The sequence below is a fragment of the Pelecanus crispus genome, chromosome 5 (assembly GCF_030463565.1).
Source record: "Pelecanus crispus isolate bPelCri1 chromosome 5, bPelCri1.pri, whole genome shotgun sequence".
In the NCBI taxonomy this organism is placed as follows: Eukaryota; Metazoa; Chordata; class Aves; order Pelecaniformes; family Pelecanidae; genus Pelecanus; species Pelecanus crispus.
The window spans coordinates 35,139,037-35,427,394 of record NC_134647.1 but is presented as its reverse complement, the minus strand read 5'-3'; the positions used below and the strand labels follow the sequence as shown (position 1 = coordinate 35,427,394).

Genomic DNA, 288,358 nt, shown 5'->3' with positions numbered 1-288,358 from the left:
TGTGCACAGTCCTTCGGACCTCTAATTGAAAAGCTGAGGAGGCACTAGCTCCTATGCTTCCCATCTGGATAGGGCAAATTTAGACTCAAATTCCTCTGGTCCAAGTCCAGATTCACAGCTGAGCAGGAAAGTTGCCCTAGAATTGCCCCACATCAGCGATTTCATGTGTCATCCTACTGATGTGTGTGGGATTAACTGAAAGAGGCAAGTAAAGACGTTCCATAAACACCCTGCAGGACTGAGTCCTCAGATGAAAACATCTGCTAAAATGTGTGGAGCCCAGGAAGAAAAGGCTACATTAGTGCTGCAGGACATGCATGTGGCTCCTTTGGAAAAAGTGCTGCAAATTCAGAATGTTAACTTTGCAATTTATATTTTTTTTTCTGTGGTAGATTAGAGTGTCGTGGTACTCAGTCTTACAGTCGGCCTTCTTAGCTAACAGCTAGGTAGGCAGACAAAGCTGCCTGAAATTCCAGCGTCAGACACCTGGCAGTCCTTCCTGCTTCAGGCATGATGCAGGTACACTGCCCTGAGGCAGGCAGGGGGGGGCAGCAGGCAGCGCGGATCTGCGTTCCTGAGCCGGGAGCAGGACTAAATGCGTGGAACTACCCCTCGACCCAAACAGAGTGGGGATTCCCCACTGCATCTGTCCCACTGACTTCTGGCTGAAGTTCTTCTCAAGCCTGTGTGGCTTCCCCTGGAGTCACTCATATTTCTTTAGGGAAATCTTGACCCCAATGGCTGAATATGGTGCGCTCAAGAGACGCTGAAGGCACTGAACCACTGTTTTCTGTGGTCTCCAGAATGCCAGACTGGCTGCCAGCATGCTAAATGGACGCTGAAATGTCATCAATGTTAAAAAACAGCTGACCAAACCCATAGCTTAATTTAGGAGCTTGTCAGATGTATGGTAATGGTCTGGTAAAGCTTGGTTAAAGGTGACGTTTGCAGGCTTCTGTACATTTTTAATCTCTGTGTATGATAAAATATTAAACATCAGCTCTTGCTTTTGCTGGCAGAGTTCTTGCAGGAAGATCTACTCTGGGATTCCAGTAGCACTGAATACTGAGCAACTGACAGAAAAAGGGGCGTTTGGACCAATGTCTCTGCTGGCGTAACTCCATTACAGCCAGAGGGTGAAATCCCAGCCCTGCTGAGATGCATGAGATGTTTGCCAGACTTCTGACTACTGAGAACTCTTTTAACAACTCAACCCTGATTTTGTTTTGGACTGAAACCTCCCCATGAGTCTTAGCCTACACTTACATCTTGCACACAGAAGAAAAATATTCTGCAGCAAGCAAATGAGCTTGGAAATGGATTTAACTTCATCAGTGGAACCCCTGCTGTAGACATTCACTGCGGGCTAAATTTGGCTTCTGTGGTAAGACACTGACTGAGCGGCACACAGACATTCAACTCCCTCAGTGATGGAAAGGCTCCTGCTTTGGCTGTGGTCACAGTTTATTCAACATGTTCCCTATTCCTCCTGTGAACTGCACAAGGAAAGTTTTGGCGCTGTCTCTCAGTGTGACCCGCTCACGCTGTCAGTGCTCATTAACATATTTTAAGACCAGGTTATTGAAGGAACCCTACTGACAATGCATCTCTCTCTTCTCTGTTTCCATTGCGTATTGCTGTTGTGGCTTCCGGATTTCTTTTTAGGCCTACCTGTTGTTACAGGGTATTTGCAAGTCTTCTAGAAGCTCTTGTGGCTGAAGATACACCTGCATCAAAGCCCTCTGCACTCCTTCTGGTTGTGAAAGACTGACTATGCCTCCAGTGAGGAGGTCAGAAAGCTGGCGCTTCCATCACCCACAGCTGCAACCCGACAGCCTTATGGTTCTGAGGTTAAAAAAGAAGCAGGAAAGAAGACACTAGAAAAACAAAATAAATAAATTCTGGTTTCTTTATACATTATAAAGAGGCACGGGAGAAAAAAATGGTTTGCTTTGCAGGTCACCTTCACAGCAAACAGGAATCGTTCAATCACTGCTGGATAATACCAAGGGCGCTCTCAGGGGATGACAATTGGAATGACAATTAGAAAAGTGTAAGCAAGATTTTAAGTGTCTCTTTGTGAAACAAACAGAGTAAAATTGTTCATCAATGGTGGAACAGACAATGCAAAAACTGTCTTAAAACAAATCTGGAAGGAACGCATATGTCCCCAACAATAACAGAGAAGATGACCAGCTCTGTCTTCCCAGCAGAGTCCCAGCCCCCTACGGATACAGAGGGAGTTTGTGACCTTGCGACCTTGCCTTCCTACTCCACACATCAAGCTTTCTGGAGCTCTGTGTCTCTTTTTGCATTTGAGAAGACAGATAGGAAATATTTCACAGAATCACAGAACTGATGAAGTTGGCTGGGACCTCTTGTGATCATCTAGTCCAACCTCTGTCAAGCAGGGTGAGCTACAGCAGGTTGCTAAGGACAGTGTCCAGTTGGGTTTTGAGTATGTCCATGAATGGAGACTCCACAACCTCTCTGGGCAACCTACTCCAGTTTTTGAGCACCCTCACAGTAAAAAAAAAAAAAGTTTTCTTATGGTCACATGGAATCTGAGGTGTTTCCATTTGTGCCTCTTATCCTGTCAGTGAGTACTACTGAAAAGAGTCTGCCTTTCTCCTGCCACCTGTACTTGATTTCTTACTTGTTGGGATGGACCTTCCCTGAGCTTGGAGGAAGTGATCTTTGGAAGACAGCCAGCTCTTCTGGACACCTATGCTGTCCAGGACCATATCACAAGCAGATCTCTAAAGAGGCCAAAGTCTGCTCTTCAAAATCAGAGTTGTGGGCCTGCCTTTTGCCCCACTCTCCCCTCTTAGGATCCTGAACCCCACCATTTCACGGTCACTGCAACCAATGCTGACCCTGCCCTCATGTCCCCAACCAGTTCTTCCTTGTTTATGATGTCCAGGAGAACACCCTTCCTTGTTAGCTCCTCAAACACCTGTGCCAGAGAGTTGTCGTCAGTGTGCTCTTGAATGCTGCTAGGTTGCTTGGGTCCTGCTGTACTGTCATTTCTCGTTTAAACCTCTTCCTACCAGCTTTAAACTTAACCTCAGCATAAAACAAATCCACCTCCTCCTGTGCTCACTGTTGGTCCCTGCACTCCCTGCTGCAGGCCTGGTGGCTCCATGCTGGCTGATGAGCACCAGCCAGCCTGGGCATGATGTGTTTGAGAAGTGGTCACACTCACTGATGCAAAGGTAGCCTGACTGCCTATTTGCAAGTATACTGACTACCACAGCAAGGTAGCTTGGTAGCCCACATCTGGCATCCTTTGCACCTCTCCCAGCTGTCTTCCTGGACAGATGTTCACTTGAAACTATCTTACTGGGGACACATGACTAGAAGCGTGTCCTTGGTGAAGTGTTTTTTAGTGTTTTCTGCTTTTGAGCTAACCACCCTCGTGACTTCCTCTCTGCCCGAGACTTGCCATAAGGTGTATATTCTTTTCTTTTTAACTGTTTTTTTTCTTGCAAAATGAAGGATTCTCCTCAAATCTCCAATGAGATTTGCTGTATGATCCACTTTTTCTTTTTTCCCTCCTCCTAGTAAGTCAGAATGCAAGAGTTGGGACTGGTTATGGAGGTTTTCCATAGGGTTGCTCTCCATGAGGCAGAGCAGCATATGGCCTTTGGCTGCCCTGTCCCGTACGTTTTAGTACCGAGAGTCATGTTATGTTTTGTTTTGGTAGGGCCCAGTGAGTGATCTAGGACAGGGTCCTACTGTGCTTGGGACTGAAAACACAGGATACAAAATGATTCTTTCCCACGGGCTCTAAATAGATGGGGCAGACAAAAGGTGGAGAGGAAGGCAGAAAAACCCCATCTGTATGTAAAAATTTTACCAGTTGTACGGGTAAAAGTATTTTTGTCCAACCTTTGCCAGGGACACTGTCATTCCTGGAGTTTGGTTTGAACTCTTTCCCAAGTGACTAAATCAAAGCCATTCATCTGCTTACATACAGTTGATCACTCTGAAGGTTTTAGCACTACCAGATTAAAGTTACAGAGCCAGTCAGGAGAGAGGCCACTGAGCGAGTCTGTCATCCCCCTCAATTGCACCAACTGAAGGATTTGGGACAGAAGTGGATTAAGCTCTGGGAGGCTTTAAGCAAATTCTCCTGTGGCTCATGTTGCCTTCCTCTGATATTCTTGCAAGCAGCACGTTTTATTCCGGGCACTGAGTTGCACCCAGCAGGGCTGCTCCACTGCCTACAGATAAACATTGCACAACATTTGTTGGACCAGAGCTCGTGTGGCAGAATGCATGGCCAAGCATTTCACAACCGCTGTCATCTATGGATTTCTGCTTACAGAAATAGAAAGGGAAAGCCCAGCTAGCTAAGCCTGGCTCCGAAAAGGAGAAGCAAAGTGCACATACACTGCTCTGCTACCTTTCCTAAGGGGGGAAAGCCAAATTACAGAAGCATCTGCACGTCTTTGGGCTGTTCTGTGGCAGGGAGCTATTTCCTCAGAACTCTCCAGCCAAGCATGTCACAAGGCTGAGGGGGCTTGTCATCAGTCCGCCACCTTGACGGCTTTCCCTGTGGAGAAGCTGCCCTCCCTGCCTTTGACCCAGACTGTAGCCAAGCTCAGAGAGTGATCTGTCTCTGCAGGTGGCTCCTGGCAAAGTTCAGGGCGAATGATGGCCTTTTTAGGGCTCAACAGGATTTAGGCTCACATTTTTGGCAGAGAAAGGTTCAAAGCATGGTACTGCATAACCCTAGACTCCCTATATCCGCTGAACATTTGGTTCCAGGAGCATTACGATGTGGTGCAGCCCTGCAAAGTCACGGGGTGCCACGCAGCACCACTGCCTTCCTGCTCCTCCCTTCAGCCCCCGCATAGGCCATTTCTGCTTGGCGGAAACCAAAAGCAGTCTTCCCCTGTATGACATCACAATATCCCCCGGCCGGTGTCCCAATGGATGCATACTTCTCCTAAACGTGTGCTTTTTTTCTCAATGAAGGATACCGGAGCTGCTCGGGAACCGCCCTCCAGGCAATCCCTTAAGACAGGACCCCTCTCGGTGTTAAAACCGTGCCCTTAAAATGGCGCGGGACGGAGGCGAATCGCTTCCTAACTCCCCCCTGCCCCACCGGCCGCGCCCGGGGCGCTGCAGGGCTCTTTCCCGGGAGAGAAACGAGTGTGCGAGCCGAGCCAGAGCACTCGGTGAGGCGGCCGGAGCCCGCCGCTGCCCCTCCCGGCCCGCCCCGCCAGCAGCGGCCTCTGGCCCGCCCGCGCCCCGAGAAGGAGAAGATGGCCGCGGCGCGGCCCAATCAGCGCGCGGCGCCGGCTCGCGCCCGCCTCTTGCCCAGTCCCGGCGCTCCGCGTGCCCCGGACGGTTCCATTCGGCACCGGCGTCCCCCCCCCGCCCGGCGCCTGGGGTGGGCCCGCCCGGTTGCTATAAAGGGAGGCGCGGCGCACATGTGCTCCTCAGTGCCGGCCAGGGCGGGAGGGCGGGCGGGGGCTGCGTCGGTGGTGTCGGGCGGGAGAGGGGGCGGTGGGGGTCGGGCGTGCCGCACAGTCACCGCGCAGCCCCTCGGTGTTCGTGTCCCCCGTCCCCTGTGAGGGCTGCCGGTGCTCCCCCGCCGGGCCCTGCGCTGCTGCCGCCGCTCCCCCGCGGGATGCGGGCTCGGCCCGCCCCGCCAGCCCTGCCCCCCGCGCCGGCCGCAGCATGAGCGCGGCGAGCGATACGTACCACCTCATAAAAGACATAAAACCCGGACTGAAAAACTTAAATGTCATCTTTATTGTGCTGGAGATCGGTAAGTGGCGCCCGGCACGCCCCACCCCCGGGCCGCCCACGCGCGCCCCGCGTGGCGGGGGGTGGCAGGGCCGGGCCCCCCCCGGCCCCCCTGAGCCGCGCTTCTCCCCGCAGGCCGGGTCACCAAGACGAAGGACGGGCACGAGGTGAGGTCCTGCAAAGTGGCGGACAAGACGGGCAGCATCACCATCTCCGTGTGGGACGAGATCGGCGGCCTCATCCAGCCGGGGGACATCATCCGCCTGACCAAAGGGTGCGTATGGGGCCGGGGCCGGGCCCCCGCCTCGCCCGCCGCCCCGCTCCCCGGCCCGGCCAGGCGCTCCGGGGCAGCGCCGGGGCGGGGGCAGCCGGAGCCCTTTGTCACCGAGGCGGAGGTGCGGGGGTTGTGAGCAGGCTCGGCCGCCTTTTGGGAGGCACGGATGACACAGCTTCGCCCCCCTTCGGACTGGCTCCTTGTTGCCGAGGCGGCACCCTGAGATCACTTGCCAAATGAAAGCCTCCGCCACCCCAGCACATGCCTAGCGTGAACATACGATCCCGTAGATGGCTAGGAAGGGCTTGTGTTTTTCATGAGGAGGTGGTGTTTAAGGGATTTGGTCTGGCTTTAAAAAAAGCTCCTTAGGAAAATACTTCGGGGAGGGGGGACGCGGGGGGGGGGAAGAAATGCAACAGTCAGCCCTGGTCTGTAAATCAAGCAGGGAAGTCAAAAGCATGTTCTTAGTTTTACAGCCAATTCTTTACTCTCGCAGTCAGCTCCTTAATGAAAGGAGGGGATGATTAACGTCTCTCAAGCAGAAAAGTTGCTTTTCATTGCAGTGGATTTAACAGAAATGACAGGCAGAGGAGGAGAACGTTTTCATGTGAGTGTAATTCTTGGTTTTGGAGTGAAATTGGATGACCCCTGCCACCAAAACTACAGCTGCTTCCTCCTATGCAAATGTCCTTTTACACGAAATAGGCTGACTCCTCAGCAGAGGTGGTTCTGGGGAAGCCAGATTGTGTGGAGAGCACGTGGAGTGCTGGGGTGCCGAGATGGGTGGAACTAAACCGGAGCTCTGGGCCAGCACAAAGCCCTGTGCGTAGATGACATTGAAACCAATTAATAGCGATATGGTTCAGCACTGTTACTGCACTCCGCTCTGTGACTGGCTTACTGTAGCTGCTCTGGTGTGTCAGTGCAACAAATGGGAGGGTCACTGCATCCCTTCATGTCAAAAAGTGAGTTTGGCTTGTATGAATTTAAATTTATGAACTGACGTCACTATTCCTGGTGGATGACTAAGTCATGCACCTCGAATATTGTGTCCAGTTTTGGCCCCCTCAGTACAAGACAGACATTGAGGTGCTGGAGCATGTTCAGAGAAGGGCAGCAAAGCTGGTGAAGGGTCTGGAGCACAGGCCTTATGAGGAGCTGCTGAGGGAACTGGGGTTGTTTAGCCTGGAGAAGAGGAGGCTGAGGGGAGACCTTATCGCTCTCTACAACCACCTGAAAGGAGGTTGTAGCAAGGTGGGTGTTGGTCTCTTCTCCCAAGTAGCTAGCAATAGGACAAGAGGAGAAATGGGCTCAAGCTGCATCAGGGGAGGTTTAGATTGGATATTAGGAAAAATTTCTTCATGGAAAGAGTAGTCAAGCATTGGAACAGGCTGCCCAGAGAGGTGGTGGAGTCACCATCCCTGGAAGAGTTCAAAAAAAACAGGTAGATGTGGCACTTTGGGACATGGTTTAGTGGATACGGTGGTGTTGGGTTGATGGTTGGACTGGATGATCTTAGAGGTCCTTTCCAATCTTAATGATTCCTAGTTTTTACTTTCATTAAAAATAACCCAGCCACCAAGCAAGGAAACATGAAATTGCCATTCTACTCTTAACTGTTTTAGTGGTGGACTTGGTAATGTTAGGTTAATGGTTGGACTAGATGATCTTAAAGGTCTTTTCCAACCTAAACAATTCTATGATTCTATGCCTTCATTTACATGAATTGCATGCTCACTTAGGACTGTGTAGTCAGTGAAATGGCAAAAGCTAAATACATTCTGGTTTGGCTCTCATATTAAGAAAAATGCCCTCATGTTGGCATACAAGGTTCTCCAAACACAGTTTTATACTGAAAATTTGAGTGTGTGATGTTGCCATTGCAAGGCAGGTAAATTTCAGCTCTATGGGCTAATCTGACTTTTCAGTGCAGGATGCTCACTGCTACAAGCAGAAAAGCTTAGCTAGGCCCCACATGTAAATGGTTTGGTTTTTTTTCCTGCTGAATTTCAAGCTGTAGATGCATTCCTCTGCAAAAGCAGACACTTGCTGATTTTTGTCATTGGCTGATTAACTCATTTACAGGAAACTGCTGCTGTTAATATTTCTAAATTTGAAGTTAGTTTTGGAATGTAGTGCCTTATGGCCAGCCCTTTCTGAGACAAAAACAAATGCTTGCATAAATGGAATAACTTTGTGCTGGAGGTTATCAGTCCCATGATTTGCTGGCTCTTGTCCCAGTGAATGTATGTTTGACTTACATTTATTATTTGGTAGCTCTTTTCCTTTCTGTCACAAGACTGTCCATCTAGCTGGTTATTAAAGGTTAAGCATAGAGGGAATCTTTAAAGTGAAAGGTAGCATTATCAAGTGAAGAGCATTAATCCTGCTTCTGGATGGAAAACTCCTGAGACAGGCACCGTAACTGTAGATACTATGCTTTACTGGTCATGCTGAAGTACAGAGAAAGTTATCATTGCATTGGCATTATGGTCCTGTTCTGCCAACCTGGCTCCTCCCTGCTGCCTCTGTTTGAGGCCCTGTGTGCACCCGGATGGCTCCCAGTCTCAGCAGATAAGGCAAAGGGCAAGAGGGAGGTTTGATATCTATGTTCCAGAGATAGACCCAGAGCATAAGGAAGTGGTGACTTGTCCAGATTATCTGACTCCTGACAGTGCAATTGCTGGGGCTCCCTATTCCTCTGCTAGCAGACACCCATGTTCCTGTTAATTCCCTTGTGCTGCACTTGGGTTTCTGGTCTGCGTTTTCATTATTTTCTTGATATACATGATGCCCCTTGCTGAAAGGAACAATTATACAGAAAGTTTTGCATAACTCAAATTCCAGTGCTTGAAGTCGTGCCACTATAAAGACTAGAGTGTGCTCATGCTGTCTTGTAAGTGAATGTTTCCGCAATCAAAAAGTGATTTCATTGCATTTCTATATGTCACTTGGAACATGATGGTCAGACTTATGCCTTTAAAAAAAAATACCTGGTAAGGACCTATACTAAAAAAGTAAGCACTTCCTATTATACATATTCAGTAGCAGTATTTATATTCTGCAGTGAACAAAGGTAATTCTTCTTGGCTCCTGCTGAAAGCAGAACTGAGAGTTGTTAGTGAATGGTAACACAGATACTGCTTTTGGCAAGATGCCTTTTGTCTGCAGGAACAGTCATAAGGGCTGCTCCAGCCAAGGAAGGAGCATCCAGTCTCAAAATAATTGCCTGCTTTCCTGAAAGTGCCAACGGAGTCAGCTGAGCTTCCAGCACCTTTTGCTAGAAGTAAAACGTGGGGATCTATAAAATTTTAGCGTGGTAAAGTTGGGGTCTCTGGGAATTGTTTTTTTGAGCCCATTCATGTTGGTATGTAATACTTATTAACACTTGGAAGATAGCATGCTTCCACTTTCTTTTTCAACAGTGGTATTTCTCATTCACTAAGAGACACTGCTTTGCTGCTTCTTTATTTGGGCAGGTACGCATCTCTGTGGAAAGGATGCCTGACACTTTACACAGGACGAGGAGGCGAGCTGCATAAAATTGGGGAGTAAGTATTGCATGTTTATACTTGCCATGTTACATCCTGTTCTCAGCAGAGTGTCATGGTAAATATAAAACATGATGGCTTGTAGTAAATGGAAGCTAGGGCAGCAAAAGCCTGTTGATTTGTCATGGATAGGTACAGTGCAGGCAACTGTGGTGTGAGTTTTTACATGCTGTTGTGGTGATGAGCTCCAGCCCTCTCTGGATTCTAGGTATATTGAGGAAAATTGTCCTTCGTCATGAGGTCTGGGTTTTACCTAGAGGGGGGGAATTGTATAAATGGCAAGGGACTTAATCCGCATTGCTTACCTAGGCCTCAGCTTGAATAACCACTTTATGTTGGTGGAAGCCTTGTGTGTATCATGCTTTAGATACAAGCAGTGTGAAGAAGGAAGACAAAGGTAACTCCAGTGAATCATACCTAAACAGAAGCAAGCCTCATTAAACCTTCTTTAAACCGCCCACAAATTGAGGTGGCGACTCCTCCTGACTAAGAACAAACATGAGTAACGTATATGACTAGCAACAGGAAAAACAGCGACATTTGCTAACCAGAATAGTACTTCCGCTGTTGCACAAAGTGCTGTGGGAGGCCTTGTAGTCATCAGGGAAGTAGGGCTGTGGGGTGGCCACCTCTCTTCTCGGATGGTTCAAAAATGCCCAGCGCTCAGCTGGATTTTGTGAGGGATGACCTGCAGATCTTCTTTGGCGCAAAGCCATTGCCTCAGAAGTGTCATCCAGTTGGCTTACTCTCCAGCAGGCTGGAGTGAGGTGAGTCCTCATCTGGGTTGTGCCTCCCAGTAGGAGGTGGGAGCTCCACTTCTGCTTAACCAGCCCAAGCTGTGTAATGATGCAAATCTTTCTTCCCCTCTGCTATAATTTCCATGTTGTGAGTTGGTGGGCCTGTTCCTCCATAGTCCCCTTGAGTGGAAAAAGGATGCTTTGAATTTCACTCCCTGTTTTGGACTCCTCTGTGCTATTATGTTAATGGGGCACTCCATAGCATGGGAGAGTGTGGCAGTGTTTAAGTTTTCCCTAGAGATCTAATGCAGTCCACAGTCTGGGAGTAGGCTGGGTGACTCTCTGCCTCAGGTCACCTTCTGAGTGGGTGCTGGACAAGATTGTGCAGCTGGAAGAGAGGCAAAGGGAGACCTTTCATCACCTTTTGTTTTCTTAAGGCCATTTCACCTCCTAGGGTAAGTGTGTACTTGCCTCTGCTTGACTGAAACACCCTCACCAGGAAGATGTGACAGCTTTGCCACAGGCCTATAGAGGGATCAGAGAGCCTTTTAATACCTATGGATACTCTCTGAACAGTGGGGTCTGGGTTAGTTACTTCTGGGTGATGGGATATGTCAAGAACGTATGCTCTTTGAGTTGTGGAGTTGTTAAAAAATGGCTTTAGAACTTCCTCAGAATCCTAATTTCTCCCCAGGTTCTGCATGGTGTACTCAGAAGTGCCAAACTTCAGTGAGCCCAACTCTGAACACGTCGGGCAGAACAAACTGGTATGTTAAACTTGTCTGAGGCTTCTGGCATAAAGCGCTCTTTGTTCTGAATACTTCACACTAGGCTGTGATCGGATGTGACTCTTCTGGAAAAATGGTCTTGAAGTGATATATAGGCAAAAATGAGCCAATAATTAGAGTAGCAGATAAATTCCATGTGGAGCTACTATAAGAACTCAGGAAAAAAAAAATCAGCCCTTTTCTGTAAAAATGTGTAATTTCTCTCTCTGATCCATGTCTTTTTTTTTATATTTCTCTGAAGGCACAGGGTGAACAGAATAATAGTTCTGCATCAAGTAATACGGGTTCTTGTACTTTCGGGCCACTGGGTAAGTGTTTTCATTTTGTGAAAGTGAAAGGATGAGAAACAGTTAATGGGAATAAAAAGAAATTTATCTTGCTAAGGGTTCTTCACTCTGGGGCAAAAATGTACTATGCTCTAAAAAGTGTTTTAGACTGGACCGTGAACCTGCAAGCACATATGCATGAACACTTCCTGAATAAGTTTCAGGATTTCTTCCCTGGAAGAGATCAGAATATTCAATGTGCCTGTATCATTTAAAAGGACTTGACTAATCTTAAATTGTTCTGATGCTTTCAAAGAGTTTTTGCAGCACTTGAAATTCTGTTTTTTAAACCAACTGAGACCTTGGCTTTAAAAATTACTTACTTTAATCTTGCCAGTCACCTTGGCTTTCCTGCCAGGTTAGCTCCTCAGAACAGAAGTGGTAGCAATCTGAATTCCAGTATTTGACCTGGTTGGATCGTTTTGTGATGTATTTAAACATTAAATCTTAAATAAGAAAATGCTGCAAAGACTTGAGTGGGTGTAAGCTGAGAGGGAACCTTAGTTACGGCCTGCCTACATGATGCCCAGGCTCGGGTACCTGGTGTTGTATAGCTAAGCTCTGCTGGTGGATGACAGCAAACTGATGCATAACTTGCTGTTAAAAAGCTCTGTGTCACTTCAATTCAGTGACTGACTGCTTCCTCTTTAGCAACATGATTTTAATTTCTCTTACTTCTCTTATGAGCCCTTTCTGTTCCTTTTGAAAATAAATGATTCTGAGCAAAGAAGAGCAGTGCTTTCAGGCCAGTCTCTCCTCTGTGCCAGGGCAAGGCGAGTAGGCTTTCAGCCCAGTTAGTGTGTAGGTACTTCCTTGGTGTCCCTGCTTTGGGCGGTGGACAGCTGTTTTCACTGAGCTTTTGTATATCTTCTGAAACTTCTTTTTTTTCCTCTTCCTGCTTCTTGTGTGGTCTTTAAATGCGATGATTTCCTTTTGTCTCTTCCTTGTCTCCCCATGCTTCTTGTCATCATTCTGCCTTTTCACCTCTGTCCCTCTTCCTACCAGCAAAACATGAGCAGTGATGCTTATGAGGCTGAAGCTCATGAGAACTTGGTGCTGCTGAGTTGCTTCTGTGGCCAGACTTCACCAGGCAGCTTTCTATTCGTGTGTGTCTGGTAGTGGGGAATGATCATAGAATCATAGAATCGTTTAGGTTGGAAAAGACCTTTAAGATCATCAAGTCCAACCATTAATGATGCAAGATGCTTTGTGTAGCCTGCTTTTCTTTTGCTGGTTTCTTCTTGACTTCTGCTGCCCTGCTGTCCCTCTGGAACATCTTGGGGTGTGACCTACAAGCCAATGCATTTTTTGAAAGCAACAGTCTAGTTTCATGCAATTCCGGTCTCTCTCCTGGGCAAAGAATCAGCATGCAACTCTGTGACCCTTCTTGCTTTAGTTGAGAGTGGGAGGTAGGGATGGAGGGGAGGGCGAAAAAGGTAAGCTGTGGTTTGGGGTCTTGCAGTGCCAGAGGGGCTTTTCTTTCCAGTGCTCAGGGTTTGCTGGTTGCTGCAAACTCCATGCATTCCCTGTTGCTAAACTTATGTAAGGGAGCAGTGATTTCAGTCCATGGAACTTGTGATAACCTTTTTTCTGTCTTTTTAGGAAATGGTTTACAAACTGGACCTGAATCAAGTGGATTTCCATTTACGTATAATCATGGCCACACTTATGCAGGTTGTGGGAGAGGCAATGGACGAGGACCTGTAAATCCAGCACCAGCTAATAGCGTTCAGCCTCTTCTCCCTGCTGTCAGTAACGGGAGGGACCCACGCAGAGCCTTTAAAAGATGACTATGCCAAATGTGGTTGTACAGCTTGCTTAAACTCTACACTCTACTTGAACACTTATTGCACTTTTATTTATAGTTAACTGTGAACCAGTTTGTCCTTTATTGTTGTTTTTTTACCTTTTGGTCTATGGAGCAAACTTGACATGATCTATTTCTTGGTTTGCTTAGGGAAGCACAGTGAGTCTTCCCCATAAATTAAGGGGGTAGAGGGATAAGGTGGATATAAGAAAGTAAGGGTAACGGGTTGAAGAGTCTGAATTAAAACTCAGTACCCTTTGCTAAATGGAAGAAAATTTCAGTTACATGTATGTATTTTTCTGTTTCTGTTGGTCAGCCGTATAGCCTTAAAAGGTCTATTATGTCCTCTCTGCGCATACGTTGACTTCCATTAGGGTTAGTGGGAGTTCTTCGTACTGGAAGAGAAATGAGGGGGAAGAGCAAAGATGCTCTAGTGAACCATGTGTCCTTGGAATGAATATAGCTTGTAAAAGCAATAAGTATTAGGAAGTGGTGGTGCCAGCACCTAGTGGTGTCTCCTGAATCAGAGAATGGATAACTCAGATGAAAGTTGAAGACATGGTGAGTGTCTTGAAGCTTGACTTCTGATTCCAAACAGGTGTACACTACTTAAATTCTCCATAAACACCTTTATCCCTGTCAAGGAAAGTGACACTGATTTTTGCTTTGGATAGAAGCTTGGATATTCATTCTTGCTTTGCATGAAACGGCTGGAGAGGAGGATATAAATTCAGACAGTATTGGGGAATATACACTGTTTGTAGCCACTCCTTGTGTAAAAGCCCAAGGTTACTTTGCAGGAGTCTGAATTTCCAGGAAAGAACTGTTTTCAAATGCTGCATTACCCATCTCTTCAATGAGGCTGCCTACTACTCCTTCCTTCATTCACTTTTCCAAATGAATTATGTATTAGATGAAGCTGTATGTGTGGATTGCAGAAGTACTGGCCAAGCACACAGCTGCACTTCTGATGCTGTTAAGCTGCTAAGCTTTCTTTCCTCTTGTTTTATATGAAATACGAATTATTCCTTAAAGAACTTAACCCTTCCACCACCTCCCTGGGGAAAAATAGCTGTGGTTTTATTTCTGAGATCACAAATGCCTTGACTCTATTTAGAGTCCAGTGCCATATTTCAGATCAGGTTCAAAAACAACTTGGAAGCTGAGGTGTCATACTGGATTCATCTGTTTAACTCTTCTGATAGCTGACCTCTCAAATAAAAAAATTGCACTAACCATTTCAAAAACAAATCTAACTTTCTTTCTGTCAAGCCATAAAGACTTCATGACAAAAGGCTATTTCTGAATTGTGAGTTGTCTGTGTGGTTGTTCATGTTAATTGAATCTGATACTATGTTACTAATGTTTACAAGTTACAGTTGATACTTCTGCTTTTGGTACTCTATCATGATCATTTGTTGAAAATTGCTTCTAATGGGCAAAAGTTCCTTGCTTAGTCTCAAATACTGAACTTGCTTTTAAATGCAAGCGGTAGCAATGACAAACTTCTGAAGGGAGGTTTAGAGAGACCTGTGTGCTCGGACATGTGAGGGCTGTTTGCCTCTGGTCTGGTAAAGTGCTATCCTGATACCTGCTTCCAGGTGGAACTAGTGGAACCTGTCTTGGACACAAGAGGGTGGCATGCCTCATGAGATCACCCACGGGTGCTGTTACAGAACAACAGTGCTAACTGGTGAACCAGAAAGCACGCAATGACTTCTGGGGAAATGGTGTAAGGAGGTGATGTGTGTGTAACTCAGGGACTTTAAATTGCTTATTTAAATAAGTCATGTATAGTCTAGATGCATGGACAACCTCTTATGCAGTGCTGCATTAAGACATTTGATATGCTTGTGAGAAGGAAGCCAAGAGGACTTCTAAACCTGTGAACCATATATGACATGTTACAGAGGTAAATGAGATGTAAGTATGGGGTGAGCGCCGTGCTTTCCAGTAGTAGCTGTAAAGGTAGCACATGAACACTGCAAGCAATGGCATGGTGGGGACTTGATACTCTTTGGGGTATCTCCACCATGGATCTCAAATCCTGGTGGTCTTGACTTCTCTACAGCATAAAGAAGGTTGAAATGGGGGGGAACCCTGTGTTAGTGTGTGCTGAGGTGCCTGATGTTTGTAGCTCTATGCATTTGAGCCTTTATTAAGCTAATAAACAGAATACTTGTTCACAAATTCCAAATAAAAAGTGAGATGATTACTGCTGATAAGTGGCATAAGATTAAAAGCTTGCTGTCAAGTGGATGATTGATTTGCAGTTGGGAGGAAAAAAGCAAGAGGCTGGTCTTCATGTTCTCAAGGTTAGTAGCATTCCTGCCTCGCTGTTTCTTATGTGAAACTATTTCAGTTTATTAATAAATTTTTACTTCTTTGCAGGGGAAATCTGTGCCCTGAAAAGTCGCATGGACTTAAAGTAAATACAATCATAGTAACTTTCAAGGTCTTCTGATCTTCCAGTGAACCCAAGACAAAGTTGTTTCCCTCAGAGGTATGGGTGTCAAGATAGCAAGTTCTCAGCTTGCAGAGGAAACTGGGAGCCTGCCTTAACATCTGTTTGGATCATACCACCTCGGTGTATGGAGAGAGAGACACGCATTTCTCTGTGTAAACCAGCCAGTTGTCATGAATTACTCTGACACTATAAGGCAGTTCATGGGTGCCCAGTGGTTAGGTCATTAGGGAGTCTCTTTACAGATGTCTTCCCAACATACTAAAGGTAAGGCTGTGCTTAGGCTAGTGTCATTCTAGATAATACAGATTGCCAAAGGAAAAATACTGTGGAAGGTGTTCATGTGTCCAGACACAAACTGCACGGTGCTGAAGTGCAGCTGAGTAGTCCCAATACACTTGAGTCACAAGACACCCAGCTCTTATCACCCCACAGCAGCTCCTCTCCTCTTACCCGCCCTAACGAAAGGACTGATGGCAGACTGCAGCAGTGTGGCAGTGGAGAGAGTTTAGCAGTATGTCTGCTGCAGTCCTCCATGTGTTCCTTCTGTCCATCCTCAGCATGAATCTTTCTCCTTGATCCCAAAAGTGGAAAAGCAGTTCTGTCCTGTGAGATACTGTCCTAACCTTGGATGCGTGGTAGAGTCACACAGTCCCTGTCCACTAATGGAAATGGGAATGCGCTGTAAGAACAAATACAAATGCTGGACCAAGGCATGTGATATATAATCTGCTTTCAGAACTCATTTTAATTAGCTTTGGCCTTAACTTGAAACTGGCAGGTTGCAGTCCTGTGCACACCAATAATGGTGCTCTTCAGCATCACGCAAATTCTAGTAAGGGTATCTGCAGCTAGTGCTGCTTATGCAAAGCTGCTACAGGTTGTATGAAACATCTTCTCTACATCAATGCAGTCTCTGCACAGATGACACCCAGTGCGTGCGTTTCTCTGGACACAGGGGAGCGTTTAGTAGACAAATACTGTTCCCTGTAGCCCATTGGGGCCTTATGTTTTCCATAGGTGTTAAAGCTTGTGTTTTGCTAATGACCTGACCGTGGTACGGTCATCCTCTGCAACTCATGTCCATACCCCCAAAACAAAGGGTACTTTCCTGTTCTATAAGGCAGTTTTCACCAGCAGCTCTCTAAGTGCTTTGTTAGGACTAGGAATTAGTAAAAGCAATGGGGTTTTGGGTGTTTCTGGGGAACTTTCCTGGGTTGCTTCATGGCCCATGCGTTCTCAGCTGTCAGGTTGTTCCCCTGCTTCTCTCAAATGTCCGTAGATTTGCCCCTTCAGACACACTGTTTATTCTTCACCCTCAAGCCAAGCAATTATTCGTGCTGCTGAGTGTGGTCTCTGGCAGTGCTCTTTTGAGGGGGATTCCAGGGAGGTGCACTGCTTTCTTCCTGCACTTTGGAAGTTTCCCCTTAAGTCCAGCACCAGTGCATGTTACTGAGGAGGATGTTGCAGGGCCGTGACACCCTGTCCTGGCTCTGATGAGGCTCTGTTAATGATTGCAGTAGACAGAGCAAATGGTTGCTGTGCCTGAGCCAGATGCTCCCCCTGCCCTGTGATGCTGCGGGGTGAGCCTGGCCCTCGCTGCTGGGGAGCACAGGGATCCCAGGGGACCGCTGGCCAGCCTGGGCTGGGTGCCCTGCTTGGGGTGGCCTGGAGCCACCCCCCAAGGGTGCCTCCCCCCCCCAGCAACCCCTCTGCACTGCGGGTGGAGCGAGGGGCATGGCGGTGCCGCCTGAGGCTGATCATGGGCTGTGCATGGGTGCTGGAGGTGCCTGCAAGGCCCCTGCCCCAGGCCACTGCATTTGCTTGGCCATTTGCAGGGGCTTGCGGCCCCTACCAGAGCAGGAGCTCCAGGTGCTGTGCTTGGGGAGCTCAGAGGGGCTCTGCCTGCCTCAGCAGCTTGGGTGGTACTTCAGCCGCTGCTGGTAATGCTCCATGTCCCCAGTGCCTGCTCTGTGTTGTGTGTGGGGAGATGGTTGCTTAGGTCCATGGGAACACCCAGACCTCACAGGGCTGTATGCCTGGCTGCTGGAGTGCTTTTGTTTGCTTCTGCATAATTAGGGAGATTGGAGCTGGCTGAAGGGAGGAACAACTCATGGGGACGTGGCTTCAATTAGAACAACAACAAAAAAAAAGCTGTTGTGTTCCCAGTGGAAGACACATACCAAACCAGGGGCAATTGCCTGAAAACTGAGATTGAAGTTTTTAACAAAGCCCTTCAGGAATTAATTCAGAGATGCACTTTCTGACTTCAGCCTTAATCGTGCTACTAATTCCTTTATTCTTGATTCCAGATAATTTGAAATTATTATGGCTCTTTATAAGGATTATGCTTTTTAATTTGTTCTGTGATGGACATTTGTATGTGTATATAATATGTATAAACATACACAGTGTCTTGTAATTGGGATGGAAAAAATTAATCCTAAACAAGCTGTTGACTCATTTCTACAAGAACTACTGAGGATGGAGTTCAAAGGGATTAGAAAAACAGTTTGGAAGTGACTAAGGGGAACACTTAAGGACTTCATTTAGCTTTTTAATTTCTCTAAATTGCTGATGTTTTTTCTCAGGAAGAAAGCAATACAGTTATAAGAGCTTCATTTAAAACTGCCTTCCCACACCCCTGGCTGATAAAGACTGTCCGGATTTGTACGTTTCCTAGGGAGCAAGATTAAGGAAGGAGTAAAACATCAGGATTTAGCTCAGAAAAGAAAATTCTTGTGCTGTACATGTACCTTCAGAGCTAAATGCTTCATTACTATACAAGTTTAAATGGGATGGTATCTGCTCTGCAGAGTGGAGAACCTGAAGAAGTGCAGTCACTGCAGGACTGACTAGCTGCTATGTGTTAGATAAATTGGCATATAAAAGACAAAATTGGCTTACAATGTCATTAACTGAGACTCCACAGGAGTGTAGTTGTAGTGCATTAGCAGAGCCCTCTAGCAAGCTTTCTTCGGGTTCATGGCCAGAGGGTGAAATGGTCTTGCAAAGTACTAGACAACTATTTGGGAAATTTGGAACCACGCTTGCCCAGCTCTGCTGTATGCCCTGTGGGGATGGCCGGGAGATCCCACCGACTTCGAGCATGATTTGGATTGGTTCCTGTGTGGGCAGTAGGTTCTCATCTGTAAAACCAGGATAAGGTGGTAGGGCAGATCTATCAGATGCTAAATTCATAATTTATGAAGATGCTGAATGCTGTGGAAAAGCTGAAAGCCACAGCCAACGTGTAGTTTTTTCTTTCCAAATCGAGAGACGTTTAAGAATATATATTCCTAAGTTTGGATTCTTTATAGTTAGGTATTTGGGTTTGCTCTTTTTCCAGAGGTGCCAAGCGCTGCAGTTCTGTGCCCAAAATTGCGAGCGACCCGCCAGCTGTGGAGAGCTCGCCCGTGCGACCAGGAGAGGCTGCAGCTTCCCTGGGGTCTGCCCACCGGTGCGCCTTTGAGGGGTGCTTTGGTGCTGTGGTCGCACAGCTCGGGCTCTCATGGTGCCAGTTCCCGGTGCGGGGTCTGTGAGTACCTTTATGGTCCTATAGGAGGTAGGGCGAGGCTGTCCCTTCCACCTCAGCACGGGTTACTGGTGCCGCTGAGCCTGTGGGTGGAAAGCTGTAGGCTCCGGGCACAGCAATGCTGGCTGCCTGCCAGGCACAGCAATCAAGCAGTGTAGAAACTGCTTCTGCAGGACCTGTTGGTGAAGCTTGCTTTTTTTTTTTTTTTTTGCTGAAGAAAAGGGAAAAACACATACCCTACTGTGTGGGAAGTGCAGCCATTAGCAACTCCTCTGTTAGAGCTGGTACTTCTGCTTCCGTCAAGTCCTGCTGCTGCATTCCCACCAGGGCAGCCGTGGGGGGATACCCCAAATCAGGATAGCTGGAGGATGCCAGGGAAAGGTCTGTAGCAGAAGGGCCGGTGGGGCCCTGGAGGGCTCTGGCTAGTAGCTTCTGGTACCTGGGTCGTGGGTAGATTTTTAAAACAGTTGGAAAAATACCTGTCATGAGTGGATTGGGGAGGAGGAGAGTTGATTCTGGTGTGGGACAAGCATGAAGATGCATTAAATGATCTCCTGTAGCCGTTTCCACCATTATTTTCTATGATTTATGCATTAGCTTAATTTTTGTAATTTCCTCCTTCCTAGGTTGATTAATACTAAATTTAATTTTCCGTAATCAGCTTGAGCATGTAACTTGGAGAGATGAGGTTTAGGCTGATTGCGGTAAAAATCTACCTATCCTGTCTAGCTTGAATAAAGCAAAACTATTTTTATCGCTAAATTATGCAATATTTTCATGGAGCTCTGCAACCTACTTATATTTAACCTTTGAATGGAGTGCTCTATTTTTTCAGATCACCTAGTGCAAACTTTGCAAATGGGTTTTTTAATTATGAGAAACCCACCTGCATACTATCAACCAAATTATTAGCGAGGCAGAGAAGGATAACCAATAGTGCTGTCAGACTTCAGCTGAATATGAAAAATGTTTAAATGCCAAGAACAGAAGTTGCCAAGAAATAATTTAAACACCAGGTGCTGGAGGAACAAATTAATAGGACTTATTTTATTTTTAGAAATAGTGAGTCGAGGCCTGATGCAGATAGACATTTCGATGTGCAGCAGCAGCGCTTGGCTATGCAATAGGACTGACAAAATCAACGCAACCTTCTCTTAAAAGAAAAAGAAAAGATCTAATTTAGTTTTAAAGAGCCCTAGGTAGGGAGAAAAAGAGAACTTGATCTACTCTCTACTAGTTGTAAGACTCTGGTGAGCTGTTCTTGTGCTGTTGCTTATCAGAGCTGTCTGTGATGTGGTTTGGAATGACCTTGAGGCAAGAAACCCCTGTGCAAAAGCCACTCTTGAAAGCCTTTCCCTGGCACATGCAATCTAGTTTCATTTTGGCTGTGCTTTACTGCTCGCAGGGCCCATTGCTAGGGACAGTGAGTCTAAATGTTCTTGCTGAGCTTATTTTCCCCAGTAGTGCAGGGAATCAGAGGTAATTTCTAGAGGAAGTGGGACCCAAAACATCAGTAAGTCAGTATCATGAAGCCAATGAGAAGGATGTCAACTCGGGAAAATTGCTGCAATAAGCTTCCTGTAGCTTTTTTAGCAAAGTGGATTTGCAGAAGCTTTCTGTGCAACTTCATCAGTGTTGTAGCTGAAGGTGTGAGTTACAAAAATGTGTCTTTCTAGTAGTAGATGCAAATGGCTGGAAGCCACGTTGGAAAAGAGAGGTGCATTGATAATGGTTGCTCTATTGGAGGTCTGGTGATCATCAAGCAAAAACTGATAGTAGATCCGCAATTACCTTGTGTTTTTGTGGACGTACTTCAGCAGTCTGTTTCCACTGGGCTAATTTTGATTTTTTGGGGGTGTTATGAGCAGATAGCTCATTCTGTGGCTGTTTTGATGTCCAAAGCTGGTGAGCTGCAGTTGTTATCACAGGCTACTTCTTCAGTCCAGGCATGAATGTGGCCGCTTAGGAATTAACTTAAGGGTGATGTGTGCAGCGATTTGGGCGATGTGCATAGCCAGTGATCACAAGTAACAGCCTGTCAGAGGGCCTTGGCTGTCAGCAGGGTGCTCTGTTGGTGACGCACAGGAGGACGTCTCCCTGGACTGTATTTTTAGCTACTGCAGGTGTTTCCTCTTCCTCCAAAAATGTTTGGTTCACTCCGCCCAGGATGTGTGGACTTTGGGTTGGTTCTTTTTTTTCCTCTTGTTTCAGGTAAACTTGAAAGATCCCTGCTGCGCAGCTCTGTGTTTTCTCTGACTGCCCTCTCTTTTACCTGTCCTGAGAAAGGCTTCGCTAGCAGCCGCGGAGGGGCCTCACCTGCTGTCCTGCCGAACCTTCCCCTGCCTGTTGCTCACCTTGCCGTGTGATCGCTTGCACAATACTCAGCTTCTTGAATATAATTCTGATTTCTCTCTAAGATGTTATTACTCATTGGGTGTCTGACGGGTCTGTCTCTTATTATTTTTGCTTGTTCCAGCTCATTTCTGTATTACCAAAGTAATTTGCAGGCCTGCCCGGTTACAGCCCCCGTTTCCCTCCCCACGTAGATATGACATTGCTTGCCCTCCAGGATAACAGCCAATCCTCCTGCAATCCCATTGATCGAATCCTCTGAGTCTGGAGAAGGCATTTCATGCATCATCGTAACAAGTTGTTCACAAGTCCCTGTGTGCCGGGCTTCAAATTCAGCCGTTCAAAAGACTTTGCTAAAGAAGAAAGGATCGTTTTTTTCCTGACTGCTGCAAATGAAAAAGCTTTTCACTTGGGACTCATGGGTCATATTTATGGAAATGCGGAGAGCACTTGCAATATTTATAGCGGTTACAGAATCGATTGGATCTATCCTTTATTGATATGTATTTACATGCCCACAAAAATCTTATTGCACAGTAGTTGAGAGAACTTCATTTAGATTTAGTATTTTGAAGTAATTTTTTAGTGCTTCTTTATTATCCATTGAGTGCGAGATTCAATATTTCAAGTAGGACTGTCACCAAACAGCCGGAGGTTTTTAAAAGATTTTTATTTTACATAAAGATAAATGTTGAAGCCACATTTTTCAGAGGCACCATCTGTTCCGTGTTGACCTTAATTTTCTGGATGAGTGCTTTTCTTCAAACGTTTTAAGTCTTGTCTACATTTCATTTGGTTGGGAGTGTTTAGGTTATTTGTTGAACAGGAAATCAGATATTCAGAATGCAAACACACCATTACATTGCAAATTATTCCCTTTGTATAATTTAGCAAACTGCTTTGTAAATACTCTGCAGACTTGCTGGGGTAGCAATGTGTCTCTGACATCTGGTGGGTCGGCCCTGTGTGGAACTGGATTTCTTTTGAATGTCACCGTCATGCCTTGCACTGGGAGATGGGGCGCAGGACACCGAGTAGAACTGTGGAATACCCTTTTAATGGGTAGTTTCTGGGGACAAAGGTAGGATAAGGGTTTGTTGGTTGGCTTCATGGCCTTGGAAGGATTTGCTGTTCAGGCTGTCTAAACAACAATACCTGATCCTACTAAAAGGGGTCACTAAAATAGCTGTATGTCTACATATGCATCGCTCCCACAGGGCAATACCCCCCTTTCTTCCTTGAAATTCTTCTTGCTCCCAGGTCTGCAGCTGAAATAGGCTTACAGATGATTTTTGCCTTCCTTTGCCTCCAACCTTGCTTCATGGCTTCTCCAAACTCTTGTGGCTCCAGCGAACTCCTGTTTGTTACCCTGCCACCGTCAAGGGCTTTCAGGACCCTGCCTGTATCTCTGCTCCTTCTGCCCTGTATCAGCTTTGCAGGCTTGGCACCTTGCCCCATCCTAAGCTCATCCCTTGTCAGCTCCATAGAAGCTTCTCGGCACCGTCTGCCACTGTCCCTTCCGGGGGGAGACCCTGCTAAGACCTGTATAGGTGTATGTTAGATGTTCTCTATTGATATGCGGTCAATCTGGGCTAACGCTGGCCTGCAGCAGCAACTATTTTAGTGACAAAATGTACTCTTGGCAGGGACAGTAGGATCTTTGTGGCTTTGGATTGCAAGTGGGACTGTAATCCTGCTGTTACATTTCTTTTCATAATGTAGTAGCTCCTTTTGCCCCTGCAAGGTTTGTAGCTTAGGATAGGGATATTGAGACTTTTTTCCCCCCCAGAATATGGATTTGGAAATAAAACTAATGATGTGCTAGAAAGTGATACAAATTAATTTTTTTTGTGTGTGCTTCAAGAAAATCCCAGAGGGGAATGCTGTAAGGACTGCACTCTTTTAAATTAACCAGCTGGTTTCTTTACAGCTCTACTATGTAAGTGCCTAGTAAAGCCCATTTCAATGAGATACCAAGATGTGGGGGAAAATAGCTGAACAAATAACAAAGTATCTGCTTAAACCAAGACTGCGGTGTTTCTGAATACCAAAGCCCAGAGTCTGTCTCACCAGGCTGTCTCAGTTTGGAAATACCTATTGCTACACCAATTTTTGAGGGAAGTGATGGAGGGGGAGGCGGTGGGGGGGAGAGGCTGCTGGACTTGTGGGTCGCATTCGTGGCTGTTTGCCATCCAGAAAACCATGTAGTGCTCTGCTGCTGGATATTTAGAGGGTTCTTGGATGTTCGTATGGTACGTATCGCAGCCAAGGGCCTGTGGAATGAAGGCAGCGTGCAGGTGGGGCAGAGGAGGCAGTGGGTCGGGTTGCCTGCTGTCCTTCCTCCCCATCGTGCCCAGGGGACCAGGACTCTCTGCTGGGAAGTGGGGACATCGGTCTCTTGTTTTAACTCCAGGCTAGCTCAAGCTATTTTAAAGGGATCTTTTTCTAATCTGTGCTATAAAATAAATTAAATCTAGAGTGGGTAAGTTTTGTCCCTCCTGGCTATCTCTAGCATCTGGATTTATATATCTGCATGCAAGGACAGGAGTGATTAGTACTGGAGAAAACAAGGCCTGCTGTCCCTCTACCACTGAAATAAATGTTTTTCTGGTTTCTGAAAAAGCACCAAGTCTTGCAAATGGAAGATGAGAGTGGTTTGGATTGTTTTGGTCTTGTTTTGAGGCAGTGATTTATAAAATAATTCAAATTGCACATCTGGAAACAGGTGAAGAGTAACTCAGCGGGAAGAACTACAGCATCAAAACTGTCCCTTGCACCTGCAGGATGGGCTCTTTCAGAAGGCAAGATGTCTGGCTTAACTGCCAGAAGGTCAGCTTTTAGTTATTACTGTAATTAATCTCAGTTTGATCCTTTTTTTAATCTACTCAGCAGGAACAGAAGGAACTGTTGAAGAAACCCATCAAAAGCAGGACTCTTCAGCAGAGCAGGGAGCTGTTCCTGGGCTCTCCCAGGGGTGGGCAGGTGGGCAAGGGCTCAAAAATAGCACATTGGGCTGACAACAGCATTTAGGATCTCAAATACCACTCTAAGACAGCCTGAAACCTCCGAAATATCAAAAGTCAGACTGTGCATTTGATGTGGAAGTCTTGGGCGAGAGAGTGACACCCCAGCATGCTAACCACCCTGGTGGCATGAAGCCTGCTTCATGGGGTTTCCCATTCAAGGATCTCAAACAAAATCTGAACATCCCAAGACTGAACCTGAATTTGCAGTAAAAAGCTGTTGGAGACTACAGCAGCAGTGGGGTAAGTGAATGAGCAACAGCTGTGTCCTTTTCAAAACAGATCCACATTAAAAACAGTATGTCTTTCTCTTCAGCAGAAAAATGTTTAGTTTTATGAGATAAAAACATGTTTGTTTCCATGCATCTGCCCTTCTACAATTGCTTATGAGAACACCTAACTTTGGTAGCAACATTGTAGAGTAAGTGTTTTAAAATCATAGAATCACAGAATGCTTTGGGTTGGAAGGGACCTTTAGAGATCATCTAGCCATCGCTTGGTGTATGTTCATTGTGTTTCTGTGGATAGTTCCATAGCATGAAGTTTGTTAGGGCTTGAACAAATAACGTTTTTTTCAGACAAAACAACTAACTTCTATGTAATTTAAAGAAGGCGTTCTGCAAATACTGCCTTTGCTTTGATATGGTCATATCAGCACTGCATGAGTAAGTGTATTAAAGATGACCAAAAGTATTCTGAACTGCTGAGCTGCAAGTTAAATATGAAATCACTGTAAAACTATTTGCAAGACTGCAACTTTGTTTCTTAAGTTGAAAAGAGAGGGTTGAAAGCTGAGTGCTTATCCATGGGAATGCCTCAGCCACCACCACATGGCTTTAGATGTAAGAAAATAAATGTTGCGAATCTGTGGGGCTAAGGGGATAATCTGCTTTCCGCTGGCACGCTGGATAGGTCGCCTCTTACAGTAACAAAAGGAACCCCATCCACCAAAACCTTCAAACCTGGCATCACCCTCCCCAAAATCTGTACTCACTTTTCATTGCTACTACTTTTATGTTTGTATCGTGGTGAAATCCAATGCCCTGCTGCCTGCTTAATTTTTGAGGGACACTGCTGTGCAGTCTGTCTCATGTGGTGAGACTCTGATGTTGAAAAATGTAGCAGAAAACTGGCAGGTCAAATGGGGAAGCAGTACAGATGTTGCTTTTGTTTGTCAGGGTGCAACAAGGTGCTAAATAATGGGAGGTTTTGTGTATTGCTTGATTTTGTGTATATGACCAGGCATAAGTACACTGTGCAGATCAGGATGATGAATTGATAGGCAAGTGGGCAGCTGGTGGCAATCGGTGCGGGGGTTCATAAGGGAGGTTATTAAGGGCTGTAGAGAAGGGGAATGCAAGCTAATTGTTTTGATTCTCCTGGTCTACAGCAAGAAAGGAAACCTTCACTTCTGCTGATCCAGTCACGGCCCTGCCGCCTTACTTGCTGCGCTCCTGGTGAGAAAATGAACCCTCTAACCACAATGTGCCATACAGCGCTGGCTGGCCAGGTCTCATGGGTGTGCTATAAAAGGCCTGCCTTGGCAAGTGCTCTGGGCTCTCCCGAAGGGCCGTAGCCACTGTCCTCGCTGGGCTGGGGCCGCGCGGGGCTCCTGGGGCTTCCACTACTCAGTAAAAATCCAAGCTTCAAAATAACTACCCAACGTTTGGAAGAGGGTGGCCAAAGAAACAGCAAGGTTGGTTTCCTGGCTTCTGAGAACTGTTTCCATATTCACTTCTCACAGTAAAGAATTAAAATTGTTATTTTGTTTGAATCTATAGTCTTTGTAAAGCATGCTCCCCTCTGAGGAAATTGCCACAAACCCACATGTTCAAAAGCCGAACATCATTTTTCTGTATTAGAATACGCTATTATCCCATGTAATCTCTGGATTATAACTCATTCATGTAGCTACAACTAATTATTGAGTTAGCTACAGGTGAGAAGGAGCTTATTTTTAATGAGATTTTTGTTTGATGGAAATTAATGGATTCTCCAAATGGCATGTCCTTTCATCCAGAATTATTTACCAAGAGTTGGATAGCATGGTAAAGTAGGTTGTGTTTTGTTTTGTTTCTTCCAAATATAATGCAAAATGTAATGTGTGGTAACTTGGTTGACTGCTCAGGAGCAAAGAGTGCTATTTGAGAAGAGGCTTTGAGTGACGACTTGTGTTTTTATTAGGATTCTCAAATGTAAGAAACTGGGACTGCAGACAATAGTGCAGAGGTATTTATGCTTTGGTAGCAGTGATGTGACCGAGGGTGCCAATAAAGTCACTGCTTGGAACTGGGCATCTGGGAGCGATGCACTGTATCAATCTAGTGCATTAAAAATCCCTAGAATAGTGTACAGGTACAGCTTGTGAGCAGCCCCCAGATGACATTTATTCACTGCACAGGTGATTCTGATCTCAAGCAGGCTGGTGCTGCTGTGCCATAAACCATTTTCTCTCTTGCCTGGCTGTCATTAGTACTTGGGATATTGTAACCAAAATCTGAAAAAGAAAAGGATGTCCCTTTTGCTGGCCTCAGATCAAAGAGTACACTCTCACCATAACATTGGTGTCACAACTCGAAGCCAAATGTAGCCCTAAACATTATTTATTGGCTCATCCAAACGCAGACAAATAGTTTTCCCACTTATTATGGAAATAACATTGTTTACTTGTCATCTGGTTATTATACATTATTTCCTTTTTCTTTCCCCCCCAAGTTAAAATGAAGATCCTTTGATTAGCAGCAGCGGTAAAATTTGACTGATTTATTTGTGAGAATTGCTGTTTGCCAAGTACATCGCTGTAGCAAAAGTACTGTTTGTTATGACATTGTACTGAGTCACTTGTTGATGCTATTTGAGGGAGAGAATTTAGTTAAAGAAACTGGAACAGGATGTTCATTTTATTTCAGTACTTGTAATCCTGAGTCATCTCTGATAGCTGATGAAATACAGCAACTCAGATTTTAGACAGGGCTTCTCTTAACATAATTTGGGGATGCTGTAATTTGATAGAGGGTAGAAAAATACACAGAGCTGATTTTATGCAGAGAGGTTTATTTCAGTTGTCACTCTCTGTTGAAGCACTCTCAAACTTTGCACATCTGCAGCACTTTACCATGTCTTTAAATATTTTGTAGTTAGGGTGAAACAAGAGCCAATGTGTAGACAGCACATGGCTGTGCAGGTATTGGGATTTGGAGGACCCTGTCTCAAGTATGTGGGTTCTGACTGTGGAGATCAGTTAGGCTGCTTCTTGGTAGATCATGTTGGCTGCCTCACGGTTTGCTTCCCCTGCAAAAATAGGAAGTCCAGAGGCGTTTGGTTGTGTGCATGGGCAGTAAGGAAGCAAAGGGAAAGTTATTGCTCATGTATAAGGTTGAATTCAAATTTTAAGTGAGATTTTGGATATAATGTTATGCAAGCCTGTTCATCCAGCCACCAAGCCAAGAGGCGTGAGGTTGCTACTCTACCCTTAATTGGTTTAGTGGTGGACTTGGTAATGCTAGGTTAATGGTTGGACTGGATGATCTTAAAGGTCTTTTCCAACCTAAATGATTCTATGATTCTATGATCTGTGGGAATGTGATTATTAAGGTGACTATCAGAGTAGTATGAACCATTAAATGTGTATTATTGTTATTTCCTGTATGAATTTGTTAATGATGGTAAGATCTGAAATTGAGCATTATTTCCTCTTAGGAGCACAGAGACTTTTCAAAATAATTTGCATGTATCTCTTCAGCTTCACTTTGGGGTAGCAGGCAGCAAATCTTTAAAAGCACACAGTACTTATGGGCAGAAAATAAAGAATATTGACTCCATTTAAAGATGTGGGAAGAATTTATGTAGGAAGAATGTAATTATTAGATTTGGAATTTGACCAGGGTGCACGATACTGCTTTAAGTGAGGGAAAATACTGTAGCGTGAACCTTGATCAGAGGATATAAGGATGTAGTTTCTCTTTTAATTTGGATGCATGCATGTTCAGTAGTGCAGTTAATGTTCTTGGTACCAAGGTGGCAAGCTGGCTGGGAAAGCAAAATGATACCACTCATCTCGTGCAGTTGTTGGTTTTCTTTTGGGATCCCGCTGATCCAGGATAGCCAGGTTTCATCTGGCACTGGTATGGCAGTGTGCCTGTCCAAAGGCTTCTCCCTTCACCCCCTGACATTCCCAGGAAATGTGTGTGAACCAGGCAGCAGAGCAGCTAAGAAGGCTCCTTCACCCCTTCATAGGAAAGTACAATGAATACAGGGAATGTAGGTAAAACTGTACATTTAAATTATCTGCAGTCAAGTAGTGAAATACACTCATCCCTTCTGGCACTGTTGCTAATTTATATTTAAAGCAATATGAATTTCATGAACATTTTAAAAAATCATATTTTAAACTCAATTTGCTGTCAAGTCATTTGATGTTTTGTGTAAAGTCATTTGCTGTAAACAGGTTATTGAATATCAAAAGACTTGTCTCATACATAATTTTTGGAAAGAAATAATATTATAACAAAGATGAGAATCTGGCCCTCGTGAGTCAGCAAGCACCTTCTGGATCACTGCAGTTTTTTGGTGCTTGCTTTATCGTAGTCAAGGGAGTGTTCTGGGCAAGGAACATTCAAGAAACAGTCAACAATAATAACATTGTTTTCTAGGCTACAGCAGGTTATTCTGCAATTAACTACTGATATATAATATATGAAGAAAGACATCAGTGTATTTTTTTCCAAATATAAAAAGAGAGTTGGAAGAAAATGGATTAAAATACTTCGAATCTGACAGACTTTTCAAGTTGTAGAGCTCATGCAGAGTAATGGACTGGGTAATAGTAATAGATATGTTGAAAAGCTAAGACAAGTTTGTTAAAAAATGTTGAAGAAATCACTGCTGTATTTTCTTGGCATGGGATTCTTACCTGTGCTTGGAGATTGCTGTCATTTGGCAGACACTGCGCTATGTAAAACTGAGCATCAAAGCTGGTATGAAGCTGAATCCTTTGCAAATAAATTGGCCTCTGGATGCCACCAATTTCTCTTCCAAGTGCTGAGTAATGTATGCTGGGTGTAAGCATATAACATACAAGTAAGCTACTTGGGCCCTCTCAAAGATTTGATGGATTCCTGTCATAGTAGATCAGGCCAGTAAGGTTGAAATAGCTTTTTATTTATTCATTTATTTGAACAAGCTGTGTTGTGAAACTGGGCTTCTCCCTCTGTCTTTGAAAACTGCCAGGAAAAGTAGATTCCAAATTTTGAATCCCTTGTGTTGTAGTTGCATGTGGTTCATCAATATAATATAAACACTGAAATAATTTCTGTTATATTAAAGGTCATTAGGGGCAACTGGACATTGCACTGAGTAGAACTGAATTGTACTTTTGGCTTCCTCCAGCAAACTGCCTCCTTATTGATGAAGTAGTTTTACACCTTAATAAAATTTGAAGCTAAACTTTGAAATCCCAAGCTCCCAAATTTTCCCAAATCAATGTTTTTTTCCCAGCTGCTGATTGCCCTGGAAGGATTTGTGTTATTTCAATTAGGGAAGGAAGCTCCCCCTAATTGCTAAGTGTCAAAATGCCCTAAAAAGTAGAATTTCTGAGCTTGAGGCCACTCAGCTGAAGCCACTGAAGCATTTCTGAAACAGCACCTTCACATCCCAGCTCTGAACCCATCCTGGGGCCCCTCTCTGGTTGTCTCTGAGGTTTGCTGTGCATGTCTTGTGGCACTCAGAGACGTGAAGACTCTGATATAGGGCTCGGACGAAAGAGTTGTCCAGCATTTTCCCTTCCCCATCATTTTCTGGGCTGGCTCTAGATGTGGTACCTGTGGCCAGAGCTTTCTCCTCTGAGCCAGAAGTTTTGAGCTGGGTCCTGCCTGCTGCAAGCCCAATGGCTGAGCTGCCGGCAGCGGTCCCCACATATATATTTAGCCTCCGTCAGCTATGTGTGTTTCAGTATATTGTTAATGAGGTTAGAAAAGACTTGGGAGCCAAAGGGTTTGTAGGCAAGGAGATCAAAGCAGACCCATGCTGCAGGGGCAGAAGAGCTGGATGATCCCTGGCAGGGGCTGAAGGAAAATCCTGTTACTGCAGAAGGTGGAGGGTGGTGGTCGGCACCAAAAGGAGAAAACAGCAGCTTGTCTTTGCACTCTGCACCATGCATTTTATAGTTGTTGGGCAAGTTCACACCTGGTGGGTATTGGCTCTGTTTCTTTATCTTCGGTGGAACTGATCTGACTTAAAACTTGGTAGAGACGTGACTTAATGCGTGTGTCTGAGAAAGACTCATTACAAGGGATGGGGAGGTGCTGTACACACCCTGGGTGTTAATGTGGTAGCACTTTCCCCTGTGTTCCTTTAATGAAGAAAATGAAATTAATCCCTGAGGGTCACAGACAACTGGGCCTAGTCTGAAAATGATGGTGCCATTGCCTTGATTTGATTCTTGGAAAAAAATCCAGACCAGGTAGAAAGTGGAGCATGGACCAGGCAGAATGTGGAAAATGGGAATAAAACCAGATTTCCCCAGCAAGTACATGGCTTTGAAGGAGTACGAGTGTAATGTGTGCTGGTAATGCTGAAGCCTGCAAGTTAAAATTGTTATAATATGAAGCAAATCCACAATAGCCACAGCAGGAAGCTCGGTGCATTACAGTGAAATTAATACACTACTTCTGTGGTCAAAATGTGGGGCATGCTGAACAGCAGCTAAATCGTCTGGGCAGAGCCTAGCCATAAACCCCATATTCCTTTTGAGCTCTTGTTCTGAGAGCGTTTGACATCTCCTTTCCCACTCTGGGGAAAAGCAAAAGAAAAGCTTCCCAGCGCCTGTGTGTGGGGCAGGGCTGATATCCATCTCAGTCACACCAGCCCTGTACTTTGAGAGGCTGCTGTGTCCTCAGGGTCACCGAGATGCCTCCTCCGCAGACCATGGCCTGAGGGCAGTGAGTGGTGGCCAAAGGTGAGGAAATAGCATCCTTTGCTTGTTGGCAGGCGTTGTGCTGACTCTCCATCATGTTCAGTGCTCATAGCTGCAACTGGTATTCAGAGAACTCACCACAGATGTCATCACCTGGGACAGCCTCCCAAAGTGTTCGTAGCTCTCTGCTGCACACAGAGGAGAGATGATGCTGGGAGAAAGTTTTATATAACGTCGTATTTGTGATGATACTGATGTCTGAGTGCCTGCTGTGAAGTGTGCAGAAAAGGCTCAGCAGTGCGGAGGTGTCAGGGATGGGCATCCCTTTGCTGCAGGACCAGTGGGGTAGGGATAAGCTGAGAGCTTTCTATACGGTAAGAATAAATTAAATTGGAGAAGATGTCGTCTTTGAGTTCTTGAAATACATGGGAAGGAGAAAGAAAGTTAATTTCAAGTGAAGTTCTCTGTGGCCAGGGCTCTTTGTGACAAGGAATGCAGAAATGCCTGAGCCAGAGGTGAGGAGGCACAGGACCTCCTCTGCAAAGCGCAGTCGCTCACGCAGGGGCAGCAGCACAGCTTGGCTGCCCCAGCGCCTCCAGGCTCAGCCACCATGCTGGGATGGGTGGACGTGTAAGAGGGCAGAAGATAGAGTCAGGTCAGGTGCACCCTGGTGTCTGGTAAGATCAAACGCTGCTTTTTCAGGCATATTATAATGCAAGATGCTGGAAGTACAATGATGAGTTTCCGTACTTAGGAGTACTGCCGAATTGCTGTGTCGGGTTTCTGGCCCTAAACCAATGGCTCTGTCGTGTCGATAGGTGGTGCAAGTTTGCTACAGTTTCTGGAAAGCTGGAGCATTTTTTCAAAGATTGCAGTACGCATGTTAGGCTAATAGTGGGATTGGAGAAGGAAAGGCTAAACACTGTGCCAGCTGTAAGTAAAAGCTGAATCTTAAATATAGCCACTCTTAATGGTCTGGGCAGTACCAAAACAGCAGAGGCAATGTCACGTCATGTGCGTTACCTCCGTAGGTGCTTGGGGTGTCCCGTAGGCGGCATTTAGACAGGTCTTGCAGCAGAGGCACAAGACAGACAGCAGTGAACTGCCAAGGGTAGCGACCAGGTTGGTGGGAGCCCCGAGTCTGCTGCTGGGGGCTCCTCCAGCCTCGCTGCACAGCCCGGCTACTGCAGCTAAGAGGGGTAAGCCCTGCTAACTCAGAATGAGCTCCTGGAGAGAAAAGACTGCAGCAGGGAGGACAGTGAAGCAATTAGAGTGTTAGTCTCCATGTTCTGTGTAGCATTAAGCGGTTATGACGGAAAGTGGAAACCTTGCTGATGATGAGCAGAAGTGACAAAGCCCCTGGTGTCAGCTAAAGCAGCTACAACTGCTAAAAAAAGAAAAAAGAGTATCTAAACCAAAGCTGGGTGTCTAACAAGTCCTTGCACACTAAATGTGCAATTGTGTAGTTTGCTGATCAGACTGTAAACGTGTCCTGTGAGGTTTGCAAATGGTTGTGTTGCAGGTCTGGGAAATCTGGTATAAATCAGAGAGGCAGAGTTAGCAGTTTGCAGGAGCACAAGGCCATCAGGACTTCCACTGCCAGAGGAGCTCTGTCCTAGTGTTTCCAGTGGTTAACTGTGGGGTTGTGCAGTCTAAATTTATTGTATGGAAATATTTGGTTCAGGTTTTTCTTCAAAATAGATCCCTATGGATAGCTGTTTGCAGGTCCACCCAACAGCAAAGAAATTAATGCTCAGGCCCTCCAATGTTTAATGTAAGGACACTATCAAGTCGAGGAGAGACAAATGTAAGCGGTGCAGTCTGTCTGCAGGAATGTTTTCTAAAAGTGTTTGTTTCCATGCCCTGTAGCTGGCAGTCATCCTGCTCACAGCTGTCCAGGGAATGATGATTTCTCTTTGCTGTGGCTTTCAAGGTTTTTAACTGTGTCTGTTTCATATTGAAACAAAAACCCATTCTTTTGGACCGTTTTCATCAAAATGGAAACATCTGGTTTGGGTGTAAAAATAGCGGGTGTGTTCTCAATGCAATGCACATTTTGCTTCTGCTTGTCCTGATGTGCAAGGGCATTAGGTGTGCAACTACTGCGAGACTCAGGTGTCCCCTTGTCACTGTGGCACCAACCTGCAAAACCCCTTGGGGGGCGGTGTGTGTGTGTGCCTGCCTGCACCCTGTCCAGCCTCCCTGCCTGCTTTCCCGAACAGCTTTAATTGAAAGCAGTATATCTCCAAGCTGAAAGGTTTTCTGGAAAAGCAGTACGTTTCAGGAAAATGTTGCTTGGTTAAAAATGTCTCAAACAGCAAGAATGCTCCTGGCAATAGGAGTAGTGGCGATAACAGGGTTTAGACAGCTTTTCTACTACGTTGTTGCTTTGCTACATTTGTGGATTAATCAAGGCCTTTGCCAGATAGGATGGAAGAGCAAAGTTAAGGCAGGGCATGCTCTCATATCTCTGTCATTCGTTCTCTCCCTCCCCTTCCCAGCTGCCTCTCCTGACACAGCAGAGTTTTGAACAGGACGACAGCTTTGTCCTGCTGCTGTTGAAGTCAAGCCACAGGAAAAAGCTGCAGTGATCTCTGGTCACGCAGCCGAGGAGCAGACCTCGCTGTCGTCCCCAGCTTCCCTGCCGGGTGGGCAGGCCCTGCTCCGGACCAACGCGCGACCCGCTCTGCCAAGCGGGATAGGTCACCTCACTTAATAGCATGCAATTCTCCCATCGATGAATTCGGGGATGATGGCACTCTCCAGTGAAACGTAAAGTGCATCTGAGATGGATGGGTGAAAATGCTGCATTAAGATCTCTTGCTAATAATCCTTGATTAATGTGGTTATATTGTTGTTGTTAAAGGCTGTTGCTGGACAGGATTAAGGAAGAAAGACCTATGAGAAGCAGGATTGGTTGTGAGTTATCTCCCTGTATCTTTTAATCTCCCATGTGGTACAGCCTGATGTTTTCAAGTCTTCCTTTTGAAATGGCAGATAGAAACATATTGCTGCTGTCTGGAACCTCTAATCTTCAAATGGAAATAAGCTTTTCTTGCAGAAGTAGGCTGCTTTTTCAGATGCTTTCAGAAATGCTGATGTTGTGCCTTCGTTGATCCGGCTAATTAAAAATGAGCTCCTGTCAATCAAAACCATTACTTTAATGGTAATGGAAAAAATGCAAAGTGCAGCTCTCGTAAATCAGTGTTAGGGAGAAATGTACCTCATTTCCTCCATCTGATTCACTCAGGAAGAATTTAGGTTTTTATTGTGAGTTTTGACATTCACAGACTTTCTTACCTCTTTGATTCCTGTTGGCTGCCCAGATGGCCTGTGCGAGATTATTCAAAATACTTCATTACTTGCCCAAAGTTTGGGAAGGCCATTGTGAGGTCTCTCCTCAAGGTGTCTGCGGGGCTGAGTCCAGCTGGGTTCAAGACACCTCCTCTTCTTTCTCCTCATACTGTCTGCATTCCTGGCCCCTTGGAAACACCTGGTTTTAGCAGGTACTTCATTTTGCTCCCTGTAAAAATGGGCAGAACTGAACCTGTAGCCCCAGGTTTTCTACCCTGCTGTCAGTCCCTTGAGCTGTGCCATTCCCCAGGGTCTGTTTGCTGTCCTAAATGTTCAGACAGCTGACCCTGATGAGGCTGAATCCTTCTCTGGAGAGGCCCATCTCACTGGCTATGACTGGCTGAGAAGGCACCTAACTCAGGCCCCTGGCTAAGCACATATAGACAGGGAAGTATTTTTACTCCCTCCCTTACACCCTTTGTGTGTATTTGGCTTTTTAAAATCTATTTCTGCACCAAATAGATCAGTTGGAGCAATGAAAGATATTCCTAGTATAGAGTTTGACTTAGAAGTGTACACAAGAAATGTTTTTAAAGATACCTGATGGTCAGGGTTTGAAGGTTGTAAGTGTGCAGCGTTAGGGTGGTGTCAGCTCTGTCCCTGGCTAGCAAGCCTGTTTTCAACAAAGACACAAACCAAAGCAAACCTGCCTTTATATATGGAATTTCTCAAATGTTGGTACAAAGACTCCAGGTGCCTTAATGATTAATTAGACTCAAAATGGCAAATATGACCGCCTAGCAGCAAAAACTAATTATATGCAAATAGTGAATTAACTCAGCCGGAGTAAACTCAAAAGACCTGAAAGCAGCTCAAGGATTTTAAAAAATATTTCTTATCCCGCCCCCCCTACCCAAAGCAAGAATCAAACCCTGACCTTCCTCAGAACACTTCTTTGTAGAGAGACTCTCTGACTTCTTCCTCTTTTCCTGTATTTGCTAACCCCCAGTATCACTCTTTGTCACTTAAACTTTTCAGTGGCAGTGTCCCCCCCAGCTTCTGTCTGCACCAAGCTCCTTCTCCTGCCGACTCCTGTTTTCTCTGTCTGCCATTCCTGTCCCTCCCTTCTTTTTGAATTAATACTCTTCTGTTCTGCCCGCATGCACGTTCTTGCATCCCGCAGTCCAGTAGCACTTCCCTGGTTCTTCAGTTGCTGCCTTATCCCTTCTTTCCATTCTTGCCTTAAGCACAATGGTGCATCCCATTTCTCCTGCCTGTCTGCAGCCCCACTGCAACTGTGAGCTAAAAATCCTCGCCTGGGAAGGTGTAACTGGGGCAATTTAATAGCAGACCTCAATGCATCAAGACGGGCTACTGCAGGCTCAATACCTTTTCCCAAGTGCTGTAAAATTCAGTCTTCCTTATTACTTAACTGTTCTTCAGACTTAACTTGACACAAGCATGGTGGCACCAATTTCTTTCACAAGGTCCTACTTTAGCCTCTCTCCTTGCAGGAGCCCTGGAAGTTTAGCAGGGATCTGTGTTGAAGAAGGGCTGACATAAATCCAGCACACCTTTACAGCAGAGCATCTTGCCTTCCCAAGGTGGAGGCCTCAAAGAAAGTATCTGCTAGGGTATTCCAGTGCTCTTACACCCCTAATTACATTCTCATGACTTAATCATAAGCTGCCTTTTGCTCAGGTCTGCTTGTAACATCTTCCTCTCTTCTGCTTCTGACGCGTGGGCTTTCCCTTTAATGTAGCAGCTGTTCAGTTCCTGCCTGAGTGATGGGATTGAAATACCTGCAGACAAGCGGAGGATCTTTCAAATTCCTTTTGAAATACACCTGGAAATTGCAAATTCAGTTCTCAGATGGAAAGCTCAACTGCCTGCCACCCAAGGGAAGAAACCAGGCACGAGCTTCCTGCACAAACAGGCAAATGGCACAGATATGAAACACAGCTCTATTTTTAAAGACCTCTGCATTTCACAATTCAGCCCTGTTCTTTTACTAGGGAGTCTCATGATAGTCGGTATTTTCCTTAAGGCTCAAGCTTCCAGTCTTGTGATCAGACTGCTTTCATTAAATAAAATCAGCCTGAAACCCTGAGGGCACTCAACAGGGTGACACAACTGGCTTGAAAACCTCAAGACAAACATATATAACCCCCCATTTTAAAGCTTTTTGGCTTTAGAGGTCACGATTTCTTTGGAGGAAATCAGGGTGATAATTTTGGTGTGCTACTGGCAACTATTCACAGCTGGCTTTTATTTTTAAGGTGGCACCTGAAAGAATGTTTTCCCCTGGTTTTGCTTCTTTGGGATATATCTCAGGGTGGAAAGGATAATTTTGAAAAGTCTTTTTGTTTTGTATGACTTTTACATTTGAAATTTTGTTTTTTTCTTAGACTGGGAGACAGGGATTTTTAGTTGAGCTGTTTTGGACATGGCTGTTGACATGTGCACTTTGAGGAGAGCGCACCTTGGTTAAAGATCCCTCACTACCAGTGAAGGTCGAGGCAGCCTTTTGTCTTTTTCTGGTCATGTCTCCAACACGTCTGTGTTGAAGTAATTTTCCTTTGGATGATGTGAACACACAATGAACAAATTAAATTCTTGAGCATCCTTCATGCTCAGTTGGGTCCCCTCCCCCAGACTTGATTTTTTGATAGTGAGAAAAAAGAATGTATCCAAGTGGGGAAGAAAACAAACCTGTATATAACAGCTCTAAGCTAGGATGAAAAATGCGTAAAATAAGCACCCTTTATTTCCCACAGGTCCTGCAGCAAAGCTGGGAAAGGTCTGCCTTATCTTTCTAAGGAAAAAACAGGATTTACTTTTTAAAATTTTTCTTGAGTGTTTAAGTTAAAAAACATTTGAATTGAGTTACAAAAAATCATATACAGGTTACCTTTGTCATCTGTTTAATGAAAACTAAAGCAAATCTGTGGACAAAGTAAAAGGTTGAGCTCTAGCAGAAACTTGGCAATGGGTTTGGGAAGTCAAAAACCTTGAGAACTGTGTATTTGGATCATGCTGTCATCCAGTGATGAAAAATCTCCAGAGTCACCTTCTCAGCCCTTCACTGTATGTGATACATTTGTCATTTTACTGCATATTGTGAATTCACCTGGCTCAGATTTATGCACATATAAACATTATAATGAGAAGGAATTACTGCTGCCACCAGTGGATGTGTCTGGCCGGCTGCCAGGGAGTTCACCGATTGCTGGGGAGATGCCAGTGTTTATGAAAAACGAGTATTCTTTCAAATCACAAAATTGTTTTTGATTGAGGGGGAAATATGAATAGCCGCAGTGTCTGTGATGGCCAAATAAGTTTACTCTGAAATCAGTGCTCGGCGCTCTGATTGTCAAACTGCTCGACCACTGTTGAGGTTTTTGGGCCTGATTTTCTGGTGCGCAGAGTGCTGCTGGTTGGGACTCGGCTTGCGTGAAGGGGGTCTGGTGCCTGGGAGACTCTTTGCTGGTGACCGGCAGCCCCGCTGGGCTGCTCCCCTCTGCGCTGTCTGCCGCTCATTCCTGAGCTGGCTGCTGCTGCTAATGAGTAGTGGAAAAAAACTGTGGTCTGGAGGAGGTCTAGAAATATCCTGTATTTCCTTTAGTTGGTCCTGACACCTTCTCCCCTTTACCACGTGTGATCCTGCCTTGGTTTGACTGCTTTACTTTGGTTTCTTCAGTTTGGCTGGGCTCGCTTTGCCCTCCTGTGGCTGACAGCGGATATTCAAGAGGTCTGTGCGGTGGCCGCCCCGGCCTGATCGATCCCTGACATCAGTGTCCTCCAGGGCTGGAGCTGCCCACAAGCCCAACTCTTCTGCTCAAAACAACTCCTTGATGGTTGCGCTCAGTGTATAGTACTTGCTTTTAAGGGTAAACACAAATGTCTTGTCTTACCATTTAATGAAGAGTTGTAAACTCGCGATTAGTTATTGCCTATATTGTTTCTAACATCACTAACTGGAGTAGCTAACAGATATAATTGGTTTAGGATATATTTCCTCACTGAATTCTTATGATGAAGAGAAAACCACCGAGAGTTCTTTCTCTGAACACAAATAATTATACCTTCAGACAAAGAAATTCACAATAACAAAAGCTTCCTTGGTAAAAGATGAAGCATTCAAATTCACTTCTTGAAATACGTGTAATTCTAACCCAAAATAACGTTAATATTGTTAACCTCCTGCAGAACTGTTGCATCCTCAGCTCTTCAGATCTGTAGCTACTTCAGATGCCTGTTGTTGATGATGGTTCAGCTGTTGGTTTGTTTTCAGTTGCCAATTTGTTTTCACAAGGTGATGAAATACACTGAGAGGGATAAGGCTGAGGAATTGCTCGCTGGCTCTGCGGGCTGTTTGCTTTCTTGGATGCTGCAGAAGTGAGTTGTGTTGGCAGTGTGCAGGATGGCTTGAGCAGATGCATGGAAACACACCACCTCGCATGGCCCCCGTGATGGTGGCACGTGGCTTTCTCCATCTGTCTCATGCAGGCGTGGGGATGCCATCTCCTTGTCACTCTGATTAAGCAGTTGGGACTGCAGGGTGATGTTAGATTGACTTTCTCCTGAGAAACTGGAGGTGTCGCATGTGAGAGAGGGGAACAGCTTCCAAATTTATAGCTGCTGCATGTCAGGGTGACTTACTGGAAGTGGGAGGTGTTTTTTTTTTTTTCATTGGCAGGTATGATTTTTAATGTGAAGATAAGAAAATTCTCATGTTTTAATAGTGATGAAGAGAAAATTACTGAAATAAGGGAAGGTGATGATCTTCACATTTGACCCAACTGGGGTCAGCAGGTACTTGTTGGCTGTGTTTCCAATTTCAGCAAGGTTCAAGGATGTCATTGGGATATTTTGATTTCTAGGTGGGGAAATGAGAGGATAGCATGAACGCACATTTAAAAAAAAAAAAAAAAGCCTTCTTAAGAAATACGTCTTTAAAATACAGTAAATGGATTAGTAATTAACTGGTACTTCATTTAAGATCGCTGAAATCTAAGCAGCTTAGGTCAGGTAAGGGTTCTTATTCTCTGGTATGTCTGTAGTTCCCTATAAATCTCTTAACTGTAGGGTTTGTGGAGAGGAAAAAGGGAAGGATAAGGAGAGCAAACTTTGAGATGTATGAATTGCAACACTTTCAAATAAATAAAAGCAACCCCTTAAGATAAAGGCAATAGACTAAAGAAAGCCAACTGCTAATGCAAGGAAAAACAGTTATTAAAGCAAGTAGGAGCTCTTCCTTTCCCCGCTGTGCAAACGCTGCTGCCCCAGGTAAGCTGATTTCATTTGGTACCACATGCTCGTTTCTCTGGCTATGGTGCCAGCCAAGGGTGACTATTTTCCATGCAGAAGCCTGCCTTGTAGATATCTGAAGTTAGGTGAGAGTAATCCCACCACGTCATATGCTCCATGGTATTAGGATAAGATCTTTAGTGCATCCTTTTCTCCTATTTCTGAGCTTTAATTACCGTTGCAAGCATCTGCTATTGGCTATGCATCCTTCCTGGCAAAATTCCTGAAACATGTTCTTGCAGTTTGTTGAAGATGAATTCTGGGAAAAGTTGGGAATTTCTGTTCAAAGCTTACCCCAAAATCATGTGTTTGATGCATTTTGCATAAAATACTCAGAGTTTGGGGGTAAAATTGGTTTTTCCTGTTCTACTGTAATCATAGGTAACCATAACTTCTTGTCCCTCCTACAGATACAGAATACTTTGCTAAGCTCCAAAAAACCCAAGCACTATAACTTCTTTGAGAGTGACAGTAACAAAATCTCTCCATTTAATGCTGGAGCCGTGTTCCTTTTTTGCATCTCTTTAATAATGAGGGTGTTGAGGATTCTGCACAATATGGCTTTTGCAGCCAAAAGTCCAGATGCAGTAACTGGTGCATTCAAATGGTGAAGAACCAGTTTCTTGGCTGTGGCAATAATGATTGCATATGGCTTAACTGAAGATGGGTGCTGTGCATTGGAAGATACGTCCCTGCCTGCAGCCATGAAATTTCCAATGCAGGACTGGGACCCAAATGTGATTATAATGCGAGTCAGAATGTAATTATGAATGCAGGAGGGGATGTGGGAGTGCAAACTGTGTTTGATATGGTAAAATCTTCAGTGTGCTGTAGTTCTCAGCCTGAAGTTCTGCACCCATTGAAGATTTCCAAAGTTGGAGCTTTGGAGTTGCTTTAATGTGAAATATTTATTTTTACATTACAAAGAAAATAATGGCCTAGGAAAAAAAAAAAAAAACAACCACAACTAGGGAAAGTGTTCACAAAACACCAGGATTAGGACTGTGAAAAATCGCATAGAAAATTGCTTTCAGGTCCACATTTCAGAGCCAAAGTGGCACGACTTCTCAGATGTGACAAGCAATCACCAGCTCCTCTTAGACTCTACAGGAGCTGCTGAGTGCTCAGTGTGTGTTTGAAAATGAGGCCACTGATTTAGGCTTCTGTGTAGGGACTTAATGGCCTGATCTGAGGCATCCACTTCAGAAAGTTTTGACTGGATTCACATAAACCCTTCAAGTCAGAGTATATCATTTCATATTTCCTGTGGCCAGTCAGAGACTTAACTCTAGTTTTGCATTTCATATGCAGAGATTGTTTATAGCCCTGGGAGGAAGGAAGGTATTTAAGCAGTGTTGTTCTGAGGACTGGTCAACCTCTTAAAACTCAGTGGGTGTTTCTGCTCCTGCAGGCTTAGGGTAGCAGCATCTTGGCTCCCACCCTTGCCAGCGAACAGAACTGGAGGCTCAGTGCTGCAAAGGGTCTTCAGAGGGTCTAGGCCCACCACCTTGTCCAGCTACTGGCATGTCATTCCTGGCAGGGATTTGTCCAACCTGCTCTTACGAGCATCTGATGACAGAGACTCCTCAGCCCCCCCTGAGCAATCTTGCTAGTGCTTCATGGTGGCTACTGTTAAAAAGCATCCCGTCTCCCCTTCTGATGTTCACTCTAACTCTCTTTGCTGATATCATAGATCATTACTTTTCTCCCTTCCTTTAGGGAGATAATAACTAGATGATCCCTTCCTAGTTTTGTAAAGTCCTTCTCATAACTGACCGCTAGTAAGTTTTCCTCTGATCTTCGTACAGGAAGGTCGAAAGAATTAGGACAAACATATCATGAATTTTCTGTTCCTTTGACACTCTTAGCTCTCTCCAGTTGGCCTGTAGCTTTCTAAATGCAGTATTTCAGCTGAGGTCTAAGGACTGCTGGGTTTGCTGTCATTGTTACTCACGAGGATTACTTATAGATACTGCATTTTATGATGCTAAGTCTTTTTGCAGCAGCATCACTTTGACTCATATGCATTTTATGAATCCTTACAAACATCCCAGAAGCGTTCCTGCACCACTGCCTTGCCCTTCCCTGTTTCATACAGGTGCTTATTCCAACTAAGTGTAGGCCACCGCATTTTTTTCACTAGATTACAAGCTGGGTTACATTTTTAAGTCTTACATTTTTAAGACTGACTGTTCTTCTGATTTGCCAAGATCATGTTCATTCTAGCTCTGTCTTCGAACTTCCTTAAAGCTTTTGTCATCTGCAGAATTAGTAAGCATGTTCTTTTCCATCATACAAATTATTTATGAAAGCGTTCAAGTCACCCAAGACTGGAAAATTTTCCATCACAGGAAATATCCTTTCAATTTGACAGTGAACTACTGATACTGCTCTCTGAGAACAGAGTATCTTCTGCACTCTAGGTCATATTTCCTTCTTTTTTTTTATGGTTATATCTGCAAAGAAAGCCTTGCAGAAGGCAAGATATGAATCATAGAATCATAGAATCATTTAGGTTGGAAAAGACCTTTAAGATCATCCAGTCCAACCATTAACCTACTCTACCAAGTCTACTCTAAGCCAATCAAGGGTAGACTAGACTAAACCATGTCCCCAAGTGCCACATCTACCCGTTTTTTGAACACTTCCAGGGATGGTGACTCCACCACCTCTCTGGGCAGCCTGTTCCAATTCTTGACCACCCTTTCCGTAAAGAAATTTTTCCTAATTTCCAACCTAAACCTCCCCTGGCGCAGCTTAAGCCCATTTCCTCTCGTCCTATCACTAAATACTTGGGAGAAGAGCCCAACACCCACCTCACTACAACCTCCTTTCAGGTAGTTGTAGAGAGCGATAAGGTCTCCCCTCAGCCTCCTCTTCTCCAGACTAAACAACCCCAGGTCCCTCAGCCACTTCTCCGCTCCTCATAAGGCCTGTGCTCCAGACCCTTCACCAGCCTTGTTGCCCTTTTCTGAACATCATCGCTCCTTTTTTAATAAGAAGGGGAGCACAACATGGTCATGGATGGTCATGCAACTTTTGTGCTGTCCTACTATCTGACCCCATTAAGCCAGGGACAAACTTGATGGACAGGCCAAGGGGGAAGGAATGGGCACAGGGGATTTTCCTTTCCACATTTCTTTTCCTCTGAGCCCTATGGGATCTGGATGACCAAGGCTAAGAGAGAAGAATACATTCTCACGTTAGCCAGCGTGTAGGTGAGTCCGTTTCTCGTGGTTCCTTAAGTGTAACCCTGTACCATGTCCTGACCAGGCTGCCTTTACACAAACTCAAGGCACTATTGCATTGACTGGACATGCTCTCTTGTTACCCTGACAGCCTCGACCTACGAAACAAGGCCCGGGACCTTGGGAGCTCAGCACCACGCTAGCACTTTTAATTGCTTTCAGCCAGGACTTGAAACGCAGCCAGCAAACGCACCAGCTCTGAAAGTTGCTGTCTCAGCAGGGCTGTATTAAAAGATTTAATGAGGGGAACACGGATGGAAAGCCACCAGAGAACTGCTGCCAGAGTGCTGGTGGGTTTTAGCCCTTTTTGCTGCTGGTGCCCCACACGGTAAGATGGGCCTTTGCCCCTGCCAGCCTGCAGTCCGTAGAGACACAGAGGGGTCTGAGGAGGACAACCTGGAGCAGGGGGGAGCCAGGTTATCTGCCCTGTCCCCTCTCCAGGGTCACTCCAGCCTGCGGGGCACCTTTGTCAGAGAGGGCTCTGGCGATGGGAGCCAGCAGCCCGGCGGCGCGGAGGGGCCATGGTTGGGCTCCCATTGCCGCGGGGCGACGGAGGGAGCACCCGGCAGGCCTCAGCGGGAGCCCCCCCAGCCCCGGGGCCGGAGGAGGCCGAGAGGAAACACCCCGCCAGGGTAGCCGGCTTCCGGGAGAGGCGTCCGACCGCCCGCATGGACAGCGGCCGGGGCCGGGGCGGGCGCGGGGGCGGGGGGGGCCGCCGTGGGCTGGACGCCGCCCGTTTGCAGCCGGCCCTGAGGACGAGCGGGCGCGGCCTCCCCCGCGCAAGCCGCCGGCGAGGCGGCAGGGGGCGCCGCAGGGTGGCCCTGGGCTTTCCGCCGCCTCAGAGCGGCCGCCGCCGCCCCTCGGGCCCGCGTCGGGGCGGTGCCCGGTGCGGTCTGACGGGGCCGAAAGCCAGCTGGAGGGCTGCCGGGGCTCTCGGTCGGCCAGCCCGCGGGGAGGTGGCGCGGAGGGTGGAGGCTTCGGCCCGCCGGGCTGTCGCACCTCGGTTTCCCCCGTGGAAAGGCAGCCCGGGAACACCCGTGGCCTGTACGCCGCGGATGGCCTTGACGCGGCAGTGTGGGGAGCTCGTCTGGCAGGGGGGCTGCGTTTCTGCCCGAGGGGCAGGCGCCCAGGAGGAGGGGAGGCTGCGGGCCACCCTGGAGCTGGGTGAGGAGGGAGCTCATGGGGGTCGGGCCGGGCTTTTCCAGCTGCGGGAGCTGGGTGCAGTTTCTTGACCACCCTTTTCCAGCTTTTCCAGCTGCGGGAGCTGGGTGCAGTTTCCCTGCGAGACGGCTGCTCCGTGACTTTGTGCTACCAGATGCGCAATAAATACTATTCTTAGAAAACATTCATGTGCTCAACGTGCTGTAATGCTGAGCACAAGATCTGTGGAAGGAAGGTATAGCCTTTACATGAACAGGTACTGACTCACTCCAAATTTTGCAGGTCCAAAAAAAAATTGCTGTCCTGAGGCGTTAGCAGCCTGAACTGTCCTGAGGGTATAGCACTGACCTGCCCTTAGCTGGGGTGAAACCTGGGTTTTCTCAAGGCGTTTCCAACCCGTGGTCCCTGTTGGGTAAGCGACCTTGAATATCTGTTAACGGTAGAGGAAGGGGAAATCCTGTGAACTGAGCCCCACCTATAAGCAGAAAAGAATGCAGAGGGTGAACTTCAATATGTCCTTGGATTTTGCCTGTGCTACACAGCATCCCACATAAATTAGTGGTGAATCATAACACAGTGACAAATTCCAGTCCCTGCGACTACCCCTCTTCCCTTACTTATCTGCTGGCTGCCGCCTTGCTTGGTGCTAAGCGGGTCACCAGACCATAATAGTTCAGTGGTTTTTGCATAGACAACTTGAAAGTACAGGCTGGGGAAGGAAAAAAAGGAATAGTGCTGCTGATTATTAAAAGCGTGGCATAACTCTAGTGATGTACTAAGAAGAGCTTTCATACCAGGAACATTAGTCGCCGCTAACAGGAAGCATCACGTATAAATAACGTTCCCATGTGGTTAAACATTTGCCACTGAAAGGTAATTCCCAACTACATGCTTTTTCCTGAAGCAGACGCTGTCTCCTGCTTTGGCCCAATGCTTTGCTGCGCAGGCACGCAAGTCTGTTGATAGCACATAGTGAGGCATGTTAAGCATTTTGCACCATATTCTTATCTTAATTGATATTCATAACCCTCCGACTCTTTGGGGGGGGTAGAGAAGGCAGAGCTATGAATTAAAAGCACCTCCATATGTCAGGAATACAAAGAATGTTGATTTCTAATAGTTTCATCTTGCAAGGTGTAATATAAGCTAAGCTGGAGAGTAATGCTAGTTGTTTCATCTCCTGAGGCACTTGACTCACCTTTGTGCTATCAGAGGGCAGATTTTCAGTTGAATGGAAGTGCAATAGTGGAACTAGCAATAATAATAATTCTTACTTTTGTATTGTTTCAGTAAGTGGTGCTAAGGACCTGTTCCTCGGTTCCCTCTCCTGTACTTTCAGGGTGAGTTAGATGGATCTGACATTCACAGCTTGTTAATCACCAGAACCCCAGGTAAAAATAACTGGATACTTCAAGTGCCGTAAGATTTTCTACTGACACTTAATAACACCCTGGATGTTTTTCTTAGCTTTTGTACTGTGTGTGCATTGTAGTAGTTTCATCATTGCAGCATAAACGTGTCTTCAGCCACCTTGAGATGGAGCAGGAAATGGGGTGGATGTTTGAAGCAGCAACAATGGCCCTGCAAGTTTTTGTTACGTTTGGCAATTTTGTTCCAACCCATTTTATTTGGCTTATTGTGAGTGGGGAAAAATACAGTCCTTGAAAGTGCAGTGTTTCAAGCCACACAAAAAGGAGCTATGCAGTAAGGAGCATTATGGACCTCAGTGCGTCATACTACTCTTTTGCAGGGAAGGACAAATGGCATGTAAATTTTATTTGTTTACTCTTAGATTCTGTTCCTGTTTTGACATCAGGGACACTGTTCCATTCACTTGATATTTTCACTTTTGAGTCACTGTTCTCATAGCAAAAAGAAAGATGTAGTTTGGAAATGGTGAATTTCAGATGGCAGGATTGTTATAGATCAAAGGACTACAATGGTGAAGAAGAGGAAGATGGTCTTTAAGGGTTTTTTCATTTACATATGCATTTTGACACTAAAATCAGAAATTGCATAATCTGATTTCTGCCATGTGTATTCAGGGTACTCTTGTCTCTAACTATAACAAAGCTAAGATAAAATAGCTAGGCTCTGTGGTCTGCCTTCTGGGGAGCTGCTAAGAAATCTTGATGGCTGTTATATTATCAGATTCTTCAATATTACTTGGTGTTACAGGGCACTGCTTGTCAGGTGATATTCTCATTGTTATAGATGTGATAAGCCTCTGCCAGAATTTGGCTGGCGTGTAGCTGCATGCACCCAGCTCAAATTGAGAGGGATTGCTAGTTAGATGCTGGTTGAAGTTCCCACCTGGAAATTCAGAAAAATTAAACCAAACTACCTGGTGCCTAATAAGCTAATTTTCCTCACTTGCAAATGCAAATCAATTGGTTAAACAAGCAATTGGTTTAACAAGCAAAACTTTATTAAAGGGAATTAAGTTCCCCTAGCTGGTACTGCTCTCATCTGCCCACATGATCCCAGAGAGCAGATGCTTGGCTTCAGTTTTCCCATAGATGTAGTATTTTTGCTTGCCTGAAGCTCACAGAGTACCCATAAATGCTGATCTTCATCCAGTGGGAGATCCTGCCACTTCAGGTGCTCACCAGTGTGGGCAAGGGCTGCCTGACCAGAGCCCTGTGTTGTCTGGGTTGGGGAAATTCATGATCTCATGACCTTTTTTGGGTCTCTCTACTAGGGATCACTTCCATATTGCATAGCTTCATTTACACAAAGTGTTTGGCCAGTGTCCCTGGTGAGAGCTGACTTGTAACTCTAAAGCATTGGAAAACACTGCAGGCCTTGTCTGTGCACTGTTTATTGCATTATTTATATTGACACTGCATGACATAAATTCATTCCTGGATATGCAAACTCTGCTGTAGTTGTACTTGTTTTAGTTCTAGGGAATGCATATATTGGAGGAAAAGATTTACACATCAGGCATGTCTTTGAATCACAGAGCACTCCCATATTAATAGTTCTAGGTTTTAATATTGCTGTGACAGTGTGCTGAAAAACAGATGTATACATCCTCAGAAACACTGATACGTGAAAATTTCCCTCTAAGCTGAGGGAAGAAGCTAATTTATTTTTGCTCTACGTTCATGCCTTTCAGCATCATGAGCGGCAGTGCTAGCCACAACTGATGTCACAGAGTCCATGGCTAACAAGCAGGAAAGAAAATCAGTGTTTTCACAGCCTTGTAATGCCCTATTTATTTATGTAATATATTGAATGTCATGTACAGTTTGAAATTGCACTTAGCTTTTCTCAGGTCCCTTGATCTGTCTCGCAGCTGCAGTAGATGGTTCTCTCAGCTGCTGTTGCTGCCTCTCTAATCTGCACTTTGATTTTGTAGGCATTTCTTATCTGCTGGTTGTGGTCTGTTTGACATGTCCAGCTATGAAAGGAAAAACAGACTGTTGAGAACTCGTGTGATAATACTTTTGCCCCGGTATAAAGGAACTTTATGTTCCTTGGAAACTTGCCATATGTGTGCAAAACTGTGTGTCTTAAAAAAAAAAAAATCTTATAAGCACCAAGTTATTAAATGCCAGTGTTACCCTAATGTATTTTGCACTTGATTTTCAGTGGGTATGAGCTGATGTATCTCTGTTGGTATTGGTGGAGCTATATGTGTTGTCAGAGAAAACCTCAGACCTGTGTTGTTCCTGGAGTTTTGCAAAGACCTGGTTTTACTAAACTTGTTCATGATGATTAATATTTTTGCCTGGATGTCTGTATCATGAGGGTTGAGCCTGGGTTCCCTAAAGCTCAGGCTGACCCTGGAGACAAAACCCTGGAATTGGAAGCTGCACTGGACCATGTGGGATCCAGATGCCTGAGCACAGCCAGCACCGCCCAGGTTGCTGCTCCCTGCCCGCAGGTGGTATACAGGCTGCCCCTGCAGCTGAACTGGGGTGGGTTACAGAGTGTGCTGTGTCATGGGCAGTGTAAAGTTCACGGCACGATAGCTGTTGGTGTAGGTGTGCTGTTCATCCTAAGCAGCGATGCTGGCCATGTGATGTGGCCCCAGCACTGGAGCAACGTGTAACTGCATGGGAAGCTCATCATGATCAGATGAGGCACAGTCTCTCCCTGCCTGCAGCAGCCCTCCGTCTTCAGCACAGAATCTGTTTTATCTAGGCTTGTGCAGTTTTTTAGTATATAAATTTATCTTTTTGTGCGTGCAAATTATAATTACTGTCATGTTCATAAACAGGTTTAAAATTTGGCTTCTTTGGTTTGCTTCTAGCTCCATTTGGGAAGCCAACTACCAAAGCCTGCTCTGACTACCATTTTGTCTTCTGACCTGAAAAAGCTGGTGCAAAAGAAAACACGTTGCTTCTGCTTTGCCTCCTGCTTTCCTGCGGTCTCAATGACAGAAACCTGCTACTTCAGTGGCATAAGGCTATGGGTAAGTGTTTTACCAGAGCTGTGATATACGTAACCAGCTGTTCATCTTCTCTAAGTGGGGAAGAAAATCACCCAGAGGAGCAATGGCTCTCCCTGAGGCAGCAGCTGACATGGATTTATGAGGCTGTAGCAGACATAATCAACCTATTTAGTTTTCCCAAAGCAGGAAGCAAACTTCTCCTGTGAGAACAGACCTTCTTTACCCTTAAGCAAAATAAATCTTGCTTCCTGGGTGATTCTACTAGACGGGAGCCAAAAGCTGGGTGTCGTGCTGCTTTGGCTGCAGGAAGTTTATTTACCTGCTTGTGGAACAAGATCTGCTGAGGATGCTCAGGGCTTTATTTTACCTGGCAGGTATCACAGTCTATCCTAAACCTTTGGAAATAGCTTTCTAATGGATACTTGCCTGCCTGAGGAAAAGACAGTACTCATCCTTTCTTTCTTGCTACCTTAGGCTCTAAGCTAGCGCTAGTTTTTCTGAAATAGAGTGCTGCTTTTCCCTGAGAGGTGACCCTCATCAGCAATGACCCATCTCAGCAATGCTCCCTGCATAGATGGTAGTGTTCAGGTACAACCAATGCTGTTGAACCTGGGGGCTGGTTAGAGAGCACACTAAATCTGTGGCAAATAGTGTGCAAGTGAGCTGTGCTGTTCCCGATTCTGGTGTTTTCTCATTTGAATTGTTTGGAGAGCAGGGCAGGCTGAGCAGCGAGTGCCATGGGTGAACCAGGGTGCAGGAAAATGTGTGTGCGTGCATAGCAGTGGCCCTTGAGAGGAAAATCTTGTCCTTCACCTCTCATGAGACTTGGGAACACAGGAACTATTCTGAGAGCAATGATGTCTGTGCCTCTGATTGTTTGGATGCTCGCTTATCGCTGTGAGGCAAGTGCCTGGATGCAATCCTCTCGGGTGGAAACCTGTTGTTGTTTCCACTATTTACTCTTTATTGTGGTAGTATCTGAGAGCCACAGTCACAGTTCAGAGCCCCCTTGTGCAGGGAATTGATTATGAGTGGGACTGGGATGAAAAGGGACAGTTCCTCAGGGATGGGCTGAAGTTTGGTATTTTTTCTCAAGTTTTATGGAAAAATACATTAGCTTCTAAATGAGTGACAGAGCTGTTGGTATTTATGGCCAACGTGAGCGATATAACGCCTTTCAGCATTTTATTTCAGATGTGATTAGTGTAAAGCTGAGTCCTGGGAAGAGGAGCTAGTAAGCTGAGCTCCGAAAGCATTACTACATTGAGACAGGACATTTCAGTGGCAAATTTCAGTTTCAGAAAATACTGAGGTAAAAAACAGGTTTGAGAAGGAGTGGAAGTCATCTTCAAGGGGCAAAACATTCACCATCTGTTGGAAGATCTAGTAAGAGTGAATTTAAACATTTGCATGGTGCAGGGTAAGGAAGTTGGTAAATGCCTGTGGAAACTTTCATTGTTTTCTGTTAAGTGTGACCTTTTCTTACTCCTCTTTTTCTATTTTATTTTGTTGGTTGCTTTGTTGTCGTTTCTTTCGTTTCTTTTTTTTTTTAAATAAGAAGCAGCTCCTTGGGAATTACTGTAGATCTACTTCAAAATCTCTTTGTAAAGCACTGGGATTTTTTGCTTGTCTAATTCATGCTGAGAAGCAGTGTAGTCCACAGGAAGTACCATTAATTTCAAGGAACCATTCAGCTTTAGTAAGACTGATTAGTTGAGAGTTTTTGCAATATTGAAAGTGTCAAGCTATTACCAAATTTTACATTGATTTTACTGATTGTCACGTTTTTTGATAAGTGTTTTAATAGTTGACTGGAAAAGGAAATGAGTATTCATGTTCCTTCTTTTGCTGCCTTTCTACATTAGAGAGAGGAGTAATTCATTATCTCGTAGATAGAAAACAATTAAAGTGTTGTTTCTTTCATCACTGCATGACAATGGAGTAGCAAAATGGTGTCTCAGACCCGAAGTTCTTACCAGAGTTCTCGGGAGGGAGAGGAGTACTGCGTGCAGTTGAGTTGGCATAAGAAATGTCTCATTTGTCATGTGCTAGGGGGTAATTGAAATCTCCCTGTAAGCTACTCTGTTAGATATGCTTATGTACTACTGAAAAAAATGCAGGCTGTAGAAGAAAATACCACTGCAAGCAAAGCCTGAATACAGTAATGCTTAACTTGAGGGCAGTGCTCCACTTATCTGGCTGAGAGCCAGCTTTTTTATGATACAGGCATCAGCGTTTGTTTAATGTGTCCCTTATCAAATCCAAAAGCTAATATTTGAGTTAGTCCTCCATGAAGATAAACAGGAACTGTTTGAGTGAGAATTAAGATACTGTGTATCAACTCCTCAGAACAGTATCTAGGTACTTTACCTGAATCCAAAGAAATGTCTTGCAGATGTGTGTTCAATCTGTGTTCAGAGAAAGTTCTCTTAAAAGCTAGTTTATGTAGTGAAAGTATTTAGGGAAGTTATAGCAAAGAGGGGGATCTTGCTTTTGGAGTTGATTTGACTCCATCAGTTGGCTCTCAGGTCAGGCTTTTAGTCCTGCAGGTAGTAAAGAGACTGTTTTTTGAAGAAGCTCAAATAGACCTTCTGTATTCCTACAAACAAGAATTCTGAAATCCCAGCCTAGCTGTGCAAGGGAGGCCAGTCCACAATCATCTTTTCTGCTACACAGCATAGCTTACACAGCTCCGCTGGCTTCAGTGCATTCGTTCCAAAACTGCATCCACATATACAAGAGTAGAATTAAGCTGCCCATACTTACCTCTCACTCAGTTTAACCATTGATGATTTTGTTTCTGAAAATGGCACTTTTGAGTACCTTATGTACAAACTCAGTCAGATTTGAAGGCAAGCAGCAACATAAGGACTCTTACTGTATGGTTGGGATAAATGTAATTAAATGGATGGTGCAACAAATGATTCCAGGATGCCACTGCTGATGGATGTCAGGACCCCACCTCCCCCATCACCACCACCACCACCACCAAAAAAAAAAACCCCAAACCAAAGTATAGTTAGGTGGCTGCAAAATTTAACATGGGCTAATAGAAGCCTGGTGAAAAACAATCTGATAATGCAAATCATGGTGGTAATGGTAGTGAAATACAGATGGAAAACAAGTAAGAAACTTAGAAGGCAGCAGCCACAGCAAGGCAACTTGGGAAAGGAACAACAACAAATGATCACTGTACTAAATCCAGTTAAGAATTAAACTATAATATATATTAAATGTAGCAGGCTTTTCCTCACCAGGCAGTATTCACGTAGCATTCAAAGCTGAACATGAAAATCTGAAAATATCATGATGCTATGTAAAGAGGATTATTGTACAAAAGAAATTTCTAGTAGTCAGGAAAAAAGAACCATTTCTTACTAAGGGCAAGCTTGAACTATTGATATAAGAACAATAACAACTGTTAATGCTGATAATCATGAACATTGACATCTTCAGGTTCTTGCCAGGCTCACCACATGCTTTGTCAAGTTAAATGCTGGGAGGAAGCAATGTAGCTGGAACTTGCTGGAATGCATTAGGTGGAGAAGAGGAAACCCTGTTTCCTGACAATTTTTTCAGCTAATGCTTTTTTGCAGTATTTGGCCAGCTGCATTGTTGAGTGAAAATAATACTTGGAGAGAGATGGCAGAACTCACTGAATAATATATAATCTTAAAGAATAAAATGTCTACATCACAGTGGGGGTATGGAAGTAGGCTAAAGCCTCATCTTTACCTACACAAAGTAATTATTCTGTGTAAGCTTCTTGAATTCCATGGATCTCAGGAATGTCAGAAAAGCATCTTGCTGCTTCTTGTACTTCAAGTCCCTGTGGTCATCTGGACAATGGAGCCATGGCAGGAGAACTGCTGCTGGTGACAAATCTGACTGTGAGCTTTGCCCAGGGCCCCAGTGGATGGGCCCCTGCATCATGGAGGGGCAGCCACATGCCTCGCTGCTGATTCCACAGGCAGTATTTCATGCCACTTTCCCCAGAGGATTTAGACCAGAAGAAAACCACTGCAGAGTTTAGCTGATCCCTTCTTTACTCTCATATTGGAGCCTTGTACAAAGAAAATGAGAGCAGACACCAAGCACTGTATTGTAGTGTGATGATTAAGATATAGAGAGCCAAAATACTCTTTGAGATTCCTCCAGTAGGATGGCATCAAAGAGGAATTTTTGCCACGCTTTCTGCTATAACAAGCAAATCAGATGAATTCTGAGTAGACGATTTTTTCTCCAACTTCAGATCTTACTACAGATAAAACATTTACCAGATGTATTTTTTTAAAAAGTTATAGTCTGAAGATCTATTTTGTTCTATTATTTGGGGTAGGTTAGACATTAACAGAGCAACAGTGGAGTAATACCCCCTGCAACTGCATTGTTCATGCAGGCAAAACTCTCTGGCTGCATTGCCTAACAGTATTGTACAGGCAAAGATGATCTCACCCTGTCTGCATTTTGAGCTGACCAGGCGTCATATGGATGCAGTTAGTGCAGTGCCCCGTCTGAGCTAACAAGAGACGTGGCATATTAACTTGGGGCAACGGCTGACATTTAACATGTCTTCCAGTTGGCTTGAAGCATGGGCAGAGCGAGCTTGCATCTGTCTCAGAGTGAACATTGCCTCTGCCTGAAAAATATTGCACAAAACTGTGTGTGAAAGACTTGCAAAGTGATTTTGTGAAATCCTTGTAAAGTGAAACACTCTCTGTAATATGAAATTACTCCTATTAGAGCTGCAGCTTGAGTAACTCTCATATATGATCAAGAACCACCAATTCAAGTTCTCTTCTCCCTAACTTTCTCTAAACACATTTGGATTTTGTTAGTCTCTCACAGCTGGCCTAGGTTTTGACTACTGTGATATCATGCGAAAGGGGACTGCTTGAATTTGTTTAGTTTTTCAGGATGGATGCAGAATACTGTGGTAGCGTAGGCATTATAAGAAATGTCAGGAGGAAAACTTTTGAGGAACGTTGTCTTTATTAGTTTATAGAATGAGTTATAGGTGTGCAGATGTCTTCAAAATTAATGGGACTTGGATGCCAAATATTTTTTTAGGGTTTAGCACATTAATCCTTGTCCTAAATAGCAAGGATGGATATACAAGTGCGCATATAGAGATACATATGTCTCACGTGTACATATGTGCATGCATATATACATCCACATGTATGAAATACATATATGTCACTATAGAGTTGTGTGGCAAAGAAGCGATACGATTCCTGAGTTTCCACCCTCATCTTCATCTCTCAATACATATCCCCCTTCCTCTTTTCTGTAGGAGATCTTCTTTTCAAGCACTGAAATTTGACAGCAGCAGACAAGTAGGCAAGGAAACATTTCCCTTTTGAGGAGTCCTAATCCAGGTTTTCCTTCCATTGGCTCCAAAGCTCTTCATCATTTTGTCCCTGTGTTTCCTTCTTCTGCATAGAAAACGATCCAAGTATGGTAGATATGAAAAAGCCTGTTCCTGTGAGACATTAACAGGAATTCATAGTAGAGCCTTTCATTTTATGAGAGTTATATAGGGAACTGTAGAGCTTCTGGAAAAGTACAAGAAAATGCCAGGAAACAACCTAGGAGTTGTTAGGAGTGGAGCAGGAGAAAGCTGCTCCTGATCTGAGGGGTGTGTGTTAAGAATGGGACTCAGGCAGGTTCGTGCTGGCGTCAGAGCAGAACCTGGCCTCTGCTGCGCAAAGTGGCAGAAAGGCACCACTAAAAAAAGAAACTGAGGAAAGCCAGAAAGAACAAGCTGTTTCTCAGCAGATATGTGAGAATGGAGCAACTCCCACGGGAGGCCAAGCACGAAGGAGAAGTGGCCCAGCCAGCATGGCTGCCTCGTATCTTAATATAGCAGACTTCTTGGCAAAGCAAGGGGGTGAGGCCCGGTGGAGGAGGAGAGCTGGGTTTGCTTTCCCAAAAACCTGTTTGCAATAGCAAAGAAATCCCACTGGCTCTGATCCAGCAAACCGTTAGGATTCAGTGATCTGGCAGTGAAATCCAGCTGTTGGAGGTGCATTTCTCAGTGCTTCTAGCAGATCCTGCCTGCCCCTTGTCCACAGGTGGTCCGTACTCAGTGGGGGATTAGCTACATGTCTGGACAAGAGGAGACCCCATCCCACTGCTAGCAGCGTCTGTCCTCTTCCCCCCCTTCCCCACCCCCTCCCCTCAAGCCTTTTTGGAAACAAGTAGGCATGGCAAATGTGTGGTGTTGCGTCAGCATACACTGAGGAGCAGGATTCAGCCCAGAATTGTTTTCCTCATAAGTGCTGCAGACCTGGGAAGGGGCTATTTCCAGCGTGGGCTTCTGCAGGCTCAGGCTGAGCTCATTTGATGTGTGTGAATAAGGTGTTGCTTTTGCCCATTCCTGACCAACTCTGCTCTGTCAAAACAAACAAAGAAATCCAAGCAAAACAAAATAATTCAAGCAAAACAAAAAGCATTGACAACATTGCACAATAAAAATCATGTCTAGACCTAAATCCTGGGTACTGCCTCTGCGATATAGATTGGCAGGTAGGGAAATGATAAAATAAATATTGTGCTCTTTCCTCACTGTTTGTCTCTTACATGGCAGCTATCCCACAATCTTTTCTGATTCCCTACTCTCATTTCCGTGCTTTTGAACCCTAGACCTTATTAACTCTTGTTTTTCTTTGTTTTCCCTGTTTTGTTGGTGCCTCTTGGTTCAGTCCCACCTTTTGATTTGAGGTCTTCGCCTCCGTTCTGGGCACTCTGCCCATGTTTCTTTCTCAGTAGCCTTTCAGCTCCTTCCTCCCCATTCCCCAACCTTCCCACTAACTCCTTCCTTCCCTCACATGCTCCCTCTCATGCACATCCCACCATTCCATTTCTTACCCACATTTTCCTATTTGTTTTCTCTTCCCACACACTTCTTCCTGCCTTAATTCCTCTCTCCATTCCCAGCTGAATGTCAGCTATTGTATCATTAAGAAGTAATGGGAACTGATAAAAAAACAATCTGATGGCTTGTTTTTTAGGATTGGATTTATAGATTCCTGTCAGTCTATTTCCTTTTTAGTGAAAGAATTTAAAACAATTCCAAAATCCATAAAAACTTTTCCAGGTTCTCACCTTATTTGAAACTGGATGTTATGTATATTATGTATATATGTCATACATAGTGTTTTAGAGCTACTGCCTAACATGATCTTGTTTTAATTGAGATCTCTATGCTGTTAAACCTAACCCAGAACTGCATACTTCCATGTACTGCAGGCTTGTCTTTTATTTGAAGGGGTATGCAGTGGCATGCAAAGGATGCAGCCATTCTTCCAAAGAGCTTACACCTGGACATGCAAAGAGAAAACCCCTTCTTTTCAAATTTATCTAGGACCTAATTACACAGGTCTTACATGACATATCACCTCTTAATGTTTTCAGTCGTAACCTGCTCACTGACTTTCAATCTCCAGCAATTGTGAACAGTAAAATGGTAAACCTTGCAGGAAAATGAAGGCTATTTAAAAGAAGTCACAGTGCATATAGCTTTCAGTGTGATAGTGTGGAAGTGACAATTGACTCTGCAAATGCAGACAACTTCTGCGTGTTCATAATTTGTTTACTGCTAGTCAGACATTCTCACTGTCCCTTTTTCCATGTCTCTCACAGTGCTGTGTTGAGTTGTAATGATTCAGGGACCAGGCGGCTGGTTAATGCAGCTCATGTTGTCACCCTCACGGGGCTCATTTGCCTACAGGCATGTCAGAAGGAACAAGTAGTATAAGGGCATATATAACTGTAGTTGGCAGTGTACTGAAAAGATGCTGAAGCTCACTTTAAATGAATAGCGTAGGACATCAGGAGCTAAGTAGCTGAGAAATAAGATAAATTTCCTTGAATGGAGCGTTGTGTTTCTGTAGTTAGGCTGTGCCTGGTACTTGATCTAAATGAGGTATGTGTACATGGTGTGCAGTGTAGACATCCCCTGTGTGCTATTTGTTCCTAGCACTGTCTTGCACATTTTCAGTATCCAGCACAGTTCACATCACCCGCACTTCTACACAGCTTAAGCCTGTAATGGGAGGGAGTAGTAAAGAAGAGAGAGCCAGACTCTCCTCGCTGGAGTTAATAGCATAGAGCACTGCAATGACCTTCTGCTCCCTGTGTTCAGGAATTTGAAGGTTTGGGGCTTTTCCCTCAACCTTTAGGGAGGAGTACACAAGTCTGTAGAGTGATTTATACTGTGTTACTTGGTGTTCTGGTCTTCAGCTGTGCGCTTGCACAAGCCCGAGCCTGTGCCTGCTGCTTCATACTGGCAAGGCAAGAACGAACCCTGTATCCTTTGTGTTGGTGCAATCTGGGTTTGGTTTAGCGGTTGCAGACCATTGTTAGCATTGCAGAGCAGTGGGAGATGCAAGCTTGTTCTGTCTGTCCATTTTGGATCGTGACTGTTGACTGACTGTGGGTGTCCTTGGTTTTGCTAATAATTTTTTCCTAATTCTGCTCCTGCAACAGACTTTATGGGTTTTCTGAGTGCTTCGCACCAGCTTGCAGCAGACTATGTTGTAAGGGAAATGTAGGAGACAGCCACACACGAAACAAGTCTTACAATCTCTTGTGATGATCTGGTGTGATTATCTGTTGAGATATTCCAAGTTGCTGTATGGGTAAGTTGTTCCAAGGCCAACTTTTCACTGAAGGGAGTAAAGAGAATCATGATTATTACTGAATTTGGGCTGCGTATTGCAGCTGTGCTCTGTAGGAGAGGAAATGCTGGAGAGTTTAAAGCTATTGACTGGCAGAAGAGCAATGCTAGTTTGCAACCTTGATGCCACCCAGCATTAATAAGGTTTCTAGTTTGGATCAGTTCCAGCTGTCAGACCCCAATTTACTAACCCTGTTGGGAAGGACACGAGTTTTCTTTTAGAAGGTCAGTATCATTTAAGGTTATTGAAAGCAAGGAAACCTGTTCCACCTTTATAAGGAAAACATTGCCACGGAGTTTTTAGGAGCCACATGGTTATAATGAGTAACGAATGTATGGTACTTTGTGTAGTGTTTAGCTCAGCCTGAGAAAGAGAAAATAATGGAAGTCTCTTCTTTCTGCCTGTGTGTTCAAACGAAGGAAAATCAAAGCTGTTATACCAGAGCTATATATCAGCTAATATATTTTAGGAACTGTGGAATGATCATAATTACAAAAAAGTCCTCCAGAGAGAAATTATGACTCATAGTTTATGTTCTCTTTAGTGTTGCTATGGAAAAAGAGGTTAGTGCCAATGGTCATACAGCAATATTAATCTCTGATCTGAAAGAAAAATAAATAACAATCTCTAGCTTAACCCAAAGCAGATTTATTCTCAGTTACTGCAGCACACTCCACTAAAGGGGATAACCGTGTAAGAAAAATTAAAGATGACATTGATTATCAGTTCTCAACATGCAGTTAGGGAGAGTTCCTTATTTGAATTAGTGTGCACTTCAGACTCCCGCAAACAACTTGGTGGAGTGAGAGGAAGGGAAAAAAGGCATTTTGATCAAAAGGAGGGCAGGAAAGATCAGCCACCACCGACAGCTGCAAGTATGCTGATTAAAATTTCTTTATGCATGCAGTTAGACTCAGCCTGGGGTTGATGCTGGTTGAAATGCAGATCCTGAAACAAAAGCCTGGCAATGGGCAGTTTAAAGTGGTGGAAAGTGGCTATCAGCCTTTTTCCATTTGTTTGGGAAAGCAAGGGCCGTGAGTCAGAGAGTGGTGGATACTTAGGTGCTGAGTCAGCACCCTTTGGGCTGCTCCGGCAGTTGTTTCCTGCCAGTTGTTTAGTTGCCTAGGCAAAACCCTAACCAGGACTGGGGCCAAACAGCTGTGTGCTTGCTTTGCTCAAGCGGTGAATCTTTTTCTTTGCATGCAGGAAAACTACCTGACACCTTCCTCTTGACACCCACAGTGAGTATGCGTGTCTTAGTGGGTCACAGTAAAACTTTTCTACCTGCGTCCTTGCCTCTGTTTTCAGGAGTTGGAGCTACACTTGCTCCGTTGTATGCAGTTACTGACAGCAAAGATCTTGCAGTCAGAACTTGCTTGAAATTTTGCTCAGGATGCACCCTGCAAAGCAGGCTATAGCCTTCCTTCCTGCCACACTGTTGCATCTGCTCTGCTGATGGCAGTAAACCTTTTTATTCTGTTGATGAGCTGAGCAGATTGGATTGGGGAGATACACAGATCTCATGTCCTGCACCTATGCACACAGCTTTTACTGCGGGTCACAGGGGTTGTACGTGTTGCCCAAAAATATTGCATGGCTCAGGGAGCACTCTGAGCCAGCTGAAGGCTTGTCATGGACTTTCAGGGTTGGACTGGTCCCTTGGTGAACAGTTTGCCCTCTAACAAATTGCCATCACTTCACTAATTCTTCTGAGTTTACCTCTTTTTTAAGTGTGTGACTATCAGTTCATCAGTCACGTAACTGTTTGGCCTTACAGCCTATAACAACAATTGGTTTTCATTGCATCAGCTTAAAGGGCATACAGGTGTATTTTACCTTCTGATCCTTTTCTTCTTCTTCCCTTTCTTCTGTCTCTTTAATCATCAAACATGCTTCAGTCAGGCCTGTATGAGGGCTTCCACCGCACTGTCTTACTTGACAGTTAAATGGTCCAGAAAGCCCGTATCTGTGCCTTTTCACAGAGGAGCCGGCTCATAGATTAGCACGTGGGGGTCAACAGGATGCTCTTTGCCCTTTCCCCTGAAAGGGGACAGAAATGTCGGCTGGTTTTCTGGCACTGAAAATGGAAGTATCAGCAGCTGCTGAGTGCTGCTAGTTTAAATATTTATACCCTAAGGACTTTATCACACCCTCTTGCTTTGTGCAAAGCTCCCGCCGATTTCAGTGGAGGTCAAACTCTGAATCCATGCAGCAGCTAACAAGTCAGGTCTTCCAAGGAATAATGGTACAAGTGGAGCTCACAGGCAGGTGCTGTACCTGTGTTATTGTGTCAATAAGGGTAAACAAGTAGGGTTTTTTTTAAAAAGTAATTATGTAGACAAACCTGTCAGCACAAGCTTGGAATACCCATGCATATGCTTGACATCTGTCAGCCTGACAAGATCCAGGCACATACTTCAGATACTTGAAAGAATACAGCGCTGCTGGTGCTGCAGTCTGTCTCCTCCCTGAAACACTAAGTTTTGCAGGCTAATGTTTTTAGTCAGGACTCGAGAATGGAAGGAGAGGGGAAGAAACAGCTTGGAGGACATCTTGGGATCCTGAGCTTGCTTTGTCCTCTGGTTTATAAGATAGCGCAAAAGCAGACATTTGCGAGTTGCGTAAAAATTTTTCTCTCTTGCAAAGCATGCCTTCTAATGTTTGTTAGGATTACAGGCCCGCTCGTCCTTGTAAATGTGTGATTGTGATGGAAAAAATGTTTAATTCTAGTCCTGCAACTGATGGCTGCGTGTATAGTGTATCCTGAAGTGGGTATTTGAATTAATTCTCACAGATGCTCAGTATCTGCATTTCCAATAGTTTTACTGGATGGCATTGAAATGCTCTTTAAAACACTGTGCATGGGATTTGTTTCAGCATCTCTAAAACTGGATAAAGCATGGCCAGGGGTATTGTTTGAATTAAAGCTTAGCAGGACAAACAAACCAGGCATATCTGAAAGCAAAGCGTAAACATGATGCTGGGGTTCCTGGTTAGTGCTTGGTGGCTGCAGGAAGTTGACAGCTGTTACATAAAGGTTAAATGTGCATTCTTTCATCTGTCAGTAAAATTAAGCCTCCTAAAGACTATGTGGCACTCTGGAAGACATGAATTTTTTCTGTGTGCATAACCAGAATATACACTTCAATATAAATATGCTTTCAGGACTATTAAAGTATTAGAAGTATGCTGCAGTCCAATAAAAAAATGCAGATGGAGCTAGCAGATTTTGGAAAGTGCCTGACTACATTCAGATGTGCTAGAGATCTGATGAGTGTCTGGAAAGCAAAGTCTGAGCACTGGTGTTTGCGTTGCTAAATAACAGCAGAGGGTGAGAAAGAAAATGGTATAGGTACAACAGGGATATAATAAATGCTTGACCTTTAAATTTCATCTTTGCCAACTTCTCAGACTGCTTCTCCCAAAGACTGACATGACTGTGCTTTATGTTATGCTTTTATTTGCCATATTTGTAGTTAGTTACAAGTAAAAATGATTGAAATCCATTGTAGTTAATACAAAATAAAAATATAGCTGCATGGGTTATGCCATGATTTTTCTTACAAACAGTATCTCCTATATTATGCCATACACTTAAGAGCTTAACTCTTAATAGCACTCACCTACACTAAGCTCTTATTGACTAGCTTCCAGTGTGAGTTACTGGTTACAGATATTACCCCTGTGGAGTAGTATCTGTTGATCATTTCATAATGGTATTTTTGCTGTAGTTTTTATTTCCCCTGTAATTTGTGATTCTAAATGCAAGTTGAAGGAAGCAACCTTTTAGTGCAATGTTAAGTATCAGTAGAATTTTTTTTTATATATATATATATATATATAAACACCCCCCCCATAAAAATAATGCACTGCATAAACAAACAAGGATGTAAGGTAACTGTTGTGGGTATTGTGCTTCCCTTTCCTACCCTCCCCTTTACCTTTGTTAAGTGACAGGAATGAACATTCATAGTGAACAAACTATCCTGTAACCTCTCATTTTCAATGAATTTTTAAAAATTACAGACTTGTAATTTTGAGAGCAGGTAGGTGGCTTTGATGAAAGTTATTAGTGGAGAATCAAATCCTGTGGCTTTGCAGACTCATCCTTACGTAAACTCATCCCTGCCATGAAGTTCAATCCATAACACATTGTTCCCTTTAGGCATGCCTAAAAGAGTATTTCACCTTTTTGAAAAAATTGTCCTTACATCCCTGTAATTATCTAACTCTTCTGTGTAGATATATCTCTATATATGAAATAATTTGTAAAAAGATAAATTATGCTGTTTTCAAAATACTCTGAGATACAAAGTTGTGCAGGTGCAAGTTTGATAGTATATTGCTATAAAGACTAAGAATTAATTAGTGTTATCTGAGTATATATTCTTTAAGCTGGGAGTACAGATTTAATATTGCGGGCTTTTATTTTTGCTTTTTTCACATTTCATAGCACTTCATACTTTCTTCAGACCATCTCCATGTTTCTATCAAATTCCTTTTTTTTTTTCCAATTTCTGATCCCTTAAAGGTACAGTAGCTGATCACACATTCATGCTTGTCACTAATGTATTTCCATAACTCTGGTAGACTGAAAAACATCTTTTTATTTCCACCTAAATGCAGTCATTTCTTCTAATTGAATAGCGAGAGGCTTGTGGCAAAAATCTTTCCCCCACTGAAATTGATGGTACCAACTTTTCAGCTTTGCCCTTTATGTACTCTGCTCTTCTGGGCTTACAACGCTGTGGAGCAAAGCCCCAACAAACTACGTGTATGCACAGTGACTGAGGCTGTTAGTATTCACGGAGCATAGCACGGAAACCGAAATCAAATGTTCTCATTGGTATTTCTACATTTACATACAAAACTACTCACAGTGCTGTGAAATACTGACAGAGAAGAAAACAGAACAGAAATGTTTGGTTTTTGACTACTCTCCATGCACTCCTCTGGCCTAACTATAAGAAAGCCAGCTGACCAGCTTGCTTCTACTAGACATACTCTTCTCCTGCTAGTCTCTTATGCCAGCTGACAGCATCTCTAAATTAATAAACACCAGTGACTTGGCCTAAAACAGAGCATGTTGCAGCCTATGTCATGGACCTTGTTCACTCTGTGTTCCAACACGATGCAATAAATTACCACTGCAGAGAAAAGGATGGAAGAAACTGAATCGCTACTACCACCCATGTAGCAGAGACCAGTTACTCGCCTAGGTAAAACCGTGCGTATTTGGAAGGCGAAGGCAGGCTCAGGTTGATTACGCTGTTTGGTCTATCTGCAGGACAGCTGCTTGGGTTGTTTCTTCATCAGATTGTTCTGTTTCCCCGCCGACTGGCTTGTTTCTTTCATCATACCATTTCTGGCTAGAAACTTCCAGAGGCATCCCATACTCTTCATCATCTTCAACGATGGAGAGCTCGATGTTGTTGTTCATCATCGAGTTCCCTTCCATTCTGGCTTCCTTCTCTAGAGAATCGGCTACTCCTTTGCCCTCCTCGGTCAGCGAGGCGGTAGGTGTCATATCTGAGTGCATGTCGGTGAATGACGTTTCATCCTCATTCTCAGCTTGGTCGTTGCTTGTAGCTTCTGTTGGTCTGTCCTCAGCTTCAGCAGGGCTTTCTCCTTCACGGGCTTTCTTCACATTGAATGCGAGGGGAGATACTTTGAAAGCTGAACTCTTTGAAGAGGAGGATTTCTGATGATGTACAGTAAGTGATTTCTTGATCTTTTCTCTCCGTTCAGGCGAGACAATCTTTGTGCTGATCTTGTTCATCTTCTTCTCGATGTTTTGGCGGGAAAATGCTTTCTTGAGGCTGTCTACCTTCTTGAGGCTGGATCTTTTAATTTTCTCAGCTCTTGATTCTTCTGTTTTCTCCTCTGCACTGTCATCCGCATCATCTTCCTCATGAAACATTTCATCATCTGAACACAACTCCACTGTGTGCAAGGTTTCTTCCAGTGTTTTGTTCTCATCTACAGGCTCTTCTTTTCCTTCTGTAATGCTGGGAACAGGTTCTTTTGCAAAAACACTGGCAGGGATCTCATTTTCCTCCTGAAAGAATTGACAATATTTGAGTTTCATAGTTCACAGGGCACAAATTTAATAAACAAAGCACAACCCTGAACAATTACTTCCCCCCCCCCCCCCCCCCATGAGATGAAGGATGCTGAATATTTCTTGTTGTTTCAGTATATTTAACCAGTTACAAACCACTCAAAGCCCACTGAACCATTATCTGATACAGTTTAAGACTAATGAGCTGTCAGCTGTAAGATTTCTCTTTCAGAGTGACTTAGAATGTATACAGAATGGAAATCCTGTTCTTTGTTATTTAAATTAGATACTCCTATTAAAGAGTTTAGCTGTAAAGTTGTATACCTATCCCTGGGGAGAAGGGATGGTATGGTGGCTAAGGAGGTCATACTACAGACTCCTGCATAGACCTACAGAAGTCACATAACCCCTAGAGCTTTCAGTTTCTTTAGCCAAAGATTAGGAGTATCTCTGCAGAGACGTTGGGTGCATCTGAGAGGTACCTTAGATGGCAAATGCAGTTAGCGCTCCCACTGTATTTCAGAGAAATGTATGTTGCTGTTAAAACTGGATTGTTGGTACTGAGAAGCCGTGCAGTCTATGATGTTTAGAGTATGTGCTATTTCCCATCTATTTATAACACAGAAAAGAAAACTGGTAAATTTGGTTGGTAAATTGGTAAATATTACAAATTTGGACAGGGCAACTCGTTGAAAAATAATAAAAAGAAAAGTTTATGGCATACAAAAATAAACAGACATTATACCTGTCTGTATATATAGAGGAAAATTACTGCTTTTTAGAAACAAAACCAAGAAAGGGCATGGAAAGAAAGAAGGTATCTGAAAACAAAACAGGGTGAACAAGGGCAGAAGCTGGGACTCGTAACGAAGGACCTCTGAGACTACCAAGCACAGCAGCTCTGCCACACTGAGCAGTTCAGAGGCAACACAATGAACACTCTGTTCTGTGGTGGGTTTTGCAGGCATCTGCTTATGCAAAGAAAACGAGGCTCCTCGCACACTCCCTTTTCTTTTCAGAATCGTTATGCCTTAGATCTGCATATTCTCTATTTATTACCTTTTTTTATCACCTTCAGACAGAGTGCATGCAATATCACCTACTGTTATGGATTGGAAAGATTTTTTTTATTCCCCCCCCACCCCCATATTTATCTTTAGATAGGAAAAGCAGTAAGTGCTGAGTGAAATGGTTGTAATAGTCTCAGATCTGTCCCTAGTGGGCCTGAGTGTACAGTTAAGGGGAAAAAAGGCCACATACACTTCAAAGTTCATGCTCATTATTTCAGGACTGAGCATACAGTTGTGATCACTAGAGAGAATAGTGTCTCAAGTTAAATTTGCTGTCAAGACTGTATACGGATGTCTTTATGAATATACCACAGTACTTCGTACATGGTTGTTTTTAAAAACAAAATACTCCCAACTACCTTGGAGCTTCTGGAACTCAAGAATGTGCACGCAGACAGGCAGAATCATTTTATACCATATATACACAGTATATAATCATATATATTGTGATTCAAGTGTGTTGATGAATATCTCTCAGGGATATAAAAATGAAAAGTATCAAAAAATTGATGGCTATTTGACAGTTAGTGTGTGATTTGCTTCTACGGTTTCCGCACACCTTCCTGGACTAGTGGCCTCAGTTGGATGCACTGGCACAGATGAAGCTTTCCAAGCCCTTTGCCTGCAGTGGAACATCTAATAAAGCCAGTGTTCTTCTCCCAACACCTATAATGTTGTTGCAACTATCGGCAACAGTGACCAAGATAACAAAACAAAGAAAACCTGCACCAGCTTTAAGTGAAAACAGCTGTAACTGCAGTACAAATATTTATATTTTTTCTCCACTGCAGTTAATGAAATGTGGATTACATGAGTGGGTGCAGTGTTAAATTATTCCCCAGAGCACGAGAACTCAGTATAAAAAGTAATTTATGTGTCTTGTGCATTCTTTTCAAACCTAGGTAATTGCATACAGTTTTAAGCATCTCAACATTCAGGTGTAAGTGCCTGAATGGCATAGAAAACTCTGATTTTAATGAGTAAAGATGGGTTGTAAATTTTAAAGTATTTAGTCTAGGAAATTGGTGTCGGATGAGATTGATCACAGTGCAGTCTGAGCCAGAGATTGGCCTGTGTGGCTCATCTCAAGGTCAGTTTAGCTCTGTGTCTGCAGTATTCATGTTAAACTGAAGTACTGCATGCGGTCTCTAGAAGAATATGGACATAGATTTTATTTCAATTTTTATCAAATTTGTGACCGAGTAGAAGCGAGACTGTCAAACTATCCATATTTATAAAGAAAAAAAAAGCAAACAAAAATATACTACAGAATAATGAGCTAATGATTCAATTAAAAGCAGATCCTAGGTGGTCTTTGGCTATCAGACAGTGCTGGCATTCAAGAAATCACCTCCATGTCTAAGCTTCCTGCATGGCCCTGGAAAACATCAGGCTCTGGGCATCTATTACTCTGCTTGTAAAATGGGAATGACACGCTTTCCTGTCTTGCAGTTCTAAAAGACCTTAGGATCACAGGAACTATTAAAATGCAAATGAAAATAAATTTAGTAAAATGCTTTGGAAATACAAAAGTGGTATAGTAGGAATGATCTGTGGTGGAACAGACTTTTCTGTTTCAAATACAGTTACTGGTAACATTGCAAGCCGGCTATTGGTAACTTTTAGGTCTAACAAGTTTATGAGACACGTATATTTTGTTTTGATACATTTTTCAAGCAGCCTAGTATTTCGTTTAGGAAGACTAGAACAATACACTGAAAAATGTCAACTGTTACAAACTGCGTAACTATTTTCCATGCCAAAAAAAGTAGAACTTTGATCTTTTCTTCTTGATCTAATCTAAAATTCTGAGAAAGCAATACATCTTTTTATTTTCCACATCCAAGTTCAAAAACAGCACTTGCATTTTCTCAGATGAGCTTGACTGTAGGTAGTTAGCTCCTCTGAATTTTATTTTTCCATGTAGGAGCCGAATAGACTTGTGCAGGTTCTCTGTGTAAAACAACTCTTGCTAATACTAGTAATACTTGCAAAGTTAAAATCAGTGCCGCCTTTGTGGCTTTGTTCAGCCATTCTCAAGAACTTTCTATAGGTCACAATCTCAACCCTATCTTTTACCAAAAAGGAAGATAAGATCCATAATGGTGTACTACAAAACCGGACAGCCTGAGTGAACAGGTAGTTAATTTACTCAGGAGTGCCAAATCTCTGATGCTGCATAAGGGGAATCAGTGTGCTTTGGTTTGGATTTTTGTTAGATTTGTGGTAAGAGGCCATGGCCTTCAAGAAGGGGAGATGACATTTTCCCATACTTAACAGCCATCCAGGCTCCCCTGTGCTTTGTAGATGCTGTTATATGCCTAAATGATTACTAGTCTAAAACTTGTTTTGCTACACAAAACAGGTCGAAAGATGACAAATCCCTCTTAAAATAGCTATAGCTCCACCTACTTTCCTTCAGACAAATAAGTGCTCTTCTGACCTGGATGTCACGGGGAGGGAGGAGGGCAGGGAGCAGGCTGGGACCAGGCGCAAGGCAGAGGAAATTGCCAGCTGCCCATTTGCACATCCTGTGCAGCCTGGGGTGTTTTGGGAGTGCGTTGTGGATTTGGCTGCACCGCCCCCCTGACCTCCCACAGCACAAGTCCTAAGATCCACACCACACAGGATCAAGTCCTAAGAGCCACATGAGATGTTTTTGTCATTAATCAATGTAAAAGTATTCTCCCTGCAAGGCGCCAGTGGGAAATTTGGTAGTTAGATAATAGCATTGTCAGTTTGTAATTCTTCTGTTTCCCTCACTTGTTCATTTTTGAGTTAGAAGTTGCTTTTTCAACAGATTATTATTCAAACTACAAGATACAACCACATGGATAATTTCCTTTGCCCTCTTCTTGCCTCATTTCAGGATGAAGCATTTACCAACAGCAGCATCTGAAATGGGCTTGAATATAAGTGTGCTTGATCCCAAGCTGTAATTTTGACTTATTTTATCTGTCCTATTCACTAGTAAACATGACATTTAATTGAAAAATTAAACATGAGCCTTTTTTATCTTGTATTTTGCTTCTGCAGCTAAAATAGCAAACAAAACCCCCACCAAACCAGAATCAAAAAGCTGGTCACATGGCAAGAACAAAATAGAGGGGAACAATGCCAAAGCTTAACAAGGATTTTTAAAACAGTCACTTCAGTGTTTTGCTAAATTGCTGTTTCACTTGTGGCATTTGTAATAATTTTTGCATCCCCAAATGCTTGGAATAGAGCTCCATTAAAATACGTCACTGATTAAAGAAGTATATGCAAACTAGGAACAATGCAGACTGTCTAGGGAGAGAAAACTAAGAGCGTTTTAATGGCAAATATGTAAATAGCTGAACTTTTCTAAACGCAGTTCATTCTCAGCGTGTATGCTGAGGGAAAGCTGATGCTGGCGAGTGGCAGCACAGTTTCATAAAATGCAGAGCTGGAGCTCAGTCATGTGTTTTGGCTATGCTCAGTGCTCCCACCAAGTATCAGGGAGTTTGAGGTATACAGTGAATGCAGAACTGAATCACAAAAGCCTATTTTTATTTTCATACTGAGCTGTCTTCTTAAGCTGTGAAAGCGGGTCCTAATGAGAAACATGCTGTGTGAAGTTTAGGATTTCCCCCCCCCCCCCCCCAGTGGAAAAGAAGAATCCCCCAACTGAAGAGAAGTCTCATATATCCAGATTTCCCTTTTGTTTTTACAGAAATCTGGCATCAATATGGCTTCATTGCTGTGACTTCTCCTTCCTGCAATTGTTTTTCCATGGATTCCTGCTCGGGACAGTACAGAAACACAGCCAGCCTTCTGGTCTTTTCCCTCGGTATGATTATCCTAGCAAGGCAGTGGCCCTGCTTACTACCAGGTTATCCCACCTCCACCTTGTAAGGAGACCCCGCAGGCAGATTTTGAGGAGGTGGGCATGCAGGTAAGGCACCTGCCTAGGCCAGCAGCAGGCATACAGGCACAGCCTCCTGAGCACCCGCCATCCCTTTGGGTGCAGCCGCTTCCCCAGTGGAAAATCCCAGCTCCTCCCAGGCTCTGCCGGAGAAAGCCCCAGGCGCTGCCACCCTCCCACACCCCGGGAGGCTCTGCTGGCTGCCCTGGTTTGCCAGACAGCCACGCTGCCTTTTAGCAACAGGCCAGTGCCAGGAACAATTCCCAGTTGACAGCTGATTTTTTTTTACTGAATTTAACTGCACTGTTTCTTTTCTAAGGCTTATGCTCCTGATCTGCATCGGCTTGGGATCAGTCAAGTTCATCTCCCCCGCTACCATGGAACATACTTTCCAGTGAGAGATGGGAACACAGTCAACTAAATCCTTGTAAAAGCAATGAAGAGCAGACCTCCTGTTCAAAGGTACCACCCCAGCGATGGGTGGTGGAGAAGCAGTGGATTTTCTTTGGCTGTTGTTCTGGGACGTGGACCTGTGTTGTTTGGTTTGCGTTTGTGCCCTTCAGGACCCAGTATTAAGGAAAGGCTCGAAGGTTTACATAGGCCTTAACTTTGCAATACTATTTGGTGTCAGGAAACAAGCCAAGCCAGCCCCCTCCTGTCGGGATGCCACTTTACCCTTCAAAACTTTCTTAGTGAGCTTTACCAGTACTATGTCATCTTAAATCACTATGTCATCTTAAAATGCTAAAATTTGGGTTCTCTGGAGGAAGATGCTGTAATTGCAATAGCAAGGCCTTAATTGTCACCCTTGCAGGTAGCAGAAATGCCACAAAATTACCTTCCCACAGGCCAAGCTGGTGCACCCTCCCCATGGGAAACGTCCAAGGTCTAGGTCTGAACCTGGAGGTGGGAGCCAGCCATTAGCTAACACCACCTGGGAGATGGCAACGTTTTGACTTACAGCTACGGATCTTAAATTACCTGGAGAAGTCCAGAGAACATGTGTCTTTTAATTTACCCAGTCCCTGGAATAATTTCCACATTCCTTCTAGGGTGGAAACCACCATGCTCAGTACATGCTGCAGCTCCTCCTCTTCTGGCTTGACAAGCCTGGGCCGTAATTTGGGAGAACAATAAGCAGGGAGGTGGGGGCTTCCTTCCTGGGGGGAGCGCCTGTGCACTAACTGGGCCTGCCAGATTTTAAAATCAAGTTCTGATCTGTTGTTTTGGGTTTGTTTAAATAGAGAAAACCACCAACAACCCAAGAAATAGAGTTAGCTACTGGCAGATGTAACATGCAGCCGACAAAATTAGCCTGCGGAGCTGGTGATGTGCCCAACCTGTGGCTGCTCCAACCCCATGCTCACTCTCCTTCCTTCCCCCAGTGGGTTGTGGAGGTCTGTCTTTTTTTTTTTTTAAAGATGTAAAAGTCACATCCTGTGTTTAGTTAAAGTTCACGCCATGTTCTGTCCAGACCATTGCTTAAAAAGGGGAAAATATGCAAACTGCTGCTATCACTGGATGGACTCCCAGGAAGCCGAGTTTTTAGTGGAATTTTTAACTCATCCCTGAATGGGCCGGAACAGCCTGCAGGGCGAAGTAGGATGTGAGGCTGAGTGTGACAGGGAGCTGCAGCGCTGCCCCTCTCCTGCTTCTGAGGGCAGATGCAAGGGCAGTTTTTAGGGGCACTACTACAAGTTAGGAAAATGGGCTCTTCTCAAGTTTGCTAAGAGTTTACTAAAAAAAAAAAAAAAAAAAAAAAAGGCCCTTTCTTCAAGTTTGCTAAAAAAAAAACCCCAAACCCCAAATCTGCAACAAAACAACTCTTTCCCCATGTATGCCAAGAGTTAGTAAAAGATGCCTCTTTCCCCAAGTTCGCTGAGAATAAAAGGTGTCTCTTTCCCCAAGTTAGCTAAGAGTTAGCAAAACAGTCTCTTTCCTCAGGTTTGCTAAGAGTTAGCAAAAGACAGCTCTTTCTCCAAGTTTGCCAAGAGTAAAAGAGGGCTCCTTCCCCACAGTTAGCTAAAAGTTAGCAAAAAAAGGGCTCTTTCCCCATGTTTACCAACAGCTGGCAAAAAACCAAAGGGCATTTTCCCCAAGTTTGCCACGAGTTAGCAAAAAAGACTTTCCCCAAGTTTGCTGAGATTGCAGGAAGGTTTTTCTCCCACCTTTGCTAAGTTAGCAGGAAGACAGCCTGTTTTCCAAGTTTGCTAAGGGCGAGTAGGAAGTCAGCTCTTTCCCCAGTTTCGCTAGGGCTTAGCAGAAACGGGCTCTTCCCCCAAGTTCGGGAGGAAGGTGCGGGGCGCGGCGGCAGGGGGGCATGGGGTGGCTGCAAGGCCTCTCACCTGGAAGATGAGCACCTTGAAGCGGTCCCGCCGGAGCAGCTGTGCGTGATGCTGCTCCAGGCGTCGCACCTGGTCGCATTGCCTCTCCAGCCGCTCCCTCACGGCGCGGGTGTGGGCGCACACCTTCCGCGACTTCTCCAGCAGCTTCTCCACCGCTTCCCCCGTCGCCCCGTGGCTGCGGCACAATTTCCCCAGGTCTCCCTGAATACCCCGCACCGCCCCTTCCAAACCCCGCTGCCTCTGCTCCATCTGCCGCTGTTGCCCTTCCACCGCTTCCAACATGGATACCAGTTTCTCCAGCAAGGCCAGGACGGTCAGGGCATTCACCTGCCCCCCGACAGCCTCCGACGGCGGGAGCGGAGGGACCGCGCTGCCTCCCGCCGCCTCCCCCATGGCTGCGCCGGGATGGGACGGCGGATGCCGGGGCCGCTCTTAAGGGCTGCGATTCCCCCTCCCCCGGGGAGGTTTCGGGCAGAGCCCGGCCCCGGCCGCGGCCCCGACCCGCCCCGGGCGGCCGCCGGCCGCCCGGGGCGGGTCGGGGCCGCAGCCGGGCCCCCGGTGCTCCCCCTCCATCCCATATCACTCCCCTTTTTTAAAAAGCGAGGGGTGTATTCTCGCCCCACAGAGCGAAATGCAGCAGTCGCCTCCTCGCAAAGCATCAGTAGGTGGCAGGAGATACCGCGAAATGCGGTCGGGGACCGGAGTCAAAACCAGCGGCTGCTGGAGAAAAGGGATTGGGAACAGAGGGGAAGAGGGGGGTGGTGGGCCAGGAGAGTTTGTGGGTGTAGACTGGAGTTAAAGCCTGGGGTTTAATCCGAAGGAGTTAAACTAATAATAAAAAATCATTACTGTAATCAATACAGCAACCATTATAATAACCATATTAATATGAATGCGCTAAGCAATATATAATAATAGAATATTAGTATAGTTGTTCTTCTATAGTATTAATATAATGATAATTATCTGCAACAGTCATAATAATTAACATACTTACAATATAGTCACACATGGCGAATCAAATCTCCCGGCACTCCTTCCACCAAGCATGCACCCCATGCAACACCAGACAGTTGTTGTTTTTTTTTAATAATAATTTAAATCATCCTCCTCATCATCATTATCATTGTTGTTGTTACTACTACTACTACTATGGTTTTTAATAATAATTTAGATTATGATTTTCCCATTCTATCCTTATTTTTATTGGTTTTTTTAAGAAACAAACAAACAAACAAACAAAACCCCCAAACAAACATTCCGGTGTTGCATGGGGTGCTTGCTTGCTAGGAGTGCCAGGAGATTTGGTTCACTGCCCACTCTGGCTGCCCTGACTAGATTCTCCAGCATCTCTCTGGTAAAAAAAATCATAGGGTTAGAATGGCTGTTTCGGGGGAATAGCACTAAACTGGGTGTGGTGGCAGAGGGACGGTGTTTTCAAGCTTTTGTGAAGCACCAAAAGGAGCTACTTGGCATGAAGAAATACCAAGCTGTTTGTTTAGAATAATACATAGCTGTTCCCAGGTCTGATCCAAAGCTGTTATTGTCAGGGAAAATATTACAAAGTTTCGTGGACTTGGGTTGCTCATCCGTATGCTGACGTTCTCAAGCACAGTCAATTTCTTTTTATCTTCTGTTCTTGACATTTGCCTGGTAACAGGACTCCTTGCTGCAACGCAGATGTTTCTAATACTTGGGTATATAGAATTCTAATACTTGGGTAGCTGAAATATAGTATTTTCTGATACTTGGGTATATATAATTCCTCCACAATTTTCCTGCATCCTGTAGATTAAAAACATCTATTTGGAGTCCAAATGGCCATGATCCTCACCTTTTTTTTTTTGTACACAGAAAACAAAATTTTAATTATTTTACCATGAAAAGAAATAAAAATTAATGACTTAAGAATAATGCAAATGAGTTAGCCATTTCAATCACTGCATGTTCGAGCCCCTGAATGTTCTGCAATGTTACCGTTAGTATCTGACTTCTGCTTTTTTTCAGGCTGCGACTTCTGTTTGTCAAGTTGTGGGAGCTTAAAAAATGCATTTGGTGAGTGAGTTCACGTAGGAAAAAAATCACCGAGTCTGCCAGAGTTGTCAACAAGGAAAGTATGCCGAGACTGTAAAATATGCAGGCTCAGAGGGGAGTGGACATGTTTTAAAGGGAGCGACCTAAACAAACCCCTTCTGTTTCTGCTTGCTCTCCCTGGCAGCACTACCTGATACGCCCTTCCTAAGACATTTGTGTTTCCAAAGGGCCGCCAGTGTCTGTCCCTCTCGGTACAGGATCCTACCCAGTTTGCTTGCTCGTGCTCTCCCTTTTTCTTGGCTGGGACCTTGGAGCCCGGGCAGGGAGGAGGTGTTTTTGCAGAGAGAATCAGCTCACGTTTCCCTGGCAGGGTCTAACGCGCTGTCGGTGGGCGGGTGGGAGAAGGGCAGGAGTTTAAACCGGTCGCAGTTTATAGCAGAGGCGGCGCACGCTGCTGCCGGCAGCAGAGGCGTGGGAAGCCGGGCCTCGGCCGTGGTGGCGGAGGGGAGGGATGGAGAGAGGCCGCTGCCTCCAGCAGTACCACTCATGGCTTTTGCTCTCCCGGCAGCCTTCTTCCTTGCAAAGCCAGAGGGGTGGCAAGCCCAGCTCTCCCAGTCTCCATCTCAGCTCCAGTCCTCCCTGTTCCTCTTTCCCCATGGAAGGAGCAACCCAACTCTGTCCATGCCTAGCTACATATCTTTCCTGTAGCAAAATCACTCACCCACTCCTCCTCCCCCCAAATTAATTTTTTCTTTGGTTTTGATGAGCTGTGGTGAAGCCCTGGCCTGGCTGTGGTCCCAGCTGCTGGACAAGCTGGCTTTCCAGCCCGTCTCTGGTTTGCACTTTGGAGCCTGTCTCCCCGAGCCTTTCTGCATCAACCCTCTACTGTACGTGGCACATATGCATGCTGGAGAAGATAGGCTCGCTGTCTTTGCAACCTAAATAAACACTCTCCTGACTCCTGTTATGAGCCTTCTGCAAAGGTTCTGCAAGTTTTTGAGTGTTTAAAACTCCCAGCCCTGTGTGCGTCCCAGCGAAAAGCTGCAATGCCCTGGCACAAAAATACAAAGTATGGTTTCCAGGTTAGTCCTCTGCCCCAGTAAAGCAAAGCCAGGGACAGCAGCGTTGATGTAGCTGCAAGGCCCGTCAGCACCCGCTGCCGGGGATTCCTCGGGGTGCCCGTGGCTTGGGAGGTGCTGCATTGCCCCTATGCTCCCTGCACAGCCTTGCCACTCGGCTCACCGGCCCTGAGGTGATGCCGTGGGGAAAGGAGGGGTGATGAGACCAGAAATAAGATGCCCCAAACTGGTACCTCTTCCAGCCAGCCGCTAAATTCCAGCTGCGGGTTTTGACACCAGCTGTCAGCTCTGATTACCTGTCGCATTTGTAACAACGCTGCCAGGCTGGCTGAGCTGCCAGTGTTTGGAGGAACCAGCGACTTTTTATGCAGGTTTGGGGTTTTTTTAGTTTTATTGATTAATTCAGCAGGATAGTGGAGGAGGTTTTTTTAGCCAAGTTACAATGCAGGTTTTACCGGTGAGAAACTTTCTAGAGGAAAACATTTTATGTTTATTTAGGAAAAAGAAGCATTAAGGAGATTAAATTTATCAGGCCCATCCAATGTAAGTCAAGAGTTCTTTTCATGTAAAATCAATGTGCGTGAATTATACGGACAGAAATTGGAGGTTAACTCACTCATTAGTCACATGATCCTCAGGATAATAAATGTTTGATGCTGGAGCATTACTGATAATTTATTAGGCATGGAGTAATAGGCAAACCAATATGACAGGAAAGGATGGAGAGGGGAATTAGTAGGGGAAGGAAGAATGGCAGGGACCATACAGGTCATCCTCAGCTTATTGAATTTCATGTCCAAGCTCCCACTGACTTTAAAGGTATGGCACGAGGCCATCTAACTGTGTGAACGCGGGTAGGTGAAGAGCTGGTTAATGAGACGAGCTGTGGGAGGCATGGGAGGAGAGCCCAGCGAGGGAGGGCGGGTGCCTCGAGGAGGCTGATATCTGCTCCTGGGGGGCCAGGGGAGAAAAAGAGAATACACACGGGATGAGGCGAAGTGATGCTGTGTCTACTGGCGCAGGGACCAGCAGCGTCTGCAGCCAGCGAGCAGCTGAAGACAGGAAACTTGCTTGCCTCTTGCTGGAGGGTTTCGCTGAGGGCTGGTCCTGGGTCACAGTAACATTTCCCTCCCGTCAGTCTGCTCCTTCTGTCGCGGTGACGTTTGTCATACCGTTGGAGCCTCTGCATTTCGGCCAGGGTTGGGTGAAACTGGCCAAAAGCTTCTGGGGAAATGGAGGCCAGCCTGGCCGGTTCGTTAAACATGCATGGTGATTGAGTGAGTTTTGTGTTATTAGGCAGTGAGGCTAAACATGCTGATGGGATTTGTCCCAGCAGAAGTCATTTACCCCCCTCGGTCACAGGCTGCTCCTTCCCGTGGCACAGTGCAGAGAAATTAGCCCATCAATCCTTAACATTGCCTTTTGACGTTTTTTAAAATAAAATTGTATGTCTGTTATGAGCCAGTTTCACTGAGAGCACCCAGTTTGTGTTGTGCTGTAGAAGCGTTAGTGAAGAAACGTAACAGGTTAGAGAAAAAGTGGCAGCTTTACTGCATTGCCTTTGGCACTGAGCAACCAGTTTGGACTTGTGCAACTAACCCAAACTTGGTGATAGATGCGGGAAATGCAGTGGATTATGAATGGCCTCTCCTTTAGCAACAGTTACTAGTACTTACACTTTGAGAAGGTATCAGCATCTCAGCTGTGATGTGGCATTCTGCATGTAGGAGCAAGTGCTGGGTCAGGGAGAAGAAGTCTCTTACCACTTTACAGCTCCTGGGGCGAGGGAGACAACGCAGGAGGCTGCATGCACCATGGCGAGCACGCAGAATATTTAGCATGAGGCGAGCAAGTGGAAAGCCACCACCTGTCTATGAGGTGGATTGGGATCTGGGCAGCATGGGGGCCCTAGGACTTCTGCTTGGAGAGGGGGAGGTTGGCCAAAAGGAAGCTGTAGAAGGAAGATGCAGCAGCAGCATCCTCGATTCTCGCTACACTGGCAGCATGAGCCTTTGTGAAGCGGGGAGAGGCTGTGGGTGAGGCCCTGGCTGGAAGAGGCTCCGGGCAGAGACCATCCCCTCCTGCTGCACCGTCCCTGGGGCGTGCAGGGGAGCAAGGCATCGCACCCTCCCTGCAAGGGCTCTGCTTGTCCCGACGGCCATCCAGCCTGCTCCCTGAAAGAGGGACACCCCCCCAGGGCCTGGCTTCTAGCTGCCAGCTCCATGCAAACAAGAGTAACTGTCTTTGGAGAGCCAATATGTGAGAGTGGGAACTTTGGAGAGTCACTGCTGGGAGAAATTTTAATATTTGGGGAAAGAGAGAGATGAGGCTGTCTGATGGGAAATATATCATCATAAAGGAACATGAAACTGCAATTTTGCTCTCTTGTGCAAATGGTATCCAGCGGAACTTAATATGCAACGAAGAAATCCACTTCCACTTTATCGGCCAGACTAAATCATGTTATGCACAGGAGACTTCCTTTTGCTGTGTGCCAAATAGTAATAATTCTGTGCAGACTTGTAGACAAGGAAAAAAAAATAAGCCACATAAAATTACCATATGTGCCAGGCATTTTCTGTGTATTTCCTCTGACATTTGAGGAGCACAATAATAAACTACATTTTTTTTTTCTTTGAAAAGCAAATTAAGTTTATGTGAAAGGGGAAAGAATAGTTTCCTTAGCTTCAGATAAAGGAGAATATTTCAGCCGCTCAGTTGGACTTTTTAGCAGCTCGGACAAAAGCGAGGTCAGGACACCAGCAGATACAAATTGAACAGCATATGGCCAGTCAGACCAGACTTGCCAATTTATTGTATTCATCTAGCGAATATGTGGGGCACAGAGCAGGACAAGCGAGTCCATTAATATCAGAATAAAAAAAGATGTGGAGGTGATATTAAAAGGACATGAAAAATGGCAGGATCTGCAGGATGGGCCATGATTACCTACAGGGAAGTAGCTCTGCCTTTGGAGCAGAGAACCAGCTTCATCCTTGAAACCTGCTCCCGTGGACAAGCCTTTGTGATGGGTGTGAGGATCTGCAAGGTCACAGGGACCAGGGAACCGGAGCTTGAGGGAGGGGTTTTTTGTTGTTGTTTTTGGTGAAAGTCAAAGATGGGCTTTTAGAAAGTGCGATTAAAATGCTCACCAATGTTTTAAATTTCCTCCAAAGGTGCCAGGTTCTTTGGAAGAAAATGTTGGGTTTTTTTCCCCAATTTCAGATCAGAAACTATATATGGAAATGGATCTACTTTTCCCTTTCATTTTTGGATATTTCTGGAAAAAGGGGAGGTAGTTTTCAGTGAAAAGCAGAGATAACCTGTCTGCTTTCTCTTTCCTCCTCCAGTAAAGGAGACTAAAAATTAGAAAGCTTTTAATAATTTGAAGCTGAATACACATGGATGCTTTTTCTTCTAGGATACTTTTTATTACAATACGTTCTCAATGATTTATTGTCTTTTGAAATTTCTCAAGGAACATTTAAAGGAGCAACCTTCTCAGAAAGGACGAGGACACTCTGCTCCTGTGAAGGCTGGCAGAGTGTTCTTATGTTGCTCTGTGGAGATTGCTCGAGGTGATTCCTCTTCCTAGTGGAGGGGAGATTTTCTGTCGGTAAATCAGGGTTTATTGTGCTAAAAGGTATTGTGCTAAAAAGGAGTCTGGCTCTATCTGGCACATTCCTCGGGATTGTTATTGTTGGTAAAAAGGTGAAAGAAGAGCTTTTTGTACTTTGTGACCAGGTTGTTTGGAAGAAGGTGACAATGAAATCACGTTTAATGGAACCAAATAGAACATTAATTATGTGAAAAGCAGGTGAATTGAGGAGATCTGTTTTCTGCAGATACTTGGGGAGACTCAAGTCACTTTCTGTCTGCAGACACACTGTCGTTCGCATCCCTTGAATCTTTTATTTGGGATGAGCTATAATGGACCTGGAATCTAGAGAGTGTATTTCCCTCATTGCTGAGGCATCTGTCATGTTGTGCCATGTGACTTCACGTTGTTCAAATGACATCGCAGGAGATAACAGTGCAATGCAAAGCCAAGTGTGATAAATATGACATGGCATGTCCAAAACAATACTTGCTTTTAGTAGATCAGTTATCCTTTAAAAGCTGGTATTTAGGTTTGTCCTTAGATAATTTAATAGCTCCTGTCTCTGGTAGGAATGATGTCAGCCTGAGTTACCATTTCTGATGAACAGCGATGATGGGACAAGATGGCATGAAAAGGATGAAAGAACAGCAGACTCCGGGTGCGCATCCCAGAGCTCTTTTCCAAGTACCTATTCAAGGTGAGGTTCATGGGGCTGAGCACGATAATGATGTGAGAAAGAGTCGAACGGGATCTGTCATGGGCCAGCTGGCCTCAGTGATAGTATTTGCCCACCGCAGCGCTCTTGATTTTTCTCTATCTTTTTCATCCTCAGGTCACCACTAGCATGTCTGTGTTAAGGTAGTGGAAGAAGAAGGAAAGAAAAACAAACCCCCAAACATATGGTCAGGTGTGTGAATTGGGTAAATGAGGAACTGTTGAAATCAAATTATTAAAAAACAAACTGGAACTTAAACCTTGACCAGCCACTTTGTCATGAAAACTGCATCTGGTGTGACCTGGCAGAGCTCTGGGGAGAAGCCAGTCCCTCAGCCCTTCAGGAGAGCCGGGGTCGGAAAGCCTCCAAAATTAGGGGTGCATCCTGGGCCTCCATAGTTACTTCCTCTTCACAGAGGAAAAAAAAAACCCTGTTTATTCTTGTACATGAAAAACAGAAATCTAGGCTGGAAGGATCTTGGGTATTTGACAGTATCTTCTCTCCTTCTCTCTTGTTCTCTCTCTCTCTCTTCCCCCCCTGCCCCTGCTCCCCTTGCTGTTGTATATATGCCCTATGCATACTGCTAACTGTCTGTTCTTGATAATAATTATTTTCAGCAACTGAAAACACTTATTAACTTCGTTATAAAAAAAGTTGCATATTTTTCAGAGCCCTTGTTAAGGTTAGAATCAAAAAAGAAGGTTAAATCAGGTACCAAGCATCCACAGTGCGTAGTATTAATACCTTATTTATTATTGCACAACTATTAAGTGTTTTTATTCAGAAGTATCGAATAAGCAGAAAGTCATCTACATAGGACACAGCTAAAATGTCAGGCTGCAAATTAGTTTGTTTATGCAGCAAGCACCGAGGATTTTAGACCCGCTCTCTTGTGTGCTGTCATGCTCTAGGTTACAGGCCGTGAACCTACATTCAAATCAAAGCCATGAGCAGGGTGAACTTGGTTTTTAACCTGAGCACAGTTCACCAAGAGTTATTTACATGTATTGGCTGCAGAACTGCATCTGTGATGCTGTTCAGTGTTTCAGACGACCCCTTGCTTGTGCCCTGCAGCGGCCTGTAACTCACCCCGGTGCTGCATACCTCCTCCAGCTGTCATCTGAGAGTTTCCCATTTGTCCTGCTTTTGGCTGGGATAGAGTTAATTTTCTTCCTAGTAGCAGGCATAGTGCTGTGGTTTGGATTTAGTAGGAGAAGAATGTTGATAACACACTGATGTTGATAACACACAATTAGTTGTTGCCAAGTACTGCTTATGCTAGTCAAGGACTTTTCAGCTTCCCATGCTCTGCCAGGTGCACAAGAAACTGGGAGGGGGCACAGCCAGGACAGTTGATCCAAACTGCCCAAAGGGCTATTCCAGACCATATGACATCATGCTCAGTATATAAACTGGGGGGGGTTGGCCGGGGAGCAGCGATCGCTGCTCGGGAACTGTCTGGGTATCACTCGGCGGGTGGTGAGCAATTGCATTGTGCATCACTTGCTTTGTATATTATTATTGTTATTATCATTATTATATTGTTATTATTATCATTTCTATTTTACTTTATTTCAATTATTAAACTGTTCTTATCTCAACCCAGGAGTGTTTCTCACTCTTACTCCTCCGATTCTCTCCCCGATCTGATCGGGGTAGGGGGAGTGAGCGAGCGGCTGCATGGTGCTTAGTTGCTGGCTGGGGCTAAACCATGACACCATTGCCTATTCCAGATGCACTGAGGGGCTGCTGCAGCTGTGAAGAGGGTGTATGTCTTTCCCTGAAAAGATTTTATTTTTGTTTTAGGTCATGGATCTTTAACAACTAAGGCCTGACTCTGTCCACAGGCTCCAGGCTGTGTTGCCAGGCTTTCTGGAGATCTCTCGGATGGTAACCGCAATTCAGGATTGCAGCCACTTAGAGGTTACTCCTGCTGTGAGAAAGGATGGTGAAGCGGTTGCACTGGGTGCACTCTGCCACTAATGATCCTTTGCCGAAGCCTGTTTTGTTTTGCCATGTCGAATGTGTTTGAACAAGATTGTGGAAGAATTTTCTGTTCTCTGGGTGGCTGCAGAGGCGGTGTGGCAGAGAAGCTGGTGGGATAGCCTTCTACCAGGCTGGCCTCTTGTTGTGTGTCAAATCTGGTTGGTGTTCCCGAGCAGATCAGCCCTGAGATCTCTCCTCATGCTGCCAATACAAAGATCAATTAGTCCCTGTCATGCAGGGTACTCTAAGGAGGAGACCAGTGCACTACAAACTGGTCTGGACCTGCAGAGCCATTTCGTGTCTATCACCAAGGAACTATCAAAGAGTAATGACCTTGTCGCTAGTATGCAACTGAGATGGATGTGAAGCGATGACCCAGATGTGTAAGACTCCATCCCATAATTACTCCTCCAAACCAACCAGCTGCTATGCCATTGCTTTTCAACTGGCTCTCGCCCCGACTGCATACCCACATGGTGCTGCTTGAATAATTTCACAAAAATTTCTCATAAGTGGCATATAAATCAGTGGCAACTGTACCTATTCCCGTCTGCACAATGCCAGCTGTAGGCAGGTCTCCAGGTCCCATGGCTTCCCCTGTGAATGGAGATTCATCTCTTCTGCTCTTCATCACTTAGAAGAGGAGGATGGGGGGAGCTCGCAGATTTAGGGCACAGGAGGAGTACTTACAGTTTTCCTCAGCGTAGGATTTTTTGGTAGTGCAGACCTATTAAAGGGACAACATCCCTCCAAAAAAAAAAAACCCAAACCCAAAGCATTTTCCCCTCCAAATCTTCTGACAGCATTGCAGATTGCTGAAAGAAGGGTTGAGAAAATTAATCTTCATCTGGGGAGGTGTATTGGGTTTGTGTGGCAAGGTTTTGGTAGTGGGGGGCTACAGGGGTAGCTTCTGTGAGAAGCTTCTCCCATGTCCCACAGAGCCAATGCCAGTTGGCTCCAAGATGGAGCCACCACTGGCCAGGGCTGAGCCCATCAGCAATGGTGGTAGCCCCTCTGTGATAGCGTATTTAAGAAGTGTGGGGGGGCGGGGGGACGACGGACACACACACAACACTGTGCGCAATTGCAGCTGGAGAGAGGAGTGAGAATACTTGAGAGGAACCACTCTGCAGACACCAAAGTCAGTGAAGGAGGGGGAGGAGGTGCTCCAGGCACCAGAGCAGAGATTCCCCTGCAGCCCATGGTGAAGACCATGGTGAGGCAGGCTGTGCCCCTGCAGCCCATGGAGGTCCACGGTGGAGCAGATATCCACCTGCAGCCCGTGGAGGACCCCATGCCAGAGCAGGTGGATGTGCCCGAAGGAGGCTGTGACCCCGTGGGAAGCCCACGCTGGAGCAGGCTCCTGGCAGGACCTGTGGCCCCGTGGAGAGAGAGGAGCCCAGGCTGGAGCAGGTTTGCTGGCAGGGCTTGTGACCCCGTGGGGGACTCACGCTGGAGCAGTCTGCTCCTGAGGGACTGCACTTTGTGGAAGGGACCCACGCTGGAGCAGTTCATGAAGAACTGCAGCCCGTGGGAAGGACTCATGCTGGTGAAGTTTGTGGAGGACTGTCTCCCGTGGGAGGGACCCCACACTGGAGCAGGGGAAGAGTGTGAGGAGTCCTCCCCTGAGGAGGAAGAAGCAGTAGAGACAGCGTGTGATGAACTGACTGCAACCCCCATTCCCTGTCCCCCAGCGCTGCTCGGGGGGAGGAGGTAGAGAAAATTGGGAGTGAAGTTGAGCTTGGGAAGAAGGAAGGGGTGGGGGGAAGGTGTTTTAAGATCTAGTTTTTATTTCTCATTACCCTACTCTGATTTGATTGGCAGTAAATTAAACTGATTTCCCCAAGTTGAGTCTGTTTTGCCCGTGACAGTAATTGGTGAGTGACCTCTCCCTGCCCTTAGCTTGACCCACGAGCCTTTCGTTATATTTTCTCTCCCCCATCCATCTGAGGAGGGGAGTGACAGAGCAGCTTTGGTGGGCACCTGGTGTCCAGCCAGGGCCAACCCACCACAGAAGGGCTTTTTCTCCTAACTTGCTTTCTCCACAGAATCTCTCTTTCCAGCTTCTTCGTTGCTTGCCAGGAGCAGTAGCCACAAATCCAGTATTGAATGGGAGCAAAGAAGACTATGGAAGGGGAAAGTTGTGATTGACGAAATGGAGCATCAGGATTTTGGTTTTTTTCTCCAGATAAACTCCCTTTTATAGAACCTATAGGGCCAAAAAAAAAAAAAAAAAAAAAATTCAATTGCCGTTGTGCTTTAGTAAAGTGTATCCTAAAAAGTAGTACATTTAAAAGAACAAAAAAAGCCTGGTTTAGCCTGACTGCTAAACGTTTGCCCAACCTCAGAGCTTCACTAATAACTCTGCTGTGTTTCCTAGCACTAGGCATCATAGCAACTATTCTGCAGTATATTGCTTTACAGTGCTACAGCGGGGTTTTTTGTTTGTTTGTTTCTGAATGATCTCTAGGCATCTGAGGATACCCCAGTGGTTTAAGGCAGCAAGATGCTCTAGTGTTATTCTTGATGCTATTTAGCTTTTAACCCTCATGCACAGAAAGCAGAAAAAGCTGGCTGTTGTAAATTAGCTGCATGTAACTCTGAGAACTAATATGAATGGAAATACTGGCTTCTTTAGCTGACTTGTGATGAAAAATATCATTCAAGGGACTCAGAAAAATATCTTCTGCTCTTGGACAACAACCAGCTGAAAGGTTTAGCTGAAAGCTAAATTCTGCATTAAAACCTAGCACTCTTTCCATCTTCTCTTTCTCTTTTTTTTTTTTTTTTAAATGCTGGTAAACATTTTCTCCCTGTTTATTGTCATGTTGGTCCACAGTTTTGTGCAGTGCAGCAGCATGTAATTCAAGGTAGCACAATCTAAAGAAGCAGTGTGCTTTAAAGCTGTATATTTTCCCAGATTCAACATTATTGGGCCAAACAGCAGGTCTGCACCTTCTGTGGCTTTAGTGAGGTTCAAGAGGACCAGGCAGACAGAGCATAGTATCGCTCTCCACCTGAATCCTCTCTATGTCATTTGCCATATCTGCATTCGTGAGAATCCTGCATCCATGAGAGCTCTCCATCTTGAGATGTAAGCCTGTGGGTGTTAATAAAAATGAAGTGGTTTTAGGGGAAAAAAGCACACAAAAAAAGCTTCTGGCCAAGTTGCACTCAAGGTATTTGCCATAGGAATGATGCAGGATGTTTGTGATGAGTTGAGAAGTTAAGATCCAGACTAAAGAGAAAATAATCAAATTTTCTGCACCAGATACCTCCAGCAAATATTTCCACATCTTCTCCAGGTACTAAATATGGTAATATTTAAAGAATTAAGAGCTGAATGTAGGAGCATATGAAATGTCAGGTTGTAGGAGGTTAAAGAAGTCTTTTGAAGTCCAACTTCCCGAATAATTTTCCTCTTGCAAAAATTTGATTGCCTTTTGACTAACCCTGTTTAGAATGCATTTACTGATCGTTATCTTTTGGGCTTACATCCTGTAATGAAATCTTCCCCACCGTCATTCAGAGCGCGGTCCTTCCGGAGCTGGCGGGCTCGTCCGTGGCTGTGGCTGGCTTGCTGGGGTGGTATCGCAGAGCCATCTCACCCTCCTTTCCTGACACCAGCCGCTTCCCCTTCCTCTCCTGCTTTTAAAGGACAACCAAAGAGTTTCAAGTGTTGAAATCCCTGTCACACTGAAATTGCTCTCGACTGGCTGATTTCCTTTGCCTTACAACTCGTAATTAATTAGGAAAAGGTTAATTCCGCACCTTCCAGTACCTTTTCTCCAATATTATTCAGACTATGGTTATCTTTCCCTGTGTCCCTCTTTCCTCTGTCTCTCCCGTAAAAATGGCTTTTCAGGATTAGTTGGTTTCTGATCTCAGTATTTTTCTCTGTTGCCTTGTACATCTCTATTTAAAAGCATATTATCAGTGTCAGTTCATGTGACATCCATGTAATTATTTTTCAGGTTTGAAGGGTTTTTGCTTTTAAAGGGCAAGCAACAGCTTTTGGCAGTCTTTCCAAGTGCATTAAAACGCGTGGGAATTTCCAGGCACAGCAGGAGGAGAGGTTTCACCATCAGCAGTGCGGAGCGTCTAGAAGAGCTAGCTGGTGTCCCTTGACACTTCCTTTGTGGAGGATGATGGTTGTCTGCAGAGGCTTTTCAGAGCCTAATTTTAAGAGCATTTTAAAGAAATCTCTCCTTTGGTTATAAAGAGACACTGCCCAGGTAAGGATGGATGACTGAAATCTATTGTGTGTGCCCTTCTAAGAAAATTCAAGGCAAGAAAATAAAGTTTTAGAAAATGTCAAAACCCTTTTCAAAGTATTTGTTTATTTCTGGATTCAGGGTTTTGTTTTCTCATCAAAAGTATTAATCAAATTCAGCATGGCTTCACCAGTCGACCAGGTCAGTCTTAGTTGTCACCAAAGGTTATTCAGTGTCCCCAGATTCTGCTGGGTATGTCCAGCAAAGTCAGGGGCCATGATGTGTTCTTCTTTTACAGATCCTTGCCCTACAGTAGCTTAATTTTCTGTGTGCCAGGAGTGCCAGGGAGCGGTGTGGTGCAGCCAGTAAGTGGTGCTCAGTTAGGGGCAAGCCACCAGCTCCTGGCTGATAGCCAGCGCATCATTGCAGCTTGCTCTCAAGAAAGATCTTCTGGTGTGGGATATTTGCTCTTTGTGACTGCTGCTCAGTGAGCCGGTGCCTTTCGGATGTTCCCTTCAGGGAATGACTACAAAAAGTGGTACAGGGGCAGGGATAACCCATGTTTGAGACTCTTCTGATGGGACCAGAGATTTAGTATGGGATGGTATTTCTTAGTTTGGTGAAGGACAGTGTTGTGTAACATTGTTGGTATTGTTACTCCACCATGCTATGATTAACATGTTTTGTCATCCGAGAATGTCAATATGCCCAGAAAAAAAAATCTCATGTAGAAACACTAAAAAAAGTATATAGAGCAGCCAAAGGTACAGGGATATGGAAGGGCAGGCCAAGCCAACGAGAGGACAATATCTAGCACTTGTTGGGGCTTTATGGGTCCTAGTACTTCATGGGGAGGCAATACTGTTTTCACTGATGTGGATGAATATTGGTGAGGCCCTGGCAATGTAATGTAGGGCACCTACACAATAGGCAATATACAAATATATCCTGCATCCATTGAACCGACCTTTAATATTCTCACAATCATCTGGTGTGTAAAGCACACGAAGCTCCATCAACCTTCTAGTCCCTTGAGTTCTCACAAGAGTGAGATAAGGACATGGTCAACAGGTTCCTTCACTGTCTTTCTATTTTTGATAGGAGAGGCTTGGAAGTACTTGAGCTGTGCTGCTGAACTCCTGTTTTTTGAGACATCTTAGTATTTCTTAGCATGCTGGTTTTTTGCTTACTTTATTCAAGTACTAATTACAGTAAAATTAATATAGATCAATTTTTATACTGAACAAGCATACACCAACATTTGTGAAGACATACTGCCAAGTGACTTTACAGCCATCCTTGATGGAGGACAGGTGTACAAGGAAGAGGATTGGGAAGGGCTCTAGGGAAAGCCTTGAGTCTGAAATTTGTACTAGTTAGACAGGGAGAAGCAAGAGAACTATTGGCAGGAGCAGCAGGTGCAGAAGGGAGAAGTTCCCTCTCTAGTGAATCCCTGGTTACAGGTGACCAGAAGTCAGGAGGACATGGGAGAACCAGAGGGGGAAGACAAGGTCCCTGCACTTGCTGTTACTGCTCAAAGCAGCAGTGGGTCATTCACCACAGCATCTCCCCACCCTGAAGACCCCAGGCTGCCTTTCCCCAGCATCAACCCAGTAGCATTGGTGGAAGAGGGCCTGCCGGTGACTGCTAGAAGCCAGCAGCAGTAAGTGTTCCTCAGGGGAGCCCTGGTGAGGGACCCAACATGCTTACCTGCTATTGACCGAAGTCAGAGGCAAGGCGCTGGGCTGGCTGGACCTTTGGTATGCCCTGGCTGGGGTGGGTCCTGTGTTCTCCGTGGAGCCTCTGGCATAGCAGCTGTGACTGCCTCAGCAGGTGACGTCAGGATGAGGCAATTCAGTTCCCTGGGGGAGACATGACAACAGTGATTTGTAGCCAGGCTTTTAAGTGCCATTTGGTAGAACAAATGCATTTAGAAAATAATATTGTTGGAACAACAGAGCTGTATATGTTGTATTGTCCTCTGAGGATCGTCTTTCTCCCAGCTTTGAGGAGAGCAGGGCCAGCTCATCAGGCTGTCCTGTGGGCATGACCCCAGCCCCGCATACCTCTCTGAGCAGCCCATCCTGAATGTCACTCACCCTCTTCTGAAATGACTTCTTCACTCCCAGGCCTTGGTTTTTGACCTTCAGGCTTCCACCTCCAGCACAACAACACTTGTCAGCTTCTTGGGCACAGGTTGTAGACAACTCCAAACTGAAAGGTTTCCTACTTGTCTTTTGAGCTTGTGTCAGGCTGTACTTCAGGTCAGGGCTAGGCTCCGGCAAGTGCAGCATGGGAAAATCAAACAATTGCTGGTGTTTGCAGAGACCATGGGTGGTGATGGGCAGACTCTTCAGGAGTGGTCCTACACAAGCCTGAAAGACAAGGGGACAAAATTAGCCTTCAAGGGGGTTAATTTATTGAGGTTATTTTCAACCAACTTCACCATTTTCTCACTTTCTTCATGCTACTTGTGGTTTTAATGCTGTCTGCAGGCACAGGGAGAATCGCCCAGGAGGAGAGGGGGTATGAAATAGGGGGGAATGGGGTGATTTGAGACCTCTAGCCTTTGGTGGTGGAGGGGACAGGGGTCAGTGTATGTGAGTTATGAAAAAGCACTGCAGGTAAGCATTGCACACGCTTGCCCTCCTGACCATGCTGTTCTTCTGTGCAGGTTTCTTCCACAGCAGCTTTTGTGACGACCGCTAGTGTTGTTTTTAATATCGGCGGGATCTCTGTCATTGTGACAGTCCCGCATGGGCCCAGCTCCTCTAAATTGCCGGGGCAGGCTGGCCCCCCGCTGGCCTGGCGAGCTCCATCAGCGTAATTGGGGCTCCCGGCAGGGCTCTGCCGCGTGGAGCAGCTGGTGCAACCGGGGCACCCTCGGCAGCAATTGCTGCTCTTAATGAGTTTGTTGCTGTTTCATTAATGAGTGAGTGGCTGGGATTTCATTTTCCCCCTCTACTGGTTTTCCAGACCCCTTCTTGAGAAAGCAGACCCAATTCAGATGAAAGCAATACTACGGTATTCTAGATAAAATTACTTCAATTTTTTTTATTTTTAATTTCCTTTTAACCAGAGCAGAGTCTCTGAAGGCATCAAAATTGATATTTTTTTTGCATATACAGTGCTACTGCATTTGAAACTCTTTGCCCTTATTAACTAACATAGACATTTCCCTAAAAGATATTGCTATTCCTGGCTGAGTAGCATCACATATTGCCAGGGAGAATTAGGATTTTGAGGAGGAGAGGGCTTTATGTTACCAAAACCTGACAAACACACACAAAACCTACCACCTGAACCACGCGTGTTTCTTTGAATGCATTTTCCGTAGATTTCTGCAAGGTCTTTTGTGAAGGGAGCAGCAGCCAGAGGCCAGCTTCATGTACCACAAATGTCAGTGAGTGAACGAACTGCAGCAAAATATTTCCCTCTTTGGAAAGTGGGACGCTTTCCTCCCCAGCCCTGGAGAAGCACACACCGACACAGTCAAGATAGGGACGAGCAAACTGCTGAGCTGGTCTGCAGAGCAAGGACTCAACCTGCAGTCCAAGAGAGCCCAGGGTCTGGCGGGCTGGAGGATTAGCCTGCTTATCTCGTTTTCTGGCTTTCAGTTAGGATTTAGTTAAGAATTTCCTGCATCTGCATCAGCAAGAAGAAATGGCTGTTCCCGGGATTCGGAAAGGTCAGCAATAGGCCAAAGGTTTTTAAGCACACAGTTTGACACTTTTAACGTGTTGGAAATGCATAGGCTGGAGTCAAATCCTGAAAGTAGGTCCTTGGCATCAGAAAAGTATGGGAGAAACTTCTAGCTAGGACTGCCTGACTCTATATATGTGCATTTGTAAGCAGCGGGAGGTGTATGCGTGCTATTTTGTGCCGGCTGTTCGTTCCTCCATGCCAAACCCACCCCGTTTGCTGCTCCCTTTCAAACCAGCAGCAAAACTCCCATGGGCTCAGGTGCCGTGGGGTCTTGCTGGGTACATGGCATTTGGGAGACCATCCTCCTGGGCTGGAGCTCCCCTTGCCATGATGCCGCTGGCTGCCAGGGCAGCCCCTGGCTCCCAACCCTGGCGAGGGCTGCAGGAGCACACCCTGCTGCCCCTCTGGCAGCACCCCATCTCTGTGAAGGAGGGGGTTCAGCCGGCTGCATTCACTCACAGCCCCCTGAGTTTTTCAACCCCAGCTGCGCTTTGCCCACCAGCAGGCATCTGGTAGGTGCCTGCTTTGAAGTGTTACTCTTCTGCAGGCAGAACAAGCCCCTCAGATTAATGGTCTGCCTAAAAGCTAAAAAGAAAAAAAAAGAAAAAAAAAAGAAATAATTTAAAACATCACATTAAAATGCCACTCCACATCTGAAAGGATCCATTAAAACTTTTATAGAGCTTTTTACATTTGTTTCCCCTGTTTTACATTTTGTTCTGGATTCAGGCGCTCCTCTCTTATAATTCTCCTTTGTAATAAACATTTTCACCTTGGATGGTTCTGCGCTAACAGGGGCTATTTGCTGTGCAGAAGGAAACATGGGGCTTTTGCCTAGAATAGAGCTTTTCTTTCTGAAACCAATCATTTGCAGGGATCCAGCCTAGGCGGGAGCCACGGGCACCGTGGGCTCTCCCCAGGAGGTGGTCCTGCACCATCATTCTGAGAGATTTCATGGGTTTTTGAGGGACTCAGAGAAGTGCATCTAGGCTTCACGCTCCTGTTTTCTGCCTCCAGCTCCTTCACCAAAAGCCCGGTGGTGGCAGGGGCGGAGGGAAGGGCTGGCGCTGGGAAAGCTGCAGCATCCCGTGGCCAGGGCTGTTTCCCTCTCCCCCATTCCACCACGCCGCTCCTGGTCCTGCTGCCTCTGCGCATGTCCCCACTGCTCTGCCTTTCTCCACCTCCCAGTCCTCACACGTGTTCTTACTTTTCATGGTCTTTCCATTAAAAAAGATTAATTATAAAGTCCACTGTGGGTGAGAGAAGGAAAAGCCTCTAAGGTTCAGCAGGAATTGGGCAGTTGCCTCCCTCCTCCTGCAGACCATGGGCAGGGAGAGGGTCACCAGGCAGTGACTCAAGCAAGCCTCTGAAGCTCGATGAATTACTGCAGAGTAAAAGCTGCATAACCTGCTCTGTCTGGCCATCTTGTCCTTGGTCCAGGCCTGGGTTTGCATTACTCTGCTCAAAGGTGTTCCTTTTTATTAAAAAAAAAAAAAAAAAAAAAAAAAAAAAAAAAAAAATATAAATACCCTTCACCTGTTCAGCATTTTTTTTTTTAAAAGATTTTAACTCACAAGTATTGGAAGAGTATCACACAAGCCCTGCTGCCTGCGGTGGAAGTCTGGGAGCAGTGGGACGTGTCCTGCATCCCTCTCAGCTCGTCCCCTCCGGTGGGGTGGGGGGGGGGGTGGGGGGGGGTGCTCGCCCACCCGCCCGCCTGCTTGGGGAGCGAGAGGCAATCTGCTGCTGGTGCAGCTTTAACCCCGGGCCTCTCTAAATGAAACCCGCTCATCATGGCACATTGTGCATGGGGGATTGGTGATGCCAACTGTTACGTTGTTGCTTTGAAAATAATTTTGTTTAAGATCTCAAATTTAGACTGGAGTCAAGTGTCCTGATAGGAAAATGCCATCAGCTTACCCAGTTAGGCACAAGTGACCCAAGGGAACGTGTTGTGCCATGTATTACCGCTTCCTTGCCTTGCCTTTTCCTTCTTCTTGTGCGTACATGCTATTGCAGAGCCCATCAGAAATCCTACTCAGTGCTCACCTGTGGTTCCCGACTATGAGAATTGACAGTGCATTATTTCATCCTTCCCCTTGTCTTTAGTCCCTTGCTCTACCCCTTAAACTGATATGTGTTTCTGAGAGTTAAATATTTGCAGTGAAGCCTCTGTCTGTGGATCAGTACACTGGGTACCGTATGGCTGCCTGGATGGGCATTTCTCAGGAGCAGTAAAGGTTTAACACCAGCATTGCCGGGGCGGTGCTGCCCTGCAGTGCTGCTCCTTGCGCGGCTCCTCTTCTTGCTGCATTGCCTTGCTGCTCTATGCGCTGCTGGGCTTTCCTGCCCGTTCTCTGGCTGCTTGGCATCGGTACACCTGAGCATTGCAAACCAAGGGCTGACTTCAGGAACGCAAATAATGTCCCCTGTGCACCCACACCATGTCTCTAAAAACCTTTTCATCTTGTTCCTTGTTGCCCTGGAGGATAATTACTTCAAAAAGCAGCCCCGTTGCCTGGTATTTCAGTTTATCTCATTACTATTGTGTTTGCCAAGCCAGCCAGCTTTGCCAAAAACAGAATCAAGGTTGCTGGCAGTGCTGGCTGGCTCGCATGTTCACCCTCTCTGCTGGCTGAGATGCTAATTTTCCCTTGATTGCAAACCCTGTATTCATCTTCTGTGTATTAGCTGTGCCTACAGATACAGCATAATGGCTTTAAAACCCGGGCCTGAGCCTGCTGGCCCCTCTCCACGGGCCGCCAAAGGCAGGGCTAATGGATGCTGTTAGAATATTTACTTGCCACTTTTTTGGCCAAGGGGAGCAGCTGGCTGGCACCCGTGGTTGGCAAAGGGCAGGCAGGAGCATCACGTCAGAGAGCTGCTTGGCAGGCAGCATGCTGATGGGGGTGGAGCTGGAGGAGGAGATGTGGATGGACAGACGGACGGACAGGCGCAGGGGTATATGCACCATTGCAGAGGTCATTTGTCGCAGTGCTGGCTAGTTGCAAGAATAGAGATGAGAGCTGACAGCTTCTGGCTGTAGGGGCTTCCCCGGGCTTCAGAAAGACTGGAACAGCCTCAGGATACCCTCAGGACGGTCTTAATATAATCTGATTTTCCCCTTCTAATCTTGGGTTGATTGCAACAAACTCTGTGTAAATTTTTTAAAAGTCTTCAGTGCAAAATGCTGAGCTAGCAGTAGTGTAGTTACAGCCTGAACAGGCATTCATGTTCACGTTGACTTGCGTTGGCATTGCCATCACGGTCAGAACAGGGCACCAAGCTTTGGATTGCTGCTAAAAATTGGTTTAATGGCCAAGGATTATTGTGTTATTTTTAAGATTCCCTAAAACTGGACAACACCCAACCCCCTCACAAAAAGAAAAAAATCAGCAAAGTCTCAAGCTATTAACCCAGGGCTGAGCAGCACTTGCAGAGAGGGATGACATGGGGTGGACAGCCACATCCCTGAGTTTTACATTGCTGTTTAGGATAAACCTGCCGTAAGTGATGCTATGGCTGTTGCTAAGCAACAAGTGATGATTGCTGTAGCCAATATGCCCCTCTTAAAGGTACATTTGCAAAGAGTAATCTTTTGTGTGCATGAAATTAATTTGCAGATGTATGGATTTATATTAGTTAATGGCAATAAACTTTGGAAATGCTTCAGTGTGGTGTTAAAATGGAATACAATGTGGCATGAGGATATTGTGTAGCGAAAACATTAAGCCCTCCCCTTTAATTAATTGGAACTTAAAGCTGGGATATCTTGCTCACCAAAATAAATTAACAGTAAATCAGGTTACAGAATAAATTAACAAATTAAATCGGGTTACTTGGAAAGTTTAAAAGAAAGAGCGCCTGTGAGCTGCCTGAATTGCAAATACAGTTAGAAAGTCTTGAGCTGGAAGGGAAGGCTCACATAGAAAAGTGTAACTGTTGGGCTCTGCTTAGAAGTGACTGATTCTCGGTCTTTAGCATCCAAGACTGGACCTGCTCTAAACATGGATTAAAACTCAGCCATGGTGTACTGCCCACTGAAGTCGAAGCAGCCACACCACAGAAGAGACTTTGGCTGCTTGTTTTCTTCTGGTTTTGTGAATAGCTGCCATAGGTTTGCAGAGGATAATACTCCTTTCACAGGGCATCATAAATCTCCCTTTAATTTTTTTTAAAGCTTCTTTTCCTTCTCTTGCTTTTCTCCACCAGCAAGGACTCCACTTTGTCTCCTGTGCTTGCAGAAGGTGCTCCCACTCCTCACTTGCTCCCCAGCATGGTACCCCCGGTCCAACCTGCGGAAGCAGTGGATCTCATCACCCATTAACCTTGACCGACACGGTGGCTTTGGAGAAGCGTGGAACCATTGGCAGGCCAGTGCTGCTGGGTCTTAGGGTCCCTAGGAGGGACTGGCGTGATGATTCTGCCATGCTGCAAAACTTCCCTGCGCCCCTTTGGTCACCCTGGGCTCGCATTGCTGCTGTGGCACAGCTGGAGAAACACTCATGTGCTGGCAGCAGGAAGAAGGGGAACCGTGGCAAGGTATTTTAACAGTGTTACTTTCAGGTGGTTGCTACATCTTTTCTAATTAAAATAAAATCATCTTAGGACTCCTGAAATGAATATTTGGTATAATAGATTCAGAAAGTGATGAAAATGTTTTCATTAAATAGTGAGAGAGGGAGAGAGACCCTGCAAGGCATAGCATTTTATCTCAACTCTCTAATAACATTAATAAACTCTTTAATCTTTGTCACGTTTATGACTTAATGGCAATCCTTAAAGACATGACAGACAAGTAAGAGCTGCCAGTTTCCTTTAACCTATGAACATTCATATTCTTCACAGGATTTTGATTAAGTGGAAAATTCCTCTGCGACCGGCTTTATTCCCCGTGTAAAGCTGCGCTCCACAGTCGGCGTGAGTGGCGGAGGATGCTCAGCCCTGGCCGGGATCCGGTGGTGCCAGGGGATGGTGGTGGCATCTCCCTCCTCCGTGGCCAGGAGCTAGGTGGGTGCTTGCGCCATCCCCACCACCAGCTGGGGGTATTTAGTGTCGGCCCCAGTGTGACCAGCCTGTGCCATTTCCCTTGTCCCACTTGTGCTGCCGGGTACGGACCTGACCCTGCTGACGGGCTTCGCTTTGTCCGTCACCTGGGGCACTTCATCCCGCCTTTCTGTGAAAAGTGTGTTTAAAGTGGTTGATGGCAAGCTTTATGTTGTGTTCTCCACTTTCTCTGGGCTACAGAGCACTGGATAATACCCACCCATGGCTCTGTGGTGGTCTGTAATTTCAAACACTTAATATTTGCTAAGCAGCAGCATTAGAAGAGTGTCCTTTGGTTGCGTGGTCAAGCACGCCAGTTGCGGATGCCAGACTGAGAGTTGCCAAGCCCAAACTTCGCTCTCCTCCTATATGCTGTTGTCCTGTGGTCCGAAAAAAGCAGGCGTCCAGGGGAAAAATAGTATGTGATCATGTAATTAGGGGGCTGCACGACAAGACAGGCACAGCTAGGAGCTGAACCCAGCCTTTGTATTTTCTTTCTTTTTTTGTTTAATTTTTTTTCAGACTCCCAGCAATCTGGCATGTTCTAATCTTCGAGTCCTTGACTATAAAACCTAATTAATGCTCTTTTAATCCAGGGTTTTTTGCATTTAATCTCCCAGGGCTTTTTATTTTAATGTTACATGCAAGTGCAGCCTTTTTTCCTCTATTGACGGGGTTTGGACCCAGAATATTCATTACTGCAGCCGCCATCCTAGCGTTTCCCAGTTGGAAGCAGAAGATTGCTCCACTGACAGGGTAAGTCCAGAACATGGTTGCCAGTGGCAGCTTGGCCCTTTCGGTCCCCGTGGTACCCCCTGGGTACTCTGCGCCCCGGGGTGGCCGCATCCCTTCCCTGCCTGACGTGGGGGTGCGGGGGCATCTAGTGTGCCCAAACAGAAAGAACTCCACATGGTACAGATGGTATTTCATACGGATTTGGTTTGGTATCATCTGCTGCAAAAACAAATACCAGCTTGATAACTTTACTGTTGTAAATGATAAGCTGAAACCTCTGTGGTTGTTTTTCAGTCAAATGCCAGTAACAAAATGAAAAATCACCATTAACCCCTCCTTTATTTGCGTAGTTCTGAAGCTGTCAAAAAAAGACAATATTCATGTAGCATAAGGAGAATTTTTAAATAGAAGCATTGCATTTTAAAGCCCTAATAAAGATAAAAGCAAAATAAACATGGAAATTTGAATTTCGAGAATGAGGGAAGAAAGATTAGTCTGTGCTGGTGAAGTAATGAAGGTAGTGGCTGGTAACAATTTTTAATAGCACATTAATGCTGAATTACTTTGGAATTTCTGCAGGAGTCAAGATGACATCCACATAAACACCAAATGAATTCCAAATGATTGGTGTTATCATAAAGAGCACCAAATGAATTAATAATGATGGAACACTTAAACTAAAATGTTATTGTCTCTAATCTGTTGTCTCTTTTATGCACTGCTCAATTCATTTTTAGCCAACTATGACCCTTTCTTTCGTTTGTCTTTTAATTTAAAAATATATATATATATTTATTTGGGCATGAACGTTCTGCTCCCGTACCGTGTGAAGCAGGACTTGGACCAGTCTGTCTTCATAACAGTTTTGCGCTGGCATTGCAAAATTTAAGAGATAGATGGGAAGACATCTGGACGTGAGATGTATCGCTGGGAAAATGACTATGACTAATAAGAACCATAATAATAACGATTTTGCCTTGATGGTCCCACATGTGCAGAGACCTCAGGGCACCCTTAACAGTGTTTAATAAACTAAATGGCTCACTTTACAGCAACACAATATGTCTCCCCCTCCCACAGAGAAGCCCAACAGGAGAGGAAGCCTGAGCTCACAGTCTGTGTAACTCAGCCGAAAAAGATGAGTAAATCGGAGGCCGGGGCAGTGATGCCTCACGATGTGCCAGGGAGGAGCCAAGCACGAGCACTTGCGCCTACCCGTGTGGGGGCTCATACTCCTGCCAAATGTGGGCTCCTTGGGGTGGCGGGTGGGCACAGCCTGGGGAGGGGACACCACCAGCAGCAGCATCGCTTTCCCGGGGGCGGCGGTGCCCCGGGCCACGCCGGGTCCCTTCCCGGGGCCGGGCTGGGTGCGCTCGCTGACATATTAGCAGTCAAATGACATTTAGGGAGCACAAGTCTCACTCCCTCCTGCAGGCCAAGTAAATATCATTAGTAATGATATTAAATCTCAAATTGTGCTGCTGCACTATGGCAACCACTCAGCAAGCATTTGCTATTGCTGCTTGTTTCTAACAATTACTTTCACGGACTTTATTTCTTAGAAAACTATTACTGACCATAATTGTCTACATGGCATGCCATGAAAATAAAAAATAATAAAAAGAGAAAAGTCAGCCCAGCTTTCAGAGTGAGGTCTGGAGCTGGCAGGGTTTGTTTTTGTTAGGAAGGTGGCAGCACTGGGTGCTGCACTGGGGTGCCGGGCAGGGCAAAGCTTTTCTGGCCAGTTACCTGGGTGGCTTTAAAGCAGCACACGCTGTGAGGCAATCAGCTGGCTCTCCTGTACTTTATCTCTCACACAAATACATATATACACACACATATAAAAAAAAAAATATATTTTTTTAATATACATGTGTGTATATATTATCTATATATGTGTGTGTGTGTGTATATGTATATACATGTGTTTATATGTGTTTGTGTGTATATATATGTGCATGCGTGTGTATGTATATATATGTATATAGACACACAACACACCTCTTAGCTGTTGGCTTTTCTTCACTGCAGAAGTGTTCGCTGGGCTGTCGCAGGCTGCCAGTGGCAGTGGCAGGCTGCTGGCCCATCACACGTGCTTTGCTTCTGTGACAGAAGCAACATATAATTATATTACAAATTAACTTGCAAATGCTGGTAGAGATGTACTCCACAGGAAAAAAAAAAAATCTGTTTCATCTTCTCTTGTGTCTCGTAGCTGGTCTCTCCAGCACAGCCTGCATCTTCAGGATCCGTGCCCTGGGAGCACTAATCATTTTTATTAACCATTAAACAAGAAGATCCTTTTTATTTGAAAATGTAAAACATGCAGGAAGCACTAGCTATAGCCGCTAATTCAGGTCACATTAAACGGCTTTTCCTCACCTCTCAGCTCATCCCTGTTCTGCTGAAAGCTCCTCGCCGTAAAACCTGCCGCTGCCCCTCTTCCCAGTCAGGGGTGATGGTCTGTTGCGTGCATTTGCATTTAGAAGCCAGATTTTTATCCTGAATAATTACACTTCATTTCTGAGTGACCCGATGTAAAGCAAGCCCCTTTTAAAGTGTTGCTTCCGGCAAGTTTATGAGGCGTTACTACATTTTCTTAACATTTTTCACCTTCCAATCATTTTTATTTTGTGTTGGGGTGGCGACAGGTGAAGGTGCTGTGACCCCAGAAAAGCGAGCTGGAGGACGGCAGTGGCTGGGGTCACATCTGTGTCCGTGGGGCTCGGTCACCGGTGGGACGAAGCTCCGTTCCTGCCCCCCTTGCCCCTGGTGGGGAACAGCCACATGGGGCTGATGGCTCCCACGGCCCAGGGAAACTCAAACAGGAGAGGGACTGAAACCAAGGCTCCTACCTGGGGTCTGCTCTTCCGAAGCTGAGCAAAACGCGCCTCACGTTTTATTTACAAAGCCGTGGCTGATGCCACCTAGTTAGCATTATAGAACAGATTCCTCACGTGCTTTTTTTATTATGCAGCTTGGCGGCTGCTGTGTGAGACTGCGGAATATTTTACTGCTTTGTGGCTCGCATTCAATACGGCAAAAAAAGAACGAAAAGTTGACAAAAATCCTGCTTTTTTTTTTTTTTTAAACAGGTTTTCAACAGGCCTCCTGCTGCGTCAAAACTGTTAATTAAACTGAAACTAAAATAAATTAAGCCCACCTAATATGAAAAGCATTTGAAAGCAAAGCGTCAGCCTAAAGACTGGCTGGGTAGGAGCTGGTCGTGCCTGTGCCTTCTGCCCGCAGGTGCCGGCAGAGGTTGCTTTGGTGGCCCTGGCAGGGCGCAGTGTCTCGGGGCAAAAAATTAGACTTTTGGCACCTGTGGCAAAGAGAGCACAATTTAACAGCCAGGTTGTGGCCCATCCAGACCAAAACTATAGATAAAATATTATTATTATTAATAAAATGGCTCTAAAGACCTACTTGTAACTGCCAGCATATCTCCATCTACCTTTCAGTCCGCTGAGGTTACTGGTTGCCCACCGGCACCACCAACCGTGGGCATTCCCACCTCCAGCTTGCCTTAAGAACCTGCGGGTTTGTCTGTAAATACCTTGCAACTACCCTCCCCAGCCCCGCCGCCCGGCCACATACCTATAAATAAAAGAAAGGGCAGGCCTGGCCGAGGCGCAGTGCCTACTTTGATGTGCGGTAATGGACTTCGCTTTTAATTTGGGGTTGTAACTTCCATCCCGACGTAAAACTGGGAGCTGTGGAAAAGCTGCATGCATAATCAAGGGTGAAAGCAAGGATGTGGCACGAGATGCGTCTGATGTTGGATGGGAGGGAAGATAGCCTTTAATCATTTTGTTTTCAAAGAAGCTTTAGAGAGCTCTTTGAAGATGAGGCTGTTTGAGAGCTGCTTCGGGAAAATCGGAGGCAGCGATACACGGCGCCCACCTTCTGCTCGTGTCCACCCGCCCCCTTGGTTAACCTGTGCGTGGGACGTACAGATGCCCACGCATGCGTCCCTGCCTTCAGCACGCGGCCCTCCAGGCTGGCACCCAGTAAACTTCTGCAAAGCTGAGCAGATCTCGTGCTGCCCGGAGAGGTGAGACCTTGATGGCTACAGCAGCAAGGAAAAACTGCCCCAGTGTCTTTTCATTTGAGGTAATCACGGGTCCTCAGCGTGCGGAGGCAGGCAAGTAAAGGCACCAGTGGCTAGAATAGGATGTCCAGCCTCCCTTTAATAATAATAGTATTTTTGCAATGAGAATGTTCTGTAAATCAAGTCTTACTATCCTTGAATGAAAGGGAATGATAATGAACGTCTGATCATACTTTATTTTAAGGAAAAGCATCGTGATGGAGAGGCGTGGAAGCTGTGCCTGTCCTGTAGCGCAGCATTTTGGGCGGGGAGAAGGCGAGAGTCGTGTGTCACCCACCCGCTGCAGTCAGGCCGTATGGTACCTACACAGGTGGCTTCTTTATGGGCTGGGATCCAGCACAGCAGGCTTGTTTGCCTGCATCTGAAGGCACTGAGGGGTTGAACATCATCTGAATATCCCAGGCTGGGCAGGGTGGGTGAGCTCTGCTCACCAGCCCTCAGTGTGTGCCAGTAGCGCCTGGCTTTATTTTGAGGACTGAGGTCAGGACGCTGTTTTGTTAAATGCATCACATACAAAATAAACATGCGGCTTCTTGCTCCAAAAATGTTACAGGCTGAGAGGAAGAGCCTTGGGGAACGGGTGTGCCAGCAAGTCCTATTTTTACCAAGCAGCTTGGCCTTGGTAAAACAACAGCCAGGCCAGCAGGTGACCGCAGGCTGTTGGGACGTCAGTGGCGTGCGTTGCCCCCAGGCAATCACACTGAGCGTGGTATTACTGGTCTTGTCAGTGGTTTTGTACGTCTAGGTCTTCTCTCGTCTCGTTTGTAAAGTGTGTGTGCTGGTATTTGAGGTTATTTACAGATGCCACTGTGCCATGACAAAAAAAGCCTATGAAACAGCCAAAATGAATTAATTACTGCCCGCCGCCCTGGGTAAGGAACAAGCCCATGTCCATTGGCATTGCCTTGTTCTGGCTGGTGTAAGAGCACACTGAGAAGTGGACAAACAGCGAGACATCGGCACCCCTCCAAGTGACTCCGGGTGGAGGAGCTGGGCTCTGCCTCCGTACGTGGCACCGTCCCCACCCACCGCTTCACCCGGCCAGGTCCTCCTGTGCCCAGCCCACCTCCCTTCATTTAGTGAAGTTAAACCGCACAAAGATTTTTCACGTCTCGAGTTCTGGTCAGCTTATGGCCCTAACAAATGCACTTTCCAGTCCCTTCAGAAAAGGAAAAAGCAGCCCCAAATCCACATCTCCACAGTTGCTGCTGTGGTTGGGGTCAAGTTCTGCAGATGTTTTCTGTAGGCTCTCCATTCCTGTACATACAACCCCAAGTCCTATTATTTTCAGACTGTGTGCCCATACCAGCATGTTGAAGGTTAAATCTGAAAGGCCCAAAGAGGTCTAATGTTTGGTGGGACCTGCCCTCTGTGCATTAAAACCAAAATCACTTTCCCCTTTCTGCCCTCTTGTCTGCAGCAGGTACTTAAAAACTGGCCTCATTTTTGGAGGTGTGAAGGCTTTATGACAGGCACTGCAGCTGGGGATGCAGCTAATGACACCTCGCAAACGCAGGCTGCTTAGGGATTAAATGTGGTGTTGCATGGTAAAAGCACAGCAAATAACTTTGGGAAGTTTAGAGATAGTGTGTCAGACTCCTATTTTCACTTCTAAGCGATGCGATGCTATTTTAGGCCAGGCCAAGCCTTGCCTTTTTTTAATTAGGTTTATTGCTATAGCTACATGGTGGTGTGTATGTGTTAACATTTGATTTTTGTATCTAATGTAAGTGACTGAAATAAACAATCCAGATCTGATAGTCCCAGTGGGGGGACTGACATTTGGATTTGGCTCAAAATCTATGCTTTTGACAGTTGCTAGACTCCAACACCTCACTCAGAAAGCACAAAGCACGGCAGGGGGGGGCGGGGGTGGGCTGCAGGGTAGAGCTACGTTTGCCACCTCCAACCTAATCGTCAACTCACGCTGGAGTGCTCCTTGGAGGTGATCGCTACGTCGGGTTTGGCTGATGGAGAGATCTGAAGAGGGGTGTTCTAATGCCACTTAGGTATCAGCTTAATTAAGAGAGCTTGCAACGTCTCCCTAGAAGGGATCTTGTGCCACCAAATCTGTACAGCCCAGCGCTGCTGTGCCTGGGTTCCCCTCCATGTCACACCATGCCTGCTGAGCCTGTGCGTGGGAGACAAAACCAGCATGGACTGGGACAAAGAGGAGTATTTTGCAGTGGGTTTGAGCATGGAAGTGTCCCTGTGGTCCAGCAGGCCATGATCACGCCTGCTCGCTACGTCTCTGCTGCTCACTCCTACCCTGAACGCTCACTCTCCTAATTCGAGAACAAGCCTTGATGATTGGAGAGCTGGGGGCGAGGGCTGAGGAGCAGGGAGCGGCTGTACAGCTCCCCTCGCTGTTTCCCTTGCCCCCGCCCACGACTCTGCGAAGCAGGTGGTCCCTGCAGGGCCGGCAGCCCAGCGCCGGAGAGCTGCCGTGTGCCGCCGTCGGCCCCGCTGCCTGCGAAAGCACCGCACTCCCACTCCAATCAATCAGCACAGACCAGGTGCCTGGAAGCATCTCTTGCCAATTGCCTTTTATTACCTTTAAAAAGCCAAGAAACCCAGAACAAGACAAAAACTGAGACCGTGTGAACATCATGCAATGGATTCACTTCAAAGCAGGCTGGGGTGGGGGGGGGTGACAACCAAAAGCCGTGTTAGAGTAGAAGTATTGCTTCACCCGTGCCTGAAGGCCAGATCGGGTGGACTGTCACTGGTGGGGTTGGTGGCGACCGTGGCGAGTGATCAGACCGATGCTGAAGCAGGAAATGGAAACACGCTCATGAGCCATCATCCCGGGGAACCCCAGATCTGATTCGGACCCAAACGCAATTTCTTACGTGGTGGTGAGAGTGAGAAATACTCTTGTCATGGGTACTTTCTGCCTAGCTAAAGCCTCTTTGGAAAGGAGCAGCACAATGAATACTGGTACAAGGGTTTTTTTAGTTAAATTCTGTTACTTAGTGTGACTAGTACTCCAGCAGTCAATTAGTGGAGTGGATGTTATCCAGCAGGAGTGAAGTTACTGCACTCTGCCCTTCAGTCTCACTCGTTTGTCTTCAAAATTCGTAGCACAGACTAGAGTAATATTAGCTTCTCAAAAGAATGTGTTTTGGAGAGTTTCAGCTACCATGGAAATAACTTTGCATCTTGTCCATCATGTGGATGTGACAAAACACATGCCCTTATTTTCCTGAGGTATAGGCAACATTTGAGTTCATTACATTTAATGGAGTAGGGTCACCCATAAAGTTATTCATAAGGTATTTTCTGAGTGGTTTTCACCTTCTCTTTGAAAAAATAAATTATATCAGCATGTTCACGAGGTACAAATGGTGCTGGCATTTCAGCTGTTATTATGTTATTAACTTTTTTAACCTAATAATTTTCAATCAACAGTAAGAAGCAATTTTCACTCACTCCAGTGACCAGAGTTGGAGATTTTGCAAAGCGTCCTTGTAGGGTTCACCTTGACAGACACCTAATTCCCTCCTAAATCGAAACATTACCCCCGACACTCCCATTGCGGTTACCGAGAATTTCCATTTCCCCTTCGGTTAGGATTTAATTTAGAAGGCAAAGACTTCCTAAGCTATGGGAGAGTAAAGATAGATGGTATGGGAGAAGAAGACTGATGAAATGTAGTTGACTCCGGATCTGAAATATTTTATCCCTCCTCAATGTAGGTTAAATTATTCTTCACCTTTCCCACATCCATAATTGTCGCTGATCTTGGACCAACTCAAAACCCTACTACTGAGTTCAGTAGACTCAAAATTGCCACTAGAACTGGAAAAAGAAAAAAAAAAAAGAAGAGATTTGTTAGTGTCCATATACAATATCCCAAGACTATACACAGCTATGAGATACAGCAAATTTAAGAAAGGCAATTTTTTTCTCATCACTGAGTATTTATTATATATAACAAATACATGAAAAAGAAAAAACTATATTGTGTGATATAAATAGTTTATTTACATTACAGAAAAACATCAAGACAATGTATACTATTTCAAATATATCCATACATAATCAAATATAGCTGTAGTACATGTTCTCATTGGTGTAGATTACCACAAATGCAAGGCAACATGTGTAGATCTTGTCTTAATCTTTTGTCTATAATACTGTATTTTGTAGTCCAAGCTCTCTGCAGTTAGTTTTGCCATTGTGGAAACATGCGCTCTTTAAATTAACCTTGTCGATGCTCTTGTTGTGTTGTCTGAACTGTAGTGCCCTGTGTTTTGCTTCTGTCTGTGGATTCTGTTGCTCCTGGGACATTTCCTGGAAAAGAGAGTTGTGAGAATACATGGCTCTTAACAACGCATCTGCTCGAGAGGCGGCGTGGGCAGCAGTGGACGTGAGGGCGGGAGAGGGATCCTCTGGCCCTCCGCATGTTTCCTCCTCAACGAAATGAAATGGGCTGGCTAATGGCAACGGTACCACAAAAAAACCCCAACCACAAAACCCACAAAATATAGTGTAAACAAAAATACGGCAAGGGAAATTTTAAGATTCCTGCTCCTTACTGGTAAGCAGTGGTGACCTTGCTGCGTTGCGACAGCCCCAACTGCACCCCATCTCTCATCTTCAAGTAACGGATTTATTTTCAGCAAGGTGCAGGTGGAAGATTTAGGATGGCCTCACGCTCACCTGCTCAGCGTCCCAGGTCTGTGAAGTATTTACAAAGTGGATGTGGCGGTGCCTTTCTGAGGAGCTAAGCATCTGCAATCCCTGTGAGTCTCCATGGAAATGCTCCATGCTCAGGTCATCAGCAAGCAGCTACTTTACTTACGGGTGCCTGCACCGTGCTATACTCTTCACACGGCTGCTTGGCTTAGTGCAGAAAGCACTTGCACTGGAAAGACCAAAATCTTATTTTCCTTTGGATGGTTGCAAAAGCAAATCTATTCTGCCTCAGGACCTCACAGTGCTCCTCAGCAAGTGCACGTTTCAACCTTTTACCTGCAAGCAGCATTGGCTATGGGAGCTGCTGCGAAGCATTTCCTGCTAATGGAAATATAATAGTGTGTTTCTGGTTTCCTCCCATGGAAAGGCACCCTTAGACAGAAAGCAGGGAAGAAGTTTAGCCCCAGGGGGTGTCTGCGGGAAGTTCTAAGTGGCTGAAAGCCAAGGGGGTTACAGCAGAAATTGTTGGGCAAGCAGAACCACAGCAGGGTGACCAACACCCTCTAAAAATGCTCACACTTTTTGCATTTGTTGTACCAGTCGGAAAATGGTGAACTACAGACAAACAACCAGCAATAAAAATGGTCCTTTACCCAGGGTGACCTAGTTAACATTTTGCACAGGAGGAGGAAGAAGCTATTCCTAATTTGGCCATGCGTTTGTCCTTTTTCTTCACCTGAAGCCCCAGTACGAGTTTTTAGCCTGGGTGCGCCTCTTTCTGCTCTCTGCCTGGGCAGCTACACAAGAAAGACTGAAATACCCGCTTGGAGTGGTACAACAGAAAGCCCCACGATACTCCAGACCATACTCACATGGAAAAAAAAAAAACAAAAAAATCCCTTTGTATTGGGCTAACTTGTTTTTCTGTTACAGCAAGGTGTTCAGTGGCACCTTGTGAAACCCTATGGATTATGCACCGGGGAGAGCCCACCCTCTCAGTGCAGTGAGAACTCAAAGCACTTGCTTTCGGCTCTGTGTCAAATAACTAACAGCAAAATAGAGTGAAATAAATTTTTACTGACCCCTTAAAATCAAAAAGGCCATTTTTTTTTTTCCCTATTGAATGGGAGTGATGCTTATAGTTTTGTGACGCCAACTGTAAGGCTAAACAAGAACAAGAGCGGAAGGATTTATGAAGCATTTCAAAATGCTGAAATACAATTATATAAGTGTCTAACAAAATATGGGGCAGATTGTCCTGGCTTGCCTCACTTTTAAGCCGACAGGACCACCCCCTCATGAGAAACTGTATGGCTGTGTGCTATATTTTGCCTTGTTCCTTTCTTGGAAGCAGTAAAGTAGGCTGCTATCATTACTCCAGGAAAAATAAGCCTGCATCTCCAGTGCTCTCAGAGGTCATGGCAGAGCTTTCATTATGAAACTAATGCAGACCTTAGCTGGTTTGCGATTTCATGACAAACTCATTCTTCACTGCGTGTTCCTAAAAAGGCGATCAAACTTTCTGAGTGAGTCAGGGAGCCCTTGTTAGCAAACACAGGGCTGATTCATTGAGCTGCATGTCATGTGCACGCTGACAGCCTTCCAGCCCCGACCGTCCCCAGGCGTCCTCTCCTGCCCGTTCAGCCGGAGATTGCACAGCAGGACCTTGCAGTGCTCCACGGGAGACAGCACCGACACCTCGACACGCTGAGAGACAGCACTGCTAAATCCTGCTGCAGTGGCCAGCAGCCACACGGGCTGACCAAGCTGCCAGGGATTCCTCCCGAATCCCAGAGCATGAGGATTTACACCAGAAGGCGCAGCCCTGCTTTGCCCCAGTGCTCAGCCATGCGAAGCAGGGTTGGGGAACCAGGCGTGGGAAGCCACAGTGGGCACAGCTGGACTGCATTTTGTAAGAAACATGGAGGTACCAGGTGGCTGGGGGATGACCAGGATGGTCAGCAATCCCAGGGGATGCAGCTGTTCATTCCCAGAGAATGGTGGATACTGACTGCTCCGGCCAGAAGCAAGGAGATGAGCATCTCACAGGCACTTTCCCAAAACTGACACTGACAGTATCTATATGGTCACTTAGTCCGAGGTTGAGAGAAATCAATTCAAATCCAGAGCTTACACCAATTAAGGTGATGATAAAGCATATTTTAACCAAAAATGCCCATGTTTTAATTGCATAATACACTACGCTACCAATTGATGGAAGCCGGGGAAGGCCCCAGGGCCAAGTACTGACACCATGACTGCTTAAATGCAATGCTATTGCATTTACAGGTAGGGGTGTCTGAAGTGCATCTGGGTTTCCTAAGAGGGGCGTTGGCATTTAACCAGCTTTTTAGACTTAATCATCTGCTAAAATTGAGTGACAGTTTTTCCTTGGTCCTTAACTCTTTCATTGGAAGTTCTTTGTTGTGCTCTGCGTGGGGGATGCTTTCATTTGTGAACACAGCAGTTTTATCAATGTAAACTAGGTACCGGAGCACAGGCTGCCTGCCCTCCCTCCATTGAAGCTTGCTCGCAAGCTTGAGTTGCTCACAATGTGATTCATAGCAGGTAAAACACATTATGCATTCATTTTTAATCAAGTTATTTCTTCACATAAATAACACTGCTGTGACTAAACATTAGGGAAGCACTAAAAATGCAAAGCTGTAAAGAAAACTGCTGAGAATCATTATGACACTAGGCTATACTTATATTATTTACCATCCTCCTTCACTTTTATCATTGCTTCTCTTTTGCCTTACCTCTGAGCTAAAAGTCCTCGGGTGTAGGGATTGTGCCTTGCTGCTCTACCTCCTTCCCTCCATACCTCTGGGCCTCTGGTCCCCTACTCCTCCACCCCAGCTGCTTATACCCATGGCTGGCACTAGCGATGAGTAGCCAGGAGGCCAACCTCATCAAGGAATCGAGCTGCTTAAAAACAAATAATCAGTCCTGCTGATGGAGTTTTCAGCTGAATCCATCCCCTGACCGGCTGTTGTGTGGCTACACAAATGCTAATGGTGGCACAAGAGCACTAGCAGGACCAAGTGCCCAGGAGCCAGGGGAGGGGGCAAGGGCAGACCGCCCCTGTCAGCAGCACAGCTCATTTATCCAGATTAAAGTGTCTGTGCAACAATGGCCCTAAATGTGCCTGGGAACAGAGCCTTCCAGCAATGGAGGACACCCCGTAGCTTTGCACCACTGTACAGGTATGATTTTAAGAGCAACAACAGTAACGACAGCTAAAAGATTTACAATGGTAGTCTTATGCAGCTCAAATACAGGGTTTGGACACAGTGCACCAAACTAATTTGATAAATTAATTAGGTGAAGCTGCACTGAAATGAGCAGCAAACAATTTGGCCGCAGCAGCCTCTGAGTGAGTGAAGTTTCCCTTCTTTTTCCCAGGAACCTGGTAGGGTGGTTTTAGCACTTTCAAGAGTTCAGGGTGTGGAGTTCAAACCAGTACAGTCAGGTTCTCCCAAGCAGATGACTTCAAAAACTCAATTACTTATGCATATGCTGCCACAACACTCTCTTGTCATGTGGATTTCTCTTAGGCCACTTAAGAGTACACTTTTGCAAATGTATCTCGAATCATTATGCTGGGATGGAGAATGCTCTGCAGTAATTACATGCATTACAGAAAAAAGTCAAAAGATCATAAATTAACTTGGTTACAAAGTGTGCAGGAAAAGGTACCATCTATGTATGAAAACAGTGTGATGGGTAATTTGCATTACAGTACCAGATTGCTCAGAGCACACTGTCTTCATTCTTCAATATAAAGTACTCCGCATTACTGCATCAAGGTGACAAAACTAGAGTCACTCGACAAAATGATACAGAGCATTTGTTCCATTATCCATTACTACACCACCTTCTTTTTCTTACTACACACTACATTTTTGGTTGTTTGAATTACTTCTGTGAATATCACCACAATATAATCTATTGCCTCATTCAGCATTTACTGTGGAGTTGAGGGACTCAGCCCGGCCAAAAAGGTAGCTACGTTTCATCAGACAGTTTTGTTTTATGCCCTTAGGCCAGAGAAGGACAGGATTTTTTTTTTTGGTGTCTTTTCTAGAAACAAATGTTACACTTGTCTTCCAGCCAGGTAGTGCAACATAGGGATTAAGATATATTAGAGATTTTATTTTCTACAGAGGCATGATACCTGGTTTTATTCTTTTGTCTTTTTAAAATAAATTTATTTCTAAAAGAGTGATTTATCAGTGCTGCTAGCTAAGTTCTGAACTTACCCCAAACCCTCCCAGAGACAGTAACACAGTTCAGTGGGGAAACAGAGCAGCAGGAGTAGGAGGGGAAGGATTGTATTTACCCCTCTTGTTCTGAACCACTCTGGGGCCGCCGTTTCCATTCAAACAAACCCTTCCTCCTCATTAAAGAAAAAATAAATCATATATGGCTTGGTGTACCACCATCTAGTGAAGACCTTAAAACATGTGCACTACCTTTGAACATGTATACAAGCCTAATGAAATCATTTAATCAATGGTATTGCAAACAGGCTTAAAAGTTTGTATGCTTTACCTGATTAGGACTAAGGGAATGGGCCCTTGAGGAAACCAGATAGAGGTATGATTAGTTTTATTAAGTGTTGATCCAACTGCTGTATTTATATTCTCCTTATTTATATGAACAATATTTGTCCAAGCATCTGAATACAAAAGAGGAAACTTCATTTGCTGTAGGCACCTACCTAAGTTTGATTAAGATGGAAGGAAAAATTCAGTTATAATAATAAAGCAACACTGGCTGGCTGGACCACACAATATCTTCTGATTGTTGGTGAATTAAATAGCATTTGTTATCAGTAGTGTCACTGCAGAAATCTGTATAATCAGTGCACAAAGTAGGAAAAACCAAAGTCCCTTCTTTTTCTATTGCAAAATATCAGAGATACTGACCTTGTAATACAGAGGACTACAACACAGATGATAGCAATCTGGATGGTTCCAATCACAGCTGCTATTAAGACATACTGAAATCGTACTGGACCTGGAACCACATATAAAACGCTGTAGTCCTTTTTTTCACAGTGTTGTCCAGTATAGCCGGCATCACATCTGAAACGAAAAATATTTCTTCCAGTTATACCTGCTGCTTTTGAAGAATGCTGAAACAAATTATGTCTGAAAAAAAAATAGTATCAGTCACTTAAACACATGCTTCTGTGGGTTTTTTTGCAGGATGGGTGCCCCAGAGAGAGCACCGGTGCCTCCTCGGACCTCTCAGAGGGAAGGTTTCAGGTCCTCAGCATCACCGAGGTCTGCGAGAATGAACGACACTGCAATAGTGCCAGGAGGTGCTCAGGGGACAAGGACTTGTCTAGCATCAAGTGGAACTACTTGCATGTGGTGAAGAGAATCCATTTAGTTCCTTGCACAACATATTTTAGATTTCTCCCCTTCTTTGGGGAGGTGGGGGAGGGTGAAAAGCCATCTAGTTGTGGCTCCTTATGCAGATTACCCCTAAGGAAGTGATAAGCAATCATCCAAGCTCCATATGAAATGTGATTAGATGTTCCTGCAAGTGGATACATCATTTACATTTTGTCTGGTTGCTATAAAAAAACCCCTCTGTTGATGCTGCAACCATCCACCCCAATGCCGCCTGCTGTGCCGTTCACCAGTTCCCATCTTGCAGCCTGACATCTCCCCTCTGTGATTTTGGGGAGCAGACGGTGTTTTTCCCGTGATAGCTCTTGCCCTCTTTCCCCTAAAAAGCCCAAGCAGGAAGATGCGAAAATCCAGGTCAATGGCAGCAGCAACCATAAGAGGCTAAGCCAGACTGCTTGGGCTCCTCTCAGAAGTGTTAGTGGGGCACTGACAGACCTGATGGGTTAAGCCTTGAGCTTCTGCCCTTTTCTTCTCCTGCATTCCCACAGCAGCCAGCAGCTTCAGGAAAGGACATTTTCCTGCTGAATGGAGAACCTGGAGCTGCAGCAGCTGCAAAGAGCAAAATGTGCCCTTGGTGTTTGCGGGAGCTGGGAGAAGCTGGCGTGAAGATCTGCACTGGGCAATGAGCCTGGTCTGTATCTTTGCTCTCCCAGTCCAATGTCCCAGGAAAATGCCCCTTCGTGCATAATAGCCGTTTTCTTTGCCACCAGGCTGCCGGATGGACTCCAGAAGTAATATCCCCACCTCTGCAGGGAGGCATTCGCTGCAGAAACACATGCTTTCACCTGTACTCCTCCCTGCCCTAACCTCCTCCAAAGCCACCTCCTGCATGAAGGAGCCACCTTCGCCCCAGCGTGCTGCCCCACGAGCATCACTCCTGCTACAGTGGGGACATATCCCTGGTGGCACTCCTCTCCTTCAGACTGAGGAGGCTACCTAGTGGCTGGCTGAGCACTTTGTGAAGTGCTTTTTAAATATATCTAAATATAACTGAGGGTTACTGAATGTTTTTACAATCAATTAACATTGTGCATAACTCAATACACTTTTGCCACATAAAACGGGGACTTTGTTGAATAATTAAAGTCTAATGGGTTTTGTAGTATAAAGGGCCATGGTTACCATTATTTTCCATAGTTTATCTAGATTAAGTGGCTTTGTAAGTCAATATTTTCATGTGCGTAGCCTTTCATACTTGGTAGGAGAAGGGTTACCTGCAAGACGGTTCCAGCATGTTAGTGGAGTGCTCACACTTGCCGTGCATGCAGAAGCCATTGTAATGCTCTGGACAAGGGATGTAGATCCCTCTTGCACTTTCTTCCAGTTTATTTGCATTCTCTGTGAACACAGGTGAAGGGAACATTAACCTGACCACGCAGGAAAAGGTAAAACGATGGAAAGAACTCAATGTATAAAAAGAAAGGAAAATCAGAAGAACAAGATGTGAAAGATCTTGTTTATAGGCAGCAAGAGCAAGGGTTTGCAGATCTAATTCCTGTCAAGTTACAGCAAATGAGACACCAGAAAAAATAATTGACTATTCAAAAACTGATTACAGAACAGCACATGAAAAATGCCTAATCATTTCTGTCATCCTCTACAGGCTGTCTCCTCACACCCAGGCAAGGCTAGGAGGAAGACTCAGGACATTTGCCTGTTTGGTCATTCAATACAACATATTGAGAAAGATAATTTTATGGCTGAAGTAGAGGAGCTGGAGTCCAGAGCTAAAGTTTCTCATCAGTGCTGCACGCCCATGCCCCAGAGCCTGCTGACCTCCTCCCCACCCCACAGCACGGGCACCTTTAAACTAGTTTGACTTTCTGTGACTACTTCTGCAGCTGTTAAATAGTCACTGAGACTGCAAATCCTGGAAAACGCTTCCTTCCACATAGCCAGGAAAATGGAGGCTTCATTTAGTTTTCAAACAGGTATGTGCTCAACACTTACAACGTGGGCTGAAATGAAGAGTGTTACTTGCAATAAACTCACATGAATTTTGTAGGCCACCAAGGTGTTAATTAATCTGGGTAATTTTGGTAAATTCTTCCATTTAACCAATACTTATGATATCTCAAATGGTAAAAATCTTTTCTCTGTGATAGTATCATCTAGGCACAATTAATTAAAAAACAGAAGGAAAAGATCTCATGATAGATGTCTGAGGAAATGTAGTTTGCACACAAATAAATTGAAGCATTTGTATCTTCCAAAGGAAGTCCCCCAGTGTTATGAAACAATTGCAATTTGTGTTCTGCCTCCAAGCCAGTCACGCCAGCAGTAGGTATGCTTGGGTATTATCCCACCTTTGAGAAGAGCGTGTGCAGCAGGTCCAAGATTCAGATTTTCATAATGAATTTCTTTCCTATCACGGCTGTCCAAGGGGAGTTTCAAGAGTCTCTGACAACTTGCACTAATAAAGTTGGTTATATTGTCCTTATGTTAAAACAGGCAAGGACAAGCTCCCAGCAAATGAGAATGACAGGGAACCTCTGCATCCCTGTAGACAGCACTAACTTTGCTTTTGTCATTAGGACTTTCAGGACCTCTGCACTATGGACCATTATTGCATCTTTTTAAATGCACATATGTTGAACACAAACCTGTCTGCCTCTCTTGGTTCCCTGCTTACATGGGGATATCTGTGCGAGGCTGCCATGAAGGCTGTTAATGCCAACGCAGCACAGAAGTGGGCTTCACGGTGCAGTGATGATTCCTGGGCTTGGGACTGACAGCTGTCTCTGGGATGGCACAGACAGGACAGGATGACAGGAGGCAAGCTATAGGCATGGCATAACCTCCTTCCAGAGCTTGCCCAGGAATTTCTGCTATTTGAAAGAGGTGGGAGTAGAAGGTCCATTTGGTCTGGCACTAAACATTCTTGGCTACCTATCACCCTCTAGGTGAGGTACTGGCTACCAGCATGTGAAACATATACATATAGAGAGTTATTATTCCACCAGGATTTCATGTATGCTCCTTTCTTCCACCTGGAAATCTTCCTGGAACAGAAAAAATGTGTGCGACATATGCCAACTATCAACGGACTTGCCCAGCGCACACAGGTCGATCCTGATGTGCTCGGGACTTGTTGGATTCCATGCGTATATAATGATCATCTGTGCACCATGCCCAATGGCTTCTGGGTGTGCTGGACCTCTGCTATGGTCCACATTCAAATATAGGTCTGTCCTGAAAACTGCAGCAAGAAATATAGGATCCTTATTGATACACATTTTTTCTATTGTGGAAAACATTATGCTCTTTCCTTCAAATCTTCCGTTAGTGAGAGTTTGCTCCCTTTCTGAACAACAGGAGACTGCTCTGTGTGTGCGTGTGCTTGTGCGTGTAACTCCAGTCCTTCCTCCTCAGGTACCAAGACATCTCTGTCACGTCCATGCGCCACCATGGGTAGGATACCATTTGGTTTCTTTTTTTTTAAAGGCACGCTTCAAGATGGTGAGGGAAATTGTTACTTTCAGGGCAGACTAATCCGCTAGGACTTGAAAGGGTGACAAGGACCTCTCCCAGACTTGTAGATGCTCTCACTGTGTGTCGGCTGTAGGGCTGGTAAAAAAAGGAATGATTTCTCCTCCTCCTGCAATCATGCGGGTAGAAATCATGTTTTCTTTAAAAAGGTCTCTAGCAAACTTTGAAGTAAATCTAGGATCCTGCAGAACTTGTAATTACACCTCTAAGAGTAATGTTATGATGGAAAATGCTTTACTGAATCAAAAATGAGATGGCCCAAGCTTTGCTAGCACTTCATCGGATAAACAGTTCATACAGGAACACGTGTCATCTGGCTAGGAAAAAACCACAAAACTTAGACACAAATTGTCTGTAGTCCCTCATTTTGACTGATGACTCCTCTAAAAGAGTTAGGGATTGAACATAAAGGCAGAAAGGGGGAAAAAACTTGTATTTATTTTCATCTGCCATTTTGGTCATTCAAAAGACAGACCACAAGGAAAGCATCATTTACTTCAGACAAAGAAGTTCCCCTCCTTTTCTGGCACATTTTGAATTCACCCCAAATAATTCCCCTGCCCCCAAAACAGGTGATTTTTCTCATTACACAAAACATCTTTTCAGATTCAAAATAGAGACCCAAACATATGCTTTAAAAGTTCCTTCATGTTAAAAGTGACCACTCTCATTCCTGAAGGATCTGAGCACTTTTCAGTAATCCAGCCATCAATGAGATTCTACCTCTCATGAATGCATCACAGGGTTTCCATCACTATGAAACAAGAACTATAAATCATTTCTAAAAGGAGAGGATACGAATAAAAACACATTTAAATTATGAATCAAATAAGAACTGTACAAAGTTCAAAAAAAGTAAAAGTAAATGAAATAAATTAACACTTGCCCCCTTATTATAATTTTGGATTATTTATAAATTCAGTACTGAAGGCAATCCTCACTAATCAGATTATAGTACCACCAAACTAGGGAGCCCCACTACCACACCAGGCTTACACCTACAAAAGAGCAAAGCTTAAATACAAAGTTACCCACTGTTTTCCAAGCAGAGCAGATCTGTATTCACAGAGCAACAATACAGACCAAATTCAAAGTTAGCCAGGTTTCAGTAAAGTTAAATTCAGTAGATCCTCTTCAAATATTAGACTTGCTGCATTGTTATTAGCAACTATGTGTGAAAGTTTTATTTGCACCAAGACGACAGATTTGTACCTTTTTGTGATGGCTAGAATTTGAGAGAGAAGCTGTAAAGCCTAAAGATAGAAATTGGACCGACTGGGTCAGTCTCTCCTACCTCTGGACAAATTCCTGCCACATTTCTCAAAATGCTTCCCCTTTTTATTTTAAAAAGAAATACACCCTCACCCTCCAGATCAGCTGCATTCAGAAACCTTTTTCTTGAAGCATTTTTCTGATAGGAAATGTCACTTTGATGAAGCCAACATCTTTTGCATTTCTGCAACATTTTTTGCATCTTTAGCCTAACATGACATTTCATATTGTTCACATCTTTTGTTAGTGCCAGAACATGACATGATAGCCTATCATATAAGATATACTAGTCAAAACAGATTATTTTTAAATCCACTGAGGCCAGATGCTACTTTGTGTAGACTGAAACAGCTTATCATCTTGCTTACTAGAAGTCTCCCAGTTGAACACTTGCTCTCCAGCCTTTCTGTGGATGGCAGGGAGATGCCAAGATGATGAACTATTTTGCTGGGGTAAGAAATTGGATCCTGAAAAGTTATCCAGTGTGACTAACCAGCCACTCAGTGATCTTGCTTTTGCTGATGGATTATCTTCTGAAATGTTAAATAAATTATTTAAGGCTACCTTGTCTAAATTCATTAATACCTATGGCTGTTCCTGTCCTCCATTAAGAAGCATTATGGAAGAATGATTTCAAATATATTTTGTATTCTTTTTATTTTAATTTCCAGTTTAGCTGTGTGCACCATTATGATTCTCAGGTAAATGTCTTGGTGAAGGCTGAAATTCAAAAGCTGAAACAGTCTGCCCGGTTGCAGGACCCGACTCTGCAAGTGATGAGAACAATGCAGCCAGATTCTTCTCTGGGAAGCCCTCACCGGTCCCCAGCTCCCATCTGAGCTAGTGTGGAGCTTCTGCTACACAACTGAACATGTGGAGCAGCTCCGCTGACAAACGAATGAATCCATTAGTGCCCTTGATGAGGATTATATGAAGTACCGCCTGGAGTGCCCAGAAAATTCTTTCCAGACATAAGTTCCTGCAATCCACTTTGGAGAAATTAGATAAAAATCTAGGCAAAAATAGGATTCTTATGTCCAAAAATTGACTGCCAGGCACTCAACAATCAGTTCTGCAGGGCTGATAATTCTGTCATTCTTTACGTTTGAATCAGTGAGACTTTCTAGGTCATTTCAGGCAAGCAAAGTAGAGGGCCGCAGCCTGTAAATACACATGTTAGCATTTTCACTGTTGTACAGCATGTAATGTTGGAGCTTATGGAAATAATAACTGCCCATATGAGAAAATATTGGCTCACGTACAGTGTTAATGCATTGTGTACAGTCATCACTGGACCAAGGGAGGTCCTGCAAATACATATACATACACATACACATATATTTCATCAAATAAGGGATGGGATGGTGAATGATGTGCAGCGAAAGCTATTTTGACACCTAACTCATTGGAAACAGTGGTTAAGGAGAATTGACTTACATAATAATTTAATCTTTTAATACTGCTGAGGTCAGTCAAATTTGCAGCCGAAAGCTCTCACTGATATTGAGGTAGTGACTCCTTACACATCACATTTTCGGAGGATTTATGATGGGGGAAAGGGATTCTTGGGTCAAATGTATGCCTTAACCTTCTCAACCCTTTTTTGAAGTGTGTCCCCCCCCCGACTCCTTTTACCTCCTTGGCAGCTCTCCCAAAGATATGCTGCAGAGCATAGCATTGGGAACTTACTTAACAAAGCTCTTCTGCTCTGCACGATAGAGACTTGGTGTGGAAATTTTTACTTGAAATCAAAATAAAGGTCCAGAGTGTATCAACCAGTGGAACAAAGGTAGAGGATGCCCTGAGTTTTGTGGAAGAGCTTCAGTGACTGAGTAGGGGTGGGAATCTGAACCCTGTGGATGAGCCTAGGGACAGTTTACATTACTCATCTGCAGCCTTCACAGAGCCAGCAACTGCTGCTCTTTTGGAGGAAGAGGGAACTTCCTCAGCCCAGCAACATTTGCAGCATCTGCAGAGGTTTGAACATCCCTCTGCAAAGTCAGGAGGAACAGGGTGGTAATGGTGTTGCTCCCTCTGAAAGTGCAGAATTGCTTTAACAGGTTTTCTGGTACTTCCCCCTCTCTAACAGCACCTAACAAGAATTGAGGTCCCACAGCAACTTAGGAGGATGAAGTCCTTAAGCAGGCTTCCTGCTTACTTGTAATGAAGAAACGTGCTGACAAATCCCAGCTTAGACCCAGCTCTGATGAGAGAAAAGAGATTTCTCCCGAGTCTTTGCTCAACAGCTCCAGACACCCTGCCCTTGACAAAACTGCCAGCCGCCACGCTGCCATCCACCACCACAGCCATACCTCCTTATTAACAGCTGCCCAGATCTGACCTATTAATTATCTTGACAGAGTATGTTCCCTTCTTTTAAAACCTTTAAAACCTTGCTCTTGATCTTACGAATAGTGAGTGTCTCTTTACAATGAAGAAAATGTGCACAAGCAACTCGCCTGAAAATCACTGTTTAGGTGGGCGTTGGAGTGAAAATTCAGAAGGAAGTGCTTGCTGCCGCTCAAGGGGGAGCTCGCCAGCCCACTCTCCCTGAGAGCTAGTGGAAAGTGAGATACCAAATGTCAGCTGAAAACGTCTGGCACCACTATGCTGCAGACCTAGCCTAAATTCATCCTGCAGCCACTCCAAGTACGATCTTCAAGCTAGTCTTTCCTCATAAACTGCACAAAAAATACCATCCCCAGATTAGCTACTTCTCCAAGAGGAAAAAAAGAGATGGAACTTTGTGAATTAAATTACATTCACTTCTTTTCTCAGGCACAAAATAGGCTCGCTCAACACAGTAATTTATTAATTTTAAATGTCCCTATGCAAATGAGTTCCATGGAATAAGATAATATCCACTTTCCTTTTTAAAAATAATCTAGTGCTTTTTGTGTTTGAGATGATGGCAAGATGTCCTCGTACACTTGGAAAAAAAATATCGTGCTCTGTCTTTTGCAGCAATGTATCATAATTATTCATCCTGTTGCCATAATTAATAATAGAAACCAATGAATTAAGACACTAATAATCCCCAGATGTTCAAATGGAGAACAAAATACTTTTGGCTTGTCAGCATATACATGTGGGCTATACTATGTATGTTAAAGCTATCTCTGAACTTTTGAAATTGAGAAGTACTTTTGTTTACATAATCTGTGAATGTATCTTCCTTATTTGAAAATGCTGCTTGAAATTAGGCAAAATGTCAATCATTTTCCTGTACATAAAAAGACCATTTGTCTACTAAAAACTGAACATAACCTTTTTTTTCAACCCTCATTTGTTTTTTTTCAGTGGCCATAGTCCACCTGTATTCACTGGCTAGACACAGATGCCTTACCCTAGAGACTGTATAGACCCCTAGCAGCTGAAGCTCCTACACACACAAGTAGGTGCCACCAGGTAGCTACTGCAATACAAGGTGCAATACAACCCCAAAGTAGCACAGCGATACAAGTACACGCTAGCAACCAGTGCTCGCTCTTCTGCACAGGAGCACCTGGCAATATTAGCCAAGCTGAAAGAGAAAAGAAAGAAATACCATGTGGGCTAACATGTTGCTCCAAATCAGCATTTTCTCAGTGTTCAGGTGCTCTCATTAGACACAATGCCTTCCTGGGGCGACCATTTCATTCAGGGAGGTACAGCAGGCTGTTGTCTCACCTTGTCTGACCTCCTCTGCTTCCCCACCACCACATTTCATCCACTGACCCTTACCGAGGTCGTCAGCAAAAGCAGTGGTCACTGCTGTTTAAAGCGGAAGCTGTACAAGTGCCTCCACACATGATTTGAGGACATCAAGAGGTGATGCACTGACCTCTTCCTTCAGCAGCTTCATGGACCAGTGCAGCGCTGCATGTGAATGGCACCTGCCTGCTTTCCAGTCCAGTAAACTGGAAAGGTCTTCAGCTCCCCATATTGTCTCTGTGTTAGCTGTCACCAAGTCACATCTCAATACTTTTGTGGATAAACTACACAGACGGAGCTCTTTAAGAGTGCCGCCACAGGGGCCGGTCTCGAGGCCTGTGATCATTGCTATGGATGTGATTTAATGATGTGGGGCTATATTGTGGATTTATCAAAGTCCTGGGTAAAGGGGCCCTTAGAGTTTGTGCTTCCTTCTTTTATGCCAGGATTGAATAAATCTGCGATAACCCCATTCCTAGAATAGATTAAATCCCTCTTTGTGCTAACTCAGCTAGTCTTTGTTTTTGCCATGCTGCTGATGTTCCCTTCACTCAGATCCCCCTGTCTAAGAGACACGCCGCTGGCCCCATGGGAGTGGCTTCCTCCCCCTTCAGAAACCAGCCATGTCGCAGTTTTTCTCCTTGTATATGATCCCCTTAGGCAGCTCATGACAGAGCCCTTAGAGGATGAGTTAACCTTATTATTATTGTAATTCTGTGTTGAAAAAGAGTTGGTGTCAGTTTAGAGATTTGTGAGGTTCCCTCCAATTAGGCTGCATGCCTGAAGGCAGAGGGGCGAACACCGTATCCATCACATGTGATGCAGCATGAGCAGAGTGGGTTTCACCCCACTGTGAGAAATTCCTCCCAACAGCTCAGCCAATGGCTCACTTTCCCTCCCATCTGCCTCTCCTCGAGCTACTCATTAGTGCCAATGCTGGAGGTGGCCAAAAACGGAGAGTGGGAACCAGACCAAGGCTCCTCTCTATATCCTCCCCTCTGAAAAAGTACATCTGAGAGTTGCAATTTACTCTTTAATACCAGATTAAACAGAGACGGAAATACCATCCCAGTACGTGGATGTTAGCAGCAGAAGATGCTTCTCTATATGACCAAATTGTGCCTCCTTCAGAGCAAGCAGGCATGGATCTACAGAACGAGGCAGAGGGTGGCTAGGAGGGATGCTGACATAGGAAGCATCTCTATGTTCAGCGCTGTCTTCTGGGGCACAGGAGCCAGACCATCAGCCCTACCACACAAGCCCCATGGAGCATGTACAAACACACACTTCTCCCTAGCAGCAAAACCAAACAGCAGCTATTCACAACCAGTCCCGGTCTAACACGCAGCGACACAGCAATATTAGTTAACTTAGTTAAGCGGTGATTGAGGAACAAAACTCCCCAAACTTGACCGAGTGGCGTCCTGCTGTTTCTGCTTTGTGTGCTACTATGCAATTTCTATATCAAAGCAGCCTTGCTAGGGCAGCACTCAGAGAGTGGCTTATTTATATGTAGATGCAGCTATATGACATTTCCAAATGCCATACATTTGCATATGAAGGTTCCACTTTTTTTCCCCCCTTCGAGTAAACAGAGTCTGCTGCGACTCCAAAGCAGTGCTTTCACTCAATGGGAGCTTTCTGAGAACCATCCTCCTTAAGAAGCTTAAAAAAAACCTGAAACACCTCATTTTCATAACCTGGCAACCTTGGCTATCAACAGTGTCTATAGGCAGGTCTTTTGATTTATAGCTGCATCTTTGATACCAGACTGAGCATGGAGAGCAAAACTGCAAGACCTTAAGATTTCGTATGAAATGGTTACAGATAATCTGCAATACAAATCAATATTTGCAAATAGGCCTCAGACATATGATGGAAGCTTGTGGTCATCCTAAAAAAGGCTGTGGGTCACATTCATTATAGGTATGAAGACGGTATTGATTTTTGTCACTGCTCTTTCACTTGAAAACAAGAGCAGGAGCTTGTTGCAAGAGCTGCTGGGGAGCTCTGAAACTGCAAATCTAACATGAAACCACAACCTTATGTAACACCGGGAAAGCCAAGTGGACATTATATATTCAGCTTTCTTGTCAAAGAAAGATAAGGCTGAAGCAGATGGTATGTGGGCAAAGTTTCAACCTGAATACATTGCCTTCTAAAAACCAACAGCGCTAAGAAAACATCCCAATTCTGTGGCACGAGGCGGATGAACACATTACCTGCACATTAAAGAGCCGCCCGATGCGGGGCCTTGAGGTACGTGTTACGGAGGAGCTGGAAGAGCTTCCCGTTGGCAACGAGTGTATGGAAAAACAAGAATCTCAACACCTCTCACGTACCACCTAGCGTGAGCAGTATGAATTATGTATAATACACAGATTGAGCCCCATCCTCGTACATATTTGCATTGGGATGTGCAGCCAAGGGTGTAAGCTGAAGGAAGCGGTCTTTCGGCATCACCAGGCGGCGTGGGAGCGCTGATGGCATGCAGAGCGGATGGCGGAGTCACCAGACATCAGCTGTCCCCCTCTCTTGTAGCTCAGCCCTGCTGCACGGCTGCAAGCAGACCTCCTCCACATCCCTGCTACCCTGTGGGCGGGCAAATGCTGAGGTGAGGACGAGCCACCTCCTCAAGCCTCTGCTCTGCCTGCTGTTGGGGAACAGTGACAGGCACTTCCCGACTGTGACAACAGGCACAACAACCCCCAGGTAGTTGCCTTTAACCATCACTGTGGTCTTAGCTTATGGAGTTTCACCCATCCACCACTGCATTTCTAAAGGACTTCATCCTCCTCCCCCACCGACTGGTAGACAATATCAAATATGACAAATGGGATGAGGTGCCAGAAAGCTGATAAATACTTTTGATACAGCCCTAAAAATAGTGAAGGGATATTTGTACCCTTCTGACGCTTTTCCAAGAGTAGATGGATATGCATGACCTAAGTTTTAAGACAGGTGTCAAGAATATTGATGTGTGGAGGGAGCCAGATCGTTTCGCTGGCACCCCCCCGGGGGACAGTCGCATGACTAATGACGTCTCCCAGCTGTGGGTGTGCAGGGAGGGGGCTCAGGGAGGGCTGGGCCTTCAGTGCCCTTCCAGAGAAAGAGGATTCTGGTTGCCAGCGCAGCTCTGCCCACCTAGAATGTACCTTTTCCTCCGTAGGGATGATGAAATGGGAGAAGAGGGTGCAAGTGCTCCCAGTGCCTGGTGGGACTCTGCATGGCTGACTGGCACAGGGCTCACACTAGGGCAGGGTGCGACCAGCTGCAACTGCTGTAGGGCTCTGAAGGACTATACAGGAATTAAATTGTCTGAGGGCTTATTTCATAAACACAATGAGATAAAATATGCAGCACGGTTCTGATGGAAGAAAGTGATAGACTGGGTAAGAGTTATAGACAACAATTTTGGTGCAGATTTGTTCTGAAGGACTAGTAAAACAGGGCGTTGTAATACCCTAAGTTATGGCCTTGCAATTGCCATCAGGCTAACTCACGCTTAAGGCTGGTGTGTTTCTGGGGGCACACTCTGTATATTGAATTTAGGATTCCTGAACCATGTCTGGAAATGCGGAAGTCAAACTCTTTCTTTTCCTCTCCCTTCCAATCCCTACAATAATGTAGACTCCAAAGGTCTCCAACCCACACAGGCAATCCCAGCATCCTGAATTTAGTCCCTCTTTGGCACCTACGCAGGCGGCTGGCAGGAATTTAAGTGTTCATGCAACTAGTGGCTTTTCCATTTTTTAAGGACTACATTGATTAAAATTGCTTTTAAGCAATTTAAGTGCGGATTAACAAAGCATGTTTCCATGTTTGTGTGTGTCCTGGTTTTGGCTGGGATAGAGTTAATTTTCTTCCTAGTAGCAGGCATAGTGCTGTGGTTTGGATTTAGTAGGAGAAGAATGTTGATAACACGCTGATGTTTTTAGTTGTTGCTGAGCACTGCTTATGCTAGTCAAGGACTTTTCAGCTTCCCATGCTCTGCCAGGTGCACAAGAAACTGGGAGGGGGCACAGCCAGAAGAGTTGATCCAAACTGACCAAAGGGCTATTCCATACCATATGCCATCATGCTCAGTATAGAAACTGGGGGGGGTTGGCTGGGGAGCAGCGATCGCTGCTCGGGAACTGTCTGGGTATCGGTCGGCGGGTGGTGAGCAATTACATTGTGCATCACCTGCATTGTATATTGCTATTATTACTATCATTATTATATTGTTATTATTATCATTACTATTTTACTTTATTTCAATTATTAAACTGTTCTTATCTCAACCCAGGAGTGTTTCTCACTCTTTCTCCTCCAATTGTCTCCCCCATCCCATTGGGGTAGGGGGAGTGAGCGAGCGGCTGCATGGTGCTGAGTTGCTGGCTGGGGCTAAACCACGACAGTATGGCGATGCACTGTATTCACCCGACTATATTCAGAGGAACACGCACATCTTATGTAACATGAAGCTGCATTTTCCAACAATCCTCGCCCTATCTCTTCAGCTATGTGAGTGGCTTTTCCTGGCAGAAAGATTGGGCAGGTGATCAATGAAACAAAACAAGAGCTTCGTTTGGAGAAACTGCTGCAAATAAAAGTGCACCCTAATCCAATTACCAGGCTGTCCCCTAATTTCCAATAGGAGCTCCGGGTCTGAATGTATTGTTTTCTGTGGAGATCAATGGATGGCAAGAAGCAGAATTTGAAAAGGTCTCCGACTTATTTTTAGGCCTGCCAGCATGACGTTATGAGACTTTACATCTTGGTTGCACACTTCAAACAAACTCAAAAAATTACAACTGAAAGCAAGTACGAATGGCAAAACTGTCAGAGAGGTTTGATGGAAGGCATGGAGACGGAAAGGTTACCCAGGTACGTGACAGCACAGACAAGTAGGTCAGGGACGTCATTTTGGCCACAAGGCGTTTCCTTCAGTCCTTTTGACAACCTGAAGGTTCCACAACCCTAGTTTTGCACTAATTTTATATTCAGTTTTGATTACTAAAAGCAGCCTTTTTTTTTTTTTTTTTCCTTTTTTTGGGGGGTGCATGTCAGTAAGGTGCTGCAAAGCTGGAGTGTGACACCCATTTGGCTCCCTTCCCTCCTTTCTTTTTTAACAAGATAGCATCTGTGCTTGTAAAAACATGCTGCCCAAGAGAATTCATCCAGGAAACTGAAGAAAGAGCTGCCGAATTTGGGGGAACTGTGTGTAAGAAAATAGGAGACTGAAATAAAAATACATAAATCCTATATATGGTACTTTGAATGCTTCTTGAATCACATGGCAAATCCCTTGTGCAAATCTTGGTTATTTTACTTACCAGAACATGACCCTGAATGGCCTGTGACTACTCAGAGATATGTCCATTGTTGGCTAAAAGCATCATTTCAGCCATGCTTTTCACTGCTTTTGTTCGGGCTTTTCAGAAAAATAAATACAATTTATTGGCATGTTGCAAAACTGTGATCACTCCTCCATACAAAGCAAAGCCCCACACTTGCTGAGGGAGGAATCTGTTCAGTTTGCCTCTATTTTTACTCACCTGTCTCCCCTGAGTGCTGCATTGTAAAACCGTGATGGTAATGGGTCCACACAGTCTGCAACTTTGCTTTCTGTATCTGCCCAGTTCTACTGTTAAAATCTTTTGTGGCTGCTCAGAGGATCAGTTTTTAGCAGACTATATGTTAGAAATTCCTACTTGGTAATCAGGAGTTCAGTATGTTTCCCTTCCCATGCCTGAAGCTGGAAAGACATCCCTTGCTCTTCCCAATTTTACGTGCAGAAGAAAATGGTAAAACAATATAAAATGCCACTGCAGCAAAACCTGCTATATTCTTTTACCTAATTTACCAAAGATATACTTTGTTTTCCATCTGTAATGTAACTGTGCAATGGCAGGACAAAGCCGAAACCTCTGCATGTTCTTGTTTTGCAACAAAAGGGTCCAATCCTGCTGTACAAATTTAAGCTTTTTGTCTATTACTTAAATGCCTGAGGTCTATCGGCCAGTAACGGGTCTCTGAGATGCGGAGAGGAGACCACCCAATGTTGCAGATCATACTTTGTGCCTATCAGTAGCCTCAGGAGCCGAAAGAGACCCCTCCAGGGTGCATATCGCACTGAAGACACTGTTATGGAGCTGTCACCTCTCCTTGTCTGATGACTGCAAACTCTTCCAGAAGCACAATGTCCTTGAAGTGACTTCTCTGTGGCCACAGTTCAGACTCTGCCTCCTGAAATAAGCCAACTGCAGATGGGCTCTGGTTGCCTTATCCATCTCCCATCAAACGCTTCAGACCCCATGGCTCCCCCCGCCTCTACACGTCGATGTAATTTGGCCTGACAGGACACAATGCGAGCGTAGAGCTTGCCCTACTATTTCTTTCCATAAAGAGCAGAATAGCTTCTCTACACCACAGAGGTCCTGAGATTCACCACTGGTCACACAGCCCATTTTGAAGCACAGCCAGAAAAGCCTATTAAGAACATCTTTTTTATAAACGAATACCTGCATTTACTATTTTTATACACCCGCACCCATTATTATTATTGTCTTACAGAAGTGCTACAGAAGTGAGCTGTAGAGATGGCATTTTTGTAAATAAAGGGTTTAGTATTTCAGCTCAGCGCTCACTTCTAGAGCTAATATTCAAAGTGGGAGAAGCTGAATGGAAAAGAAAGGGCAATTTTGGGAAATGGAAAATTTACTAAGAATAAAAATGGATGAAAAAGCCATACAGAGAAATCACAAAGCCATTAAACTCAATGGGCATTCTCCCACTAGCTTCAGCGAGGCCAGAATTTTACCTACTGTCTCTTTAAATCTTACTCACTCTTATAACAGTATTTTAAACCAAACAGCTGACATCTTTCTGCCCAGCCAAGGCCCTTTAAATCACTGAAATGCACGATGGAAAAAAATCCGCAGTGCCAGATGTGTCTAAAAACAGTCACAGTTCTTGTTGAGGCAATCTGCAGAGGAAAATGTTTAGCATATATTATGCCTGACAAAACACTAATAGTTCATCAGTTTTGATGTTATAGACTAATAACAAGCGCTTCCATGGCTACTTCATTTGCAGAGCACAGAGACAGGCTAGACGTATGCTACTTGATTTTAGAACAGTGGTTTTTATTTAATCCTCTCCCATCCGAGCTAGATGGAAGCACACTTCCATTATCAAATGAAATTGTAAATGAAATACCCTGGGGAAGGGGTGCTTTTGATATACCTCTGACACAGCTTTAAACCATAGACAAAATAAAAAGAGGGAGATTAAAACCATAGGGAGGGTTTTAATTGTTTTTTTCTTCTGAAAAATATTTTGCCGTTATGTAATGCTGTCTAAAATGGCTAAGGCTGGTGATAGCAGCAGTAGGCAAAGAAGTGCATTTTGATTCGGTGCTGATAACATTCTGAAATGCACTGCCACTGCTTCTGTAATAGCACATTTCATTTACAGCTGTTGTATTTACGGTAAGAGAGTTTCACGCTAACTTAATGCTCATGGGTACATGGTAAAATGACAGCCCAAGTGTGTAAGAAGTCACCTTGCTAAGCAGGTAAATGCTGCATTTCAAATCTGAGTTTTTATGAGCGCTTCCACTTGTTTGGCGGTACAGGTGTGTGCCTCAAACTGCTGAGGTTGGGTTTCTCCCAAATGCAGAGAAATGCTTCTATGGAAAGAAGCAGTGGAGATGGTATAGCTGATACTCAAAATGCTGCATCTCCCACAGCATTTCCTACTGCCTATAAACCATTTCCACTTTTCTTAAAAACAATTTTCTGTCACTAGTGGTTTCAGTGTCTCATACACTGAATGTTAAGAAATACATAAAGAATAGGTATGTCGCATTTCTTGAGCAATCAGTGCAAGATACGGGTTTTAGCAGATGTATTCAAAGAAAAGAAGTGTAACCATCACCAAAGTGAAAATGACGCAGCAAGATATTTGTCTGTCTTTGCTTTCTTTACTCAAATCTATTAAACAAGGCAAAAATTGCTACTTGTCTCCATGTAGTCTAATTCTGAAGGTCTATTAAACATAAATACACCAGCTCCTTCTTTTCTTCCCCAACCATATTTCTTTTCATTCTACCAGATGCATTTATACTTCCTGAGTCTAGGTGAAAGCCTTTGTTATCTTAAGGCTCAGGTTACCATTTCATGTGTCTAAATGATCAAATTATCTTGTGTTTGTATTGCGATTTGACACGATGATACTCCTTCTAGAAAAGATGATGTTTCAGTCAGTTCTAAGTAGCAACTTTCCTTACTATACAACTTATTTATTACAACTGTCATATGCTTTCATCTCATGATATTTTGATATCTAACATTTCATAAAGAATGCCAAAACATCCCATGAAACAAAATTCTGAAGAAATTCAGTTCTATGAATATTTCAAAATATTTTTTTTTTTACATTTCAGACTAGATCAAACACAAATATTTAAATGCTGATGTTTCCTGAAAATGGATATTCTAGCATCTCATTATAACTTTAACTCTCAAATCCTTGGGAAAGTTCTGTAATGCCTAATAGCAGATTTACAGAAACTAGGCCTAAAATAGAGCTGGTAGGCATAAAAATACACTGTGGTACTCCTTAATATCCATTAGCTAATTCAAACTAGTGTTGTGGATGGCCAACAGCTGCTGTGCACCATCTCAAACAACATCCTTCAAGGACAACTCTTGAGCTAATCAAAGTGCCTGGAGCCTAGAGGAAGGGTGAAACTGAGGGTGAGCAAAATTCCTCCCCAAATCCAGACAACAGGATTAATTTTCCCAACCTATTCCTTGGGGAAGATTGACAGAGGCTTGTCTCAAATATTTTTTAAGATTTCCTTTCTTGTAGTGGAGGCAGGTGGATTGAGAAGGGAAAGATGCTGCTATCAAGAGGCAAATGCCTTCACCAAGATGTCAAAAGGCCAAAGACAGTTGGTATCTACCATCTTCCTGGCACGTGGATGAAGTGCTAGGAGTTACAGACTGATACCTAAAACAGGACCACAGCTGACACAGGGTGAAACCCAGCCATCGTAGCAGAGTATCAGAAGAGTCACACGTGCCACTACCCTGCGTGACAGTACATCTCAGACTGTAACCTACACGCTTTTGTTGGTCCTACAGAAGAACCAGGCTGCATGGTTTTTCTAGGCTCGAAAGGGAGAAGAATCTAAGCTTCTCTGTGACTTCTGATATGAAGTGGGTTTGGGGCTGTCTGCAGTAAATTTAAATACAGATCTGTGAAAGCCACTTCGTGGCTGGACTCTTCATGCATTGCTAGATGGAGTTAGTATAGAGACCTGTTATATCTCAAAGGAAGGGCCTGTGAGTATCTCATCTAAGAAGTGGCAAAGATACAGTATTAACTAGGTGACACAATGTGATTTAGTCAGATATAAAATGACCTTTTTTTGATAACTGTAAATCCTTTCACAATGGCGGAGCCCGCATTCTCCACAGGGCCAAATATTATGGTGCATATTCCATATGTTCAAGGCAGCTGAACAGTGGTTGTAGATCATGTTGCTGGATCTTCATTTCCACAAACCTCTGAAAACAAAGGTTGGGAAAAACAAACTCTGGGAGTGGCTTTAACTAGAACATTACAACTAGCATGACTGCAAACCATGAAAGTGTTTCTACGAGGGTCCCTTCCTGCATTCAGGGCACCCCTTGCCATTAGACGTCCTATTTAGAAAGAAGGTATCTGGTTAAAGACAACTTGAGAAATCAGGCACAATTCAAGTTGTGTTGAGTTTTAAGGATCACATTTCTATGTGTAAACAGGAAAGTGTCTTTTTTTTTTTCTGCAAGCTCTGTCTCCCTTTGAGCTTATTCATTCTTCTGATCAAAACACAGATACTGAGCGGAGGACAAAAAGATCAGTGGGTACTGAAAGGCTCAGATTTGCTCAAGAAAATGGATTTCTATGCTCTAAATAAGACAAAACATATGTAAACGATACATAATGTGTTTATGGACTGGGACACAAACCAAAGAACTTAAGTCCGCTCATCTCTATTGCACATACAATTTCTGTTTTTATCTATAACCTTTAACAGACCAAAATGTTACAGAGGACTGCTTACATGATACTGTATGGGAAAAAATCACCAGTAAGGTACACAGTCTTGGGGAAGCAGAAGAAGTGAGAGCCAGTGTTTCGAGCAAGCTTTATGAATTTTGCACAGTTCTGATGTAAACCCCAGATGGAAAAATACACTTGCATTACAAACTCCACCCTCACACCAAATCTTGACACCTGAATTAATTTCTAGGACTTAAATATTTCAGGGATGCTGCCAACAGTAAAATAGCCTGGTCTGACTTTGTATTTTTTAGGCTGCCCATGCCAATATCGGTGTTACAAGTTGGTACTTGCTTTGCCTGTTTATTTCCTGCAGATCAAGTTCTTTACCTGGACATACTGAATTTTCAGGCTACCAAGCTTCTACGCAAATCAAGTAGCTTTCTTTATAATGCTCACTCACAACATTACTGAATTTTTTTTATTATCGGAAGAAAGCACAAATGAATTCTGCAACTTTTGATTCACATTCATTAGTGACTAAATTAAGGGCTAAGCTTTAAAGGCACAAATGGAAATGCTCTTTTTCCTTGAGCTACATCAGTCTAGGTAAAGAGATGTCTAGCAGTTCACCTGAGACCTAATTTAAGTTTTAATGCTAACAATTACAGGTTCCATGAGCATGACACTGGGAAATCGTAAGTAATGAAAAGGCACAATTTCTCTCATTATTAAACCACAAAAAACCAGAAATCCGAAAAAACAAGGCACATTTTACCAAGCTTAGCATATGTGATTCAAAGTTAAAGGAGAACTCTCATAAAAAGTGAGGTATTCTCTTGAGGCTGGCAGATTAAATGAGCAATATTTCTCTCTCCCTACTGCTTGTTTATAAAACCTCCATAAGCCTGTTTTCATTTTGCATGCTTCTCAGGAAAAGACTGTTAGGAGTAAGTGCTGTTAAATCACGTCGTGGCACTCCGGAGTGCTGCAGCTTCTTTCCTGGCATGGAACTCATTTGTGAGGCTCTTCTGTGACCTCTGCCTCCATGCGTCCATCTCCTCTTCCAAAAAATATGACATAGATTTTAGTAAGATTGAGCCTAGCAGGGCTGAGAATGCTCTATAGAAGAAAAACATTTAGGGTAGCCTACGCTGCAGTGCCCACTGCTAGACAATTGCATTAATGCCCCAGTTTTTCATATTTTAGAAATAAAGCATCCAGTCCTCCTGATGACACAGAAAAATGCTGGAGTGGGACTTTCCACACTCCACCTTTTGAAAACCAGTAGTTAAATTACAAAAAGAAGCAGCTGCAATTTTTCATTTTAAAAAAGCACCCAGGACAAGTGAAAGTTTGGGGGCCAAGTGAGTAGTTGGGACTGACACTGCTGGCGACTCAGACTTTAGTTCAGAAGTAGCTGACAGTAAGATTTATTAATGTACCAGTTGGTCTCTATCTCTACTTTTTAAATTTTCTTCTGGATATCAACAACAGTGGAGGAGCTGCAAGACAGCAGAAGGGCTGAAGACCACCATGCTATCAGAATACGATCATCTCTCTCTCACCTTTGAAAATCGCTCAGAAGAACCACAGAACAGGAACAGCTTTCTTATCTGCATTTTATGTACTGCATAAATTAAACTAAACTAGACATGGCTATTATTCCTGAGTAAACACTATACTACTTTCTGCAATGGTAAATTTGAGCTTGATTTTGGAAACCTCCAGGTTTCACACAATGAGCTGAGACATTTCCTCTGTTCTACTTTTTGAAAACTTTTCTATCAGGAGTGTCTGGATTAGGTAGGCAAAACAAGACCAAAATGCCTTCTCCACCTGCCTTTATTAGGACATTATTTTATAAGTGGAGACTGGCTCTGTTCTTACATCATCTTGAGTTTATGTGCCCCAGACTTCAGCTGTTTGTAGATATCTACGCTTCTAATGATCAGACATCTTAAAAGGACATTCAGGCATGTGGGGTGTAATATGGTCACATCTCCTGGAGGGAGATGCTCTCATTGCTTTCCTCAAGTCACAGGCTGAAAAACCCTAAATTGTATGCCCTGAAATACCATCTACACTGTTTTTTCTTCTTTGTTTTGTAGAACTTATCTACCACCTTTTGTGAACTACCACTGCGCATAAAACTTGCATGTATTTTCATAAAACCTTGCACTTGTAAATGCAACTAACAACTGCAGCAATATTTAAAATCTTCACATTTTTAAGGAATGTATAAATTGTATTCTTCTTGTACTCCCAAACGCCAGGAGTGTGCGTGCCTATATGTGTGAGCGCAGGCAGAGGCCGCAGCTAGACAGCATTCATGCTGCCACACAGCTGTCAAAATATTAAAATGTGGGGTTTTTTTTCAATTTTAAGTGATTTGATGGAAAAGCAGGAATGCTTCCTAAATAGTCTATTTGTTTAGTGTGACAACCTCTGACTTGGAGTCTGTGGAATTGAAAGCCAAGCAAATCTGCATATGCAAGGGGATGCAATTTCTCCAGCGTTTTTACAAAGCTGCAGATGAGAAATGGTTTCTCTCTAGCTGTGATGGATGCACGGTGCTCAGCTCTATGTCTCACTTGCTAATTCCATTAAGAAGAAAGGAAAGCCTGGTTCACAAAGGCAGAGCAAAACTGCATGATAGTTTATATCCCATAGCTAAGCTCTGGGGCTTTATTACTCTTCACCAGTTTAGGAAATGGCTGACATGGTAATAGACACAAAATTTAATTTAAAGGGACAATGTCAAGTGGTTTACACTCAAAACTTAACCTACTTTGAAAATGTTATAATCTGGAGAAGTAATCTAGTCTGAAGTTCTTATATTTTATTCCGGGGGCGGGGTGGGGAAGGGGAACAGTCACTCTCTATAGAAATCCTGCTGTTCTTCTGTTTCCTGGCCCTTCTGCAGGCCTATTACAGACAATGAAGATGACTATGACTGAATTCAGCTGGCTCTGTATCAAGCCTGTGAGGAAAGGGATGCATCACACCCCAGTGCCTCTCACATGTGCTGGGTCAGCGCACTGCTGCCAGTTCTCCACATTTTCTTTGATAGGCACGGCTTGTTCTCCCATTCAAAGGGATTAGAAGTTAATGATGCAGAGTGGTGGGTTTTGGTAAAGTTTTAGGATAGTTTTCTTTTCTCAAACATAAATATTATGTTGCATTTATTTTGGAGTCCAAGACTCTTAGACTTTTGAAGAGACTCTTTGAAGAGTCCAAGACTCTTCTTTATCCTTGGAGTGGGGAATCTGTGGTGGCTCCCCTGGCCTTCATCCCACAGCCCCAGCCCAGCCAAGGGAAGATGATGTGTTGACACAGATGGATTTTGCCCTTTTTGGTGGAGCATTCAGTTTGCTTGGGCAACACAGCCATCTGCCAGATTACTTGCCCGAGCACCTCCAGTAGTGCCAGGAAGGCCCCAGTGCCAGAAAGCGGTCTGAAAAAGATCCAAGACTGTCGCATAGATTTGAAATCCCATGGGAAACCGGGGGGGAGAGCAGGGAACAGAGCAGCCATGAGCAGACGTGCAGCATTTTGTGCTTGTTAGCGTTTCCCTGGCACAACAACAGCATCAGCAAGAGGGGCCACGGCACTGTCTGCAAGAGAGTCCCCTGACTAACCAAGACCGCAGAAGGCACCACCTGAGGCTGCTGCCAAGGGAGGGCTTACTGCCGTCAAGGAACCCAGAAATACAGCTCAAACTCACCATTTGCGGATGTGCATTTTTCACCAAAGGAGACTATTGGGGCTGAAAATGCCTTCTTCCCCTTTCTATCAGCTTTGCTGTGCTGCTGGTGTTCGGCTGCTGAGACTTGATCTAATCAATGCTCATATAGGGAGGTTTGTCTGGCCTGGAAGATGATATTGTTGAATAGGTCTATCAGATTTGTCAGTGTCTTCGCTGACAATTTTCATGAATATATAACATTGAAATATGGCTCATCCATACTGACTTATTCTTTATAGTGCTCAAAATGGCTTGAAAAAAATCTCTGTAATTTGATAATGAGAAAGGATAAAATCAGTTAGGGGGATAATTGCTAATATCCAGATCTTAAGAAGGGAATATAAATATTGAAGAATAAAAATAAATAGGCAAATGAATAAACAAGATGAAAACTCCTTGATTGCCTAGACTCTGAATGCAAAAATGCCACTGAAACAGCCAACTTCTTTACGCATATAATGGAGAAATTCAAGAAAACATCAATCACAGGACTTTCAGCTTAGACACTACATTCCAAAACACACATTACACTTAAAATGTTTAAAAATGCTCTTTCATGGAAATTGCAAGATAAAGTGTATTTCTATTGGATTTGAGGGAAAAATCCCACCCATTCCTTTATTGACTAAAACCAAATCTTATTTCACAAACTTGATCAACGTCAACAATCCACCATTTGTTGAAAAGAGTGAAAGCCCCCCCAAGTCCGATAAATACTTTCGGGTTTCAGAAAAATGAGAGGCCAGAGAGACACAAAGAGAGACAGAAACACACACACGCACAGATGCTGTGCTGACATGTATTGCATATGCAGCCATGGCAAGAGTAGACTGGTAAACCTGGAGAGGTGGACACTGTCAGAGAAGGGCCACCTATGGCTCGCTCTCCCCATGTTTGCTTTGCTGAAAAAGGGGACACTGCTTTTTGGGTGTCTCTGACATTAGTCAGGCATTTCCAATACTAAAGTAAATCTTGCCTGTGTAAAGAGCCCTTAAAAAACCAAGGCGATGTAAACTTAATGCAAAGGTTTATGCTTGAAAGGAACGAGTACTCTTGGTTTTGCAAACTGAGAGATTTGTGCATTATTTGCAAGGATCAACGGGCTTGAAAGAACAGGAGGGAGCAAAGACACTGATTGAACGGACGGTTTGAATAGTTCAATATGAAAAAAATCAGCTGGGTGTTGGGACTTGTGGTTGTTCACAAAGCTGCTGCCTTCCTGGGACCCCACATGGAGCATGCGGGGGTGTTTATGGAAAAACCCGCACCACTTAGCTACCACAATCTCTACAAAGAGCATTTGGCACTGCTGCATTAGCATAATTGACAACATCAGTTATGCCCACTGCTATTTTCTCCCCTGGGAAAGTCAGTCCATACGAGTCAGTGTTTTTAAAAGCATGTAGTGCTCATGGTCTCGGTGATTTTTAGTGCCATTAAATGGTAGGCACAGTACAAAGGTATTCTCTGGAAAGGTGCAGTCTCAGGGAAATTGCTTCAGAGGCACAACGGCTGAGGAACTGCTGCTTTTTCACACAAAGCTCCCCATGGTTAGGGCAGCATTTCCCTTCTGAGGAGATATGAAGGTGGGAAAAAAGTAGCACATACCACATTCCTATAATAGCTATCATCAAATATTTCTGCACTTGAAAGAACATGAGGATGGCATGGAGCTTTCTGCCAGGCTAATGCTGAAGCCTGAATGTTCCTGAACCTCAGTTTTATATTGCTGTCTTCCTTTTCACCAACTATTTCTGAAAGGCTGGGGTTGTTACAGCTTTTTGATATGGTGGTGCCTTTCCCCTAGGGTCTCCTGGCAGGGTTATGCCACAGATATTTGGGGACACTGGAGACAAGAGGACTGCCCTGCACGAACTTGCAACTTTCACCGTACATGTTGTTACCATATGTAAAAATGAAAAATTTAAGCAAGAATAATAGTTAGGTGCACAAAAAGAAGACATCAGCTGGTGCAAGTGACTGTGGTTCAGGTGAAATCAATGGATGGTACTTGATGAGACAGGGGTGGGGGGTGTGTTGATGTGTCCCAGGGGACACAGCTGTTGCCCTCAAGAAGCCCACTGAGGCCTGAGCCATACCAGAAGCCTCGAGGAGCTGCTTGCTAAGGCGCAATCATGGTGCCTTTCTGTGCCAAAGAGGTACCTACTGGACCTCACTGCTGATTCACGATGTCTCCATCCCTCCCACGGCTCTAGGGGAGTGAGATGCCCTGTCTCCTCTCCATAGGCCCCTGTCACCTCTCACTGGATCATCTGTTCTCCCACTCTTTCTGACCTCTCAGCACTTGGAGACCACCTCTAATACAGACCCTCTCCTCTTCGCCGTAGCTCTGCCGTCTTTCTTTTTCTGCCCAGTTTCCTCCTGTGTTCCCTGCTCTACTCCCAACCCCTGCCAACGTTTTGCTGCCATCAATTTCCTTCTACCCACCATCCTTCTTCTCAAGCGTGGGCTGAAATATCATCTCTCTCCCAAGCAAGAGCTGTTCTCTTCCTCCTGCCCACTTGAGCTGAAGGTGCCTTCTGTGCGCCTCTTCCTCTCTGACCCATGACTTGGCTTTCTCTTGTCATCACTACGATCTCCTCCTCCTCTCTAATCCTCAACCTGTCTTTCTTCCCTTCTTGTTACCACTGAGTTGCCTCATGCTTAAATGTGTTGTCTCCTCTCTCGGTGATGTGGGTCACTGCCATCCTGAAGCTAAACCACCAGGCAGTAGGACAGGTTGCACAACATTTAAAAAGGGGCTGCAGGCCTTCATTTTGACTTGGGGATGCCAGTGCTCTCCTCAGTTCTCCAGCAAGGAAGATAAAGAATTTAACACAACAGTATTACTTGCCCTTATTTCCAGCTTAAAATAAATCATTTTGGCCTACTTGGCCATATCTCCTGCTGACCACAGGATACAACCTCAGCCCTTCCAGCCTTTTAAGAAAACTGACTGAAAAAAGCTGAGAGTAATCAAGGGTTTGGGGGAAAGAGACTGAAGACTTTTCTCTCTTTGCATGACTCTCTCTTCACCCATGGAAGGGCTCCTTGGCAGTAGGAAATATCTGGACCATGGCTCATCTTTGATCTTTTGGAAATTAATCCCAGCATTTACTTTCTGTAGAAATTTCTACCCTCACTGCTTCGTGCTGCAGCCACCCTCAACACCTAGCACTCCTCTGCCTCACTGAGACATCATTTATTCATAGCTCTGTGCTTTAATCATCACTCACCATTTTTAAGTAGAAACAGAACAATCATTTCTAATGGCTGGGTACCCTATTAATGCAGGGACGTCATGCACAAAGCACCCTCACAAGAGATGACCAGCCAAATTAACTAATGTCAAAGGACTCTCCCGGTAAGAAAAGTTACGACCTGTGAAACCATGAGCTAGATTTCACCTAAGCCAGGCAGTAAGCTGCTCAGGTAACCACAGCGATCTGCACCCTACTCTCTCTAAATACTTTCAAACCACAAAAATATCACAAACTTAAGCAATGAATGTATCACCTGACCCATTTACACAATACCTTCTCAAAGGCTTGAGTTTTCAGTGAGAGCTGTGAATATTTGCATACATGTGCGTGTGCACCCACACATTCAATTTCTAAATCAATCTTCCCAGGCAAAGGGTATAAAAAATGTCTCCCAAACCTTGCTAGTATTTACATGTTTTTAATTTCAAATGCCATATAAGGCTATTCAGCCATTATATTTTATTGCAGGTTCTAAATAAATTAAAACCATTTATCACTTAAAAAACCATTTTAAGAACCTTATTAACTTCATAGTTAAACATCGACAGGTAATATTATCTATTATGGCAACATTTCATGGTATCACAGTTGTGCTATGCTCAGGATTTTCACGTTCTTAAACCTGTATATCGTGACAAAAATATGCATAATTCAGTGCACTTATTCAATAATTTTCAATGATGTCTGCTAATTCTGGCAAATAGTTTACAATACTTATTTCCACTGTCAGAACAGGTGTTTTATAGCCAGAATATCTGTACCTTGACAAAAATGAAAGAAGATGATTTATTAAGAAGAAAGAGAGATTCTAGCAAAAGAAAGAGTAACGCGAAGACAGTGTTTTCTTAAAGTAAACCAAGAAAACCATGCTAGAAGATAAGGACACCTCACCTTAGCAAACGGAGGAGAAAAGAGACTTACACAGTTCCTGCGAATTGTGATTCTCACAGAATAGGAACCGTACCTGCATAATCTGTTCTTGCGTAATGCCCATCTTCAGATTTTGTAGTTGTTGTAGTATTATCTGCATGAAAAGAAATATGTTGAGTTGCTTGGGGAGCCTGTACTTGATACAGACTATGCCCCAGCAGCCCGTGCCCAGGCAAACATAGCTTCACTTGCATGCACAGCATCGCTGCTGGCTGCAAGGCTCCCCTGGGCCTGCCAGGTGAAAACAGCAGGATCTGGCTTTTTGGAATGAAACATGAAACATCTTCCATTAAGAAAACACTTTTTTTTCCTAACAATATGTGATAACAGATTGCAGCTGGGATAAATATAGCAGTATGAAGCAGGAGTTGTCATTTCTGCTCTATTTGAAGTAATTGGGGAGTTTTAATATGTACCCTGAAATGAACTGCCACATAAGGTGGTTAATTTTAAAGAGAGAGAAATAAACTAGAATGTGTTTAATACACCTGTATACTATGGCCTCAGATGTACTGAGGATTTATAGGTCAGAAGCTACGGGGAAAAAAGCTATTAAGAGTCTGAGCCTCAGTAGACAGTTTATTTACGGGAACTACTTAAAGGCAAATTTTCCTCATTTTTATTTAGAACAAAATTGAGATTTTAAAGTCAACTCAAGGGTTACAGGTGATGTAGTGGCCCATGAGCTGGGCATGGAGAAGCATGGCATTCATGGAGAAACACAGAGAGTCTTGAGCTGCTATTTGCAAAACTTCCTTCTACGCACTTTTGGCACCTCCTGGGCCCAGTGCAGGTCAGATGAGAAACAAGGACCAGCACCATGTCTGGGAGCACGTCTCTGGCCTCCTGAGATTGCTTCGTGCTGCTCCAGTTAAGGGAGCAACAGAGCATCCATCCTGGGTGGCAAAATGTATCTGAGGGGCTCTCCTGCTGTCCTGCTCTGACTCCTACCCGGTGGGCAGAGCTCTAGGCAAGCTGCTCTGGACAAAATCCAGGTGCCTGATTTTGACACCAGTGCAGGGCTGGACAGTCCCTGGCTGCAGCGGGCAGGGTTGTAGGAAGGGTTATGCACACCACTTCTTGCGCCTCGCTTGGCATCTGTACCACGGCAGGCTCTGCCCTCTCCCCCAGCCTGTGCTCTACAATATAAATTGCAAGAGTCTAATGGAAAAGTAAGAAGTGTCAAATGAGAAGCCAGCCCTGGTTCTTTTTTTTTTTCTGGAACAAAAATTGAAAACATTCTTTGAAATGAGTTTTGTTATGAGAGTTACCTTGACATCGACCCAAAGACATGACTTCAATTTTCTCCTGTTTCTGGCATGATGCCTCTTTGATTTGACATGCATTATCATAAGATTTCCCATCGGAAGCACAAAGAGGATTGAAGTTGGTTTGAGAACAGTCAATGTTGCACACACACCTGAAATGATAAAGAAAGAGAAAAAAGAAGAGGCTAATATGAGAAAGTTTTTTCATGACATCATAAATAGATCTCAGAAATAAAAGTGTTTGTATTTTCCTGACTGCACAATGCAAATCAACAGAATGAAAGTGGAAAGTTCCATCAAGAGGTCATTTGTATTTCTGGATGGAAATGAAATGCGGGGAGAGGGAAGAGACATAGAAAAGAAAAACAAGCCAAAGGAAAGATAAAAAAGTGTTACACATGGAAAACTATGCCACAGCATTACCACTTGTAATTTCTCGTAAATCAAAGAACACCCAAGCAGATATGCAGATAATTCAAGATGCTGCGCCCTCTTGCAATTAAAGAAGCCACAAAATTCACCTCTGTTGAGGTGCTGCCCATTGAATGTAACACTGCATAAGTGTCGTTTTATATTGATTTATGATTTAATTCTGATAATAATTACAGCACCTATAGGCACTCTGATCATAATAAAAGATGTGATGCTGAAGCCTCACCTCACCCTACTGGGATAAAACCACCTGCCAAGACTGAGACTGACACTAGTGATGCGACTGTACCCTGCTCTGTGCCTAGGGGTGGTGGGATCTCCCCCAGCTCCTGGATGCGGTGGGCCTACTCAGTATTAAAACTAGGGGAACACAGTTTTTAGGAGAGACTTTGTGCACAAGCACTTTCTGAAGCATCTGAATAACTCAGCAACCAAAAAGCCTTACCCCCATGTCACACAGGAAGGTCAGTGCCCACTCCTGACCTGGCAATGTGCTCTGTGCAGGGAGAAGGGTCCCACGGCCGAGAGCAGAGTGTGGGCAAGCGCAGACAGGGCAGCAGTGGCCCTGTCCTCAGAGAGCTTAGGGGCATCTCCAGAGCCACAACGACCCAGCTCGTGAGGTCCTGGGCTGCCCTGAGATGTGAACCAAAGCACAGTGGGGGATTCACTTCAAAAGGCCGGTCCAGATCTGAACTAACACACTAGCATGGACACGTCCTGACCCTAGCAAGCCTCACTATTGCTCAGAAGATGGAGAAACCTAATTACTTTTACCACCAGCAGGCTGCAGTCTTTTTCCTTTAGGTTTCTCCTTTTTCATTATCATTAGCGATGTCAGACACCCTTGGCCATTGGCAAGGGAAAGGCATGCTAATCATCCGTCTCCCCCAACCGTGCCATGCAATAGACAGCTCAGCCTCAGCAACGCTTACATTAACACTGATGCAATCCTGCTCGGGACAAAGCCAGAGGTCTAACCTGGCTCTTCCGAGCACGTAATTGTGCACATGCTGCTATCTAAACTCTTCCTGGCTCCTTCTGGCATTTAAGGCAAAGTAATGCGACTGATGCTCTATCTCCAGCCCACTGGTTGCGCTGAACCTCACAGTGCTGACTCCACAGCTCTCCCTTTGGAAAGTTAAGTAATGGAAATGTCAGCCTCTAGCCTTGCTGCTTGATTTAAGAAAGTGTTTAAAAGTCAGTTCACCTCCCATTCTGGACACCTTCAACAACTGGAAGCATACAGGGATATACACAAGAGAAAAACTTTGGTGGAAAGAGGAAGCACAGGAACTTAGACAGTGTGGGTCAGATCTCTCCATCATCCCCTTTGGCCTCTGCAAATGTGCCCAGGGTGACGAAAATCAGTGGAACCAGTACTCATCTTCTTTTAGACCTTCTCTACATTGGGTAGATCTGTTTTCCCCAAATGTTCACAAAATACAGAAAACTTCAGCTCAGAAAGATGCCAAAGGTGAAAAGCTCTGGTTATAAATTAAATTACATGATTTCACAACTAGTGGAAGAAAAGAGTCTGGCTCCCTGTGTAACAATTTCCCTGCACTGATGAACATACAGAATATAAGAAAAAAATCCAGTCAATTTCCTAAGAACCTCCTTATCAGCAGAATAAGTATGTTCTGCTCCACCGAAATGTTAACCGTCGTCATTTCTTCCTGCAGCCGTTTCCAGCTTCCCACCTTAGTCAAACTCACTTCATTAGGAAACATTTACTGCTCAAGTAATAGTAATTCTTTCCACGTAGCGCCACCATTTGCATTTCAGATGGGACACAATCAGCCATATGCTCCTTTTTTGTAATAAACCAGCTCAGAAACAGCTTCACTTCTCTATGTTTTGGTACAAAAAATGAGTGTAGGTTAATATATATTATGTCTCAAGTCAAGAGAAAATTAAGTCAATGAGAAAATTAAAACAAAAGGATGCTCTTTAGGGGAAATCTACACAACTTTGGATGCAATTTCAAAAATGCGTAGGGGATGTAGGAAGCTATGCTCAGAGTTAGAAACTTAAGAGACATATTTTTAAAGGTGTTTAGATGCTTAAAGATGCATGCAAACACTTTGTGAGGGATTTCTGAAATCTCAGAGACCTGTCTCCCACTGATTTCAAAGACCATTTCAGAGCCCATTAGGCATTTATTTGCATCTTTTGATACCTTCCAAAAAACCAAAGTTCCAAAATGACTCTTCTGACCTCCTTCAGTAAAAGTGAGAAGAGAACCAAGATTCTTCTCAATTCTGTTCTAAAACTTTAACTGTGAGACCAGCCTTTCTTTCCAGGTGAGATCTCTGTAGCCTCATGCTGCATTAAGAGGATGCACCATAGGAGCACCATGAACCACGCGCTACTTGTGCTGATGTCAGATTGCTCATGTGCAAGGAGAGCAGAAAGCGACAACCTTGGGATGACACTATATGCCCAAGTCTTATAGGATCTCCTGCATGAAGGCTCATTTTCAGGGTTGACCAGATGGGTGGTAAAAACCCACTACAACAAACTTGTCACCCCAATCTCCTTGCTGCAAGGACCTGTGCATCACCCACCCCTTGCACAGTTTTCAGCAGACAGCTTCTAGCTTGCATCTGCAGTTTCTTACTGCTTTTGCACTTATATACTCAAATCCTACTTTAAGGCTGCACAATTAAGTCAACATCAAATATATGTCAGGAAATGCTAAAGGTAGGATTGCATCAGGAAGATTAATGTACCTGGGCTGCTGACTCTGTTTAATTTATAGTGCTCTCTTATCAGGGATAATGACACTATATTCAAACATGTTTTTTCGAACTAGAGAAACAAGCAGTCTGCCATTTCAACCATACCCCCGAAGTCCAGAAGAGTAAATTACAGAGAAAAAGGTGGGACATTTACTCCAAACGTGCATGCCCAGGCACATGTGGCCACAGAGCATACATCACCCTTAAGCAGGATCCACTGGCGATGCAATAAATACAAAATGAATGGCACTTAACATATTTGATTAAATAAAATCTTATAGCCACAGGGAAAGGTGCCTTCACTTCTTGAAGTATTATGAAATGCAGAAGTGGGACTGTTTCCTATTAAACAAACAGAACCAAACTGTGACATCCCCGTTTGGACCCAAGGTCATACATTAGGTGAGAGTCCTAACGGCGTTCAAGACTCCAGATCCTGTGGGACACAGGAATCCCCTACCCCAAAGAGATACTCGCCCCAACTCGCCCCATGCCCAGAAATCTCATCCTGCTCCTAGCTAGTACGCAGCGCTGGTGCTTGCCCTCTCACACTCAACCTGCACCTGGCCATGTCCAGGCTCTGCCCTGCTACCTTCTCATTCTTTCACAAGTGACAAAACTGGAGTAGCCTCATCTCTTTCGGTTGTTGGCCGTAAGGGTCCCAGGGTCCCCCCAGGTCCCCCTGCCTGTGTGGGGCTGGAAACACACATGCTGCTGCTACAGAGCTGACCGGCAGGCCGGCTGCCTGCCTGCAGCTTCTCAGTCCCCAAGGCACTTCAGTACGCCTCTAATTTTAAGTAATTTGATCATTTGACCATTTTATCATCCTGGCTATGACTTCTGATTATAGTTATATCAATAAATCTATTTGGTTTCTGTGTTCCTAAGTGTAGAACTGAAGAAAGCTTGGCAATATAAAGGCTGACTGAGCTTTCCTCAGGCTCAAGAAGCTGTGAGAAGGTCAATGAGGTCTCCTAGGGGGTCACAGGATGAAACTGTACCCGAAAGCATACACAAAATACATGTGTAAAGCTTAACTATGACTTCTGCAGTCAGAAAAGCAGCAGCTTTAAAAGCATCTGTGAGGAAGGAGTCCTTCCAAGATGTCAGCTGATACCCTGCAGCTCCCCTAAGAACGGAAGAAATACTGAATGTTGTCCCACAGGCCCATCACATCTTTCAAGTAATGGGCTTATATATATTAATTGATTAAAATTTGGGCTGTCACTGTAAACCATCATTAAACAAGGCTCACTTTCTTATGTTTATTCTTCCAGGTCATTATGATAGTCTCTGATGAATTCCATTTCTTTCATATGCTTTATTTTATTCCATTTCATTTCATATGATGAAAATCTTGGAGGAGCTGAACATCCAGCAATCCACTTAGTTATTTTGGTGATCATGAAAGCAAAAAAATCAAAACAAACTAAAAAGACAACAGGCAAACCTGGGCACCTCCTTGGGGGATTTTGAGCTAACTCCCCCAGGCGCGCCCTGCAGCACAGCCTGGTGACATTGCTGGACCCTCTGATGAGAAGATCGCGTCAAGGCAGAACTGGAAGGTCTCTGCAGACAGAGGTGATATTAGCTAACACGCTGGAGAAGACCATGAGGCTGCCTATGGGAGGGGTGCCAGAGCTGTGGCAGGCAAGATGCTGATGGGCACCTCCTTGTGCCTCACTACTGACTTGTAGGGTGCAAGTCACCGCACTTCTGTCTCTGAGCTTCTGTCAAGGCAGTAAGTGCAATAAATGTACTGAACAGCACAGGGGAACCCATGCACATTTTGGGAGTGGTTGTCACTATTTCACCTGAGTAACATGCTTCTCCTCTTCCCAGGGAAACGAGAGAAGAGCGCAGAAGTAGACCAGTAGTTATTTCCTGTACAGACTTTCACCATGGAAAAAAACAAGCTGCCCAGACCTCAGAGGTCTGTGTCCCAGCAGTGATGGCAATGAGCTGCACCAGGCTGCTTGGCCAAGCTGGAGCAGCCAACTTGGCTTTCTGTTGAATCAGTCTTTGTAAAAATTAATGGGGTCAAATAAACCAGGCACGGGTGAGTACATCGATGAGCGCACAGGCTTCTAACTCCCCCCTCTTCTGCAAATAACATATGGTATTATTTTCTGGGCACAGAGAGTACCTTTGCCTGCAGAGAGCATGCCACTGAAGACAGGATTCATGGCTGTGAAGGACTGTCCCTGGAAGGAGGAACAGCGTTTTAAGGAGGCGTCTCAATAACACGAGAGCATGGTTCTTCACCCATAAAGTGTAGGGGAATGCTATAATTATATTTCCTTAGTTCATGAATAAAGTGTAATCATTAGTGACACAGCGATGATAAAAAGAACACCACTCCACACTTTATCTCTACTCCTAAGTCAACTATTCAGTCTTTGTTTTCAGCAATGCATTACTGAAAAATAATCTAAAAAAATTACTAAGCAATATCTGCGTGTAGCACAAGGAAGGTTTCTTATGTAGCTCTGATGGGAAGGAAGAAGAATAAATGAGACAATGCTTCTAAAAGAGCGGTTTTACTGGGAACAGATGCAGGCACATTTTTGTCAGAGCGAGATGGCAATGGCAGTTCTTCTCTATTCAACATCTTTTAATTAGCCCTCTGCAGTTTGGAAACCTGAGAGCATTGTTGGTACTACCTCTGTTCATTAAAGATTCATATTCAGACTTTGCTAGCCATGGGTCATTTGCTTTTTGGAACCAGAGCAACAGAAAATTGTGTCTGAGATATCTGCAAAAAAGTACTTAATGAAATGACTAACGTCTTCAGCCAAGTGTCTAGTTGATTACAGGGTCCAAACAGCAGAACAGCAATAAATCTGCCACAAAGAGAATTGTCAGTCAAGAAAAAAGGCATAAAACCAAACAGACAGGGAAGCGAGAGCTAAAAATGTGAAAATGCAAATCTAGTGTTATTTTTACTAGTCAGAGCTCTGATATTTGAGCACATATGCTAATTTGGTCAAGTGTGAGATCCCACCATGTCTCAGTGAGCACTATTTTACAGGGAAAGTGATGTTCCATTCTGCAATCATTTTAAACATGTTGTATATTTTCTCCAGGCAAAAATAAAAAAGCAAGGAGAAAACCAACAACATTTTGCAGCATAAAAAAGCCCAAAGCCGTCCCTTTGCCATAAAACAGTGTATAAATAAAACCACAGTTGTTGTACATTTATGATATTTCCACCAGAGACATTTCTTATCTGCCTCTGTTCTGACTAGAAAACAATGATCAGAAACTCAAAATTTCTGGTTGGATGTCCGTATGGTCCTCTCCAAGCCCCCTGCCCCTCCAAGTAGGACATTAAATGCCCATTTAAAGCTAACCTGGCAGTATACGCCTCCATAAAGAGCCTGGCAATCAGTCCCAAATGCCTTCTCTATCATTTGGATTCCTGCAAGGTTTTTCTTTCTGGTACACGGGGCACCTTTGTTGACATTACCAGCAGGCAAGTTGAAATGAAGCCAGGCTTAACATTACGCCTCAACATTCGAACGCGCATTGTACCGTGGTTCAGCCGTGTGTCAGGAGGCTGGTGGGAGCGCTCGTTTACCCAGGCACCTTTGGGTATGTTTAATATGTCTCAACACACCGCCATGCAGAGATACTTGAACTAGCTCTAAGCAGGGACTGGCAAGGTTAACCAGGCTGGGCAGACCTGTGCTCACACACATCCACTGCCTCCGGGAGCTCAGCTAGCCCGTTCAGACCGTCTGCGTGCTGCTGCATTGCACCTTGCTAAAACACACTGCCTGTGATACCCCTTCACTGGGGAGTAGCGACAGCTCGCCTCTGCTACCCACCTCGGCACCACATCAGTCATCCTCAAAGCTGCCCACACACACAGGCAGCTAAATTGGATTGCCGCAGGGGGCTTGCATGCACCTCCACTTCGACATCAGTCTCTCAAAAGGGCCACATAAATACCAGCTTCCTTCTCTGACCCTCAGTCCATTTACATGTACACCATTACGTTTTACAGTATCTCATACAGCCCTAGAGCAGCATGACTTGGTACTATTATACCCATTTTACAGAAAGGTAAGTTTTACTGTAAAGTCCTGGCATCCTTAATAGAGATTCACCAGGGACTTTTGGTAGCTTGGCCAAGCTCAGGCACGCTACAGCGGTCTCTGCAGCGTGTGGAGCACAGCCCAAGAGGAAGGCACCAAAAGATGCCTCCAGCCAGGAGACAAAACTGCCTGACATCATTGCCTGGTTTCACATACAGCTGAACATCAGGTACACAGGCATACTTACATATAAAGCAGTACATATAAAATATATTCATAAAGCACACAGACACACAATTTTTTACACTTTCTATAAATCATACCCTACAACCTGCCTGTGCTTGCCAGGCAATTGAAATCTGATCACCACACTCCTAAGAACATCATTAAGAGGCTTAAAGAATAGAGATGCTGCATGTCTCCTTCAAAACAAACTTCTCTGTATTTCTGAGGCTGATGTAAAACTTTAGCTGCAGTGCAGAACAATAAACAATACATATTTTATAATGGCAGCACAAAAATAGCATGTGATATTTCTTTCCTGGGTCTGATAGTGCTTCTCTTTTGCTTTAAGATCACAAGAGAAGAAAAAGCAATGTTGTTTATTTATTTATTTATCTAATTTATTTTTCCTTCTTTTCCTTTGCAGCCCAGCTTCTGCACTAAGGGCTTTAGCATGTCTACTTTTCACAGTGGCTTCCCTGGGATATTTTACCTATTTTGACTGTTCAAATGTTTATCTACACCAGGAGTAAAAGGAGAAAAGCTTGATTCCCTCAGGGCGACGCAATGTTTCTGCATGGCATTTCAATAGCATCCTGTTACTCAAACAATTAGAAATCACAGACACCATGCACGGAATTATCAGCGTACTGCATAGAGATTTTTATTATTATGCAGTGCATAATGAAAATGATTTGAAGGACCCCAAAGCATCATAACAGAAGGAAGCGCTGAATAATCAGGTGATTTTTTTTTTTTTTTTTTGACTGCAAGAGACCAAAATATTGTTTACTGGACATATGTCAAGCTAAAATGCACTAAAGTGTTGAATATATTTATTGCTGCCCGTCCTTGCATACCAAATGCAACATAATCTGGGAGTCTAGCTGGAGTGCAGAGCCAGGAGCTAGGGCAATCGCCGTACAGCTGCCACGCTGCTGCTGCTGCTTAATAGCAGGGAGTGACTGGCAATGCTTAAAAATACGTATGGATTTTTCAGAGCACATTTGTTATGACAGGAGGTTGTTTCAAAATGGTTTTGTGGACCACTCCCGGAGGCACCTCGCCTTACAGTTGTGAGGATACAGCTGTGCTGGCTCCTTCCCGGAGCCGGACCAGCTTGGTGAGGAGGTGGTCCCATGCTCCACCAGTTTTCAAGGCTTCATCCTGGAGACTGCAGATCATGAAAACTGCTTTAATCTGCTGCGCAAGACACTGCAACCTGATTCCTAATTGTCCTTTCATTTTTTTCCCCATAACTTTCTTTACTAAGTTTTCGACAAAAAACATCACAAACTTCACCTTTGCTTCCCTCTTACAATTCAAAGCACCAATTATAACATGACCTTCATCTGGCTTCCCGGTGCCTCTAGTGCCCTCAACAGTACATTGAATTGTATGCTAACACCTTTAGGGCAAAATAAATGTCTCCCTTTATTTTTTTTTTTAAATATCATTCCTATTTAAAAGGAACTAAGTTATGTAAAGCAGCCTTTGCTAGACTGGATGCTTTAAACCCAAATGGACAAACTAGAGAATTACAAGGCTGACGACTGGGTTTCAATAGCAATGGAAAAATCCTCACGCTAGCTGTGTGACTAGACAAGAAAATTCTAATTCTGTTCACATGCCAATTCAAGTGTCTGCAGGTATGTACCGTGTGAAGTTTATTTAAAGCCCATAGAATAAAATAAATGCCTTTTTATGGTTTGCCTACACTTGGTGTCCTTCACGTCTCCATAGTCTGTGTTAAAACAAAGCTTTGCTGACTGTTTCTCTCCCTCTGTAAACATTTGAGGCTGTCCTTCACGAACGTTTTATCGCTGTGTGCCTCAGACTGCTGATATTGTTCGCTCCTATCTCGAAGCCAGCAGAATAATGAGAATCGTTCCCACGAATCCCAGCATTTCACCCAGGCCTGCAACAGCCAGTGGGAATATTGCAAGGTCTGGTGGGAAGCATGGGACAACCATCTCTCTGCAGGTCCTGGCATGGACCTTGCCATGCAGCAAGGCTCGGTCTGCTCACAAACTATGGTACCAACTGGGATGAGAGCAACGGCAAATTTCTGGTAACAGCTTTGGTAACTATACCAGAAGTTACTTCTGACAGCAGATTCTGATTTACCAGCGAGACTAAAGGGATGACAGCCCTTCTGCCAGCAGAGACCAGTGCAGTGCAAGCCCCGTCCCACACAGCATGAGCGCTCCACTGCCGGTGGGGAAGACAAGGCTTAGAGGCAACCTTCCTAAAACTAGTGAGAAGAAAACAATGGTAAAATAATTCCTCCTTGTAAAGACTCCCTCCACATGTGAAAAATCACACTAACTCTCACCATAAACTGCTCTGCATCCTCAAACACGTGTGCCTCCTGCTAGGAGACCTGCCTGAGGCAGCGCCATCTGAATTGGCTGTGTACTCCAGGCTACCCTGCTTGGTAGGCTGACTTAATTACAAAACAAAACCCAGTCTAGCTATTTAATGAAATTTTAGGAGGATACTCCAGGCTTTCCTTCAGGCTTTGTTTGCACGCCCTGCACAGACAGAAATAAGGCAAGATAACCTCATGTCATCCCACACAGTGATGAAATGAGATCTCAGCCCATAGGTATGAGACTGGGAGCGATGCAACCCCAAGCAAATCGCTGCACATGCAAGAAGGAGAGAGCAGCAGTAACCTTCTTTTTCCTCAGAGCATTCAGGTCTATAGGTGAAAGCTGCTGTACAAAACTTGGTATTACTACTGGCTGGGGATGCAGCCTCTTCTCTTGCTGTCTCATGATGACCACCGCTGTAGGTGCCTTTGGGAACAAGCCCCAGGGGAAAGTACCGCTGCCAGGGAAAGGAGGATGAACAAATGAATGAAATGTGCTGTCTCAAGGACATGTCCTTGCCAGCCAACTAATGACGTGAGAGTAACCCTCTTCAGGTCTGGGACAGGGATCGGTGGAATCCACCTGCAGCTCCTGAAAGGGACACACTGCAAGCACTGTGCCCTGGCTGGGATGGGCATCCCTGGGGCACCCGTACTCCTCTTTGTCACAAAATGGGCAGGCTGAGAGACAGCAATTAAGTCTGTACATCTGGGCACATCTCACACAGGCTTTTAGCTGCAACTTGCATGTGGGAAGGGACTGGAGCAGGACATGGATGCCGTGGGGAAGGGACACCTGCCACCCCATGGGGGCTGTGAGAGCCGAGGGTAGCCCTGCACATCAGCTCCTATTGAGTTCTCCTCAGCCTCATATTTAATGCATGGGATGTATTTTTAATGGCTTAGATGTGTGAACAAACCGTGGCCTTGTTGTTCCAACATGGGTGTGTGAAGGAGCCTCCGACCTTCTGCAATGGATGCAGTTTTAATTTAATAGTTAACATAAAGTGGGATGGAAGAGAAGCATTCTATTAAGACATTTGAAAATAAATTGGAAAGTGCTTTCCCAGTGCTCTACATAGTTATTCTCTCTGCTGATCTATTTAGCCAACACATGTAATTCTGAGCTACAAAGTTGTATTCCTGCTTTCGTAAACATACTTACATAAAACTCAATAACAACACAGTCTATTTATTGCTAAAATGCTAGTAGGAAATTGGAAAAGGTATAAATACAATTCATTGCTGGTGATCTCCTGCCCCCTGAAGGCACTGTAAGGTTCCAAATCTTGCTCAGTTCACAGCGTCATAAAACCAAAGCAATAAATGTCACTCCTTTCTTGATTGTGCATTAGGCCAATCGGCTTTTTATTGCGACTAAATAGGCCGTCATGAAGGCACCGCTCAGCTTACTACTAGGGTATGACTTTGGCTAAATGGGGGGCCAGGGAGGGAGGAAAGCTTGTTTTTAAATAACAAAAAGGGGAAAAGAAAACAGGAAAAAAGAGGTGTAAAAGCGCATTGCTCTCCAAGGTCTCTGCACTTGCTCTTTCATGCTGTAATGCCTTGATGTACGCAGACGATTATGTGTCAATGCACATTAATATTTGATGTGCATTATCATATTATCCCTTATGTGCACTTTCACAACCTGGTGAGCCCATGCTCTCCCAGCCATGGGGTTACACAACCAAGTGGTGGCTTTGCCTCGGAGCACCCACGCGCAGCTCTGTCCTTGCAGAGCAGAAAGGGATCCTTTTGATTACCTCCCACAAAGCAGCAGGAGCCAGGCGTGATCTTTACAACACCCTGTATTACAGAAAGAGCACAAACCAGACTGCCAAAACCATTCCCTCAAACGCAAATAAAGGTGTGTGCTTGGAAGGCCGCTATATTTTCCTACGTAGGACTGAAAACCGCAGTCACAGCTGGTGTCAGAGGAGCAAAAAAAGAACTCCTGGGTTCATTTGCTCCCCCATTAAACTGGGCACATAAAGCGGTTGCTCTCTGCCATGCTGTCACGTGTATGTGTTGTATGCGGAAATTTCCTGAAAATAGAGCAGGGTGCTGTTGCTGTCTCGCACAATGCCCAGCCACGCACGTGCGCCCTTGTAACACACACAGATCAGTGTTAACACAGCCCACAGCCACAGCGTCGATGCCAGCCGAGCCACTACCCCATACATCCTCCAGCTGTCCCTGCCATATAAATGTTTAATTCACCTGCTCCATGCTGGGTGTGCCATTTCAGCCTTCAAGCCAGGCAGAGGGAAGGCAGGTGAGGAGGACCTCCCTGCCGCCTTCAGGTAGTGTCCCCAAAACCCTCCCTGAGCCCCTGCGTGTGGGCAGCCACTGCGTCTCCTCCCCACTCTCCAGCAAACAGCAAAATGGACTAGCTGCAAGTCAGCTTTAGGTTTTCTCCCTGCTTCCATAGTCCTCTGTCCTTTCCCAGTCCATCTCTCCAGCTTTCTCTGCCATGACCACCCACCCCTCTGTGCCTCCGTGCCTCCCATCCACACACCACATGCTGAACATAGGGGAAGGCATCTTGGCCATGGAAACCTAACAGGAATATTTGGCTATTTTGAGCCATGCTTTTAAAATTTTTGCAGCTTTTTTTTTCTTTTTTTTTAGCTCCAATGTTGACAGACTAATAATTGTGAAGACAAATGACAGTTCTATATGTCTTACAAGCCTTCCCTCCCTTAAATTTCAGAAGAATTTGTGTCTTGCTCCTACAGGAGCATGGCACCATGATAAGACAAGAAAACTCCCCAAAATCGCAGAAGTTATGTTTGGCTTTTCACAAATCAGCATTTCCTCTGAAGCAATTGAAGGAGTCAATAAGCCAACTTCTGATTTTATCACCACAATTTCCAAGTTATTCCTTTGACTCTGTGAATAACTGCGGATTTACACTCCGACAGAGTCCATTCTCCTTTCTGCCAGTGAAAGGCTCCACTGGCTACTGAGAAGTTACTCCACAGTTATGACACTGGGAGAGAACTTTTGTTTCATTGAAGTCAGTGGAATAACTGTCATTGACTTCCATAAGCTGGAAGTTCATCTTCTGAAACTGAAAACCAAGTCTGAATCAGCATCTGAAAAGAGGAGCACAAAGAAAAAAAATCTATGAGCTTTATAACTGTGTAGGGTATTATCCCCTGGACACACAGCAAGTTTTGCTGTAATTGCAAAAGATCTTTTTTTATTACAAAACTAAATGTTAGGGATTCTAGTTTTTGGATAAGAGATGTATGTGTTGCATAGGGTCCCTAAAAGAGTTGGGTGAGTAGTACAGATTGAACACAATGTGGGTTTGCATTTATCTGAGGACATTTAGAGCTGTGATATATAGTCTACATGACAGACTTCCTCGATGTATAGAGAAAATATAGCTGATTTCTTTGTGTAGGCTGAATTATTTACCAGAGTGTTCCAAAGTGTATTGGTAATAAAACACTATGAAGTATAAGTAACTCCAGACAATCTTGGCTTATGTTAAAACCAGGTTTTTTTTTTTAAGAATGTTATTAAGAAAATAAATCTGGAGAATCTGGAAAGGCAGGAGTTTGTCAAATGAACATAAGCCTCTGAAGGATTGTGTTGACTCAATGGATGGAAAGGTCAAATTCTCCAAACCACCACCCTAAGGGAGTTGGGAATCAGTCTCACTTCAAAATTAAATAGGCTATTTTGGCACAGGATGAAGGATGCAAAGATGGTAAGGTGATTTTGTGAAACTTACCTGACTAGGAAAAAATGGCTGTTTTTAAGTAAAACCAAATAAAATGTATGTAGAATAAAACAATTTCACCAGATGGCCAAACAAGCCATCATTTTTCCAAGCATTAACTTTCCAGCCAAGAACTTTCTAGTACTGCATTCAGTTGAGAAATACAATGTGTTTATTCCTGCCTCCTACTCCTCAAGAAGACTGGACCATAAGCTGCTCTTAGAGAAACATCCTCTGAAGATAAAGCTAACTTCTTGTTCCCATATCTTTCCTTGCTCTTTCTGTGGACTCATTACTGAGAAAGAGGAAATCATGTGGTTTTGGCTTGATTTAAGGTCTTTTAGAAGTCAGTGGGGATCTTTCTCTGGCTATGGTTGGGCACAAAGTCACTTTTTCACTTGGGCTAGTTTTAAGTTGAAACTGCCTGCTGAAAGAGTCCTACAATATCTCAGTAGCTTGCCAGTGAGAAACCTGATAGGAACTGTGGCGTGCATGCAGTGCTCACCTGGGGACCTTATTTTCTGACTCTTATATGATGTCTAGACAGTGGTCGCTAGTAGCTTGAAGCTTTCACCTAAGCTGGAACTGCTGAAGCTTTCTTCTTGTTTGTACTGTGGACAACTCAAGCTACAATTTCGTATTTTGCTAGTTTTCCTGCTTTTGTGCCAGTTCACATGGCATTTCTTTCCACAGCCCAAATGAAGCAACATGTCCAGGTTCTCTATTCAGCTCTCATGCCCCGGACAGCAGGTCTGGCTGACCAGCCTCCTATGAAAGCCACCAACCTGACCCTTCCTCTAGGCAGGTTTAATAATTAAAATATCATGTATGGACAGGTAGGTGTCATCTTGCTTTTTCTAATGTTCCCAATGTTTTGTCTTTCATTGCAAATCCTTCATTGACCAATTTCCAGTTCAAAGTTCAAATCTTGTTGCTTGGGCTACTTTTTTACGGTATTGCTGGCTCTTAGCCCATTTTATGGTATCTCTACAGTTACCTCAACACGGTGTCTCAGCAGTTACACTGTAAGTCAGCTGCTCTGGTTTTATTTCAAAATCTTTTAACCATAGAACGTGCACCAAATGAAACATTTAGAGCTAACTGGGCTAATTTCTGGGCAGACACTGGAGGTAGCTCTGTTATTAGTCCAGGGCTAAGATAAGTGACAACAGTGTAGGAGGGTGTAAGTCACTTGGCCGTCTCCTGCTGTGCAATGCAGAGATTGCATGCTGCAGTCCCTTTACTTTCCTCCATAAACCCTTGCCTGGACTGTTATTAGACATGACTACTAAGCAACACGTGAAGATTTATGCAGCAGCAGCTTCACTTTGTGCCTTAGGTATGATCTCAAGTTAAGCAGAAATTTAAGTCTTTGCAGAGTTGCTTTTTTTAATGATATGATTCAATTTCTGTGTTTATTTGAACCACAAGTCCAATGAGTATGTTGAAGTGTTATATGTAGCCATGAACAAAGATCTACTTTCTCTCTAAAAGAGAAAGGAAAGTAGCAGAAAATGGCAATATATCTACTGTATAATGCACAGGACATTGCAGATGTTAAAGTAGCTCGTTGTTTCTGCATCTGGAACAAGTAGGTCACACACAGTTATTATACACACTGCTGAACACGAAGCAGCCAATACCCGTGTAATGTATGTGAGTTTTCAAGCTACCTTTTAGTACTTCATAGTAGTACAGCATCTTGTTTGCAGATGGTCTGGTTGAGAGCAACTGATTGAAGGGGGAAGGGACCCAAAGCTGACTGACCTAATTGCTGTGTGGATTGAGAAGCTGGCAAAATCATTAGTTTCTTTTATATGTTTTCTTTCTATACTATAATAAAGATAAATATTGATTGCTAGAGCAATATTGATTGTAGGGGTCACTGCTGATGGCAGCTGCATGATTTGCACAAATATCTCCTGTGTACAGCGCTGCTTATTTGCATGAGAATGCAGCTTCACCATCCTCATGTGTTGCAGGCTGTTCACTTCCCTTATAGGAGCATTTACCCAAACTATATATATCAGTGATTAGCAGTAAAATATGAAACAAAGGACTGAAACAGTTCATCTTCTTAATATGTTTTGTGTGTGTGACTGTCTGCTGTGGGTAAGTGGAGTTTATTGTCCCAGCCATGCAGAAAGAAGTGCAGGACACAAGGGACCTGCTGTAATTATGCTGCAACATCACCACCTCACTTGGGAATACCACCCAGCTGCACAGCACGCCTGAGACCGATGATCCTTCCTTCACCCACTGACCTAGACACTGAACACGCCAAGGCCCTTCACTCAGGCCTGGATGCCTTCCTCCAAGCTCCCAGCTTTGGGTCATCAGGGACCCAGTGTCCCCACAGAATGGCTTCGGCACCTTCTCCTGAGCAGAACCTGCCCGATAGGATCCTTATCCACTTGCAAGAGATGGAAAAGGCCCCTCCGGCGTGGGCCAGGCTCGTGAGGAGGGAGGAAAGCTGCCTACCACAAGCATGGTGCCTATGGCAGAACACAAAACCCTACACTCAGCCAAGGAGGAGTCCTTGGGGTGTGCGGGACCGAGTTGTGGGAAACAGCAGGGGAATTTAACACCCCTTTTTATCACCGGTGCAAACCCCTGAGCGGCCCATTCAAGGTCAGGCACCTCCTGCCAGGGATACTGCTGCGTCTCTCCTCCACCCGCAACCTCTAGGAGGGAGGAAGAGGAAGGCAGAGGAGCAATCTGCGGAGACGGCCTCTTCACCTCCTCGGACACTGCCAGGCTGCAGGGAAAGCACTCTCTCCCGAGCATGTTATACATCTCTGCGTGTCTGTCTTATAGCTAGCAAACTGCATCTTATTCTGGGCAATCCTGCACTGTGAGGCTGCTACTGGCTGACCTGCTGATATTGAAATTCAAAGGAAAAGCATGCATATTTAACCCCAATTCATCATTTTGATTTTGATTAACTCTACAAGTCAGGGGCTTGCAGGCTTTAATCTTGTTTTAAGAAAATACTCCTGTCCTCTCTCCTCGGCGTTTTCCAACAGGAAATTCAACAGAAGGGTTTTTCCTATTATTTATCTCCTTCCACTTACTTGGACACATCGTGGACCTCTGAAATAGCTGCCCAGTATCTATCCAAACCATGGCTTGTTCAGTGCAGAGAGTGCTCTTATTTCCTCAGTGGCCCATAAGGAGGAGATTAATACTGGAATCCAGGTTTCTGACATGGTTATGCACTGACACTAAGCCACTTTAGCAGATGAGCAGGCACTCCATTTGGTGAGTACTATTTATATACAGTGAGTGAGTATTTCATAGATGTTTTTTGGAAGATCTTAGAAATACACCACGGTTCACAATGTTACGCTTCATTCTTCATTTCCTTTTAAGTATATCTCTCGGGGTGTTATGTTGTGTAGCCCTGTCTTACAAAATCAATTATTCCTTAGCCAGCTCAGAAATAAAACCCAAAGTAAGCAACACCAAATGTCTGATTTACCAATAGATTGCAATCCAGTGCTAAGGAGCATAGCCACTGCCCTGCTTTAAATATTCATGAAGCCCACTGGTGCAAAATGCATTGAAGGTGGGAATAATGCCAGTAATACACGATCCTCTTAGTGACAAGAAGCTTTCACATATTAAAGTAGCAAGATGTTAAAGACTTTCAACTGAACAGTCTTTGTTTTTAACCTAGAGAAAGAGATTCACTAATGGAATGCCAAATTGCATTCACTCTCATGATATTAGACTGCAGAATAGGATAATAATACATGTGTGCTTTACCATGCTGCAGAAAACCTGTTATTACAGTGGGTTCTTTTCTGCGTTTTCTTTGTACTTTCCAGAAAATGTTCACACACATGTCTTACCCCTGCGAGTAGCCTTCTACGTGCCAACCACCCTATCAGAATCCCAGGAATCTAGCCATTAACAAATTGATTTTATGCAAATAAAAAGGTTTTAAAATAATGGTGACACAGTACAATAGTACAATTTAACTGAGTGACAACTGGCAATGAATAACCAAAAAAAAAAAAAAAAAAAAAAAAGAGTTAAACCAGAGACAAGGGACTGCAGAATAACAGACTGTGGCAATGCAGAATAATGTTAATTGTCGCTTTAAATCATCAGCAGCCCAGCCACATCTGCTATCACACCTGTGCTCTCTTCTCTGATCTACTCTGGCACCTAGAAATATTAGGCAAACAGCCAGCCTCAAATCTCCAGCTCTCTGCGGTCTGGCTCTGCTACCAGCTTGCATCCCTCTTACCTGGAATGGATCAGGCACTGACCCTGCACCCTCAAACTGTTTCTGATTGATAGGGGACACCACCGGTGCTGGGCTTGTTGCACTGTAACAACAGGTCCCAGGGCCACTGGGACCCACTGACCCCATTTGGATTTTACAAACCTCATCAGTCAGGTGAGATAGCTAAAGGAGCCCTGCTTACATCTGAAATTTGATCCGCATAAAAATAGTGATCAAATAATAAACTGACATTTCTTTTTGCACTTAATCTAAAGACATTTCCTGCACACCAAATCTTGGCAGGGGAAGTGGGGGAATATGTCTATCTGGTGCCAAACATGGAAATTCAATTAACGTACATTGGAAAGAGGGATCTGGGTCCCCCATACATAGTCCGCTTTTATTCTAGAAATAAGAATAACAAAGAGCTAACACCCAGAAGGCTCATTTTTTAGAAAGACTTTTATCCAAGACTAATCAGGGGGCAGGGATAGGAAAACAGGGCTCTGTTACGGCATATGAAGTTGTTTACTTCAAAGCAAACCTTTAACAGGCTTTACATGGTCTTTGTACTTCTGGTTGGAAATCTGCTTTCCTGCCTTTTAACAGTTTGTCTGGTAGCAACTTCCTAGTAAATGCCCTTCCCCGCTTACCACCCCAGGAAGCGTCTTCCCCTGCAGAAAGACCGGCTGTCAATAAAGACTGAGAACTTCAGCTTCTGCAGTCATTATGCTGCTCCATATACGCCAAGTTATTTCAAAGGGGAGGAATTAGATAGTGCAAAAGCTGCAGTGGGAACATTACTGGGGTAAGTTGGATCAGGCTATTTTATCGAGCTATTTCTGGAAAAAAATAAACACTGCTACTCAGTGCTTATGATTAATAATGTTATCTTGTAGCTAATTTTATTCCTTGCCCCTCTCTTCTCCTGCCTTCCAATTTGGAAGTGCACTTAATTATGAAAACATGAGCACTAGACTGTGAATTTTGATATATTAATTTTACCATGGTTTTTTTTCTACACCGCACCACCAAAACTCTCAAGGACAACCAGTCAAGGAGACAATGAAAATCCTGACACCCAGGGTAATTTCCTTAAGCAATGTCAGAATTAAGCAATTTTTTCCACACAAATCTCATTACATTATTGCAAACCTATAACCATGATACATCTTGCTCCTGTTTTTCAACACCACAATTTCTTTTGATGACTGGAGCCAGAGCAAGGCCTCTGTGGTTTGTTTACTTGGTGTTTTTTAAAGACTAGAACCAGAGGTTACTAAAAGCCTGGCAAGACAAAACCAAAATGAGCACAAATGGATGACCCTATTCCTAAGCTTCTTCACTGAATAGCAGAAATGTTCATAATTTCATGCCTGACCAACAGTGCATGAATGCCTTGCCTGGATGAGGTCAGCTGCCCAACACTGGGCCAAATTATCATGTTCACCATTCATTCATTCATTGACTCCTCCCTCTGCTCCATTCCTACCGTCCAAGTTAGAGTTCAGGCAATGTTGCTTTACTGACGTCTCACTACCCAGTCTCTGTATCCATCCTTTAGCTACCACCAGCCCACAGCTTCAGAAGCACCATCCAGGCAACAGCTCAAACATTTGTATGATTATTTTCTTGTCTCTCTAAATTTGTATTAATTACTTAGATAGAATATGAGGATTAGCATTAAGGCAGTGTTAGAAGTACAGCTCTGTGAATAGCAGCTTTTTTGATCTGTTGACTGTTCCAAAATCACAATGAAATTACTAGTTTAAAGTTGACTTAATATATGCTTGCATAGTTTCTAGGCAAAATGAAAAATTAAAAAAAAAATTCTCAGTAGATAGAATTATTTTCCTTTAGCTTATGTGGTTAAGGTTTAAAATAATAATAATAAAACCAGAATAATTTTGAAAACTCTTTTAAAAAATAGAAAATAAAAAAATTTCCATTGAGAAAATGTCTAAATGTACGCTCTAATTATTTCAAACATTTGAGGGTTAGGTCTTCAACGCCAGCAACTAGGAAAAAATGAGACAGATATCCCAGTGTTTCTAATACCACACATGAATTAACATGATGATAATACTAATGATACTTTTTAACTGGAAAAGCTTTAGGTCAATTATTTTTCCCAATTCTATTTTTATCGAAGTATAAAGCTGTAAAACCCCAGATGGAATAACATAAGTTATAACAGCAACAAAATGGATAACTGTGTTTCTAGACTTTGTCTAAATTGTGCATGCTCCAGAATTATAAACCAGACTGTTTTATACATTTTTTCAGAGTAATAACCACCTCAATCACTGTGTGATGAATCTCTGGGTGCAGAAAATTTAATATGTAATATTTTTAATGCTTTCTAAACCACAGCGCCTTTAAATAATAAAACATTCATTAAAATAGAAGAGTAGACCAAATTACTGTACCAAACATCCTCTGCATCTTCGTCACACTCTGCCCCAAACTGGCAAATGTCACAGGTCGATGTCTCTTTTTGATTGGTTTCACCTGAGCCTTCATTGACTGTTTGATGGAAAGCAGAAGAATATACATTAGTAAAGACAGCACTGTAGCAAAGCACTTCTCTCTCTAGAAAAATCTATTCACCGCATCAGCTTAATGCGCGGCTCACAGAGCCGATACTTGGCCAACAGACAGTGTTTTTGAACGGTGCCAACCCGGAGATTTCCATGTTGGTCTGTGATAAATTCCCTGAATTATGGAGTTAAAAGGAAAACTGGAGAAAGACCCTTCTTCTTCATTTTCCACTTAAACAATGATTCCTTCAAGCTGCTGCTCGGGCAGGCTGTGTCACCACCGAGCCTCACCGCTTTGCTCCCTGGGAAAATAGTGGAGGTGTATTGATAGCATCACATGCTGCCTTGTGTCCTTTACGGGCGAAGGCCTTGAGATGGGCCCAAGGGGATGTTTTCCTCGAAAACGTTTTGAAATTACCTGCCATGTGGTGCAATCTAGTCCATTCCAAAAGGCAAAACATTTTTCTCTTCAGAAGTACAGCTATGAGCCCCAAGGACTAGTTATCTCTGGCACGAAAGATTTAGTGCTGTCCAGAGGAGAGGACGATCTCCAGCACAGGTTAAATTTGAAACCCAGGAAAGTCAGCACCCTTGTCTGCAATTGTGTAAGGTTTGTAACTGGCCCCTAAGTCAAAAACGTGAAGGGACTGAGGGGAAAATAAAAGCATGGGTATAAGAGGACTGCGAAAAAATGTTGACTGCTGAGTACTGAAATAGAGAGAGACACCACTAAGGTAGGCACCAAGAAGAGGGTTTTCTAAAAGATCCAAAAGAAACACCATCTATGTTTATATTAAAGTATATAAACACCTTTTGACATCTTTCAATAGGTGCTGCTTTCTAGCAAGACACAGTACCCAGTGATATCCTTCTGCTGGTTACAGAATAATTAAACCAATCCAGACTCTAAGTATCAATCAGCTTTCACTGATGTTATCTGCACAAACAACTTCTGCAGCGTTGTCTTTTCATTTGGAGTCCTCACTGTGGTGCAGGCTTCCTGCACATTCGGGTCCAACCTACCAAGGCTGGTGGACACGCTGAAGCATGTCGGTAGCCCCACTGACACTCATGAGATAAATCACTTGCCTGATGTCAAGCATCCACTGCATGAGACCCTGTTAACCTGGGTGTTACTGGAGGCTCTCGGGTTGGAGTGCTCTGACTTGGAATATGCAGCTTTTGTTATTTACTCAGGAAAGAAGAAGAGTCCCAAGCTTTCACAGAGCTGTCGGAGGAGAAAGGGCTTTTGCCCCTGAAAGAGACAGTGTGACCCTGATGCCTGCTTTCTTACCCTGGACAAGTTATTTAACCCCTGTCCTATTTCCCACTGTGTAAAATGGGAATAATACCACTTTCTACCAACAAAGAATATGGAAACAAGTTTATTATAGATCGTGATATGCTTAGATACTACAGTGATATAGACCACAGAAATACCTAAGGTAGATGGTTTGTCTCAGTAGCTTTCTCCTGAGGCTTAATATAGTCAAAGGAAGTGTTGGTATGTTTAGGTGTTGAGCTATACCGCAGCAATTTCTTATCAGTCTTGCTTGAATTTAGACTATATTAAAATGAAAAAAAATTACCTATGATAAGCATTCTGATCATCCTAAAAGGAAAAAAACAGAGGGGTTTGCCCTATTTGTAGAACTTTGCTCACCTTTATATCCACAAAGTTAATGTACAAAAAACCGAAGGGGAAACTCAGAAAACATAGTCTGGATTCCTGTTCTACTGCATTGTCAGGTTTTGTAGGGACAGTCGGAGCTGTGGTTTTTCTGTTTCATTAAATGACTGAGGAACTCTTTAGGCTCATATTTTATAAGAGCCAATATATGAAGGTGGTCAGGGTGTCCAAGGGCTGTGTCCTCACACCATTAGGATCTCCATGTGCCACCTGTGTGATCCTGACCCAACAGCACCGGGAGACTCACGCTGCTCTCTGTACAGCTCCTCCCCGCTTCTCTGCAGCTGCATCCAGGCCTGGGTTTTTCACTGAGTTTCATTTATATTTTAAATTTAGAAATCTTTTTTTTCCTGAGGAGATAACTTTGACAGCCAATCTTGGCAGGGAATTTGCAGTGGTTAAGGTATTAGACAGGACGCATGATCTGGATTTATCAAGTCATGCTGCTTTGCTGTGCCACAGTTTCACCATCTGTGAAAGGGGAACAGAATATTTGGCAGATACTTTGGGTGCTGTAACGAATGACTGTATGCAAAGTACAATGGGATATATGGGCAGAAGACTTCTTATGACAGCCGAGCACTCCACGCCTACCAGGAATATAACAATTGCTCCAGTTCAGGAGGGTGAAAACGTATTTTTTTATGGAAAAGAGCTATAATTTTAAAAATTCTGTTATTCTGCAAATCACTTTCCTTGTATTCCCCTTTAATTAAAACCATATACGCTATTTTTTTTTTTTCCTCCTTGTAGTGTTTCTATTTACAACTGTCCAGCAAGTGTGGTTTGACTAGGGACTTCACACAGTTCCACATCACAAGCTGAGTAAAACAACTACTTAAGTCATTAAAGGCAGGCATTGGAAAGGTTGAGCATTCTGAAGAGAACTAACTGATTTAGAGAGGAACATCCACATTAAGGCACAATGCAGTTCTTAATTTCTACCAGAAAATAATAGGTCACTCCTTCATATTTTTGTGAAGAAGCTCTGCATCCAGTATTCCATAATGAATGTACACATTGTCATTAAACGTCCAAGCATGCAGCGGTCTTGATTAAAAAAGACAGCTGTTTATCTCTCTCTCTCTCTTCTTCTGTTTTGAGTAACCACAGATAATATTATTCTTTACATTTCCTTAAGGTGTGTTTCCTTTCCCTACACAAACACACACACTGGCATATGCACCCACACCCAGGACTGACACACACAGGGGCTTGTTTTCTCCGTGCTGTGCAGATAAGTGCTTTGATAAATCTGGACATCTTAGAACAGTTATTTTCCCAATATTTCCTGCTGGTTTTTAGCTTGAGGACTAGTGAATGCTCATTTTCTAAGGTGACTCTTTTTCCTTTTTTTTCCTCACTGCACTTGCTGATTTGCACTCGCTTTCATATCTAAACTGGAAAAAAAAAGTTAGCAAAAATAATCTAGTTTCTGGATTCCTCTTCTAAAAATAAAAGGAGTATGATTCTCTTTTCCTCACACAAGTTACACAGTTCTCATATTAGCAACTGTTGAGGTTTAACACCAAGACCCTGTAGGAACATAGTAGGGCTCCAGGGAGGCTAATCACTGAAGCCCACCACTTATTACTCACACAACTGAGAAATGTTAAGCTGCAAGTTCCTATTTGTATTAGTAAGATTAGCAAATTCCAGAGTTCAAGGAAATGTGCTAACATGGGTTAGAAGGTCACTAACATTATCTGAAAGTCACTTCAGAGACTATCTCAATCTCCTAAGCAGTATAAATTCTTTAGCTGGGAAGGCACTACACACAATTTACAGAGTCAATGGACTGCGGTAACCACAACAGCTCCTGTTTTAATCATTTGGTCCTTTTCTGGTGTTCTCAGTGCACTCAGATCAGATAGTTGTGATTTCAAGAATATCTGTATTGCTTGCTGTCCTGGTTTCGGCTGGAATAGAGTTAATTTTCTTCCTACTAGCTGGCACAGTGCTGTGTTTTGGATTTAGTAGGAGAAGAATGTTGATAACACACTGATGTTGATAACACACAATTAGTTGTTGCCAAGTACTGCTTATGCTAGTCAAGGACTTTTCAGCTTCCCATGCTCTGCCAGGTACACAAGAAACTGGGAGGGGACACAGCCAGGAGATCTGACCCAAACTGGCCAAAGGGCTATTCCATACCACATATGTGACATCGTGCTCAGTATATAAACTGGGGAGAGTTGGCCAGGGAGCAGCGATCGCTGCTTGGGAACTGTCTGGGTATCGGTCGGCGGGTGGTGAGCAATTGCATTGTGCATCACTTGCTTTGTATATTGTTATTGTTATTACTATCATTATTATATTGTTATTATTATCATTACTATTTTACTTTATTTCAATTATTAAACTGTTCTTATCTCAACCCAGGAGTGTTTCTCACTCTTACTCCTCCGATTCTCTCCCCGATCCGATCGGGGTAGGGGGAGTGAGCGAGCGGCTGCGTGGTGCTTAGTTGCTGGCTGGGGCTAAACCTCTACACTTGCAAGTCCCACAAGAAAGAAACCATTTTGGAGGCATTTTACTTGGTTTCCATAGCTAAAAAACCAGACTGAAAGTATCATCAGTAGATTGGTCTGACTCTGTGTTTACCTCCTGTAATATCAGGAGAAAACAAAAGGCCTAAACTGTCCCTCCGCCATACACACCTCTACTTTCTCTTTACACTTCAATCTCTTTGAGTCAAGAGTCTTCTGTAGGCGCTACAACCCCAACAAATCGTGCTACAATTTTATCCACACAGCTTCCCAGACTCATGCTCTACTGAGCTGATGACTGGAGGTTTAGCTGTTTTAAAAAATGGACACCAAAATCCCTGTGCTCGAAATTCTTGCTCTGTGTCTTCCAAAGATGCTTGATGACTATCAAAGGCAGGATGGAAGTAAACTCTTTGCAATTTCCAGAAAAGCAGCTCCAATGGGATGGTTAGGAATATGCACAGCAGCTCACAGTCTTGATCTGATATACAAAGTGCCACCTATTTCCTAAGTGACACAAGGGATGTGCACATAACTTGCCTGACAGAGCGTACTGTGAGGAGTAAATGGAAGTGGGAAGAGGAGCTGGTGAGCCATGAGGGAGAGAGAGGGTTAGGTGGCAACATTGGCTAAACACAAATGTCTCAATCACTCTTCGCTAACACGCCTCAGAAGGCAACAGGGCAAACTCAGGAGAGTCTCAGTTCAGTTTTCATGTGGCTTTGTAGGAATACTAACATTATTATAATAATCCTTCTTCAATATATTTTAACTATAGCGGAGAACACAACAAAGAAACAGCATAAAACGTCATCACCACATACTTGAATATACAGAAATATGACTATAATGATTTGTTAGGGTTTTTTTTGTAATATGCAGTCTTCCTTTGATTGATGTGATCAGATGCGTGCTCATCACAATCTCTGATTCTGACTTGACTCCTCATGGTGGGACATCTTTACTATTGTTGAAAGAAGAACTTCAAACAAAGTTTGCTCTAGCTCATCCTAACAGGAAATCCACTTGGTTTTAGCTATAAAATCTAGGTAATAATGAGAAATCACATGGAGATAAGGGTTGATAGCCATTTTTGTATTTTGGAATGAAAGACAATGTGCAAATTAAAATGTGGAGGAGGAGGAGATGGAGAAGAATGCCCTTCAGAGCAGCTGAGGTGATCTTGCCACAAGTCCTAATTGTCTGGGCAGGTGATAAGGCAAGTGGACAAAATGAGAAAGCTCTGAGAAACCAGGGCAGAGAGGCCAGCAGAATTTACTAAATGTGTTAGAACAAACACTACCTGCACCTCTACCAAATGGCTAAAAACACCTCACAAACTTGACCAATAAAAGTCCAGATGCTGCAAGCAACTTCACTCTAATCAATAAGTCTTTTTTCCTGAAAGCATTAGCTCAGTCAAAACCTGCAAAGTGAGAAAAATGAAGGGTGCGAAGCAGGGGGTCGACTCATGAATGACTCTGCTCTCAAAGTCTGGCAGAGCCTCAGAACAGCATTATGGTCAAAATGAAAAGAAAATGGCTTACTGTATGGGTAATAAATCCAAACTCTGACATGCCTTGTTCTGCTTTACTCCTGCTGTCTGGCTCCATCTCAATAAATACAAATTTGCTCTCTCTCACATACACAAACATGCTGGGGAAATTACTTATTGCATGAGAACACAGTGTCTCTACCCATCTCAGGACCCGACTCAGAACTTAAGGATACCTGAAATATTCTCCTTCATGCCAATGGGCCTTTGATCGGTTTCTCCATACCACTAAGGGTCAGTCCTTGAAACCACATCTCCACTATCGACGGGAAGGTTATTTGAACAGTGCCAGGGTTCTGCCATACCTGAGCTGGCTGCCCAGGAAACCAGACCTCCTTTCCCAGCGTTTATATTGCTTCAGGTCCCATCTTGGGTACCTCCATGTTGCCATTCTCAGGCAAGTGCTGGAAAAGGTTAATGGGACGCCTTCAGTGTGATGCAAATACCTAACAGGGTTTTCAGGGAGGAACTAGATGTATCCAGCCAGCTCAGATTGCTGATAAAATGTGCTCTTATCTTCTCGGTAAAGACCATGTAGATACAGCCTGGCACTACTTTGATCTCAGTCAGATTCAATTTGCAGTATTTTCCAGCTCTCATATTTCTACTGTGACTCTCAGGTTATATTTTTTCTTAAAATCACAGCTGGTGGATTATCTCAATGTATAAGGATCTCAGTTTCTATGTATATTTGTTTTGAAAGGTACATCTACGCTTTAGGGCTGTGGACAAAAATCTTGTGCGTATAATAAATACCAGAAACTATTGAGTTTATAATTTTTAAAAACTAATTATTTTTGTAGGGTTGATTCATGATTTTTCAGTCCTGTGCAATGCTGAGTTTATGTTGGACAGGAAAGAAGCACTTCTGAAACAGCTCACTCTTGTGCAAGGCCCTGGGCTGAGCTCACCCGAACCTCGTGCTGAAGGCTCTGATTCTGCCCTGGATACAGTCTAATTAGTGCAAGAAAACAGTGTCTGGGAAGTGCCCCGAGTTCAGTAAATAACTAGTATAAAAATTGTTTCACATTATTACTAAGTGCTCTCTCTAGTTCCGTCTTTATTTTTTTAACTCCTGTCATGCCTTCCTTCCCATTCTCTTTTGGCTTCTTTTCTTTCCCCACCACCCCCAATTTTCTGTTGCAATTACCCTAACACAGGGCCCAGCATGGAGTAGCTGTGGCAGCCCTTCTCTGAGCTACCAGCTCTGGTAGCCCTGCAGACAAGGTGTTATGGCTGTGAGGAGAGGCATGGGCCCATGCAAAGCCACGTGCCTCTCACTTTGCACAGCTCAACGTCTTAGAAACCTTAGAAGCCTTCTCCAGCTGTCATCCAGTCCGGGGGCTTGGAGGCCTCCCCTAGCGAGATGGGCAGCCCTCACACCCTCTGAACCTCATCTATCGTGGCTAAAAGTGGATGGGACAGGAATAGTTTCACAGGAACAGCATCACTCCTCTGCATCTATCTGATTGCACTTCTCTCCTTTCAGCAGGCGCAACTGGAGGTCTCCAAGAGCATCCGGGTCTGAAGTCAGGACATGACCCCCTACAGACCTCTGTAGGGACTTGCCTATATTTGTACAACTGTGGCCAGGAGGGAGCGGATTCAATTCTTACTCAATGTTTATTTATTCTAAATAAAACACCATTTGCTTGTTTCTGTCTCATGCATATCCCTGCTGCTCCTACAGTGCATTTGATAAAAAATTAAATATGATTAGTCGAGGCCAGTTTCTCCTAGCAAATATCTCTAATGGCATTTCAAAAGGAATGGCTCATTGAATAAAACCCTATTGTAAGCTTTCTGAATGTTGACATGAAACAGCTGTGATTATTGCACCCTTGCGTGGTCCCCCTACAAAATTTGATGTTTGCCTGGTGTATGTGGGATGCCAACACTGCAGATTTATGAAGGTGTACGATGACCAGCATTGACAGTATTTGCCAGCTTGAGGAAGAGGAGGCTCATTTAAATTTTGCCAAGAGCTTCTCCTCATAAACAGCTTTGAGTAAAAAGCCAAATAGCATGTGGGGACTATTCATCTCTGCCTTGCATTAATTTAATTTTAAAGAGAAATCACTTCCTTGCAGGAGAATTTTCAAGGAATAGATACAGCTTGTTGTAAAAACAGGCCTGTGATGCTGCCAAAGCTTTTGTGGCATCAATCCCTGCTCTCATGTATTTCAATATGTCCAACAGCATGAACAAAACAACCAAGTGGACATGCCCACAGCTGGATGGATGCAATGTGACGGGTCACCAATCAAGGCCATTATTAAAAAAGCCTGGAAGGAGATCACTGTAGTCCTAACTGCAAGGACCAGAAGATTTTTCAGGATCAAGGAGAAACAGAAAAAGATGATATCTGATTCCACCCTCAGGTTGACTTGCCTGACCACGCAGATCATTAAACCTCAGTACTGTGCCAAGGGAGATGGGAAACTGCAGTCCAGGAAAGTACCCAGTATCATAACGCTTTTCTTATTTGTCAGAAAAATGGCTATCAACAGTTACTCAGGAGAAGAGCCAAGTATGAGCCGCTCGTGGCTGGCTGGCCCTATGTGCCAGGAGGAAGGGGAGCAGGCCAGGCTCGAAACCCTCTTCGTCCCTTCTGTAGGCCGCCAAACACCCTCTCCCTGCGGACCTGCAAAGAGCCCCAGCATCTTCAGGCTCTGCTGAAAAGCAGGGACTCGTTCTGGCCCCTCCTCTTCTTCTTGTGTGTCTGGGCCAAAGCTGCATCCCATACTGCCTGAAACAGGGGCTTACTGCTGGATACCTTATGCTTGATGAACTAAACATATGATGCAAAGATAATCTGACGGACGGAACATATGCACTCTATACATGCTGTAACATTGCATTTACAGCAAACTCTATCAAGCAAATACTGCATTAGATACAGGTTCAGTTGGAGGAATATGAGTCAGCAGTGCCTTCCTCTGCAGGGGAAGATGCTACAGTTGGATGTAAACCACAGAAATTACCCGTCTGTTCTTTCCCTGACCTCTGTCAAGAATTCACATCCCACCTGAGGTTCTAAGCACTTTTATTCATTCTAGGCAGAGGGGAACCTGGATCACCAAATTTAGAGAAATTCAGTGAAAAAAAATAAGGAAGGATCCAAGCCATGGTTTCACAAAGCCGACAATAAGGAAGTCCCAAATGGGTGATGTGACTTTCCAGGGCTTCCTGCACTGAAAGGGTGCTTTGGCCAGCTTCCCACCTGGTGGAAATATTAACAGAAGACTTGAATGTGAACCTTTACAGCTACTCATCTTTCAACAAGCAGAATGAAAGGAACAAAGATAAAACCTAAAAGAGCTGTCTAGCATCCACTTGGTGACTACTTCAGTTTTAAGGTCTTTGTCACTTTGCTATTGATTTAAGTCTGTGTATCCTTTTGAATATTAGTATGGCTAGCAAGATAGCAACATCATACATAAAAATGTTCTTTATTCCAGAACAGATGAAACTCCCAGTGGTAAAAGAAGATTTAGGTATCTCTGAAGATTTCTTATCGCTGTGCAACATAACTCTCTAATGGTTCAGTGCCTTGGAGGGTCATCTGAGATCACCTATCACATAAATCAAATAGGTGGCAGGCTACAAGAGTGGAAGCCTATAGCAATTTCATGTCTTTGCTCGCAGACATCAAATCTATCTTTTAGGCAGACTGTAGAGGAGATAATACGCCACTCCATTTAAGCCACTGAAGAAACCCAAATCTGGGTAGTAACCAATTTTAGGAAGCTGCTCCTAGTCTTCACTGCACCACAATTATCTTGGGAAATGACTGGTTTTAAATCCTAAAATGTGGACCACAGACGCTGGTCCTGGTTGTAATTTATGCTAAGACTTCTGTAAATCACTCTGGCACTGGAAGGGAGTGTCAGAGCAAGTGCAAGTCCAATTTACTTTATGTCCCATTTACATAATCAGGGTGGTGTAAAGTAGCTCTACACTGTAAAAATGACTTGGGTCTACCTTTCACTGAACTCAACAAGAGGAGTGCAGTTTTCTTCTCCCACTCCAATTTTCTTCCATGTTATGCTCCTTTCTGTTTATTTCTGTGGTGCTAATGCAGGTTACACACATGTAACTGAGAGCAGGGGCAGCCCCGGAGCTCAGAAGTCGAGAAGACGTGTGCCAAGCTCATGCTCTGCAATGGGGTCTCAGAAGGGGGCAGCTCAGTCAGGTGCCAAAACTGGCAGTCAAAAACCATGTTCAGCCAGGCTGTACCCTCGTGGTTGGGAGCCATGATAGATGGTTCCTTATCTGCCTCTTCCTTCACCAGCTCAGTGGTCAGCCTGTATGCAAAGGGCGATCCCCAATCCCCCTTCACAGCTCCTGCCCCAGAAGAATTTAATATTTCCGCAGTAGCACTCCCTGATCTGCAATTGTCACTGCTGAGCTGATCCTCTAAACTTGCACAACCAGGGCACATCCCTGTGTTTGCTTCTTTCTCTATAAGTGAGAATTTCCACGTAAAGAAAAAAGAAAATCCAGCTCAGAGCTAGTTGTAAAAACATCCCTCCTGACATTGTAAAGGTATTTCTGCCTTCCCAAGCCTGTAGCTAGGCAGTCCTTGGGCCTCTGCTGTAGCTCAGGCTGCAGAGGAGTGCAGGCACCTAAGGAACTTCCTAGAAGCTAAGATGAGGGCAACTGCAAAGTTTCTAAGTCCTGCAGGAGGAGATACAATATTTATGCAACATAGATCCTATATTTTACATAACCCTATTCTTCAATAAATGTGAAAGTATACTGCATCAGTTAATTGCATGAAAATGTCCAGCAATAAGATGACCTTTCAGAACAAATGGGAAAAAATCAGTTGAACCATGGTTTTCCCTTTTATTTCCATTATTAGTGAGAAGTTGAGACACTGCGTGAGTAGCACCATTACTTGCTTATTGTACATCTTGGTTTGTGATTTATGCAGTGGAATAGTTGTGTCCACAGCACAAAAGCCCTCACAAATACTGGCAGCACTGCTGAAAGCCTTAGCAGAAAAGTAAGGGAGCTCATGAGTAGCACAGCGACTCCTGGAAGGGTGGCAAAGATTTAGGAGAAGGAGCCTCCACGGGCCAGATCTGTGGATAAACTGGGGATCTATTTTTGTGCTGTTGCCCAGAATTTACGTGACTGTAGGGAAAAACCTTCCAGACCTCCACTAACAGCGTAAACAGGTTGAGTGCAACACGTCAAACTCAGCCTTGATATGAGCAGCAGAGAAGCATGGATTTGAATCCATTTACACCAGAACGATGTTGCCCTTCTGAGTATAATTTTACAGATGTGTTTATGATATAGGGGGAGCCATATGGCATGAAAGGTTTAAACATTTAATCTCACTTAGCTTCAATACACTGCATATACAGAAAATTGGAAGCCCAGCAGGAAAATGCCAGATTTCATTCTCACTTAGTCGTGATTAACCTTTATGAGCTCGCTCAGAGTTTTGTCACCTGTGAAGTCAGTCAGGGCAGGCAGGCTGTGAAAGTCCTGACTTTCTGCTCTGGCCAAGGCACTGCAGCCCCTGAGCTCAAGCTCTCCGAGGGCTGTGCTGCCTGAAATGTGGGCCTGTCCCAGCTAAACAGCAGGGCACCCTGTTCCATACCTTCCCCCAGGTATGGAAAGTGTAGAAGGGACTATAGGGAGTGAACGACCTGGAGGGACTCTCCCCCTTCTCTTCCTGCAACTTAGGTGGGTCAAGTTGAGAGCAGCTGTACACTAGCAGACGGATGCAAAGCAAATAGCTGATACGCATCTCACTTAGCAAATATTCTCTTTCTCATTAATATTGATCCCCACACACAAACACTTTAGTTATATTCACTGATTGCATTACCATGCAGAAGTGTAATTAACAAATTAAAAGGGAGGATTGTGATTCAGTTTAATTTGGGGAAAATGTTAAAAAAAAAAAAAAAGAGTCTGATGTTCGAGGATCATTCCCCTCTGCGATTCATTTTGATGCCTTGGACATGCCCTAAGAGACATGCTTTCATCAAAATAAACATGTCCTGAGTATGCTGCAGTACTGGCATACACAGGTACTTGAAGAAGCATCAACGAGACAAAAAACAAACAAATGAAAGAAATCCTAACAGATGCTAAACAAGATACTAGATTGCAAATAAAGGTGTATCATCATGGAGAGAGGAAGGGGGAAAATACCAGTTGGAAGCTGCTCAGACTGATCTGAGACTGCCAACTTATTCACAAAAGCTTATGAAAAGCAACACAGAACACGCACATCATCAGCCCAGGCGAAAGCCAACGCCACAAATATTTGTGGAAGGAGCGAAGGTAGAAAATCTCCCATACTTGCTGTCCTTCCAGATGCTTGTATGATAAAATAAACCAGCTCCGCTAAGTAAATCAGTGTTTGCAAGAACAGTCAAAACTCCTGAGCCAAGGTTTGACTGCTTTTCTCTCCAAAAACCAACTGAGCACACCTGGAAGAACGGCTGCAAAATAATATCTACTTTCCCTCCCATCTACTATGAAAAACACCTTTCAGGTGATCTAATATTATGAGAAACCATAATCATTAAGGATTGATCATGTTAATATAATTTTCTGGATGGCTTATTAACCTACTAAGACATGTTTTTCTCTACTTCCCTTCATTAGCGACAGCAATAATTAGGTAAGGACAGAGTAGCAAAATTGATCACATGCTACTGCCGAAGGGGACAGAGAATGTATCATGGACATTTAGCGTAATGTTCTCCAAACTCTAGATGCATTAATTATATTTAGTAACACAGCTATTTTCTGCCTTTGATAGAAAGAATCCATTAATGTAGATATTGTATAACAGAAGCTATATTCTCCTATACCAAAATGGAATTTTCTTTTTTCTTTAAAGTTCATAATACAAAATGAGATGAGACAAGAAAACATCACGGTCTCAAGTATCTACCGACACCATGTCCTTTTCTTATTTCAGTTTTGACTACCAGTCTCCTCATGAAAGCGGTGCTTTAAAAGCAGAGCAGCCGCAGAGCTCCGGCTAGGAAGCAAAGAAGTGAGTTATACTGTCACCTCCCGGACAATAATTCCCAGAGACACTTCCCTCATTTTTTTGGGTCAGCTTCAGACATCCTTCCTGCTGCTTGCCACCCCTGGTCACCAGAACAAAGCATCTGTAGCTTACGCTTAGGCAGGACTACTCAGAATATGCGTATACTTATATATACTTATATACTTATATATACTTATATACTTTATATACTTATATATACTTACATACTTATATATACTTATATACCTATATATACTTATATACTTATATACAAATTTTATGAATTTACGGAGGCGATTGGGTAGCAGCTGCTCTCTGAGCCCACGTTAAGGTCCCGCTTCCCTGTCTGTAGCATCGAAAGCAGAAGCACCGCCAACGTGCGGGCTGGGGGATGAAGGAGCAGTCATATGAAGCGCCGGTGCCTGCGTGCTACCCCCCGCCTTCCTGACCTGCGACCCCAGTGCCGCGGCCCCAAACCCCGCAGCAGCTGCCCTGACCCTTGAAAGAGAAACTGCCAGTTAAGCAATCACCCCGGTCACAGCTGTGATGATGTGCGCAGATAGGGACCGGTGTCAACCCATGATGGGGGCTGCTGGCTCGACCTCGCAGCTGCATGAGACCTGCAGCATTAACTTCCCTGCATCACCCTGCTAGCGCGGGAAGCGCGTGTAAGCATGAGTGCGACAAAGGGATCGCAGCGATGATGAATTTTTACATATTTTTTAAAATGCCAGCGACCGACTTTCCCTGAGCTCTCCCCCCATGTGAGCAGTAGGCAGCTTTCTGTAGATAAAAGCATTACAGGGAGCTGAAAAGAGTTGACATTACAAACTTGGCACTCCGATGGCATGCTGCACAAACAGGGAAAGGGAGGATCTGCCAAAGCGAGAGCCAGAGATAATATGAAAAGCATAAACCCAACATATTGACCTTATTTAAGTCCAAACAGCATAACACTAGGATACTTAACACAAAAATGTCGAAAACATTCTTTATTCCACACACACATGAATGTTTTCTTTAAATATGCAATTCACTTGATATCTGCAATCCCCCCTCTTCAGATGCAAAATCCAAAATAATGATTATATCAGTCATTGCTTAATACATCCAACTGTGGCCCTGATTTTCATGCATGAATGGTCATTTACATATCATTACCCATTATGCCATCCACTCAGATTTTTCTTTCTAAATAGAGTAATACATTTAAAGTTGTCATTTTAAAACAAAAATGCTTAAAAAGGGGACTTTCATTTCTCGGTATCTTAGCGGCTTATCTCTGTGCTCTTAGTGGCTAATAGACCAGAATATTAAAATGGAAAATTCTCAGTGTGTGTGACAACTGCCACAGTGAGAAGATCTTAGAGAAGAGGCAATTATCAAGGGATTTTTCTCAACTTCGGAAACATAGATAAATATGAACAGAAAAGCCGAAGCAAACCAACCAAAAGCAAAACAGTAATTATAGTACGTTCTTCTATTTTCCTAACACAAGTGCTTGTTGGGGGCAAAGCTAGTTCCATGTTAGGAAAATCACTGCAAGCATGAGGTGCAGTTAGAAGCTTTGCATGAATAAATTACAATTTTTCAATTAATATTGCCCATGCCCACAATAGAGGAAGGATTTTTTTTTTCCTCCTCCTGCTACTTTTAAAGTAATTTTCTGCTATGTTTAATTAGGAAATTTGTCTACAGAAGGGAATGTGATAGAAGATTAATTCTCTATTTCCTCACCCACTGTGTCAGTAGACTCAAGTGGACACTATAAACCCCAGTTAAATACGACGAGGATGATCAAGCACGGAGATCCTTTCAAGAGGTCGTGTCCGTAGACTGTAGATCTCATTTCAAAACAATAGAAATGAGTTAGAAAATGGTATCTCTCCATGGCGCAGCGCCACAGAGGAACGATTACAAGTGCTTCATGGTGCGAGGGTTCACCATGCCGGCTGAGAGGGTTCGCTATCACGGCTAATGATACCGAACGCCGATGACTGAGAAATAGCATTTCCACAACCACTGATGTTTTGGGTCTTTTTCTCCTATTCACCACTAATAATTATTGCTCTAGAAGTCACATCCTATTTTACATCTTTTATGCCAAGTATGAAACAGCAATTAAACAATAAATAATGAAATGTTCGCTGGTGGGCAATATAATAAAGTTGTTTTTTTTTTTTTTAAGGGAATAGACAAAGGGCACAAACTGTATTTGTTTTTAATGAACAATGAAGGGAACAAGCTATTTACCCTCAGGACATAAAATCCTATGAATGGTCTATTGCTGCCAATGCTGAGTAAATATTGGGTTACTGCTTTTTTAAATTGAAATCCAAGACAGAGTAAGAACAATTATTTAGGGGAAACTCAGACCTACAAGATACTGGACACGCAACATGCTATCCTTTGACAGAGAGGGTAAGCAATTTTCTCAGAAGTTTTATTAATGGAGTGGCTAAACATCAAAACAGAAAAAGCATGAACGATTTAGGGGATGAAACGCAGACAGGTAGCCTAGTAGAGACGGCGAGCCTTGCTCATTGATTAATTAGGACCAGACTGTTTTAATACAATAGAAGTTGTCAGTACATACCTCCTGGGGACAGGAAAGGTCAAAACAGGACAACTAGCAGAAAAAATTTGTAATGCAGAAGAAACTTCACTCCGAATTTTATTCTGGGCTTAAAAAAATAAATCAACATTTTGGCTAGTCTGATGCCTATTTATTCCCTCCCCCCCCCTCCCCCCCCCTTGACTTTTGACATGTTTATAAGACTTTCTTATCCCACTCTGCTTGATGTTGTTCTGGTTTCACACAGAGAAATGCTCCAGCAGAGCATTTAAGAAGGGGCAGCCACCTTTGCAGAGTCCAAATGAGAGCTGCAAGGATGACATGATTCAGAAAACATGACTTCTGCAGTAAGTTTAGGAGAACGGAAATTTTTTACTTTGGAAAGGAGAAGACTGAAAAGAGACTAGTCATCTGATATAAAAAGGAATGTTAAAAAGGCTGCTATAAAAAGAAGGATAATCAATTGTTCTCCACATCCACTATTTCTGAGACAAGAAATAATTGATATAATTTACAGCGAAGGAGATTTAAGTTAGATATTAGGAATTTTTTTTTCCCCAACTTCTAAGAATTACCATGCGCTGGAACAGGCTGCACCGGAACGAAGCAGGTGTGCTCAGAAGTGGCTTCTGAGACCGGTCCATGAAAATCTCAGCAAGGGACAGTCTAACTATAGTTGTTCCCATCAGACTTGAGAAGTATGGATGAGATGATCGGCTGAAGCTACTTCCAGAACTATATGTCTACAACTGTATCCCTTTTCTGCAGGTTAGGCAATGGCTGGACTCCATATTATGCATGACTCAATCTTTACTTGTACAAATTCCCACTGAAATCATGGAGCATTTTTTGGTAACGTAATTAAAACGTCTTCATGTCAGCTGGGTGTGTGAAGTCTGCTCATGTATGGGGCCAGTATATATTTTTGCATGATCTCTAAAAGTTCCTGACTCCTGCAGATTAGGAGGATTTGGTTACACCTAGGACCTTGTGGACAAGACTTCAGCTCTTCTTCTGATCCTGAAGGGGTAGGGGAGCCAACCACATCTTCCTCCTCCTTCAGGAGAGAAGTTTCTTTTTTTAGACACAGTGGTTTGAAAATATCTGTTCCAGTTGACCAAGTTTTTGCTCCATTACAATAAAATACCTTTTAGAGAAAAGGCATAGATCTCTTTAAAGGGAAAACATTTTTAAAAAATTTGTTAAATGGGTTGCAAAATCTATGTTAATACAGAAATACAGGTAATGCACTGCATTTTACAGAGCAGTCAGCACTGAGTTTCCAGTGTTATCACTCAGCTCATTGCTATGTAGATAGAACCTGGGGGGCCACTGCTGCTCAGGGTTGGGGTCCTGCCCAGCAGCCTGCCACCCTCACGCCAAATCAATGCTAACCATCACAGACCCTGTGGCGGCTGCACCCCTGATGCAAAGGGCAGAAGGTGGCGGAGGGAATGAAGCTCCTCATGCCAGCTCCAAATCTGAGGATGGCAAAGCTATGCGTCTTGGGGAGCCCTACTTTCAACCAGAGCAGACTGCGACTGCCCAAATGTGTGTCAGGAGCCTCAGTGGCCCATGCAACAGCCGAGAGTCATGCAGCGCAGAGGGCTTGCAGCCACCTTTGTTCTGCATCCCCTGGAGCTGCGCTTTCTATGTCGCATCTGCCGGAGGCACAGAACAAAATCTGTCCCCTCTGTTCCCATTTCCAAGGAGTGAGCAGCCCTTTTACAGCAAAGCCAGTCTTCAGAGGTTCCTCAGCCGCCGGTGTTTGCAGCTAGAGCCCACGCTACGTAGCTGCCTAGGTGCACACAGGGTGTGCTTTTTTCCTCTCCTTTTTCCTTTGTGAGCTGTCGGGCCCGGGGCAGAATTACAGTTTATTTGCACAGTGATAACATAGCCTTTCAGAAAGGAAATACAAAATGATGAATCAGAGATCTGGACATATCCATCTGTCATATCCGATAAGCATGCATGTGCCATGTGAATGCCTGGTCGCTCTTGTAATTAGCTGTTAAAGCTGAATGAGCAATTTTCAGCCAGAAGTGCATGAAATGCATGAGCATTTTAACGATGCACAGGACAATTAAGAATATTACATGCACAGTTCCTGATCACCTTGAGATTTTCTCTCTACTTAGCGTTGTGGGAACTCAACCTCTTCAACCCTATTAGAGCAAGAGGGCACAGCTGGAGTCAGGAAATGGTGAGCTGAATAAATTGCAGCAAGGCAGGCTCTTTTTAAAATGCAACTTTTCCTTCCAAAAACTCTTAGATAATGATGGAAAAAATGTCTGCAGTGAATTCTGATGAAAAAAAGAAAGAAAGGCCAGAATAATAAATGTGTCCCATGTGACAGCCAGGAAAAATGAAGGGTCTGATTCAGGTCCTGTTCTAATCAACGGGACTCTCTCCATTACCTCTGCTAACAATCACATTAAACCCTTTATGTTTGGTTGAGTAGATACAGCACAGAGGTAAGAATCAAGAAAGCCTAGTCCCTGAAATGGCAGCTAAGCATCAGGTAAGCCACCTGAACTCACCCTGATGCAGTAAATCTGTATGCATGAATACATACAGAATGCACACCGATGGTATGGATGCTATTTCAGCAGAGAGCAAACTCCTTCTGTCTTCCCCCCAAACATGGGAAGAGGGGATCTGGACCAAAAAAAAATCACACAGAAGGCGGCCAGACCGTATAAGCGTAACGAGGCAATGTAAACATAGCTAAGCAGTGCAACCCCATGTCTATGTACACAGAGACAGAAAAAAAGGACGTGGCCCAGTGTGGTGGGGAAAATTCTGAACATTATCACATGTTAAGTATTAGCAATAGAAGATGCAATGTTGTTCTTGCTCAAAACACTGTGTAAGTTTGGCTTCAGGAAAACCCCCGGGATAAATTCCATCCAGCATGTGCCGGTCTAAAATGCAAGAAATGTTGTGGCCTCAGACGTACAGCACAGTGAGGGAAGAGGAAATGCCTCCTAGCTCACGGAGGGGAGGTCAGGTCTCAGGTGGGTGCCCACTTGACTTCAGCAGAGCAGAGCTGCCTCCTAAGGGACTCCTAAGGGTTGGGACTAAGCCCTGGGTGTTCACCATGAAATTTCTTAGGAAAAGTTAATTGGCATACGGTAGATGTGGGTACGTTGCTTTGCAAAAGCCCGTTCAGAGTGGAAGAAGTGTAAACATTGCCTAATCTAACCGCTGCTTTCATGTACCTTATTTTTACACTGAGTTGCTATAAACTATCCCTGTAGTATTTTGTTGTAATTACATGCAGTAAAAGGAACAACCGGGTAATTACCTCAGACTCCGCAATAATATTTCCACATTAAAATGTAAGTGCAAGGTGCATAACTCGTGTCCATGTTTTAACCATAGGAAGAACAGAAGACTACTCATCTGAGGGGAAAACCACACATTAAAAAGCTCTCTGCCAGCTACCAGCGGTCCGAGGCTGTCCCAATTCAGGCTGGGCGCCTGCCTCTGCTTATAACCCTGTTTGACAGCAACGCGTGGTTTTAAAAAAAACCACGCGTGTCTCCAAGGGGCGTTAATCCTCCCTGGGAGCCTGGCACCCCCTGAAGCGTGCACAGGCGAGCTTAAAAGAGACCATTTACAAGTGGAGAGCGGTACTGGAGAAACCGGCTTTCTAACCCCAGTCCCCGGGCACGCCATGGGCTGGGATTAACAGGGGCTGCCGACCCCTTGTGCCGCTCCCAGGCAGCAACTGCAAACGCTGTGGGGGCAGGTGGCGTTGGATTAGCTGTACTTCACCTCCAGAGGGTTGTCTTCCACATTGAAGGATTTTCTGTCTTTCACGAGCTTTTGCGCTTCATTTAAGCCCTAAATAAAGCACAAATAGCCCACGGGAGTAAACTTTACTCTCTACCTGTCAGAATAATTTCCTACCTGAATTAACTTGTGAATACACCTTAAAAAAAACCAGGCGCATCTTCTCTGTAGCCTGATTATTTGCCTGCTTTATTTTCCAAACTTTTTTTTATGCTGCTTTTCTATTTTGGGTGCAGGTGGAATCATGTTAATGGACTGCAGGGTGAAGAGCAAACACAGGCTCGGACTTTCTGTGGCTTATGCGATCTGGTTTATACAGCCCCCCCCAGGCATGACTCTTCACTTAATAGTACTTACATGGGCTCTGTGCCTGCCTAATTTCTTAGCACCTGCATGCTTTGCAGACATAGTTGCAATGAGTTTTTGCCATGGGAGTTGTGAATCCTCTCATCATTTTGCATCAGGAAGGGCTACGCAAGCCCCTCAGCCTTGCCTGGCTGAGCAGGAGGAGGAACTTTCGGGATACCCCATCACAAACCTCAGAAAGAAACTTCAAACAGCAGAAATGAAAGAAAAAAAGAAGAAGAAGAAAAGAGAAGCAAAATGTTGGTTACATATCACTACTCAAGATGCGGATAGTAAAAAATTACAATGGGATAACACTGAACAGACACGGTTCATTCAGGCTTTATGCTGAGAGGCAGGGACAGCGTCAGCCCCTTTCTGAGGGATGGGCCCATCCCTGCCTGTGTCCCCAGCAGCCCCGCTGAGCTGCAGCCCTCCAGAGAGAGGTGATTAATCAAACCCACCCAAATCTCCGACCCACCATCTGAGAAGGCTACTTTCAGCTTAACAAAGCTTGGCATCTGCGTCACATGTCTCATCCTGGGATTTCAAATAAAAAGCTCTTGGTGCTGGCTCCTCCTGCCTCCCGTTCCACGGCGGGAGCGGCAGCGCGCTGCCTGCGGTGCCATGGGAAGGCGGCAGCAAGCCCCCATTGCCACCGCCGCCTGCCATCGTCTCAGGCTGCACTCTCAGCTCCAGGCAGCATCACCTTTCTGATCATGCTGGCCAAACAAAACAGAAGCAATTACCAGTTTTGATTTACGCTTTCAAGTTTCTTTTTAGTCTGAACACCCATGGGGGACCAGTTCAAGGAGGATGGCATGGGTTTTTGCATTGCTGCCTGAGATCTGGACAGGCCACGAAATCCTGGCCACCCAATCAGAGCTGACAGCTCATTTCGAAAATAACTGTGGATGTATGAAGTTTGCAGATGGCCTTGCTTTTGGGTAGAGCAGAACTTTTCCTCTGCCCTCCAATGTTTTGGTGAGAGCATCAATAGCATGACACGGATGGCTGCATAAGTTGGGAGAGGGCTGGTGGGCAGCAGGAGGCCATCTGAGAGGATCCCAGCTGCACCACGCAACCAGCATCTACCAGATGCTCTGCCTAGCTCCGTGTTACCGCTTTATTAATGAAAACAGAAATCCTCTCCTCCAGCCTTACTATCACAGGTAGTTTAATCAAAGAGCTAACGAAGCAAGTGGGGAAAACACAGCCACACGTTGCGCTAGTAAAACTACAAAGATGCTTTAGAGGAACAGAAGCCTCCAGTGCCCTGACGGTGGTTGAGCTGGATGCAAAATGGGTGATCCGACCGAACACGATGGGCCACTTCCAGGAGCTAAGCCCGCAAGCAGCTCCAAGTCCCCTCCAGCGTATCCAAAACCCTGTAGCGGAGCACAAAATGTGGCACACTCTTCTCTCAAAGAACCTGGTATTTATCACTCTTAAATCAGCCACAGCCTATTTTCATCACATCCCACCTTCTTGCCTGGATCTGGGATCACTTTCTCCACTGTTTCCCACCTCAGGGACTGCGCTGACAAAGGCACAACGCCTGCCACTGTAGGGTTTGGGTCTGTGTGTAGGGAAAGGTTCTTCTCAAAGACCTCCTCCCAACTTGCAAATTCCCACGGTGGTATTTCTTTCTTAGTTATTTCTAAAACTGGACTTTTTTTTTTATGGGGAGCATCTCCCTAACATCTGAGCAGCTTCACGGTCTTACACTGTGCCTGTCTGTTTCACTAATGCTGCTGTTTTCCTAACAATATTTCTGTGCTAAAATGAAATTCACACACTTTGCATCCCCAGAACAGTAAAAGACTTTTCAGGGGATAAAATATAATTGCTCAGTGCATCAAGCATGATTGATCCCTCTGCATTTCCTGGTAATTACCCTCAAGAACAGTGTGCATTAGACACTCTCTGCTATCAGAAGTAGTGTCTAGGGTCTTGTGGTCAGGTTCACTAAAATACCCCCTGCAGTATGTGACCTACAAGACATATATGCATATCCTACTTAAGTGGATTCTATTTTGCTCTTGAATTTGCATCTGATCAAAGCAAAAATGCTCATAAAGCTATTCTACCACACTACCATTATTTAGAAAAAGCAAAAAAAAAACCCCAAAAAACCCAAACCCAGCATCATGTTTTCTATTGGCTTCTATGGGGTTTTTTTTCTTACTCATTTTATTCTTGCCCTTTACAAAACATTTTTACAAACAAAAGTCCATATTTAGGCTTGATTCTGGATATGAACCTTTACAGAACATCTATTTTCACCCTGGAAGCAGTTTTTTAATAGTTACTTTTCATTTACAACATAAATAGATTAACAGAAGTTACGCAGTATCAGAAAGCTTCATCTCAGCTTTGGGTCACGCATGCCTGTGGGATAGGTACCTATCTTTTCCCCATTTTGTACAGCACCATCTATACCTACTGATGGCCACTGTCTCTCTGATAGGTCCAGAATAGGTTATTCTTGCTCTGAACTGATCGCTACTCAAATACAGGATCTGATGCCGAAATATACTACTACTTACCCAGGAGTACTATTACTTTAACTTTTGCTTTGAATCACATTATTTCTGATCCTTCCAAAACAGTGGCAAACTTAAGCATCTGAGCAAATGCCATCCCGAATCACTTCTGCTCTTTTACCATTACCAAAGTAAAACAGTGCACCTGCTTCACGCTGGCATCTCTAATATTTGGTTCAGAAACCTTTCAAAGCCAACAAGGACATTAAGCAGTTGAAAAATGTTATAATCAGCTGCAAAAATCCTTGCCAGGCCATAAACAGCATGTCTTTGTGAGCTACTCTTCCCTCTTGCTACCAGTATCCGAATGGATGGATCTAAACAGTCCAACCAGCTGAGCTCTAAATCACATCAAAGGTATCATTAACAAATGGAAAAAATGATCCAGGTCCTTCTAGGAGACATCAGATTTCCTGTAGCCTATCCACATTCTTTCTTTGCACTATTTTGGCTTGAGATCCCTGAGACTTGACCAGAGTTCAGTGATTTATTCCCAGAGAGACTTTGGTCACATTGTTCTGTTTTTTATTTATGTTTTGCAACTGGCCTCATGCCAGCAGACATTCCCCAGCACCTATATAATGTTTCAGTGCACCGTTCACCGGTGCACACTGTGCAAAAGGCCAAAACTTCTTGATATTCACCCCTTCCATGCTGCTGTGGCTAAGCAGCTGCCAGCCTCCCTGTCTGCCCACGCTTTCCAGCAGGCCCATAAACTAGTCCCACAATCCTGAATAAGCCTCATGACACCACAGCTTCTTCCTTAATTGCTTCCACAAATTTTAAACATCACTATTGCCTCTTACTTTGAAGTTAGATGGGAAGGAGCGAACCACAGCCTCCACCAGCTACTCAGAACACAGCATTTGGTGAAGATCTATTTTTTCAGACCTCTTAAGTACACTTGTAATTCATAGGAATTTTGTATCCTGCCTGCACAGAACAGGCTAAGGGGTGCAGATAATGCCTTCATGCTATTGCTAATATATTTTTCTTCTCTCTATGTATTCTAACACCCATCCCCATGCCTTAATTGGGTTTGGGATTTTAGGTGCTGAAATTATTGTTCCTAGGACTAGGCAGCCATTTGTAAGCTTTAAAGGTAGCCCCTCCATTACCAGATGAAGAATCTGCTAGAAAAGCTCAAAAAAGACATAAAGATGTCACCTGTTGATAACATGGTAGCAGATCCCACCATTATCACACAATGGCTAAGTGCCATGGACCCACACCAAAGAGCTCATCCGCCAATGGGGTGACACTGAAGGTGTCCCTTGAGCCCAAAGACATTTATTCTGGCAGGATGACTATGGTAACCAACACATAGCTACCACATTCTCATTTACCTGTCATCTGCTCTCAAAGCTGTTGAATGCCAGAGGAGAACTCAGCAATAGCATCACGGAAACACCTACTCCCATGCACACGTTAACCACCAGGGGCAGCCAGCTGAGTCCTGAGCTAGAGGAAAGGGGTGTCTTTGCACAGAACAGTGGTTGCTGGATGCTGAAGGCAATGGAAAGGGACAGAGGATGATTTTGATGGCCATTCACAGAGTCTTGCTGGCTCTTAGTTGCCTTTTTGGTGCCTAGCTTTCCATTGCAACATATCTTGTAGCTACACAGTCCCACTGAGCATCTTAAATATTTGTATCTATCTATATGGAACATCTCCTAGAGAGAAAAGTATCATTGTCCACATTTCACATGAAGAGACCTAAGCAGGGAGGCTATGCCAAGGTTGCCTGCTGCATGGGCACTGCAGTGCTGTGTGCTCCCACTGCCCAGCCATGGCTTGATGGACTTGGCTTCTTTCTGGGGCCACAAACCTGGATTTTCTCACTTTGCACATACTGAGGGTAGGGGCTCAGATTATGCACCATATGCCATCCTTACATAGGGACAGGACATGGCCAATCTCACCACAGTCTTTGGGAGTAAGACTCTGAACGCAACTTTGCAAAAGTCCAGGCTAATGCTCTCACTGCCAGCCAGTGTTCCTCTTGAAGATTAGCATCCCAGTGTGGAGCAGAAGGCTTTGTAGAAGATACGGTTTACGGTGGTGAAACAGGGTAAACGTGTTGCAGGCAGGTAAGAAGATGTTACTATGGCAACACCACACAACTTCATTAGAGGTGGAAGAGTTCATTTCAGTAGAGCAGCATGTTCTGTAAGGGCCTAATGCAAACTTATCTTCATGGCTACAGTTGGAGAATACCTGAGAAAAATAGGTGGGTGTGTAGATAACTAGAAAATTAGCCTATACTGCCAGAGCACACAGAAAGCACAGTATAACATGACAAACAATACCAGCGCCTCCTTCATCATGTTTTGGAGGAACAATGGTAGCTACACCAAGACTTGTGCCTTGCCCACCTAAATAAGACCATGTATCTTCACCTGTTAAAAATACCAACTTACTAAGTTCAACTGTAAGTTCATATTTCTATGAATTTTGCATTTCTAAGGCAATCCAGGATACTGCCGGCAATTTAATAAATTTATAGCAAATACATCCAGGCCTACTGCAGCAACACTGGGTAGCAGTTTTGTATGCTCTGAATACAAGTGGCTATTAAGAGGGCCAAGAGCGAGAGTTAATTATGGTATTTAAAAAAAAAAAAAGCCACCTCTGCCTATGATTCATTTCATAGACTTTAGCATTTCATGCAGCTAGGCACGTAGTTGAGTAAATAAGCCTTGTGGGCTCAATTTGAACCATTTGTAGAAATGAAGAAGGGTGGGTACTGTATTTCCTTGGGTAGGGAAGGAAAGTCATCGCATTAAGGAAGGGGGTTTGGCTGTGTGTGAATAAAACCTGGCTGCCACTGCAAATATTGGAACATGATCTGAAATCAGATTTGCAGTCGTGCTGCCAGGAGACTGAAGAGGTTGGCTGTTTGTTTTATAAATCGCCAATGTTTTCCCCTCTCCCTGCCTGCTCCAGTCTCACCAGAAAGCAGCATGATGGATGGGAGACAGTCTCCTTGCTCCCAAAAACCCCTGCAATGGAGGCTGAGGGCAGGCTGTCACCTCTGTCTGTCACTCCTGATAGGGCAAAGCACTCCGAAATACCCTCTGTGCCAAGGGTCCCTGATTAGCCCCACATTCACCACAAAGCCATCGTTATCCTTGCTCCTTGGGCTATGATTGTTACACCCGATGATCCTCTAAAGACATTTATAAGCTATGTCTCAGATAATATAATACTGCTTGTTGAGTGGCAATGCTCTGCAAGACAGGAGACAGCACTGCCTGGAAAATGCCTACACCCCTGCAGAAGCAGGCAGCAGATCTGCTGGGCTCCACATAAGCCCTACAGAAAGATACGCCGCTTGGACACATCAAATACTGAACAGGTTATGCGCCTATGAAGAGGGGCCACAGGCTCACAGTAGAAAAAGGTAAAAAAACTTCCTTAGTCTGCACACATGAAAGTCTGAAAACTTTCAGACTTTTTGGATGAAAGGCGTTTTTAAGCATCTTCTCTCTGAAGAGACTGGCAGGATAAAGACACTCTTGGAGCACTCGAGCTTTCTACTCTCAAACTCCTCGAAGCCCACAGGGAGCACCATGGTGCCTTTGGTCAGCTTTGGATCAAGCCACAGAAGCCTGCAAAAGCCATCCCCAGAGTAGCATTGCTTTTGCTGGCACAGTCTGCCTGCATCCCACAAGGAAGAATCGAGGAGAAGTACAGAGAATTATCTGAAGGGAAAATAAACCTGAATTTACACTTGGGCAAAGCACAAAGCTTTGTCTTTATTACCCCTCTCCCTAGGCAGATCTTTTCTTTCCTCTTTCACATTCACCCTTGAATTCTCTGTTTGTTTTTTGGGGACGTGGGCAGGTTTTGACTCTTGTGGTAGATATTACTTGGAGAACAATAAACAGGTGATTTTCTCCTTCAGGTGCCTGAAACTTTCCTCAATGTTTCATTACAAGCACATACAGTGGGCTTCCAGTGCACACGGTACAATTTGAAAAGAACTGCGGGTCGAAGTATCTCACAGCAGAATATTACTGTGGATTTAGCACTAATTCCAGCTTTATTCCTTTCCTAATTCCTGTATCACATAGCCTTATCTACACAGATAAAGCCCCTTGAAGTGCACTTGCTTTGATGCATAGATGGAAGACTTCTGCCAAAAAAAAGGTAAGATTTGCTTAGAAAACAAACACCGCTATATTTAGACTACAGTCCACTCCAAACTCCCCTGACAGGTTTCAGTGCAAACAAGCAAAGGCTTCCCTTGGCTGACTACAAAAGTTACATTTCAGACAAGCCAGTAGTGTACCAGGGTGATGAATTTCAACCTCTTGCAGTATTTTGAGCATGGCCATGGTCTCTTAAAGCTAACACCACCATTACCAGCACAGTATTTACACACTGTGTAGCTAATTCCCTGACTGCCTCATAGTATCAGTGTCCCTGAAGGGCATACTATTGATCCACAGGTAGGTTATGTTAGTGCTTGGCTTTGGGAGATATGCAGTCTCTCTCTGGCATCCTTGCAGAAAATGGCTGTGTTTAATGCACACTCTGCTTCGGTTTTCAGGAGCACTTCAAGCCAAATAATCATAATGGTGCAAGGCATAGATCTTTTGATGTCAAATCCTGTATGATTTTACAGCTGGCAACAAAGAAAATTTACATTTATAGTAGACAGCAACTTTGAGCCAGGAGGATTTCAAAGCACTTTATGAACTATCATTCAAAACAAATAATGCTGAATGAAGACATTTCTGGGTTGAAATACAGAAAATATTGAACAGAACTACTCAGCAGCTCAGGGTAAAAGGTGAAGAATACCCCATCCAATTGAATGCGTGCAATGCAATTTTAGTTAGACAGGATGCAATTACAAAAGCTGGAGTCTGGCCAAGCCACCAAGGTTAACTACTCTACTTTTTCAAAAAGTATCATGGGATTTTTCTAATGACCACAAGTTAATGATGTTGTGTCTGAAAGTCAGCACCTCTCCCCTTACGGTGGCCTTTACAATCATTTAATAGCAACGTCCTGATAAGAGATCCAATGAGAAAATCCCCAATCACCATTCCCACCACCTCAGAAATTCGCTTCTTTTAGAAAAATGGGTTTGGAAGGGATCAAGTGAGTCACTAGCTCCAGTTCTCTAGAATCACAAGAAAGATCACACGTATAATCACATCACTGATATTGATTCTAGAAAGCTTGATACACCTTCTTCGAGACTGACTTCAAAGTTATGAACACCATAAACTTAGTACCTTTCACAAAAGGAGCTACACAGACCTGTTATAAATTCAGCTTAGTAGCATCCTTCAATACTTTAAAGTATAATATATAACACAAACTTTTTGGTAACTTGCAATACGTATATTCTTGGACTATCCAATAGAAGCATCTAAGACTAAATACACAATTACCACATCGTACTGCTATGGACTATAGTAGGAATAGTTACACGGATTACGTAAGTAATAAAGGGACTCTGGCAACATATTCTTTATTAATCCATCAAATCAGAAAGACTGCTAATAATTATAATTAGTAAGAACATATCCATGTGTGACACAATGAAAAAAATCTCTTGTAAGTCAAACAGGACTATTAGAAAATCATGCATGGTGAGCCAACTTAATACAGTCATTAACACAACAGATACTGTGTGTTCTTTGCACCAATTCTCCTATTTTCAGACATTAATATTGAGGTACAAATCTTCAGTTGAAAAAATGACAAATCATGTGCAATTTCTATTTTGCCACATGAGCCTTTGAATTTATCTTAGCCAATCCATTTCTTTTAAATGGACTTCTAGACCATTCACTCAGACAAGTGGTGACCTGTGTTTTCAATTATTTGCTAGACAAATCATTGCAAATAAAATGCAGAATTTAATTTTCATAACAAATGGTACTTTAAAAAAGAGGAATGGAAAAACTAGAAATCCCAAAGGTCTTTATAATTTTCCATTCAGATCTTGATTATTGCTCATGCAGACCAAACCATCAGGTATTACTTGCTGGCGAACATATATAACATTCTTTGCTACCAGATATAAAAACTGCATGTGTCAGTAAACCTTAGAAACCAAGGGTATGATCTACCAAAACCAACAGAGGTTTTTACGTTGATCTCTGTGTGCTTTGATCTTCACATACCAGATTATAACAGCTTACCATCCACAGAACAGCATTTGCACAGTTCATTGTCTCATGTCTCTTTGCTGAGTGTTGATCTGATTAGGTAAATAAGATACTATGACTGACCTTTTAGGAAGTTTTGTTTTATGCTTTTCTTGTGCAGGGTATTAGATAAAGAAATCGTAATAGCTTGTGGTAGCCTGACCTCAAAAAATCTAGTATTCTAAAACAAAGGCAAAATAAATCAGGCTCAGAGAAGTCAGGGCAATTTCTCAGGTGGAATAAATCAGAGAGCTCCTCTGCCGGCCATGAAGATCTCAACTACCATCAATGAACAGAGCACCTAGCCTACAGGATGTATCTTGTGTTAATTCATTAAATTCTAAGCAAACTGTACAATAGCTTCACTGTTACTTTTAACACTCAGGACATTGTACCGTCATTTGCCAACATTTACTTTTTCTTGGTGCCAACATTAAACTTGCAGCCCTAATGAGAACTTAATGGGATTGAGAGTCACATCAAGTTTGCCAGAAATTTCAGGTTTTGACACATTTTAAGGTCATTGGTAGATGGTTCTTCAAGTTCTCACTTGTTTCATTGTTTACAGATAAGATGGTAAATCTGATCTTTGCTCTTATGTTAGCTGGAAGTGAGCATACATTTGTGAGTATCTGTCAAGAATTTTTCATCTGGGAATTCATTTCCTCTAGATGAAAAAGCTATCTTCTGGTCCTAATACTCTGATCTTTATTTGATTAAAAGGATTCATTCAGATTTATTTCCCTGTGATATTGCATAATATCACGGTGCCCTGTCTGTTTCGTGAGGTCTCTTCAGAGGTCAGTTCTTGGCTGTCTTCTGAGTCCCCCACCTCAAAAGTACCACTGTGGGCACATGGCTGATTTTGCTCATGGTCTTGAAATACGTGAAGATGTTTAAGTATGCAGGCAAAGCAGCCAAGCTATATTCAAAGGTCTTTTCTGTCATCCAAAATGAGAATCTAAAACCTGATGTTAATATTAATCAAAAATAGTTCATGAATGTAAGTTCCCACTGAAAACAGAAGGATGTGCATATTCTCTAAGTTTGGATCAAATCTTTGGTGACTGAAATATTTTTCAGCTAGAGGGACCAAACAGAAACAAAAAGAAATTGAAGAAAACGTAGTTGTTAGGACTGCCTTTTCTCCCAGCCAAGGAGGGGTTTACAGCTGTGCACTTGGAGAAGGAAAAAAAAACCCACAACGTTTATGTACCTTGGTATGAGTACAATAACTCAGCAATAACCCAGCACATACAAAAGGAACACACAAAAGGCTTCAGGTGAAACTCTCTGCTGTGCAGATTGCTTGTCTGCTTTGCTGGTTCACCCTCCAGCTCTCCGCAAAGACAGTTTTAGGCCTGGGAGATGAAATGGATCACACTCAGACTTTGCCCATTAAAAGCAGCACTGACAGCTGCCTTCAGACATTCGGCTCTCTATACTCAAACCCAAACTTGAACACAGCAACCAAAGGCAGCATAAGCACAGCTGATGTGCTTGATGAATAGATGGATGGATGGATGGATGGATGGGTGGATGGATGAAAAATGAAAGCATAAGAAACTAAATTTGACTGAAAATTTAACATGTTTCTTCAATAAAAAATGTCCTTTTTAACGAAAATGCGGCTTTCAATGCAAAAGTTTCTGCTTTAAATGAAAATCTGAAAGTTTTCAAACTTATTTTCTTATTTAGGTGACTCTAACTGTACATTTTTACAATGGTGTGAGGCTCACTGCAAATAACTGATGTCTTCAGGGTTTCTTCTTAATGGCAACACCCCTACCATCCCCAGCCATGACAACATTCTACTGCTGTGCTAAGAGTAAGTGAACAGGCATAAGCAGCAATTCAGTTGGCATTTTTCTTGTATTAGAAATATCTGTGATCCAACTCTGTGCTACATATTTTCTTAGTGAGGTGACACCAGTAGGACTTGCACTTGCGCATCTCTACAGACAATGAAGAAGTATTTATTCTCTTGAAAGACAATCATTACAGAACTGTAACTAGAGCAAAGCAGAAGAATAAAGGTCTCTATATTAAAAAACTAAAACTATCCGGGGTTGACTGAGAATCCATGTTCGTTAAGACCCTCAAACTTAAAACCAGATTTTTTGTGATCAAGCCACTGGAAGAATTTTTAAAAAAGGAAAACAGTAACAGAAGTCAAAATATAAGTGCAACCTCACATATGGAAAATGTTGTTCCTTTTTCCTCTATTTCTAAGCAATAGCCTCTCATGTTTGTGGAAACCTTGCTTAGCTGAGCTTTCTAGGAATCACAGACCGTTCTGCTTCTGATTGTATCGGAAACATTCTTTTTTTTTTAAATTTTTTTGGCATGAAAGCAGATGATCTAAACACTGAAGTGGTTTTGGCAGCATGAGTTTTAAACCTCATAGCAAACAAAACATTTTTGTCACTGCACCGCCTTTCAGACATGTGGCTGGAATTAACATGGCCAATCACCTCACATCTCTGAACAGTCATTTGAAGAGGGTGAAGTGTGTGCACCATATATTCTTGTGTATAAAGTGAGAGCAACATGCCAAAATGTCAACAGAGCTTCCACATAAATGAAGACCATGCAAAAAAGAGCTGTCAGTCTGTTAAACAGTTCTTCAGATACCAACTTTACAAAAATAATAATATTCCAGAGAATGGAATAAATCCCAGAGACCTCTCACTTCCCCAGGAGGAAAGAAACCACTTGCCTAAACCCACCAGTGATCAGAACCTTTTGGAGCTCCTGCTGCCTTGCATCACACAGTGGGGATCTTCCTCCACCTGCCATTTCTTACTTCTAGAAGTCTACCTTATTTGGGATTTCATTTTCCATGCAGTCTTACAACCTATCTCTCGAACGTTGCAAACAGAAACAAGAATCTCTGCCAGTGAGCACATTCTCAAACCAGTGTTTTGACCAGCCCTCCCCTTTTCCAGGGTAAAATATTGCTTTTACATTACACTTCCTTCAGCAGCATGACACTTTCCCCACTCCCCCCATGAGTTTAAATCCCTGGCACCTTCCTGGTCATCTCTGGTGTCCATCCCATTCCCTTCTCATCCCTCTGGCTCTTACAAACATTACACACCCATACATCCATTGCTTTGTTCTTTTCATAGAAGACCTTTAAAGTCAATAAACCTTCATGACACCTCCCCTGAACATAATTTTCTGACGTGAAGCATACTTCAAAAGAGAAACAAAATCAGCAATACGGTAAGAGGGAAGTTACTACGTTAAGGTGTGACCATGAACAATTTTTACAGCTTTGCTTGCATCCTGCAGCCTTTCTGTAATGACAGTCTCCACTCACCTTTCTGCTTTAAGAATTTGAACTCTGGGTCTTCTTTTTCAGCCAGAAGGAGCTTAACACAGTATGGATATTATCATAATAAATAATGAAATATTCATATAATATAGTCATCTGGATAAGTAGACAAGCACGGATCTCTTCTAGGTGCTCCTACAGAGCATTTCTTCTTTAACTCTGAACTGGGATTTATACAGTAACGCAAACTCCGATCCACAGATGTATTAGACACCGCGGTTTTAATGGGAATTTAACAGTCTGATGCATTATTTGATTTCCAAATGCAGTCAGTGCCAGCCCATCATTAGACATCAAGGCAATAATGTGGCCCCAGGGAATGCTTCCCCCTAGGCCCTAGTAATCACAACTGGCCCTTAAATTTCATGCCAAAGTGTTAGTTCATTCAACATTTTGTTCTTTTTTGTTACAGCTTAAAGAAAAGGACAGAGGGTAATTTCATACACAAATGTACAAGAGATTTGGTGTTCATCTGGTGTGAAGAAGGTAATTTAAAAGCTCTTTTATTTAGAAAATCTAAATATAAGAAACTTTGGCCTTCGTTTATTGGGATTCAGAATCAGGTCTGGAGACCAATAACAGTTCAGCTCACAAACCATAGAGAGATGTAAGCCCCACTAATTTTATGCTCCTTTAATCTGCTTTCATCAACTGTGTGGATTTTGTAAAAGCACTCAAAAATTAAATGTTACCATTTAGTAAAAGCATTGACTGATTTCTAAAGGGTTAGCTTGCAGCACTGCTGAAAACATTAGTGACATGGCAAATAATCCAGTGCCATGAGCTTCCCAGCACTACATGATTTCTATTCTGGCAACATAAATATTACTGTATGAAAGTTATTCCATTCTCTTAATAAAGGGAGAGAAAAAAAGCTTGGCCTGGATGTTGATCTGCTTCCGATGAGGTTATAAATAAACTGTTACTTATAGTCTCCAAGACAAACCAGTTTGGATGTGCTCAGATATCATATTCATTAGCATAGATTGTATTTACACAAATAGAAAAAAAGATGATAGTGAACAAGGCCATTGATTTCAATGTAATGAACAATGCAAAGCAATTGAATGCTGTTAAGCAACAATGCGAGTAATATTGCTTTTACCAGTTTTATAATAAATTTTTTCAACATGTGTTTTCTTCATTTCTATGATCATTGTTATCATGAATAATTGCATTAAGAGTGCCATTTCATCAAATTAACTTACAACTGCAGTAACCTTACATGAAGATTTTTAGGATAATATTTACTGTGAATATCTAGAGAGCTGAGTTCTGAGAAAAAACACCAAACAGCTTAGCACAAATGAAAACATATTGTGTGCAGCAGATCCTGGCACTATGCAGTACAGTTGCAAAGAGCATTAATGGAGAACAAGCCTGATGCCATCCAGCTCATCAACTATCATCAGTTTCTTGACTAGAAAAACCAACATCATCTCCATCCTTCTACTCCAACTCAGTAAAATGCTGAAAAAGCTTCTATGAGCAACAGCCACAGCACATGTCAAAGCACAGCCCACTGTTCAAGTTATCCATCAGGAAGTATCTGTGACAAAATTAAGACACCCCCATGTGCAATCCTATGCCTGACCTGCATTCCTTCCCTCCTTGGAGATGAGTGACACAGGAGAACAACTTGCCACCAGTTGAAGTGGTAGATGGACAAATTTGCTACACGCTGTCTGGGCACAAAACCTCCCCATGAAGTCAACAGGAACGTTACTTCCAGCATCAAGAGTTCCAGTGACATCCGAGCATCCAGACTTTACAGTCAAATTTAGATGGCGGCAGCAATAACCACAATTCCCTGGTCACAAGAAACACTGCAGATATAGTAAAACCACAGGGGTAATGACGCAGTGATGGACAGACCATGAGACATCTGGCTGTGATGTCACCGTGAGAAAGGTGACAAAATCTTAGGATTTCTGAGATGATGTATTTTCACCATCAGGAAAAACAGAAAAGTATTAATACTATTGGATTGCTGTGCTAAGCTCTCGTTAGCCATGCTCAAGGAATCCGCATTTCTGAATCCAACTGACTATGGATAAGGGGAAATAGAGAAATTATATGAGACTGTGGCCTGTTTGACCTAAGACAGAGGTTGAGAGGAAGTGTGATGGCTATCATGGGATACTGTGGGAGCAGAGGCAGAGGACATGTGTCAGGAACTGTAAAGAACTGGGATCAATGACCCATTTGGTCTCTGCCACCTCTGTATGTAGCTGCTCAGCTGGCTCTCATCGGAGGAGATCTGGAGGGTGACCTTGGCCAACTTCTTTGATAGAAGATCCACACCGAGGAATTCCCAGGAGATTCAACTTTTCTGTTTGAATCTTTACATTAAACTTTTCACCCCTCTGGAAAAACTTACAGCATTTCTGTAATATTTTAAAACCTGCTAGAGAATCTTCCAAAGTGGAGGAAAAAAAGAGAGTGCAAGAGAGAAGGAAATGCACATGGAAATATTATTCCTTGCCGAAATCAGTGGATATTGTTTCTGATAACATTACACTGTATTTGTCATGACCCCTTCCCTCCCTCTGAATGGGGCCAGTGAAATTCTGACATTCTGAATTCAGCTGAAACCCTGCTCTGGTTATTGTACAATCTCTGCAATAATGAGATCCAAGCTGGGTTAATGTTTTTGAAGGAATGGAAGGTGTTTAATAATTTTAACTTGAAGAGTGCTGCTAAAATTAGTAGTATGTTCAATTTTGATTGCTTCGGTGTTCAGAACAGACGGGCTCCAGTGATTTTATCACAGTCCCAGTATGGCTGAAACTCACTGGAAAGAAAAAGCATTTCACAGTTGCTTCGAGAATCAGCTGGTAAAGCCCTTTACAAACAGAAAGCAGGGGAGGTGAGCAAAAGCGCTACATATATTTGTTCAAAGTACAAAATGTGCAAGTCAGATCTAAGGAAATATTACATGACGACTGGGTTGGAATTACGCAAGGCCAACCTTTTCTATACTGTCTAGAGATGCCTTGTTCATAACCTCGGGCTACTGTCAGCACTGTGATGCCTGCAACAAAGTACTATGTGTATATCAGTACTTGATGAACTGAATGAATAAATGTTAAATCCCAAAACAAGATGTTCCTTGTGATCTCCATTAAAAGTCTGCAACCCTTTAAAACAAGAGCCTTAACATCATAATCTCCATGGCATCTAAATCATCATGAGAAACGAGTTCATTTTCCATACACCGTGTTCTGCCAAGCAAAGTTATTTTTCTGAATACTTATTATGTAACTGTTCAACGGGAAAGGCAAGGCTGGAGCTAACCCCACGCGTGCTCAGTGCTCAGCTCAGCCTGATGAGATGCCTTCTGCTAACTGGAGCAAGATCCTGTTCAGGTCCCACCCTCCTCTGGCCCTTCATCTTCTTTGTACTCTCTCAGTCAAAGCACTGGCAGAGGCCGTGAGCGGTAAGCAGCTCCCCCAATACTCGGCCAGTGCTGGGACAACTGCCGTGTACTGGGAACCTGCTGTTTATTTCCCGAAATGTATCCATGTCAAAGTACTTTATTAAGGTTCAGACTCGGAGAAAGAGAACAGGACATCTGTGTTCAGGGTCTGATCTGCAATTAAAAGATTTCTGTTGAGCTAGATGTTTGGACTGCATCCCTGAAGCTGCCTTTCCACAGCTACTTTTCTCCATTTTAAACAGAGGCTTCATTTAGGCCTTTCTGTGTTTCCACTCTTTGTAGTTACCTTGGATGACCGTAAACTGGGTGAACACAGGATAAAATGTGTTAATACCCAGCACTGTTAAGAGGAGTGAGAAAGCAAAGCAGCATGGCTGCAGAGCAAAGGTTCAACAAACAAGGACAAGAATTCAAGACTGACGAGGGAGGTACTGTGAGACTCACTCAAAAAAAGTCTTTCATCAAAAATATTAAATCTGAGGGCCACCTTTTTCCCCCTGGGTTTCCAGATTGCATTGCCAGCTTGCTTTCTACCACAGAGGGGCAAGAGAATCTCCTTAACAATCGAAGAAAGCTCAGATCTTCAATAAATCACATGTAGAGGATCCTAAGCTTGTGTATAAATTCAAAATACCACAGAGCCCATGATGAAACCACAGAACTTGGCAGCAAGTGCCACCCCTTGCTACCCACAGCTGGGAAAGAAGCCATCTTCCCAAAGCATTTATTTACAGCTCTTTTGACAATATATACCTACGCCTGAACCCACTAAGCCAGTATCAGTATTCCCAGTGCTTTTAATGATCTCTGGAGCAGGCCTCTGAAGAAAGCCAGTCTCTGAGCCATGGAAGAGAAAAACCAGAGGTGCTGAGATGGAGAGTTTCTCAGACCCCAGAGGCAAGATGTGATGCATCTCCCAAAAGGTTTGATTTGTCTGACATGGACCCAAAAGTGAGCCTGTACTCGGACTAGACCGGTCAGACTGAAAGCAAGCTCTGATTCTGGCATAAATCAAGAGGAGACAGTACGAGGCCTAAGGGGAGCAAAGAAAAGACGGAATCAGGAACCCACAATTCATCATCTATCTTCTTGGTATCCTGCTAACAATGAAAACTTCCAAACTAATGATTATTTGAATGCAGCCTTACACACAATGTATCATCACCGAACAGAGTATTAAAACATCACATAAAGAGTTCTGAGATTAACAGGATGTTTACAAATAATTATTAGGAGGTGATTGACTAATTTTGGACTTTGGTTTGGTGTATTTACTTTCTTATATTCAAATATATCCGTACTTTGTAATATTTACATATATCTAATTTGTGGCTTCACATAGCATTGCTATAAAAATGCTGATTTACTATTTATGCAGACACAGTACACATTTTACTGTGCTGCAAATGCAATTTGCCAAGCTGTTTCATTCCTCTTTTGTAGTTGTGTGATTAATTATTTTGATTTTCCCTTATTTATTTTGCTTAACAAACTTTCATGCATTTTGTTCAACAAATAATACAAAGTTTCGTTCTGGTTAAAAAAATATAATTTCTGAAAGGAAAAAGGGTCTTTCCTATCGGTCTTTAGGTTTATCTCTTGGCCTAAATATTACTCCTCTGTGTCTCACTGGTCTCACTACTGTGAGAACTATTGTGTGGAACACTCATAAGATGCCATACTTAATACCTGAACCACATTATTTTCTGTCCAGCTTTGGTTATGAACAGTTGCAAGAAAAAGGGAACTGCTATATGAACAACCCAATATTGCTCAATCCGATTTACAGGCTGATACTTCACTACTAAATAAGGCTGGAACGTGCCCTCCACAGGCATAAGAGGGGCACAGGTGATGTGGGAGGTTCTTGCTATGCTTTGAGGACATGGCTCAGTTGTGCCAGACACTGTACAAATAGGTACGTTCTAGCTACTGCAGTCATATTCAATTTCCCTGGGTATACACTATTTTCCCTACGGATATACGCTAATTCTTACCAGATACAGTAAATTTATGGTTAAATGACTTTAATTCAATGCATATTTCCCCGCCCATCAGATCCCATGGGTAACCCCAGATGCATCACAGAGTCCTTGAGCATCATTTCCACATGGACCTCCTGATAACAGCACCAAGAAGGTCAAAACTTCCCCCACACCATAATATAGGCGACCAATGTAGGACAAACTACCCCTTCTGCCTGCCCCAGATTACGGCTTTCCGCACAGGGGAGGAGAGGGCACTGCTTGCTCTGGGTAGGTAGGTCCGGCGTGGTGGAGAGGGGCCAGGCCTTGATGCCATCTCCCCATGGGGCTGCCGGCAGAGACGAAGCAGTAGGTGCTCACAAACACTCCTCTCCTTCAGGCACCCTAGCTTTGGTACCTGTTATCTCTAAGGTCCATATATATCAACAGGCAGAGAGACAAAGAGACTTTGGAGGGCGTATAGCAGTTCAGAGGATGACCCTAATTTGAGTGCTCTGAACGTCCCCTGGCCCAGCCTGTCCCACTTGCCATTGTGCACAGGGGTAACCGCAGAGGCTGAGCTTCGCCTGCAGGCACCTACATTTAGAGGCAAGTGGACAATACGACTGCCGCCCTTTGCCCTGTGACGAGCGAAGGAGGCGGGGATCGTAACAGGTCGTCTCCCTTGCACGAGTATTATATCAAAAGCAACACATTATCAAGGGAGAAGCAGGCAAGGAGCTGTGATTCTGCGTGCTTTTTGGTTAACGATACACCGTCCCTTCAAAAGGCAAAATACAATTCTGCCACTATGCCTATGTGAAAATGTACACACATACCACTGTTTATGGTGATCACAAACCAGTAATACTTCTTACTACATAATTCTGATCAAGGAAGAGTATTAATAAACACAAACACTTTCTACTCCACGGTAGGAAATGTTTAGAAACCAAATTCCAGGTACAAAGAACGATGCTTCTGAAAGCACCAATCTGGGGCAGTTATGGATGTTTTCTTACACACATCCAGTGATTTCCATTTTCTCTATTCTTGCATAAATCTTTTTCCTCCATTAGCTCATTTAGTCAGGGTCAGATTTATGAGGGCTGAACTGGCTCTCTCAAAGCTCCTTCTACAATCTCAGGAAAACTATTATACTTATCTATATCTCAATTGCTTATTTGTAAAATGAAAATAACTGTACTCTTCTCATAGAGGAACTTAACTTCATTGCAAGAAGACATACACTCTGACTGCTAACACTGTAATATTCTTCTTGAAGCCATAATAATGCTGACATTTTACTAGTGTTTCACTCTTTCCCTCTCAGAATTGTTAGAGCTAAAACCCAATGCTTCACACCATGTACTGAAATGCCAAGGAAAAGACTATGATATAAATATACAGATATGAAATAGCATCTAAAAATGATGATTTTGATCTTTCAAAAGACAAATCACTAATCTCTGGCTCTAATGAGATATGGGATGATAAAGGTCATGCTGAGTAAAGGACTAAGCTGATGGATCAGTCCAAAAGTTTCAAAACTGATATTGCTGCTCTTGTCCCATCGGGGAGAAAAAAGCGATCCTTTGTATGTATTGCAGCAGACTGTTACAGGCACATTAAAGAGACCCATTACCTGTGCTTAACGCAAGGACAATTCTAAACTCACCCAAGGATGTGCAGACTGAAGCATGCTACTGTGGTATTTTAAATGCCGCAAAATCATTCCATTTATTCTTTCAAAATACATTTTCAGTCTGAAACCGGTAAAAGCTCTTTCACCTCTGCACATCTTTATGAGGATTATTAATGTGATACAGTAGAAGTTGCCAGGTGACTGTGAAAGGACCTTTGGTCAACAGTAACTTGAATTAGCTGCTGACATGAAAAAAGAAATGCAGAGTAACACGGCTTTATTCAATTTGGGACTTGCTAGTTTAGGACTTGTAAATCTGACACAGAATTGCCAACAGATAAAAGCACCTCGACAGAGCACTACCATAATCCTTGACTTATACCTTTCATCCTCAACATTTTTAGCATTTCACCATCATTCCCACTGGGTTGCCAACTGGTGTTTGGCACTCTTTGCAGAGCTCTGCAAAGAGTGGATCTCTTTGTTTCACTGGCTGATGTTTCTTAGGCATTTCCTTTGCTCGGGTGAGCTGGGTGCTGTCTTATGAAACCCAGCCCATGGTGCTTTCCTCTACAGTAAGAGCAATAAAGATCTGTGATCTCTCACACTGACAGAAGCTGGTACAGAATTTGCTGGAATTTACCTGCTGCTCCTTTGTACTTAGCCTCTACTGAACCAGCTTGTCCATTGCTTTTAAGATCTTTGATGAAAGCTAATGTTCTAACACTAAATAAGCAAAAAGTCTGAGAAAACAGCCAAACTTTTTCTTTTGAAGAGTGTTTTTCCTCTATGTCCCTGACTGAACAAATGCTGTAAGGTGTACCTGAAAAAGCGTCTTGCTCTCTGCTTTTCTTTCAGGAGCTACTTTAAGCTTACTCTGGGTTAAATTTGCAACTATGCTTAGGTAAAGACCAGTTTGCAATACACTAATCGGGTTCAGCAGACTGCACAGACAAAGAGCAAGGGAAGCTGCTCTGCAAACCAGAGAAGGCAGAGAGAGGAAGAAGCAGAGAAGAGAAAATGAGGGCACATTTTTGGGGATGCTGTGAAATGAGGCAGTTTTACCCTTCTGTTTTCTCTGCTGTCCAAGTGAGCTCATTATTGCATGCAGAATTTGAGGGAGATTGATTAATTGCAAAAGGGCCTAGAATGGACACGGTTATTGTCATTTAATTCTAAATAAATGCAGTATCATACCAATTGCATCTAAGGGGACAAAAAAATCTTTTGTCCCTCTCAGCAGTAAGGAAAATACTAAGTAAACAGTGTTAATAATAGAAACAAAGGGATGGACTCTAGCAGAGCTTTTAGGTCCCTGACTCCATTCATAGAAGGGGGAAAGAAAGGAGAGTAAGGTACAATCTAACCTAATTATGGCTTTGTAAAAATTATTTTCAAGCCATTAACTGAGATTTGGCCTACTCAGATTGTAAACTTCTGGGGGCAAAGACTGGTTCTTCTCTGTACTTGTGTGCTTTGCAAAATGCGGTCTGTGTCCCTGACAAGAGTTCCTGGGCCCCAGTATATTAACCCAGCACACCATGAAGGTGAGCCAGCCTCAGCTAGCCATGTGCCAGCAGCTGTGCCCACTGCCGGAGGACCTCTGAAGCTCTCACTTGGCATTAACAGCTGGCAAGGCAGAATGCGGTTTAAGATTTATGAGGCATAGTGGGAAGAATTAAACTCTTCAGTTTAATAATCGGTCCTTCCATGAAATCCCAGTATCCCTGGCCTTACAATAGGTAACCCTCCTCTCTGTGCAGAGATCAGCATGAGTCAGGTGCCAGGCCAGGAAAAACTTTTCCTGAGAACTCAGGGGTATACACGTGGTCCTACCCAAAATCAGTCATCCAGAATCTGGGTCAGTGTAAAAAAAAAATTGGAAGAGTTACAAAGTTGAGGGGGGGAAGACCTCTTGGGGAATGATCCCAACTATCTCTCAGGCTGAAAGTGCTATTCACTGAGAATGAGCACATTCTTTTTGATTTTCTATTTCTTCCAGGTCAGCTGCCCGCATAACCTGCCATATGCAGAGAACCACTTATTGTCATGGTTCTGTTGTGGTATGTATTACTAGACATACCTGTATATATATACTATATGTACCTACTGGTTTTGTGCGGCTTCGGGTGCTGGAACCAAAAAACCACACAAGTGATTTTGTGGAGTGGGTGGGGGGACTGGGGAGGAGTCCTGCCCAACTCTATGACTGCAGAGAAAAAATAACTTGAATATTTAAATGCACCCTTAAAGATCCTGAAACTGAAAGGGAATAACAGAACTGAAACACATTATTTTAAAACAAGCTGATTTAGAGTCATTCCTGATTTTGAAATGTGCTGTGAGGGACTGCGCAGTGTAGAAATTCAGTGTTCTTAAATGGCCCACACCTCCCAGCACCACGGCGATTACATTTCAATTGCAGGTGAAAGAAGTTCCATGGTGTAATTTATAAGTCATCTCCAATCTGTGGAAAGCTCTGGTATATTACAGGTAAAAGCGCCTCACTTCTTACATGGCAATCATCAGATGTCAGGAGTACAAGTGCTTGTTCTACTGGTATCCAGCCTCATGCATACGTTTGAAAAACACGTGCAGAAGATTTGGCCAGGAGCATTATTTTTTAATTAAGAGGGTGGGGGGGGAAATCTTTAGAAAGCATCTTAAACTGACAAGGTGAGGTGTGTAGAATGACCTAAGACAGACAGGCACTGATTGAAAGCCATTGAGGTAATTCCAGAAGTAATTAGATCTTTGGACAACAAAGTGATGAAACAGGACAAATGACCTTTTCTCATTCGCACACTACCAGCTTATTTTTCTGATTTGTTTCACACTCCAGGAACAGTATTTCTTTTAAATACTAGCAGAAAAAAAATATGGCTATAGTACTGAGCTGGGATGCAGAGTACCTGGATTCAGTGCCTGGCGGTGCTGCAGATTTCCGATATGACCTTGGGCACACCCATTAATCTCTTGCATCTCAGTTCTTTAGCAGTAAAATGGAAGGAGAGCTACTACTTTTTCCTTGCCCCCTTGCTTGTCTTCTCTGCGGAGCCCGTAAGCATTTTTGGAGCAGAGAGTTTCCTAGTATAACCACATCTATAAATTTAGCAGAGGCCATGTAAGTCAAACGCTGTGCTAAAAGTCAAGCATGGAGAGGCCAAAGGCAGCATTTGGAAGCACTCCCTGGTCCCCGTACTACCTGTACCTGGGTCTTTGCTCCAGCCTGGGACCAGGTCCCCAGGCTGTCCTCTGCCCAGCGCAGTGCTGGAGGGAGCAGCGCTGCCTGCAAGCGTGGGAGATGACACCCTGCCACCCGCCTCCCTGCCCACTGCACGTAACCCAGTGGCGGTGTGTTTGTGAGGCAGTTCCCATGACCTCAAAACCCCACTTGAAATACTTGAAACACAGAATTTACCAAATCTTTAGAGCAGAGGATGGAGGCAGGATTTAGGCCTAAGCCACATGGTAACTTTTATGTAAGATACAGTATCAGATAATTACAGATTGGCCTTACAAAGTGTCCTGGTTTTGGCTGGAATAGAGTTAATTTTCTTCCTAGTAGCAGGCATAGTGCTGTGGTTTGGATTTAGTAGGAGAAGAATGTTGATAACACACTGATGTTTTAGTTGTTGCTGAGTACTGCTTACGCTAGTCAAGGAGTCTGCAGCTTCCCATGCTCCGCCAGGTGCACAAGAAACTGGGAGGGGGCACAGCCAGAAGAGTTGACCCAAACTGACCAAAGGGCTATTCCATACCATATGCCATCATGCTCAGTATAGAAACTGGGGGGAGTTGGCCGGGGAGCAGCGATCGCTGCTCGGGAACTGTCTGGGTATCGGTCGGCAGGTGGTGAGCAATTGCATTGTGCATCACTTGCTTTGTATATTATTATTATTACTGTCATTATTATATTGTTATTATTATCATTACCATTTTACTTTATTTCAATTATTAAACTGTTCTTATCTCAACCCAGGAGTGTTTCTCACTCTTACTCCTCTGATTTTCTCTCCCCGATCCGATCGGGGTAGGGGGAGTGAGCGAGCGGCTGCGTGGTGCTTAGTTGCTGGCTGGGGCTAAACCACGACACAAAGTTATTGTGAAAATTTACCATCCTTGGCATCTAGTCACCACTTTGCTGCATCTGTGAGAAAGCAAATATATAAATATGCACCCAGACCTTGACATACACATTCTGTCTGTATATAATATACAGAGATACCTATGTGTGTATGCATACATATCATTACACACCCACACATGATCACATTTCAACAGAGAGGAATGTCAGAGTTGGTTTACCATCAGAATAAACATCCAACTTGACACATTCTTCTCAAGACCTCTGTGAATTCAGTATAATTACATTTTTGAGGATGTATTTTGCAAATGTGCCAGATAATGCCAGAAGCACAGCTTTGAGTTGTCTGCATTCTTACTCCCACCAGTGTCCTTGCTATGACAGTTTTGATACAAACAGTGTGTATTAGATCATTAGTACAGAGACAACCCTCTCTCCCTGCCATGCTTTTGAAGCTCAGTCTGATGAATTGGAACTTGCTCATTTTGCGTTGAGCTTGGCCAATATATCAGAAAGCTGTGCCCAGGGAATGGCATCTAGATTGCATCTGACCACACTTCTGGGGTGTTCCCTATCAGCAGAAACAAACAAACAAAAACACACAACATGCCTACAATTGATCAAGGTATAATTTTCTAGAAGCATACAGATGATCATTTATTGACTAATAAGCCAGCCAATTATCCAGGGTCCATTAAGCAGTATGAGCACTCAAACCTCTACCTGCATCTGTAAGATTTCTCAGTGCCCGATGCAGACAGGAGCGTGTTCGCATGCCTCACTGTGTCTGTTGCTGTCCCTCTTGAAAAGGAGCATGATATTTAACTTATGGAAGTGTGCAGAGAATATGGAGTCAAAGATTTCTGTGCACGAACCAGGAATGAAGGTGGGTTTTTTTTTGTTTTGTTTGTTTGTTTTTTAAATTTTAAACATTTCCAGAATATTTCAAAAGGCAAAACTTGTAAAATCTCTCCCTTTCCATGAAACAACCTGGACTAGGTGACAGTAATTACAATCAGAAGCTGTCCAACGATGCAGCCTTACTCTCTGCATCACCCTTTTGCTAATCAAGTCACTGTATTGATCACCTCTCCTTGGATGTTTTCCTTTTTACCCCAGGGCCCATGCAGTGCTCTCCATGTGGGTTGTAGCTTGAGCTTTCACAACTCCATTACAGTAAGGCACGGAATTTGATTTGGAACAGAGTGGGGCAGCCCTGCACCACAAATATCACAGATACAAAAATCTTTTAGTTCTTCTATAGTTAAATTTGCTCTCCGGAGATCACACGTCGTTTCTATCACTATTGGAGAAGCACAATAACTTTTTGATTTTCTCTTTCTGTCAGTCTCTGCATGATTCCCACAACTTTTGGATCAGATTTTAAAAGAATACTAATTCCCTACAAGCCTCATGAGAATAAGCTGCTTCAGTCAGATGAGATACCCCAACCGGAGCTCCTACTGATGGAAAGGCTGTATTAAAATTGTGCTGTACTTGCAACATTAAGGAGCTTTGGAGGAGACAGCTGATGTGAATCCAAACCACAGGAACTGGCTTATATATTCTTCTGACCATGAAACCATTGGGGAATCTGAATTTTGGCTATTTTTGCAAAAAGCGAAAAAGAAGGCCTCCTTACATCTGTATTTAGCGACTTCGCTATTTTTCATTTTTGTTCGAGATCAAATTCTGGCATAAACTGGCTCTTCTCTGTTGACTTTGCAACTACACACAACACTTACACTGGCTCCACATTGACCCTGCTGATCCTCCTTGTCATTTCTTCCTGACTTGCTCCTCTGCAATCTCTGCTCTGAATACGGCAACGATGATCAGCTACCTCTTAGAATCAGTGACTGGTTTAAAATGATTTATCCCAACTTTAATTAAAAAGACAGTTATTACAGTCACATTTGAAATTCAGTCGTTCTTTTAAAAAGAAAAAACCCCAAATAACTCAGTTTCTTTTCTGCTATGCTAATAAAATTGGAAAAATTCTGCTGGAAAGTTCTAATGATAGCGCCGTATATTTAAATTTCAAGACACACTAAGTTTAGAACAAGATAATGTGGCATTTTAATTATGGTTTTTCTATTTATATATTTCCTATGTGGCACAAGACCCCTTTAACGAAAGCACGTTTTAAAGTAGCTTCAACACCCAGCATTATTGCAAGTTTTTGAATGTGCCAGAAGCTTATCAGCTAAAATATGTTAATTTCTCTAATGGGGTAATGAAGTCTAAATGCTTTCAGGAAGACATTGCTATGATAATGGGTCTACTTAAAACACAACATTAGGAAAACCTTGATTACAGGTTGCTCAGTAGTTTCTGACTTCCTTAGGAACCAGAGTTTGTTCCATACCTAATTTGCTGCAAGAGCTGCTGGGAAGAAAGCTCATTTCCATTTACTTAGTCAATCACCTTTGATAACATAACCAAAACAGTTAGCTGCTTGGAAAAAAATCTGTTAACACAATTGCCTGACCCAGACTTAGAGACCAACTTAGAGCTGCAAAGGCTTTGAGGATGAAGCAAATCCAAGCCACGTGCAGGGGAGCACATGGACAGTGAGGTGGTGGCACTTACATAAGAAGCAGATGGACAGTCAAAATGAAGTGACAGGTTTGATGAGAGGAGAAAAAGGCAGGGCAAGAGTTATGTAAAGCAATGAAGATGGCATGTCCGCTACGGAAACCACCTGGCCAATGTCTGTGCACATCTCTGGACCAAGACTCTCCATTTCTACTTGTGCAATACTGGGTAACTGGGAGACTCCCCCATCAGAGCCTCAACACACTTGTATTTTCTAATGTGGGAGCTCCTCTTGACTTTACAAACCTGTTGACTTCCCAAGACTTGAACCTTATCAACAAGTGTTTCTTTCACCTTCAACACACGCATGCAGCCCTCAGTGCTAGCATTTTAATTCTCCCGTGTTTCGGTCCCACACGAAGCAGGGTAACCTCACGCTACTTCTGATCAGAAAGGTGCAGAAGCAGAGCTGTGGTATCTGCTTTGTGTCCCCCACCAACATCTTCACACAAAACACTACCCAGCAAAGCCCTCCAGGCCTTAATCCTGCACCCACCTGTGCTGAGGGATGCAATGCACCTACGTATTTTACCATCTTGCAACGTCAGTATAAGGCCTTTTCCACCGACTGCTCACCACCATGCCCACTGCAGAACCAGTGACCACTGCCCCATGCCTTGGTTTTCCTGGCTGTCAGCTGCCCGGCCTGATCACATAAACAGGCTTCCTCATTTCTCCATGTATCCTACCAGCTGCAGAATCAGGCCACAACTGGATCAGTCAAGCCAGCAATGATTCAGCACGTAGCTGAAAGGGAGAAAATGTACGTGGTGTGTAGAGAAGCCTCTTGTCAAGCAGCACCCTGTGTACAAGCTAGCAAGCTTGTACTAAAAATTAGATAAAAACCTACCAAAAAGAAAAAAGATAATTCTCTACTTCCCAATGCATCACACCAAGTTCTGACCTCAGACATCACATCTGATTTCCATTATAAGAAAATCAAGAAAGTCTGACCCTGCCATACAGATACACTCTTTGAAAGGAAAAGAGCTTGATATTTGTCTCGATATGTTCAGCTGGGACTATGCTTTCCCTCATTTTGGAAACAAATGGCTCTGTAAATCCAGCAGTATCGAGCTCAGCGTGATCTAAGTGAACTAAATATTCTAGCTCGGTATTTGCATTTTCTCTTTTATCAAAACAAATAGTAATCCACTCATTAAATCCAGTATTTCTGTAATTAATTTGCAGTCATTACAAATCACCTTTAATTGGATTAGCTATAATTACAATAAAATAATTCCCTGAAATCATAACTTATTTTTGGTGGATATTTTGTGTTTTGGATTTTTAGGGCTATGAACTTTAGGTGAACATATGAGACATGAGAAACACTTCAGAGGTAAATATTAAACCCCCCTCACTCTTATTTTCACTGAGCTTGTCTGTGTATTGCCTTCTTTTGTCCCCAGTGATCCTGTCTTGTACTCGGACTTGACAGACCCCAATTAGCCAAAACAGTGATTCATTGCTGCTCCTCTGCCACCTGACCTGGCCCACGCTGCAGCGAGCGGTGGCAGCTGGTGCAGGCCTGCAGGAGTCTGATGGCCATCGTGACTCTCATTTCCTCAAGTGTCAGTCTGTCACTGGCATTAATCGCCTCGTTCTGACAAAGGCGGATCAAAGCCATGCCTACGTTTTTGTACTGGGTTTGCGTGGCAAGGTTTTGCTAGTGGCGGGGGCTACAGGGGTGGCTTCTGTGAGAAGCTGCTAGAAGCTTCCCCTATGTCTGACAGAGCCAATGCCAGCCGGCTCCAAGATGGACCCACTGCTGGCCAAGGCTGAGCCCATCAGTGACAGTGGTAGCACCTACATGATAACATATTTAAGAAGGTGAAAAAAAAATCTGCACAACTGCAGCCGGAGAGAGGAGTGAGAATATGTGAGAGGAATGACTCTGCAGACACCAAGGCCAGTGAAGAAGGAGGGGCAGGAGGTGCTCCAGGCACCAGAGCAGAGATTCCCTTGCAGCCCATGGTGAAGACCATGGTGAAGACCATGGTGAGGCAGGCTGTCCCCCTGCAGCCCACGGAGGTCCACAGTGGAGCAGATATCCACCTGCAGCCTGTGGAGGACCCCACGCAGGAGCAGGGGGATGTGTCCGAAGGAGGCTGTGACCCCGTGGGAAGCCCACGCTGGAGCAGGCTCCTGGCAGGACCTGTGGATCCATGGAGAGAGAGGAGCCCAGGCTGGAGCAGGTTTGCTGGCAGGGCTTGTGACCCCACGGGGGACCCACGCTGGAGCAGTCTGCTCCTGAAGGACTGCACCCTGTGGAAGGGACCCACGCTGGAGCAGTTCATGAAGAACTGTAGCCCGTGGGAAGGACCCACATTGGAGAAGTTCGTGGAGGACTGTCTCCTGTGGGAGGGACCCCACGCTGGAGCAGGGCAAGAGTGTGAGGAGTCCTCCCCTGAGAAGGGAAGGAGCAGCAGAGACAACGCGTGATGAACTGACCACAACCCCCATTCCCTGTCCCTCTGCGCCACTTGTGGGGAGGAGGTAGAGAAAAACAGGAGTGAAGCTGAGCCTGGGAAGAAGGGAGGGGTGGGGGGAAGGTGTTTTAAGATTTGGTTTTTATTTCTCATTACCATACTCTGATTTGATTGGTAATAAACTGATTTCCCCAAGTCGAGTCTGTTTTGCCTGTGATGGTAGTGTGATAGAGCAGCTTTGGTGGGCATCTGGCATCCAGCCAGCGTCAACCCACCACGGTTTCAAAAACAGAGTGGCATTTTTCTTGGCACAGCATGACGTGACTTTGAGGAGCTGATTCCTCTGAAATCTCAAGTTTTTCTGGCAAAACAGGTCCCTTCACAATGGCTCAAAGTTAGGCACCCACAAACTACTTACCACGCTCTGGGACTAATCATATTAACAACGCACCCCTGGCCCAGGCCTGCAGTGTAGATAGTATCATGATTTTTGACATGAATTCCAACCCAACTCACACTCTGCTTTTGGGAGGGATTATTTCATAGCCAAGGGTGCCACCAACTAAATATGTCTCTTGGGTTAGGCTCTTCCTCTGCTTACATATGACAACACAGCTCCAGCTACTTCAGTCAACACTGGCTGAAGCTGTGGAGCACACTGTTCAAAAGGGACATTCGCTTGCGCTGTACATGATTTTACAGCTTCAGAAGTCAGCTAGGTTTCTCTGCTCATATTCTGAGATGAAATCAAATGTCGTGTAAGGAAGAAATCAAACAAAAAGAGGGCAATGACCTATGGGCATAGCTGACCCTAGACAAATGGAATAAATTTGCTGGAAATACAGGGTTCTCATTCAAGACCTTTCATTCTTAAAATAAAATTACATGGCACATTGGCAGGAGTTCTGGCACTGCTCTGCCTAACACCAGTCACAATTTCACATTTAATACATGCCGTAAAAATAGCACATTTGATTCACATGAGCATGTCATGTCACGTAAACGTAACACTGCGTTGCAAGTTACATTTTCTACCACGTGTATGAATGTGATGCCTTCCTTTCCACTCACTCCAGCTCTCACAGCTCCTTGCAAACAAACGTACAGCAAGATTTAATCAGGCTGAGCAATCTGAAAACTAATTTTTTAAATAGGTGGAGTCAAATTAGATATTAAGAAGTATAAAGCACCAAAGTTCTCTGGAAAAAAACAGGAAGTTGAACCAGGCATTATATTTTAAAACAAACAAACAAACAAACAAACAACCAAACTCCTCATGAATGATGCACTTTTTATGCAACCTGACTTTATCTAAGGTTCTAGTGCTTCTATTTAACTAACCCCTTAAACCCAACGCATCTCTAGGGCTTTCAATGGTATCTCCTCTTCCACCTCCGTTGCTAATGCGTATCCCTCTGGCCTGATCCATCTCCTGTTCCCCATTTTCCACAACAGTTCAGGGTTGATGGGCGCAACACTAGCCCTGATTAAAAAGCAAATTCTTCCATAAGGAAGAGAGCGAAGCGGGTCTGACAGCCATGATGCCTGCAGACCACTCTCTTAACTGAGCAGCATAGCATCAGACACAGGTTCACTCATCCTCTCCAGCTCCGCTGCCATCCCTCTGGGGAAAGTGGGCAGCTGCCCTTCCTCGGCCCCGTCCCCGAGGTGCTTTTGGCCCGTACCCAGCCCTGTGCTGAGCCATTTCACTGCAACAGTCAGCAGAGGACAAAGCTACAGATGCACGAGCTGTTTTCTGCTCTGGGTGGTGTACTGAAACCACGCGGCGAGGGGCCGCGAAAACAGCAAGGCCAGCAAAATGCAGGGCAGGACCTCGGCAGCCCGTGGTGAGATGAGCCGAGATTGCTGCGCCTGACAAAACAGCCAGATCAATATGTAAAGGAGAAAGAGGGTAGAGAAAAAGTAATTAGAAAGAAACGTTCCTTTCCTCAGTTTCTCTTCATGTTCCATGGCCAATCATGGCATAAATGATGTGGAGCACATATATTTAGCATCTTTGTTCACAAAATTGCGTGGCCCAATTAATTTTGCTTACAGTGTGTATATTGCTTGAAAATACAGCCTCTGACTTGATGCTCAGACATTAGGCAGACATTAAGTATGTTAATATTGCAGTTGTAATTACATGTTTTTTTCTTCTAATTTTGGAAGGATAATTCTTTGGAATAATTACATAGAGGGTAACTAAGTTCTGGGAAACGTTTGACTCACCAAAAATCACATCTGCACTCCAGCAAAAAGGCTTGTTCAAATCTTGAGCATTTTTATCCCTGCTAATTATAAGAACTGAGAAAAGCAAAAAGTTGGTTTATGCCTTTTAGGAGAAACACACGGAGTCTATTTAGAAGATGCTATAGGGATTTCCTCTAATGGAAATAGTATAGCTGCTATGACAAGTTTCTTAAAATTTGCTGAAGACTTTCCACTTCACAATTAGAACAGTATTTTATGTTTATCCACTACCTTCACACTTAAAAAGCACATAGGCACATTACAAACAACAACATCTCTCAAATCTTACAAGCTTCCCACACAGAACTCCTGCCTAGAGCCAGGGACAGAACGCAGGAGGACACGCAATCCACGGTATGCAGACAACTTTAGTCTGTAGTACAGTCACTGTGTAATAGGACACTAAAATACTCCCAAAAGAACTGAAGAAGAAAATTGCATACAACTGAAACTGCCATTTAAATGTCAGGCTTGCAGAATTCCAACTCTGAAGCTGCTTATTTCAGAGCAGCCAAGGACCTCTGAACAAACAAACAAATGAAAAACAAATGGAACTTTTCAATGTTCAAAAATGTGATTTTAAAACCTGAAGGTCTAACATTTTAACAAATTCATCAGCAGCCAAAATAAGTTCAAGTGGAGCTGCTGTACCTTATTCTCTTCCTTCCCTGCCCAGTTGTAATGCAAATTTATTTCAGCAGCCCAGGGTCTCTTGGTAGCATTTGTGTGCTACCCGCAGGTCTGGAGTCCTCTATTCATTCGCATTATTTAAATAATAATACATATGTATAATCCTCCTTCCTCCTGTAACTGTTCTACTTGAAGAACCAATTAATTCCATTTGTTACTTCCTGGTGTATTATTTCCTCTCTACAAGCTGGAATCCCTTTAGGATCCCTGTCTGCCCTTGACTACTGATGATTTCCTTGGCTTTTCAATCATCAGAGCCTCTTCCTATGGATTTTAGAGCATTATTGTGATTGTCAATTTTAATAATGCGGGTTTTCATAGTCTGTGCATACTGCAGGCCTTAAAAAAAAGAAAGAAAAAAGAACAATCCTGCTTTCCATGACTTTAAAATAAACTAACCAATTATTTTGATTTTTTTTTTTAAAATACAAGTAACCCAGTCTTATATATTGTATGTCCATATACTGCGTGCTACATATAGAAACACTGACACTCCTACAGCTCTTCTTCTGTTACTGGTCTAAGCAATAGCCACAAAGTGCCTCAATCTTTACCCTTAAATTTAAAGGAAGAGAGCTTCCAGAAGAACAAAGCAGGAAAAGCATCAGTCATTTAAATGCCTTTAAACAGAAGGCACTGAGCACTAGTCATCTTTGAGTCCAGAACCTGCTGAGGAATGGTACAAGCCATTGTATCTGACGAGGCTACCTCACAGTTTTTTTCAAGACCTTATGGATGAAAAACATTTAGCATATTTTCAGGAATTCAATTGTTGTGTAAACACTTGACCAAATGGCCCTTAAGCACTTGAATAAATACTTAGAGGCACACAATTCAGAAACAAAGGCATTTCCTGAGCCATCAGACTTCAGGGATCCAAGTTTCAGATTGCTTGTACTGCCTTTTGCACTATTACATGATTAGGGAAAGCATTAAATTCCTACATACCCCCGCGGCTAGGTAGATGGATTGATTTAGTTCAGGTTCCAGGCAGAGCTATGCAACCAGATTCGCTCCTAGAGCTGCAGCCTTGGAAGTGTCACTGGTCCTGTCTATTACCCTGCACCCAAACCCCTCTAGCATGGAGTGGATGAAGGTGATTAAGAATCTTCCCTACTCTTCTGCTTAGGTGAACAGCACAGTAACACCTTTAGTTTCAGCAAGGGCTTCTATAGATGTTTTTGATAGCTGAAGAAACAATATAAATGCAAGCAGAAACAACACTTTCTCTTAATACTCTGCCCCGTATTGCTACCACCACTTGAAGTGCTGCTCTGGAGCTGAGAACAGGAGAGAAGTCAACGGGAAGTTTCTTCTTTCCTTTCTGTTACTTTGGCATCACTGGCCAAGGGAGACCAAGCTCCACAGGGCATGTCTCCTGTCCTGCTGCTGCCTGAGTGATGCCAAGGTGCCCAGTGATGCCAAGGTGCCCACACAGTTTTTTTAAAACTGTTGATTATGGCAGTGCAATATGAGGTGTAGATCTGAGATTCCAGTTACATCTGTCTGTAAATAAACATCTGCTATCAGAGATGCAGAGACACTGATGTTTGTGAAATTATTCAGGACCAGCTGAGATTCAGCTCTGCCCCAGTTTTGTCCAAATACTTATTTCCAAATTAAACCCACCATAAGGCTGCTGATCAGACCAAGAGAGAGCTCATGGGCGTACTGTATCTATGAGCTTTCAAATGCTGCCTTAGTTTCTTCCTTTTAGTTACTAATCAACACAAGCATATGGGTTCATCTGTTTTGAAGGAAGCGTTATTAAAAAATACAGCAAACTGCAGCCAGTTATATCAGGCTATGGGAATGCACCACAGTCAATCACTTAACAATTAGTAACAGTACTCCTTATAAATAAAACTAATAATGTCCCATTAGCATATAAAACAGTGTACAAAAAGCTCAGAGAGGAACTGGACAAGTTGAAATGCTGGGAAAGAAAATGTTCTCAAGCACAGAAGTGTTTCCCTAAAATGACATGTACCTTTTACAAGGCAGCTGAAGCTGAAAGGAGTAGAGACAAACAAAACAAGGACCAGCACAGAGAAGGGTTCTCCATGTCCTGAAGGGTCTCATGTTCAGCTTTCAGAATCCCAGGAAAAGAGGACATCCAGGGAAATAGGTTTCATTCCAGCAGAAGGATCACTATTAAGCTCATTATCATATCACCAGACGCCAGCATTTAGGCATATTCACAGCTGATTCTCACATACAAACACATTTTTTTATACGAGACCATTCATGTTCACATTTACACTCCCATCCCGACGCACAAGCTAAGCATGGTAGGTTTTAGCAAGTGATTTCCCACTAGGGTAGCTCAAGGATAAAGCTTCTTTCACCTTCTTTGGAAACAGATGCTCCTGGCTATCACCAGTGACATGATTTGGAAATACACTGACCCTGGTCTGATTCGTGATGAATATGTACATAGGAACATAAAAATTGTGGGCATGCATTTATGCACAATAATGCACACAAAATATGCAGTAGGCTCCCTTGTAATGCTCATACCTACAAAAGGTTAAATAGCCCTAGGTGACAGAGCGCTATTTAAATGGACCTTTTTATAATGGCAAACAATAATGCATTCTGGTTACCTTCTGACATGGCTTACTTCCAGTCAGCATTAAGGAGAATTACTACCTGATTTTAATACATCTTGGTTCAATTTCATGCAGGCTTATTGTCTTCTAATTATCAACACAACAATTTGATCTGCATCCAGATTAAGGCACTGCCCTGACTTCTAACACCAGAGCAACGCCTGTGGTGGTGTGCTGATTTCTCAAGCAGTAAGCAGTTCGCTGTTGTCTCACATCCCCAAGGCACAAATAAGCAGATGCTGCATTAAAGGTTGTTCTACAAAACTGCTTCAGTTGTGATATACATTTTTAATATAATATACTGAGTGCATTACAGTGAAAACTGCCAGGGCCAGTAAACTCATACAAATTCATTAGCAAGACCAGCTTCTCAATTAAGCCCAGCTGAAGACTAGATGTAGTTGAAAAGAATTGTCCAGAAGCAGCTGAAATGAGTGAAAAGCTTGGTCGTGTTTGCCACATGTGAGCACGGCTTAGTTTACCATTTCAGTTTTCTAAGCACCAGTTGGGACTGTTTCTCATCAAGGACAAGCTTCACTGACCTTTCTCTTCTTTCCGTCACAAGGATACTGTGGTTGGCTTGAAAGCTTGAATTTTTTACAGTATTACTATGCTGAGCGTAAAAGCAGAGGTGCAGCTTTTCATATGCAGAATGCATTCTACCTAGGAGACACTAGTAGCCAAATGTTTTGGAGCACTCACTGATATGCTTTCATTCATGGGAAGGTTTAAAGGATCAGAAATTATATCCTGTGTTTTTCAAACACAAGCCAAAGGAGAAAGCAACATTTTCACTCTCTTCAGCTTATTTGCATTTCTTACCTACACTCTTCTCCCTCAATTGACATTGTCAGCTGTAGGATGACAAGTGAAGAGCACCTCTGGAGTACTCTGTAGCTAATCCTCTACAATGCCTGTAAACTATATGGTGAATTGGCAATTACAACAGGAGCTCTTAAAAAGCACAAATTTCGCCCTTCCTTCAGAGGGGAATGTTTGTTGCGTGCTTTCAAGAAACCCAAGCTAGCAGAGGATTATTATTCTAAATATATTTGTTTAAAGACAATGCAATGTAAGATATACCAAAACTTAATCTGGCTAGCAGCAGACTAAGGTTTACACAAGGCATCTGCTGGCTGTCTCTGTAAAACATTACATTTGTCTTGACTGTGTTTATGGCATAACGGGCTGCTACTGCTAAGAGCCGCGTTACAGCAGCCTCGTGCGACAGCTTACCTTAAAGGAAGAGAAGTTCTGTAACACAACCTTCTCCACTCCATTTTCAGCATTGCTGTCTTTTATGAAGCCCTCTGGCACTAAATCTTTCCAGACAATAACAATGCAACCATAGTCAGGGGGAAGAGCTTTCCCCTCTCACTGCTGGTTCTTTCTTCTGTGCTTCAGTGTATTCCTTCACTGCCTCTCTTGGACATATCCAACATGCCTCCCTGAGCAGCATTTCCAAAGGCTGCTCCCCTGGCCACCGTGCTCTGTGATGTCTTCTCCCTCTCTTCGTTACATACATACATGATCATGAGAGTATGCTTACTTTTGTCTCCATGAGATGATGGCCCCTTAATCACAACTTATCCTCATGAGAGTTAACAAAGATGAGGGTTGTTGGAACTTTCAGCACATTTATAAGCTCAGCTGAGACATCAAGCTGAACCAGTCTAACCCCTTATGAATGATGCTAAAAGTGACACCAAGTGCTAAAAAACATGAAGAATTTTCATTGCCTGCCCCACTCCAAGACGCTGCCATTTGACAAGTGACATGGCTAAATGACTTCTCTGTGCCATTAATTTAAGACTGGAATTTGCAGGGATTTACACAGTGACATTTGTATCATACGTGCTAGCACTTACTACCACTGTACAAGTAGCTGGGCACTAATTTAACCTGACCTTAGCAACTTGTGCAACCTGACATCTCCCTATGCTGTTCACCTGCTGTCAGATCAGAGTCTGCTGAGGATCTTATGTTCCCTCTACATCCCTTCAAATTAATAGCATATCATCAGTTAGTTCTACAATGCCATTAAACACAGAAACAGCAGAGATGTCTTTCTGAGGCCCCGATCTTGCCATCACAGCATTTTCATGGGAAGGGAGAAAATGCGGATTATATGCCTCAGCACCATGTATCTCCTAAGACAAACAGGGGCGCATATTTCTAATTACTGATTGCATGAGTAATCTCTTCTAGAAAGAAGAGACTTCTGAAGTCTCATGAAATAGGATGGAAAGATTGTGCCACCATTTTTCCTGCCCCTAGGAGCTGTTCAATTCCTTAGTTAAGACAAAGCAAAATCTCTTCTCCCTATGAATTAAGTTGAAAAGGAATGAAGCAGGAAGACCTAAAGATGAAGACAGGAAAATATGCTGAAGCAGTCTGGGGAATTTCCAGGCTACTATGTGTAGAGGCTTCTCCCCATTTGCTTATCAACTTTGAATCTTCTTGTGCTCTATGTTTATAATTGTTTTTAAATAACTACAATACGCTAGAAAATTACTTCAGATATTCTTCCCAATACATAAATTACTAATAGATTTTCTCAGCATTACCTCCAAATTAAGGGTACTTCGTTGTGTGCCCTGGCACTGGCTTGAGACTGTAACAAAATGTAGATTATTCTCAATCTAGTTAACCTCTGTAAACAGGCCTAGCTTAACACAACTGCCTGACTTCCCAGTGAAATCAAGAGGATCTCTTTTAACCAACCAATGTTATAGCACAGGAGCTGAGAGGGAAAGGAGGTACTTTAACCTCAGCTAGAGGGTAGATGGAAATATAGAAAATAGAAAAATCCTGTTGAAGACTGCCCAGCACTAGCTCATGCCTGTTGAAACTGCTGTTTTCAAGTAGTAAGAACAAACGTCTTAAAAACAAAACCTTTCACTCCATAGGTACTATTGTCAGTTCAAAAATGGCTCATGGTATTGTTTTCAAATGAAAAAAGAATCCAAGAAAATCCTTCTGAACAATATAAGGAAAATTTCAGCCTAAAAGCACCTGTCATCCAGCTAAAGACATCCAGAAAAGAGTACCTTATAGCAGAGGAGCTAGGCCACGCTGCTGCTTTCCGAGCTGAATCCGTAATACTAACAGGTTCAGATACAGATTTACTCTACTGGTTAGAAGAGTTCCTCTCCATGTGAAATGCTCTCTCTTTGAAAAAAAAAAAAACCCACATTATTGCTGCTGCTTATAGATACTGCTTAGGCATTTGCCACCCTCACCTTCGGGAGAATGCTGAATTGTTGAGATCGAGGGCCTCAGATTTGATCCACCCCACAGGACGCAGCCTGACAGAGCAGACCGTGTGAACGGTAAATGAAAAATCCAAGGAAAATACCCAAGCGCGTTTGCCCAGGACCCACAGCACAGGCAAGATGCGAGCTCCCCCTGCTGACACCAGGGAACCGTGCCCGGCCCAGCCACCGCTGCCACAGCGCGGGGACGGTCACCGCCACCCGGGCAGGAGCGGAGAAACCCCAGGATGAAGCCAGAAAGAGCGCGGGCAGCAACGATGGAGCCAAGCTGGGCACGGCCCTGACACCTGAGATCTCACAGTTTGGCCTTGTAACTCACTGAGTCCCCTCGGCTCCTTGCGGGAAGCATACGGGCCATGAAACAGCTACGGGCAGTACCTGAGGGAGCTGGGTCAGAAGCAGTTGTGATGACAAAGGTGCCTGGGCATGGCATCACTGGCCTTTTCACTGCTGTTGTCTAGGTAGAAGCTCCCAGCCCAATTCCCACACACGGATGGCTCAGCCAGGCCATCTTTGCCATGAGCTGTGCTGGCACCGAGTTGCCCGCTGAGCCTCTCCAGTGCTGCCTGCAAAGGCTTCATTTCATAGGGCAATCCTCCCACTGGCTTTTAGAGGTCCACTTCTGCGGCACCTGACTGAATGGCAGGACCGTGCCCCTGAAGCCCTGAACCACCAAATGCCATCCCGTCCCACTGAACTGAGCTTTCATTTCCAGCACAGATACTCAGGTGCATCACCACTGATCCTGCTGCATCAGGTCATAGGAAAAGAGGTGGGACACCAAGGAGGGGGGCCATGGCCCCACTGAAGCTCCTTGCACAAATGGGGCAGGGGAACCTGCCCTTACTTCATGACAACCTGTGCTACGGGGCCGAGTGGCCAGCTAAGAGGGGACAACACTGCTGTGCCGGCATGGGAAACGCATAGAATCATAGAATTGTTTAGGTTGGAAAAGACCTTTAAGATCATCCAGTACAACCATTAACCTACACTACTAAGTCCACACTAAACCAGTCAAGGGTAGACTAGACTAAACCATTTTCCGAAGTGCCACATCTACCTGTTTTTTGAACACTTCCAGGGATAGTGACTCCACCACCTCTCTGGGCAGCCTGTTCCAATGCTTGACTACCCTTTCTGTGAAGAAATTTCTCCTAATATCCAACCTAAACCTCCCCTGATGCAGCTTGAGCCCATTTCCTCTCGTCCTATCACTAACTACTTGGGAGAAGAGCCCAACACCCACCTCACTACAACCTCCTTTCAGGTAGTTGTAGAGAGCGATAAGGTCTCCCCTCAGCCTCCTCTTTTCCAGGCTAAACAACCCCAGTTCCCTCAGCTGCTCCTCATAAGGCTCCAGACCCTTCATCAGCTTCATTGCCCTTCTCCGAACATGCTCCAGCACCTCAATGTCTTTCTTGTATTGAGGGGCCCAAAACTTGGACACAGTATTCCAGGTGCGGCCTCACCAGCGCCGAGTACAGGGGGACAATCACCTCCCTGCTCCTGCTGGCCACACTATTCCTGATACAAGCCAGGATGCTGTTGGCCTTCTTGGCCACCTGGGCACACTGCTGGCTCATATTTAGCTGGCTGTTGACCAACACCCCCAGGTCCTTTTCGGCCAGGCAGCTTTCCAGCCACTCTTCCCCAAGCCTGTAGTGTTGCATGGGGTTGTTGTGACCCAAGTGCAGGACCCGGCACTTGGCCTTGTTGAATCTCACACAGTTGGCCTTGGCCCATCGGTCCAGCCTGTCCAGGTCCCTCTGCAGGGCCATCCTACCCTCTAGCAGATTGATACTCCCACCCAACTTGGTGTGCCATGCTGTAGGGAGCTGGAGGCAGGAGCCAGGTTACAGCCCCTTACACTCACCATGGGAAAGCTCACAGTTTGACAAATACTCAAATCCCGTAAGTCTCAGGGATTGTTACACAAGGGCAGGTGAGTGCTCTGCACATTGCTAGCAAAAGCCTTTGGAGAGCCAAGGAAGAAAGAAAAGACTAACAAAAACTTTGAAAAATATTTGAGAAAACCTGTGCCAAAATCTCCTTAGACATGTATCCATGACTAAGCATGAGAACAAAATTGCTGCTGCTGTAGTGAGGGTGCTGCTTGCTGGTCATGGTCTAAAAGCACTGATGCAGCAATAAGCACAGCTTAATTGCTGAGAAGCTTATGTATTAATAGCAGAATTTTCGGTCAGAAACATGTGAAAGCCTGTAGTCTTTGGAGCAGTAATATAGAACTGGGGCCGTATGGTGGCAGAACAAAGTCTGCTGAAGAGTGTTGTATTTTCTGCCTTTGATAGGGACTTTCCGAAGCTGTCAGCTGAGCTGCAGAATTAGAAACCTGACATTGCAGCAGTCAGTTTTTAGATTTCAAGCTGTTCAAATTACTTGTCTCCAGGGGGGAATATCTAGCATGCAGGAATCAATACCGAAACAGGTAAAGATGCCAGTGTACGGGGGCAGCCACCCCAACACCATGCTGCAGCCAGCCAGGCAAATCTACTGAAAAGGAGTCGTGGGAGAGGATGATGGAAAAACTTGCTCCCTCTTTGAATCAGAACAAGACATATGCTATAGACTATTCACTACATTTGTGAGACTGCAGCTTGATTATATTTGATTCCATGTTACAGATTGATCTTCCATACGCCCTCAGTTCATGCTATGCCAGTGCTCCAAGCCACTTGCTGAAGAGATTATAAAAGAGCCTATTTTATCGTATCTTCACCTCTGAATGCATTACAAGTGACATCGCTTAATTTTAGCCAATCTGAACAGCTAATTAGATGTAAACAGATTGAAAAATTGTACACACAGGACAACTCATTTTTCAAAAGGCCACTAATCTAAACAAACCTGAGTCCATCAATTTACTTCAACATTTGTCTAAATGAATTACAGCATAGCCTTGTCCTGCACTGGCCTCGTGATTCATATAACTGGCTCCCTCCTCTTTTGATGAAAATCTCAGGCACCATACAAAAGAATAAGTTATTTGTTTATCAAGGCTCTGTTATAACAAAGATGAAGACGCCTCTTTGTCTGAGTCTAGTGGACGATGTATATGAGCCAAAGCAATTACAGCCTACTCTGGTATCTTCTCTCTCACCTCCCAAACCCGTCACGTACACTAATACATCAAAGCTGGGGAGGCTCTTTGTAATAACAGATAAAAATCAAGTTATATTTAATCATGATCAATATGGTTACAACTTCAGAGCTCTTTGGGTGCAATCCTCCCCTCTGCTCTTGCCCCCTTATGCCAGGAGAAATGGGAAGGAAAAGGATCCTGGACAGATTTTCCAGAGCGAGCCGGTGATCCTCCTCCTCAGGACCCCCTCCAAGCACCAGCTGGGGGTAGACCAGTAATGACACTTGGGCTTCTTGCTGCTCTGATTCCCAAGGAGCCTTGTCATGACTTGGATAAGATCGGGAGCTGCTGAAGTTATCCAATGCCAGACAACATAAAGAAGTCTTAGGATGAAATGCAGTGTAGTGTGGCCTATTTTTAAATACAGAGCAATTAGCAGACAATTATGCATGAAGTTTTCCACTTGCTACTAAAGCCCACATCTCTTCCATTACCTGCATATGTAAATGTACACAATGACATGGGAGAGGGCAGAGAGAAAAACACTTGTGTGGATTTTGAAATGAACAAACATATCCACATAATCAATCCCTTTCCGGACTGCTTAACACAGAAATCTTGCTGAAAGAAATAGGCTAAACTCAGTGTATTTCACACACAAACTAATTTATGGTACCTAGAATTAAGGGTCCACTGAGCATCTGTTGTGACCTCTCACACGACAGACTTTCAAATTCATCCTTGTCTGAGCAGAGCAATCTAGACATCCAAGTGTCGAAACCTCAAGTGACACAGAATCCTACATAACTTTTAATCACTCACTTCTATATGCTATTGCCTTCATTTGCAAACATGCATCTAAACTTTACTCTGAGTTTGTCTAGCTTTAATTGCCAGTCTGGCATCTCATTAGACCTTCGTCTGTCAGCATAAAGAGCCCTGCTGCTCATTTGTGTTCCTCACACTGGTACTTACTGATCATGACCTTCACAACTCTGTCCTTCCCCTTGACAAAGCTAAGGGCATCAAAGCTTTCACAGCAAAGCTTGCCAGTGAGCCACCGTCCTTGGCTGTGCACAGCTTTCTCCCCTGCTTCTCAGTACCTCTGGAGCTTCAGGCACCACCTCCTCTAAAGGTGGCGGTGATTTGACATCCTTACCCCTGCTCAAGAGTCTGCTTCTTAAATATACCAGGATAACGGTGGTCCTTTGGCCTGTTGTGTTCAGAAGACTCTCACAATGAGCCCCCTAACTACTAAGGCTCCAGCTTTCTCTGTAGCATTGCCGCTTCCAGAAGGGTTTCCCCACCTCACTCCTCTGGTTTCTCATCTTTGTTCTATGGTTGTGGCTTTGCATTTGGCCACATCAGAAGGCCTGCTCTTGCACCAGTGTATCTAGTAAATCAGATTGGGTTGAGTCAGTGAACTGCTCGTTTCTTACTTCCCCAGTTATATCTACCGAGAACTTGATCAATGAGGAAAGTATATGCCCACCTAGGTCACTGGTAAAACAACTAAATAAATAGCACGAGGCTGATCCCTGTGCTGTCCATCTAATAATGATAAATCCACTTATAATTACATCGTGAAAAGCAGTTTTTACTCCACTAATTGTGTACCATGTTAATTTTGCATGATTCTTGTTCCTTAATCATAGTGTCATATAGTGGCATGCCAAATGCTTCACTGACATCCACGTACACTACGTCAATATTGTTGTCTTTATCAAGCAAACTTGTAGCTTCATAAAAAACATTTCAGTTAGTTGACAAAATCTATTACATCAGCCCATATTGCTCAGCGTTAGTTCTCATTTATTACATTATTAAGCAGGTCCGGGTCTGCATGTCCTGCTTTACCTCAATCAATGTCAGATTGACAGGCCTATAAATATCTGGATTTTTTTTTCCCCTACCCTTTTTAATACCCACACACCTACATTCTCTCAGACCTTTCAAACTTTCCCATGTTCTCAGACTTATCAAAAACCAACATTAAAGTCCCTTAACTAGCTCTCTTTAAACTCCTGCCTGCAAGACATTTGGAGCTGCTGAGGTAAAAAGGGTCCTGCTTCAGTAGCTGCTTCTTTAATGGGTTTAAATAGACACCATCATTATCTAACTCCCATGCAGCTAGAACAAATGAGATCAAGAAGTCCAAGGCATTAAAAAATTCATGTGAAATATCATGGAAGAGTTCTGACCTCTTCTTCCCCAAATCATGATATTTTCAAAATGCAATTTGGAATTCTCCCTGTTGTTGAGCATTTTGGGCTTCTATTGAAGTGTTCTCCTGAACAACGAGGACTAAAACCATTTTATGTGTTTGTTTTAAATGAAAAACTAAGCATCTGCTACAACACTATTCAAAGACCTGGGCTGAAAGATCTGTGGCAACATCTTAAGAACTGGTAGCGCTGTACCATAAAATTTTAACTTGTCTGGATTTGATCATGAATTGTTCTGGATTCTTGGGCTTACACCACGCTCATTAAACTTGTCCTGTATGTGCATTTACATAAAGTAGGTGGCAACCTCCAGTTTGCTAAGTGTCTGGGAATCAGTCATGCCCTTCCTGAAGATAAACTCCCATTGACTTCAAACACAGCAGGCAAAATTTCTGGTTTTATTACCCAATCTCTGAAAGGAAAGAAAGCCTCTTAGACAAAAGGGAATTTAAACATCCAATGCAGAATATATTAAATTTGCCAGATGCAGCTGAGGTCTGAAACATAAGAGTTAAAGAAAAGCGAGTACATGAACCTTGAGAGAAACTTGGCAGTTTTCATCCCGTTTGTTCTTTTTAAGATCTCATGAGAGCATCTAACAAAATCCTATGTCACGCCAAAAACAGTCCAAAGCAAGCGCATAGCGAATCAGCTTCTTCAATCACTAAACTACAGACTATATAACCAAGAGATGCACAAGGATCTGAAGAAGTTCTGGTCACTCCAAGACTTCCTCAGGTCCCACTTGTGCAAGACATCCACATTCAGAAAAAACTTTGAAGTCAATGGCATTTAAGCATATGATAAGCATGTACTTGAACACATGCTCTTACCCCATGAAGTAAGGTGTTCACAGTAAGCATGATAGAGCCTTTTGAAAGCTGGGGAAGCATTTTTCTTCCCTATGGAAGAACCCCCTGCATAGGAAAGCAAAACAGTGGGTGTGCTGGTTTTGGCTGGGGTAGAGTTAATTTTCTTCACAGTAGCTAGTATGGGCCTATGCTTTGGATTTGTGCTGGAAATAGTGCTGATAATACAGGGATGTTTTAGTTACCGCTGAGCGGTGCTTACACAGAGTCAAGGACTTTTCTGCTTCTCCCACCACTCCAGCAGCGAGTAGGCTGGGGATGCACAAAAAGTTGGGAGGAGACTCAGCCAGGACAGCTGACCCCAACTGACCAAAGGGATATTCCATACCATATGACATCATGCTCAGCAATAAAACTATGGGGAAGGTTGGCTGTGGGGGGCCATGGCTCAGGGACTGGCTGGGCATCGGTCGGTTGGTGGTGAGCAATTGTTCTCATTTGCGTCACTTGTCTTTCTTGGGTTTTATTTCTCTTTCTTTGTTATTTTCCTTTTCACTGAAATTTGTTATTATTATTATTTTATTTCAATTATTAAACTGTTCTTACCTCAACCTACAAGTTTTCTCACTTTTACCCTTCTAATTCTCTTCCCCCCAATCCTGCTGGGGGGACAGTGAGTGAGCAGCCATGTGCTGCTCAGTTGCCGGCTGGGGTTAAACCACAACTGTGGGCTAGATTTGCCTCTCACTGTCATCACGGCTAATCTCCAGTGACTCCACAGTCGTCACAGGAAAATTAATCCAGGTTTACAGAGATGTAGCAGACAAATCTAGTCCACTACATCTCTCTCTTGCTGTGTTTACAATAACAGACCAATAAATGAGTATTTGTGATCAGATGCCCCCTTTTTAATCTGTTTGCTAGAGTATCATAGGATTTGTTTGCTGGTTTGATGACTTAGTTATTTGTGGATTTACAGATTGCACATGATTAGACAGCACATTTCAGATTTTTTTTTTCTCCATTTTGACATGGACAGGCAATTTTGACTCTTAAAGCCAAAACCAGAAAATCCTCAGTATTTTTTGAGGTAGGCGAGCGTCTTCCATTCACAGTCTCCTTGTGTAGCTCTGAACTACTTAAAAGAAGTGCTAAAACCCATAAAAGACTGGATAGGAAAGAGGTTATGAATGGATGTCATTCCTACTTCTCACCCACAAAATTCTGTGGATCTTTATGGCATCTTCTATTAATTTTCTTGAGTTTTGCATGAATGGCTGAAAATGGACAACAAAATATTCACTACAGGTCAACTCTTTTCCATGGTATTTCTCAGTGTTGATAGTCTGCTTTAGGGGAGCTGTGCATTCACACCAAGAACACAGCAAGGACTTTGGCCCATTAATAACAAAGCAAGCACAGGGATAAAACGCGTAATTTTTCATGGGATTTTTGCATTCTAACTTCAGAAGCAGCAGAAGGAGCAAGAAAAACATAGGCAGAACCCAGGCAACTAAATCCAAAACCAGTGTCTCCCAGACCGGTACTTTATATATAACCCTGGAGAGTTTCAAGTCCACAGGAGCTGTGGGGATTTGCTGGAACGTCTCAGGCAAGCAAGGTCAATTAGCTCAGTACTTAGCTCAAATGAGAGCCTGAGAGGAATCCAAATGCTGGTGTTCCTATCATTCCCATACCTTCCTAGGATTTCCAAAATCACTAATGCTTCCCACCCAGCACAAAATGCCTGCAGCGGAGGCCTAAAAGTTCAGCACATGTGAATGCCCAAGTGCTTCTCATCTAGTCAACAAAAACATAGGAACTTTATCCTTTCCTAATTTTTAAAGGCCACGAAGAGACATTAACTGCATTTTCCCGACCTAACTGTTATATAGGTCAGATGTGCACCAGCCCTGAACTAGAAGTCATGTAATCATGTTAGGACAGTGAAGAGCCTGAGCTAATAAACCCAGCCTTTCAAAGAGCTTATTGGTTTGGGCTTGGTGCCATGCTGAGGTTAACAAGGTAAAAACCTGTTTAACAAAGGAGATGTATATTTGACCATCCACAGTCAGGTCAATCATTTAAGATTTAAACATTCCCTCCAGAGGTATTTACCCAGTCAGTGCACGTTGCTTATAGTTGATTCTGTACCTTCTGATGCTGCTTTAAATTATACTTCCCAAATGAAATTAGAGTAGAAGAAGCTTTCCTATTGCCTTATTGCAGTTGATGATAGCACGTGGGGTCAGCAGATATTCTAAATTCACAAGAGAAGCCTGTATCACCCGTTACACCCAGGCAAAGAAAGGACAGGATCTGTAGCTCAAAATATAAATTCCCTTTCTTTATGAGGTTAAACTAGAACATTCCCAGTATTTTCCCATATATTGAGAATACATGTATATGTGTGTGTCTCTTAGCACTGCATATTATACACTGTTTCATTCAAACCAATATACGCTCCAGATTTTACGGTGTATTTTGGCTCAAGTATTATTGCTAGGAGAGTGTTTACAGCAATATTCATTGTGTTCTGCATAGCCCTGCCCATCAATCAACCTTGTAATAAAGCAGAAAGGGAAATCGGTGCAAAAGCAGCAGAGCTGCTGAATTCAAGTTAGTCATACAAAACCAGCATGGAGACAAGTACAAATGCAATTGGGTGAAAGTAGCTATTTGCCTGTTGATTAAAGAGAAAAAGATACACGTGCTGCATTACAGTTTGCCTTAAAAAACAATTTAGGCTTCGAAGTGTTAATTTTTTCCTCCCTATTTTCTCTGGGTTAGTGTTTCAAGATGACTGCTGCTCCATACAGATTTATAATATGTATGTGTTTACTCACATGTCTAAGACAACAGGAAAGGCAGAGCAGAACTCCAAATCTATCATTAAATCTACATCTTGGCACCTACAAAGACCTGCAGGACTTCAATTTTTCTGGATAAGACTGAAGGGATAAACCAAAAGAACAAACAAACAAGCAGGCAAGCCATTCTCATCCTTAAAATGCACATGCAAAAAGAAAGAGACAGAGGGGGGAAAAAAGACGGCTTGTAAGGTTGTTGATTTCCAGGTGTGTCTACCAGTGGCAAATTAGGAATAACTTTAAGAATGGTACAATCTCCAATTCTTTCTGGATTACATATGGGTCTGCTGACAAACAGCATGGTTCAAAAGCCACAGCACTAGTTTGGCTCTGAAGTGGCATCTGCTATTCCCAATTCAGCCACTGAATTGTGATGCAACTTCCAGCCTTTGCCCAACTTGGATATCCAGACTCTGCTTCACAGATTTTATTCTCTCCCTCACTGTGAAGAAGTGCCTCACAGTATCAGGGTTTACCACACTGGAGTCCTAATCTTATAATTAGCGCCTCTAGATGCTACTGTAAAACAAATGGTGACAATGATATTGATGAATGATGACTTGTTTTTTCATTCTGTTTTAGTCTAGATCATAAAGAATTAACATAAAAATCAAACTAGGATAAGATCTGTCTACCCAGGGGCCCCATACAATTCCCACTGAAGTCAGTAGGACTTCAAGGGAAATTGAATGAGGCTGTGAAATTAATTCACTGTAGGTGCTCACGCACTGCCGTGCTGGGGATCACAGAAACACCTAGTGCGATAGTCACCCACAGTAAATCCACTGGACTATGAATGTAAGCCAATCAACAGAGCTAAGAATACAGATAATGCAAGGAGGGAAAAGAAGTGTTCAATGTAAAAGAAACCAAGGAGGGATGTTCTTAGCACATTAAGAGCTATAATGAAATACTGCATCTTGAGTTTGTCGCTGTTTGAAGGAAGCTAGGAAACGAGCAAGAATTCATTATGAAGCTGCTCAAGACCAAAACATGAATCACTGGTTTCTAAAAAAACCCAGTTGTCTAGAGAACGGCGTAGATGAAAATGAATGGAAACTCTTTAAATTACTCTCTGTATAAACTCTTTCACATTCATTCTTTCTGCCATTGATTAGTATCTTTCTGGGATACGGGTTTTTAAATAATTCCACACCATACTCCCAGCTTCTGCAATCAAAACACAGAAACAGCTCTTGATTCTGCATTTTTAGTCTTCACTTACAGGGAAAAATGTCTTCTGCAGTAAGAAACTTGAGCACCTACTGTTCTTACCCATTTACTGGATATCACCAAAAGCACATGCTGAAGGCTCAGTAATCAAATCAGATTAAGATTCTCCCATCACTTTACAAATAAGAGGACTTCTGTAGGCAATTGCTGCATAAAGGAGGATTAAATCACCTCTGGAAAGCCCTCAAGATCATTAAAGTGCTAAGAAGCTGGGACGTCTCTGATCCCAGCATCCCTGACAGTAAAGCAGAAAACCCCAAATCCTAAATAATAAATTGAGAAGACTTCTCTGCAAACCCAGGTAGGAACACGCAGAAGGGAAATGTGGCAGGCAAAACATGGCCTCTGGCTATACTGTTCCTGCTCTACCCAATTTCCTGAGAAAACAAGGCTTCTGTGACCACATGGTGTGTTTGTGTACATCTGTCCATTGCACCAACCCCTTTCCAGCAATTTCTGAAGCATCAACCAGTTGGTAGTGTGAATCTTACAGCTGGACTTGATGATCTTAAAGGTCTTTTCCAACCTAAGTGATTCTATGATTCAATAATTTCACTTGACAAGACCTCCATTGAGGGAGAAGCAGTGAGCTGAACTGCTATCACTCATGGGGGAAACCACCTCAGAGAAGAAACTTGCTATGTTGCAAGAACCGCAAAAACACGATGTCCTCTACTAGTTTGTAATTTGAGTTAATTTCCTATTAGATGTGTACCTTATCAGACCGAAGAAACCCAACCATGAGATACAACTCTGTTGAAAAGCTGGTCCCCTCATCTCACAGCTTGTGGAGTGATATACAAAAACACTAAGGGAGTCCATGGGAATAATATGGAGGGGCTCCGGAAAGAAGCAACATCCTTTTCTACCTACAAGTGCTGAGAGTCAGAGATTCCTGCTGCTAAGGGCAGTCTTCAGCAATTCAGACTGAAGGATCGGCCCTTATAGGTGCCATCAAGTAGAAGTCCATCCACTCTTTGTCTTTTAACCAGTCCTAATCCATGCACCGGAGGCATCGCTCAGCCTGCCCATGCCCACAGCGGTCCCCCAGGGCTCCCAGCCTGGGTCTCCCTGGCTGCAAGGAACCTCCCAAAGACAGACCGCAACAGTTGCACAAACCTGAACCCTACCAGAAGGTCTGCCAGCTCTGAAAAATACAACATATATGAAGGCAACATAGAGTAAACAGCAACGCCAAAGCGTTGTGCTAGCCTGTGTCCTGCCAGCACTCCGACAGCAACAAGAAATGGGGAAAATCAGCAAGAGAATGGCTGTTCCTAAAGGCTCCCAGCATCTGAGATATCTCAGGTACCTCACTGCAGACATACCCAGCACCTCTGATGCCTACAGCATCCAGCACAGCACCGTTCTGCTGATTTAGGCAGAGGTATGGCCAGCTGGGAGGGTGCCTATTGCTGTAGTTTTGCAAAAAAAATGATGCTGTATTGGTTAGCAGTTTGCTAAACAAGACTGCTTGAAGAAGCATAAGAAAGGAAAACTTTCATAAAAAGAGAAAACACACAAGATTGCCTAAGAGCTCAAGCTTCTCATAGAAAAACATCCCACTCATGATCGTTGAAGTGCATTTTACAAGACTTACTGTGATGACATCCAAAATTTATTACAGCTTTTACAAGATGACCGTGTCTAGTAAAGAGTGATGTAGTGACAACATTTACTTGGCTGGATTTAGCTTCTTAGGGCAGATAAATATACTTTTGTACTTTAAGAACAGCCGTAGCTGCCTACTAAATCTTGAATAATACAAGGCAGCTTTGTAGACCTTTAAACACATGCACCAACTTGGTTCTGTCTCCTTCACAAATCTACTTCCTTACTATCTGCCCAGTCAGTCCTCAAGGTGCTGTTCTGCTCATCTTTTATCAACCTCAGCTTTTAAAATGAAACTGTTTGGAAATCATGCTTTTAAATTCCTATGCTTTTTCAGTATGGAATTCATTACATTTAGAAAGTGGCCAAGTTTATTTCCCTACCTCCCCCAGTTATAAAACAAACTGGAAGTCTTACCTGTTTTCCTTGGTACATACATTATGAATTTTGCGTGACTTTTTTTAATTTGAAAACTGATTTATTAACCTTATGTGCAAAAACGCTATCATAAATATAAACTAAATTGTAGATTTCTGTTAAGCACCGAATAAGGAATTTCTTTGGTCTAACAGTTTAAAAAGACAATTTAAAAAGACATTAGAGTAAAATAGGAATAGCTAGTTTTGAAAACTAATGGCAGTATTTTAGGTTGTGGTTTTTTGGGAGCCAGATTTGAAGCATCTTAAAGTGTCCTGGTTTCCAGAAAACAGCCTGAGACCAATATCGGAAAATTAGGTCCCTTGCAAGTGCCTCATGCTCACGTTGACCACTTCATAGGTAGAAATAATACTTTACCTACACATTGTGCTCTTTAATACACTGGTTACCAAAACTACATGAGGACTAAGTGATATTTTGCCAAATAACGTGGCTGTATTTGAAAAACCTGAATGCAGCCAGGACCAGCCATAAAACTGGGTAAGAGCCCACAGACCTACTGTCTGTGTCTTATGCAGAAAGCTGGCTCAGCTCCTGGTGGCTGCCCCAGCCGGAGGAGCACAGCAGCACCCCAGCCTGATGCTGACCTTGCCCTTCCCCTGCCATGGGGCTCCTCGAGCTTACTCAGCGGGCTTGGGCAGAAATGAGCGTAACTCTTAAGGACAACGTTCTGTAGTCACCCAAACTAGCCCTGGCCCTCCCAGCTCCCAGAGAAGCCTGACCCACCAGCCCCACCATGTAAGCAGTTCCCAAAAGTCACATTCCCTGCCCTGAGGCAGGGCACTACCCAGACCCAACACCTATACTTCCAAGAAGGATCGGTCACAAACCCTAGGACCAGTGTTAAACAAGCAAACCCATAAATGACTGCACCTAAGAAATAAAAAAAAAACAACCCCCAACTTAAGTGTAAGTTTGCCTGCGTTTTACAGCATCCCCTGTATGCAGCAAAGGGTTTGGACTATTTCCACGTTCATTTTTGCTGCTGCTGTTTGTATAAAAACACATTGTTCTTTCCCTGTGACATTTCTTCCTATCTTTGAAAGAATGCTCTCCGTTACCACAAAATATTTGGCTTGAATCCTCCAGCGAGGAGGAGCCAAGGGTTTGGCTCATGTTTTAAAAACAAAAGAAATATTACTCTAAATATAAAACAAATGAGTGCAACTGTAACAGTAGATGGAGATAGAGCTCCTAGCACAACCTGTGAATAATTCCAAGCCCTATTAGAAGTAACACAGCTTTCTGAATTTCCCTAGAAAACAGCATGTCATTATTAGGTTCCAGCTTGACTAAAATGCAAAATGTCACTTTTTTTCAGAGAAAAAGCTAAACAAGAGACAATATGTAGTGTAACAACTAAATTGCAAAGCATATCCACTTACAGTCTGAAATTGTGAAAGACAATGCATGTACATATAAACACAAAGATATTAAAAGATGGCTCTTACCTCCATCCCCAGATCCTGAGCCAGCATCTGAGAAAAGAACAGAAAGAAATTTATATTCATGTGCTACAGTGTGTCCTGTAAGCATGCAAAGCAAGGCTGTTCAGTTAAGTGTATTACAGTGTACCTTACTTTTGATGTCATCCCTGGGTAAATTATAGAGATTTAATCTGAACGTAGTTCACTCAAGCCATCTTTCTTATGTCTCAACTCTTTTTCTTTAAAGTCTCTATATCAGACTAAAATAACGTAAGCCCTGGAGTGCTGTAACATCCTCATAAGCCTCTGCCTCGTTTTGTTGTACTGAGACTGATAAAGCTTTGTTCCCAACAGTTGTGCAAAGTTACTTCACTTGGCTACTGCTAAACCCTCACCATCAAAGAGAATTTTTTAAACCCATTTGTTTGAGGCCAGATGAATTGTAAATTCATGTCATTATCTTTACAAAACAGTGACATCTCATCAGATCATAACTAGTTGGAATAAACCATTGAAATTACTAGTATTCAAAGTCTTTAGATAAATGAGTAAAATCCCATTTTTCTCAAGGTTGTTGCTGTGTTTCGAAACTGAGTGCTTTATCTTTATTTTTCCTCTGCTCAATGTTTTGTTGGCTGGAAAGATGAGAGTCACAAATTTAGAAAGTGCAACATCACGAATTTGCCAAGCCTGGAGCTTCATTACGAAACTTTCTAAGCAATGCAAAGCACAGAAATGCACACACATGTAGGGTTACCAAAAATAATCCATAAGAGGAGTTTCTTTTTCAGGGAAGGGAGGGAGGTTGCCATCCCATCCTCCCCCTTAGTGGAGGGGTTATCCATTTATCAGCATCAAGATTAACAGAAAGAGTTTGGAAAGGCTGCTTTGGGATCCAATTACCCTATGAACTGTTAGATCTAATTTACTGACAGCAAGGTCTGGTGGATCTGAACTGGCTTGCACATGCCATCATTGCTCAAAGTTAAAAACCAAAAACATTTATTAAATAAACCTGTCACAAGAATGGCTTAAAATGGTAGATTTACAGAGTAAGACTGCATAGGACAGATGCAAAAGGGGGCTGGAAAAGAGAACAGAAAATGATGGTGTTTTCCCAGTGACCATCTCCTGCGTTTTCCTGATCTGATCTTCTGTCCTGATGCTCTTTCCCAAATGAGCTACCGAGGACAGAGGAAGGAAAGGTGTCTTCATTACACCCTCATGGCTCTGGGAAGCTCTACCTTCCAGGTGTGCCAGGTATCCCCAGCACAGAGAAAGAAATGAACACCTGCTATCACCTGCCTCCTGCAATGAACTACCATATTCTCTGGCTCTTTGGAGGAAAAGGACCTCGTGTCTCTCCTCCTGCCCCTACACTTTGATGCCCAGACCCCAGCTGGTCGTGGCCAGGAGGGCTGCTCGCTGCCAGACCTCCCAGCAGCCCAGGTCTCTGCTGCGGGTCCTGCGCATCCTCTCTCTGCCCCATCTCACGGGGAAAACCTGAGGTACACGGCGGCTCCCTTCTCTGCTGAGCCTCCTCCTTGGGAGAAGGAAAAAGAGGCCAAATGATCAAGACTTCAGGAAAGCCTTTTTTTTTTTTTTTTCTTTTTCCTTCTCCATTTCTGAAATCCACAATGTGTTTCAGAGAGAATGCTTCCAACATGCCATTGCCAGTAGACAAACAAGTTTAAGAAAAGATGTAGCAATGCACTAGAATTATCCCTTTAATCAAAAAGTTTGAACCAAAAAAGACCAGTTGCCATGCCGAGAGAATTTACTAAGTTGAACAAATCCTACACCACAATAGGCTTTGTCAGCCTGAGCTCCATTTAATACCAATATATAGACAAAAAAATTGCAGCATATGTTTTTTTCCTTTTGAAAATTGTCAGGTAACAGCTTCAGAGAAGAACAACATTTCCAGGGAAATAAGTTTATTTTCTCTCAGGTGTACGAAACACAAAATTACGGCACTGCAAAAAGTTTGTCTAATGCACTTTTTATTGACTCCTCCATCCTCAGCCAAGAAAAAATTCTGCTTTAAGTTTAAACAACTCTCTCAAGAACAAAGACTTACTCCTCCTGCTCTTTTCAAGTTAACTTCACTGCCCACCTCTAACAGATACTGAGCACAAAAGAAAAACATCAAGAACTCCTGCACATAAGCAACTCAGTTTTCCTGACTGATTTTGCTCATTCACCTTTCTCGCTGTTTCATAAAAGCAGAGATACAAATAGCTCACAATGCTCAGAGTTAAGCAAAGATGTCACAAATGCCAGTCAGTTTTCACATATGTTCTTTAATGAATTCTTCCAACAAGTCCAGAAAAAAAACCCTGTTGCACAGACTTGTTTGTTAAGTGTGTTTTGGGCCAAACCTTCAGCTGGTATAAATTGGCAGGGTTCATTACAACCAGTGGTCTGTTGAATCATACCAGCTGGGAATCCGGCCCTACATACATAAGGAAAAACCTAAGAAACTGGATTGCAGGCAATAATGCTCCCGTTCTATCTCTCCAGATTACGGAGAGGTTTGTGGTAATCCAGACGCCCATTCAGCAGACATCTGCTCATTTAATCTGTTTGCAGTTACTTGTCGTAACAGCTCAGAAGTGTACGCAGAGCACGGGATGATCAGGAGCACAAGATACGTATTAAAAAAAGAAATCAACTTCTGTGCTGCACTCTTCAAAACAGTGTCAAGGGTATACTGCATCATAGACTGTGAGCCTATACTAAGTTAGTTACTTAAAGGGAAGGACGGCAGCCACTTCTCATGCCTAAGACTGCAAAGAATTAACCTGTCATGAATTCAAAGCAGGGATTCAAACGGCTTTTGCCATCCACGGGCTATTTTGTTCAGGGGCACGGCAAGGTCCGCAGGCAGCCTGGAGCGCGTTGTACGTACCGGTTGCACATGATCCTTCGGACACCAGGAGTATTTCGCTCTGCTGCTTGCAGGCAGCCTGTTTCAAGTAGCATTCGTTCTGGTAGGTGTCACCGTTGGAGCCGCACACGGGCACGTAGTCATTGTTACACTGATGGGAAAGGACAGAGAACAGCGGTGTTAGTCACACAAGCTGGGTGGCACAGCACCCATTTGGGTGCCCCCCTGCCCCCTTCCAGTATTAAACCCCTGGGAAAACAACAGAGAGGGAGACACTGACCCTCCTCTTCACCTTTACAGCTGCCAGGGGAGAGGGACGGGGGATTTTTAAAAAGACAAAAGGCAGAGGAGCATAAACCAGACTTGAACAGGTTAGGAAAAAGATTATCTGAATGGGCGAAGTGTTCAATAAGTGTAAGTGCCCCCAGAGAGGCCTCTCCCTGTGCGAACGAAGTGGGGGCATTCCTGCGGAAGGAATATGGGCAAGGCAAACAGCTCCTCGCATCTGCAATAGCGGCTCATGCTTTTCCATTGGATGGCTATAGATAAATTGTAACGAACAGGCTCGCTTTTCCCCTCCTCCTGCACCACCCCCCCCCCCCCCCCCCACTGCTACAGTCGTTTGCATACACAGAAGTGTCCGCCTGTGCGTGTATAACTCTCTATTTAAGTTCTTAGCTATAATTAGAACTGATTGGACAGAGGAAAATTATTTCTGAGAGACCTATGGTCAAAACCCACCCCTCTTTCTGCAGAGACATTTCTGTTCCAGGCGAGCTGCGGCTGGGATGCTCTGTGAAGGTCCAAGCTCTCCCCGCGGCGGCCAGCGGGCAGGAGCGGCAGCACCGCAGCGAGCTCAGCCAGCGCGCTGAAGAGCGCAGAAGTTACTCGCACCACGCACCCCTCCTTCGGCTCAAACTCCTCTCAGCTCTGCAAACTACCTGCTTTGTTCCCTCTACCTCTGAAAGACAGCTTTGCCCTCTCTTCTTTGTTTTAATAAAAATAATTCCATTTTATATTGAAAATTGGGCAACCTACCGGGTGCAGTTATCGTAAGATAATCACACTCCGAGGCTTAGAAATACTTGGATGTACCCTGTACGTGGTAATTATACCAGGGATATGATTATCTCATGATTATCGTACTCCTGGTATGCCTCATTGTTTAATTATAACAAATGGAATGATCACAATTATTATTTACAAATGCTCACCTCTGCTTAAATCCAAGTAAAAATTAAAAAGAAATCATACTTCCTATTTAGCTGTATTATGCCACAAAGTGTCTGAGGTGTGTTCATCAGGCAAAATGTAAAATGCAAAACTGAAATTCCAGGGATATAAACACCAAATATGTTTCAAAGTGAATGACTACAGAAGTGATTAACACAAACAATTGCATAGATTGCATTAATTGCAGGCCTCCACACAAAGCAGCTGCCAAGAAATTATTCATAGTTGGTCAGAGTGACATTTTGATTGGGCCAAATCAAATGACATTTTCCTCATGCATTGTATTTTCTTAAATCTTCCCAAGCTGCTGCCCACCCCCAGCGCTCTCTTCCCTTAGAACAATAAAGAAAACCAGCAGCCACAACAGTAGAAATTCTCTCCTTCCACCCCTAACGAAGGGCTCCTCCACACAGAGATTTTAAACAGTTGATTAAAAAGTGTTTCTATGCTATTTTCACCATTCAGTTCCAAATCTCAGCAATGTTTCAAGCAGAAAATGCCAACTTCATCCAGAAGCTCAACAGCAATTGCTGGAGGCTGATCTGGAATACTTAACAGGACAATTACCACAATCATGCAAATTTTTTAAAGCATGAAGGATCAAATCACGCTTGCTTTAGACATACTATCTGCTTGTCACCCATGGGACTTTTTGCCAGAGCACTCTGTGCAGAGTTTGGCCCAAAGTATCTCAACAGTCTCTGTTACATGTAGAAACAATGTTGGATCCTGTTCCCAAGAAACACAGTGGGAAACTCTCTGCTGGTTTTGCCCAGAGCAAGAGACGATCTTTCATACTGACTCAGCTGCAAATCTGAAAGGCCAGGCAGCCCTACGTTAACAGCATACAGCATCAAGAGTGAAATCCTGATCCACAGAAACGAGCAACAGAGCTGCTAGGAGCTAGGCTGGAACTTCTTCCAAAGCTTGGCAATTTTAAAACGCATTTGAGAGACACCAGGGCTTCAGGAAAGATTAACTCTCCTGGCAGAAGTTCCCCCCCCTCTCCTGTGGCTCCTGCTACACTCAAGCTTGGCTTCAGCCAGCAAAGGTAGAGGGGACTCCATGATGAACACAGGTGATGCAGTCTTTCCTTTCTCAAACTGTGCTGGTCAAAGATGTATATCTTTATCTGCTGCTCACTCTTCCCACCACCGCCTTTGGACAACTAGTATTCAGATGGAAAAGGCAGGAGCCACAAGGAACAAAAGAAGTGGGATCTTCTAGATGGATCCTGCCTTGGCTTTGAGCTGGGATGGCTCTGAAAGCCACCAGGAAACCATAGCGGAAGTTACCCAGGGAAGAAAACAAGACCACTGAGGAGAAGGTTGTGATGCTAGTCACCAGGTTACTCCAAACTTCCTAGAGCTAGACTCTTGTACTTGACCACACTGAATCCAGTACTCGCAGTACTTCACCGTCATAAAATACTTCTTGACAGTGCTGGAGAATATTAGACCTTGACTGCCACTTTCCTCAGCCTAGCATCACATTTTTGGCATTGGTTTAGGGCTCAGTAGACCAAGCCCTAGATGTGGGAATGATCCCTCAAGTAAGGACTGATCAAGTACTCGGGGAAATCCATGTCAAAACACCCACTAAACCCAGCAGCATAGCGCCATACTGTCCACTTCTCTCTTATACATGCACGTTTTTACAATATAGCTGTAGAGCAGGGAAACGGACGGATCCAATTCAGCCAAGTATCAGTCAAAGGCTGCCTTCCTCAGCACTAGCAGCCTTGAGTGCCCACTGTCACAGCCAGGGACAAACCAGCTTTGCAAGCGTTGGGGTCAGTGCTGGGCACGCAAAGCATAAGGTTTGTTTTCTAAAGAACATGGTAACTTGTATAACTCCTCCTCCTGGTAACACTGTTAAGAGTTTGACCTCCTCCTACTCTCACGGATTAACTACTCCCAAAATGCCACCTACATCTTGAACCAAGTAGCATGAAAATACATTCTGGAAATATAATATAAACCTGCAAATTGGCCAGGTGATGTTCCAGCTCCACAAACACTGAAGCATGGGAGGGATTCAACACGTATGAAAACAGGACTGCTTCCTCACATAAAAAACAGTGAATGTCCGCAGCATTGGTGACTAAAGAGAAAAGACGTGATGGAAATACCCTGGTATGTTCTGGGGTATGTTCATTAAATCGAAGAGGGAAGAGAAGCCAGACTGCCCAGCGAGCCCTCCAACCACATTCCTGCTGGCACAGCTCTGCACCTTCTGGTGGACCTGTTGAATTTGCCCTGTGCAGAGAGGGAAGGGGTGGTGGTTTACCCCACGCTCAGCCCCACTGCTGGAGCCAGCACTGGCCCAGGGCCTTCCCTCCCTGCCAGCACCAAGGTCTGGGCTTGCCCTGAGCAGGGGACAGGTCTGCATTTACTGATCAGAGCAGGACATGGTGTTTTCCGACGCAATACGTGTCTCACCGTGAGGAGTCAGTGAATGGGCTATCATTCTGCAGTAGAGTACAAGAGAGCCAACCAATATGAAACCCTTTCTTAGCACATGCCTGTTGGCTCTCCAGGGATGGAAGCCTAACACAGGTGTTCCAGGGCAGTCTGATCATATTCACCCTTTCAAATAAAAATAAATTAATTTTAACTCCACTTGGACAGACATGATGCATCTGTGATTCTGCTTTGAAAAAACCCAAACCAAGATTGCAGCAGTCCTGCTCTCTACTTCTGCCTCCTCCAGCCCCTCAAGACACAGGCTGGCCAGCCCAGGACTTTTCAACAGTACGGAAGCAAAATTAGCTTTCCGTCCTTGACTATTCTCTCAAGCTGCAGTTAAAGCCCCTGGCAAATTCTGAAGAAAACATAAAAAGTAATTATAGTGATGAGGAGTCTGCTATTGATTTGCTCACTATCACCCCAGAGAGCTGTCGCTGAAACTGGGGACCTGAATTCTGATGGAGGACCCCCTTACTCGTGACATAAATTACCTGGCTGGCTCTGCCTTACTTGGTCAGCCTCAGACACCGCACTAGAAATTAATTTTCTACTCTGGTGGCATATCTTTTTGGCTTGTCACATCGTCCACTGATGTTACAAGAGAAGCTAACATCCCCCCAAGCTCTGCCTGTATCAAAGCGGACGCATTTGACTACAGAAGCCCCCGGCACTGCACCGCCCTTGGCAGCGCTGGCACAGGATCAGCCACAGGTAATTTGCCCTCCAAGGTCACAGTCAGCCCCGTGGCTCCATGGAGGGCCCAAATCAAGACAAAGAGCTCCAAGTGTTTACAGGGCCTGATCCAAAGGCCACTGAAACCAAAGATTACTGCCGATTTCAACCCATTTACTAGTCACCAGGCCCACAATTGCCCAACTCATTCTTTCGATCTCATTTACATATTGATACACCAATTATCTGATTTCCTTAAATCTGTTTCAACTGCCCCCTACAGAACTGCTCAACTCGGCATATATATAGCATTCACCTCTCAAAGAGGAGACAACACAGCCCAGAGAGGTTTACTTAGCTTCATTTACCCTGAATCACCAGGGACCAGCATCCTGCCTTGGAAAAACAGCGCTCCCAATGCCGCCTTCTTTGCCGATAGCAACATCTGAGTTTGCTCCTTCTAGGCTGGGAGTCCACTGCTTTATGCCAAATGGCAACACCAAACCAGGACCAAAGACAAGACCCAAGTGCTCTCTGTGGCTGCTCTAAGTTCCCAATGCTCATGGCACAACATCTGTCCTAGCTTACCACCAGGCAATGGGACAAGTCACAGGCGTTTCACTGCACTACAGATTTTTCTTAGAAAAACAGACCAGCCCTTAAATCATACTGTACATACTGAGCCAAGGCAAATGCTCAAAACAGCATTCTCACACTGGAGTTTTGATTGCATGCAAACTAGAAATGGAATAAAAAAAAAAAAAACAACCACAAACATGGTCAATATGAATTCTCTCCCAACATGGGAAACACAAGCACTTCAGCAAACAACTGCCTTGTTCTTATTACAGAAAATTCCTTCTTTGTTTTAAATGAAGGAATTTATCACTTGGGTTTTTTTCTCAGAAGACACATTTGGCTCTGTAAATATAAACGATACTTGTCATGCTTCAAAGCGAATAGTCTATCAAAGCTTAATAATAAATTAATCATTACAGATGTGCACGATCTTGAACTGTGCACTATTTGGCCTGCTCTACTGTAAACACTCAAATCAGCATTACAAGTTCCACAACTTCACAGATCCACATTAAAATGCAAGATACCACAGGGGCATAAACGTACATACAACACGTGCTGGTACATGCTTAAAACTCCTTTAATTTGTTCAGTATTTATTCAGGTCATTATGTAAAGCATAGCAGTTTTGTGAGTTGGCTAAAACATATTAAATGGAATCCTTCATAATGAAATCGGCTGACTGAGAATGCCTGAGGTGTAGATGTAGCTGCAAGAGGGAGAGAGAAGAAATAGAAGGAAAAAATCCTACTACTCAGCAATAGCCCCCCTAAAACTATATAAAACCTAAAGGAAGTTCATGATTTTGGAACAGAGGGATTGCTCCTTAATCTGATCAGCTGGGCAGATAAACAGGCAGAAGCATTGTCACTCTGCAGCCCTTCCTGAAAATATTGCATAAGCACATTACAGATCCATTTCTTTAACTAGATCAGAACTCCGAATACAATAAGCCATGATATGTATCAGAAATGAATTTAGAAAGGACTCTAAATCCTTGTTAAAAGGGCAGAGACAAAAAATCAGAAATGCACAACCCAAAACTGCAGACCTGAAGGGACATTTAAAGCCACAGCGTCTGCATTTTCCCAGAGAAACTTAGGTCTTCTTGACACCAGTTGGTTCTCCTGCCAGCTTTTATACACGCTGCCGGGTTTTCCCTCTAACTTCTCTGCACGTAGAGAAATAAATTGCCAAGTGATAGGTTATAAAGGAAGATCCTTGATTTGTACTCTCATTAGCGAATTAGAGAACAAAATTTCAATCTTCTTACCTTGAACTGACAGACACAAGTCACACTGTCTCCAATCCTTAAACACTCCCCATCAAATTTACAGGTATTGGTGTCGCAGAGAAAGAGATCATTTTCTCTGTCATCGTAACCTCAAATATAAAGAGAGAAGGGGAAAAAAAAAAAAAAAAAAAGAAGATGTCAGCTTTGGTCTAGCAAGAGGAACAATACGGGATGATTGCATTTTAATGCACACAGCACAATAACCTTGTTGATGAAACGACAGAGTCCAGATTTTCTTTTGTCCTTCCCTCTCCTCAGTTTTCCACTTTTTCTCTTGCTTCTCCCTCGGTCTTTCTCTTGGTCCTTATTCCCCACTACATCACACACTTTTTTTCTCTTTCACAGACTCTGTTTCCTCAAAAGTCACCCGGTAATTATGCTATTTCATGGCTCTGGGTTGGAAATGTCATCAACTTATCCCCCATTCGATCACAAATCTGTTGGACAAAAGTCCAAATTGGAATTTCTCCAGCCCATGATGCAACAAAGCCCCCAATAATAAAGACAAACAGGCTGTATGTTTTCCGTGATGGTCTGCCTGATCCCAATGAAGATTGATCACCTCTAAGTTAACAGGAGAAGTGCCAGGTTCCCCACAAGCCGCTGAGTGAACCTAGCCCTCTGCCTTCATTTTCTCCAGGAAAAACTAACAGATCTGACTGAAGATTCGGTTCACGAATCCAAGCATGAATTTGAGATTTCGCTAGCTGGCTTCCCACTCCCCCAGCGTGCAGCAAGGTATTAAACAAAACAGCTATATCAGACTCCAAACCCATTAAGGTCTAAATCCATCGATTTTTTTTTTTTAAAAACATCCGAGCGCTCTTAACCATATTGCTGCATGTTTAAAGATGAAGGGCTTACAGTGGACATTCCACCCACCCCCCCGCCCCGATCTAACATGTTACGTGCGATCCACACATTACCCCAAACAACGCTCTTTCCCTTAGAGGGCTATTGCAGGCTAATTTCAGAATTACTTTAAATATGAGAGAAGGACCGGCTGCTGACCTACATAGGCAACTCATTATAAAGGTCAGCCCGACTTTAAGGAACAGGCACCGGGTTGCCGTCCCCCGATCCGCCCTCGGTTCGTGCGCACGGGAAGAGCCGCCCGCGGGATGCGCACCCACGGCCCGTCTCCCCGCCACCCCTCTCTCCCGCAGCCGCACGCCGAGCCGCCCCGTCGAAGCGCGGAGCTGCGCTCCGGCGGGGCCGGGGAGCCCTGCCGCCGGGGAGCGCTGCCGCCGGGGAGCCCTGCCGCCGGGGAGCCCTGCCGCCGGGGAGCCGCGGCGCTGCGCACCGGCGGAGGGCGCGGCTGCCGCGCCCGGCCCCGCGGAGCGGGGGGCAGCGGGGCGCCCGGCGGCTGCGGCCGCGCCGGCAACGGCGGCGAGCCCCGACGCCCGGGACTTTTCGCCGTCTCTCTCGCCGCGTATTCAGCGGGACGCGGCGCCGCTCGCCGAAGTTGCCTCCCCCGGGCTCGCCCGCGCAACTCGTGGAGTGCCCGGCGGGGCTGCCGCGGCCGGGCGCGGGGCGCGCTCCGGTGCTTACCGGAGCAGTTCCAGCCGGTGGGCGTCTGGCAGTCGCTTAAGGAGGTAGGGAAGGCCGCCAGCTTGTCGGGGCGGGCGAGGACGAGCAGCACGGCGGGCAGCAGCAGCCAGCAGCAGCAGTCGCAGAGCGTCCAGCCGCCGCCGCACTGCCGGGGCGGGGAGGGCTCCCCGGGCACCATGACTTCCTAACTCAACTCTCCGGCGGCGGCGGGCCCCCCGGGCGGCGCGGCGGGCGGCAGGGACGGGCGGCGGGGCCGCTGGGCATCCCGGGGCCCCGGCCGGCGGCGGCAGCGGGTCAGCGAGCGGCGGCCGGGCGCGGGCGCGACGCTGGGGCGAGCGGCGGAGCCCGGCGGGGCGGCGCGGGGGTGCGGGCGGCGGCGGGGCGGGGAGCGGCTGCCATAGGGGCCGGGCGGCGGGGAGCGGGGGGAGGGCGCGGAGGGGCCGCCGCCGCGCAGCCGCCGCCGCCGCCGCCTGCCCCGCTCTGCCGCCCGCATCCCTCTGCGCGGGGGAAGCAGCAGGTCCCGGCCCGCCGCGTCACGTGCCGCCGCCGCGCCGCCCCCATTGGCCGAGCGGGATGCGGGGCCCGGCGGGCGGGGCCGCTGCGCCCCGCGGCAGCGCCCGGGGCAGGGCCGGGCCGGGCCGCGCTGCGCTGCCGGCGGGCGGGGCAGCAGAGGGGGCCGGGGGCGCCGCGCCCGACCGCCCGCGGCCCCGGGGCGACCCCCGCGCCGCGCCGCTGGCTGCGGGCACCCCCGACGGGGCGGGGGCCGCGCCGCTCCCCTCCCTGCGCGCCCATGCATGTGCGCGCAGCGGCCCCGGGCCGGCGCAGGGCCGCAGGTGGCAGGCTCACCTGGGTGCGGGGCATGCACGTACGCGACCCCCCCCCCCCCCCCCCCCCCCCGCCCCGCCATCCCGCACACGCACGCCCGGTTGCCGCTGAAGTTGCTGGCCGCGGTCCCTGCTGCCGGTGTTTAATCACGCGCGGATGCGACGTTAGGGAAAAATAAAGCACCCTCGCGGCTGGCGGGGGCCGAGCGGGCACACGGCCGCCGAGGTGACGGAACGAGCAGAGCGGGGAAAGCAGGGAGAAGAGAGAGCGGGAGATCCTGCCCAGCCTCGGCAGGCAGCGGCCAAGGGCTTGCCGGGCTGCAGCACCATCCCCGCGACGGAGCCGGAGGAAAAATGCACCATCACCGCGGCGCGGAGGGCTGCGCTGCCCCGCAACGCCTCACGCACGCTCGGAGACCGCCGAGCGCGGAAGCCCCGCAGCAGCCTCCCGCCGGCGCCGTGCCGCGGGGCTGCGGGAGCCGCCTCTCCCCGCTGCGCCCTTCGCCGCGGATCCTCCCCGCTCCGGGGCTTTAGTTCGGGGAGGCGGCGGCCGGGACGGGCGGTGGGGACTCCCCCACCCTCCTGGGGGCGGCGGGAGCACGGCAGCAGCGCCCCGTCCCCCCCCCCCCCCCCCGCCGCTCGGTGCTTTCCCCTTTGCGGGCGGTGCTCGGAGCCGCTCGCCCCGGCCCCTGCCCCGGCTCCGCCGCAGGGGTGGGGGCGGCTCAGCCTCGCCCCCTCCTCCACGCCTCTCCGGGCCCGCTCGGGGCCGGCGCCCGGGCGTAGCGAAGCCGACAGACACCTGCCAGGTAACCGGCACCCCCTCGCCCCCCGCCCGGCACTTAACGTGCGGCCCTGCCGGCGGTGGCATGGGGCGGCCGGCGGCTGTCGCGAAAAATTAGAAAAAAAAAAAAAAAAAAACCCACAAAAAAACCGGATCGGTTTGTCCAGACGGCAGCAGGGTAGCGCTTTCTAGACACGGGCGCTCAATCCCCGCGGACGGGGGCTGCCCGTGGTCGGGCCGCTGCCCGGTGCGCGGGGAGGCGGCAGCCGCCCGCCGAGCGGCCGGGCCGGGGCGGCGGGGCTCGGGGCGGGCGCCCGGCGGGCGGGCAGGAGGCGAGCAGGCAGGAGGCGAGCCCTGCCCCTCCGCTGCCCCCGCCTCTCCCTGCGGGGAGCAGCTCGGGACCCCCGAGGGCAGGGGCGAGCCCCGAGGGCGGCCGCTGAGGGCGGGAGGAGGCACGGGTTCCCCGCGGGCCCGGAGGCCCCCGAATGAGTGCGAGGAGGCCCTGCTGGAAGTTCACCGTTCCCAAAAGTATGATCTCCTTTTCGACCCCTGAGCTGAAGATTTAGGACCCGCTTTTCAAAAATACTGGCTGACATATTTGATGCAACCACGCTTTGAGGGGTCTATACAAATCCATACAACAGTACTACTGCTTAGTACCCCTTCACATGGGGGCTCTGTACGTGGGAGCCAAGGAATATTTTATGCTCATATAATTCTTGTCTAGCTTCTCCGTAAGCCGTACGACAGGTTTTCTTCTATCTCTTTTCTGCCCCGTACATCTACATTTGCTCCCTGCTCTGCCCACCCGCTGCTATCCGTATTGACCTCATCCACCCACCTGGAGTCCAAAAGCCTTTGCTACAATCGAAAGGGTATCATTTTGCACATTCCAATATGTGCTAAGGCTCTGATGAAGATCCACACAAATCCCTGTGCCTACTGTTTCCTATTGACTAATCAAGCCCTAAGCAGCACCTAGCAGAAAGGAAATACTAATTTTTACTGCCTGCTAGTGGTTGCACTGAATCTTATTCTTCATCTTCTGTGGGCTTACAGAGCATCTGCCAGCTGAGCACCTGGCGCCAGATCAATTTTTTTTCTTTGGCTTTATCTCTTTATTTTACTTTTTCGTGCCATTCCGTTATTCCATTTACTATCACATTCTTTCCATGTACCCTCTCACCTCTTCCTTTTTGTTTTTAACTTGTTTCTTCTCTCTCGTATTCATTTTTTGTTGCCTGCTGAAACTCAGCTCTCTGCTTGGCTGATCACTGAGGTGCTTAAAAATAAAAAATGTCCTGGCTAGCCAGGTACCACAGTCACACAGCCTCACCAGGGGAATGTCCTGCTCTCTCTTGCTTTCTTCCTGCTTCCCCCCTTGTTTCTTCTTCCCACTTCCCTGGTTCCTCTGTGTGGTCTCACTGCTCTATTTTCCCCTGGCTGCAATTACCATGGCCCACAGTTTCTATTCTCATTCTCTTTTTCTTCTTTTCCTCCACCATCTGCCCTTCTTCCAGCCCAAATCCCCTTCATTTCCACATAGCTACAGATCATAAAGGCACCACTGGCCTCCTTATTTAGAGACCAGTTTAACCAGACCACATACAGGAAATGAAACTCTTAGGCCAGTCTTTCCCAGTCTTGCAGCCAGGCCCTCTCTGATCAGTCTCTCCTGTCACTATAACTCACGCCCAAGATGATACCGCAAGTGTATCCGGCATTCACAGAGTATCATTAAATACAGCAGCAGAAAGTCCGGCTATGGCCCGTGTTCTCCCCAGAGTGCCGTATAACATCGCAGCGACCGAGTCTCAGGCACACGGTTCTGACTTACATTTACCCTGCTTTATTTTCAGCCAGTCAGACAACAGGCACTGCCTGGGGAGACAAAGGAGCCCCTCTATTTTTATACTTGTTTTCCAACTCTGGAATATGGAAGCTCCACCAGAGGTCCTGTAATTGTCACAACACGATGCTTGAACTATGAACTTGAAACTGTCTGAAGGGCAATCTGCTTAAGGCACACTATTACAGTTTTTGCTGTGACTAGCACTAGTATTTTCTTTAAAAAGGTTTTCCTTGTTGATATGAAAACTTTACTTATAAAAACATCTTTATGATAAAAATACATCTCTGTCAGTGTTCCAAAAGGGACAGCTAGACCCACGAGCCCCATTTCTCCATTACCCTCTCTAGCAATTTCTTTTGAATTATAGAGACGGAGATACAATCATTTTTTCATGTAGTTCCTAGCTCCAAAGCATACATTCTTCTGCCCCATTAATCCAACACTCTCAGTAACACATTATTCCCAGCTATACTTCAACACTTAGGCTAGCTGACACCTGCGTTCTTGTACTCCCTGATTCCCATCCCATCTCACTGCTACACAAACACTTCTACGTGTAAACCATGCGATGGGTTCACTACCACACAGGCGGCATTATGCTAGTGTGACGCACAAATTGCGACCAGCATCTTCCCAGTGAGATAATGAGGTCACAACACGTGTGCCCTGGCTCCCTATTCTCCGTGTCCAAACGAACTACCAAAGACCAACAACCATTTGTACTGTTCCTTGTGGTTTTGTGTTTGGCTCCAGTGCCAGAGAAGCAGCAAAAGCGATGTGAAGCCTTCTTGAGAGGGCCCTTCTAGTACACGACGAGGGGAGACTACATCTTGAGTATTAAACCCATTACTTGTGGAGCTTTTCTGAGGTGTGCTCAGTTTTGAGATGCTTATACCACATGAAACAGGCAGATGAGAGGCCTCACAGGTAGCTGATACTGACACAGTTTTATCCAAAACACATGGTCATGCCATATGTACCAGTGCTTGGAGAAGATCAGCTCCCAGGTGAAAAGCAGCTGGCTGAGATGTTTCAAGTGCTCTGGAGATCTCAAAGCAAGGGCAGGGTCTGCCCTGGCTGTGCACTGCACTCCTTTGGCTAGAACTGGGCAGCAGTAGCCGGCAGCTGAAGCCTGGGGCCAGGCTGCACCTGATCCCAGTCCCACGTAGCCACGTCTGTGAGTAATGCCTTCTGTCGCTGTGCTTGGCTAGGAGATGGTGTACTAGCGACAAATTATGCAACCTCAGTTATTCACACTTGTATTATATCTTGGCTGTGCTGCTCTTGGAAGCCTGCAGCTTCCCAAAAGTTTCCCAGAACTTGGGAGAAGCCAACTGGTACAGATGAGTGTAGCAAAAGCTCCTCAGCAAGACAAGCCACGGGTACCGAACACCTGTTCTCTTTCTGCTCAGTCTACCCAAAGACTATAAAGCTGAGTTTGTGGATCCTTATCTCTGAAACACTTTATGGCCTGCATCTGATGTCTCTAAAGGCCCTAGGAAGATGACCTTGGTCAAGAATACCATAGAAAAAAGGCTTCTTACAGTCCAGCTAATATTCATCAACATTTTCCTTGAGTCAGCACCAAAAGTACAGTATAACGTTCCACAGCTGCTAAGAAAAAAACCCCACCAAATGTACAGGGGACATCTGAGTTAGCCTCTTCACCGCTTACACCATACTGCCACATGTTTGTGAAACACACATGTACAGAATTAAAAAAAAGAAACCACTCTGCACAATTCTTGAGAGAATGAAAGCCACACAGCATGTGTGGGCTACTGCAAGATACCACCACTAGTGTTAGTTCCTAGAAAAAGAGTGAAAAAATCTATTTTATCTACAAGAGAGTTGACCAAATAAGGTCCTATCCAGTACTAAAAAGAAAGGAGCGTAGGGGTCACCTACTTTCAATGGCAATTCCTCTTGACAAAAGAGTGGGTCTGATTCCAAAGACGCCACCAGAAAAGGCTTGGGAGCCCAGTTGCTGGTTGGAGGACCCAGCCCAGAAGGAAAGAATGCTGCCTGTTCCGACAAAGGACCAGCAATGGACACACAACCTGTATGGACTTGCTGCGTGTGAAGCTGGAGTTTCCCCCGCCATGGAAGAACAGTGCTTATTCAGGCCTGTGTATTTTCTGGCCTGGTTTGACCGAAAGTTGGCTGACTTAGCCTACGCACATGTTCCTGTCAGAAGTTTGTGAATCTCAAGCAGATTTTATTATCATCGATTTTTCATGTGTGCAGGAAAAGTACATGTGGCTTCACTCAAACACACAGGCAGTAGGATACTCGTTGACTAGATGCAATTTTACAGATTTTATACAGCTTTCAGCTGAATCACATATCTCAATGCAAAGTATATCACTCTTGGATATCACATGGATTTTGAATGCTCTGAGGGATCCTTTAGGTCTATAAACAACAAGCAGATTACATTCATCTACATACTGTCAGACTTTTTTTTCCCCCCTTACTTGTGAGAGAAATATGGCTCTTATTCTTCACTTGAACTAGTGTGTAATCCAAGTACAATTCATGGCCAGTTATGAGAAAAGTGTGCCATATTTTTCATTGTAATTAACTGCTTCAGAGCAAGCCTCTTCATGTATAAAGATGAAGAAAGGTCTCAGCTTTTCCTGAAAGACTATTTGCCTTTCAGCAATGTCTCACACTTTGAGTTTTGACTGAAACATTCCACTACTTTGGTGACCTGTTATGCCAAAAAAGCTGTCTTGTGTTACACTTTACTTTCAACTGAATGTGCTGGCACATGCCAAGAAACAGAACGAAGTATTGCGATGTACACTGGAACGCTATTTTGTGCTGCTCCACACATGAAATTGATGTCAGAAAAAATGCACAAAGGGCATGGAAAATGCAAATAAATACTGTGATCCTTTTTAAATAGATGGATTGAAATGCATGGATCCTAAAGATTTATGCATCCGTTTATAGTCCATTCTGGAGCTTTAACATTTCATGCAGCTTGTAGGAGGGAGTGTATTATTTATATAAAGTCATGGTTATTCAGCAGTGTTTATTCCTGAAGAGCAACGAAACGTCTTCAAGGGAAAAGAAGAAATTCATAACTCCGGTGTACTACCAGTCTTAAGACTTAACAGTCTTATTTTTTGATTGATTTACAAAGAGCTTGCTCCTACAAGCACCTTTGTAGCACTGGACATTTTGCTACCAGCAGTAGAAATCACCTCCGTCTCTGAGGACAGACAGCACTACAACGGATTAAGTGGCTTGACAGCTCTTCAAAGAGTTAGATACAGAAAGAGGGGTAGGGGGGGACACCTTTACCATTGTAGAGATATTTGAGCTTTATTTTTGCAGCTCTCTTCCCAGCACGGTACTGAATAGAGATGCACAACTGGGGCCTGCAAGGAGAAAACCCACAGCAGCTATTCACTGATGTCATTTCTGTGTGACATCAGTTTCTTGGCCATGTGAGCTATTTCTTCTGTCTGATGCAGTGTAACATCCATCCCTTATTTCCTATTATTTTCCTTCTCTATCTTTGGGCTCTTTTGCCCAGAGTTGTTTTTAAGACAAAGAGCATGAAAGTGTTATAACGTGAAAGAGTAAGTGCAGCCTTAGCATACCATTGGTCTTTCTAGCTACCCTTTCTAGCTACTTTACCTCATTGGAATTGTAGTGGTTGCTTTTTTTCCTAGCAGGCAATAAAACTGTTTAAATGAAAAACAACCTGGAGACACACAACAGCATTTCCAAATAGCATTTCTCAGTCAGCTTTTAGGTTCACCTTCTGTGAAGGTGGATGTTGCAGAAGTTACATTCAGCTCACCCCATCTGATTGCACGGTCATATGATTCCTGCAAACAAACGAGAGGAATTAATAGTTTAACTGAACAAATCCCAAGTAGATTGACTTACCCACTCCTGTTTCCACGTAGCAATGCTGTCAGCAGAAACACCTGAGCTGTGTCTATCTGTAGAGCAGAGAGAGCTCAACCGCAGACAGATGTAGTACTGCTCAACGTACAGATGTATGAGCCACTTCTGCTTGTTTTCAGTAGACCCTTGAGGACAGGTAGATAGTACCACTCAGCTGTTTAACAGATGCAGTGAAGGAGGAGTGCTGTTTCCTGCAAGAGAGGCAGCACTGCTGAAGGCCCACAGAAGACACTACACACTCTGCTGAAATACCTCATAGGGGTCCTCTGACATGTAGCCAGGAGTAGGAGATCAGAGCAAGGTTACAGGGGTGTTTTCCTTGTACTCTCGCAGGCAGCTGGAGGCTGGGACTGCTCAGGGACAAGAGTTAGTGTCTCTGTGGTTAATAGCTCCTGATAGATTTTCTTTCCATGAATTTCCCATGAACCACACAGACACATGGCAGCCAGGAGGACCTGTGGTCATGAGCTTCATGTACTGTGTGAGAAGATAGCTTTCTTAAACTTGGCACCTGCTAACATCATTTGATACTCCTACTTCATGCATTATGAAACAATAAACAATCATTTTGTATTCAGCACCTTGTGCCAGCCCATATCTGTAAACCCTGCTTCATGTCTCCTGATATATTGCTAAATCGTTCTAACAGAGAACAACCTGTCCATGCTTTCCTTTTTGTGTATGGATGGAGATCTAGCATCTGTGTCCCTACTTACGAGAAGCATCTATGGGTGGTGTCTGACCATTGAGTGCACTGCCAGTATGAACGTCCCTGCCATAGTAACTGAGCACACGGTGTGGGCACCAGAGCATGCACCCAAAGACACTGTTACCTGTCACACATGAGGCTTTTGGGAAAAAAGGGCACTTGTATGCCCAGGTGAATATCAAGATATGCATGAAGGTGGACTTCAGTTCAGCTACTCTGTCATGGTACTGTGCCAAAGTGACTATGCCAGAGTGCTGGTGCGGTCCCATGCACTACACAGTGAAAGGCTGATGGGCAGCCTTCATGTGGCCTGTCTCAGGTCAGAGGACAAAGGGTCACAGGAGCATTTCTGATTGTTCTTGGGAATGGGGCATCAATGAGAGTTAAGTATAATAGAAAAAGTGCTAAGACTCTGAAGGATTTGCATAAGGATTCTCACAAGGATCAGAAGTCAATATCCTTAGAAATTTTTTATACGCACACACACACACGTGCATAAAAATTCATGATTTAGGTATTGTAAAGCTAGATTCCATATCTGAGAAGGGAGTGACCCAGAAGAGCTATAGTTCTGAAAAACAGATCATTTGGCTTTTTCTATCTAAGGATCTGAAAGGGATGTTTTATCAATACTGACACTGTACACAAAAGACTACCAACAGCTAACACAGAGATGATGTTCTAAGGAAAATTAATATAATTTCCCATTTAATGTATAGCACCAATACTTAGCCAGGTATAGTAATTTATCAAGCCACACTAATCTCCTATCTGATTTGCAAGCTATCATGCATGTTATCTTAAATGAAACAAAACAGCAATACAAAGAAGCATTGTTGAAACCTGAAAACATTTCACTCCCTATCATGTAATTAATTTTTTATTCAACATGTCATTGCTTGTATATGATAGAAACATTTTTTATGATCAGTCAGGCAAAAGTAACTATTATTTAGAAATTATTTGAAGGCATACCAACTCAAAACAGTAAAAAATACAAATGAATCATAGAATCATAGAATGCTTTGGGTTGGAAGGGAATGAAGGTGCTTGACTAGCTAAAACATTGATGTCAAATGATACATATAAATGGTAACTTTAAAAAAAAAAAAAGACACTTGTAAAGTACATCAAGTAAAGCTCTGGAATAATAAAGAGACCCTTGCTGCCTTAAATGGAAAGTTTAATAGCTTCCATTTAAAGAAAGGGGAATTAAAGGCAGAGTGCAGTCCTAAATACCATTCCTATCTACTCTGAAAATGGTGGCACAGAGTCATTTTTCATAGGTCTGTGACACATATAAACAGAATGTATCCCGGGTACTCATTGCCTGACACATGAAAATAAAACTGCCTTTTGCATCTACTAATATTGGGAGACCCAAACCGAAGGTGAATGAGATGTCTTTGCACTTGTGATATCCAGGAAGTTACTCATCCCTCTCCGCAACCTCTCAGCTGATTTTTTTTTTTTCCTTTGCTGATAATCCATGTCTTTGCTGACCCCACTCCACTCGCAGCCCCTGTCCTACAAGGTTTTGAGGCACAGCGTGCACCCTGCTATCCAATGGTCCCATGCTTCCGGGAGAAGCAGGACCTTCTGGCACAACAAGCCGGCTCCGTCGAGTGTCCACCCCCCTCCTGCCACAGCCCTAGGGGAGGGTCTCAATCCCAGCTGGGTGGGCTGGGAGGAAGCAGGATACGACCGACCGACAAAGGCTGTTGCTTCCTATGGAAATGGCACGCTCTCTGCCCAGAATACAGCCTCACCACTTGTTTTTCCTTTGCTTCATAAAGTGTACTATGACTTCAGAACAAGGTAGCTACTATTACTGTTATATTGATTGCGGCAAAGGAGAAACACACAGCAGTTATGAAAAGTTCTCTGCAGTCCCATGTCCTGCATTAGCCACTGCCTTGCTGTGTGGCTGCGGACAGGGCGTGGAGGAGTCCAGTGGTATAAGGGCTCCGAGAGGTCCCCCGCAGATGATTTATGAGCTTAGTCTGCTTTAAATAGTTCTTATTCATATCATAGCAGGAAGATGTAAAATCTGCTACATGTCAGCTCTGTAACTGAGAAGGCTGTGTGGATATATAATATGTGGATAACAGATAAGGTGCCAGTAGATGGCTCTCAAGATATGAGGCCTATGGCTTTCATAGGACTGAGGCAACTTCTTGGTTATTGAGTAATAGCTGCTTTTGCTGCATGCTGGGAAGAAAATAACCACTCAAGGTGTATTTTGGGAAGGTGAGAGGACAAAGATTGCATGAAACTGGGGCACCTTCTCTGCAGACCTGTCCAAAAATATCAAAGTTCTTAGCTTAGTTATTTTTGATAATTGAAAGCAAAATGCAACTCCCTTTCAGTAAAGCATGCTTGCAGTTCCCTTTAATTCTTTAAGTGAGATTTAAGGGCTGTTTAAGCAGACTGGAAAAAGCTGAGAGAATACTTCTGCAGTACCCCTGTTTCTGTGCAAGAAGAGGTATTGCCAGTCCCAGCAGGGTTATGTAGTTAATAAGTTAGATTTTTTAAACTAAACAGTTGAGCTATGTCTATTTGGAGTTGATTTTCTCAAGCATATGAACTAACACCCCTAAGGGGAGGGGGTCCAGGAGGGAAGCTCACAGTTAGTAATTCTACAGAGGATTGAAATGAATTTTTAGTACTGTATGAGTGAAGTAGATAATATTTAATTGCCATTTTTGCTTTCTTTTAAAAGGAGCAGAGAAGAGAAGATCTCATTCTCAATCTAGGCAGCGATTTATATTCCAAGCCTAAATTTTGTGAATTGAGCAAAGATAGACAACAAAAGCAAAAGCAATCAAATTCTTTCAGCTATTTAATCACTCCTAAAGCAAGGGAGAGGATTTGTACAGCAAACTTTATTCAGACAGCTGGCCATGTAGTGTATGAACTAGAAATTTTGCTTGAAAATGTATTCAAATTTTAATTAAATTTGTTTCTGTCTATGCTTTAAGTGCAGTTTTTTCACATAGCATGTCCTGAGGCCTATGCCACCCAACTGTGATATATTTTCTTGGTCAGCGACCCCAGTCTATATTTATTATAATCCTTCTGTTTCTTGGTTTCATGGCAGGGACAACTGGAGTGATTGCTGACTAAATAATTAGCCAAGGGAACACTTTCTCTGTATGTATTAGGCTAGTGAGAAAATGTACCTTACTTTCATAATCTCTTTCCCTATAGGTACCTGGCACTTTCCCGGAGCAAAGTAGGGAGAAAATGTAATTGCTAAAAGCTCACACACTCATTATTAGACTAACGATACCTTTCCCTCTCAATCTTGCCTGATAAAAGCAGCTATAGAAGTGAAGGTGTAGAGCTGCTGCTTCCCGTTTTAAGAAAAAGGAGAAATGCAGGCTTGTAGTATTTTTCCCCCCATCAAGCAATAGTGGGAGTACATAGAATATTACAGTATTATATAATATAGTAGAATAATAAAATAATGTAGTATTATTGTCATACACAGCGTGCCAAATCCATGTACGCAGCCACAAGCAAAATAAGGGTGAAGGCACAGGGCATGTATTGACACTGTCCAACGTTAGGAGTCTCCTGAGCGACCTGCCTTCCTTCTGCATCCCCCAGAGGGATAATACTTCCTAATTTCATGTCCTGCTCATGTGTGTCTGTCTGTCTGTCTCTCTTTCCTCTTGCTCTCTACTACTCTACTCCTACCACAGGCTACAGAGGGAATTTAAGGAAAGTAGTTGGGTTAGTTTTGTCAGGTAAGTTAGGTGTCCCACCTGCTTTGCATGAAGGTACTTCTCATATTTCAGCCTATTTTAAAAAAAAGTATTAACTTTAGCTGAGAAGTTCGGCTGAGTTGAGCTAGGAGCAAATTGCTTTGTTTTGGTTTCTGCACTTGTGCTTTTTACAGAAGATGAATGTCACTCAACCCATGATATTCTTCAAAACCTTGCATGAAACTCTGCTCTCAGGTTTAAGAACTGTTGAACTTAAACTACGTCAATGTAAATTACATCCCTGAACTGCAGCCTTTAACATATTAATAGGGGTACCATAAGCTTTGGGAGTCATGTAAAAAAGTTTCCATTCTTCCACAAGATCATAATTCCTCTTTTTTTCCAAAATTCCTCCCATATAAGGAGGCAGAAACTGGTGTTAGCATTGGTAGAAAGTTGGATGACATTCTGATCCCACTGAAATCAATGCAAGTTAGTTGATATTTTAGTTAGCCAGGATTTTTTTCCATCAGCTTTCATGACTAATATAGTTACTCCTTGATTTACATACTATTATCTCCCTATGAACTTTGGAGAATCTCATGCTCATTTCTTTTTATTACAGCACTAGAAAGTATAAAAGAAAAACTCACCTTGAAGTGTAGAAGACAAGGTGGTTCTTCTGCAAATATGGGCTATCTAATGAATTCATGGCTTCCCCTACAGAACTGTTCTGGTAGTGGTAAGGGATGATGGGAATTTTTGAACAGTAATTTGATAAAAAGGAAATGCAGAGTTTCACTTATTATGCTTCTTATTTTATGGATCTGTGCCCTGATTCAATCTCCCATTCTGAACATCTGGTGTGCCTTAAAAAGAAGATTCTTCCACATGGAGTCTGGTTCCCGATTTCCTCAGCTATTATTTATTGCATCATTTGGGCTTTAGAAGGGATTGCTGTACCAGTATGGATAATCTAAAAAATAAACTTAATCTAAAACTAATGCAAACTGTACAGCATAGGAGATTTAGAAAAGCCTACTTAGCAGTCAAGTAAAACCCTTTCATTTATCTTGGTACTTCCCAAATCCAGGTCTGAACAGATATGGGACCATGAGGAAAAAAAAAAAAATACTTTCTAAGTGACCTGAAGGCAGCAATTCTGCACACAAGACTGCTTGAAAAAGATTGTCTGAGCAATGTTTAGGGATCAGAGTGGTTTGAACTCCCTGAGATTATTCAGTGCCTGCCTTCTTCAGTCTACTGACCCTTTCGAAGTCAGCACATCCCAGTTACACCCAACACCAATGTGGATGGGAAACGTGGGCGAGGGAAATTTAAGCAGTAGGAAAAGCTCATTGTGTGAGCGCATGGACTGTGTTTCAGTTGGAGGGTGGCATCAGGAAGTTTCAGCCCTTGTTTTGAGAGCAGTGTCTATTACCCACACTTAAGCCAAAGCAGCTTTTTTAATTTAAATGATGGCTGCCTTAATAGCTTACTGCCTGAAATGTTCTTTGATACTGAGGCATAACGCTTTCCAACAGTGCACAATCAAATATAAGGGGCCTGTTAATGCTGCGTGCTGGCACAAACTGTATTTGGGAGATAGAAAGGTGATTAGCACCTTCTAAGCTCTATCCAAATAGAAAGCTAAAACAATCTGGATTGGATATGACCATTGCATACAAAATTCTTTAGCATCACATGTCTTCAGAGTCGAGGTTAGTGCCAATGGCTTCAGCAAATGAAGCAAAATAATCACAGATTCAAGGCTTTCAGGAGTGTGAAAGGCAGAGCTACTGGTAACAGCAGTACCGGTCTTACACCGCTCGTTAAATGCGGTGTCATAACATGAATCCTCAAGAGCTTGTGAACCCAGACGGAGCATTTTTTTCTGTAGTCTTGCCGTAATGGATGCTGACTTTAAGCAGGGACAGGTGACCCTTGTACTAGGTGTTGTACAACAGACCTTCTGGCAGCGTTGGGGATTTTCTACACGTCAAGCAGCAAGTTTTATTTAGAACTATTAACTTTTTTTTTTTTTCAGAGTAAGAAAGTTTCCCTTTTTTATGTCAATAACATTTATTTCAAGTATAGATTATTTGAATGTAATAAAGTACTTGTTTCTTTTTTCTTAGGCTTAACCATTGTGAAGAGTTTGCATTGCCGTAACAGTGTATTCTTTTGTAATAGTAATGGGGAAGATCCAGTCCAAACCCTCTTCCCAATCATATTCATCTGTTCTACATATACCCATGACTTTTGCATGCATCATTTCAGAGAACGTAAAATGGCCCAAAAGGTGTGGGAAGCGAGGTCTGGATTGCCTAGCCAGATCTTCTTTACTATTGTTATAAGGACATTTGGGTTATTTTGCTGAACCAAAATTAACTATTTTCTTGTTTGACCTTCAAGAGCACTTTTAACCAACTTGGAACCTTGAAAGATAAAGAAAACACTTTCTTAAAAGCAACAGTGTGTCTGCACCACTACATCTCTATACAATACCTAAAGACAGCATACAAGCACTTTATTGCAGAAATTTGTTCTGTGCTAGAAAGCGGCTCCAGTACAGATTTAAAAGACAATGTCTCCCTGCCTCATTAGAAAAGCTGTACAGGGCAGACCTGAGCTGCCCACCGTCACTCACCCGAGTTACATCCGCTAGCTACAGCTGACCCAAAGACATTGGAAACCATGGATCTAAACTCAGGAATGCTTCCCAAATCTGGGTTCAGAAGTACCTTCTGATTTCACACCACAGGAAGACTTGAGCACGTGGCCTGTCCCTCCCCTGTGCCAGGCGGTTCTGCAGCAAGCAAGGTGTGAAGGCCACGAGGGCTGGTGCTGTGGTCTGGCTGGGTTCCCAGCCCAGATCAGCAGCGACCAAGGGCATGCATGAGCCTGTAGAGGAGCGACAGAGCCAAGACTACTTATCTAAACATCCCTACCCGCGAGAGATGGTGCTCCAGAGGCAGACGCTCTATTGCATTCTGTAAACGATATGTTTGTTAAAGACCATCAAACAGCTTAGAAGTAAGATTTCTGGAAAATGTACAAAATGAAAGCAAAATTACAGCACTGCTGTAGATAGTGACAAAGCATGAAGATACATCAGCATTAAGTAAATAGCTAGCTTGGGGTTTTCAATTGCAATTACCACACACTCTCTCTGTTTGTAATACCTAGGAGACCCATAGCACATTACAGAATTTTGTTAATTACTAAGTAAGTGAAGAAAGAGAGAAAAAATACTGTGACCAAAATACATGTTGTGTATTGATTTAGAGAACTGTAATTTAGGTTTAATAATTTATCATTCCTCTTAACGGGCTATGCTGTATTTTATAAAAAGTAATGAAACCTTAGGAATACAGAGGAAATCACTTCAACCTCTGTCACTTGATCCATGCTGAGGAATGGGAAGGAGTGGTTTGTCTTCCCCTTGCCCTATTTATAAAATGTGCAGCTTGGTAAAGAGTAGATTAGCAAGATTACAGACTTTTCTTTGTTGTTATTTATCATGCAACAGTGGACAAAATAGTGACTGGTGTTTGATGTTAAGAGAGTCTTCCCAGGTAATACCCTCAGGAAGTAATCAGAGGAGCACTCGAAACGATGACAATCATTGTCCCATCAATTTGAGCAGTTCAAACCAGCAGAAGTTGCTTGGCTCATTGAATGATAATGAGATCATCTCTCTGTTGCTAGAAAAGCTAAGACACTCAAATTGGTACTTCCACTAGTACTAGAACACTGCAAGCTATTAATGAAATCACTGCTGGGTCATGTCTAACTGGAGGAATAACCACAAGACAACTAACTTGTCATAAGAAATTATTTATCCTTGTTACAACACACATATACATCTGCAGCCTTAGACTGCTTTGAGTGTACGTGCCCATTTGGGCTAAATAATTTCATTAAAGTGCACTGTGAAAACTTCAGGGGAAAAAGCTTCACACAGAACTTCAACCAACCAACAAGTATTAAGTTCTTATGTGTGCTTTCTTTGTAAAAGCATTAATTGTTTTCAGTTATTGCTCATTTTTAGCACAGATAACTACTGCCACATCATCGCTGTTGAAATCAGAGATGTCAAACAGCTTCATGGTACAGCGAGGAGGTCAGGTTTCAGCGTTGTTTCCAGTGGAAACAGGGCTTATGTGATTACATTTATTATGAACATGCAACTCTTTCCTCCCTCATCCAATTTTTATTTAATTGTCTGCATTCAACCAAACTACAGAATCACAGATTTCTCAAAAGTAATTAAATTCTTGCAAGTTTCATTGAAGTAGACAAATAGGAAAAGGACAGAGACCCTAGACATGCTCTGAACTAAGCTAATTTTTAATAGACAAAAGACCTCAAGAGGAGATCCTTGAATGATCGCGACTATAGGTAAAATCCATGAGAACCTCTGACCTTTGTCAAACATCATTAGACGCAAATTAGACACCAGTAGACACAAATCTAGGTCTGATGCTCTTAGAGCTTCTTGTACACAGAAAAACCTCAAAAAGCTGAGCCGTATTCAGCATCTTGTGAGTCCAAGACATACTACCAGACTGCTCTGAACTGGATTCAATCAGCAGCATAGGAATGGTAAAGGCATAACATCCTCCAGCCATGCAAACCCCACTGTTCCTCATGAGTGCCCTGAGGCATCAGGAAGCCACAGAAGAGATCTGCTTTGGTGAATCTGTAGCAGCTGCCATCAGGTGCTGCATACACCTTGGATTTTGTAGGAATGCCTGATATGTTGAAAGGGTAATTCAAAGTTAGGACACTGTCCTAAGATTTAGAGAGACATTAGTTCTCTACCACATACTTCTGGGTGATATTATCATCCTCATACAAATCCTCATCCATAAAATGAGGATGACTGCATTGGCTTGTATAAAGAAACGTTACAGATGGTAACGTATACTCACACAGCGTGGGGACATAAAGAAGGCACCTCAAAGACAAAGATAAGATGCTTAAGCCTGGAGAAAACTGGCAAATTATCATACAGACCTTCTCTTCTCCCACTTTTGCATAACCTGTCTTCCAGATTTTGGCTGCATTATTTCTACATATCTCATTTCTCATCTTTTTTTGACCAGATATCCTCTGTCACCAATTATTTCCTGCCAGGTGATTCAATAGATGTAATTGGCCTGGAAGCACTAGAGGAAAAGCTCGTAGCTGCAGAATGAGACTTACAGAAAAAATTCCAGCGCATCTGAAGAGGTGGCATCCCAGGATGGCTGATATACTTCTGGAGGCAACCTATATTTCAGAGAACCACTGAAGCCTGCAGTTTGATTTACATCCACTGTTGATTGCTATGGTATACAAACAGTAACTTTTTCTCTTGAGACCTACTCATTATAAAATTAACTTTCCAAATTTTAAAAATCCGAACAGGTATCCAAATAAAAGCATCACAAGTACAAAAAAATACATATGTGGCAATCACCTATTAAGAACCATAGACATAGGCCATGGCATCTAATCCACTAATCCCCAACAGCTGGAGAAAAGTCATTACTTGTAGACAAGCACAGATCTTCCTAAGCCCTGGTGTCCTTTCATAGCTACACTCACTTTTCATGTACTGTGTTTTCAGGGATGGGATGCAATAGCAGCACAGAGGTAGCTTTTCTGATTGGGCACACACACACTACAAATATATATCCTCAAAAGTATAGTGCATATTTCCCCCCCCCCCCCCCCCAATTCATTAATTTCTCTTTAAAGCTCAACATTTGTTAATTGGTGGAAATTCTGCTCTACTTAGGATCACCTTTTTCATTTTCTCTTCACCTTTTGCTATTCTCAAACCATTGCCTTCTGGGGAAAAAAAAAAACAAAACAAAACCCACCCAAACCCTGAAATGTCAAATGCTTAAGTGAGGTGACTTCTATTTATTTCATCTAGATGAAATGAAAGAATTACCCATTTCATATACAGTAGGCAGTCCAGGATAAAGACAGAAACTAAGTGGCTCCCCACAGATCCCTTTATATCTAGTCATAGATCATCTTACTGTTGTGCAGAGGATAATGAAAAGTAACAAATGCACTCTCATATTGCCGGATCACCTGTTTTCCGCTTAAAAGGCATACTTAATGATATAACCATCCACAATTTTTCATATCTAAGCAGATCAACAGATTATACAGCTTGCAAGTAGATAAGTGGATCTTAAAAGAGCAGAACATTCCTGGTGTTATCCTGGGTAACACTGTCCATTACACTGCCAAACTAATGAAGCCCAAACCAGCAAAAAATTCTGGGTAGCGAAACAAGGTATATCTACTAGCTCTAGACGGACCACTGAATTATCATTCATCTGCTCACAAAGTTTGGTTCCAATTACACTTCTGAATTGCTCATTCCTTGAGGACATCTGCTGTAAGTTGCTTTCTGAAAGGTAGCCACATCTTTCACAAAGTTATGCAGACATAACAGCTGTTGTATATATGGTCACCCAAAAGCGAGAAGTGACATTCTGTTTTTCCCCCATCTGGGAACATAAACTCACTTCTTTGCATCTACTGTGCAAGCAGAGTTTGACTTTTTGTTGTTCTTGGGTTTTGTGGGGTGGGTTTTTTTTTCCCTTCTTTCCTGCTGGCTCCATTTCCTTTCACATAAACCTATGCCTGCAAATTACAGATGCTGTGTTGCTAAGTTCTGGCTTTATACCTAGAAGGCACTTCAAAAAACCTGGCTGCGGTTATGCTGAATGCTACACGACTGTTTTGGTAGCAGCTGTTTTCTCTGAGTCAGCTGGAAAACAGCTGTTAGCTAGCTACCTTCTCCTTGGTCCGAGGGTGCTCACTAGAGGCAATTTTTGGCTTTGTGATACAGGTTCGTTTGCAGGAGATTGCTGGACAGATACTGCTTTTCCCATATGCTGGAAGGCCACCTCTGCAAGCAGCTGTCATGGAATTTGGAAGGTGTTAAAATGTTCCTGCTTTTGAGAGTTTGATTAATCAATATAATGCAAATTTTGTTCAAAACTGTATGGGTCCAACCTAAAACTCATAGATATCAACAGCAATGTCTCTACACACTTCACTGCACTTTGAGTTAGATTGTGCTAAATACAGCATCTCTATTTTCCCAGCAGATGACTATTGGAAACGAAATTCATCTGTGTGCAGAGAGATCAGAAAAAAATCTATACCCAACTAAAGCAATGCATAAACTTTGTCTGAGTTAGCTATGTGGTTTGATTCATCTGTCATTTAGACTGGCTTAGTATCAGTATAACTCCCCTGACCTCAGTCAAATGACTCTGGATTTAGCCTGAAGAATGGGGACAAAACAAAGGGCAACATCCTGAAATAGCATAAGATGGGCTATTGGGATGGATCCTTTAAAAATATACAAGACACATACAGTATCACTGTTTATTAGTAAAGGACATTTTTAGAGAAAAAGAAGGATGCTCTTTGCCTTTCCTGACCTACTGTGAAGTAGAAGGGGTGGCTTGGGTCTTGCCCCTACAACAGTGAATGGAAAAAAAAAAAAAAAAAACTGTCAATATTTTTTAAACTGCAATCTTACTTGGATTTTTCCCTGTGACAGATGAGGAGGTATCTTTGCTCACATTAGTTGAAGGCCTGTTTAATAAATCTGCATGAATTGGCATAATATACATTGGCAGTATATTTACCTGATTTGATTTTACATGATGGGAAAAAGGGAAATAAATGTATTTAACAGAGGAAACCAAGCACACCTAAATGATGAGATTTGTCCCAGCCTTTACTGTGATCATTCGGTTCTACGTGCTCTCCCCTCCCATTTTGTGTTTCTGTGTCTACATCCTTTCTAGATTTTATCTCACTCAGAGTCTAAGCGTCTGTCTCTGGAACGTAGATAGCACAGCTGAGTTACTGCAGCCTAAATAATGAAAAATGACTATTAGTAGGGTAATTGTTGCAGGAAGAGAAAATTGTGAAATGTTCTAGCTGTATACTAAATGGCATAGTGTGCTACATGCAACACAAACAATATGCCTAGAAATGTACAAAACCCCATGGACCTCTTCAGTTTTCCCCAATTTCTTGGCATTATGGATTTTTTCAAAATCCTCATCAGCCTGTACCACAAGAGGCAGGCAAAAATATAATCATACAATAAGCTATCTAAATATTTATAGTACCAGGGGATGAGAAGATATTTTAAACACTTAATTGGAGTACGAAGCTGAATACAGAAGCCAATGCACATACCATTCCTCAGTCCCCCTCTGTTAGAGAGAAGAACGACTATTAAAATAACATAGTGCAAGAACAACATGTATCAGAACTAGATCAGCCCTTTTCCCAGGGCGCCGACCATCAGCTACCCTTGATGAAAGGTGTTAAACAGGAAAGTATTTCCAAGAGGTTTTACATGGCCTTATGGACAGGTCTGCCCCTTTCCTGGGCTCAGCCTCCACGCCTGAGAAATGGGCTGGTGACCCACTGTCCTTGCAGCCTGCCTGACAGTCCATCCGTTCTCCCCTGGTGTGGCACTTTAAAGCACTGCTCCTGGTAAGGAGGTGGGTGCAGAAGGAAGGGTTTTTTTTCTTAAGGAGAAATGATTTTTCCAATGACTGAAACCCATGTGTTACAGATGTGTGCTCAGCTCCTGCCTGCTTTCAGATTGGTTTCTACTTTCTGACACATACTGTTCTTTTTCCTCTACGTCATCACCAAGGATCAATTCTCCTAAACAGGCATTTATTTTAGGGGAAAACCAGAAGCTGGAGTCCTTGCAAAGAGCAGAAAAACTGCTTTTGAATAAATTGCCACTGTGTCCACGATCTGGTATCACACAAATACTGAACTACTACCACTCCTGTAAAGGTTACGGGATTTGTCTCATCTTTGACGAACCTTAGGCTGCCGCTTCATATTCTAATAGAAATTAAAGAGCTAATTACATACAGTTTAGACTACACATGAGGGACACAGGCTCAGCTTCCAGCTGAGCTGGGAAAATTTTAATTGTTTAGTTAGAAGAGCTATCTATTCTGAGACATGCAAAAGCAGCTTCTGATTCTAGGTTAAAAGTCATTAGAGCAAGTTATGATCTTACAACTATTAGTTTCCTAATTTAGATCGAGGAATAACAACTGTAAGGAAAAGGCAGTGACTGTGCAGATTAGATCATTAGACCCACAGTCAGCAGAACTAATGTCCATTAACCTAAGTGGCAGCATTAACACCCTTCTTCCTGGCACGGACCCACCGCCCCCCCTGTAATCTGTGTTTCTGGAAGAACACCTGGCTGCAGCAAAGTGAGCCAATTCCAGGAGAAAATTAAGCAGGAAACCAGCAAACAGATTTGTTTGGCTGTGGGATTTTTCATGGTAACCTGGAGTACACAAGCAGCCAGTGGCAAGGGGAGTGGGTCCCTTCCTTCCCGCGCAGACCCCTTAGGACACTAAGGATCCCAGAGCTGTTTCATTGGGAAATGACTGTGTGAAACTGCAGGCCAGAAGGAAGGAAAGCATCATTTCTCTGGCCAGCATCAATGTCACCTGAGTAACCGCCTCTCCTCTCCTGCCCGGTCAGGCCACCCGAAAACCTGACAGACGGCTTCCAGCAGAGACAGGCTGCTGTGCTGCCACCTCCGGCTGGGGGCTCATTGCTTGGATCCTGGGAATCACAGGACATTAATATGCCAAAAAAAAAAAAAAAAAAAGGAAGCAGGAGAAATTCAAAGGCATTTTATTTTTATTGTGATGAAAAAATGTCTCCATGTTTCAGCAGTGAATTGAAACACATGGATTTTAGGAAACTTTTAATATTGGTTACTTCTTTAGTTGTTCTCTTTTATCAAAAGCACACCCCTCCATTCCTCCTCCCTTTCTGCGTCTGCCACCATCAGCTGCATATAGTCCACAGTTAGCAAGAGACGTTATTTAAAAACTGCTAATGTGTCGGATTTAAATAGCATCTTTGTGTTGACAGATTCTGTGTTACTGTGCAGAAGGGGGAGGTAACAAAAAACAACAGTAAATTAGAAACTTGCAACAACAGTGAGATTTAACGAGAGAGCATCCACATAGAGCTGCTGAGGGCAAATTAAATGAACCAGGATGGATTACCATCTGTTTTGGGCAGTCTTACTTGGCAAGGGTCTAAGACCAGAAGGGACTGGTGTATCTTTGCTGTCTAGGTCACCACACCATGCTGCTTAGAACAGGCTCGAGCCCTGGATTGAAACGAAATAGTCTCCTTCAACTTTCCCTCATGCCAAAGCACCACAAAGCAAATACCTTTTTGCATAACCCTTGACAATTTATCTGCCATATTAATCTCATGATTTGCTCTGTTGAGTCTCCGGATTTATCTGTTCTATTTTAATTGTGGCCATGATTCAGTCATCACATCCATTTTTGGTGGTATCAGTGAAACGGTACCACATTTATTCAGTAATATGCTCACTTTATTAAAAAGATAAGGAAGCAAATATAAAATGAAAGCTATTAATAAACATAGGACTGACTTAGTACATCAAACCACCATGTGAGTACTCATAATTTAAAAGAAACTAATCACATCAGTCACTGAATTAGTGCATCTGAGGATCTGGGCTCCATTTTCTAGAGACTACACAAATCTGTTATAAAAAAGAAATACACAGCCTCTGCTTTCAGGCAAAAATATTGGGTAACTGTTTCAACACCAATCATTAGTTAGATTGCCTGATATGTTGGTGGAAAGTGCTCAATACTATAGGTCCAAGAACAGCATAAACCATGTAAACCAAAATAAAACGGGCTGCCCCCCTTAACCCTTGCACAATACTGGCTGAATTGCCACTGAGCTTCACTTCTAGGCTGAAGATCCTGGTGGTGTGAAGGGACCTGTGCAGGTCTAGAGCACTGTGCTTTTGCCATTCTGCAAGAAACTGCTGGAGCACATGAAGGTAAGATATACAGTGTGTCCCCTCTCCACCTGAATGACCTGGGAACAAACTATATTTTAGCTACGAGTGGACTGAGTCTATGGACTAGCAGTCACTGCTCAGGCAAAGCAGTGGTGACTGCAGTCTCTCAGCTGGTGCAGTGGGATAGTAAATCCAGATCTTTCTTTTTTTTTCCTGAGCTTAGGTACACGGAACAGACTTTGCCTAGAGATTTCCATTTCTCACCCATCACAAACAGGGCAGAGACATGCAAGGTTTCAGGATGATGTTACATGACCTCTGAAGAAATACAGGTTAGAATCTATAAACACAGCACCATCAGTGAGCTCTCTTTGGAGAGAAACTGCTAGAGTATGCGATAACACTGCCTAATATGTACTCATATAGTCCACTGACAGAGAACTGTTGGGGGAATGAAAATAAGAATACTCTCTTTACTCTTTTCAAAGTTTCCCCAGCACAAGTGTCATGACCCACCATATTCTTGCTTCTCTCTTAAATAGCAGAAAGCTTGTTGTTTTAGGTGAGCAGAGCTTTCATTTCTTACCAGAGAAATAAAATTATTATATTAGGGCAGTTACATTCTCTCAGTCCTCGTTACTATAGAGTTAATGCATTGCTACGAGAAGGGAATATCGCTAATGGGAATATTTTATTTTTGGCCTCTTCTGGGTTTTGGCACAGATAAGCGAACATGTGCTGTCCCTCAGTTCACCTGGGCCTGATGAGACTTACAGCAAGGAGTTCCTGCTCCCTCACCCCTTGCTCCCCAGCCAGGCAATTATTCCCCATAGGGAGTAGTTTCCCTTTCCTAGTGCTGGCACAGGCGCCTCCTTCAGCTATTCAAGCACAGCGAAAGCAGCTGATGTCTAGGAGAGCCTGGGCTTTGCAAAGCTCTGCTGTTCAGCAGTGATCAGAGACAGTGTGAACCAGGGAGTCTCTCCGTGTCAGCAAGGAGCATTGCTTACACTTGCCACTGCTCCCGTGAGACAGGAGAGCGCAGCTCCGCTTGCAAGGGTCATCAGTCCACTTGCATCGTCAGTTGCCAGCAGCATTAAGGGAGAGAGCACGAGCCCTGCCATCGTTTGCACTGCGGATGCATTCATCAGACCTGCATGCTTCATATGGGATCATTTTGCTGAAGCCTTAACTAGATGCATATTTTCTAAGGGACATCTGTGTGGTACCTCAGACCACATAGGTAACCAAGGTGAGAGGTGACTCTGCACAGGAAAGTGAATCCACATCTAAGTCCAGGGTGTTTGGATGTAATGTCTTGATTTTGCTCTTTGTAGATGGAGAGAACAGCCCCTGCACTCAGCTTTGCTAACCTCCAGCTGTAAAACAATATGTGTCATGTTGCCTAAAACCACCAGGCTGGTCAAACCCCAAGATATTAATAAGCAGCGAATTGCCCCCTTGCTGCCTTTTGAGCCTGTAGAGAACATTTATGTTATTTTGCAAACTTTTCTTCATATTCAAAGAGCTCAGAAAAATGCTGTCTTTAAATAAAACCAGCTTTTCATATAACCCCGGGATTCTTGAGCTCTGGCTAGAAAAAACCATCCAAGTATTGAAAGTGTCTGAAGGAAAGAAAATATGAGAAGTCGAAGCCAGCAATACTAGCATTTTAAATGAGAATGTGAATTCCTCCAACATGTGGGGATAGTCAAAGAAAAAAGAAGTTGAGGATCGTGCTCAGGGCAGACAAGGGCATCGCTGGAAAGTGAGATGAACAAAGAATTTGGCAGAATTCAATTCACAGGCTGCCTCAGCTGAAGCAGGTAAAACTTGCCCTTTTCTTAGAGACCTGTTGTTGTTATGGTTTTAAAACTTTTTTTTCCCAGCCTTCTGCCTAACTTCCTGCTGCAGATTTAAAGAAATAGAAGGCAGGTGCATTGTGAGATGAAGAATGCAAAAAAAAAAAAAAAAAAAGCAGCCCTTATCATTCTCTGATCTCTTCCCCAAAGCTATGAAGCAGGCTGCAAAATAGCTGCTCTTCAGCCACCCAAAGAGAAAGCACCTGATGCACCCTGTGTCGTGCCTCACCCCTCGCAGGAGGAAGCGTCCCATTTCACAGGACCACTGTGGTGACCGAGTCCCTTCCTGCGCTCTATGGCAGAGCGGGTACAGGGGAAGGCTGGCAAGGGAGCCAGGGAGCAGAGAGCCAAGAGTGGGGAAAAGGAAGCAGAAAAACTACCAAGACAGACAGAGTGGAGGAGGCTGGATGAGAATTCAAACAGTCACAGCCAAAAGGAAAGGCTAAAGCGGAGTGCTATATTTAACAGAACTGCTCAATTGAGTGTTGCTGGAGAGCTTAAGTTTTAAAGGATCATAGACTTATGGAGTAACTTTAACTTTAGTGCTTCTTCCCTACTCTGTTCATGACCTTCACTGCTCACATCACATTTGAATTTAGTGGTAACTTCTCCAGACTGCATCTTTGCACCTGGCATTTCTTTGAGCAGTCTTACATACCTAATAAGCCTTTCCAAATATTATGTATTGCTTAATTTAACACCATTGTCCTGAAGTAATTGCACACTATGGAACACATTTAAAAAATAAGATTATAAATTTGGCTTCAATAAGAGCTGGGTAGCACTGAGAGTTTAGTAGCAATCTAAACTAATTTTTAAGACACTGCTTGCAGAACCAAGTAGGATGGAGAAAGATCTTGAAGAAAAGTTAGTAAAGGGCAGTTATGTGGAATTCCACTATTTTTGCTCACAATTTTCTGATTTATGATCCTTTTCAACAATTGTAAAATAAGCTAAATAATGAATATTACAACACAGAATGTTACACCATTAACACATTCTGGTGGAGCTGCATGTAAGTTGAGCCAAATACTCCATGTTGCTAGCTTCATTTAATTCTAGAGAACATCCTTAGCTTTGATAGCAATACACTGATCAAACCCTATTTGGTACCAATACACTGATTATCCTGGTGAAATTTATGTTGTTGAATATGTATCTGCTGGGTCATATTAGATCACATATAAGACAGCATTAAAAATTTCTGACAAAGTTACACAAGGTTATATCAAAAAACTATCAAAACAAACCAGCACAATAGCAAATACAACAGTTTAGACAATTGTTTGATATTTGATGCTGTATTCAAAGGCATCTTTTGTATTTTAAGAGGCAGGCAAGGGTTGAGCTTGAAGAATCTGAAATAATTTATTTGGAATGTCTTTATTCAATCCACACAGTAAAAAGCACTGTCCAGAGTGGGCTCAAAACTGTGACACAGATTAATTGCCTCATTCTGTTTCTACCCAAGGAGTGAACTGGATATTGTTTAATTAGGGAGAGATATTTTAAGATGTGATGAGATTGACTGGAATATTTCAGAGACCTTTCTAGTTTGCTGTTAGAACTGAAACACGACAGTGGATGTAATAAAAACAGAACAACTTGTTTCTCCCCCAGGAATCTGCTGTTATGGAAATTACTATGTGTTACAGAACCATGTTCTTGTAGACATATGGCCTAAGCCAAAGTCCGCTGAAGCTGGCGGATTCAGGAGCAGACTTGTAATGACCTGTCTAAAAGTCAGAATGTGGTTGGATGTATATCACCATATTCTACTTGCTTTGGTGGAGCTAAGCCAGCTACATGAGCTCAGGATATAGCCTTATTCATCTCAGGCAACAAGGCGGCACGTTCAGAGCACAGACCATCTCCATGGCAGATGAGTAACCAGGAGTTTCTGAGATATGGCAGAACTGTATTTAATGACAATCTTCTCCAAGACTTAGTTATGCTTAATGCTCTCCTGTGACAGAGTGAGGTGATAAGAGAGACTCTCTCATGCCTGTTTGTCAACAGAAATACCAGAGCTAATAACAGCAGTCTCTAATAAATTCCAACCTGAACTTCAGAACGTGACCAGCTGTCTTCTCCTCCCGTCCCTGCTGGGAGACAGGGACAAGCCAAGGAGTATGTCCCACTCTTAATTATTGGACAAGGAAGTTGCCATGACATGATTGCTTCTCCCATTATGTCAGGCTTTACCAACATTTTCAGAATACCAGGATCCACTTTCCCTCACCACAACAAAGGTCTAGACCCAAACTCCTGCAGTAAGCGCAACCCTGCTGCCAAGCTGCAAGAGACAGTACTGGCACTGCACGTGTTTCAGGGTGTGTGTGCATGTGAGAGAGGATGAGCACACAATTCAATTCATGCTGCTTGGTTTCCATCCTGAAACACAAGGAAATGTGTCCGTGACGACTTCAGCTGTCACTCAGCAGAATGCCAGACCCCATCTGTTCTTTAAATAACAAAACAGAGCCCTTCACTTAATGTTGGAAGATACAGAAGGGTTTGACTGTAAAGCTAGATAAGACTCCTTTATTTGCAACTTCCACTGGATAGTCAAGAATAAAGCTATTCTGAAACATTGTGGAAAATGCTTTGGATCTGCTTTGTATCGGCTATATGAAAGAACCAGAGAGAGGAACCCAGGCATGAATCTGTGTATAAACACCGAACTGCTCAGACCCACCCAGCACAGTGGCAGCAACATCCTAAAGACTGTTGGGGTGCCAAAAAACAAGTGCCATAGAAATAGCAGGAAGTATTTCAACTGTAAAACAGTATGTGTATTCGAAGGAAAAAAGCATTTATTTAAAGGAAAGAAGCAGTTACTTGATGGTTTGTGACCTGGATATAAACATAGGCTAAGACTAATAGAGGAAGACCATGTCCATGGACTTGTCTGACCTTCTCCCCTCCAAACAGTCCCCTCAGCTCTTCTCTCAACCCTTCCTTGAACTGTTACCTCTTCCCAGAGCTGAAAGGCTGCAGGATTTACCAGCTGATCTCTTAGCCTGTTCTTCCCAACACAGGGAAGAGAGCCACCTTTGACCCTCACACCAGGATAAAAGGAGAGCACCGGAGAGCTATCACAAACAACTCGGTCGAGCTCAGCTGAGCCTAATATGGAGCACAGCCAGAAAAGCAGCTGGGGAGAAAGCTCAGAGCAGCACATCCCTAACAGTCCTCTTAAGTGTATGTGTCCAGCAGATCCTCACCTTGTTCCCACACTGAAGCTTGAACTGCACAACCCTAAGAGACACCTTCGGAAGCTGGAGGCACTGATGGAAATACAGGAGCACTGCGGCCCCCACCAATCAGGGTGCAGCCCTCCTGGAGGAGGCAGCAGCTTGCAGCCAGTGTAGTTTTGACAAACTGATCTTGGTGCATACGGTAACGCAATGAATCACCACGCTTTTCCCCGCTAATGGGAATTTACTGAGAGATCTCGGAAGAATCACATGAAGCTTTGACAATTACAACCAGTGCTTTGAAGCAACCTCCCAGCAGGAACTCCTGCCCGCTTGCCAGGTGTCTGCCACAGCATAAGACTGGATGAGCTCCCATTTCCTTGCAGGTAGGGCTTAGTCATGCTTGCTGGCAGCACTCCTCCCTGATTCCCCTTTCTTCCCCACAATACAGGCTCCAACCCAGCAGAGGAGGCACTGGGCAAGAGAAACCTCTTCGCTCTTTCAGGTTGCAATGGTGAGGCTGGGGGCCGCAGTCTGCGCATAACCAGGCACACAGAGAAGACCTGCAATCTCTTGCCTTAGCCAGGAGTTTGTCCCACCACTCCATGTACAGCACCTGATGGGCATCTCAGGAGAAGACGCCTGTGAGAGCTGCTCCTGGACAGCCACAAAGACCTCAAGAAGTGATGGGAATGCCCAGAGGTGTGGGATTTCCTGACAATTCCCACTGCAGGACCAAGGAGGGTGCCTGAATTCCCCCAATGTAGAAGACTGGAGGCCCTAAAATGCAAGCCCACAGAAAGATACTCAAGCTGGAGATGACCAGCACTTCTTACAAAAGAAGTCAGAAATCACAGACTTCCAGCCACATAGAGGCTGCAGGCTGTGTGCTCCACATACAGAGGGAGGAAGAGAGAAATGCAGTATCAATAATTTTTCTACTGCCTTTTTTTTTTTTTTTTTTTTTTTTTTTTAGGAGATCTGCAAAGGTGCTAGAAAAACTGCTTTCCTCATTCCAGTTAAATAAGACTAGCATTTTCTTCCAGTAATTTCTAGTAGGGTGCACATTTGGTTTCCTGTAAACTATAGATTCACAAAGACAAGCCCCCACAAACCAGTATGAGTAGGAATCATCTCAAGATTTGTGTGCATGTCATTTTCAAAAAATTCCCACAAATCATTTATACAGCAGGATGCATATATGCTGTCTGTGAGCAATTAATCAGGAAACAACATTTCACAGCCCTGGGCTGGCATTTGAGGTGGGGCCTGAAATACAGTAGGGTGGAGAAAATGGAACTGAAACATCTTGTAAATATAGGAGAGTTTTCCATATAAGACTAGACAGGAGAATTATGGAGGAAATAAGACTTGCATGTGCATTTGCTGGGGATGCGAGGAAGAGCTGCTAGCATTTGCTGAGATTCCTCTCCAGGCAGCTCCCCAGGTCTGCGTCTATTTTGATTATGAGCTATACCAGTGATGGAGGAGAATGCTGCAGCTACTTGAGCCTCGACATGTCCTCACTGATCTCTTCCAAAATGTTTGAGCTGCATTCCTGGATCTCCTTACTCATGGATCCAGGAGAATTCTCCAGTTATTCCTCATTCCTCTCCCATAAAACTTATTACACATCCCTTACAGTATGTAAGAAAAGAGTGGCTCCTGCTGGAAGTAACTGACAGACAACTATTTAAGGATGCTCAAGTACCACGAGGAGAACTGAGATTTGAAGGGAATCCATGCAATGCTGTTGCTTACGTTTCACGAGAGCAAGTGCAGCTCATGGCTGTTCATTTGAATAACAAGTTGATTGTAAATTCATGATTCTTGTCATTTCAGGAAATTGTCATCACATACTCCAAAGCTGAGAATCTTTAAATGCTTTTTTAGTGAGCATGGAGGGAATTACAAACCGTAACTTTGTGACAAGAGTAACTAAAGGCCGATTATCATTCCAGTTTAACTACTAGTGGAAGGAGTCAGGGGAGCGTGAATGCAACGATCAGCCTGGAGTCAGTCTGCTGAGAAGGGAGGAGGAAATGTTCCTTCTTTTGCTTTAGAAGGCCAGCCTTCAAAAGCAACTTGAGTAGAAGCAAATCTCCAACCACACAGTGGAAAAACATACAGTTGAAAAGCCAGCCACTAGCCCAAATAAACAGTGCAAAGGCTGATTGTGGTTTCTCTACCTGTGGTTGCAAAGTCACCTTTTTAAACTGAAGAGGCTTTGCACCCACTTCACAACACCCCATCCAGTGGTGGCAAGCTGGCCGCAGTGGCCACGATTTAAACCCAGGATTTTCAAAAACAAAAATCAGCTTCTCCAAGCACAAGGTCTGTCTGATCTGTTTCAAGCTAGGATGAATAATACAGATATGTTTAAATTTGAAATATTCTTCTTGTGAGCTTTCTCTTCCAGCAGTAGCAGATTCCTATCCTCCTTTCCCAGCTGAGCCAAGATATTCCTGAATATTTTATAACTAAAAATCTTTTTCTTTTTGCTGTCCTATGTAGATTCCTACACCCTGCAGCCCAGCATGACAAGTTCTTTTCTTTGAAGTATTCAGCCACTTTCAGTGGGTCTTGTCAATCCTTTACACCTATTTTAATTGAGTATTTCAAAGCAGAGTGAGATCAGAGCACTCTGCCTGGGTGGGCACTCACTGATGATGTCAGGCTCTCCCTCTTCACCTCTAGCTGAAGCGATCAGATATCTCACTTCTTTGCGCTAAGGGTATGATGGATGTCATGGCCTAATGGGTGAAAAGGGGTGATGAGGGAGCTTGACAAAGACTAGATAAACCATGCTAAATTTAGAAGCTGTTTTCAAGAATTGGTTTGAACTTTAACTCACACAAAAAACGCATCTTGCAATTCTGCAGTTCCATGGCATCTCTGTTCTAGCTAGGACCAGGAAATGAAAAAATCAGCCTATTTTTAGTAGTACGTTTCACTGTTTTTTTTCCTCCACATCTCCAAGTTTGGATGCCTGGATCATATAGGTAGATAGAGCACCCAGGTCTGCTCTCGATGCAGTGTAGTAGCTCTCATTGTGGTAGCTGCATCCAGCCTGAATTCTTTCCAAAGAAAATCAATAGGAAACACTAGAGACTTGATACTATTTACACCAGAGTCAAACCAATGGATACATAAGTTTCCATTCTGGTGTAACATTTAAATCTTTTAAAATAGAATCTGAACAACTGCTACCGGCACTGGTGAGGGCCTTACCTCAAGTATTGTGTTCAGTTTTGGACCCCTCACTACAAGAAGAACACTGAGGTGCTGGAGCATGTCCAGAGAAGGGCAATGAAGTTGGTGAAGGGTCTAGAGAGCAACTCTTATGAGGAGTGGCTCAGGGAACTGGGGTTGTTTAGCCTAGAGAAGAGGAGGCTGAGGGGAGACCTTATCGCTCTCTACAACTACATGAATGGAGGTTGTAGTGAGGTGGGTGTTGATCTCTTCTCCCAAGTAGTTAGTGATAGGACGAGAGGAAATGGGCTCAAGCTACGCCAGGGGAGGTTTAGGTTGGAAATTAGGAAAAATTTCTTTACGGAAAGGGTGGTCAAGAATTGGAACAGGCTGCCCAGAGAGGTGGTAGAGTCACCATCCCTGGTGGTGTTCAAAAAAAGGTGTAGACATGGCACTTTGGGATATGGTTTAGTAGGCATGGTGGTTGGGTTGACAGTTGGACTGATGATCTTAGAGATCCTTTCCAACCTTAATGATTCCTAGTATTTACTTTCATCAAAAATAATCCAGCCACCAGCAGGCAACATGAAATTAATTATTACTCTACCCTTAATTGGTTTAGTGGTGGACTTGGTAGTGTTAGGTTAATGGTTGGACTTGATGCTCTTAAAGGTCTTTTCCAACCTACATGATTCTATGATTTCACTCTGTGATTCTAAATAACTATTAAGTTTCTCAACCAGCTTGTAAAACTTCTGGATAAACAAGAAGGTAGCATAAAATGGAATCCCCTGTACCTCAATTGCATTTCTTTGCTTAGAAGAAAAGCAGCTATTTGGAGTGAAGGATTGCAGAGGGTATGGCCGTCTGAGCCCAAAAACTCTTGTCAGGACATTCTGAATATTGGCAACCATCAGCATCAGGCCACAGGCAGAAAACTAGAAGAGGCTGCCATGAGAAAAGTCCTGAAATCAAGTGCAAGCGAAAGGAGGACAGTATTTTCTTGAAAGCAATACAGCCGAGGAAATACTGCTAAGACATTCTGATGTAAGAGTTTTTGTTGGGTTTTTTTTTCTTCTTTTTTCTTTCTTTAAATCATCAGTTTGTTCTAGCTGGCAATGATACTGTGAAATTAATTATTTCTATGTGTTGTCCCAGGCAGAATCCCCTGCAATTTCTTTATAAACTCCTATCTCATGCTCATGTCTTCATCAATTTAGAGCCTTTACTTCCCATTAGAATTAGTTGTTTACAGTTGACAAATATTATCTGTATTTTCCTTGCAAAAATGATCATGGGGATGAAACTTCCATTTTTATATTCTCAAATGAAGCTGAACAATTATATGGCTTTTGGCACAAACAGGAACACAACAAGATTTCTTTTCAAATATTTTTCCTCCCTTAAATTCTCTATTGTGGTATTTTGGATCCAATGCCTGAACATTCAGTGCAATTAATTAAGCTTTTTATTCTCAAGAGTATTTTAGTGGGTTTTGCCAAAAAAAATGTTTGGAAAATGGCTGTGCATTTAATAATATGGGCATTGGCTACTGTGGATAGGAATGGATAGCCACAATAAGCATAAAACATTAGTTATGTCTGGGAACTGTGGCCCCGTTATTTGAACATGGCTTAAAAAGTAGAGGTGAATGCCTGGCTTTTCTGTTATCCTCAGTGATAAATAACGTGTCAGACTGAGAACCCAATTACAGGTGAAATGGGTAAATTTGCCCAGACTGTGAAGGGTAGGGTGCTAGTCATGTTGGTCATCAAAAGGTTGGGGCAATAGATGGAAAAGCAAAGAGTTAACATGTAGTGTAGATGACTGAGGCAGCCTGAGCACTAAAAGAACTGGCTACCAAGACCAGAAGTGGACTGCAGAAGATGTCCAGTGCTTAAGTAGCCTCTAGCAGGTCTCTACTGTTCATAATGATCTAGGTGCAACCGCTGTCTTGTTAAGTCTTATATTCATTTTCATATTTGCTTTCTTCCTTACATGTTTATTCTGCTGTCAGAGTCACTGGAAAATAGGCTAATGAAATAGGCTTCAAACCCAAACAGAAAATGCTACATGACTTCACACTATGGTCACTAAACCTTTTTTTTTTTTTTTTTTTTAATTTTTTGGTACTCAGGTTATCTAGCTCAGGAATCACAATGCTACAGTGCACTCCGCAACAGAAAAAGCCTTCACTCATCGTCACAAAGAGCTTGGTCTGCCTCCAAGCATCTGTTTACACAGGATCTGACATGTTGTAGCCTTACTACTACTGTAATATCAATAGCAATGAAAAAATAATAAATCTAGTCACTCTGTTTACAGAGGTTTTCAGTCAATGAAGACATTTGTGTTACTGGTTTCCCAGTCCTTGAGCCGATTTAAGGTTTCATTTCATTGGCCCCAGAAGAGAATAAATCAGTGCTAGCAGTGTAATAACATTGTCTGAAGTTGCTCCAAAAGGAAAACCAAGATGCATACAGCTCTGTCCACAACTTTTTTTATAAGGTATAATAAACAAATAATTAAAAATCTGAAATCCCTCAAGTGCCATATGCGTTTTTTCAAACAGCTTCACTTTATATAATTCTTTAATCAAATATGTAGGAAAGAAGCACAATGAAGACTGACATATGTTTCTGCACTAGTAAAGAAGCAATCATATTTAGCTTTGATGCAAGCATATGCAGCCCTTACAGACTGCAGCCTGCTACTGATAATTGTTTTGCCCCATGTGTGTAGAAGTGTTGGGATAGACTCTACTAGTAAGATACCCTACAAAACATGGGCCTGACCCAACACTTTTACTGAAGTTAATCGGATTTTTTCCATGACAGTAGCAGAGATGATTTTAAGCCCCTAGAGCAGAAGCTGGCTTGCAATTGTCCATTTTCTCTCTTGTCATTCACAGAAAATAAATTCTACAGTGCCTTTTCAAAGATGATAGCCGAGTTTTAAATTCATGCTCTTATTTTGCTTTAAGAGAACCAATTTCTTTCAAATAAAATGGTCTTTTTAGCAGAGTTTTGGCACATGTTTCCAGGGTCAACTTCTAATAATAGGCCGTACAAAAAAACCCAGTCGTGACATTCATTATTTGGTGCAGCAAACAATAAGACTGTAATGGTGATAATAATTGTGTTTATTTTTGCTTCTGGACAAATGTCGTCCATTCTCCATCCAGTTGTGTTGTGCAGTGGGCCTGAGTCATGGACTCCACGAGGATCAGCCGGCACAGTTCCACCTGGCCCAAATTCACAATCTGCTGAAATATGGCAATTTACATTTTTTTTCCTATGCTTTCTTACTGCTGAATAGATCTCCTGTAAGAACCATTGCCTTTAATTTATGTTAAAATATTTCAGCTAAAGGTAAGCTGAAATAATGGGTGCTAATGAGGCATTTAAGATCCTCCTGCTGCATAGTATCACCTTGTGCCTGTTACAGAGGTCCTTCCCTACTCAGTGGAGAATTACCTTCAAAAAGTAAACACACCTTTGTCTGCCAGCACCTTCCCCTCCTCCAGCTGCCCTACTGCCCCATTTTAAGGGAGTGCCCAATGCAATTCTTACTACTGAAGTCAGGTTTTTTTTTTTATTTTATTTTTAACTGTTGAGTGTTTAGAAGACATTCTGGCTCAAACAACAACTTTTCAGGGTTTGCATTTTGCAATTCAGCAGCACACACGAACATCCCTTTGCGATACTCTTTCTGAAAAGCTTTGTTCTTCTATAACGAACCCTATGTGGGAAGTTATGTCTAGGCTCGTGAACTCCTTGTGGCCCAAATGGTCACTAATAGTGATCCATTGTATATTTTTGACAAACATGAAACAAAACTGGACCTTTGAATTAAGAACTGATTAGACAACCCTAGGTCTCAGGCATTGGTTTAAGCTCAAAATATTTATGATCAATTTCCATCACATCACTTAATCTCTCTGGTTCACTCAAGAAATATTTGACATTCATATCTTGCGTTGTGCGGGGCAGCAGCTGTCTTGTGTGCAAGTGTATGGTAGAAAAATGGGATCACCAGAATTGTCTGGGGATTCCTGTATGCCAACACCTTATATGCAAGTGTCCTGCTACAGAAATTCATATTTTTCAGGAGGCTTTTCCACTGAATTTCATGGTAACCAATGAAGTGGGTTAGACATGTGTCCTGGTTTCGGCTGGGATAGAGTTAATTTTCTTCCTAGTAGCAGGCATAGTGCTGTGGTTTGGATTTAGTAGGAGAAGAATGTTGATAACATACTGATGTTTTAGTTGTTGCCAAGTACTGCTCATGCTAGTCAAGGAGTTTGCAGCTTCCCATGCTCTGCCAGGTGCACAAGAAACTGGGAGGGGGCACAGCCAGAAGAGTTGACCCAAACTGACCAAAGGGCTATTCCATACCATATGCCATCATGCTCAGTATAGAAACTGGGGGGGGTTGGCCAGGGAGCAGCGGTCGCTGCTCGGGAACTGTCTGGGTATCGGTCGGCGGGTAGTGAGCAATTGCATTGTGCATCACTTGCTTTGTATATTATTATTGTTATTATTATTATATTATCATCATTAGTATTTTACTTTATTTCAATTATTAAACTGTTCTTATCTCAACCCAGGAGTGTTTCTCACTCTTACTCCTCCGATTCCTCCCCCATCCGATCGGGGTAGGGGGAGTGAGTGAGCGGCTGCATGGTGCTTAGTTGCTGGCTGGGGCTAAACCACGACAACATGTTACTTAGGAGTGTGCCAGATGATCTGTCAGTAAGTAATTTATCCCAGAAGACAATGGGAAATACTTAGCAGTGAGAGAAGTTTTTTTAAAAATTATTTTTCATTTATTTTAAACTTCTTACAAGCTGCAGATGGTCACTATTTATGCCTGGCATGTGTGTGCCTGGTGCTCAAGGATACAAAAGAAATCAGTTTAAAGAGATGGTTTTCTTATCGCTGCTTTGAGTGATCTGACATCTATCCCAAAATTCTTCTGGGAATTTTACACCATTTTAATACCAAAAGGAGAGGAAAAAAAGAAAAAAGAAAACAGGATGTTTCTGGAAGAGCTATATGTATTATATATGGACTGCAGCAGCTAGGTATAGGTTTCAAAGATAATTTACAGACATGGGAGAAATGCAAGCAATAAATATATATTCAGAAATGGGCATTTTAGAATACTTGGTATTACCTCACTCATTACTCCCCTCACAATACCCCACCTGTGGTCACTTTACCTTCATGAACACTAACATAAGATTTCACAAGATTTGCTTTCACAATATTTTTCAAATAGTTAGTGTGCAGTGATGATCATTATATACACTTTCTTTTCTTTTGAGATGAATACGTGCTATTACCTCTGATTGACATGGTCCTGTAGATGTCACATCTACATTTCAAATAAACATGTTAGTGTGATTAAGTGTTAGACATAGGTAACACATCAAGACCTCACCAGTTGACTTAAAATCCACTTTGGTCACTACTGCCATGAAATTTCTTCTCACAAGTAGTGCACTGGGCTGATACAGCAGGAACCTGACAATTAATTTCAGCTCCCCCTTTGCTATAATGAACCAAAACCAATTTCTTTTCCCACTGAGAACAAAAACTCTTCCCCTCAACACACGAAACCCTGGATTTTTTATTTATTTTTTTTTTTTAAATAAAGGTGGTTTCTTCCACCAATTGTTTTTTAATGCAACTGAAGAATCCAACCACAATTGCCACTTTCCATCTACCATCTCCACTGCTTGTCAGACAAATTACCAGGACAAAATGCAGTGCAAATATTCAGTGAGTTTATTTTTCCCACATCCCTGCAAATTGCATTGCTTTCAGCTCTGCTTGTATAGGACAGGTAATTTTTATGATCCTTAAAACAGAAAACAGAAAATAAAGACTTTTCTGTCTAAATCTGCATGAAGAAAAAGAATTTCTAACATGCTGTAAAACAATGAAACCGCGCAATTTCTATTGTAAAATAATAGTTTCTTTTAAAAAGGTATGGAAGACCATCTGCATCTAGGGTCTAAAGAGGTTGTTTTGGCTTCTTCTGGAACATATTTCCCTGCTGCCACCAAGCTGGGGCTACACTGCATACTGGGGTTGGAAACAAGAGGAAGGACGAGAGTAGGAGGGAGGAAGGGAGGTGAGGGTGAGAAAGGAGGGACTGATGGAAATCTTATCTATGTGATAGATTTCTTTCAGTTAATTCTAAATTTGTAAAAAAACCAGACTATTTGAATATCTTATTGATTATAGTTCAATATATTTTGAATATATAGTTGCACATATATTTTGAATGTTGTTGTATTAAAAAAAAACTAAAGAATTAGTGGCTGCCTACTGCCAATAGAATGCCTTGGAAGTGTATTACCTGCACACAAATTATTTGAAACAAATATCTGAATATTTACCTTTTGCAAAAGAGTTTAAAAACTGTTTTGCAGATCAGCAGCCCAGCAGAACAATTCTTTATAACAGTCCATATTCTCTGTATGTTTACTTTTAAGAGAATTGAAGTGATTCTCTTCCTTACCTAATTTCTTGTTTTCCCCTTCTGCTTTCATTAACAGACTTTGATTTAATAGTTTTTGTTGGAGACATAGTTCATCATTGTACCAAAGATGGTAGCATCCAGCAATTTACCTGTCAACCTCTTCTCAATACACAAGCAATTTTTCATATAAAAGAGGAACTTACTGGAGCAGTGGTTTATTGTTATGGCATATGGACCTATTAGTGTAGTACATTTATCATTATACATGACATAAAAGATGCATTATCATCCATTAAGTTCAGGTAGAAGCAAACCATTGGATGCCTACCACTGGATCTCTCTCACACCACAATATCCTTTCCAGTAATGTGTGTGTGGTCTTTGAAGAGAGTTTCCCTTCTAAATGGTACCTTACAATTAAATGTGCACGGCTTTAAAACATAAGCCAACTGTAAGATACTAGCATCAACATTTACTACTATGTAATGAGGCCTAGCCCAGTTAAAAGTCCATAAATTATTACTTGTTTTACATGGACCAGAAACCTGTTTTTGCATTTAGCCTCCACCCCCCACACCAAAAAAAGATCTTTCATTATCTTTTTACCCTTTTTGTTTTAATGCAGCAGGGCCAGGCAGGGAGGGGGAATCTGCACAGCCTAGGCTTCTAAAGCAGAGGAACAGGTCCTCCAGGCAAAAAGCCACTGTGCCCCAGAAGCGCAAAGGGATCCCCAAGGCTTTGCTTAATCATAGTCTCAAAAACCCTTCTACTTTCAATAAAAAGATCTAGATAGCAAAATTATTTTTACACTGTTGCACACTATGGTGCTACCCTTAGAAAAGCGTGATTTGATCTAAATTTACACCTGTAGCTGACTAGTTACAGGAAGATAATTTGTCTATTGAGTTTTGCCTATTTTAATTCTAATAATGCTCTTTGGCAAACCTGGATGTCTGTCTTTTTTTGTGTTCTGTCTCCAAGAAGTAAAGCCCAAGATACGACTGGAAAGGTCATTCTCCCTTTTCTTTTCTCTTCTCCTCCACGGTGAGAAATGTTCCGACATAAACACACCCCTCTACCTGCTGTAGCTGGCCTGACCTTCACCCATTGAGGTCTGTTGGAGTTTCACACCAAAACTTTAACAAGAGCAGGAATCACTCAAAAGCACAGAACATTTTCATTTAAAGGGTGATTAAATCTATCTCAATTTCTCAGGACTGATCTATAAAGATTAACATCTTCCTTCATGTAGTTTCTACTGTTCAGTCATTTTACAAATTTTGCCACTGCCTTAAAAAAAAAGGGGGGGGGGGGGGGGGGAGAGAAAAAAAAATGGAAGGGGGGTAGAGGAGGACAAATTATACAATGCCAAACCTTGATTTTTAAGTAAGCAGGACTCAAAGTCTAACTGCCAGAGGCAAGAGCCTCACACATCATGCATGCTGCTTTCCAAGTAACCTCATGAAGTATTTTGTCACCAGGAAGCTGATGAACTGAGAGCGTCGGTGTCCTGTTGAAGGGAGTAATTTGTCCTATTACTGCTGAGCGGAGATGAAATTGAGGACACCAAGAACAACCACCCAAATCTTACACTACTTTTGATGAAACTTCTGCCTCCCTCCTTCTCCACTCATGAAAACCAGAAAGAAACAGTTAGATACCACCCCGCTAATGATGGTAAAGTCCTAGGAAGTAGCATACGCAGCAGTGGGCAGTTTTCTTTAAATAGTTGTTAGATTAAAAGGCAAAAATTATATCTAAATATGTCACCTCAAAGTTTACTGGAGAAAAGATACACTTTTACTTAGTAACGTAAGAAAGCAAGGAGGCAGAAGGTAACCAGCATTATTTAAAACATTCACATTGAGAAAAGATGATGTTTGGTGGACTTTTCCATTTGAACAATCATTGAAGAAAACATCCAACAATATTAATAATTAAGAATCCCTTGACAATCCCCCGGTCAGTGCAGAAGAGATGCACAGATCACAGGCACAAGTGTGGACATACTTCACATATCTGCAGTGCTGCTGCTTTAGAAGTGACAATGTTTTTTCTAGCAGTAGTATGGTCTCATCTAGCTTGAACGGAGCACAGGCAGAGGGGGTGCCATAAAGGAGTAGGAAGCTGCCCCAGGTGTGTTCAGAATCAGTAAAGAAGGTCCCATGGAGTCATCACTTAGCTGAGAACCACACAACAGCCCTCTCACAGTGTTTGCACTGTTGGCAACCATTGCAAACCAGTTATTTCCTTTGGTCTGTTAAAAGGGATAGGAAGATGGGTTTCCAAAGGACTCCCATCACCCCAGGATGGCACCACATCATTGCTTCAAAGGGAACGGCTCACGAACATGAAGAGACACTGTCTGACTTATCCTCCCACCACTGATCAAGCCCACAAGGTATGGCTAGAGGAATGAAAAGCGCTCCCCAGGTGCTTTCTGTTATAAACTGGTGAAGGGAGGAGAAAATTCTCTGAAATCTCAAACACCTCAATTCAAATGTGCTTGCAGAAGCATCTTTTTATCTATCAAATGCTTTTGGAGTCCAATTAAGCAAAGTACAGAAAGGGATGGAGTGGCCCTGAATAACCTTTGCACAAGATAATGCTTGTACACCAAGAGCGCAAAAAGCCATATAAGTTATTTAAACCTATATTTTTTTGTCCATTTGCGGTAACAGCTATCACTGCATGCTGTGTATCAATGGACTGACTTGTCAGTGGATGAAGCCTGCTATTAGCCAATGAGTAACATGGTTTCACACCCCTCAGACCTTAAGCAAGGCTTGCTTTCACTGTGAAATATGGACACATTGGCAACACATGCATTTTGGAACATTACTGGAACATCTGGTACACTTTGAAAGTATAGATTCTTTACATTTTACCACAGTGCCAAGCCCTGTAATGAATACTTAACATTAAGTGTAATTATTTTGTTTTATTGAGTCTGTCCCAAGCTCTAGATGTCTGTATACGATTTCTGTTTTAAGAACAATACATACAGATTCCAATAGGTATTGATGCACACTCAAGTTCCAAAGTGTTATCACTCCAGACAACCTTTCCAAAGCATCCACATCACAAACAGTGTCTCTGCTGGGGAGGACGGGGTTTTAAGCCTGGTGTACCCAAGTTCACCTGAATGACAGAGGGAATAACGAGCAAGCATTTTGGAATAAGGAAAACTTGAACACTAGGATGCCTTGAAATTAGTCTGAAATAAATGGAACATAAAAATAATAATGCTAAAAAAGAGCAAAATGTAATGCCTGGATATAATTCATTGCACTAATCACAAGACTGCATTTACTGACTCTAGGAGTACATGTCCTTCCATGGCAGCTACACTAAGTTTTACCACCAGTGAGCTCACAGGGAAACGTTCCTAAAGTCAGACCCTAGTGCAATGAGCTGGTATTGTTCATCCTTGAAACAATCCACCAAGCACGGGCGTACCCTTTATTCTGCATTACCTACTGTTGTTCAGGCCCTCACAACTGTTAATTTCCTTTTATTATGAAAGCAAATTATATCACCCTGAAGAGACTGTTGGTCTTCTGTGTTTGGCTGCTCCACTCAAGATATTGGATCGAAAGCTGCTTTGCACGCAGGGATGCAAAGGGTGAGCTCTCAGAGCCAGTGTGGCTGCATGGTCCTGCTGGGGAGCAGGACCCTGGGGGTGAAAAGACCCTGCTCCCGCTACACATCCTGCTGAGTTCTGCGCACCTGAAAACACAACCTGGCCCCAGGCACATCTGCTCACACCTACAAGCCATGAAAGCAGTGGTAGCATCACAGGGAAGGAGGACTATGACTCTTTCATCCAGTGAAACAGAAAACCCTCCAAGCTTCTCCTGAGTCTCTGGATGCTCCTGCCATGCTCTTTCCCCCATCTTCACCCGCCTCTTGCTGGCAGCAATTTGCATTCCTTGCCCATCTCACTGCTATGGGAGACGTTTCTTGGGCTATCACGAGCAAGTCACTTCAGCCGAGGTCTTAACACCCTTCTCTCCACTTAATATATTTAGGTACTTAGAGGTATGATGAGACAGTTGGATTTTCAGCTCCACACCTTTGACTAAACTCTGCAATCCAGCTAGGTATTTACCTGTAATTTCTGGCACAATCTTCTTTAAATATGTAAAAGTATGTTTGTGTAAAAATACTCCCATTCACCATTCTGTGTTTCATTTTTCCAACTGTGTGTTAAGAACAGTGTTGTCCCTCAACAGGGCATGTGCGAGGCATGTGGGTACAGCAGCAGGAAGGTCAACAAGAAGGTTGCCAGAAATCCTACCAGAGGACACAATGCAATAATCTTTTAGGCCAGAGGGCTGTGTATGTTTTTGTAATGACTGTATTTTTCTTCTACTGCTATGAAGTGTCTTAGATGGCAGTCTCTGGTATTTCTTACCATACTGTGTCTCACCAGGACATTTCCATCTTAGACAGTAAAGCACTTTGGAGTGAAACCTTATTTTTAAAAAAAACCAAAATACTTTAAATTCACCATCATATGTTTCTCCAAATAAGAAACCAACATGAGTGCTATGCACCTCACACAGGAGGGAGTCAGAAGGGCACTTTACCCATTTAATTGTTTACAGCATTAAAAAAAAAAATCACTTAATGTTAAGGATTTATGATTGTGTCCATCACAGTCAGTTTTAGCAGGTAGTGTTTTTCTTTGTTTGACCAAGAAGACCCGACTATTGTAACAAGGATTGACCCTGTCAGCACTGCTCAAGCCAGTTAAACGTGAGATGTTATCATTGGAAATAAATAGCTGGCCCTTTATTTTTATGGATGGTAGAAGCAGCTTGTTACCATGGCAATGTTGCATTTTTGTATTTCGAGGCTACAGTTGAAAGGGGCAAGCAACCTCTAAACTTTACCAGTGATGCTTGTGGGACAAAATAGAAGGCAAAAATATTAGCCTTTTTGTTGAAAATACATTTGCAGTTTGGGGGGAAAAGTGCTTAGGGTATCGGGCACATGGTTACGCTGTTGTGTAACCTTACCCCTACAAGCATACAGCTCATCTTGGTGTTGATTAGACAGAAATTTTAGTGCTGCTCACATCACCTGTCTTCATTATCCACAATGATAAGTGGACACGGGTGAGAAAATTAACATTTTAAATTTATTATTGTGAATTGATTAGGAGAGGTTTTCACATTTATTTAAAAACAGATATTTAAAAGCTTCCCTCTGGGAGAAAGGAAAACATTCCCTAGAGTGGGATTGCATTTTAAGATCTAACAAGCAGTACGTATACGTGCATGCAAGCAGATACTGAACATGCACATGAGAACTCGTCATCAGCTTCACAGTCATTTAAGCATCAGGTGAAGCACCTTACTTTAGGAAGGCTCATTTGCCCAATTACAAGAAAAGCCAGAATAAAATGAGGGAAGCATTGTCAAGCACACTAAGGTAGAATCTTCCTAGCCAGATGGCTGCTGTAAGTCAGTGCAATGGATTTGACCAAAAGCATCCCCACCAACATGCCACTTTCACTGTCTGCTAAATAAACAGAAATCAGGAAGTGGAAGGGTGGACGCCTACGGAACATTAACTCATAGCTCATTGTATGGCAAATGTGGAGTAATACTTGAACATTGTCTCATGAGCAATGCGTTTGAAACCGTTGTTCATGACTGAGCAGGCTCAGTTTGTCCAAAATGGAAAAAACACATTACTTTGATTTAGAGTTTTGTGTTTGAGTATGCGAGCTGGACACAGATGGAAGGAAGAAAGGAAGGAGAGAGAGAAGCGAGGGTGACACACGGAGGAGTTCTCTCACTATGGTCTAGTACTGAGCTTATACCACAAAGCCTTAGATGTCTTTTAAGGCTTTCTTTTTTTAAGTAAGTATTCCAAATTTATTACTACTTCAGCCACTTTCCTAGCTCTTACTAAATTTCTAGCTAGGATGACATCTTGTGGCATTGACTTCCATAGCTTAGCACACATTTTATGAAAGAAGCACTCCCATCCAACCTTCAGTTGCCACCTTCCAGTTTAACCAAAGATTCCTGTGTTGTCTTGCTCCCTTAAGGGGTGGTGGTGGCGGCAAAATCCTCAGGCAGCTTTTTTCTTTGGTTCCTCTCTTTACACTCTATCCAAAAGAAATAAAAACTTCCTGGTACAAAAAGTTAAGATTTTTCTCTTTTTAAAGAAAGCTGGACCAAGGCAAATAGGATGGCTTGAAATGTTGGCCATGAAAACCTCTTGCATAGTGAATTACCCATCTGTGGGCTTGGAACAGAAACAATGCAGACCTCATATTTGGACTGATGTTACCATTTAACACTCTTTCCAACAAACCATTCATAAAATTCATGGCTACAGCTGATCCCAGTTACTCTGTTTCTTTCTGCACGTTTGTCTTGGAAAGACTATTCCACATCTTTACAAGGCTGCGTGCAGAAGAGTAATGTTTGACCTACAGCAAGCTAAAGGGCCAATGCTCTTGTCTGCAACTATCATGAAGCAGTGGTCAAATAGTCAATTATACAATCACTGATGGTGTATTTGATGGTTTTCCATTTCTGTCCATCTCCAAAACATGTATCCTCAGAAAACAGACAGCTCTGTAGGTTCAGCATTTATTCCCATCCCTTTGGCAGGAAATGGGAGCCATGCCACTGATTTCCGTAAGAACAGAGATGGACCCAAATGCAGAACTGGATGAACCTAAGCTGCCACATTTCTGTGGACTCTAATTTCTAGCTATTCCCTCATTGTTACTAGCCCCCTTCTCCACCCCCTGCCCCCCTCATTTTTCTTCCTAGAGACATGATAACTGAGCTTTTGATAAAAGGATCTAATAATAGCAAGGCTGGTCTCATTGGGATTTTAAACAAGAGATTGTTTCTTTTTTGAGGGAAAACGTCCAGCTAATGGCTCTTTCTCTTCCCCACCAAATAAACAGAAGCTGATGCTTCTCTCTAATATGCTTCTATTCAAAATAGAGTAAGACAGGGAAAATGTAGGAGAAAGTTCCAATGGCTTCAGGAAAGAACAAGCCAGGTCTCAACTCAGTTTCTAGATGCATCTCAGCATGCCCATGACATGAGAAAATACCCTTATGGGTGCACAGGGCACTTTAGTACCTAGCAAACGACAGTCTTTCTGATGACTCTAGGCAGAGTATTTTAGCACAAAGACACATTATGTTTCTGTGCCCACGTCTATTGAATTTAGTTGCTGTTGGGAATGACGTTGATAGATCTCTACTGAAGAGAACAAGACCACCAGAAGCCACTTTTGATAATCCATAGCATTCATATAAAGTAGCAGCTGTACTCTCACTAAAGGGTATCTCTTGCCTCTGCACTGCTTTCACTGCCTTAGAAAACAGCTTATTTAAAAACATCACACTTTGGGCACCAATTAATCTGAAGCAAAAGAAGATGCCATTGAAATCAAGTTGGCAGAAAATTTAATTTCTCAACTTTCCTTGAAGCCTTAAATAAATGGGTTGTATGATGGACATGGGAGGATAAATGGGAGATGAGAAGAATGTGTTGGTAGCATTGTTTGATCCACTTTTGAAAAGACAGTTTTGCCACACATCTGCTGTAGAGAGACAGAGATAAAGGATGTTCTCATAAATAAAGTGCTGGAGGCTATTCCATTGTCCTCCTACACAGTACACCTGCTTTTCATCACATACCCCATCACATAGTTCTCATGGCTTAGCCTGTTTTGCATTTCCATATGTCTTCAGAATACTTTTCTACTACTTAAAAACAACCAAACAACAGCCATAACAAAGCCATCAAGAGTTTTGCTATTTGCCATGCTTTATACATGACCAAAAAAAAAAAAAAGGCTCAGACCCTTAGACCCTTTTTCCTCCACTCAGAGCACAGCAGATAAATTTTGTTTGCCTCTGTATCTGCAGAAGAGCATTTCCATGATGAAAATTCAGATGTCAGGGAGAATTCAGTACTTTATTAGGAAATGAGACATCTGTTATGGTAGGCTCTGGCAAGAAATGATGTTCTGTAATTGAAATGCCCAACCTCTAGCGGGTATCTACTCAATAAACATCCTCATTGTTGGTGAAATTGTTACAGACAGAAGCTTCTTAGCTAGTGAAGCCAGCAACAAGCCTTGCTTCTCTGCACAGAAAAAAAATCTGGCCTTCATACATATAGTTCATAGGATGAGAGCAATGAGGGAGACAAGCAAAGACAAATGTATGTATTCAGAGAGAACTGATGAACCTCATTCCCCTCCTGAAAACTGTTTTCAGATGTTCATTCCCAATGTAAGTATTGGCTGAGTGGCTAGATCAACATCTGGTTTGCAGTTATGCACAGCTGCTTGAGCTTTATAAAACCATCAATGTTTTGTTTTCTATCTATAGCATGTTTTGGCCGCAAATCTAGTCCTCAGCACTAATATTCTTTAATGTCTTAAAATCTAAAAAAAAAAAAAAGTTTTCCTTCAAAATATGGTCCACAACTTCTACGTTTGATATGTTATCAATGGGAAAGCTTTCTGTGGTCATTTTCTAGAGCTTGAATGAAGTAAAATAAATGTTATCTGACATCAGTAGCTTGGTTCTGATAAAAAAATCACCCGTGAAAGGAGGCAACAGCAGTGGAACAAGTTATTCTCTGTATATACTTCAAAAAAGGGAGACAAACCAAAAAGGGAAAGTCACTTTACATACAAATTCAGTTTTACCACCCTACTTAAAGATCCCAATAGCAGAATCAGATCATCACTGACACTTCAATATCCCTTTATTTATCTGTAATCTCTTTCCAAATAGTGTTCGCCTCGCACTGACAGACAAGAAGGGAAACTTGCTACTACATCCTGAGTATTTAAAGATCTGCCTGCCTTACAAGTGAAGAACTGCTTTTGGAGTACAAGCTATGAGATACAGATCTCAGATTAGAGAACCTGTTTGTTACTCTGATATAAAACTTGTTTCTCAGTGGTTTAATGCTCCTAATATCACCTTCTGCTCAGTTTAATGATCTTTTTATTCACTCAATTATTTATTTTTACTACTTAATTTGCACTTAATCACATATCATTTTAAGATTAGCAATATTACTATAATAAGAATGGTTTGAGTTTCTGTGGCACTGTTAACTCCAGAATGTTTTGAAAACCAAATGAACACTCTGAGTGACCCAGTTTTTGCTGATGAAGCAACTAAACCACAAAAGGGTGGAAAAGAAAGTGAAGAAAATCTGAGTTTCTTGGTGTGAGCGCTGCAATTACTACAGGATTATTCCCACTTCAGTTACACCGTCTTGTCCTGCAGCATCTATGAATGCATTTAATTACCTATCACATTCCTGTTGAGGGTAAGGGGCTGTGGCTTATAACGGAAGAAAAAAAAGCACAGAAATACTTTTAACTGAAGTTGTTTCACATGCAACTTCAGTAGCAGTTCACACCATTTTTTAGACGTTAGATTTTAATAGCCAGATATGTCCTTCTGATTTAACTTAAAAGGAAGATACACAGAGCAACAGTAATGCTTCCAACATGCTGGCTGCACAAAAGATGCTGTTAAGCAATTGCCCATCACTTAGGAAGCTGTGACAAGGTGAGTGCCCCTCCACAACCTAAAACAGCACTAAGAAGTTCTAGGTCTGAAACTCCTTCTACTTTGCAAAATCCCTGACAACCCATGGCAGAGATTCAAATTCAGGAAGAGAGAGAAGCAGCACGTTAATGGATGTTATCAGGTACTTTAAACCAGTGTATTTTAAAGCATGAGCAAGGGCATCGAACTGAGGGGGCACAAAGAACTTTAGAATGTCCAAACCAATTAGACCTTGACTTTGTCATCTTTAAGTTCTTCAAACATCACCTTCTGAATTACACTCAATGTAAGACCACACTGGACATACAGATTTTCAAAGCTGTCATTTCCCATGATTTGCAGGCAGTAATAAGGAATGTAAGTTACTCATGCTTTCACAAAGCCAGAGAAGAGCAAACTTCAAAATTCAGACCAACTACTTCCTGGCTTTTAGAAATTCTTCACTTAAGGATAAGCTTGGTCTTCTGGTTATTTGCCGTTAATAATCTTGGTTATAACCAGTTATCATTAGGAAATGAGACAAGACTTCTTTTAACTACATGGTATCTGCAAAGCACCATAACTTGTCATTTTATGAGACTACATACTTCTGCTTCTATTTGCTTTTAGGTGAAATAAGGCCTGCAAGGAACTTATAAATTGCTCCCATCCAACCTAGGCTTAAGGATTCTCCATCTTTTTATGCTTGTTTCCTATTGCTACCTGACCTCATCACAGCAATTCTCCCTGTGTGTTGGTCTCCACAGCTATGACTATTAGCATTTGGTTGGTTGCTGTCCCTGGGATGTAGGGCTTTTCCACCTATTTCCTTCTTTCAAGGTTTCCCAAGTTATCTACTAGACCTTTACTGGATTTGATTTCTGAGAAAACTAGGGTTTTGGCTAAAATTCTATAAGTATATTGCTTTTGTGGTGCTCCAATTGACCACCCTTAAAGAACATATAAGTGTATAGCTGGGTATACAGTAATTATTTTAATATATAGGCATACATAGGAAAGAACAGATATAAAGAGATGGTTAAAATAAGAGGTGTGCTTGGAGGTGAGAACTGTAGGATCTAGACAACATGAATATAAAATGTAAGCACAGGGATAATAGAGAAAAATATCAAGACCTACAGAGACGTCTTTGTAAATGTCAGTGCAGAATTTGACCTTTTGGTATCTATCATACATTCACCTGTCTTTGGGACTGGTATCTCCAATGTCATTTTGCATTGCCTTGCAAATCCTGTAGTGTCTGTTCAGAAATACTGCAGTGGGAGGATCCAAGAAATAAGGCAGACAACTTCAGAGACCATAGGGACAAAAGTCTCTTCTTAAAGTGTCCCAGAACCTTAAAATTGCTGTTCTTCTGTATCCAAGATACTCTGTAAGCATTAGTTGCAACTGTATTTCGTGCCTGTGAACACAGGGCTCCACATTTTTTGGGTGCAGGTGGAAAGGAATACAAACTTTGCAAACTGATTTTCTTCATCTGGGCACATTGTCTGAACCAATGCTTTTTGAGGGTGCACAAAGGCTGCTATCAGCTACTCAGAAAATATCCCCCTCCCCCTCACTTTCCCATTTTGATTTAATTTTTTTGAACCAGCAATACACCATGAGAGAAAATGAGGGACTGATGCTAATCTTGGGCCAAATATGGGCACTGAATCCTGCCACTGGCCTCCATCACTGTTCCCATTAAAACAGCAACCGACAGAAAACAGTGAGGTCTACCACAAAAAGGGATGCTACATGAGCCTTGCAGCTTGGTCTTTACTTTTCACCTGGTAACTGGAGAAAAGGGATGTGGGAAGAAGATTAAAGGTGGAGAGAACTTATTCTATTAACTAAAATGGGACCTACAGGACCTGGAGGTGACATAATGTTCTTATGATAGAGTACTGAAACACTGGTGTCACCAAAAAACAGCCAGATTTTACATGACACACTTCACACAGCAGATGTTATTCCAACAAGCACTCAGATGACATCATGTTCTCATTGAAAATTACTAGGCTTGTACCATCAAATAGAGGTTGAGGTTGCCATCCAAAGCACGCAGTTGGGACTATGTGTCAATCACTGCAACAGCAGCGCACATTACAGAGCGCTGAGGTTCTCCGCACAGCAACAGAGCCATAGTTCAGCTGTGTTTCTGGACTGAAAAGATGTCATCATCTCATTTTTTGGTTTTGCACTAGAGTTTTACAGGGGTATACCGGATTGTATAATAAAGCACTGACTGGTAGGTATTTCATAAAGCAGATTTTTTTTTAGTTATTAACAGTTTTTTAAAGAGACATATAATTCCTTCCCCCCCCGCCCCCCTTTTTAATAAAGAGGAAAGAAGAATATGACCTTCTGACACTGATGACTAGAATAGCACAAATGAAGACACTTTTGATTAACTCAGCTGCTAGCAGATCTTGTCTAAATGGGAGGGTAACATTTCCAGAGAAACCCAAATCCATTTCTCAGAGGTGTAAACACACGTTCTTTTTGTTTACTGTTCAAAGGAGTGGAGAAAGGTATAAAGGAGACAGAAGCTGCTAAAGATACGATCAACTGAAGCTAATCTTGCCTCTGATGTGCGAGTTGCTTAATCAGTGCTCTAAGTGCTTTGGTATTGATGCTGAAAGATGTACTACTCATGGAAACCAAGCATGTGCCGAACCAGTTCACTCAGCTGGGGCCTCCGAGCACATGCTTTCCCGAATCCCTCTGCAGAGAGCTAAGAGCACACTCAGATTTTAGCCCCTACTTACATGTTCTGCAAAATCAGGATTCTTAAGGCACTGACCAGATCTTGATTCCTATTCAGCCATGCATTTAGCTAGCTACTTAGCAAATAAGCCCCCAAAGCAAGCATTGTGGAATAAAGACAAAGCATGAGGCATGTGTGCAATGCATATGTGAGGCAGTAGAAATAAGGCTGTCATGCTAACCTGACTTAACAGGGTAGTTTCCCCAACTCTTGACAAATCACAACTTGGTTTAGAATAAAAACCTTCCTGTATCATACATTAATAGTACCAATACACCGATAATTTACTGATACATTATATGGAACTGGATACCTACTGCAAGAATACCATTTGTGGTATTATTTTAGCACACGTTTGTTATTTTGCAGATGTGTGTTCACAAAACAACTGGTAATTCATTCCAGTATAAATATTTGGAGGTGGGTTTTCTGTTTGTGGTGGTTTTTTGGTTTTTTTGGTTTTTTTTTTTTTAATTTCCCTTTGTCTAAACAAGATATTCCTCCTAGAAGTTGTTTATGTGGAAAGTGGAAATCTTTTCTCTTTTCAAGCAACCTGTAATTCAGATTAATATTTGCAATTTGAATGTTCCATTTAGTTAACAAACAATGAAAAGATGCCAAGAAAAGTTACTGATTTTAAATTACAGCATCCTGCTAGCAAAAACACTGCAATACCAAAAAACCCAATAATATTTGCATTTCCTTTCATTTTAACAAATCCCAGGCTTTTCATTTTGAAGATAGCCTTAAAAGAAAATGAATGCAAAGCTCCAATAAAATACCTATGTCCAAAGACCAGCAGACACTACAAATGCAGAGGGAGAGCGGCCGTGGACAGATAGCATCCTTTGGTTCATTCAATCTGCTCAACATCTGCAGCCCTTACTCCTTTCTGGTTTCCACTAACTTCTTTGCTAAGTTTAGTTTCATTGCTCACATTTCCCTTTCAATGAAGCCTGAATATTTTTTACCTGCACATCCCTTTCTCAGCAGGTGATTCCCACAAGCTGTGGCTCAAGACTCATGGCTGGCTGTGAATTGTCCCTCAGGATCACAATTATTGATTTATCTACTACTGAAAGGCTGAAAAAATTAACCTGGGGAAAAAAAAAAAAAAGATCTGAACACCACATTTTCAGGAATCTGGGGCTGTCTGAGGAAAGGGGGGAGGGAGATGATCAAACATGTCAGCTTATTTATTAGCAGTTAATAATTTTGATCAGCTCCAGTCACTGGTATGTTCTTAAGAGAACCATATTTTGACTGATAACTTCTCCTTTTTCCTGCAACAATCCATCTGCAATCAATAGACTACCTGACAGGAGATACTCCTGGGATGTGCTGGTCAATTC

At 43.7% G+C, this 288,358-nt stretch overlaps 3 protein-coding genes across 3 annotated transcripts; 1 reads left to right on the top strand and 2 right to left on the bottom strand.

Moving 5' to 3' along the window:
• The first annotated feature begins 5,691 nt into the window (after window positions 1-5,691).
• On the top strand, window positions 5,692-13,769 carry NABP1 (nucleic acid binding protein 1). The gene is made up of 6 exons (XM_075711079.1): window positions 5,692-5,782; window positions 5,896-6,034; window positions 9,514-9,585; window positions 11,017-11,089; window positions 11,352-11,418; window positions 13,039-13,769. The coding sequence occupies exons 1-6, from the start codon at window positions 5,692-5,694 to the stop codon at window positions 13,224-13,226; spliced, it is 630 nt and encodes a 209-aa protein (XP_075567194.1). The 3' UTR covers window positions 13,227-13,769.
• Window positions 13,770-62,892: 49,123 nt separating this feature from the next.
• On the bottom strand, window positions 62,893-71,384 carry CAVIN2 (caveolae associated protein 2). Its single transcript, XM_009483333.2, has 2 exons — window positions 70,992-71,384; window positions 62,893-63,687 (listed from the first exon to the last, which is right to left on the bottom strand). The coding sequence occupies exons 1-2, from the start codon at window positions 71,382-71,384 to the stop codon at window positions 62,893-62,895; spliced, it is 1,188 nt and encodes a 395-aa protein (XP_009481608.2).
• Window positions 71,385-101,921: 30,537 nt separating this feature from the next.
• Window positions 101,922-237,415, bottom strand: TMEFF2 (transmembrane protein with EGF like and two follistatin like domains 2). Its single transcript, XM_075711072.1, has 11 exons — window positions 237,238-237,415; window positions 235,666-235,775; window positions 229,462-229,591; window positions 226,575-226,601; window positions 156,194-156,290; window positions 135,989-136,137; window positions 134,752-134,811; window positions 109,499-109,622; window positions 107,793-107,951; window positions 102,427-102,513; window positions 101,922-102,018 (listed from the first exon to the last, which is right to left on the bottom strand). The coding sequence occupies exons 1-11, from the start codon at window positions 237,413-237,415 to the stop codon at window positions 101,922-101,924; spliced, it is 1,218 nt and encodes a 405-aa protein (XP_075567187.1).
• Between the last annotated feature and the right edge of the window lie 50,943 nt (window positions 237,416-288,358).

Coding starts and splice junctions, on each gene's coding strand:
- NABP1 (XM_075711079.1), top strand. CDS start 5,692: ATGAGCGCGGCGAGCGATACGTACCACCTCATAAAAGACATAAAACCC. Junction 5,783..5,895: donor CTTTATTGTGCTGGAGATCG/GTAAGTGGCGCC, acceptor TTCTCCCCGCAG/GCCGGGTCACCAAGACGAAG. Junction 9,586..11,016: donor GAGCTGCATAAAATTGGGGA/GTAAGTATTGCA, acceptor ATTTCTCCCCAG/GTTCTGCATGGTGTACTCAG.
- CAVIN2 (XM_009483333.2), bottom strand. CDS start 71,384: ATGGGGGAGGCGGCGGGAGGCAGCGCGGTCCCTCCGCTCCCGCCGTCG. Junction 63,688..70,991: donor TCAAGGTGCTCATCTTCCAG/GTGAGAGGCCTT, acceptor CAATTCTTTCAG/GAGGAAAATGAGATCCCTGC.
- TMEFF2 (XM_075711072.1), bottom strand. CDS start 237,415: ATGGTGCCCGGGGAGCCCTCCCCGCCCCGGCAGTGCGGCGGCGGCTGG. Junction 229,592..235,665: donor CTTGTGTCTGTCAGTTCAAG/GTAAGAAGATTG, acceptor CTTTCCCATCAG/TGTAACAATGACTACGTGCC. Junction 109,623..134,751: donor CGCAAGAACAGATTATGCAG/GTACGGTTCCTA, acceptor CTGTGTTCACAG/AGAATGCAAATAAACTGGAA.